The following is a 288,358-nucleotide window of genomic DNA, read 5'->3' on the forward strand; positions in this document are numbered from 1 at the left end:
AACGTGTCCCTCTGTACTTTCTCGAGCCCCGAGAGGCTCCAACGGGTCTCAGTTCCCCGAGCCCCGAGAGGCTCCACCATTGGCCCCCAGTGATGCCGAGTCCCCCAAGAGGGGCTCCGCCTACGCCCTACCGTCTCTCGAGCCCAGAGGGGCCCCACCTCTGTCCCATGTTCTTTCGAGCCTACGAGGCTCCGCCCAGCATCTTTGTTCTTGAGCCTTAGAGGCTCCTTCATGGTGCCAATTATTCCCCCGAGCCTGCGAGGCTCCCACGATGCCCTTCAGCTGCCCAGCACTTCGTGGGCAGCTGCCACGTGTAGGGTTGCCCCTGGCTACCTGCAGCCTGCCCTGAACATCGTGACATTGCCTGTTGGAAGTATTGATTAATGTTTATATGATCCCTGAGAGTATTCTGTGTTGCACCTCTAAAAGTGCTCCTGTTACGTGATGTGCTTTGTCATTCCTTCCCTCCTGAATATCCGATGTCCCCTGTATGTTGTTCCTGGTTAGAGTGAGTTCTACTGCTAGTTCCATGAAGCTCCTGGTTATTATGTGTTCTAGTACTAGTTCTAGGAAGCTCCCAGTTGTTATGTGTTCTCATGCCAGGTCCATACTGTGCATATTCCTGGCAGTGGTCCCATGGCCCTGCCCTGTATATAGTCCCTTGTAAACCCTGCCCATGCCCCTGGCACCTTGTAAACTGCGTATTTATGTCTAAGTGTGTTCTTCAATACAAAAGCTATTCTCATATATATCTTATGTGGAGTTCCTTTTGTGGGGGGCCCGGGAGGTTGTTGCTGGGGGTGCGTGCGCAAATGCTTTACACATGACCTCCGAGATAGGCCTGACTGCTCGTGCCAAGCTACCAAGGGGGTGAGCAGGGGTGTCTTGGCGGGTGACTTCCCTACCCTAACTAGAAATGGTGATTTCTGCCTGGCCTTGGCGCTAGTCTTGGCCATCCAGGGATCCCATTTCTAACATTGTTGGCTAGCGGTGGGATTTGGACTTGTGTTTGCACATTACCACAGCGATAACTGGCCTCACTACAAAACTCTGCATTTTAGATGGTCGCAAAGAAAAAGGACTGTTGTTTAAGTTTGCTAAAAATATTTGTTTCTGTGGAAAATGTGGTTCTGGTGCACTGTGAGTTAGGTGTCCCTAGCTCGGGAGGGTAGATCATCCCCCTAAGTGCAATGTGTGTCTGGATTCACCAGAAGGGTGGGATCCAGTGGTGGCAGCGAAATTGTGTCAACCAGGGATCCCATTTCTAACATGGAGCAAGTGTCTTTTTCATTTAAAAACAATCCATTCCTTTCTTTAGTGACGCCTTTGCATGTCTGCAGAACGAAGAACCCCTCCACTAGCATCAACAACAGTCTACATTTTGCTGCCAATTGAACGTGTTATGGAAGCTTTGGCAAGGAACGCAAATGAGGCTTTGTTCTCAGGGGGAGCTCAGTCAGTGAGATTTGGGAGGTTGGAATGTGGGAGGGGCAAAGGTAGAAAGCTTGTGTTATGTCTTCGATAAGGAAGCCAAGTATTATGTGTATAAAAAAATGCTACAACAGATAGACAAAGAAAGAAACGCCAAGTAACTGTATGACTTTTTAATCGTCCAGTTATAAGAAATGGTGCAGACTAAGACCATGTTTATTCGCGGACCGCGGGTATGTACCAGCGGGCCTTATATAAAAAAAACATGCATAATGCTTCGATAAAATAATATAGGGTCATATAATGCATATGTAAACACTTATAAGATCCCAAAGGCGAGACCGATTGCATTGCAAATGCTTGTTTGTTCTATGTATTTTTGTTCAAGGGAATAACTGTTTTTCGTTTCTGATTTAATATAAATGGCATAACGTTTAGAGATAATTCCTTTTAAATGCAGCCGGTTGCACAATATCATGTAGCATACTAAAGGGTGCCTGCAGGTTTCCTCTGGACTTACATCAGGCAGCCTTCCTTCTAGGGTTATTGGACTCCATATAAACTATATAAGCTCCCAGGCAGGCCAGGCTATGGATGGAAGAATTGTAGCGGAAGCTTAGGTTCCGTTTGGAACTATTCGCCAAACATGTGATCTGTAGAAAAAGGAATGATCCATCGCCCCCAGACCATAGACAATGGATAGCTCTGGTAAAGGAGACCTGTATAAGTGACTCGAAATATCATAGTCTCAACAAGAAAACAAGTGGCTCCCAACGATCAAATTGTTTTGTTCCCGGTCCATCAACGCATAAGCAGTGTAAGCTTCCCTCTCACAGAACAGGAACATCAGGGCACTAGCAGTGCAGGCTTCCCACACATGCCGAACAGGTACATCAGGGCATCAGCGGTTCAAGCTTCCTCACATGCAGAACAATATCAGCACATGCAACAGCTGTTCAAGCTTCCCTCACTCACAGAACAGGTACATCATGGCATCAGCAGTGCAAGCTTTCCTCACATGCACAACAGTATCATCACATCCAACAGCTGTCCAAACTTCCCTTTCACAGAGAAGGTATATCAGGGCATCAGCAGTGCAAGCTTCCCTCACTCACAGAACAGGTACATCAGCACTTCCAGCTTCCCTCACACAGAACAAGGACATCGGGTCATAAATAAAAATGTAAATGTAGTGCTTATATAGCGCACGAATCACCCCCGAAGGGGTCTCAAGGCGCTGTACACATACCGCTGTGGAACCCTTCCTGGCCTTTACCTGTGAAGTGCCCACTCCTGGGCACCCCCAAGGTGAAGTCAGGCATCCTAGCGCTGTTGGGGCCGTTGTGGAGATTAGGCAAACTATTGCCCAGAGTTGCAGAGTGGGACCCATGATTAGAATAGGCACTGAGGCGAGAATTATCAGGTCCGGGGAAATTGAGCTCAAGACCCGCCGAGGCGGGATTTGAACCCTGGTCCGGGCCAGACCTTTGCATCAGGGTCTTCTGCTCTAACCATTGAGCCACACTTCTCCACACATCAGCGATGCAGGCTTCCCTTATTCACAGAATAGGTACATCAGTGCATCAGCAGTGCAAGCTTCTCTCTCACAGAACAGGGAAAACAGGGCATCAGAAGGACAAGATGGCCTCTCACAGAACAAGTACATCAGGGCACCAGCATTGCAACCTTGCCTCACACATAGAGGAGGTATATCAGGGCATCAGCAGTGCAAGCTTCCCTCACTCGTAGAACAGTTACCTCAGGGCCTCACAAGTAGGGTTACCTCACTCTCAGAATAGGTACATCAGCACTTCCAGCTTTCCTCACACAGAACAAGGACATTGAGGCATCAGCAATGCAAGTTTCCCTTAATCACAGAATAGGTACATCAGGGCATCAACATTGCAGGCTTCCCTCAATCACGGATAGGTACATCAGGATTGCAGCAGTGCAAGATTCGCTCATACGCAGAACAGGTACATCGGGGTATCAACAGTGCAAGCTTTCCTCACTCACAGAACAGGTACATAAGGACATCACCAGTCTAAGCTTGCCACTTACAGCGCAGGTACATCAGGGCATAAGCAGTGCAGGCTGCCCTTACTCACAGAAAAGGTACATCAGGGGATCAGAGTCTAACCATGTCTCTCACAGGACAGGTAAATCAGGGCATCAGCAGAAAGGGGGTTGGGAGCACACTGCCTCACAGTCCCAGCACAGTTCGCCCCTTTGCATCCTGGTAAATGCAGTACACAGTTCAAACTTACTTCAGAATTAGCTGGAGTTTTTCACCAAAGTTGGTGCAGACATTGCTGTATATCTCTAGACACATGTTTCTAGGTGAAGCCCGTCTTCAGCAGAGAGCAGCAGTATTAGAGAGCAAAGAAAAATCATCTGGAGTTGCTAGAAATGCTGCCAAGTTTCTCTCAGGTCACAGTACCGCACACAGGTGCATCTCCAAAGCTCGTCAGCTTGCTGGCTCAAGGGAGCCTTTTTAAACAGAAAGGGGGTTGGGAGCACACTGCCTCACAGTCCCAGCACAGTTCGCCTCTTTGCATCCTGGTAAATGCAGTACACAGTTCAAACTTACTTCAAAATTAGCTGGAGTTTTTCACCAAAGTTGGTGCAGACATTGCTGTATATCTCTAGACACGTGTTTCTGGGTTGAGCCCGTCTTCAGTAGAGAGCAGCAGTATTAGAGAGCAAAAATAAAAGCAGTGCAAGCTTCCCTCACTCACAGATCAAGTACTTCAGAACATCAGCAGTGCACGCTTACCTCACAGGACAGGTTCATCAGGGCATGCACAGTGCAAGTTTCCCTCACTCACAGATCAAGAACTTCGGATCATCGGCAGTGCAAGCTTACCTCACAGGACAGGTTCATCAGGGCACCCACAGTGCAATCTTCCTGCATTCACAGAACAGGTACATCGGGCCATCAGCAGTGCAAGCTTCCTTTGCACACAGAACAGGTACATCAGCAGTGCAAGGTTCCCTCACTCAAGGAACAGGTACACCAGGCCATCAGCAGAGCAAGCTTCCTTCACTCACAGTATAGATATATCAGGAAATCCGCAGTATAAGCTTGCCCCTTATGGAACAGGTCATCAATCATGGCATCAACAGAGCAAGCTTTCATGACTCACAGAGGAGGTACATTAGGGCATCAGCAGTGCAGGCTTCCTTCACTTACAGAATTGGTACATCAGGGGATCGGTGTCTAAGTCTGCCTGTCAAAGAGCAGGTAATTCGGGGCATCAGCAGTGAAGGCTTCCCTGAGTCATAGAATAGGTAAATGCAGTCATCAGCAGTGCAAGCTTCCCTCACACACAGAACAGGTACATCACAGCATCATCAGTACAAGCTTCCCTCACTTAAGGATCATGCACATCAGGGCGCCAGCAGAGAATGCTTCCCTCTCACAGAACAGGTACATCATGGTACCAGCAGTAAACGCTTCTCTCTTTCAGAACAGGTACAGCAGTGCATCAGCAGTGCATCAGCAGTGCAAGCTTACCTTACTCACAAAATAGGTACATCAGGCCATCAGCAGTTTAAGCTTGCCTCTCATGGAACATGTACATGAGGGCATGAACAGTGCAAGCTTCCCTTATTAGTAGAATAGGTACCTCAGGGCATCAGCACTGCAAGCTTTCCTCACTCACAGAACAGGTACATCAGCTCATCAGCAGTATAAGCCAGACCCTCTCAGAGCAGGCATATTAGGCATCAGCAGTGATGGCTTCCCTCACTCACAGAGTAGGTACATCTGGTGATCAGCGTCTAAGCTTGTCTCTCACAGAAGAGATAAATCATGTCATCATCAGTGCAAGCTTCCCTCACTTAAAGAACAGTTACAGAGGGACATCAGCAGTGCAAGCTTCCCCCTCACAAAATGTTGCAACATGGTAGCAGCAGTACAAGTTTTCCTGTCTCAATACAGTTACAGCAGGACATCAGCAGTGCAGGCTTCCCTCACTTACAAAATATGTATATTAGGGCATCAGCAGTGCAAGCTTCAATCACTCACAGAACAGGTACATCAGGGCATCAAGAATGCAAGCTTCCCTCACTCACAGAGCGGGCACATGAGGGCATCAACAGTTCAAGCTTCTCTTGAACACAGAACAGGTACATCATTGCATCAGCAGAGTAAGCTTCCCTCTCACAGAACAGGTACATCAGGGCATCAAGAATACAAGCTTTCCTCACTCACAGAGCAGGTACATCGGGGCATCAGCAGCAGTGCAAGCTTCCCTCGCACACAGAACAGGTACATCATTGCATCAGCAGAGTAAGCTTCCCTCTCACAGAACAGGTACATCAGGGCATCAAGAATGCAAGCTTTCCTCACTCACAGAGCAGGTACATCGGGGCATCAGCAGTGCAAGCTTCCCTCACACACAGAACAGGTACATCATTGCATCAGCAGTGCAAGCTTCCCGCGCACACAGAACAGGTACATCATTGCATCAGCAGAGTAAGCTTCCCTCTCTCAGAACAGGTACATCAGGGCATCTGTAGTGTAGTGTCGTTTGCCTGACCCTGTCTGCATACAGGGCAGGCGGAACAGGATAGGGAGGGACCGGGGAAACAGGAGGTAGTTGGGATCGGGGAACGAAGAATAAAGAGGCAGTTACACCAAGCTCCGGGTCCGCGTCTAATTGGGGGGCCAAATATCTAACACTGGCGACGAGGGTGGGATGCCCTGACCCACCACTCGCCCCCCTCATGGTGATTACAGCGTGTGCCTGCCCATGCGTGGAACCGGCCAGAAAGCGCAAAAAGCGTGAAAATAGACGCGATCGTGCTACAACGGCCAGCCACAGCAGGTCCAGCAGCCACGAGCAGCAGCGCACACAAGGGTGAGTCGGAGAAGTGACTACCTTGGCTAAAAATGGTTGTAAGAAGTGAAAGCAGCCTGTGAGCAGAAGGAAACCTGTGTCTCTACCGGTGGCCATTTTGAAGTCAAGCGCTGGCCATAGGGTTGCATTGGCCCCTGCTGCGGCGGCCATCTTGAGGTAAGGCGAGTAAAGAAAACCTCATAAGAAACCCTGAAATTTACAGAAATAAGGCGATACGAGGCCAAGTAAACCTGAATAGGCACTCGAGATGCCTGGTGAACCAGATACTTCGTGCCCAGAACCTACACAGTCGACCCAGCACGTCCCGCAACCGCACCCGATGATGATGGGAGTGTCATACCTACGCCCGCCGGAGCCCCTAGAACTAACGTCTGGAAACAGCCTGGGGCCAAAGTGGAAGAGCTGGGCAAAGGACTTCGAGGACTTTATGACAGGGTCTGAGGTGCAAGACTCCAAGCAGAAGCTCAGAGCGTTGCGAAACCTGATAGGAAAGGAAGTTGCGCAGATTATCAAAGAATTACCCGCCATGGAATATAACAGCATGAAGCCTCAGCCAAAACTGGAACCAGGCGCTGTTCGAGTCTACACGTGGATGGCCAGGAAACCCCTGCCCTGCCTAGGACAATTCCGCACGACTCTAACATACAAAAACCAACAGATCAAAGCCCACATCCATGTAATTGAAGGTCCCGATGCAGCAGACTGCCTCCTCAGTTTTCCGACGGCGGAACGCCTCAAACTTGTCGAACTATTATACACTGTGGATGATTCCCCGGACATTGTCAACAAATCCCCCAACTTATTCAAGGGTCTCTGGAAACTCAACCAATTTAAAGTCAAACTGCACATTAATGAACATTTCCACCTGTTCGTATACGGCAAGCACTTTCCGCTCATCACGGACCACCAAGCGCTCATCACCATTTTTGGCAACCCGCGAGCAAAGATGCCTCAACGGATAGAGAGATGGGGTCTCCAACTACAAGACTACATCTACACTATCATCCATAAGCCTGGGAAGGCCGAAAACCCAGCAGACTACATGTCAAGGCATCCGCAATCTCACTCGCGTGAACGAGGCTCGGTGGCGGAGGAGTACATTTATTTCATCATCGACAGTGTACGCCCTCCAGCTGTGCCCCTAGAAGCCATTCAAACAGCCTCAGCCGAAGATCCTACCATCCAGGCCATCATGGGTCAAATACGTGCTAACTCCTGGAGACACCTTGACACCAGCCGCCACGATGCGCCCGCGGACGCCCAGGAACTGGTGGCATTCAAGGATGTTCATTCTATATAAACAAGGGAACCCAAAAATTGGCTGAGGACCACTTGTATCAATTATATTTCAAAAAGACAAAGGTCCTTAGTAGACATTTAGGAATGTATAAAAGATATAGACCGTATTAGGTTACTATATGGTTCCAATGTCCAGCCGGACATGGATTTTCATTTTTATGATATTCTAGAGATAAAGTAAAGGAAACAAGAACAACAACATATCAAGTAGGGCACAGTCCTGTACCGTACATTGAGGAGAAGGTGTGCAGAAGTGGAAGGACAAGTCAAACAATTTAGGACAAACAATAATTGAAGAAATACAGGCAAAGAATGAGCAAATTGGCCACTTGCATTTCAGTATACACAAGGGTTTCAACAAGTATAGCCAAAATAGTAATCACAAGGGTTAGGCACAATGGTCAAATGTGACACTATTATAGAAAGTCGACGTTTCGATCCCTTGCTCAGAATTTTACGGGATCATCATCAGGACTAGAACATGACTTTTGCCTGGTATGTACAGTTAAGGCTTGTTAAGGGAAAAACAGGGAGACGGAAGTGACCAATAGGAACACTTACACCATTTTAGAAATTTAAAAGGGGTCAACGCGTGTATATTGCCGGCACACAGTATTCACATTCAGACGATCAATTGAAAAGAATTAACAATTGTGGCGGAAAGGTAATGGCAGTGGAAAGTTGTGACAAGGTATAACAATGCTTATTGTGAAAGGGTGTCATAAAAACATTTTGAATAAGTTTATCTGGGCAAGTGCCAGAGAGCGGTCTAACCATGTAATATGCAAAATATCCGCGAGCGGTATAAACGTGGCATACTCTGGTATCCTTAATTCAAAATAGAAAACATTTCTAATAACAGACATAGGTTAAATTAGACATACTGAAGGAACCATATAGTAACCTAATACGGTCTATATCTTATTCTTTATACATTCCTAAATGTCTACTAAGGACATTTCTCTTTTTGAAATATTCAAGCATGTTCAGGCAGAACTCTCCGTCAGCACGGACGGTCTACTGTTAAGAGGAGGGAGGATAGTCATTCCCCAAAGGCTTCGTCAAGGGATTATCAATCTCGCTCACGAAGGGCACCGAGGAGTCATGACCACCAAGAAAGCACTTTGGGAACGTGTATGGTTCCCGTCCCTCGACCACATGGTGGAAGCCACACTCAAAGAATGTGCCTCATGTCAGCTGGTTAGTCGGGAGGAACCACCGGCTCCTTTGCAGATGTCTGAACTACCCGACGGGGTGTGGCAGCAGGTGGCTATCGACTTCTTCGGGCCACTGAAATAAGGCAAATGCATCCTTGTCATCATGGACGAATACTCCCGCTTCCCTATAGCTCAGCAAGTGTCCTCCACGAAAGCATCAGCTGTTATTCCCGACATTGATGAGGCGTTCTCAGCCTAGGGAATACCTGTAGGAGTAAAGACAGACAACGGACCACCGTTCAACAATCACGAGTTCGCTGAATTTGAGAAGCACCTCAATTTCAACCATCGGAAAATCACTCCCCTATGGCCCCAAGCCAACGGCATGGTTGAGCAATTTATGGGAAACCTTAAAAAGACAGTTCAGCAAGCGGAACTTGCTCACCGTAACATTCAGCAGGCACTAAACGAAGTGCTGCCAGCATACAGGACCACGCCACACAGCACCACAAATCAATGCCCCGCCACCCTGATGCTAGGGTGAATTCCCCGCACGAGATTGCCGACATCAAACACCGTCATGCAACCCCGACTCGTGACCACCGATCATGACACCCTGGTAAAACTAGACCGTGCAAAGAAAGCCAAAATGAAAGATTACGCTGATCGACGCCGGCACGCGCGACAGAGAGACATTCATGTAGGAGACTGGGTGCTGGTAAGACAAGATCGCAAGACCAAAGCAGACAGCCGATACCTCGCCCACCCGATGCGAGTCTCTAGCCAAAAGGGGACTTTGATCACCGCCGAATCAGAAGGAAAAAGGATAACCCGGAACATCTCTCATTTCAAGAGATACCACTCGTCGGCCCACGTTCGTTCTCAAGACAGCAGGTCCAGCACGGATTCGTCGAACCATCGAGAAGACAGCGATGGAGCACGTCCCATGCTAGTGAGGCTAGAGGACGCACGAGACAGGCCTACTCCAGATCAAACACGAAGCTCTCGCCCAAAGAGAGTAGTCAAGCGACCCACTCGACTCATTGAAAAACTCTAAGAGACGTAAGCATTATTGTATAAAGGGGGAGGTGTAGTGTCGTTTGCCTGACCCTGTCTGCATACAGGGCAGGCGGAACAGGATAGGGAGGGACAGGGGCAACAGGAGGTAGTTGGGATCGGGGAACGAAGAATAAAGAGGCAGTTACACCCAGCTCCGGGTCCGCGTCTAATTGGGGGGCCAAATATCTAACATGTAGTACAAGCTTCCCTCTCTCAGAACAATTGCATCATGATAGCAGTAGTATAAGCTTTCCGCTCTCAATGCAGGTACATCAGAGCATAAGCCGTGCAAGCTTACCTTACTCATGGAATAGATACATCAGGGTAACAACACTGCAAACTTTCCTCGTACGCAGAACAGGTACATCAGGGCAGGTACATCAGGGCATCAAGAGTGCAAGCTTCCCCCACACACAGAACGCCTGTGTCACAAGATAGTGACGAGTATGTCCTCATGGTGTCAGACCCCGACAGACTAAAGAAATATCCAAGGCTGAACATTCATATAGGAAGCCATCCGGCAAAATTTGTCCTAGACACAGGAGCATCTCTAAATTACATCTGCGCCATGGAATATAACAGCATGAAGCCTCAGCCAAAACTGGAACCAGGCGCTGTTCGAGTCTACACGTGGATGTCCAGGAAACCCCTGCCCTGCCTAGGACAATTCCGCACGACTCTAACATACAAAAACCAACAGATCAAAGCCCACATCCATGTAATTGAAGGTCCCGATGCAGCAGACTGCCTCCTCAGTTTTCCGACGGCGGAACGCCTCAAACTTGTCGAACTATTATACACTGTGGATGATTCCCCGGACATTGTCAACAAATCCCCCAACTTATTCAAGGGTCTCTGGAAACTCAACCAATTTAAAGTCAAACTGCACATTAATGAGCGGGTGCCCCCAGTAGCACAACACCATTGGAAGGTACCATTTCATCTACAACAGGCAGTAGACGAGGAGCTCCAAGACTTACTACGGACGGACATCATTGAAAGATCTACAGGTCCCACCCCATGGGTGTCTCCAGTGGTAGTCGTACCTAAGAAAGGTCAAAATAACAAAGTGTGCCTCTGTGTGGACATGCGCGCCCCGAACACCGCCATCGAGAGGGAGAGACATCCTGGACCTCATATCAGTGATATGATCGCCCGCCTTAATGGAGCCACCGTGTTCTCAAAGCTGGACCTCAATAAGGGATACCACCAATTGGAACTCCAAGAACAAACCCGGTATATCCCCACCTTCACCAATTATCAAGGTCTGTTCCGATATAAATGCCTCAACTTCGGAATCTCCTCCGCAGCAGAGATCTTTCAAGAGGCCATTCGGAGAGTCATCCAGGGCATCCCAAATGCCTTTAACTACAGCGACGATATCCTAGTGTTTGGAGAGAACCGGGTGGAACACCACAAGGCCCTAGACCGCGTGTGCCATGTCCTACTTAATGCCAACCTCACACTCAATCCGGACAAGTGTAAATTCCACAAGTCCACGCTCAAATTCTATAGGCACATTTTCTCCAAAGATGGCATGAAACCATATCCTGAAAAAGTGTCTGCCCTCGCAGACACCCCACAACCACAAGACGTCAGTGACCTCCGCTCCTTTCTGGGAATGGCAAGTTACTCTGCCCGCTACATTAATGACTATGCTACCATCAATTTCTGTGGTCATCCGCTTGCGAACATGCTTCCAACACAATCAAGGACGTTGTGAGCACCGCCATCAACTTTGCCTATTTTGACACCAAACGGAAAACCGAGATCACAGTGGACGCCAGCCCCGTGGGGCTAGGCGCCATCCTGGCTCAGTATGACAGCGACACAGATCAATGTCACGTGGTTGCCTACGCCAGCCGTAGTCTTACGAACACAGAGAAGGTGTACTCTCAGCTAGAGAAAGAAAGCCTTGCGGTTGTCTGGGCTTGTGAACATTTCCACCTGTTCGTATACGGCAAGCACTTTCCGCTCATCACGGACCACCAAGCGCTCATCACCATTTTTGGCAACCCGCGAGCAAAGATGCCTCAACGGATAGAGAGATGGGGTCTCCAACTACAAGACTACATCTACACTATCATCCATAAGCCTGGGAAGGCCGAAAACCCAGCAGACTACATGTCAAGGCATCCGCAATCTCACTCGCGTGAACGAGGCTCGGTGGCGGAGGAGTACATTTATTTCATCATCGACAGTGTACGCCCTCCAGCTGTGCCCCTAGAAGCCATTCAAACAGCCTCAGCCGAAGATCCTACCATCCAGGCCATCATGGGTCAAATACGTGCTAACTCCTGGAGACACCTTGACACCAGCCGCCACGATGCGCCCGCGGACGCCCAGGAACTGGTGGCATTCAAGGATGTTCATTCTATATGAACAAGGGAACCCAAAAATTGGCTGAGGACCACTTGTATCAATTATATTTCAAAAAGACAAAGGTCCTTAGTAGACATTTAGGAATGTATAAAGAATAAGATATAGACCGTATTAGGTTACTATATGGTTCCAATGTCCAGCCGGACATGGATTTTTATTTTTATGATATTCTAGAGATAAAGTAAAGGAAACAAGAACAACAACATATCAAGTAGGGCACAGTCCTGTACCGTACATTGAGGAGAAGGTGTGCAGAAGTGGAAGGACAAGTTAAACAATTTAGGACAAACAATAATTGAAGAAATACAGGCAAAGAATGAGCAAATTGGCCACTTGCATTTCAGTATACACAAGGGTTTCAACAAGTATAGCCAAAATAGTAATCACAAGGGTTAGGCACAATGGTCAAATGTGACACTATTATAGAAAGTCGACGTTTCGATCCCTTGCTCAGAATTTTACGGGATCATCATCAGGACTAGAACATAACTTTTGCCTGGTATGTACAGTTAAGGCTTGTTAAGGGAAAAACAGGGAGACGGAAGTGACCAATAGGAACACTTACACCATTTTAGAAATTTAAAAGGGGTCAACGCGTGTATATTGCCGGCACACAGTATTCACATTCAGACGATCAATTGAAAAGAATTAACAATTGTGGCGGAAAGGTAATGGCAGTGGAAAGTTGTGACAAGGTATAACAATGCTTATTGTGAAAGGGTGTCATAAAAACATTTTGAATAACAGTTTATCTGGGCAAGTGCCAGAGAGCGGTCTAACCATGTAATATGCAAAATATCCGCGAGCGGTATAAACGTGGCATACTCTGGTATCCTTAATTCAAAATAGAAAACATTTCTAATAACAGACATAGGTTAAATTAGACATACTGAAGGAACCATATAGTAACCTAATACGGTCTATATCTTATTCTTTATACATTCCTAAATGTCTACTAAGGACATTTCTCTTTTTGAAATATTCAAGCATGTTCAGGCAGAACTCGCCGTCAGCACGGACGGTCTACTGTTAAGAGGAGGGAGGATAGTCATTCCCCAAAGGCTTCGTCAAGGGATTATCAATCTCGCTCACGAAGGGCACCAAGGAGTCATGACCACCAAGAAAGCACTTTGGGAACGTGTATGGTTCCCGTCCCTCGACCACATGGTGGAAGCCACACTCAAAGAATGTGCCTCATGTCAGCTGGTTAGTGGGGAGGAACCACCGGCTCCTTTGCAGATGTCTGAACTACCCGACGGGGTGTGGCAGCAGGTGGCTATCCACTTCTTCGGGCCACTGAAATAAGGCAAATGCATCCCTGTCATCATGGACGAATACTCCCGCTTCCCTATAGCTCAGCAAGTGTCCTCCACGAAAGCATCAGCTGTTATTCCCGACATTGATGAGGCGTTCGCAGCCTGGGGAATACCTGTAGGAGTAAAGACAGACAACGGACCACCGTTCAACAATCACGAGTTCGCTGAATTTGAGAAGCACCTCAATTTCAACCATCGGAAAATCACTCCCCTATGGCCCCAAGCCAACGGCATGGTTAAGCAATTTATGGGAAACCTTAAAAAGACAGTTCAGCAAGCGGAACTTGCTCACCGTAACATTCAGCAGGCACTAAACGAAGTGCTGCCAGCATACAGGACCACGCCACACAGCACCACAAATCAATGCCCCGCCACCCTGATGCTAGGGTGAATTCCCCGCACGAGATTGCCGACATCAAACACCGTCATGCAACCCCGACTCGTGACCACCGATCATGACACCCTGGTAAAACTAGACCGTGCAAAGAAAGCCAAAATGAAAGATTACGCTGATCGACGCCGGCACGCGCGACAGAGAGACATTCATGTAGGAGACTGGGTGCTGGTAAGACAAGATCGCAAGACCAAAGCAGACAGCCGATACCTCGCCCACCCGATGCGAGTCTCTAGCCAAAAGGGGACTTTGATCACCGCCGAATCAGAAGGAAAAAGGATAACCCGGAACATCTCTCATTTCAAGAGATACCACTCGTCGGCCCACGTTCGTTCTCAAGACAGCAGGTCCAGCACGGATTCGTCGAACCATCGAGAAGACAGCGATGGAGCACGTCCCATGCCAGTGAGGCTAGAGGACACACGAGACAGGCCTACTCCAGATCAAACACGAAGCTCTCGCCCAAAGAGAGTAGTCAAGCGACCCACTCGACTCATTGAAAAACTCTAAGAGACAGTAAGCATTATTGTATAAAGGGGGAGGTGTAGTGTCGTTTGCCTGACCCTGTCTGCATACAGGGCAGGCGGAACAGGATAGGGAGGGACCGGGGCAACAGGAGGTAGTTGGGATCGGGGAACGAAGAATAAAGAGGCAGTTACACCCAGCTCCGGGTCCGCGTCTAATTGGGGGGCCAAATATCTAACATGTAGTACAAGCTTCCCTCTCTCAGAACAATTGCATCATGATAGCAGTAGTATAAGCTTTCCGCTCTCAATGCAGGTACATCAGAGCATAAGCAGGGCAAGCTTACCTTACTCATGGAATAGATACATCAGGGTAACAACACTGCAAACTTTCCTCGTACGCAGAACAGGTACATCAGGGCAGGTACATCAGGGCATCAAGAGTGCAAGCTTCCCCCACACACAGAACAGGTGCACCAGAGCATCAGCAGTGCAAGCTTCCCTCACTCACTGAACAGGTACATGTAATGGTGTAGGCAATTGGGACCAGGCCCTGGGCTATTAGCTTGCGCAGGGGTGGAAGCGCACAGCGCACACCATTCAGTCTCACTATCAGAGCCCAGTCGGAAGTGACGTGTCCGAGCACACGCCTTCCATTTATTGATTCCCCGCAGGCCACGCCTGGCCTGCGGATGAGGGGATGCATGCGTGCAACAACTAGAGTGCTAACAGCACTACATCCCTATCCAACTTTATAAACTTTGATTTTGTTCTCGAAAAAATGTTCCAGAAATGGGTGCTCAGTCTATCATAGTCTCAATATAAAACGCTGTACTTGCGTGTCCCTTGTTGACGACTTCAGGGACTCAGCTGACAGGCATAGTCCTTTAGCTTCTGACTCGGGAGTGGATTGGGCCGTAAATTGTATCGCAAGGATTGACTCCGACCAGATTCCTGGTGGTGTGGGGTGCTCTTGGTGGGGGTTTGCGTCATTGGGGATCCACTCTCTGGCTCCGGCATTACTTCTGGTGTCCCTGCTGGCGAGTTATTTCCATCCTCTTGTGTCAGGGCCCTGGGCGATGCCCCAGTGTTGTCCAGCGCTTCCGAGTTGTGGGTCAGCCCAGGGGGTACCACTTTGAACCACGAGGTGTTCCTCGACACTTCTTCCCCTTCCTTGCGCGCGGTCACCATCGTTCCTTTTGTGGCTGTCACAGTCCACGGTCCCGGTTCGTAGGGCGTCTGGAACTTCCCTCCAGGACGTCTGTTCCGTATGACCACTTGGTCTCCCCGGCACAGCCGTCGTGTTGTCGCTCTACGACGCTGACTTGCTCGATGATTGTTCTGTCGCCTTCGCTCCTGGGTCTCATCTATGTCATTCGGGGTCAGTCCCATCCCCGGGGCGGTGGGGAGTAGATCCCTGCGTTGTCCTTGGAACATGAGGGCCCACGGGCTTCTCTGGGTGGTGCAGTGAGGGGTCCCTCTGTATTCCCGTAGGAAGTCATGTAATCTCTGTTCAGGATCTGCCTGCTCTACCATCGCTATCCGAAATGTCTTATTTAGAGTTCGCATAAATCTTTCGGCCTCCCCATTTGCCTGCGGCCATTGGGGTGTTATGCGCCGGTGTGTGATGCCTCTGGCCTTCAGGAAAGTTGCGAACTCCGCTCCCTGGAACGGTGGTCCGTTATCGCTTTTGAGTTCTTCCGGGTAGCCAAACATGGAGAACAGTTTTTCTAACGTGGGCCCCACGTGTGTGAAGGCTGTGGAGTCGATTCTTTCAACGAATGGGTATTTCGAGTATGAGTTAATAGCCACCAGTGTGTGTCCTTCCCCCGGGAAGCTCCCGAAGTCTACACTTATTTTGGTCCACGGGGTGGTGCATGCCTCCTCCGTGATGATTGGGGCTGGCCTCTCTGGATCACCCGTCAGTTGACAGGATAGGCAGTTTTTCACATATTCTTCAACCATAGTTTCCAGCTCGGGAAACCACACCTTCTCCCGCATGCGAGCCTTCATTTTCGTAGTGCCTTGGTGGCCGCCGTGGGCGAGTTGCGTAGCTCGATGCCTAAGGCGTTGTGGTACCACTAGTCGTGTTCCCCTTAGTAGCACGCCATCGTCAGTGGCACTGAGTTCATGACGGACGTGCCAGAATTTTGTGAGGGCCTCCTTGTCCGCTGCTGTCCAGGTGTTGGGGGGGTGTAGGTAATTGGCCCAGGTTCCTTCCTGGATGGCTTGCAGCGATCTCATGTATGGGTTGTCATCAGCGGCTGCTTCTTTGATCTCACTGATGGTCAGGCACAGGGGGCAGGATGTGAGTGCCACCCATCGGGCGTACTCTTCGCAGTCATCATCGGTGGAGGCCGGCTCCTGAGGTAGTGGATGGCGCGATAGGTAGTCCGCCGGGTTCTTGGCTCCTGGCCGATACACCACCTCCATTCCATACGACTGCAGCTGGATCACCCATCTTTCAATGCGTGGTGGTGGATGCGGGGCTGTGCCCTTGAAGAGGTGTACTAGGGGTTGGTGATCTGTGACCATAACGAAGGGGTGGCCTTGTAGGTAAAGGTGAAAATGGCTGCAGGCCCATTTGATTGCCAGGGCTTCCCGCTCAATTTGGGCATACCTGGTCTCGGTGGGGGTCAAGGCCTTGCTAGCGAACGCTAGTGCTGTCCATTGTCCGGGTTCATGTTCCTGGGTCAGGACTGCCCCCAGGCCTACCGGGCTGGCGTCGACAATGACCTCGGTGCGTTTCCCCGGATCAAAGTAGGACAGTGTGGCGTTTTCCAGGAGGGCATCCTTGATACTCTGGAATGCTTCATTTTCCTTAGTGCCCCACTGCCAAACGGCGTCCGTTTTGGTGAGGGCTCGTAGGGGTTCACTTTTCGTGGCTAGACCCGGTATGAATCGGCCACAGTATGTGGCCATCCCGAGGAAGCTTCTCACCTCCGTTGGTGACTTGGGTGCTGGAGCGTCTTTGATGGACTTGGACTTCCTCGGGTCGACTTGAATTCCTTCCTGGTTAAATATGTAGCCAAAGAATTCGATCGACGACTGAAAGAATTGACATTTGTCTTTGTGGAGTGTTGCTCCATGTGCACTTAGTCTCTTCAGGACGTTCCGTAGATGTTTGTAATGGTCAGATGCGGTGGACGAATGTATTAGGATATCATCGCTAACGTTGATGACGCCTGGCAGTCCAGATAGGAGTTCCCTAATGGTGTTTTGGAACACCTCAGCTGCTGATGATATCCCGAAGTTGAGGCGTTTGTAGCGCCTGAGGCCGAGGTGAGTGCTGAATGTCGTGATGAATCGGCTCTCCTCCGCCAGGGGTAGTTGATGGTATCCAGCATTAAGATCAATTTTGGAGAACCATTTTGAGCCGTTTACGTCGGCCACTATGTCGTCCATCGTGGGCGTCAGGTGCCTCTCTCTCCGGATGGCTGTGTTTGGTAACCGCATATCAATGCACAAACGGATTTCGCCCGGCTGTTTAGGCTTTTCGACGATGACCATGGGTGAAACCCATGGAGTAGGCCCCGTCACCTTTTCAATAACCCCAAGATTCTCTAGTTTCTCGAGTTCTTTCTCCACCAGGGGTCGCAGGTGGAAAGGTATCCGGCGGTGTCGCAGGGCTGTGGGGGAGATCGATTTGTCGATGTGGAGTTTGATGGGGTCGCCCTTGATGCACCCTAGTCCCTTGAATAGTTCAGGGAAGCGCTCCAGCAACTCGTCCACTTGGTGGGCTCGGATCCGGTTGGCAAAGGCTATTAATTTCAGATCTTCCGCCGTGTGGCTACTCAGTAGGGTGTCAGCCTCCCGGTTGATGATGTGGATTGTTGCCGTTATTTCCTCCTCATCTGCTCGGATGGGTACCACGATCTTCCCCTTGAGAGGTAGGGGTGTATCCGCGCCATAGGCAAAGATTCTCGTTTTAGATGGTAGGACCTCAGGGCGGGGATGCAGTTTGTTGAATTGCTGTAGTCCCATCACATTGACAGTGGCCCCCGTGTCAATGATCGCCTTCACTTCGCTTTGTCCCATTTGTACCACGCAGGTTGGCTGTGGTCTTCTCCGCTGCTTGAGTTCCCGGGCGAAGGAGACGACGTACGCCTCTTCGTCTTCCGAGTCCGAATCATCATCATAGACCGTGGGCAGGTGCTTCTCTGACTTCTCCGGGCCCGGATCGGCTAGTGACAATTGGCGGACGGCTTTGGTGGGTGTCCAAGACTTCTTAGGGTTTCTCATCTGGTTCTTCCTGCGGCAGACTGATGCGAAGTGATTTGGGATTCCACAGTTCCCACAGGTCTGTCCCTGAGCTGGGCAGTCCTTGGCCGCGTGTGGTTCATGGCCACAGTATCCACAGCGGGCCTGAGGTGACTTCTTTCGATATCCTTTCTGTGCCTGGCCACGTGTCCGAGGCCGCACGGCGTCCGCGCGTTCTATCTTGATGTTTTCCGCCTTAATCGGGGTTTTATGCAGGGCCTGTTCCATGGCTGTTGCTCTGACATCCGAGAGCTCGTGGGACCTGGCCAAGATGAGGATGTCTTCCAACAGGATTCCAGGCTGACGGAGAATCTGACCTCTCAATGTCTTGTCCCGGCATCCCTGGATCAACTGTCTCCTTATGGCTCTGGGCTGATCCTCATCGGTGGAGCTGGCCAGCTCCCTGACGCGCGTGTGGAATTGATCCATCGTCTCTCCGTCTCGTTGACGTGCCTGTCCCAACTTGAATACCTCGAAGTCCACGTTCAGTTGGGGATCAAAATGTCCGTTGAGAGCGGTAACCGCGGCAGCATAGCTGTCCGCCGCACCCGTGTTAGGGAGGTGTTTGAAAAGTCTGAAAATCTCGTCCCCTGCGTAGTGGAGTAGCAGGGATCTTTTTATTGCGTCATCCGTCTCACGAGTGACTACAAAGTAGTTCTCTAGTCTTTCTAGCCAAATCTTCCAGCGGGGTGAGGCCGTGGACGGGTCGATCGCTTCGCTGAATGGCGGCAGGACCCCGCCCACGGCGTGTTGGAAGGGGATATTGACGACAGGCGCTGCTCCAGCTCCATCCCCCATGGCAGAGACTCCCAACTAGGGTGGCGATAGCTTCAGGTCTAGTCCGTCCCCTCAGGAATTCGCAGCAGCACGTGTACCTGTGTAGGGATCCGCACCGGCCGCTCTCCTCGTGTCGCGGCACCCTCCTGCGCCACGTGCGCCGTGCCTGGCGAGCCTCCGGATGGTCAGGACTGCTGCAGACGAGCTCCCAGGTTTCCAGGATGTTGGCAGTTGTCCCTCCAGGCGTCAGCACACTCTCCAGGGACACGGCAGACCAAAAACGCGGTGCACGCGAGATGCGTGAGGGTTTGTAGGGTCTTTTCCCGCTTCCCACGCGAAATGCGTGAGGTTTGGCAGGGCACCGGTGCCGCGGACCACGCGAGATGCGTGAGGTTTGGCACAGCGTCGCACAACTCCAGACCGGAGCACCGCGGGAACCAGCGGATGGCTCGCACCCTCACCGGAGGGCAGCCAGAGGGGATTGAGGTCGCATCCCAGCAGGCAGGTGCAGTGGTGGCAGGGAAAGGTGCACCAGCAGCAGCAGGCCCACAGGCAGGAGCCAGGGTATTTGCGGTCGGCGCCGCGGAAGAGGAGCGGACTGCTCCGTTGGGTGCTGGTGCACGGGCGAGGGTTGGGCCCCCTCCGCTCGTCGCCAGTGTAATGGTGTAGGCAATTGGGACCAGGCCCTGGGCTATTAGCTTGCGCAGGGGTGGAAGCGCACAGCGCACACCATTCAGTCTCACTATCAGAGCCCAGTCGGAAGTGACGTGTCCGAGCACACGCCTTCCATTTATTGATTCCCCGCAGGCCACGCCTGGCCTGCGGATGAGGGGATGCATGCGTGCAACAACTAGAGTGCTAACAGCACTACAGTACATAGGGCCATCAGCAGTGCAAGCTTCCCTCACTCACTGAACAGGTACATCAGCCATCAGCAGTGCAAGCTTCCCTCACTCACTGAACAGGTACATCAGGCATCAGCAGTGCAAGCTTCCCTGGCTCTCAGAACAGATACAGCGCAGGCAATAGTATTGTAAGCGTCCTTTTCATACAGATCAGACACTGACATATATTCTTCAGTTACACACAAAACTACTAGTTTACTGGCCTGACCAGCAAGGCTATGGTATGGCCAGTAAAAACATTGAGAAACGATCAAAAGTTGTTATTTTTCAGCCTTTGAAACAAACATTAAAATACATATACAAGAAGAAAGCACTTTAGAAAGTATTTTAGAATCGTTTATGAGAATCCTGAAAGATTTTAAGAAGCGAACTTGCGGAATAGGCAAAAATAACACAGAGGATTTTACAGAAACTCATACACGCTCCAGTTTCTGCACTTACAGATTCTGGAAATATAACCACATGACGCGTAAATTGTGTCAACGCCAGAGGTAAATCACAAGCAGCAGAATAGTCAGTTCTCTGCTCTGTGCCTGTAACATGAACCCGGAAGTCCCGGCGCAGCCAGAGAGGGACAGACGCACAGACACACCCACTGCACACAGGGAGGGACAGACGCACAGACACACCCACTGCACACAGAGAGGGACAGACGCACAGACACACCCACTGCACACAGAGAGGGACAGACACACCCACTGCACACAGGGAGGGACAGACGCACAGACACACCCACTGCACACAGAGAGGGACAGACACACCCACTGCACAAAGAGAGGGGCAGACATACAGACACACCCACTGCACACAGGGAGGGACAGACGCACAGACACACCCACTGCACAGAGAGGTACAGACGTACAGACACACCCACTGCACACAGAGAGGGACAGACGCACAGACACACCCACTGCACACAGGGAGGGACAGACGCACAGACACACCCACTACACACAGGGAGGGACAGACGCACAGACACACCCACTACACACAGGGAGGGACAGACGCACCCACTCCATAAAGAGAGAAAAGAAACTTACCTTCACTTCCTGCGTTTCTGAATCATGGCGGCAGCAGCTCAGCTCGGGAACCTCCAGGAAGAGGCCACTTGTTCCATATGTTTGGAGTATTTTACTGATCCGGTGACTATTGATTGTGGACACAACTTCTGCCGCTCCTGCATCACTCAGAGCTGGGAGGGAAGAGATGGAAACTTCCACTGTCCACAGTGCAGGGATATATCTGGGAAAAACCTCCGACACAACAGGCAACTGGGGAACATGGTGGAAATGTTAAAACGGCTTCGTTTGTCCCCCGTAAAGGCGAATATGTGTGAGAACCATAAAGAGAAACTGAGGCTGTTTTGTGCAGAGGATCAGAGGATGATATGCTGGGTCTGCCGGGAGTCCAAGGAGCATAAAACTCACTCAGCAAGTCCAATAGAGGAGGCTGCAGAGGATCACAAGGTATGTGCGAGGGCATTCATGGATTCCAAAGTCCCGCTTTGAGCTCCGTTGAGGAACCTGCAGAGGAGCACAAGGGGTGTGGGTGTTCTGGAACGACAAGTGAAGATCACAGGGTTTGTCTGTGGAAATTCAGGGATCACAAATCCCTCTGTGAGCCCCATCAGGGGGGAAGCCTGAGAGCGGGAGCTCTGTGTGCAAGTGTTCAGAGGTGACAAGTCATGCAGTGTACCCCATATAGGAAGCTGCCGAAGAGCACAAGGTGTGTGTGTTGGTGTTCAGGATTTACAAGTGAATACATTACTGGAGTCTCTCAAAAGATGCAATGTCTCGGTGTTCAGGGAGCAAAGGCACCCTGCGGGTCCCACATAAATTGTATTATATTGTATTGAATTGCAATTGCATTTGTATAGCGCTTACTACCTCTGAGGAGGCGTCAAAGCGCTTTTTTAGCCGTAGCACGCTACTCCGGATCCCATAAAGGATTAGTGTTGAATTAGTATAGTGAAATATGAAAAGTAGTTTGAGTGGTGGGTAGGCTAGTCAGTTATTTGGACTCAGAAGGATAGCGGAGGGATAGAAGAGGGGAACATGTTTGCATTTATATAGCGTTTGCTACCCCTGATGGGGTGTTGAAGCGCTTTTTTGACGAGTAGCACGATTTTGAAACCATATTAAGAAATTGGGGAAAATACATAAAAATACATTTAGTTTGTATGCTCCCCCCCCAAAAAAGGAATATAAAAAGGAAACACTCATCAGACGTGCAGAACGTGAGGAGAAAACATGGAATTGCATGAACACAGAGAAGAGAGATGAAGTATAGAAGAATGAAGCATCTTTAACTTAGTCGAAAAGGGGCTGATTTGTTGTGTACGAAAAAATAGGAGCAAATCACAATAAGAGTGAGGAAAAAATTGAAAAAGTGATATGAGGAGATGGCCAAGGCGAAGCCAGAAGCCAGAGTGAAGGAAGGAAGGAAGGAGCATTTTTTAAGTGATTAAAAGCAAGCTGCCAGGGGACACACAGGTTCAATTGACCTCAGTTGAGGGGGTTTGAGTCTGTTCCCTCATGTGTCCTGGGGCTGACCTATTAGGACTTGGGAGAGCGAACATTGGTGCACCCCTTTGGCACTTGCCTCGCAGGGCAGCAGGGCAGGCAGCCAAGGGTTACCAGGGAGGTGGAGGAGGGAGAGAGACTCCAAGGCTCACCAGGGAGGTGGAGGAGGGAGAGAGACTCCAAGGCTCACCAGGGAGGTGGAGGAGGGAGAGAGACTCCAAGGCTCACCAGGGAGGTGGAGGAGGGAGAGAGACTCCAAGGCTCACCAGGGAGGTGGAGGAGGGAGAGAGACTCCAAGGCTCACCAGGGAGGTGGAGGAGGGAGAGAGACTCCAAGGCTTACCAGGGAGGTGGAGGAGGGAGAGAGACTCCAAGGCTCACCAGGGAGGTGGAGGAGGGAGAGAGACTCCAAGGCTTACCAGGGAGGTGGAGGAGGGAGAGAGGCTCACCAGGGAGGTGGAGGAGGGAGAGAGACTCCAAGGCTTACCAGGGAGGTGGAGGAGGGAGAGAGGCTTACCAGGGAGGTGGAGGAGGGAGAGAGACTCCACCAGGGTGGGGAAGGAGGGAGAGAGACTCCACCAGGGAGGTGGAGGAGGGAGAGAGACTCCAAGGCTTACCAGGGAGGTGGAGGAGGGAGACTCCAAGGCTACCAGGGAGGTGGAGTAGGGAAACTCCAAGGCTTACCAGGGAGGTGGAGGAGGGAGACTCCAAGGCTACCAGGGAGGTGGAGGAGGGAGACTCCAAGGCTTACCAGGGAGGTGGAGGAGGGAGAGAGGCTTACCAGGGAGGTGGAGGAGGGAGACTCCAAGGCTTACCAGGGAGGAGGAGGAGGGAGACAGGCTTACCAGGGAGGTGGAGGAGGGAGAGAGACTCCAAGGCTTACCAGGGAGGTGGAGGAGGGAGAGAGACTCCAAGGCTTACCAGGGAGGTGGAGGAGGGAGACTCCAAGGCTACCAGGGAGGTGGAGGAGGGAGACTCCAAGGCTTACCAGGGCGGTGGAGGAGGGAGAGAGGCTTACCAGGGAGGTGGAGGAGGGAGAGAGACTCCAAGGCTCACCAGGGAGGTGGAGGAGGGAGAGAGACTCCAAGGCTTACCAGGGAGGTGGAGGAGGGAGAGAGACTCCAAGGCTTACCAGGGAGGAGGGAGAGAGACTCCAAGGCTTACCAGGGAGGTGGAGGAGGGAGAGAGACTCCAAGGCTCACCAGGGAGGTGGAGGAGGGAGAGAGGCTTACCAGGGAGGAGGGAGAGAGACTCCAAGGCTTACCAGGGAGGTGGAGGAGGGAGAGAGACTCCAAGGCTCACCAGGGAGGTGGAGGAGGGAGAGAGACTCCAAGGCTTACCAGGGAGGTGGAGGAGGGAGAGAGACTCCAAGGCTTACCAGGGAGGAGGAGGAGAGAGAGAGACTCCAAGGCTTACCAGGGAGGTGGAGGAGGGAGAGAGACTCCAAGGCTTACCAGGGAGGTGGAGGAGGGAGGGAGACTCCAAGGCTTACCAGGGAGGGGGAGAGAGACTCCAAGGCTTACCAGGGAGGGGGAGGGAGACTCCAAGGCTTACCAGGGAGGAGGAGAGAGACTCCAAGGCTTACCAGGGAGGGGGAGGAGGGAGAGAGACTCCAAGGCTCACCAGGGAGGAGGAGGAGGGAGAGAGACTCCAAGGCTCACCAGGGAGGAGGAGGAGGGAGAGGGGCTTACCAGGGAGGAGGAGGAGGGAGAGAGACTCCTACCAGAGTCTAACCAAACCCGGCTCAATAAATCAACTGCTCAGACAGTGCTTTGTGTCAGGGAACACACTTTAATCTATATCAACATCATGTGCTACACAAACGCAGGGTTAATAATACAAAAATACTGTAAATCGTTCTGGGAAAATAAGAAAGCCAGTATCGGTGATCGAGTGATCCAGCCCTGGTCCAAGGCTCTGCAGGAAGAGGCCGGTCCGCTCAGTTTCCTTTCGCCAAACTGTGCCCTTCTTTAGCACGAGAAGATGAAAGGCAGGTCAACAGTCACCCACGTCACTTCCGGGTCACTAGGCCCACGCTGGCACGTTTACGTCCTGGGGGCTTTGTGAGTGAGTCGCCTCAAGACCCAGATGGGGGCTGCAGCGGACATAAAGCAGGCACGGGCTCGCCACGACCACTTGCAGTCCCACTCTCCCCTTCAAACAAAGCCGACCCTGAACCCTTTCAACAGAGCTCCATGCATTTCAAGGGGTGCCCCCCACTGGACCTGGAGAGAACCCTTCAGAGCTCATAGGAAGCCCTGGAGCAGTGACTCGGGAGCTCAGTCCACATTAGATGCTGGTTTATGTATTCCCTCAGCACACCTGACCTGGAGAGAACCCCTCAGAGCTCATAGGAAGCCCTGGAGCAGTGACTCAGGAGCTCAGTCCACATTAGATGCTGGTTTATGTATTCCCTCAGCACACCTGACTTGGAGACAGAGGCGCAACTAGAGCCAAATTTCCGGGTGGGGGCTAATTAAAAATTTCGGGGGGGGGGGGGGGGGGCTGAACCTTTAATCAGTAGGCAGAGTGAGCTGCAGGGCCTCCAACAAGGGGTGAATCAACTGCAAGGCCTAATTAACATTCAAATGGTCATTTAAAGACCTGTGAAACGTTCGGGTGCGGCTCTGTGTGTGCCCGGGATCTCTCATCCTGGGCTGCCACACGACGGGGGGGGGGGCTGAAGCCCGGTGAGTCCAATGGGTGTTGCGCGCCTGCTTGGAGACAAGCCCTTCAGAGCTCAGTAGGAAGCCCTGGAACAGTGACTCAGGATCTCAGTCCACATTAGATGCTGTTGTATCTATTCCCTCAGCTCAGTGCTGTGCCTGCCTCGAGGGTGTTCTGACACCTGGTGTGTCAATCTACAGACACTCAAGCCACACTCTCCTTCCAAGTCTCAGCAGGAAGGCTGGATGGAGACAGGAGTATTTTATTCAGAGAATCCCACAATGGAGAAGAAGGGGGAGAAAAGTCTTTCAGCTGTGCATTTCTCAGTCTTTGGTGAGGAACACCCCAGGTGAAGAGAAGGGCAGGTCATGGCCTAAGACTTACCCTTCCCTTCTCAAGAGGCGGCTGTCTCCTACTAACTACATCACCCATGACCTGCTAGAGGAGATACCCGAAGAAATACAAAGGCCGCAGCTGCACTTCTAAGGATAGAGGGTCCCAAGTCATCCCACACAGGGACTCCCATAAGATTCATGCACATCTGCAATAAACACTGTACATCTGGCAGGCTAACCCCGACCTCGATCATACTTACAGTGGAGATTCAAGATGGCGCCCCCGTCCCTACAGCCAGCTGTGGCGCGCACACTAGGTCCATTCTACTATGACCACATAGTGTCCAAATCCGCTGGATACAACAAAGAACCCAGAAGACTGGTCAGACATGTCACACTGGCAAGACCAGAAGGCCAAGACATCACTGGGGCAAACAGGTAAAAAGGCTTTTTCTATCCCCACAAATCCAAACACAGTCAAGAGCTGACGGTCGCCACTATGAAGAACATGCATGTTGCCCCTACCCCTGGCCACAGAAACGAGCCAAACCACGAACTCTGAGCAGACACTTTATGATGGCCAGGGCATTTTCAAACAGACAAGCAGACAACAGATTTCAAAGAAGCAAAAACAGTCTAGGAGTTTAAGTAAAACAGTAGGAAAGGGTAAAAGGGCAACACTCATGAGAGGTTGGGAAACATAGACCAGAGAGGACACAAGCTGGAGGGATGAGTGAAACTGAAGAAGACGAGCAAGAAGTCACCAGATGCATAACGACTCGCTTTCCTAGAGCGCCTTCCACAGAGCTGGGTTTCAGAAGGTTATTGATGATTAAGGAATACTTTTCCCATTCAAACCCTTCGACAGCAGCTCAAAGAATTTCTCCGCAAAGTGAAATGGTTGTCCAAGAGCACAAGGTATGTGCGTGGGTGTTCATGATTCACAAGTGAATACACTACTGGAGTCTCCCAAAAGATGCAATATCTGGGTGTTCAGGGATCAAAGACACCCTGCGGGTCCCACATAAATGGTTGTCCAATCGCACAAGGTATGGGAGTTGGATTTCAGAGCAATACACGGCATTTAAATCCGCTTTTAGGGATCACAGGTTAGTCGCACCTCCTAGAAGAGGGCAAGGGACCTCTGTGATCACTCAGGGATCACAGTTCACTCTGTGGGTTTCTGCGGGTCCCTGAAGGGACCTCTGTGGTCACTCAGGGATCACAGTTCACTCTGGGTCTCCATGGGTCTCTGGAGAAGGGACCACTGTGATCACTCAGGGATCACTGTTCGCTCTGTGGGTCTCCGTGGGTCCATGAAGGGACCTCTGTGATCATTCAGGGATCACAGTTCACTCTGTGGGTTTCTGCGGGTCCCTGAAGGGACCTCTGTGGTCACTCAGGGATCACAGTTCACTCTGGGTCTCCATGGGTCTCTGGAGAAGGGACCACTGTGATCACTCAGGGATCACTGTTCGCTCTGTGGGTCTCCGCGGGTCCCTGAAGGGACCTCTGTGATCATTCAGGGATCACCGTTCACTCTGTGGGTCTCCGCGGGTCCCTGGTGAAGGCTGCCCATGCGCATTAGGTAAGTTTGTTAGTTGTAAGTGAGTTTCAAAGTGTGACCCATGTAAGAAACTGCAGAGGATCGCACTGGGTGTCTGTCAGAGCCCCGAGGTTTTCACCTCGCACCACATAAGCAGCTGCAGATAATCAGAAGTCCTATGTATGTGGGTGTTTTGGGGTACCAAGATATACTGAAAGGGTTTAATGGTTAAAGCATTGTGTAGCGCCTGGGCTCTCACATTTGTCAGTGTTAGAAGACTTGGGGGATATTTACAAGGGCATTGCACCACAGGAACATCACTTTTAATGATGTTCCTGTGGCTCAATGCCCTGCTCCATATTTACAAGGTGGCCTTAAGCCACTTAACGTGGCTTAACATCACCTTGTAACTATGCCTCTTACCGCAGCAGTCCGCAGCAAAGGGAGGGGCTATGGGTGTTGCTGTGGGTGTTCCACCACAAAACCCATTGCTTTTTGACACTGCCCATTATTCATAAGGGTGGTGTAATCATGGGGCAGCACCAAAAATAAGACCAGGGAAAACCTGGTCTTAAACAGGTGCAACAAGGAGAAATGATTAATTTCTCCTCGTTTTTGCTGTTTCCATGTTTGCTGCATTCTGCAGCACAGACAGAAACAGGAATTCACCATTAGTGATTGTTCATTAGCAGAAAGGGGTTCCTTCCTGCACATAAACAATCATTTACAAATTAAGTTCTCCAACTTTTTTATGTGCTGCATTCTTAAGCACACATAGAAATTACAACTCGCCATTAGTGATTGTTTATGTGCAAATGAACAATCATTCCCTGCAACGCAGGGACCCTTGTGGCGCCTGGCAGCTACATTTAGTGCCATCACTAGGGAAAATGCAGGAGTGCGCCGCATACTTGCAAATATTGCGCATCCCTGCGTTTCGAAACTGTTGAGGCGTGGCGTTAGCAATTTTGGCTTAACACCGCTCTCTGTATGTTGCTTGTAAATATGCCCCTTGATGTGGCATGGTAGGGTTATCTTAGGAGCTCATGTAGTTATGGTGCACAGCAGAAGGGGTGCAGTAATGCAGGGTGTGGCACATGGTTATGGAACATGGCAGAAGAGGTGCAGTAATGCAGGATGTGGTACAAACAGTCTCATGTTCATGGTGCAGACAAGAGCTGCAGTAATCACGCTGTCACGTGGTTAGGGTAGACAGAAGATGTGCAGTAATGCAGGGTGTGGCACACACGGTCTCAGGTCATGGTAGACCGCAGAAGAGGTGGAGAGGCAGAGGTGCAGTAATGCAGGGTGTCACATGAGCTCACAATGGCATTGGCGCACATGACTCTGGCAGTGCAGGTCACCTTGTAAGACTCACCAGTTTCACACGATCATCAGACACAGAGAAGTGCAGCGAATGCTGGGCCAGGTGTGCTAGACTTACAGCTTCAAGGCACCCTTGATCTGGGACCCCTCGCAGGATGAATGCATGAATGCATGTCATGCTGGGCAGTGATTACAGGGCCGGATCTTGGCCGATTAGGAGTCTCCGACCTCCTTCCTTTAAGTTGCTGAACACTGACCCAGGGCTCGGGGTGATCCGGACGAGTCCTCTCCTCGCAGGCCGTCCACCTCCAGGGTCCTTCAGCAGCAGCAGTGTTTCTTCCTCGGTCCTGGGGTCTAGCGCCTCCGGGTCCTTCAGCAGCAGTGTTTCTTCCTCAGTCCTGGGGTCTAGCGCCTCCGGGTCCTTCAGCAGCAGCAGTGTTTCTTACTCAGTCCCGGGTTCTAGCGCCTCCGGGTCCTTCAGCAGCAGCAGTGTTTCTTCCTCGGTCCCGGGGTCTAGCGCCTCCGGGTCCTGCAGCAGCAGTGTTTCTTCCTCGGTCCTGGGGTCTAGCGCCTCCGGGTCCTTCAGCAGCAGTGTTTCTTCCTCAGTCCTGGGGTCTAGCGCCTCCGGGTCCTTCAGCAGCAGCAGTGTTTCTTACTCAGTCCTGGGGTCTAGCGCCTCCGGGTCCTTCAGCAGCAGCAGTGTTTCTTACTCAGTCCCGGGTTCTAGCGCCTCCGGGTCCTTCAGCAGCAGCAGTGTTTCTTCCTCGGTCCTGGGGTCTAGCGCCTCCGGGTCCTTCAGCAGCAGTGTTTCTTCCTCAGTCCTGGGGTCTAGCGCCTCCAGGGTCCTTCAGCAGCAGCAGTGTTTCTTCCTCGGTCCTGGGGTCTAGCGCCTCCGGGTCCTTCAGCAGCAGTGTTTCTTCCTCAGTCCTGGGGTCTAGCGCCTCCGGGTCCTTCAGCAGCAGCAGTGTTTCTTACTCAGTCCCGGGTTCTAGCGCCTCCGGGTCCTTCAGCAGCAGCAGTGTTTCTTCCTCGGTCCCGGGGTCTAGCGCCTCCGGGTCCTGCAGCAGCAGTGTTTCTTCCTCGGTCCTGGGGTCTAGCGCCTCCGGGTCCTTCAGCAGCAGTGTTTCTTCCTCAGTCCTGGGGTCTAGCGCCTCCGGGTCCTTCAGCAGCAGCAGTGTTTCTTACTCAGTCCTGGGGTCTAGCGCCTCCGGGTCCTTCAGCAGCAGCAGTTTTTCTTACTCAGTCCCGGGTTCTAGCGCCTCCGGGTCCTTCAGCAGCAGCAGTGTTTCTTCCTCGGTCCCGGGGTCTAGCGCCTCCGGGTCCTGCAGCAGCAGTGTTTCTTCCTCGGTCCTGGGGTCTAGCGCCTCCGGGTCCTTCAGCAGCAGTGTTTCTTACTCGGTGCTGGGGTCTAGCGCCTCCGGGTCCTTCAGCAGCAGTGTTTCTTCCTCGGTGCTGGGGTCTAGCGCCTCCGGGTCCTTCAGCAGCAGTGTTTCTTCCTCGGTCCTGGGGTCTAGCGCCTCCGGGGTCCTTCAGCAGCAGTGTTTCTTCCTCAGTCCTGGGGTCTAGTGCCTCCGGGTCCTTCAGCAGCAGTGTTTCTTCCTCGGTCCTGGGGTCTAGAGCTCCGGGTCCTTCAGCAGCAGTGTTTCTTCCTCAGTCCTGTGGTCTAGCGCCTCCGGGTCCTTCAGCAGCAGTGTTTCTTACTCAGTCCTGTGGTCTGGTGCCTCCGGGTCCTTCAGCAGCAGTGTTTCTTCCTCGGTCCTGGGGTCTAGCGCCCCCGGGTCCTTCAGCAACAGTGTTTCTTCCTCAGTCCTGGGGTCTAGCGCCTCTGGGTCCTTCAGGAGCAGTGTTTCTTCCTCAGTCCTGGGGTCTAGCGCCTCCGGGGTCCTTCAGCAGCAGTGTTTCTTCCTCGGTGCTGGGGTCTAGCGCCTCCGGGTCCTTCAGCAGCAGTGTTTCTTCCTCAGTCCTGGGGTCTAGCGCCTCCGGGGTCCTTCAGCAGCAGCAGTGTTTCTTCCTCAGTCCTGGGGTCTAGCGCCTCTGGGTCCTTCAGGAGCAGTGTTTCTTCCTCAGTCCTGGGGTCTAGCGCCTCTGGGTCCTTCAGGAGCAGTGTTTCTTCCTCAGTCCTGGGGTCTAGCGCCTCTGGGTCCTTCAGGAGCAGTGTTTCTTCCTCAGTCCTGGGGTCTAGCGCCTCTGGGTCCTTCAGGAGCAGTGTTTCTTCCTCAGTCCTGGGGTCTAGCGCCTCCGGGTCCTTCAGCAGCAGTGTTTCTTCCTCGGTGCTGGGGTCTAGCGCCTCCGGGTCCTTCAGCAGCAGTGTTTCTTCCTCGGTGCTGGGGTCTAGCGCCTCCGGGTCCTTCAGCAGCAGTGTTTCTTCCTCAGTCCTGGGGTCTAGCGCCTCTGGGTCCTTCAGCAGCAGTGTTTCTTCCTCGGTGCTGGGGTCTAGCGCCTCCGGGTCCTTCAGCAGCAGTGTTTCTTCCTCGGTCCTGGGGTCTAGCGCCTCCGGGGTCCTTCAGCAGCAGTGTTTCTTCCTCAGTCCTGGGGTCTAGCGCCTCCGGGTCCTTCAGCAGCAGTGTTTCTTCCTCGGTCCAGGGGTCTAGCGCCTCCGGGTCCTTCAGCAGCAGTGTTTCTTCCTCAGTCCTGTGGTCTGGTGCCTCCGGGTCCTTCAGCAGCAGTGTTTCTTCCTCGGTGCTGGGGTCTAGCGTCTCCGGGTCCTTCAGCAGCAGTGTTTCTTCCTCGGTCCTGGGGTCTAGCGCCTCCGGGGTCCTTCATCAGCAGCAGTGTTTCTTCCTCAGTCCTGGGGTCTAGCGCCTCTGGGTCCTTCAGCAGCAGTGTTTCTTCCTCAGTCCTGTGGTCTGGTGCCTCCGGGTCCTTCAGCAGCAGTGTTTCTTCCTCGGTGCTGGGGTCTAGCGCCTCCGGGTCCTTCAGCAGCAGTGTTTCTTCCTCAGTCCTGGGGTCTAGGGCCTCCGGGGTCCTTCAGCAGCAGTGTTTCTTCCTCGGTCCTGGGGTCTAGCGCCTCCGGGTCCTTCAGCAGCAGGGTCTCTTCCTTGGTGCTGGGGTCTAGCGCCTCCGGGTGCTTCAGCAGCAGTGTCTCTTCCTCGGTGCTGGGGTCTAGCGCCTCCGGTTCCTTCAGCAGCAGTGTTTCTTCCTCGGTGCTGGGGTCTAGCGCCTCCGGGTCCTTCAGCAGCAGTGTTTCTTCCTCGGTGCTGGGGTCTAGGGCCTCCGGGGTCCTTCAGCAGCAGTGTTTCTTCCTCGGTCCTGGGGTCTAGCGCCTCCGGGTCCTTCAGCAGCAGTGTTTCTTCCTCGGTGCTGGGGTCTAGCGCCTCCGGGTCCTTCAGCAGCAGTGTCTCTTCCTCGGTGCTGGGGTCTAGCGCCTCCGGTTCCTTCAGCAGCAGTGTTTCTTCCTCGGTGCTGGGGTCTAGCGCCTGCGGGTCCTTCAGCAGCAGTGTTTCTTCCTCGGTGCTGGGGTCTAGCGCCTCCGGGTCCTTCAGCAGCAGTGTTTCTTCCTCGGTCCCGGGGTCTAGCGCCTCCGGGGTCCTTCAGCAGCAGTGTTTCTTCCTCGGTGCTGGGGTCTAGCGCCTCTGGGTCCTTCAGCAGCAGTGTTTCTTCCTCGGTCCCAGGGTCTTGCACCTCCGGGATCCTTCAGCAGCAGTGTTTCTTCCTCGGTCCCGGAGTCTAGCGCCTCCTGTAGAAGGAAGGGCCCCAGGATCCCGGTCTCTGGCTTCGGCTTCCTCTTCAGTGCTGTGCAGAGCTCCTTGATGTCAGCAGCAGCACCGCATGTGCTGCTGTTTTCAGGTTATATCCGGTCCTAGGATAATTGGATCCAATCCAACTGTCCAATCAGATTCATGGTTCACCCCAAACCTTTGCAGGCGGCCTGTGAAGTTGTGGGTGAACCACAAACTATCTCTCCTCCATTCAGGACAGATATTCAAGACAGACAGTGGCACAAGGCTGTGAATCCTTCTAATGGAGGGCAGGAGTTTGAGGATCTGGGAGGGGTCGGGGTGAGACAAAGAGGAGGGGGACTGTAGGCACTGACTACAACCAAGACTTTGATACACCCTACAACAGAAAGCCTTTTACACACACGACAAGGCCCCGATCACAGCACACGTGAGCCTCACCTCACATGCCCACAAGCACTGCATCATATAGACCTAGCCTGAAGGTACCTGAGGAGCCTGATGGCACCGTGAGGCCCTGTTAATGGCAATGCAGCACTGTACACATCTGTGCCAAACATGCATCCTGCACATACATGCAGATGGAGGCCAGATATGACCTACTACACAGAGTCAGAAGGTAGTGTCAGTAGGAGCTCTCCTCTCTGAGTTTGAGGCGACATCTACCCCACTACTATACTCGCCCGCCACAAGCCTTTAGTAGTGTCGTGGGCTGGTCATTTGAGGGGGATCCAATCAGGTTAAAAGCAGGACCTCCCAGGGTGGAGCTCAACCTCGTACTCTGCTCGAGAGCAACACACTAGATGTAAAGCACTGGTTTGGGGACTCGTGGGACGGGTCTCCTGCACAAGAAGATATCCTGTGCCAGGAAAGTAAAACGGAAATAGTTTGTCACATGGACACTGCGGCAAAACCTTTGTCCCTACTGTTCACGGTCTCAGTGTGACTGCTGACATCCTGCCATACACCAGGCTTGGATTTGGTGCCTGCTTTCCTGGCTGCCTGTTCCTTGTTGCAGACTCTGCATCAGAATGTTGCCTGCTATCTCGATCCTGCATGTTCTCAGCTGCGGTCCTGTATGAGGTTGGTGCCTGCTCCCACTTGCAGACCCTGTAAAGGGCTGGTGTCTGCTCTCTTTTTCTGACAGGTTGCTTATCACAGACCCCTTTATGAGTGTGTTGCCTGTTTTCTGTTGCAGACCCTGTAAGGCTGGTGTCTGATTCCTGCTTCAGACCCTGTAAGAGGCTGGTGTCTGCGTCAGACCTTGTAAAGGGCTGGAACCTGCTCTGTTGCAGACTCTCTCTGCAGGCACCTGCCTGACAACTGTCATAGACCATGAAATTATGTGACATCTATGCTCTCTCTCTCTCTGGCTGCCTATTTCTTGTACTCTGCATGGTGCCTGATGTCTGTTCTCAGTCACAGACCCTGTATGAGGCTGGCACTTGCCGTCTTCCTGTGACTGTCTGTTCTCTTTCACAGACCCAGTATGAGGCTGGCACCCACTGTCTTTCTGTGACTGTCTGTTCTGTCACACACCCTTTATGAGGCCGGCAACTGCCGTCTTCCTGTGACTGTCTGTTCTCTCACAGACCCTGTATGTGGCTGGCACCTGCCGTCTTCCTGTGACTGTATGTTCTCTCCCAGACCCTGTATGTGGCTGGCAACTGCCGTCTTCCTGTGACTGTCTGTTCTCTCACAGACCCTGTATGAGGCCGGCAACTGCCGTCTTCCTGTGACTGTCTGTTCTCTCACAGACCCTGTATGTGGCTGGCACCTGCCGTCTTCCTGTGACTGTATGTTCTCAGTCGCAGACCCTGTATGATGAGGCTGGCACCCCCGTCTTGCTGTAACTCTGTTCTCCGTCGAAGATCCTGTAGGAGACTGATACATGCTCTCAATATGTCTATTCTCCGTCACATTCCCTGTATGAGGCCGGTACCTGCTCCCCTCTGTGACTATTCTCTGTTACAGACCATGTACATGTTTGATGCACGCTCTCTCATTTTGCTTGTCTGTTTTCTGTTGCAGACCCTACCTGGGATTGCTGACTGTACTCTTCCTGTGTCTGTTCCCTGTCACAGACCCTGCCTGCGGTTGGTACCTGCACTCTTCCTGTGTCTGTTCTCTGTCACAGACCCTGCCTGGGATTGGTACCTGCACTCTTCCTGTGTCTGTTCTCTGTCACAGACCCTGCCTGCGGTTGGTACCTGCACTCTTCCTGTGTCTGTTCTCTGTCACAGACCCTGCCTGGGATTGGTACCTGCACTCTTCTTGTGTCTGTCTCTTCTCTGTCACATCCCCTTCCTGGGGTTGGTACCTGCACTCTTCTTGTGTCTGTCTCTTCTCTGTCACATCCCCTGCCTGGGTTTGGTGCCTGCAGTCTTCCTGTGCCTCTTCTCTTTCACAGACTTTTTAGAACTCGGGGTCTCTTGTTGTCAATGGTATACACCTTTGTCCAAATAGGGACCCTTGCGTCTAAGTCAGGGAAAGGGGATTACATTACTGGACAACACCTGTTCACACCTTGGTAGCTTGGCACGAGGAGACCGGCTTATCTCAGAGGCAGTGTGTTAAGCATTTGTGAACACATGAACACATATCGCAATACAGTGAAAACACTAAAGATGGACACCACACGGGTTGTATAAAAATAAGTATTCTTTATATAGACTTATCACAAGACCACAAACCACAAAAATACTATAATCACAATTAATACTTCATGATGGTAGAAGCAATTCAAAAATAGGTTCTTCAATTAAAGCAGTCTTTAGCAACGGATAACTCCAACATGAGTTATCAAGATGTCAAGGTCAAAGCGTTCCCACAGTATGGCGCCGACCGCGAGATGCGCAGCGTCGGGCCCAGAGTCAAAACAGACCCCCACAGAACAGTACCTTGGAAAGAAAAACAAAGACCGCTCATGGCGTCGGGGAGATGCAATGTTGTTGGTGCGTTACAGCATCGGTTCCTTGTTTCGAGGGAGATGATGCGTCTGTGTTCTGGATGCTTGCTCAGGCAGGGGAGGCTTTGGTTCCTGACCAGAGAGGAGGTGACGTTATGATGGCGCCGACACCACGTTTCCTTACGATGTCACAATGTTGATGAGTTCTTGGCCACCTTCGTGGAGGATCGGCTTCGTGATGATGTCAGTTTTGGAGTCGATACGGCACAGCAGCAAGCTTTGGGCTACATGTACCAGTCGGAGCAGCGCTCACGACTTCTATGCAGATTGTTGCGATGTTTGCTGGCATTCGTTTTGCAGAATCCTTCTGTAGCGACTGAAACAGCACTTCCAGAAGCAAGCAAACAGAAGGGATGAAGCCTTTTGTATCCCGGAGACTTCGGACAGGAGGCAAGCTCAGTTCAAGCCCATGGAGAAATATTCTGCTAGATGATGTATGTGTTTTGGTATTTATTGAGCGCATATATCACACGTAGGTCTCATAGCGCTAGCTAATACTCTGGACAGACTGACCGCCAAGAAAGCCGGACAGGAAGGACCGGGCTAGAATAGCCAGGTTTTGAGGAGTCTACAAAGAATTTTGTGGTCAGTTTCCAGGCAGAGGCAGTTTGTTCCAGGTTTCGGGCGCTATCCGGGTAAAGGATCTGCAACCATTCCTAATGGTACGAACCTTAGGCACTGTTAGGTGGTACTTGCTAGTGGACCTAAGGGTTCTTACCTGTTGGTGTATTGTAAGCTTTTTGGCTGGGTAATGTTGTCCTTTGTTATTAAGTCTTATGCACCAGACAGCAGAGTTTAAAATGAATCCTCTTTTTGATTGGAAGCTAGTGGAGGGTCCTTAGACAAGGCACAGAGGGGGAATGCGGGGCACATTTAGGAGCAGTCTGGCCACTGTGTTCTGCTTGACCTGGAGTTTGGCCAGTAGCTCTACATTAGTAGAGGCAAGGAGTGAGTTATCATAGTTCGGGCGACTAATAGTCCCTGTACTAAGGGCATGCAGGAGGAAAGAGGGATCCACTTAAATATTTTGCTGAGACTGTGCATGAGTCAGTAGCAGATGCGGAACAGATTGTTGATGTGGTCTAACATGGAGAGTTTAGAGTCTAGAATTAAACCAAGATTGCGCACAGCTGTCTTGGGTGGAGGGCAGGGTCCCAGGCTGGAGGGCCACCAGTCGTTGTTCCATAGTTTTGATGCGTCCCCGAACAGAGCAAAATCTCTGTTTGGTTGGCATTGAGGAGGAGGTGGTTATTCGTCATCCAATCGTTTATTGCTGACATGCAGTGTTTGAAACGCTTTTTGGTCTCTGGGACGTCCGGTCCCAAGGTGATTAATAGCTGTGTGTCATACGTGTAAGACACTGTCTGTAAACCAAAAGCTTTAATAAGTTTGGCTAGTGGTGGCACGTACAGGTTAAAAAGCATAGGGCTCAAGATAGAACCTTGTGGGACACCTTTGTTGATTGGCTGGCTTTTCAAGGAGAAGTCTCCTATTTGAACCTTGGAGTAACGGTCCGTCAGATAGCTCTTCAGCCAGTTCAGTGCTGTGCTCTCGACACCAGATACACGTAGGCAATCAAGAAGGACGTCGTGCGAAATGGTGTCGAAGGCTGCTAACAGGTCAAGAAGGACCAGTATGGCTGATTGTCTGGCATCCAAGAAAAGTCTGATGTTATCGACAATTTCAAGGCATACTAAACTCGAATCTCTACCTCGTCTCCTGGGTCAGTTAGGATTATAAGATGTAATAATCAAACCGCCCATTGAGGCCTATGGGGACAGGTAGCCTTTCAATAGTGAAAAACGAAATAGGTTGTAATTCACTATCAGGACATGCCACACATGCCAGGGCACGTCCTACCTTTTACATACAATGCACCCTGCCTGTAGGCCTGCTATAGGGGTGACTGATATATAGAAAAGGGAAGGTTCAAGGACTGGTGAGCGGTTGCACTCGCTGAGTTAAAACAGCAGTCCCAGACTGCGCACAGTCTCTACAATGGCAGGCCCGAGTTACACCTTGCGGGCTTCTTTGGTGGGTGGCACAATCGGTGCTGCAAGTCAACCAGCAGCATTTGATTTACAAGCCCTAGGCACACACAGTGCACAATACTAGGGTCTGACATTAATCAAATAAGTCAATCATGGAGTCACTAATCAAAACAGAAGTTTAACTCCGGGAGCACTTGCACGGTGGCACTGTCACAGGCAGTGCCTGGGGTTGGTGCCTGCACTCTTCCTGTGTCTGTCTGTTCTCTGTCACAGATCCTGCCTGGGGTTGGTGCCTGCACTCTTCCTTTGTCTGTCCGTTCTCTGTCACAGACGCTGCCTGGGGTTGGTACCTGCTCTCTTCCGGTGTCCGTTCTCTGTCGCAGCCCCTGCCTGAGGTTGGTGCTGACACTCTTCCTGTGTCTGTTCTCTGTCACAGACCCTGCCTGGGGTTGGTGCCTGCAATCTTCTTGTATCAGTCTGTTCTCTGTCACGGACAGTGCCTGGGGTTGTTGTCTGCACTCTTCCTGTGTCTGTCTGTTCACTGTCAAAGACCCTGCCTGGGGTTGGTGCCTGCACTCTTCCTGTCTCTGTTGGTTCTCTGTCGTAGACCCTGCCTGGGGTTGGTACCTGCTCACTGCTGTGTCTGTCTGTTCTCTGTCGCAGACCCTGCCTGGGGTTGGTGCCTTCACTCCTCCTGTGTCTCTTCTCTGTCACAGACCCTGCCTGGGGTTGGTACCTCCTCTCTTCCTGTGTTTGTCTGTTCTCTGTCACAGACCTTGCCTGGGGTTGGTGCCTGCACTCTTACCGGGTCTGTTCTCAGTTACAGACCCTACCTGGGGTTGGTGCCTGCACTCTTCCTCTGTCTGCCTTTTCTGTCACAGACCCTACCTGGGGTTGGTGCCTGCACTCTTCCTCTGTCTGCCTTTTCTGTCACAGACCGTGCCTGGGGTTGGTACCTGCTCTCTTCCTGTGTGCGTCTGTTTCTGCCACAGACCCTGCCTGTGGTTGGTGCCTGCACTCTTCTTGTGTCTGTCTGTTCTGTCACAGACCCTGCCTGGGGTTCGTGCCTGCACTCTTCTTGTGTCTGTTCTCTGTGTCTGTTCTCGGTGTCTGTTCTCTGTCACAGATCCTGCCTGGGTTGGTGCCTGCACTCTTCTTGTGTCTGTTCTCTGTCACAGACCCTGCCTCGGGTTGGTACGTGCTCTCTTCCTGTGTCTGTTCTCTGTCACAGACTCTGCCTGTGGTTGGTGCCTGTGCTCTTCCTGTGTCCCTGTTCTCGGTCACAGGCCCTGCCTGCGGTTGGTACTGCTCTCTTCCTGTGTCTGTTCTCTGTCACAGACCCTGCATGTGGCTGGCACCTGTACAGAACAAGGTCCTGATATGGTTATTCAGTCAGTGAGATGTAGATGTAACATATTCAAGCAAGGGGCCATAACCGTGCCTGGCTTCTTCTCTGTGATACTTAGGGCTGGTTATCACAATTCTGATATGTGGGACTGGTACTTACAATCTGGATATGTTTGTCTTGTACTTACCTTATTAATGTATGACTGGTATGTACAGTCTGGGCAGGTGTCACAGGTACTTGTGATCTGGAGGCTATCCTGGTCGCCCCGCAGGCACACTGGAGACAATATGGGTAGGGTTTGGTCTCTTTTATTAAGACTCACTTCTTCGTTTATCCCAAAAGTTTGCGGGTACTTAGGTTTTTTCACAGACTTGAACAATGTTGGTGTAAAACAAAACGAATACGTCCACATTCAGAGGAAGCGATTTTCTTCTTGTTGGGGTACCATCCCAGCCTTGTTTTCTCTCTTCAGGCTGAAATACCGGAAAAGGAACCTAAAAAAACCAAAAGAAAGAAGGACACAGTTTGATCACTTTGGTCTGGTGCCAGTTTTGGGGAAAAAGTGCTCCTGTCACCTGTGCTTCCTAACGTGTCGAGCCTAGGTGCCGGGGGGATTTCAGTGTTTCGGGATAGAGTGACCCATAACCCCGCCCACAAGCCCTTAAGACAAATAAGTCATGCTCGGGGCACTTGCCTGGAACCACAAACCTCCTGGGCCGCGGGGTTGGGAGTCCCAGCCTCCTCTTCTCCGGTTGGAAAGCTGGACTCTATCTCGTTGCTCCCGGAGGGGTCTCTCCTCGGCTGCTTCTCATCCTGCTCACGGTCGAATCTTCGGTCCTCTCTTCCTTGGCTCCTTCTTTCTCCTCCGCGTACCTCCTCTGGTCGATTCCTGGCATCTCCTTGACCTTGGTTGCTCGGCCCCCCTGCTCTCTAGTTTGTGGTCCGTCCATTCCCTGCTGGGCTACTGGACTGTTCACCCTGCTTATGGTCTGGAACATGGCAGCTGCCATGTTGGAAATGGCGGGAAGTAGTGACAATTTTTTAGGTCTCGGAGAGGCGTGGGCGCCGCCACGCCTCTCGGAGAGATCTTGTAAACAAGTAAGGGACTCTAAGCCCCGCTCCTCCTTTTCATTGGATAGCGTCAGCGTTTAGGGTAAACGCTGGCTATCTATTGAAAAGGAGGCTTTTTAGTTGCCACCCTGTCCGCTTTTGAGACAGCCCCTCCGGACAGGAGATGTACACGCGCACTGCACATCTCCTGTCCCCGGAGGCTGGCAGCACGCGCATTGCGCTCTTTCGGTTTCCCTCCCCATTTCGGCTCCACGGACTCAGAGGCCTTTCCACGCTCACCTCATAGCTGACGTTTCAGCGCCCTTCCTGCTGCTCAGCAGGCCTCGGGACCCTTGGTGTTCTGGGAGGTGTCCCTATCGCCCCCGCACAGCCTCCCCCAGCTGAAGCCCAGCGCTCCAACTGACTACTCTATTGACATTACCTCATCGATCGATTCAATGTTACGGCGCAGATTATCCACCATCTTGGTTGTGTCTGCGCTGCTGTCAGTGAAACAGAAGACAGGCTACGGCACAGCTTTCTAAACTTTTCATGTTGGTGACGCATCATTTTGTGACACAGGAAGGCAGTGTAGCGAGCGAGCCCGAACCACCCAAGGAAAGTTCGGGGGGGGGGGGCTTTTGGGGGAGGGTTTCTCCCCCCGGAAGAACATTTTAAGAAATACAAGTGGGCAAATGGTCTCCCTCTGTCTGTCTTTCTCCCTCTGACTGTCTCCCTCTGACTGTCGGCCTCCCTCTCTGGCTCCCTCCCTCTCTGGCTCCCTCCCAGACCGGTCTCCCTCCCTCCCTCTTGTCTGTCTCCCTCCCTCTTGTCTGTCTCTCCCTCCCTCTTGTCTGTCTCTCCCTCCCTCTTGTCTGTCTCTCCCTCCCTCTTGTCTGTCTCTCACTCCCTCTTGTCTGTCTCTCACTCCCTCTTGTCTGTCTCTCACTCCCTCTTGTCTGTCTCTCCCTCCCTCTTGTCTGTCTCTCCCTCCCTCTTGTCTGTCTCTCCCTCCCTCTTGTCTGTCTCTCCCTGTCTTTCACCTTCTGTCTCTCTCCCTCTGTCTCTCCCCCGTCTTCCTCCTTCTCTCTCCCTCTGTCTGTCACCCTCTGTCACCTCACCCCAGCTTCCTGGGCACTCACACAGCCGCACCCGAGCACTTCACAGGTCTTTAAAAGACCATAGAGCAGAGTGTCTAGGGATGCCTCCTAATTAGCAGCAATTGTGTGCTAAGTTCCTGCGACACACCCACCATTTGCAGGTGACACAGTACTGTGTCAGGGAACACAGTTAGGAAAGCTCTGGGCTACGGACTGTGATCCAAGCAACATAGTAGAACAGAGACGTAAACACGGCGAAAACGAAGACTTACACATAGGTTCTATACAGAAGCGCCGAATTGTTGCCGCTGCAGAAAAACCTCTAATGTGAATGAAGAATGAATATGGATGTTTAACGGTGGCCATCAAGGAATGGGCGGTGGGGTTGTGTGTAGGAGTAGTCACTACCTAGCAATAGCTAATGACTGATGCGTGCGAGTTCATGGCCCACTGACACGCCGTCTTGCTATGAGTATGGACCGGCTCGGCAGAGATATGCTGAAAACTTCACTTGTAGTTATTACGCACACTTCCGCCCATTCCAAGATGGCCGCCCCGGTACGCTCTGTTTATCAGCACGGAGCACATGCAAAACTTTAAGGGGTGCTTTCCAGATGAGTCGAGGAGATGCTCTGAATTTTTGGGTTAGTGGTTTAAAGTGCAGTCATTGTGCATATCCGGTTCCTGGGGTGTTCCTGGGATCAGATGGGCTTTCAGGACAGAGGAAAACACAGTAGCAGAAAGAAATCACGAGTGCTTCCAGAGGGAGTTCAGCTTTGTGATACCCTCAATAGCAATCAATGCTAGTTTTTAGGTCTAAGCCTGCTAGCAGCGCATGCGCTGTAGCAGGCAAAGAGATATTGTCAGGAGGGGTTTTCAATATGGCATGAAGCCACGCCCCTTTTTTCCATTGGCAGGCCTCTCGAAACGGAGGCCTGCCATTGGAAAAAGCTCCTGTTTTGCAGATTTCTCTGCTCTGGATACCGCCTCTCGAGGACTCCATGACTTGCCTTACGGTATCACGACAATATTTCTTGAAATATCGCCTTGGCAACCATGAGGCAGGTCAGGGAGTCCTGGAGGGGTGGGATTCAGTATCCTGTTTCAGCCCCGTTTTTTTTTTCTCTTGCGTTTGTGCCGTCATTTCGTTGTTCTTCTAATGCGTCTGCGCGTGTTTCTATGTTTGTGTGTTTCTATTTGTCTCTACCAGTGTCTCCTGTGTGCTTCTGTGTGTCTCTTTTCCTGTGTCTGAGTGTGTGTGAGTGTGTGTGAATTACTATGTCTGTGCTTCCCCGGTTTCCATCTGTCACAGCAAACTTCGGGAACTTGGTACAGGAGCAGTCCTAGCGGACGGAGTCCTGGGCTGGAACGGCGGGACTGCAGCTGAAGAGGGCTCAAAGAGAGGCTGAAGCGCGGGGACGCTGCACCTCTGAGAGGTGGTGAAGCATCAAAGAGCACGACCAGGGACCCTGGAGCCCGACGGAGGCGGCCGGACCGGAGCAGGATGAGGGGCCTCTGGATCTGCGCACTCCTGCTGCTCGCGTCCCTCCTGTCTGACCCGGCACGCGGATCGCCCCAGAAGGTGAGGACAGCGCCGCGGCGAGGGAGTGATGTTAAGGGGCGCTCCCGGGTCAGGGGAACCACACTTCGGGCACTGCTAGCCACCCGGCAGCCCAGGGTGTAATGGGGGAGCGCCCGGGGTTTATAATTTTTTCGTGTTTCATGGTATCGGGGAGTGGAGCGCAGTCCCTTTGCAGATACAGGTGCATGCTGCTTTGCTGTTGAGGTACAGACATATAGTTGAATCATTAAGCAGCCCCACCAGCCTACGAAATACACGGTGCGCACCTGGCATGGAGAAATATATATATTGTGTATATCGCACTATTTTACGCATCACGTGTTATTTTTATGTTGGTTTTTGAACATCACAAAGAGGTGTCTGTGGGGAAGAAGTGCTCTTGCGTCATTGATTTTTATATGAAATATTCACAAGCGGTCGGTAGTTGAGGGCTCGCGCATATCAGGCTGGGTCCACGTTTGCCAGACTGTGTCAGCACGCCGGCTTATTTGCCTTTGTTATGTTCAAATGGCCGTGTCAGCATATAAATTGGGTCTTGGTGGCACATTCACCACGGGGAGATATAACGCTTTGGATTGGTAGTTGCCCTGCTTTAGTTCAGTGGGCCAGCTGGGCATGGGGCACATAGTCTCGGGTGTCTCATTGGCTCTGAAGACACTTTGGCTCAGTTGGCGCGGCACAAGGGTGACTAATGTTCACTAATGTATAGTGTATCTGCACCAGTGCGCAGCGTGTCACGTGGGCTAGTGTAAGGAAGCTAATGCTGCTAGAACTGTAAAATATGCCAAACAATTAGGGTTCAGTGGACTCCTCGGGCCCAGTGCAACTCCTGTACAAAGGGAAGCTGCGCTGCTGGCTGACACAGTGCGCGTGAATCATATTCCGCCCGTCAAATCATTCCTTAGCCCTACAAAGTAGTGGGGTGGTCATCCAACGTGATGTCATGTGTGTCGAATTTTTGATAAAGTTTGATAAGTGTTGAATTATTGTATTGCTAGTTATGTATTATCATGTTTATTTGAATGTTTTATGGTAATAAACATGGCCTTTTTTCACCCACGACACTGGTTGTCGAATCACTGATTTGTGGGTCTGGATGGAAGCGGGGCTGGAAGCAAACTGGGGTTCCAGGTCCTATAAACTGATAACCTAGTTGCTGACCTGTAACATAGCCGATGAGTACATTCAGGTAACGCATGGCCTGGTAACATAGTTACCTTTATTGAGGTAACTTGGGCGCATAGCCAATAAACCTTTTTGTGCAACCTGTACCTGGCAATATAGCTAGCCACCTTCTTCATGTATTGTGTAGCCTGGTAACACAACTAGCTTCCTAGTTCATGTGACCTGTAGCCTGCTAAGTTAGCAGACCAAGTATATCATATAACCTCCAACCTGGTAACGTAGCTGGCCACCTTCATCATTTAAAATCATTTCTTGGAATGCGGCAGGGATTCACAGTAGTCCGGAGAAATTTGAGCTCCTATTTTCATTAGGAGCGAATGTGATCTGTTTACAGGAAACTTGGTGTACTAGTATGCTGGATGTTTCTAAGGATTTCTATGTCCTGGAAGTGCCTGCTGCCCCTTCTAAGAAAGGCCATGCTAGGGGGGGAATCGCTTGTTTATTATCTAACAAATTGCAATGGAGATTCTCCCATTATATTGATCCTAGTAAACTTTTCCAGGCGATAACCATTGAAAACCTGTTTAACAATGGCATCAAATCTCCTATCGTAATTTAAAATGTATATATCCCTCCAGAAGAGCGTTTTAATGTGATATTGAAGCAGTTATTTAGTTATATTGATCAAATCAAAAACGCTTCTTCGCCCCCGGAAATTATGCTTGTGGGAGATTTGAATTGTAAAATTTCCAACGCTAGCTTAAAACTCTTTAGGAATAAATCTAAAGAAGAGGCGCATTTTGTTCCTCAATCTCTCTTCCCTGACAAGTTAATGACAAACAAAAGAGGGAAGATTTTGTTAAAAGAATTAGCGGCCGTAGATGGTCTTATATTAAATGGGAGATTTCCTTCCGACGTGCCCGCTAAATTTACTCACAAATCTCCTTTTGGGTCTTCCATTTTGGACTATGCAATCGCCGACTATGGTTTGTTTCCTTTTATTCAGGATCTTAAGATCATATCTACCTCTATGAGTGACCACAGCATAATGTGTATAACTATTTCTTTAAATCCCATGTCCACTGTACCCTGGTCTCTTAATGGCAGTGATGTTGCCTTCCATATTTCTTCGGGAAGGTGTGTTTGGAATCCCTCTGCCATTAATGGGATACAGGAGTTTTTATCTGATACTCTATTGGTGTTAAATGAGTGGCGCGGGAATGAAATAGAATACTTTGAAAAATTTATGCGAAATATTATATCTTATGCTAAAAAAAAAACCCGACCTAGTAAAAGAGTAGTGGTCCCTAATTCACTGCGTATCCTGAACAAGGAAATAAATAAACTAGTCCGTCTACAATATGTAGATAGAGTCATGGAACGCGAAAATGAAATTTCCAGGCTAAAAAGAAAGAGATGCAGACTCAAGTTAAAAATAAAAAAGGCAAGTGAGGATGATGCTTGGATTAATTTGAGGGAAGTTGTTATTCAGGGTAGGCCTAGAGAATTTTGGGCAATAATCGGTAAAGGATGTGGCTCCAGACTAAGTCCCTCCCCCATTCCTATAGCAGAAGAGGTATGGATTTCTCATATTCGGGATCTGTATGCTGGTAACGGGATCTCAGGTGATGACATCGTTTTAGATGCCACTTGCGAAGGACTCATTCACTACCCCTCAGAAGTAGAAATTGAGATGGCAATAAAAAAGATGCGTGTCTCTGGGGCAATGGGTCCCGACGAACTCCCCATGACGGTCCTGAAACAGGACCCTGCAAGGTGGAGTAAAATTCTGTATCCCCTATATAGAGCTTGCTTTTTGTCTAAAATGGTACCCGCCTCTTGGAGGGGTAGTATCCTGGTCCCTATCTTTAAGAAGGGAACTAGGGATAGCCCTAGCAATTATCGGTTGATTGCTCTCCTCGACTCTATCGGAAAGGTTTTTGCGAAATGTCTTTTGCAATCCCTTTCCGCATGGGTAGAGGAGCATAATATCCTGCCTCTTGAGCAGACGGGCTTCCGTAGGGATCACGGTACGTTGGATAATCTTACCTCTCTGCATGTAGTGACAGATAAATATGTTCAGGTGAGAGGAGGGGTTGTGTACGCCGCCTTTATTGATTTCTCCACAGCGTTCGACAAAGTCGATCGTAGAACGCTGTGGAGAAAATTGGCTGCGCTTGGTCTCCCATCCTATCTGTTGGAGCTGGTGCGGGCTCTGCATACAGAGACCTGGTGTAGGGTTCTGATGGGGGGCGAGAGGGGAATCTCTTCTGTAATTCCATCTATGAATGGCCTTAAGCAAGGCTGTTTACTGGCTCCCCTCTTGTTCTCCTTGTACACGGCAGACTTACCTGCCGTTGTGTCCGCCAGCGAAGGCATCGCTCCGGTGGTGGGGGGGACCTCTATATCTTGTTTGATGTATGCTGATGATGTCCTTATCTTTGATCTGACCCCTAAAGGACTTCTAAATCGGTTACATGCTCTTCATGCTTTTGCTGTAGCCCATTGCATGAGGATCAATATTTCCAAAAGTAAGGTGATGTGCTTAGCTGGTAAAAAGAAGTGCCGCTCCGTAGACTATGGTTGGCACATCGGGGGCCAAAAATTGGAGGTTGTGAAGTCCTATACCTTTCTGGGAAAAATCATTATGGCTAATTTAAGTGAGAGGCTCCATATTGAGCATTGCACACGCAAAGCTCTAGCCCATGGTAAAGGTTTAAAGTCTCTATATTTGACAACGGGGAAGCGACACTTCCGGAGTTTATTAGAAGTGTATAGATCAAAAATCCCCCCAACAATACTGTATGGTATTGAACTTATAGAAGTGAAAAACTGGGAATTTTGCCATAAGATCGAGGGGAAACTTCTTAGAGCTCTCTCCTCTCTTAACACTGCATGTTCTCTGGCCGCTTGCAGGCTTGATTTTGGTATTAGGAGTACTTGGGTACAGGGATTATGTGCCCTTGTAAGATGGGTGGCCTGCCTTGCAAGAGCAAAAGAAGGGACAATAAGAGCTCTTCTCCGTAGTGAACTATTGGGGAATTTCAATGAGTTCTCCCAACTTGTACGTAATTTTAGAAAAGCTGTAGCCCTCCTAAAATTAGATGAAAACGTTTTGTTTTCGTACTCTCCTCCACAGTTAAAACTTGTTCTAAAAGTAGCCTCGTGGGACTTAAGTTTCCAGTCTGACAAAAAGTTAATCTGTGGTAAGAGGAAGGTAGATTTTCTTCTTGATTCATATGTGATGAAGCAACCTCAAACCTATGTCACATGGAACCTACCGCATGGTATTCGTAGATTTTGGTTTCTTTTACGTTATGATTTGATACCTTTAAATCTACTGTTATCCAAATGGTATGGTTCCCCTGCTTTGTGCAATTTATGTAAATTAAATATACAGGACTGTACGCATGTCTTATTGATTTGCCCTGTGCTTCGCAAATTGCGCGCAAGATGGTTAAAAGCTATTTGTCTCCGCCTTGGCATTGTCCCCTTAAATGGCTTTTTTCATGCACTTTACTGCCCTCCTAATGAAATGTTCTGCTTCCATATTTTTAACTTTTTTAAAGGTTTTTTAGCTATTTATTAATGTCCTTGGTGATGTTTTGACTTTCCGATCTTTTGTTGTAGTGTGTTGCATGTAAGTTTAGTATCTAATTCCTGTTGTTGCAAGTGGTATATCCTCTCTGTTTCTATGCAAATGTATTTGTCTTGATTTAGTTTTTATTTTTGTATATTGTATGTGGCCCTCTTTTGAGAGCCAAAACATAAATAAATAAATGAAATTAAATTAATTCCTCAGACAACCTGTTGAGTAGTGGCATAGCTGATGACTTTATATAGGCAACCTGCAGTCGGATAATATAGCTGATGACCAGGTAACTTGTAGTCTCATGATGTAGCTGGAGACCTGCTGAAGGTAGCCTTTTTCCCTGTAAAGTAGCTGATTATGTTCAAGTAACCTTTGACCTTGGAGCATAGTTGAGTGCCTTCTTCCGTCACCTTTAGCTTGTAAAAAAAGCTCCTGTTCAGCCTTTGAATACTTTGAGGAGTATAGAGCATCTGTTTTTTTTATTTATCTAGACATAATTCGGTAGATGTGCTGTAGAAGTATGCAGCAATGGAAGACCAGATTATGTGGTAGAGTTGACTAAATTATGCAGCAGAGAAAGCAAATTGAATGGCAAGATACAGCCCATTCTTCGGTAATATTATTCTGCCATATTTTGCCATTTTAATACACATGGTCTAAGATTTTGCAACGTTAGTAACAACGTTACACCTAAATACAGCATTCGGTGGCAGGAATATGACCAGTTAACGTTTTCAAATGGTATCCCAGTGTGCAGTACCACATGAGGCATTGAAAAAACAAATGTTGATCCACTTGAGCTACAAACAAAATAGGTTTCTTGTTCAAGTATGCAAATTATGCAGCAGATTGAGGATTATGTGGTAAACACTTAGCTATGATGATAAAGCTGTGACCATAGCAACTCCTAATCCCAGTGGCCCTAGCTATCAGAAACATACATGTTATTGATCCCGTCCACAATTGATTCAATTCCTACAAATAGTCTTGATACTTGGCCACAGTGGGATTGGAGCCCAGCTGAGAATGGGTTTGTAGGTCAAATGGTCTGAGCTGCTGAGCAGCTCGACAGCCCCACTGCTGAAGTTCCAGCTCTTTGAAAGTGTGATCTTGAGGGAGCTTTAGAGACTTCTGGAGCTCCTGCAGAAAGACAACAGACCTCAGGATAAAGCTCTTATGGATAGTTTTTATTCGGGGTAGAGCAGGCGGTCCAGGAGTGTTTCGGAACGGAGGTTTGCATTTTAAGATACTGCTTTAACACACTTTGCCTCCGATTTCTTTATTCATGTAACCTTTGTAGCTCCCAAAGAGCCATGAGTGAGGTGACATTCCACTGTTGGACACTCTGTTCTATGTCGACCTCTGGCAACCTGCTTCACTTATACCAGCTGACACCGGAGCGCGTTGTCTCCTTCTAGAAGGAGACAACGCACTCCGGTGGAAAGCACACGATTGATTATTACAATCGTATTGGCGATGACTATAGCAAGAAAAACTCGCCCCTGGAGTATTGTTCTATGCTCTGGTCCCTCGGCAGCTGGTATAAGTGAAGTGGGGTGCCAGAGGTCGACATAGAACAGAGTGTCCAACAGTGGTGTGGCAACAAGGTGTGTAGCCCTGACAAATCTGGCGAAAAGAAACATTGAGGTAGAGAAACATGTTGGCGATAGATAATGGCGATGGTAGCTACCAGCCTTTTTATTAATTCAACAGCCCAAGAGGTGTGCCTGTTGATTTTAATCACATCTGTCTGTCACAAGCAGATTTATTAGTTCTGCTACCACGTTCTTTTTCACTTCTTGGTTTTTGTTTGGACACACTTTTCATTTTCTTTAGAACTGAATGACGACCAGACAGTGATGAGAAAGGGGCCCAGTCTGGTGAGTACTTGCCAGTTACCCCGAGGGTGGTGTTCCCGTGAGGTGTCATTTTGTTCTTTACACATTTTTTGCAGAAATCTGTCTGCTTTCAATCTTATGTGGTGGATGCTGTGTATGGATTAAGGTCTCAGACACCGTGTTTTATTGTTCTAGGCGTCTGTCAAGAGTATTTGGCCAATATGTTTTCTTTTTAACTTTCTAAAGAATACCGGACGTATTGCAGTAAATACCCCTGAAGAAAAGATAGTGGATAGGGGAGTGTAACAGAGATCATGAACATGCAACTGGTCTGTTGCAAGATAGACTGACATTACTTACGCCCAAAAGGACAGGGTTTATTGATTGCTGATGAACATTATACAGCAAAACAATAACCATAGGCAGCGTTTACGCCCCTCCCCCTTTAGGACACACTTTCATTGACAAAATCACACTACTGTGGGGAGAGCTCCCGGTTGGCCTAATAATACTGGGCGTCAACTGGATTGAAGCCATGTCAACCTTGGACCGCCGACGTGAGTCAGGACTTAGGCACCAATCGGGAGAATCCAAACTCCACCAGCTACCACCACACCTGGGTGAAATGCCCGCCACGTTCCTTTCAGCAGTACATTACTCCCTATCCAGATTTGACTACTTCTTCTTACCATGCATCCACATACATAGGGCCTCACATGTCTATCCTGCCCAGAGGCCTTTCTGACCACCCCCTGATCTACTTAGACTCCACATTGGGCAAACAAACCCCCCTTCGGATGATGCTTGTCACCCTGGCACCTCGGCGACCCGGGTTACCAAGACGTTCTCCGACAGGCAATTAAAGACTATCTATTGTCCAATTTGGGCACTGCCCCCTCCAGTGTTATACTGTGGAAAGCCCTTAAACCCACTGTTCCCGGGGTGGACATCAACTTTAGTGCAGGGAAAAACGCAAGCGCCTTGCACAAATAGTAGACCTAGAAAATCCAAAGCTGTAGAGACCGCGGACCCAATACCGCAATGCAGCCTCCTCCAAGTACAACAACAAATCCATCAGCATCTCACTAATGAGATGTATGAGATCTGGTTAGCGACCCAACATAGGATTTATCAATGGGTTGACAAATCAAACAAAATGCTTAATAGTTTGTGTCAGGCGGCGATGTCCCCCGCCTCGGTGTCGGAACTGCGAAACGCAGACAGTCCTTTGTACTACCCCGACACAGTCGTCCAAGGATGCCTCCTTATACGAGCAGAAGGAACTCATATCGCTCGTGACAATAGGCGAATTTCCAACAGACAGATCACCCAAAAATCTCCCAGACCACCTGCGCGACCAGCTAGATGCCCCCATTACCACAGAGGAACTCGGTGCGGATTTATCCAACATGCACGCCGGTCGCGCGCCTGGCCCCAATGGCTTCCTTAGTGACTTCCTAGTGACACATGGCGCTGCTCGGCCACATCTTTTGGATGCACTCCATGAGGCTCTGGAGCAGCACATCTTACTTCCTGATTGGTGCCATGCCGAGATAGTGGTGTTCCTTAAACCAGGCCAACCCCTAGAAGAACCATCTTCTTACCACCCCATCCTTCTCCTAAATTTGAACCCAAACTGATGGGTAAGGTCCTTGCTGACCGCCTCCACACGTGTATCCACACACTGATCCACCGGTGCAGCTTCATGCTGCATCGGTCTACCCAGCACAATATTAGGCAGGTTCACAATGCCATTGTGAAGGTCCCGGAGCTGGGCTGCCCTGCGGCCATTCTTTTGGCTGATATAGATAAGGCGTTTGAATCCCTGAGTTGGACATATTTTTTTTCAGCTCCTCTGATCTCTCAACTTTGGCCTACGCTTTTTGTCTTGCATACAATTATTACACACAGAGCTCTCAGCCTCTGTGCGGGTAGCAGGCTTCCGGTCCGCACCCTTCCCAATACGTCGGGGTTGTAGGCAGGGTTGCCCCCTGCATTCATTGCTATTTGTGCTCGCCACAGAGCCCTTAGCTACATGGGTGCAGCAGGACCCATTAATTTGTGGGTATGAATGGTCACAAGACCGGTCCGACAGTATTGCGCTATATGCAGACAAGGTATTATTATTATTATTATTTTTAACCGATCCCAGATTTTCCCGATACTTTGGGTGTTTGGGGAGACCTCCAGCCTTGGAGACAATCCAGCGAAGTCAGTTGTTATTTCCAGTATGCGGTCACCATGGGCGCGTCTCCTGGGCTTCGCAGTTCTCTCACGCAACCAAGGGCTTCAAATATCCGGGGGTCTTCATCTCGCCTTGTCCCACGATATCTTTGGCACATAATATCAATCCACGCACGTGGTTCGCCCAGGTTAATGCACTCCTTAACAATTTCCTATGGGAAGGGGGCATTGTCCGTGTTGCGCTACGAACCTGCACCCCAGTCGACGTACTGTGGCGGGATTGCGGTGGCCTATATATAAATGCCTACTATGTGGTATCTCATCTGTTGAATATCAACGAGTGGTGGTACAGCTCCTACACCGATCCAGTGTTTGCTGTGGAGTGACATGCAATAAAGGGTACCCCCCCCCCCCCCTTGAGCCTCCTCCACAGTCGTAAAAACCTTGGCCACTCAACCCCCACCTGCAGAACTGTCATCCAGCTCTGGCGTTATATCGTGAATAAAATGGGCTGGGACGGGGACACTGGCAGGGTACCTCCCTGCGACCTGTTGCCGGACTTCCAGGCTTCCGAGCCTGGGACCTCATTGGAATCTCTACCCTGAGTGACATTATGCTGGGACCCACTCTCGAATCGTTTCAGCAACTGCAGATAGAATTCCACTTGCACTGGACACAGTTTTACAAATATCTGCAGCTGAGACACGCCCTGACTCTCCTAATCTGTTCGCTGGAGGTCTACCAGAATTTCACACCCTTGAGGGACATTTACTAATGGGGAATCTTGGCACACATAAGATCCGGCAAATCTACCAGGCACTGACTACCCATATCCAAACCACAGTACAAAAAACCCGAGATGCCTGGGAAGCCGACATCCCCGACCTTACAGACGATGCCTGGACTGAGGCTCTAGCTAGTCACGAGTTGCCACTATAACCACATGTTACAGCATAATCCATGTTCAATACCTCCACTGAGCATACTACACCCGCTCCCCCTTCTGGAGGATGGGCGCTATCCAGTCCCCCATATGTCTCAGATGCGGAGAATCGGAGGGGACCTTCTTACACACGGTCTGGAGCTGTGGGGCAATGTAACCATTTTGGCATGCCTGGGTCGGGTCCTGTACTGGTAAATAAAGAAAGGCAACAGGTGATAGGGCGCACAGCTAGTAATTTTGGCTATTTTCAATTGACATGTAACTCCTCTTGCTACTAGGCAGAATAGGGAGGTTACCTATCTCCCTTACTAATACACTGATCCCAGGTATTAAATAATTCAAAAGGTTTTCTGCCGAGCAAAAATTATATTAAATAACAACACTCTCAATGTTCTTAGTCACAATATTCTTATATTGTCCATTGAATACATTCACTAGTTAGACACCAGAATCCAGTGTAGATTAGTCCATATTTATTTCTCTTGATTCAGTTCATCAGTTTCAATATTTTCTGTAGTCAGATCAGCCTTATAAGCAGGTCAGCCGACACGTGTTTCGTTGTTTAAAACAACTTCATCAGGGCTGCAAACCAGAATGAATATATAAAGTAAAATAAAAACCTTGTATACTTAACTATTTACAACCAACTGTAATAGTTAGAAAATATTAATATTAATTAATCTAACACCACCTGAGTGAAAGACAGGCATAGAGTTCCCAATACATTCGTGTCTCGAATTTATAAATTGGTGATTCCCAGTGTCATAAAGTAGTACACATCAAAATCATTCGGATCTATAGCCTTCTGTACACAATCTGTACACTTATACATACATTTTCACAAGAATTTTACAAAAATTATTTACTCATCTATCTTAATCTATGGAGTGGTATGGAGCCCCCCGCTTCGTCCTGTTGATCACCGCCACTTCAACCCCAGAAGTAATTGTTTTACTCTTCATATCTGCTCAAAGTCCATTTCCCTACAGTTTCAAATGAAGTTTTTTACCTTTCTCTAAGTTTTAGTTCTCAATTCAATAATATGTTTCTTCCGTTTCTTTCAAGTTAAATTTTCGATTTTATTATGCAGGTTCTGTAAAAAGAGGAACATGACTATATATATGTGTCCTCAGTTTACTCAAAATAAATGTTAATCATAACTTGGGAAAGGTCTTACCATTCAAATGTCCAGAGTTCGCCTATTACTCCTATAAGCGCGGTACCGATAACTTTGTTTGAGCTATAAGGGGGTAAATTAAAATCATAATTCACCCCTATATCTATTTTAATGCTCAGCGGTTTTTTGCAACTATTTTAGCAGTAATCCTTACCTATAACGAAATCTGTGATTCTAGTATTATTATCCACTTCTTAATCTTCTTAATCGTCTGTCAGTATCTAGTATTATTATCCACTTCTTAATCGTCTGTCAGTATCTATGAAAGAATATTTTTAACATTAGTGTCTTAAAATTCGATTTGTATGTCAAAGTATCTCGATTAGGAGAACGATCGGTGAAATCATTTGCACTCACCTAGTAAGAGTGTCTATCTCCTCTTACTTCTTCCCATCTGCTCGCGTACCGGCGTTTGTTCCGAGCGCCATCTTGTTTAAGTAAATATTTTGCAAGTATGTACCGCGTATTGAAGTATTGCGCGGCCATCTTGTGTAAGTAGTAGCGTGATTACGAGCGCTACATGTATATCTAAAATCAGACAATTTAGGCCGCATAATACCTTTCCTTGTAACTTTATAATGCAAATTGCAGCCAAGTTAATGTGCTCATATATATAGGTTGAACATTATATACTTTATAATGAGTGTTATTGTACTGTAAATTTTGGCAGCCATCTTGTGTATGGCTTAACGTGATTTAGCGCTTTACTTTACTTGAAATCCGTATTACAATTTTTATATGCGATTGCAATGATAACTAGTTACATTTTAATACGGTTTACGGAGATTTTGAACTCAAAAAAGTTTTTTTATTTATGAATGGTCTGACCCTCTCTGATCTAAAATAAATTATTCTTTTAAGTTGGCCATAACCCCAATATAGCTATATAGTGATGTTGTGCTATCTACATGACAGTAAAGAACTATATAGTGATGTTGTGCTATCTACGTGACAGTAAAGATCACAGCCTGCTTAAATGTATTTAGCATTCCACCATATTGAAGTGGTCAGTTTATCAGTGTATTTCAATAGTGAAAAGTGGAAATAAAATCTAATGGGGTTAGCATAGCGGCGACCCCCAGTGTCAAAGCTGTTGGCATCGCACACCATTCCATTACAATCTCTTTTTCAAGACATTAAACATAACAGCCTATGGGGGATTAAAGGCATAAGCAGAAGTGTAATCACATCTCGTAAAATTACATCTGATTATATCATGGTTACAGTTATGATAAATAGATACTCTATACAATCATTTTATCATATTCTTAATGGTCTCCTAAGTAATACTGGAGCTCAGAATCAATGTTAAGACCATCTTCAACTGCTCTAAGGACCATAATCCATCTTGCCTCTCTACGTCTTAAGTGCAGTAGTCTATTCCCTCCTCGTCTATCTAATGTCACTTGCTCAATTCCATGGTATGAAAATGTATGCCTTACAGAGTCATTATTATTTTGGATCAAGTGTGAGGAAATTGGATACCTGGTATCACCATTCTTCAATGCCCGATAATGTTCAATCATACGGTCTTTCAATTTCCTCACACGCTCGGAACAAACGCCGGTACGCGAGCAGATGGGAAGAAGTAAGAGGAGATAGACACTCTTACTAGGTGAGTGCAAATGATTTCACCGATCGTTCTTCTAATCGAGATACTTTGACATACAAATCGAATTTTAAGACACTAATGTTGTTAAAAATATTCTTTCATAGATACTGACAGACGATTAAGAAGTGGATAATAATACTAGATACTGACAGACGATTAAGAAGATTAAGAAGTGGATAATAATACTAGAATCACAGATTTCGTTATAGGTAAGGATTACTGCTAAAATAGTTGCAAAAAACCGCTGAGCATTAAAATAGATATAGGGGTGAATTATGATTTTAATTTACCCCCTTATAGCTCAAACAAAGTTATCGGTACCGCGCTTATAGGAGTAATAGGCGAACTCTGGACATTTGAATGGTAAGACCTTTCCCAAGTTATGATTAACATTTATTTTGAGTAAACTGAGGACACATATATATAGTCATGTTCCTCTTTTTACAGAACCTGCATAATAAAATCGAAAATTTAACTTGAAAGAAACGGAAGAAACATATTATTGAATTGAGAACTAAAACTTAGAGAAAGGTAAAAAACTTCATTTGAAACTGTAGGGAAATGGACTTTGAGCAGATATGAAGAGTAAAACAATTACTTCTGGGGTTGAAGTGGCGGTGATCAACAGGACGAAGCGGGGGGCTCCATACCACTCCATAGATTAAGATAGATGAGTAAATAATTTTTGTAAAATTCTTGTGAAAATGTATGTATAAGTGTACAGATTGTGTACAGAAGGCTATAGATCCGAATGATTTTGATGTGTACTACTTTATGACACTGGGAATCACCAATTTATAAATTCGAGACACGAATGTATTGGGAACTCTATGCCTGTCTTTCACTCAGGTGGTGTTAGATTAATTAATATTAATATTTTCTAATTATTACAGTTGGTTGTAAATAGTTAAGTATACAAGGTTTTTATTTTACTTTATATATTCATTCTGGTTTGCAGCCCTGATGAAGTTGTTTTAAACAACGAAACACGTGTCGGCTGACCTGCTTATAAGGCTGATCTGACTACAGAAAATATTGAAACTGATGAACTGAATCAAGAGAAATAAATATGGACTAATCTACACTGGATTCTGGTGTCTAACTAGTGAATGTATTCAATGGACAATATAAGAATATTGTGACTAAGAACATTGAGAGTGTTGTTATTTAATATAATTTTTGCTCGGCAGAAAACCTTTTGGGTCCTGTACTGGCGTCTTCCATTCGATCCCAAGCTTTACTTGATTCACAGCACCAAAGGGATAGGGGGAATCGCTATAAACATCTGCTATTTTTGGGCCTCACACTTGCCAAGCGGGGCATTGCCCAAACATGGAAGGGTACCTCCCCTCCATCAATGGGTGGGTGGAGAAAGGCCGCGGACAAATGCATGGAGGCTGAAATCGGAGTGTATCAGGCATGTGGTTGTCCACGAAAATATGGTCTTACTGGGCAACATACGGCAGCAAAGACTTGCCTCCCATCAGACCCTCCCTAAACGAGGCAATCAAATCAAACTGGACCAATATTTAGGTAAGATGAGTCGCTCTGTCATCTAAACATGTACACCTGAACATTTTACTGATAGTGAAACATATAGTAAAGTAACCTGTGCCAAGTTTAGTTATTGGGCCTGTATGTTCACAGGCAATGTTGTTTGAATATAATTGGTACCATCTCATATAAACTGTATCCAAAATGTATGCTTCGAGCACCACCCGCTATGTACCGTTAAGTCAATAAAATGTATTAATAATAACAAAAAAAAGACTGCACTCCATATATCTACACTTAGTTCTTGCACTTTCATCTCTGCAGGTAAAACTTCAAGAGTGGCTGAGTCTTCTGAAGAAAGAGGACAAATATTTTCAGGAGTCTAAAATCAAGGAAGAAGAACAGTATCAAACCATGAGGGTGAGTGGCTGCAGTGAGTGCTGTCTGTGTATGTCCCTGCCCATGTCTTTTTGCGATCTCTTAGAGTTCAAGAACACAGAGGCTGATGAGTCACCCTGCAAACTGTGTCATGGTCACCAGCAAATGAATATACTGAAAGGAGTCACTGCGCTTGGATATTGGGAATGCATTCGGCCAAGGGTTCATCCTAAAAAAATCATAAAATCAAGAATTACTCTTCTGATACTAAGGTAGTACTTACACACTCACACTGTGTGTGTTAGAGTATGTGCACAGGTGTGGCATTATCTGACTGTGAGTACGTGCCTGTGTGTGTGTGTGTGTGTGTGTGTGTGTGCATGTTCACACTTAGACATGTGTCTAAGTATTTGTTCAAGTATGGATGGCCCTGGAGTTACCTGATGGAGTGCATGCATGTCTGAGGATCTCTATATCTGTTTTATGGGCTTGGATTAGTGCTTGTGTGTGTTTGAATATGCATATATAGGGTTTGAGATACAGAGTATGCAAATACATGTGTGTGTCTATGTGCATGTGTGGTTGAGAGTTGTGTATGCTTTAGTCTGTGGGTTTGTACTTACATATGTGGATGCTTCTATGAGTTTGCGTATCACAAGGTGTGATACATGCATACGTCTGGAGTTACACAACCATGAGATTTTATATGCATCTTTGTGTGAGTATATATATATATATATATGTATGGATGTGTAATTCTGTGCCTGCATGGACTGAAGATATCCATCTGTGAGTCTTTACAAGGTTTGTGTGTGAGTGTGCACATTAATGTGTGCATTTGTATGAGTGTGTACCTCTGGGAGTGTATATGCATGGATCTGGAGTTATACATCTGTGTGACTTTATATGCATCTGTGTGGGAGTATATATATGCATGGATGTGTGCCTCTGTGCTGTGAGTCTGTGCATGCATGGACTGAGGATATCCACCTGTGAGTTTGTACAAGGTTTGTGTGCGAGTCTGGAAATGTATGTGTGGTTCTGTGTGGGTGTGTACCTCTGTGGGTTGTGTATGCGGGGATCAGTAATGATCTATACATCCATCAGACTGAGCAAGCCTGGTGTAAGCCCCTTCCTAAACAAAGGTTTTATCAGTGTAATCATGCTATGGTATTGTGTGTATATATATATCCACAAACCACAGAACATCCAAGAGAGTTCATCGAAGTAAAAAACAATGATCGGCCAAAAGCGGTACAAAAGAGGGTGGTGATGGACCACGATCAGGGGCAGGAGGGACGAACGTCAGAGAGTGGCTGATGGACATGTTGGTTGAGGTTGTTTGCCTCTGGTGTCCTGAGGTCTGTCCTACAGTGGCTATGAAACATTCCACTGATATCCCTTTCTGCCCTTGACTCCCAGGATAGCAAGGTCGAGGAGTCAAAGGCTTCTGACAGCGGCAGAAGGCGCGCCAGGCACTCAGAACCCAACAGTCAATCAACAGACACAATAATATTATGTCTAGCCTAATACTTATCTTTAGTAAGAATTTTTTTTTTAAGGTCACAACAAAAAATACCACCCAGTTCAATAAAGCTACAATTACACGTTTGCACTGTACGATCCCCAGAATAGCGCAGCGGACCTCTGGTAGCCTCTACTCTCTATAAGAGTTCTAGATACTTTAGTCCCCTGTATGAGCATAGGTATTAATCAAGCACAGACTCTGGGGTACCCCACGGACTATGAATGAATGAATGAATGAATGAATGAATACTTTATTGTTTGGTTACTCAAAACCATTACATTAAAACCAAGATACAAAATTAGAAGATACAAAATTACAAAAGTTAAAATCAGGGGGGTGTCAGCAAGCAAGTCTGTGTGAAGTTCCCTGGGCACTGATGAATGCGGTGAAAAAGATCATAAGACAGTCCGACGTGCATCTGCAAAGTCTCTATTCATGTGAGCCCTGAATGGCCATCAACTTGGACCGTGTCTGTTGAATATACTTTCCAAAGGAGGCCATCTGTTTTACCGTATATAATTGATGAATCACCTCCTTTACGGTACGTGACCCTGCTTCTCTTAGGATGGGCCTAAGATAAAGGCTACGAGCCGTGCGCAGTGCCGGGCAGCAGAATAGAAGGTGGGCCAATGACTCTCGTTTATACCTGCAGAGCCTGCATTCCCAGGCCCCTAATCCGGCCTTTTTGGAAGCATATAGTTCTTTTAGGGGCAAGGGGTGTAGTCTGTAGGCTAAAATCTTGTGGAGAGCTGCGCGGCCAACGGCCTGCGTGAGATGGTGTTTGGGGTTGTGGACAATTTGCGGCAAGCTTAGGAACTCATGAAAATCTCTTTTTCCAGTGACTCCAGGTCCAATTCCCGCGAGCGCACACGTACTTGTTTTTTAATTGCGCTTTTAATGGCGGTGTAATTGACGTGTTCGGGGTTCCAGGACTCAATGGCTAGATTGAGACGGCCCTTTGCCGCATTGAGGGTGGCCGACCAAGGATTCCCAGGTTCCATGAAGATGTATTTCAAGACTGTCTTAAGACTGTTCTCGGGTGCCGCTGTTGTAAGGAAGTAGTATTTACTTAGGGCGGCCATCTCTTCCAGATTTTGCTGGTTGAGCGTGAACTCCAAGCGGACAAGGGTGTTTCTGGTGCACCTTGGTAGGTGGAACAGTCTCTTATAAGCTTGACAGTGGATTTTTTCTAAGTCTTTGTTGAGTTTACCCAGGAATGCTTGTTGAGCGTAATTGAGGGCCGGCATTAACTTAGCCTTGAGTACTCTTTGGATGGCCGTTGTGGATGGACTATACAGGGAGGCTTGTAATTTGCATAGGGCATAGGTGATGGTTTTGCCTTTGCCTTGGATTTTCTTTAGGTGGGCGCTTGAAAGCCCCGACTCTTGAAAGCAAATGCCCAAGTAGGTGTATCGTTGTGTTGTTTCCAGGGAGAGATGGCCATGCCTCCATTTTACAGATTTTTTCTTTGGATAATGACCGAAGATGATTACTTTTGACTTGGAGGCATTTGCTACCAGCCTATTATTGTTGTTATATACTGCGAGCGCCGTCAGCGCCTTTTGTAGCCCAATTTTAGTATGGTCCAGGAGTACCAGGTCGTCTGCATATTGCATGAATTGGATTTTGGTTCCTCCGATCTTTGGAGTTGCTAGGGCTGCCCCAGTCAAGGCTCTCGCCATGTCCGCGGTATAGAAGTTAAACAACAGAGGGGCCAAAACACACCCTTGTTTTAGTCCTCGGTCTGTGTCAATCTTTGCGGATGCAGAGTCCCTCGAGAGTTTGATTCTCACCCATATTTTTTGGTACAAGGACTGGATCGCTCTTATCAGGGATGGGTTGATGTTCCATTGAGCTAGTTTTCTCCACAAAATAGTGCGATCTACCCCGTCAAACGCTGCTGAATAGTCAATAAAACAAGCGAATAGGGGGAGACTTTTGCGCAACCGCGCTTGATGAGCCAGATAGGAAAGTGCAGTAATGTTGTCTACTCTGGTGGAACCAGGTCTAAATCCAGTTTGGCAGAATGGGAGTAGGCTTTCCTCTCGTCCAATCTGTAAGATCCCTCAGAATGGCGCTAGCGTAGGCTTTTCCCTCGATGTCCAGGAGGGCGATCATACGGTAGTTTGATGGATCTGTTTTGGGGCCCTTTTATGTGGATTGGATGTAAGAGTGAGCTTCTCCGTGAATCTGGCACGTCTCCCGAAAGCCAGCATTCGGCGTACAGGTAGGTCAAGGTTTCGGACCAAAATTCAACGTTCGCTTTAAATAGGTGACCCGGGAGCCCATTAGGGCCCGGAGCGCCGTTTTGTCTGTTTTTTAGGATTTTAGCCACTAGCGGTTTTCCCGGCGGAGCCTTCTCTGTGGTAAAGGAGTCTAGCTCGTCGCCTACTATCGGTGCATCATTTTGCTGATTGTCCGGTCCATCTTCGGTATAAAGTGCTTTTACATGGGCAACCCAGATGGATGCCTCGAGGGAATTTTCTCTGTGGTTTATACCTCGTCCGAGGTTGCTTAGGTAACTCCAAAACTCTTGTGATTTCCCGGGGCTCAACAGGTCAAACATTTTCAGCCATTGTGCTTCACAGTGATCTCGTTTAGCTGCCCACACCTTCTTAGAGTGGCTTTTTGTGGCTTCTTGTAATTGTTTTTTATTTAAACTTGTGCCGAGTTTACGGAATGCATTTCGTTTCTTGTTCAGTTGTTTAGCACTTATTTTAATTGTTTCGTTATACCCATATGCAGTTGGAGGGTGCCATTGAGTTGTTCTATCTGAGTCCCTGCGTAGTGTCGCCGCCAGGGTCCCGGTGATACCGTTCCATGTTGCAATTGCGCCCTTCTTCTGTTAGCTCGGTGGCCAACCTATCCATGAATTTACCCAGTTGTTGAATGTGGTGGTTGCAGTATGCCCCCATTTGATTCTTCTGGGAAGCTTTGATTCTTCTGGGCAGCCCCACGGACTACTATGTATCAGTTCAGTGACTTTTGCCTCAAGGAGTTCACCCAGGCAAAAACTATATTTTTCAGACTGCACATTCCTCTGCCCTGCTATACGTACTTGGTGGTGGTGTGCTCGGAGTACCCGTTCCTATAGCACAAGCTATAATTGTACGGAGCTGTAGGGCATCCACATTGGAGCCAATAACTGATAGAGTTAATCAGTTTGTCAGGTCTCCATCGTGCCACTTGTCATTGACAGTGTGGGCTTCAAGGACAGTTGCACAAAGATGCTCGATGATAACAGTTGCAACCGCATGGTCGAGTCTTCAGCAAATGGTCATCATTGGCAGTTGCGACTAAAGCTCGAAAGCTTTTGAACTGATTGAGTTAGATTTTATGGCATAACCTTGAAGCTTACATTATGCAAATCTCCTTTATTGCCAACTCACAGCAGCACAATTGAAGAATATAGAACTTCAAAAACATTTTAATAGGCTATAAAGTCCCGCCACATGCAGTGTTCTCCCTTTCGGTGTTGCTTCTGCTCATACGATAAGTACAGCCTTTATAATACTAATACTTAGGGCTGATATCGATGTTGGCGGTCCAAACTGCCTCATTAGGATGCGATTGAACACTGTTATGTCGCGTGCCTATATAACACTATATGGGAGCATGCATTCTGGCTGTAAATCGTCTGTAATGCATGCTCCGATAGTGAAATTGAAAGTGCGGTTCATCTCTGCACCCTGCACCCCGTGCAGGGATCAACAGTGGTGCACCATAGTTGCCCCCTCTACTCCAACCAGAGACCGTGCATCAAAGGAGGCCTTGCTGGGGGCTCCCAAACATGCTTTCGCAATGGTTTCCATGTCGGACAGACCGGCCCTTGAAAGTACAGGCCGGCTGCCATCGGGCGGATGGGCTCGAGAGCCTGTCGGAAGCCAGCCGTAATGACCGGCCGGTTTACTTTCCGACCGCCCATTTCTTATCTCATCTTGATTAGGTGGTCGGAAAGTAAACCAACTGGCACATTATGATGCGGCGGTGAGAAGTTGGCCTGGTATATGATGTCCACTAGTCTAGTGGGCACCTTGCACCAGTCCAAACAACCCTTATTGATGGTAGGTTGTAAAGTCAACCTTAAAGAAAGCTATCCTAGTGGTAGCTGTGGAGAGCACCCTTCAGGCGAGTTAAGCTAGTTGTTTTACCAATAATAATCTCTTGAATGATCAAATGAAAGCATACCACACAAGGAATATATCAAATATATATGTATTTATTCTAAATACAACCCCTCTGGACTCTTTGAGGTCAGAGGTAAAAGTACAATACAAGGAACTTAATTAGCATACGATAAGTTGCACAGTATATTTTATGCCCTAGGGGCCCCACAAACCATATACTAAAATAGTGATCTAAGAATGTCGTGAGAGTTATAAAGCAGGCCTAGGGCCTGTAGAACCGCTATAACCACCTAAGGTTAGAATGCAGGAGGCCTACTGGGGACGAGTGCAGTGTCTAAACCCAGCCGCGGATCACCATTGACTTTCTATGGAGAACGAACAAGTTACAATTTGAAAGATTAAGGGCACTTCTAGGTGAACTACGATGGAACCCTTTTAGACTAGGACAATTCGAGAGTCAAGACCCATGGGAGCACCGGAGTACTCGTGTTACCTCGTCCAGGGAAGCCGGGTGCATAGGTGTCTTTAGGTGTCTGGTTTCGTCGTCTATGGAGAGCTGCGAAGAAATGCTGCAGGCGACCAGAGGAAAAGTGTCTGGATGGATCCAAGGGTGGATCGGAGATGTGAAGAACCTGAAAGCAGAGGAGACAGAGTCTGGGTCACTAGCCAGTGACCAGGATGGCGAGGAGAAGATCCCAGACGATGTCTGGTGATTTCAGGTGAAAGAGGTGAAGCTTGACTCTTCAGCCACGAGGACCAGGAGGCGGCTGACAACCAGGAGCTGGATTTGAGCTGTCCCATGAAGGATCTAGTTGACTGCAGTGTCGGAATCCGGAGTGGACCCAACAAGCCTTGACAACAGCAACCCACGCAAGATGACAAGATTGGCTTCGGTGCAGACCAACAAGGTCTGAGGGACTCCTCTTGCAGAGGATTGGGAGCATGTCTGGAGCAACCAGGAAAGCTCACTAAATCAAAGATGGCCCTTCGTGGGGGCTCGCTAGCCAACGGACTAGGAACCGCAAAGGGGCCTCGAGCGGAAATGCATAAAGCGGGCCCACTGGACACTCGTGGAGTGTAGGCCTCTGAGCTTCAATGCAAAAGGTGCACGGGGGAGGGGCTTCAAATACCCCAATCCACAACTTCAGGATACCTCGGGAAGTAGGTGCAGTTGCAAAGATGCAGGATGTCCAGGAGTTCCGGTCCTACGTCTCTCATGTCTGCCACAGGTCTCAGCTTTGCTGGGAGTGCAGGTCAGCATCCGAGATGTCTGGAAGTCTGTGTCCTGTGTCGCAGATTCTTCGGGATCCGGCGGGAGCCACGAAAATGCAGACTGTCAAAGATGCAGTTAGTGCCTGTTTGAACAGGGTGGTCACTCCTTGGGAGATTTCTTCTGTCTTCCAGTCGAAATGGAATGTCAAAGGTCCAAGATATATGTTGCAGAGTTTCGTCCAGGGTAATCTAGGGACTGGGTTTCTATACTTACAGTAAGTTTAGGGTTGGACTAACTCTAAGGTCCCTCCTATGGGTGGACCTTGGGAGGGGGTGGTTAGACCCCTTCCCCTCTGTCCAGTTTCGCGCCAGAGCTGGGGCTGAGCGCCCCAGCAACCTGTTTGAACTGGGAAATGCATGGAGCACCTTGTGTGCCCCAGGCACTGTCCGAAAAGCATTCACTGAATGCAACCCACCCTGCCCCAATCAACTAAAGCCTGTCTGGGGAGGTGCCAGCACCTCCCTAGACAGGAAACCTATTGTCCAGGCCTCCCCTGCCATAGTTTTGTCCAGCAGCAGGAGGGCAGACTCGTGTCTGTGGCAGCAGTGCACGAATTAGCTACATCCAACAGAGCCACGGCCACGATCCCTCCCTCCCAACATCTTTGCAACTCGCTCAATGCCTTCTTCCTTGAGAAGGTTGCCAAAATTAAAAATAACATCCCCCCCCCCCCTCAACAACTTTCATTAATCCCTCCCCCCCTCCCACCGCCACCAAACTAACCACTATTCCCCCTCTGACCATGGACTCTCTTCCCCCGTTGCTCCAACGGGTAAAATCTGGCTCTCCTCTGGACTTCGGCCCTGCCCACATTCTTAGAGAGATCTACCTACATTGCCCTGTCCCCCCCCCCCTCACCCTCCTCAACGACTCGCTCAGCTATGGCATTGTCCCCAACTTTCACAAAGCAGCGGTCGCTATTCCCATCCTAAAAAACCTGATGTCGACCCTTCATCCCCCTCCAACTACCGTCCCATCTCCCTACTACCCTACTTGGGAAAGGTTTTGGAAACTCACGTCACCACTACCCTGAGTGCTCACGTGGAAACGAATCACTGTCTCTCCCCCCGTCAGGCAGGTTTTCGACCGCTACACTCCACGGAGAAGGTCGCGAAGTCCATCCATTACCGAAATCACTAAGGCATTGACACCAATCTCTCGCAGGCCCTTATCCTTCTGGACCTCTCCGCCGCCTTTGACACGGTGGACCACTCCACCCTCCTCACCCGTGTCAGGGCGGCGGGCATAGAGGGCTCAGCCTTTTCATTGGTTGAGTTCTTCCTACGTGATAGGACTCAAGCGGTCCACCTTGCTGATTTCACTGCCGCTCCCCGCAAGGTGGAGTGCGGCGTCCCCCAGGGTTCGTCACTCTCCCCAATCTGTTTAATCTATATATCTACCCCCTCATTTTTATGTTGCAGCAGCTGGAGGTCACGGTGTTCAACTATGCCGACGACCTCCAGCTAATCTTCAATCTCTCCCACTCCCCCTCATCCGCTCAGAACGTCCAAACTGTTATGCTATTCATTCAGGACTGGATGAACTGCAACCACCTCAAGCTTAATCCAGACAAGACTGAGCTAGTCTTGACCGGAGGTGGCTGCAGTCCATGGTCCCCGTCCTTCTGGCCCCCCTCACTAGGTACCCCCCCACTCCCAGTCCCTAAAGTCAAGACCCTTGGGATCCTGCTAAATGCACAACTTTCTGTACATTCCCAAGTCAGCTCGGTAGTTTCCTCCTGCTTCTTCTCCCTCAGGATAATCAGGAAAATATCCAGTTTTTTCTCCCTTCCGGCGCTAAAGGTCATCATAATGGCTATGGTGCTCTCGCGCCTTGATTATGGAAACATAATCTACAATGGCGCACCGGCCTACGCCTTACATCGCCTGCAGCTGGTGCAGAACCAGGCTGCCCGCCTGATCTATGGATTGCCCAAATGCCATCGTGCCACCCCATTGTTGAAGGCCCTGCACTGGCTGCCTGTGAGAGAACGTTCCTTATTCAAATTGGGCTGCCTCACTTACCAGGCCAGGATGGGCACCGCTCCCGAGTTTATCAACTCACGCATCAGCCCCTACCTACCGGGCAGAGAACTTCGTTCAACCCACATGGCACTCCTGACCGTACCCCGCTTCAAGAAGAAGAAAGCTGGCGGGGCAAAATTTGCGGCCCTAGCGCCAACGTTCTGGAACTCCCTCCCCTTGGGACTCCGTACCTCTTCCACTTACTTAGAGTTCCGGAAAAATCTTAAAACTCTTCTCTTCTCCCGCGCCTTCTCTACTTAAAACGCTTTGCTGCTACCTGTTGGTCGTAACCCCCAATAGCGCAATGAAACCGCTTGGTATAAGTGCGCTCAACAAATGTTTTTAAATTCAAATTCAGTATCCATTTTGTGATGCTGGGGCTCTGTTTAACTTTAACCGGGTTTACCAGTAACTACATGTCGTCTCCCTCTAGAAGGGTGGAATGCTACCCCGCGCCGTTCTGGCGGCGGGGGTAGTATTCCAAAGTGTTTACACCTTACACAACATGTTTTGATAAAGCCAAACCAAAGTTAGCATTAACTGCGAGGATTATAATGCACTTAAGAGTATATGGTATGGCTATATCCTAGAAGAGCCATAAGGAGATGGTTCCGAAAGCTGCAGAGGGGCTCAGCTCCTGCTAGGGCACCCTCTCACACAAAACCAAGCACTCTGCCTTCAGGTTTGTCAAGGCCTGCCATAGGAGTGACTTATAGGTTGCTATGTGTCTTTACATAAGGTAGATATAGGTATACTATATCTAAGTAAGGGGTGCTTACACCACCTTACCCAGGTTGTAAGTACAGACCTGTGGTGTCAGTTTGGAAGGCTAACCAGGGGTGGCACAAGACATGCTGCAGCCCCTGGTAGGCCTCTGGGGTCCCTATGCCCTGGGTACCTAAGGGACCATATACAGGGGCTCACAAGGGTGACCCAGTAGCCCATCTGGTATGTACCTAAAGTACATGGAATCCATTTTATAGAGCAAGCAGATAGACTGGGGCCCTGAATAGCAGGATCCCAGTCCAACTAAGTCGAAAACCATTAAAACACCAGGCAAAAAGTGGGGGTAACCATATAGTCAGATTCCACCTTCCTACACGGCAATAAAGGCACTGGCCTAGGGTCGGAGCCTGTACAGGCCGCATCATAATCAGCGCCTTACTGTGGTTTTTTTCACCTTGAGATATCCCACCCTCCTCTATAGAAAATAAGAATAATATCTCCCTCCTACCCTTGTACCAACACCCTCAACCAGTTTATTGTGTAACTTCCCATGTCTCCCAATGTCTTTTCCTAACCCTAGAAAGGAGTGTGGTTGTATTTTTATATTTAACTTCCCCTCTCTTAGAGCATCGGGTCGGATGTCCTACTTCCTCTGTACCCGACACAACTTTTCAGCGTTTCTCTCGGCTCCTCAAGGCCGAGAAATACTCCCTTGCTGTGGACCGTTCTTTTTTTTCTAAATCCGACCCCACGCCACTTGTTGCTGCGGAGCTTCTTGAAAGAAAAAAAATATAGACCATCTCGCTAAGGTCACCTCCCACTGAGGCCGTTGAGCTACGCAAGCGGGGCTCACCCATCGGCAGCAGTCCAGTAGAGTCTTCTCACAGGCGTGGCAACGGAAGAAAGTCTGTCTACGTAACAAAGAGGCCAGCAGCCCTCCTTTCCCCTCAGCGACTGCTGGCCCATGTAAGTAAAGGCAACGGTGCGATATGCAATTATCGTACAGTTTTATAAATAACACCAAAAAAAGAGATAATCCGAGGCACAACAATAAAGAAAGGACGACCCAATTAGAAGAAAGACCCTTAAGCGATAGTCAGCCACACTCTGTATGTGCCGGGCCATTTTAGGAGATTGGGACACCTTAGTAAAGACACTACAGTGGCCATTTGAACTGATTGGGCAAACTGCTTGAATTCTGGCAGTTGCAGTTAAACGAACTGTCAGAGCAGCTGTTTCCTTACACTGAGCCCAGTAATCTTCAATAATATTTACCTTCTGCCATGTCCCTTGAACCTTCAGAGAATACTATGGAAGATAGACTGGAAAAACTTCTAAATAAGGCACTGGATAAGGTAATGGGACACTGGATGACCTAATTAATAAAAAAGTAGAGGTTCTCTCCAAGAAGGGTTGGCCAGTTACTGTCCCCGGACACCCTGATGGGAGAGATGGGGTGATTAAGGCCCAGAGGAAGAGCCTTCATGGGAAATCCTGCCTAAGGGAGTTAAAAAGCCAAACGCTCAAAACAAATTACTTCACGTATTAGCGGTGACGAGGATGGTGCCTCTAGCACTGCAGATGGGCAAGAAAAAGGCCCAGAGGTTCCTATTCCCATAGATTGTGATGAAACATTGTAGGATGCAATTAACCTATCATGTTCCTCCGACTTTGATTCAGGTATTGAGGAGATAGAGGTGAGGAATATGGGTACAACTAAGGAGGCATCAAGGGCATCTGGGTCAAAAATGGGCATTGTTGACCCATTCGGAGAGAATATGTTTGACCCGCTGCTCATCAAACACCCCTTGTCTCCAGAGTTGGCTCCATCGCGGCATTTTGCGGAGTACCTCTCCTTTTGCCCTAGGAAGGAAATACCAAAAGAGGTCAGGTCCCGTCTTAGATCCGAATGCCCACACCCCTCCCTCCCGGATAAAGTTGGGTCTACCTCCGAGTTAGACGCAAAGGTGGTGGCTCTTAGCTCCTAGGGCCTTTTCCTTTCTTGGAGCTATCGATAAAAGCCCCAAGTCCTGCCAAGACTCTCTATTTAATATTACTGGCCCACTCACAAAGACGTTTGAGATGGCTGAAGTGGCATATCTTGAAGACACCCTCATTGACCCCAAAGAATTGTGCCAATGGGCACAAATAGCCATTTGCCTCCTGGGGAATGCAAATACTGCACTTTCAAATGAGAGATGAAAAAGCATATTGCTAAAAATAGATCCTAAATTGGTCAAATTGGCCACTAGAGAAGGAGTAGCTGCCTCCCAGGGTCTACGTTTCTGGGGACAATTTTATCAGGGACATGGCTAAGTACATGGGAGCATTTAGCTCAATTCAGAAGTTCTAGAAAGACATCAAAGTCTTCCAGGATAAGGTTTTTAGCTAGGCCGTGGCCAAAGCTCTTCAAGACCCTACCTGGGATTACTGGTCAAGATTTGCGCACCCACACTTTGCTCCACATTTGTTATTTATGCCCACAGAAACAAATACCTCACAGGAGAGCCTTCAGAAGTGAGCGGAGACAAAGAGGCTTTTCAGTAGTGTTGGAAAGGCGACCCCAGGGGAGACAGAAGGTGTCCGCCCCGAGACCCACCTCTCTGTATGGAATAGGCCGAGCGCCGTAGGGAGGCCTCCTTGGCGAGGTTCCTCTCCTACAATCGTAACAGCTGAGTAATCACACTACTTACAGATGGACACCACACAGGAGGAATATTCACAAGAATCTTTATATAAGAAATTAAGGTAAGTCCTTTGTAGGTCAGCAGGCGAGGATCGAAGGATCCGTAAAGTCTTGGTTTCAGGGATAGGGGGTAGCGGGACAGTCTTGGCACCAACTGGTGCGGGGTGAGTTCAAGGGGTCAGGCCGCGACAGCGTCAGCAGGGCCTTGAAGATGGTTCAGCTCGGTCAGGCCGCGTCAGCAGGGCCTCGAAGGTGGTTCAGTTCGGTCAGGCCGCGACAGCAGGGCCTCGAAGGTGGTTCAGTTCGGTCAGGCCGCGACAGCGTCAGCAGGGCCTCGAAGGTGGTTCAGTTCGGTCAGGCCGCGACAGCGTCAGCAGGGCCTCGAAGGTGGTTCAGCTTGGTCAGGCCGCGACAGCGTCAGCAGGGCCTCGAAGGTGGTTCAGTTCGGTCAGGCCGCGACAGCGTCAGCAGAGCCTCGAAGGTGGTTCAGCTTGGTCAGGCCGCAACAGCGTCAGCAGGGCCTCGAAGGTGGTTCAGTTCGGTCAGGCCGCGACAGCGTCAGCAGGGCCTCGAAGGTGGTTCAGCTTGGTCAGGCCGCGACAGCGTCAGCAGGGCCTCGAAGGTGGTTCAGTTCGGTCAGGCCGCGACAGCGTCAGCAGGGCCTCGAAGGTGGTTCAGCTTGGTCAGGCCGCGACAGCGTCAGCAGGGCCTCGAAGGTTCCAGGTGCAAGAGTTCGGATCAGGATCAGCCGCGACAAGGTCAGCAGGGCTTCGACTCCAAGATACAACTGGAGTCCTAATCCAGGGCTGGCCCAGATATAGGACTGGAGTCCTTTGATGTCCGGACCCTCGCGCCTGGGGTTCAGAGAGGCCGGGATGAAGGTGTCCAGACACCCAGCAGGGGGTGGAGCCAGTGCCCAGGGAGGCTGAAGGGTGATCGATACCAGGCGTCCGGGGACGGCTGGAGACCCCTCGAAACTCCCCTCTTCCTGGCTCCGCCAAGTGGCCACTCTACCACCTGGGAGGATCTTGGTGCCTCGATGTCGGGGCTTCGCTGAGGCCGGGGCCAGGGATGGCTGCGGCCCCGTGCTCGGGACGTGATAGGCCCAAGATGGAGTTGGGCCGGAAATGGTGGTCTGGCCTGGTCTCCAGACCGGCTGTGTTGGCGAGCAGGGTCCGCCGGGGTCCCAGGGGGGAGAGCCGTGGGATGCCAGGGGAGCTGCTCTCGTCGAGGGTTCGTGTTCAGGGGGGTCGACAGCGGGTCGACGGAGGGCCGATGTCGTCCCAGGCCCGGCATGCGGGAGGGTTAGGACCACGCCACGAGGCCGAGTCCAACAAGTAGGTAAGAAGTATGAAAGACCTTTCAGACACCCCAAAAAGTAGGAGGCAGACTAGCCCAATTTTGTGGAAACTGTAACTTGATGAATCAGGACCCTTTGGTCCTAGACACAGTGGAGGGACACAAGATCGAATTTTCAGATTCCCCATTACAAAGGAAAATTCCCCCAGAATTGATATTCTCACAATAAGATTCTATCTTAGTAATACAAAATTGACCAATGGGCAATACAAGAGGTAACTGAATCAGGTTTTATCAGCAATATCTTTCTAGTGTAGAAGAAGGACAAAGGAATGAGACCAGTGATAAATCTAAAAGAGTTGTACGAATGGGTTGTCTACCACCACTTCAAAATGGAAGGGGTGCACCTCCTTAGAGATGTGCCAAGGAAAGGGGATTGACTAACACGGTTAGATCCAAAGGATGCTTACCTGCCCATCCCAATTTGGACTCCACACCAAAAGTTTCTCCAATTCACCTGAATGGGCAGACTATGGCAATGGTGCAGTCTCCTTTTCGGACTTTCCTCATCCCCTTGGTGTTTGACCAAGGTTTGCGGGACGTGAGACGGGTGAGACTAATAGTTTACATAGATGATATCCTGATAATGGCTCAGTCCAGATAAGTGGTCTCACCCCACACAGAACTTACCATGAGCCTAATAGAACACCTGGGTTTTGTCATAAACGGGAAAAATCTAGCATGGTACCAAACCAGTAAATGCAGTTCTTGGGTTTTGTCATGAACATAACAAGGGCAGAATTGAAATTGCCACTGGAAAAGTTAAAGAAACTTCATAACGAATTGAGGAATCTCTTGGGGAGAAAGAAATTCCCGTTGTGGGCTCTAGCAAGGATCCTAGGCCTTCTGTCGTCAAGAAGCAGAGCAATCTACTGTGCGCTCCAAAGACTCAAAGCCAAAGCATAAAGAACATGTCAATCGTATTCTCAAATGCTGTCTCTGGACCTGGATTCAAAGAAGGAGCTACTTTGGTGGCTGAGGAATGAAGAAGCATGGAATGGAGGAGCCATTTTTGGCAAAAACCAGGAGATAGTGATAGAATCAGATGATAGTTTAGAGGGATGGGTTGCAAGATGTGGCGACTCATCAGCAGGAGGACGCTGGACAGATCAGGAGAAGGAGTTGCTCATCAACTGCTTGGAATTATTGACCGGTTCATTTACCATTCTATGCTTCACCAAAGACTTAATGAAGTGTTCTGTAACATTGTGCATGGACAACGTATCTGCGGTCAGATACGTCAACACAATGGGGGGCCCTCAGATTTAGTCAAGGTCTTCTGGAGTTACTTTCTGAGCAAGGGCATGTTGGTAGCAGCGGAGCATATCCCAGGATAGAGCAATGGTGTTACAGATTTGTTCTCCCGGAATTTCAGAGATTCTATCAATAGGAGGTTAAACATGGATTTTTTCGTCAGTTGCCAGTCTATATGGGGACCCTTCGGGTGGACCTCTTTGTGGACAGATGGAACACTCAACTGTCAAAATCTTTCAGCTGGATGCCGGACCCTCAGGCCTCTGGGTGGATGCCTTCCTTCAGAATTAGCAGGGCCTAGCACCTTATGCTTTCGCTCCTTTTGTCATGCTACCAAGACCTACTACTACTACTACTACCTAAGCTACTGTTGCATGTTTGCAGGAACATGAAGGTCACAGTAGTGATAACACCACTTTGGAGGTCACAGGCACGGTTCTCAATTCTACTACAAATGAGCATAGGCTTACCAATCTTAATTCCAACTTTCAGGGAAGTAATTACAGGCCCAGACAGAAGGAGAGTCGCATCCTCTTGAAGAGCATGGACATCTGACGCTGATGGCCTGGCGGATTTCAGGAGACAACGGCAGATCCAGGCCTTTGGCAGACGCTTGTAGACTCATATCTGAGTCATGAGTGCCTGGCACAAGGAAAGCGTATAGACTGACTTGGGAGAAATGGGTTTGTTCCTTTGAAGGAACTACAATCCTGTGTTAACTGATTTAGTAAATGTTGTTAATTATTTATCTGGTTTATTCACATTAGGACTCTCTTTCTTATAGAACAGTTAAAGTTTGCAGATCGGCTTTTGCAGCATGTCACTGCCTCATAGACAGAGTCTCTGTGGGCCAAAACATACTGACTAAAAAATTAATGCGAAGTATGTGGGTACTAAACCCACCTTCTGCAAAATATACTGCATTATGGGACATTAGAGATGTCCTACAGGTCTTAATAAGTTGGGGAGAGAAGTCTGGATTATCCCCAAAACATATCTCTTATAAAGTCACTGTCTTGCTATGCCTGGTATCTTTTAGATGGACTTCGGACATAAAAGCCTTAGACATCACCATCAGGGCCTACCAACCAGAATGGGTTCGTTTTATTTAAAAGGCGAACAGAGACCATGTCAACTAATGTTTTCTACCCCTTATTTACAGAGAATGAAAGAATGTTTGTAGTGAAATGTTTGATTGAATATGAGAGGACTGTGAGTATGAGAGGAAATACAGAACAAATGCTAATATCCTATAAATTGCCTCATAGAGCAGTTTACTTCCCTACCATAGCACAATGGGTGACAGAAGTAATGAAAGAAGCAGGTGTGGACATTATTATATTTGGTGTACACTCCCTTAGGGCTGCCTCAGCCTCTAAACCTCTCTTCCCGGTAGATATCCTCGGGGCTGCGGCTTGGTCCAATGATAATATGTTTAAAAGTTGCTATTTTCGACCTGTTACAATCTTTATTGACAATGTATTAAATGCACTTTAAAACTGAATAATGTTAACCTCTGTGTCATGCCATAACATTTAGATTTTTCACAGCCTGGTGGGCAGCGTTTTGGGTTTTATTAAAGACACGGAGGCTTGGATTATCCCTCCACATTGGAACCCTCCCTGATGGAGAAAAGTTATTGATTTTGTCTTGGGTTTTTCTTTTCAGGAGTAAGAAGTTTTCACTGATTAAGTTTTTCGTTAGTTTCTTAGATCCATAACTTACAATCTTGTTCGCAAAACCAAAAGAGGAAGAACACTGCGTGCGGGGGAACTTTATTGTCTATTAGAAAGTTATTGAAGTTCTATATTCTTCGATTGTTGATACTGTGAGCGGGCAATAAAGGAGCTTTGCATAATCGAGGCCCCTGTGTCTTTAATAAAATCCAGACTTTCTGCCCACCAGGCTGTGAAAAATCAAAATTCTCTTTCAAATGTAATTTATTGGATGTCGCTCAGACAAAGCCTTTGTGCAAGGTGATGACAATCAGAATAGGCAACCCCTCCACCCTCCTCCTGGACCCCTACTCTCTGGACGGCCTATAGGAAGCTTTATAAAATCTAACCAGCTTTTCTTTGCTTCTGACAGAACAAGCTAAGAACTGAGAAGAAGAAACTTGAATCTGAAATTGAAAAACTGCGGCAACTCCTGAAAGAAAATGAGCAAACGCTGCACAGGAGACTGAAGGAGATGGAGAAGAAAATCACCATGGTGGAAAATGCAAATATCACCAAACTTTCCTATCAAATCACTTCTCTCAATGCAGTGATAACGGAGATAGGAAAAAAGTGTGAGGCGCCAGCATGGGAACTCCTGAAGGTGAGATACTGTTTGGGAAATACAACAGAAGAAGGAAGTGAACTATTCCTATTTTGTGTGCATTATTAAATGTATGAGTGGAACACACATGATCTCCTGGCAGGGTCAATGCACAGTGACCCCACGCACTCTGACAGCTGCACAAAATATACAGTCATGGATTATTTACACTTTCCTACTTGATGCTGAGAGCCCGATTCAATATACAAGCAGTGGAATGTGCAGTGACCTCTTACAGTGTCACATACAAGTTAATGAGACACACCAAGCCATTCCAGTGACAGTAATTAACGGGGAACCAAAGGAGCAAAACGTGAAAAAAGACGGATAAATGTAAAACATAATGTGAGAAAACATCTAAGAAATTTGGAAAGAAACCAAATTCCTCCTTTTCTAAGAAGTTTAAAAACATTTCTGTTTTAAATTGATTACTTTTCTCCTGATGCAAGTGGCCACCTACTTTCGAGTGCACTGATCACTTGTTAGGGTGAACAGCTATGTAACTACAGTACAGAGGATAGGTGGTCCTAGTGGGACAATTTGGAAGAACACAAATATTTATGTAGCAGCATCCATTAAATTACTCATACTATAAAATTCTGCTCATTAGTATTTATTCATATTGAACATCAATCTGAATGTTCAAAATCCAGCAAAACATCTGGAACATACATATGCACAAGTGCCCCGAATGTGTAAAATGGAGAAAGGAAGGACTTGTGTGCAAAGTGGGGTTAAATGAGAGTGGAAAGCGAGTGACAATATACACATCGACAATGATATTAGTATGAATTCTAAGTTGTCCTGCGCATGAGGGGGCACTCCACGGCAGGCAATTCATCTGAATTATTACTACCAGGGGAACCCCTCAAGTTTCATGCTGAGTTTATTTTCCGCTTAACGCGTTTCAGAGCCCCAAGCACCTTTGTCAAAGGCTGCCTGCAGCTTCCCAAGAAAACATCCAAGGGATGCTCTCTGTCACCCTCGTAGGGATGCTCTCTTTTGCCCTTGGAGGCATGCTCTCTGTCACCCTCGTAGGTATGCTCTATGTCGCCCTCGGAGGGATGCTCTCTTTTGCCCTCGGAGGGATGCTCTCTTTTGCCCTCGGAGGGATGCTCTCTTTTGCCCTTGGAGGGATGCTCTCTTTTGCCCTTGGAGGGATGCTCTCTTTTGCCCTTGGAGGGATGCTCTCTTTTGCCCTTGGAGGGATGCTCTCTTTTGCCCTTGGAGGGATGCTCTCTTTTGCCCTTGGAGGGATGCTCTCTGTCACCCTCGTAGGGATGCTCTCTGTCACCCTCGTAGGGATGCTCTCTGTCACCCTCGTAGGGATGCTCTCTGTCACCCTCGTAGGGATGCTCTCTGTCACCCTCGTAGGGATGCTCTCTGTCACCCTCGTAGGGATGCTCTGTCACCCTCGTAGGGATGCTCTCTGTCACCCTCGTAGGGATGCTCTCTGTCACCCTCGTAGGGATGCTCTCTGTCACCCTCGTAGGGATGCTCTCTGTCACCCTCGTAGGGATGCTCTCTGTCACCCTCGTAGGGATGCTCTCTGTCATCCTCAGAGGGATGCTTTCTGTCACCCTCTTAGGGATGCTCTCTGTCGTCCTCGGAGGGATGTCCTGGACCCTCATCTAGTGCCCTTTACATGGAGCTACTTCTCATGAAGCTTCTTGGCTGTAAACTAATCCACATATTTGATCAGAACATCACTGTTAAAGTGACAGCGGATAACCACAATAAGGAGGTTTACACCTCTAACCCCACCCTAAGCCATATTGGAGAGGAATTTGGTTAACATTTAGGGTGCCAAGAAAATATAGTTTTAAATTACATTTCTAATGCTGCTGGGAAGCAATTTGCAGATTCATTTTGCAAACTCTGTAATATAATCAAGGGTTACCCGTAATATAAAATTGTCACTATTCTTCAAACTAAATTTATCTGGGGCAACATGCCATCACCTACTCCAAATGCCTGGTTACATAGCTGGTTAGAAAAAAAGAGTACAACCCAGTTAAGCCACCGGGACCTGGGTGACTAACAGTACAGAGGATAGGTGGTCCCAGTGGGACAATTCGGAAGAACACACATTTATGTAGCAGCATCCATTAAATTACTCATACTATAAAATTCTGTTCAATATTATTTATTCATGTTGAACATCAATCTGAATGTTCAAAATCCAGCAAAACATCTGGAACATACATATACAAAAGTGCCCCGAATATGTAGAAGGGAGAAAGGAAGGACTTGTGTGCAAAATTATTCTGGACTTACTTCTCATAAGATAATGTCAAAGTTCAACTATGTTCTTTTCAAAAGAAAACTTCCAACGAGGGGGCCGAGTTTGAATCCAAAGGTTCCCAATTACCATGAAGAGTAACAAACAAGCAGGGGACCAAAGATACAACACCACTCCTCAAAATGTAAGGTTTTAAAATATTTAAAGGAAAAGCGTGTCTGTACTTTCAGAGGTCCCCGAAGTTTTTATGTGTCCAGCATCAAACCATAACATGAGCAAAGGGGGGGAGAACCTTCCCTGTAGTACTCGTGTATAGCACAATTCTGTAGTTGCAACATTATCCAGTATTTATACAGAAGCATTGGCACATAAGGTAGGTATCGCTACATAGCTGCACCATTCATCAGGACAGTCACTCGAAAGGATAGACCTATCGTGGTAAGAACAATAAGAAAGGAGAGAGAACTACAACACAGCTCCGTGCAGTGCTAGTGATCATCGGCGTATTCATTAATTTCAAATCTAGGCATACGGCAATCGCATTCATTCAGTCTTCAGGGAACATACCCTAACATACCACAGAGGCATGTAGTGGTCAGATTCTGCAGCAGTTGGCCACCCTTCCTACCCGACCGTGGCACCGCCCACATCGTCCCGGCTCCCATCATTCGAGGCAGCCGCGATGGCCAGCAAGTATTCTCGTAGCGGACACCATATGTCTCTAGCCCTACTGCTCACCGGTTGTGTGTCTGCTTAAACTGTATGCTGATCCTGACAATAAATCAGATCATTCAAACAGTCCTTAAAGTTCGGGGCTCGTCCTCTCTCCCATCTGCATGCCACTCTGCATTTTGCCAACAATAATGCTACATCCACTAACTTCCTTATCGATTTAGGCGTCTGCATAGTGTAACCTAACGGCATAGTGAGTGGATCTTTATCAATCGTCTCGTTAACCATCTCCTGGAGCGCCAAATGTACCTTTGTCCAGTAGTCAAAGACAACTGGGCATTCCCACGCTACATGCAGGAAGCCTGCCGCATCCGATATGCAACATTCACATCTAGCATTGTCCGATAATCGGAACCTCATCTTTTTCTCCGGCGTATAATACATCCTCTGCAGGAACGTATAGTGAATAATTTTTAGTCTGGAGCTGGGCAAAATATTAGCCGTGAGGCCACAGCAGTATTTCCACTGTGCCGCCGTTATTTCCCTGCCAAGATCTGTACTCCAGTATTGAAGTGCTCTGCTCTCGCCGCTGTCACACTGCCCGCGAATACTACGGTAAAGGTGCGAAACCAGATGTCGTCCATCCGCAGATACAAGCATAGCTTGTAGAGGTAGTACTACGTCAGGTTCATCTGGGAATCGTGGCAGGACACTCCGCAGTCCCTGCCGTAGCCTAATGTAGTAAGAAAGTTCTAATGGTGTAGGCGAATGTTCCTGAAACAACTGATCACGTGTTTTAAACTTGCCACCCAAGAACAAATGTCCCCAAGTATACAATTGCAGTTTATGACCTAGTGTGTGGAATCCCCCTTCTTGCAACAGGGATAGCCCCGGATGATACACGAGAGGCATGCTCGGTGCGTATAGGAACTCGACCGGCAGTATATTAAGAATTCGGTTCCATGCATCAATCGTACATGTCACCGTAGTGGCCGGCGTCTCTATAACACTGACAGGGCCATAAATAATACCTTTAAGAGGAAGAGGTCGGGCTATCCAATCCTCCACAGCCAATTGTGGCATGAACGATGTGGGAGCAAACCAGTGATACGCATATTGAGCCTGAGCACTCAAATAATATATTAGAAAATCAGTGACATTAAATCCCCCATCAACATAAGGTTGGGTAATGACCGACCACGCTACTCTCGGCTGTTTGTCTCCCCAAAATAATCGCAATAGTTCCGACCGCAACGTTTTAAAGAAGGCACCCGGATAATATGGGATGTTCTGAAACCGGTATAAACAAGCATTAGAAATGCAATCGGGCTCGGATTTATTTGAGTTTGAGCTAATGGCATTGTAAATGGCAATGTCTTTTCGCCATGTGTTATGGAGTGTGTGCATGTGGTGTGTAGTGGAATTAGGCGTTAGATTGGAATTGTAGCAATGGTGGCATGCTGTGCTTTACATGAATGTTTAAAAGTAAAGTGTACCATACTGAGGTTGCTACAATAGTTAATTGTGGATGCGTTAACAATTGATGCGTGCACTGATGGCTGGTGGTGTGTGTGACTATGCCACACTGGTGCCACTGCACCTGCTGCACAATGGTAGCTACGCCACACTGGTGGTACTACACCTGCTGCGCAATCATAGCTAAGTCGCGTAAAGGTAACAAGGACCCCCTGAACAAATTGATATTGTAAGTCCTAGGTCAGGGATTAACAGAGCGAAAAGTAACAACCAAGGCACTTGAGTGACAAATTGATAATATTGATAAAGGATTACACAAAAGAGGAAGGAATGTAAGTAGGTCTGAAGACAAATTTTATTACTAATTCAATTAAAAAGGAAATCACATACAATAATACAAATCATATATATCAAAAAGACTTTAAAAAGGGGGAAGAATTTTTTTTCATAATAAAATCAATGGAATCAGAAAAAGAAACATTCAAAACATATTTATGAAATCTCAAACAAATTAATTCTCAAACATAAAATGGGAGAACTTTATAAAACTGTGGCATTAACTAATGAATTCATTAGTTAATGCCACAGTTTTATAAAGTGCCTTGGTTGTTACTTTTCGCTCTCCAATCATAGCTAAGTAACACTGATAACACCTCACCTGCTCCACGAATGGTAACTACGGCACACACTGGTGCCACTGCACCTGCTGCACAATCATAGCTAAGCAACACTACCACTGCACCAGCTCCACCAATGGTAGCTACCACTCACCGGTACCACTGCACATGCTGCACCAATGATAGCTACGCCACACTGGTGCCACTGCACCTGCTGCACAATAATAGCTAAGCAACACTACCACTGCAACTGCTCCACCTATGGTGCTATGCCACACTGGTGCCACTGCACCTACTGCACAATGGTAGCTACGCCACACTGGTGGTACTACACCTGCTGCGCAATCATAGCTAAGTAACACTGATAACACCTCACCTGCTCCACGAATGGTAACTACGCCACACAATGGTGCCACTGCACCTGCTGCACAATCATAGCTAAGCAACACTACCACTGCACAAGCTCCACTTACTGTTTCTTCACTCCCGCTGCCTACTCACAAGTTGTAATTTGCTATCGTGTAAAGGAACTGCCACTGTAGATGAAAAGTCAAGTAACATTTATTTAATCTCTCCCCCGTACAGAACGAGTGGATTTCCTGCTGCATTTTTAATTATTTTTTATGCACGACTGCTGATATGGCCGGATGCTGATTTGCCTCTTTGTAAAATCATATTTTGTAACAGCTTCCAGAGAGGACTGACAGTTTGCACGTTTTAGCCTTCTGCCAGAAATGTATACATAAACACGGTTACTTCTATACGAGTTGTCAAAACACTAAACCCTTCATTTATTTGCAAAAGGTGAAAATTGATAACGAATCAAATTGTGTTCTGCCATACCGTAGCCCATACCGTATACACTTACACATGAAACGATGCACACGAACGCGCGCCCTCCAAAAGCACTGCAGAATGGTGAACGCGCCCAGAGCATCTGGATTCCATTACAGCGGCTCCCTGACGGCTCCTAATTAAAATTTATGGACGGCCCTGCGCGTAACCGCACACGATATGTAGGAAGTGGAACACGAGTAAAATATATGGCCTATTGCGTTACGACTACTATCAACACGGCACAGCGAGGACCAATTACCACTCAGATTGGAACTAAAAGTACTGAAAAATCTCGCGCACTAAGGAATTTTTCTTGCACGATTCAAAACCCCTTAACAAAAGGAGCTCGGAGCTCCGCCCCCTGCTGACGCTGGGGTGGCGTAGGCCGAGCCCTAAAAACGAGGCAGAACCACCATCTTGATCAGCGAGGCTCTACCGGCGATGGACAGCGGTAACGATATCCACCGTGAAACATCATCCTTAAGTTTAGTGATGGCCGTGCCATAATTCAGTCGTATCGTATCATCTTTTACAAGCGAAACCTGGATACCTAGGTAGCGAAGGTCCGAATCACACCATGCCAGCGGGTAATCCAAAGAAAAATGGGAAACGGCAGGAGTCAGGGGGAAAATTGAGATTTTCTCCAATTAATTTGTATGCCTGACAATCGACCAAACACCAGGAATTCTCGGAGCAGCGAGTTCAGATTGGTCTGCGGATCCACCACATATAACGTCAGGTCATCAGCATAAAGCGATATATCTATCTGTCTTTGAAAACATTTAAAGGTGCTCTGCTTGTGTAGCTGTCTGATGCGACAAGCCAGGGGTTCTATCGCTATAGCGAAAAGCAACGGTGACAGCGGACACCCTTGCCTGGTGCCCCTGGAGATCGATATTGAAGCCGAAAGCTCACCATTAATCAGCACCTTCGCCGCTGGATCAGTATATAGGAGCCTTATCCAGGCAATAAATATTTTCGGGAATCCCATTCTGGCTAAAATTGCGAAGAGGTAACTCCATTCAACCGAATCAAACACTTTCGTAGCATCAAGAAATATAGCCGCCACGGGTAGTTCTGGTGCGATCGTTTGAATCAGTGAAAAAAGGGTACGCAAATTGTGATTAGTGGACCTGCCGGGGACGAACCCCGCCTGTTCCGGAAGTACTATCATGGTCATAAGCAGCGAGAGTCTAGTCGCCAGAACTTTCGCCAATATCTTAGCGTCACAATTTCTAAGGGAGTGCGGTCTGTACGAATCGCACTCCGTGGGTTCTTTCCCCGGCTTTAAAAGAGACGTGATTACTACCTCCCTCATTGATCTGGGAAAAATACCCACCTCCAATGACTCTTCAAAGACCTCCTTCAATACCGGGGCCATTATATCAATATAGCATTTATAAAATTCAGCTGGTAGTCCATCCAACCCCGTCGCCTTACCATTATTGAGGGACATAATAGCGCCCCGAATTTCATCAATTTCGAGTGGAGCGCCCAGAAACTGCCTATGTGCGTCCCACTGAGCCAGCACAACGCCACATCGTCTAAAAATTCCTCAAACCTTACTTCCCCAGATCATTGTGTAGTATATAACCTTCCATAATGTGCTGTAAACATATCCAGTATTCCCTTCGGGCACGACCCACCCTCCTGTGTATGTAATTCCAGTATATGTGTGTTACCCCTTGGATGTCTGGTGATTTCTGTTAGAACCCGACCGGACCCGGCCTTTCCCCTTCACAATATCGCCTTGCTTGCCAATATTTGCCCCTGAACTTGGCTTCTCTGGCTGCCTCTTCCTCATATTGCGTGAGCTTGTCCTTAAAGTCCTTGTGTATAGGCCCCATCGGTTCCCCAGTCATTCTGGTCTCCAGCTCCTTCAATATACGCTCCAATTTCGCAATAGTGCTCTTAATATCTCGCAACACCCCAAAGCTCTCTGATATGCAGTACCCCCTGATCGTCACTTTAAACGCCTCCCAGATAGTGTCTACACTCTCAACAGAACCCTTGTTCCGAGGAAAAAATTCTGCAATCTCCTCTCCCAGCTCTGTTTTGAACACGGCATCCAGAAGCATCGTAGGCTGCATGCGACACGCGGGCCTCGCCTTACCATAACCAGGGACAGCAATCTGAACCAGCACCGGACAGTGGTCCGAATATGTTCTTGGCAAATGAGCAACCTTGCCCAAGTTAATTGCCAGTCCACGAGACAGGAGGCAATAGTCTAGTCTAGACCAGGTGTTGGCATGCGTCTTAAAATGTGTCCCTTCGCGTAGCCCGGCATGCACAAACCGCCAGCTATCTATCAAGGCACCTTCCCTAATTATACCTTGTAATGCATCCCTAGCATGTCTATTATATTGATGACAGCCATCAGATCTATCCAATCCTGGAACCATGGCAACATTAAAATCCCCACCCCAGACAATGTGCATCGAACCCGTGTTCAGTATCTTACCCCACAAATTCGTAAAGAATTCAGGTGTATCAACATTAGGCGCATAGCAATTCACTATTGTGACCGTGTCAGTGCCAAGCCTGCCCCATAGTAAAACAAATCTCCCCTCTAGGTCAACTAGCTCCCCCAGCTTCACAAATTGCACTGATTTTTTAATTGACACTACCGTACCTCTGGCATACGCAGAGTACGACGAAAAGCTTCTCACATCCGCCCACTTGCATGCAAACGTGTGGTTAGAGCGGGGGCGCAGATGCGTTTCCTGTAATAATGCAATTTGCACATGGTGCCGTTCCAGATATGCAATCACATTCCAACCTTTCCTGGCATCATTTAATCCCCGACAAAACTGTTATCTTTGGATCACGTTCAATACCCGCCATCACACTGCCATTCTACACAATCTGCTTGCAAAATATTCCCGAGTAGTTCTCTTTCCATACGAACCTGCGCTTCTGTGCCCACAAATCTATGTCCCATAAACAGCAATCGTAGGAAAACTCCCCCCCCCCCCCCCCCCCTCCCGCCGACCCTCAACTGGCTGACTTACTCCAACCGTGTCAGGTAGCCCCTCCTCGGCAGTCCCACCTCCACCACGATTCAACTTCACGTTTCCAAACCATCCTGCCCCCCCCTCCCACCCACTGTGGCAACCCCAACTTGCCAGAATCCCCATCCCTCTCACCAACTATGCGAACTGTTACTTCTTTTCCATCCTCCAGCATCCGCAGTCTGTTAAGACATGGCATTTCGAAAGTTGGCATTTCATCAAATCCCACACTTTTTTGCTCAAGGCCCTGAGTCCCATCCCTACCCCAACTAGACACCCCCAACCATACCTCGTCCCCACCCTCCTCCCCCGTCAACAAAAAACATAGCAACCCCTCCTGTCCTACAAGTAAACTACAATGCCCGCGTCTCAGACTTCTATACTTGTGCAGTTGCAATGTAATGACATCAGTACTCGGTTTGGTAGCGTATGACGCAATGTAGTACTCCGCAGACCTGACCCCCCCCTTCCTCCCACTGAAGCATCCCCAACTTGCCAGAATTCCCTCCCCCCCCCCCCCAGTCATTTAGTAAAAACCCCAACATCCATACTGTAACAAACATGATCAATGGGGTATACCCTTCCGGGTCCATCTGAGGCATGCACATATCCACCCCCCACACCACACCCATCATCCTGTATGGCCGCAAGCGGGCACAGTTTAAAGTAGGGGGGGTGGTGCCTGGAATACGTTACCACCAACAGTCCAATACCCGTCCATGGTACTCTCGAACAGCAGCGTCATCCTTCCACGATAGAGGCCGCCCTGAGGGTTCTCTCGTGCCCTCCATTAGGACAGGACAGTATTGCAGTACTTAACAACGCAACGTTACTCATCTTCCTCCATTAAATGTTCATCTTCCTGTCCCTCCCCGCTGTTTTGTCGACGTCCAGATCTCGCCTGTCTCAGACCTTTCAAGAAATCCTCCACTTGCTGCGGATTCGTGAAGAAGTGTTGTTTAGCCTGGTGGGTCACTCTCTGCACTCTTGTACCCGGCGAAGCTTAGTCTATTTGTAACGTACGGAGTTTTTTCTTAACATCCAGAAATGTATGTCTCTGTTCCTGTACTATGGGCGTAAAGTCTGGATAGATGGAAAAACTGACTCCATCACATGACAAGTTTTGATTGGTGCGTGCAGCTCTCAATGCGGTATCACGATCACGGTAATTGAGAAGCCGTGCAATGATGGGCCTTGGTGGAGCCCCCGGTTTAGGCCGCGGTCCAATTGAGCGGTGCGCTCTTTCAACGATGAACTGTTTAGAGAACGCTTCAGTTCCAATTGCAGCAAGGAGTATCTTTTCCACGTAATCTTCCATGCGCCCAGTGTTGGTGGATTCTGGTACGCCTATCTCGCGAATGTTGTTGCGCCGGCTGCGGGCCTCCAACTCCTCATTCTTCGCGGCAATGACTCTGAGGACATTATCCATTCTCGAGAGTTGGGTGGTATGCGAGGCCGTGGTGTCATCATTTTCAGAGATACGCCTTTCAGCCTCGGTGATTCGCCTCTCGTGCACATCTATTTTCTGTGCAATGGCGTCCATTCTAGACGATATTCGATCGACTATTGTGGCAAACCCCTGCCTCATTTCCTGCATAAGCTGTTGTATGTCGGAAGTGGATGAACCAGACCTCGCTCCAGTGTCCGCCAGACTTTGCTCAACCATTTCGTCCGGTGTTGTTCGCAACCCTTTTTTGGAAGTCATGGCGTCAAAGGGCAGTTTAGGCTGTCGATTGTCCTGCTTACCCATTGTGGGTCTCCTGTAGGGCCTTGTAGCAGTTGGCGAGGGGCGTTTCCCACGTTCTTCTCCGGTTTGGCAGGAAGCTCTACTCATGAGCACAGATCAGGCCTTTGGGATGTCTCTACTTGTATTGGACAAGGGTCCACCAGGCGATGTAAGCAGGCGCAGTCCTTCGGTAGGGAGCAGGATCACCACACACTAACGCCAGCGACTTATATTTACCGTCCTGTGTCACCTGGCATTTAGAATGTTCCCAGCAATAACGCGCGTAGATGGAGGTAACACTTATTTCATATAGCTCCCGACTGACCGAATTAATCAAGCCTGGTAGGTGTGCCTCGTTGTAAGCGCCTCGCAGCGCAGTCCAAGCTAGCAACAGCGCAATTCAGGGGTCCATGGAGCAATATATGTATCTTAGCAGCAGATTAATACTAATGTCTTAAACAGTGTCTCACCCTTTGGTCTAAGCTTGTCCTCACTGGCCACTGATGTGCAGTTCAAAATTGCATCGCGGGTAATGAACAGTTTTCTATCCTCCGTTATGCACCACCTCTGTTTCCCGCCAGTGTAGTGTCTCCGCCACGATGCCCTCCGTTCAATTAGTGCCTCAGTTCATGTACATATATACGCCTCCCGCCTCACACGACCGCATCTTCAGTTATGTGGTAGAGCCATCTCTCCCGCGGGTCACAGTCGCCCCCAACAGCCCAGTACAGCGTGGGGCGATGCGACGCAGCTCACCCGATATGTTAACCGGCACTCCACTCCTCTGCCCAGTCCCGACGGCGATGACCCAGTCTCAATCAAATCCCGGGCTGCAAGCAGGAAATTAACGGTACAGAATCACCGAAACGGGTCGTGCAGTGATGATCCACGCTCCTCCTCGGCCAGCCCGCCCAGACAGGCACGATCAGCTCACGCCAGCACCATTAGAGGGGGTGGGTCGTTCACTCTTACGTCTGTGATCCCCAGCATCCGCCACCAGTCCTCACCGGTGTCGACAGCTCTCCACCAGGCTCTTCGCCTGTCCGCCCCGCCGCAATCTATGCGCCTCACCACAATGCTCCGGCCAGTCCAAGTAGTCCGCCGCCGCACTTCTGCCCGATTTACAGGAGCTTGCCGGTTGTTCCCGCTGGTGCTGGCAGTGCACAGCGCGACACCGGAGCCCTCCTAAACCTCGGCAACACAGCAGCGAGGGAACGCGGGGGTTATTCCAGCGTCTTATCTTTTGAGGCCTGCACGCCTCGTGGTCCGCCGCGGTATAACGTAGCCACCGGTCCCCGGCAGCGCGATCAGTCAGGCTCCAGCTCAGCTCCCTGTCTCTCACTTCCACGCCTCTATCTTCGGATCGCTAGGTCAGATCGCTCCCAAACCTTCACCGAGTCTGCAGATTAGTATCGTCGACACCTGTGTATTATTTTTATAGGGTTTGGTGTTGGTGGAAAAGGATAATTACAGGATCATCTGTCCAGGCAGCAGGAGCCTCACTACAGTGAGGCCAATCTGCGTGTGCGCCCTCTAGCGCCTCCTTTTTTTTTTTCCCCTCCTTTATGCGATTTTTATGGTTATGTCGGACAAGGTCCCTTGTCTTGGTTCTGATTGGCATGGCTCTAGACCGCCCTTTCTTAATGTGCTGAGGACTGGGACTTATCCTAGGACCTTTAGATTTGTTGAAGTCGGTCATAGAAACCACGTGCCGACCATTTGAATCTGAAAGATTGCATTATATGTATCATTGGATATTCCTACGAACCCTACCTCATGTTTTTGTCCCATAGATCCCAAAACCTTGTTTTGTTGCTGTTCCCTCTTTGTTTATCCAATAGCCTGACTTCCTTACTGAGGCAATCCACTCTATTGCCCTGGGAGGAGGAGTAGTAAGAATCCAATTCACACATCTCCCGCCTAGCTAATATTATTAGGGTAAACAATAAACACTTTTGACTTTTACTTAATACAGTAGTAGAACGATTACTATCGAAAATATCAAATATACCAATTAGTGGGCTTACCTCAATATTTGTTTTTAGAACTTTATCAATGGCCTTACCCACTTCTTCCCAAAAGATTCCCAGGTGTGGACACTGGTGGAACGTGTGGATATCATTCGCCTTGGGATCCCGGCATTTTGGACATTTTCTTACCACCTGGTTGTTCAGTTTGGAGAGTCTTTCCGGCGTCCAGTAGGACCTATGTAAAGTGAAGAGATGATTTCTCATAAGTGGTGCAGAGACTATAGTTTGCCATAAAAGAGTGCAGGATACTTGACAAAGATGATGCAAGTCTTGAGTAGGGAAGGTCTTTCTCCATACTTCATCCGGGACAGTGAATTCATTGTCGGGGGACTGTATCAAGTGCCAATACCATTTCGATATTTCTTTTTTCCGTACGTCGCTTAATAGTTCGTATTCCAGATTCGCTGTGATTTTTAAACTTATTTTCAGATTTTTTGACCAATTCTGTAGTTGATCGTATTTAAACCTGGAGATCTTGCCCTGTGTTACTTCCAATAATGAGTCCCAACTTATTAACCACATCGCTGCTTGCAAGTTTCTCCTCCTGTGCTGGACAGCAATAAAAACGGGTGTGGTCATGACGAGCTCAGCTCGTCATGAGCACAGGAGCACTGTACTGCATGACGAGCTGAGCTCGTCATGAGCATGGAAGGGGTTAATGATCCAGAGTCAATCAAATGCCCCCATCCTGTTATTCCTGCTTCCCTAAGTGGGGTTGCTAATGTATCTTTTAGGCACTCTGGGGTTCCTGGAGACCTCCAAATGGTTGCTAGCTGGCTATAGTACGGAATCTTCCAAATTCTTCTAATATCGTACCATAACTTATATGCAGTGTTAAGTACCTTTAGTTTGATCTTTTTAAAGTATTTTGGATGTCCAAACTTGTAGAAACAATGATCGTCCTGTGTTACGGCTTTCCAGTAAGAAGAATAGTCTGCATGAGGTCAATCTTGGAATTAGTATTTCCCTTAAGACTACAAATAATTCCACTGGGATAGCATCTGGGCCTGCAGCTTTCCCTTTTTTAGATTTTTGTAGATCCTCTAAAACTTCTTTGCAGGTAATTACTGCATTTAACACTTCGTTAAACCCTTCTCCCAGAATTGGTAACTTTGATTACCTCAGGTACAAATCTACCACATTGACTGAGGGAATCTGATCCTTCTTATACAATGTCTGAAAAAAATCTTCGAATGCCTCTTCTGTTTCTGTCCTGCTCTCTACCTTTACAACTACCAAGTCGCTATGTATTGCATTTATTATGTTCCTGCTGTTGTCAATTTTGGTTGTCCATGCAATGAGTTTCCCACTATTCTCTCCATATTCATAATTTGACAATCAACTAGCCACCCATCTTTTCATTATCCTTCCTTCCAAATAGACAGACAATTCAATTTTCTTTTTAAGAATTTCCTCTTTTACTTTTTCTTGTTCTGTTGCAGAGGTTGCTGCTTCATAATTCCTATGTTGGTCTAGAATATCTGATTCTAATTGAATTATAATATGTCTAGATTCCTTATTTATTTCTGCAGCTAGTCCAATCAGAGCTCCGCTGACTACGGCTTTGTATGCATCCCACACACCTTGCAATGAAACTTCACAGTTAGCCTTAATTTGAAAGTCTTCCTCTGTTATAAGTTTTAACTTTTCTATAACTTCCTCATGTAATAAGCGTGTGCGATCTAAGGTCCACCTAACCTCACCCTGTGTATAGCTTTGGATGATTTCAATTTGGACTAGGGAGTGATCGGATAGATGGGCTAGTACATGATTTACTTTAATAACATGTTTGCTTAATGATATATCTATCAAGAAATAATTCTTGATGAATGCCCATACTTATGGTTTATATATGTAAATCTGCTATTCTGATACCCTTTACTCTTCCATATATCACTAGTCCCAAGTCTTCTTTAAACCTATTAATCCATTCCCTCATTTTGGGGAGATTTAAGGCTCTCCCTGGCGGGTGTCTGTCTTTTCTTGGGACTAATAACAGATTAAAGTCTCCCCCTATCATTGTTGGGACCGATATATTACTTAGCTGAACATACAGGGATTGCAGAGGGGTTGGGTCATCTGAATTTGGACCATTGTATCCGACTACAAAAAAAGGTTTGCCCTCTATGTTGATCCTAGCTGCAGCCCATCTCCATTTGAATCGGCAAACTCTTCTACAATGTTTATCTTTGAGGGTTTTAACAATTGTTGCTACACCTTCAATACAGCAGGACTGATTAGTACAGATGGATTTTTCCACACATTTTTCATGTTTTATAATTTCAAGCCACTCCGATTTAACAAGTAGGGTTTCCTGTAAAATTATACGGTCACATGTATAGAGCTTCAAGTATTCAAAGATCTTTTGTCGCCTTCTCCACACCTTCAGGCCATTTACGTTCCATGTTATAATTGTAATTGTACCCTCTAATGCTACCATTTATATTTTCTGCTCACTTCCTTTGTCGCTCTCTCCCCAGGCTCTGATTGTTTTAGGTAAAAGGTTCCGTTTTCAGGACCTTGTATTCCCTGTCTCTTGCATATCGGACAATTTTTGTTTTGCTTTTCCCTAATGCTCCCCACTCGATAAACCAAAAATAGAATAACCTAAACTAACCCCTGTCGGCCCTCTCCTGGAGAACCCTCCCTTCTGTCTTTGGGCAAATATTATAGCCCTATTTATGCTCCGACTTCATGAGGTCATCCGTTTGACATAACTGGCCCTTATTTTTTTACTTTAATTTGCTCAAGTAATGTCTCAACTTCTTTTGGTTCTTTAATATTGTAAGTTTTGTTATCCCACATAATTCTCAGTAATGATGGGAATTTCATCTGAACAGTAGCACCTGTATTTGCCGAGGATTTTTCCTTTGTGCACTTCGTCTAAAAGGATCTCTGTGTGCTCTTTTGATATCTTCATCCAGTGCTTTGCTTTCGTCTCTAGTTCCGGAAAACAATCCTTCAACAAGGATACCAAGAAACTTTTAATATTCTGTCCCTCTGAGCCCTCCGGGATATTTAAAATTCGTAAAATGACCCTTCGAGAATTCAAAGAAATGTATTTGGTTATAATACAAGTAAAAATAACCATAAAAGTACAATTAATAGATCACAATCATATTTCATATTTAAAACTGTCAAAAAATGCATGTAATCAAGAACTTATATGTTAAAATTCATATTACATTTGATTTCTGAAATTTTAAAATGTTCTTTAAAAATGCAACAACGGAAGCAACAATAAAAATATTATCCAATTTCTGAATTGCCAGGAATGCTGGGCGGCATTGTCTTAGTTCCATTCTCTTTAACACTGGAACAATCCATCTTTTTCTGGGTATCATATAAAATGTGCAAAAGAACAAAACATGTGTTGACGACTGAGCTGACAGATCTTCACATGGGCATTTACAAAGTGATCTTAACCAATCATTCACCTCAGGAAAACTTAAAGATCTATGCAGGATGTTAAGTCTGAGGCGAGCTAACAAAAACCTGTCAAAATCCTTAATAGGTAACAAAATATAAGGCTGAATATTCACTCAAATGATTTCTAAGAACTTTCTAGAAACTTGACACATTGACAAAGGATCACTAAAATATTCCTTGTGGCCTATTTGGGATAAAAACATCTTCACATAATGTAGCCATCTTATCTTATTAGCCCCGTCAATACTCATTACGTCCTTTAAAATACAGCAAATAAATGCAGTCTCTTTGGTGGTCCAAACCCTGTGCCACAGAAGAACAGGTTGAACTTTAATCACATATTCAAGGTACGGCAAACCCAGTTCAGTGTGACAGATTGGTGTGGAAGTGCTGTCCGGGACTGCCAAAAGGTACCTAAGAAAAGTGTTTTCTGCCACCTGTAGTGTGGTAACGTTAGCATACCCCCAAATGCCAGCACCATAAGTAGCAATCGCTACACATGTCTCCTTCTAAACGCACAGCATTTCCCCTGGTGACCGCCTACCCATTTTCCTGCTAAAATTTATCAGTGCCATCAGCGACTTACAGAATAGGAGCCTTCTAGCTTTAATTGCATTGCACCAGGAGCCAGTCTGAGCAAAGAGGATCCCCAAATAGGGGAATGTTGGCATATTATCTAATGCCTTTGAATTAATATAAATTGATATTTTCTTTTTATTAGCCCCAAGCCCACAATTCATGGAGAAGGTTTTGGAACAATTAATTGTGAGGCCCAGAAAAGTCATACATTTCGAAAAGGATGTTACAGCCCTTTGCAGGGCAATGGGCGTTTGGGCCATCAAAACTGCATCATCTGCGTAAAGGAGTGCAGGGGTGGGTTGTGTCGTTGCCGTAGGCAGGTCCCTGCACTCCGTAAGCAGAGTGACTTCTAGGTCGTTAATGTATAGAGTAAACAGGCATGGGGCAAGGACATAGCCCTGCCGCACCCCTCTTGAAATATGAAACACCCTAGTACAATCCCCATCCTTACCAAAACGGACCTAAGCCCTTGCCCCTGAAAATAGTTGCCTAAGAAAGGAAACTATATGTTCATCCACCCCCAGCCTTTCCAGAATTGCCCACAGCTTTACCTGAGTGACACAATCAAATGCTGATGTTAAATCAACAAAAGTTTAAAACAGCTTCCCTTCTTTGGCTTTCGTGTATTTATCTAAAAGAATACCAAGATTTAGACCTTGATCAATAGTTCCGAGGCCCTTTCGAAATCCATATTGGTAATCTATCTTTTAACACACGCACGATTATCTTAACTGTGAAATCTAATAATGATATTGGGCGAGAACAGGCTGAGCCTCCTCTATTACCCTTCTTATATATCGGTACGATGATAGATTAATACAATGTCGTTAGCAACCCCATAGAGCAGAATGCTTTAAAGAGTTGCGTAAGCAGGGTTCCCCAAACTTCCACAATATCAAGTCAACCGGGACACCATCCGGGCCCGGTGCCTTGCCGCCCAAACTGGCTTTAATTAATGGCCAAATTTACCTCTTTCAAAGTAAAGTCCATATCCAGTTTCTGAAAAGTGGGTTTGGGCTCCAAGTCAGGTTCTAGTCCTTCCGGTACCTGATCAGTTGAAGGTTGATCACTATAGAGTTTAGCATAGTGTGATACCCACTCATCTTCCGAAACAGCAATCTCTATGGTTGCTTTGGAGTTGTCTTTAAAAAATGGGGCATTAACCGCCTTCCGGAAAGCGGCAGTATCATGATTCATAGATGCCTCGTACAAAGCATTTCATGCTTCCTTTTTTAATTAGTCCTTCCTTTTTGCAAGGGCCTTCTTATAGCTCCTTCTGGCTTCCCTTATCAGGTCCTGATCCTTGACTCTGGCTTTTAAAGCATTTTTGAGCCTAGAATAGGCCTTAGTACAGGAAGAGTCCAACCACCACCCTGTTTTAGCACCACGCCTTTTAGCGTCTACCCAAAGACATTTTTTAATTTGGGCTGAAATGACTTTAAAGTTCTCTATAATTAGAGTCCGGGGAATTTTGATCCAAACAGGCATGAGAACTAGCATTACACTTTGTCAATAGATTTAAAAAGAAAGTCCTCAGGAATTACTTTCGTTCACTTCAAGGAATATCCATTTTGTCGGCTCAAAGCAATATTATTTAAGAGCTGCCTAGAACTATTTATCCTATTGGGCTCTTGATTAAGTACCACGATATCAACACTCAACGAGAAGTGGTCGCTTAAAGCGATGTCATCTGTACAAAAATTCCTAACACATGCAGAGTGTCTACAGGATATCCGAATATAATCGATAGTTGAAAAAGCAACTCTACCATTAAAAATGGACTGAAAGGAACCTCCGGATGACAGGCTATTGGCGAACCCCATATCGCAAGAAAACATGATGTCATTCAGGAGATCCCATACATTGTATGTGAAAAGTGGGGAAGACTAGTGTCTTTACCAAGTGTAATCCCACACATCCCCATTTCCCCCTTGTGGCATAAAAAGTAGTTAAAATCCCCTCCCCAGACCACGAAGACATCTTTAGAAATCTGGCCAAGTAGATTTTTTACATTTCTGCATAGGCTTCCCAGCATTTCCTCCACCAGCTCGGAGGGGGCATTATTATAAAAATTCACAATGATCACGTATAGTGCCTTGTCCACATGTATGTGGTAAATAAATAATTAAATACCGGTACTATTTTTGAATACATTAATAATAACAGATAGCTCAATAAATAAGAGGCAGGATCCGAGGAATCTGAGTCGAACGGGCTTTATTCAGGCAAAAGGGAAGGGAAAGGATCGGGACAGCCTGAAATAAAATAGAGGGGCAGCTGCACACTTTCATCAACAGTACAATGTATATATATAGTAAAACATCATAATTACATTACATACAGTAGGCGTAACTAGTGACAAGCGTAAGATAAGAAGACATGGGCGTGAAAAGAAGGCGTGCACAGGGCGTGCACGTAGACATGTGATGAGAACGTCACAGAAATGTCATAAAGTGGGCGGAAACATGGAGGGGGCTACCTGAGCAGCTGGGACCTTTAACCTAGTGGTGCGCGCAAACGGGCCATGACGTGTTACCGGGGAGAACTGGGGGCTATGACTTCTGCACTAGAAGAGGAGACTAAAGTCTACGGGGTCAGGACGACATGTACCTATAGCATATCTGGTATCTGGTGTTTGGGGTACATGTTGATCGAATCTAAAAGTTATCAGGGCAAAGGCTACTTGACACTAAGGCTGGTGCATGCATATATTATACATGTATTGCGTGTGCTATGAATCTTCATGAATATTAACACAGTAATTCTCTTGCATGGAGACAGAAAGACTAGACTATAGCTGGAGATGTTTATGCGGTTCAGTAGCTTAGGAATGTGAAGACGGAGAGCTGAACTGATAACTAGAGGCATAACATATTCTTGGCAGACAGGCAGGCAGAGCCAGGCCGGGCACCGCGCTGCGCGGCAGGAAGTAAGTGAAGGGTCAGGGATGCAGGTGGGGGCTGCATCACTCCTCGGAGTGGGTTCAGGAGACTGGAGCTTGAATCTGGTGTTCAGGCCCTTTGAGGCCTAGAAACGGGGACAATGCAATGAATTAACGTGTACACTGTAAAACGTGGCAACATAGGCCTAATACTCGTTGCTTTCACGAGAACTGGATACTGGCATACTAGAGTTGGACACAACTATAATTGCGTCTTTAATCGATCATAGGGGGATATATGCATATCGATCATGCACATATAACATAGGATGGGGAACACGTAGGCACATATAACAAGGCAAAATTAAATTTTTCTCATTCCCTCCTTGTGCCCTACGTTTCCATCAGGAAACATCAATATTCATGATACCATCTATCTGTTCATATAGCATCATTTGCTCGTCTCGAATTGTCTTGGAACGGGACTTAGGACTAGGAATACAAGAGGTAGCACACAAGCCGCAAATCGCAGGGCCACATTGTAAACAGAGACAGCAACTGAATATGATCATTACTGTAATACCCAGGAATGACAATACTTTCCATCCCCAGGCAGATATTATACTCCAGAGCCAACCGGACCATGTCCAGGTGCCTGGATTCTGGTGTAACTGATGGGCAATTTTATGAAGTCTGGTTATAGCTGAATAAACAGACGGTGCGTTATTAGGAATGAAAATGCAGCAACTAGATCCGATGACTCTACAAGCTCCTCCCCTATCGGCCAGTATGACGTCAAGGACGAGACGATTTTGGAGCACGACAAATCTCATAGCAGATTGCTCTTCTGTTAAGTTACCTAGAGCGGAAGTAGTCTCATTCACTACTGCTTCAAGGGTTCTGGTTAGCCTACGTATTAACTTACTATTCTGGACAGGACCTATGAAGAAAAAGAAACCTTTATTGAAGTCTTGATATTGTTCTAAGGCAGTTTCAGTTTGATCGACAATTGGGGACTCGATCTCCCTTCTATGTCTAACGTGTACTAGATGTGTGTTTCTGTGATAATCGGACGGGGCTAGGAAAACTGGTGGCAGTAGGAAGGCAATGTAACATGTTCCATCCCAATCGAGGGGCAGACGAACATATGCGGTCTGGCCACAAACAAAATAGGAATGACGTGAGGCTTTGAAAATAGATTTCCCACTGTCACTATACTCGACCACAGTAGTACAATCACTGTCCTACATGTGCGGAACCATTCTTTCTGACACATAATTCGCCTTTAACTGGTAGTACTGAAATAGCAGGCAAATCTGGAGTAGTCTCGGACTGAACATTCAAGACCATGAAATTCGAGGAATAATTACCTAGATCATATACTTCATTTTCTAGATCTAACCCTGTTCTATGGGAAAGTCCTTCCTTGTCTGGGAAACATGTTCTATTCAGAAGGGACATATCATTTGAGGATGACGTTAACGTGGACCATGCTCCACACGAACCATTGTGTGAAAACGGGTAGGGAAAGAGTGGCAGAACTCCCTTCGGTGTCTGGAAAGGGGGGAGTCGACCACACACCCAACAATTAGTGGCATTGCTGGTCTGGTGTGAATAGTGCAACATTCGGATAAAAGTATTATTACGCATAGCAAGACGATAGGATAACTCGTGAGGAGGCAGGTCACTTTCTGCTTGGCTGCTGCTCGTAAATGCTTGTTAAACCAGAGGTTCGGAATACTGTCTAGCATGGCTTTTTCTCCTAAGTGTGCTGGACTATGTGCGGTGTTAATAATGACTTGAACCATAGAGTCGGGGAGAAACCATGTGGCTTTTCCCTTCGTCAACCATCCTTGATCTGTCTGGACCCCTCCTTGTTCGGACCATTTCTTAATTTCATCGGGAGTAGCATGTAACTGTATATCTATTACGTCTTGTGTAGGGTCCTTAACTGTCATACAAGTAGTCTGATCTGGAATGTCTGTCTGTGTCTGGTTAACTGAAATGTCAGGAGTCTGAGCTGTAAGCTTGGCTGTTCGATCTGCCAGATCGTTACCCTGGGAAATGGTGTCAGTGACTTTCGTATGTGCCTTGCACTTCATAATGGCGATAGCTGTCGGTAAATGTATTGCATCTAACAGAGCTTGAATGAGGGGGCCATGCTGAATCTTGGTTCCATGAGAGGTCATGAAGCCTCTTTCTTGCCAGAGTACTCCAAAGTCGTGTACGACTCCGAATGCATAACGTGAATCTGTGTATATGTTTACTTTCAGGTTCTTAGCTCGTATGCAGGCTTGGGTCAGAGCGACGAGCTCTGCTGCTTGAGCGGACAGGGTGTCAATACGATGTGTTTCTATTACTTCAGTTTCAGTAGTCACTGCATACGCGGCTACTAGTTCTCCTGTACTTGTTCTCATACATGAACCATCCACATAAAGTGTCAGGTCAGGATCAGGTAATGCAATGTCTGTCAAGTCTTGTCTTGGCTTTGTCATGGTGTTAACAACTTCCACACAGTCATGTGTGGCAGGATTAGAGGTAACTGACGGTAATAGTGTAGCGGGATTTAAAATGTTGCAGCGTCTGATTTCTATGTGTGGCTGAAACAGTGTCAGTTCATAACCTGTTAAACGTGCAATTGTCAAGTGCTGAGTCTGTGTTCGGTTTAAAAGAACTTCCACGGAGTGTGGAACTTGTACTGTCAGGGAGTGTCCTAACACTATGGAATCACTTTGTCTGATAGCTAGAGCTGTGGCTGCAACTGACTTGAGGCACGCAGGCAGAGCCTGGGCCACTGGATCTAATGTGCTTGAAAAATAAGCACAGGGCTTGTATTGTCCTGCTTGATCTTGTGTGAGAACAGATAATGCAGTACCATCACGTTCAGTGACAAAAAGTGTAAAAGACTTACTGTAGTTTGGTGTTGCTAGAACAGGTGCTCGGCATAAAACTTTCTTTAACTCATTGAAAACAAGTGTATGTTCTTGGGTCCAAGGGAGGACAGTCGATACGGCTGCCTCCTGTGTCATTAACTGTATCAGTGGTTTGGCTAGAAATGCATACTGAGGAATCCATTGTCTGCAGTAAGAAGTGAGGCCGATGAAAGCTCGTACCTCCTTTTGTGTCTTGGGCTGTGGAAGATGTGCTATTAACTGGATACGGTCAGGTGTCAACTGCCTACCCCTCTTGGACAGTAAGTGTCCTAAGTAGACCACTTGCTGGACACAGAATTGCAATTTGGAAGGGGACACCTTGTGCCCCATCTCGGCCAGGAAATACAAGACTGTAAGTGACGCACGTTCGCAGTCACGTTCAGAACGGGCTGTGATCAGTAGATCATCAACATACTGGAGCAGGGCAGTGTCAGTTGGCATGTGAATATTGTCTAGTTGTCTTTTAAGTGCTTGACTGTAAATACTAGGGCTCTCTGTGAAACCTTGAGGAGCTCGTGTGAATTTATAGCTTCTTCCATTTAAACAGAATCCGAAAAGGAACTGGCTGTCTGGATGAATGGGGACACTAAAGAATGCGTTCTTGAGATCAATAACAGTAAAGAACATAGCTTCGGAATCAATGGCAGTCAATAGGGAAGAAATGTCTGGAACCACTGGGTACTGGGGTATGATACATTTATTAAGTTCTCGAAGGTCGATCACTAATCGATAAACTGGAGGTGCATTGGGATCAGTACGTTTCAGAATCGGAATGATAGGAGAATTACATACATTGGAGTCAGTTTCTACAACTACTCCTTGAGCAATAAGCTCGTCAATAATTTTGGATAAGGCTGCTACAGCCTCAGGTGGCAATTTGTACTGTCGGATTCGTGGTAATACAACACCTTCTTTCAGAGTGACACGATAGGGTGTAATGTGCATACAACCTACATCAGTTGGACCTTGCGCCCATAAGTGCTGTGGTACATTCAATAATCTTGGATCAAAATCACGTAATACATAATGACCTTTAAAATCCCTCAGAAACAGTCGCACCCCTTCTGGGGAGCAGCATATGACTGCTCCTAATTCTTTCAGGGTCCTAATGCCTAGTAAATTTTCTGGACATGATTTCGTGAGTAACAAGTCTGTAGTTCGGGACAATGGACCAACTTCTAGAGTAACTGGTTTCGATATTTCATTAACAATAGGCTTTCCTGAAAATCCAAGGGAAACATTTCTAGAGCCTGAGAGTGGAGCCCCTGGAACCTCGTCATGACTGATGGTAGTCCTACTTGCCACTGTATCAATCAGAAACTTTCTGTCTTTCCCTAATACTTGACTGTGTACATAGGGACCCTCTTGATCTACAGGAATCTCGATGAGAGGCAAACCAACCTCCCTCTCTAGGCTGTTTCATGAATACGGCTGATAATCTGGATACTCTGACTGTGCATACTGGTACATCTGTTGTGTAACGTGCTGTGTGGCAGCTATAGGCTGCGGTACTGTAACTGTCTGTTGTGCATTCTGCGGTGGCGGGGAAGTCTGTGAAACCTGTTCTTGTCTAGGCGGACGTGGTCTCTCTTTTGTTTTACCAGTGGCTATGTTGTGTTTCAGAACTGCACATTCGTTTATATAATGACCTGGCTGTTTACAGTAATTACATGTCCCTTTAACGGGAGCTGTAGGATGACTGACTTGACTCGTACCCCTCTTCTGACTGTCTTGCGGAACAGACTGTGCAACTAGAACTTTTATTTTCGTGTCTTTCATGCGTCTCCTTTCGTGTTCCTGCTCCTCCCTAATTCTGTTCTGGTGGTACTGTAGCATCTGGAGCATCTGTGACGGAGTATTAGCTTGCCAGGTACTTTCGACTTTCAGTACTCGATTTTTAACTTGTGGACTTGAATTCTCAACTAACTTGGTAACAAAAAGATGGGGATACGACTCACTACTTGTTTTCAGACCACTATTAATAATGAAACATTTCTCAAATCTAGAATAAAAATCACTAGTGTCTTCGTCTTGTTTCTGTTTACAGGCTGAGATGGCATCCCAATCTTCCTTTTTTGTGGCTAGTAATCTTGGCAAAACTTGTATCAGTAACTCGGGCAATGCTTTAGCTTTATCCCCAAGACCAGTACCTGGGACTCGTGTGTTATCTTCAGTCTCTAATGCGGTCCAATCTATCTTTTTCTCTCCCACCTCCCATTCTTTTTCTTTGAGTTTTTCATATATGCCCGCAGGCAACAGGACCTTTAACATTTTAAGGATATCAGGATACGTGTATTCTCCCATACGGAGCATGTCCTTTAATTCACGGTGGAACCCTGCTGGATCTTTGTCGTGACAGGGAATTAACTTTTTCATTTCCAAGAGTTCTATTTTCGTGATAGGGGTGTAGACAAATACTCGTTCTAGACCACCCCCCTCTCTCTTAACCGGATGTACTTCTCGTAACGGATTCTGTCTGTCGATATAGAATGATTTTCTTTCTGGGGGTGGAACGGGAACAAAATGTGGATTCAGAAACGTTCTGTATTTGTGGCGCTGTTCTAATATGACACTAATTAAATCGGTACCTAGACCTTTCCATCTGTTGAGGAGTAACTCGTTTAATACATCATGTAGAGGACCTGGATCAGAATGCTGATCCTCATACAGTGTAATGAGGTGTTGGATCATATACGTACCCACCAGACGCTGCTCGGCTGGGGGCAGTTTCAGAAACATTTGGGCCACTATTTCATCTGGAAATGTGGTAGAATCACTAGTCCATCGGACTGCTGATCGGTCTAGTCCTTGTTCATGCATTGTACTAAGCTCGCTATAACCTATTCGTGATTTCAGAATTTGATCGGTGGCCTGGAATACTTGTTCAAGAGAACACTGTTCTGGTACTGGAGGAGGAAAAACTTTCTTGTAATCTAGGCGTGAATGTTGGTCGGAAAGTCTAGTTCTACCTACATACGCTATTCTGGAGGGATTCTCACTGTCTACCTCTTCACTGGAAGAGTCATTCTCTTTCTCGGTTGCTCTTTTTGCTTCCTCTTTCTGGTGTATACTTATAATTTCCTTACGAATTTTCTTGTACATGCTTTCTACACTACCTTGTGTCCTGTGTTTTCCCTCGGCTATATTGTCACTCCACTTAGTCAGAGCTTTCATCTCGTCTTTGTCTTTATCAGGATAATCTTGCTCTCTTATTAAACAGTTAATCAAGAACTGTAAAATCATATGTTGAGTCTCGACTTTTCTGTGTGCCATAGCTTCGTGAATACTTCCTGGATTCTCTCCTATACGGAAAAACGATATATTCTGTCTAGATGTTCCTTCATGTCGGGCAGGGTGACCAAAAAGTTGGCAAATCGTCTTAAACGTACTGAATATAATAGCATGTGATCTTCGCCTGGGACTGGATCATATATACAGTCGGTAAGAAGTCTCTTGAGGTCTGCGTATGTAGCTAGTTTTGGCGTACGCTGTAACGCTGCGTCTCGCGGCGTCAGTCGTCTAACTTGAGGCGGGTGATAGGAGCACTTCCCCCCCCCCCCCCCCCCCCACTGCTCCTGAACTAGAATCGTCGGTTAATACTGGACGTGCTGGTAAAGTGACTGGCAAAGCGGGTACATTTACTGTGGGCTGGTCCGGGGGTACTGGCACATTAACTTGGCCCCCGGGACCAGTGGCTGGAGGAACAGGAATTACATTATTAACAGGAGGCTGAGCGTGAGCGGGCGGAATAGGATTTGCATATGCTGGGACTGTGTCGTCCAAATAGGACGAAAGAAAAATTTCAGCTGCGGTCGGTTTATGACGTAGCTTAATCGGGACCAATGGTGGCGGTAAATTACAGGGTGCTTCCGGGGTTGCCCTCGGCAAGAAGAGGATACATACCTTTTAATAAGGGCATTTCTCTGTCTGTCTGACTGTTCTGCTCTAACTCGTTCACCTTCTTCGATTAATTCTCTTTCTTGAGCTTTTTCTGCGGATTCCCTACTTAATTCTGTTTTTCTGAATTCTTTTTCGGTTCTTTTATGAGATTCTTTGCGCCATAACTCGATGGCATCTTTCTGGGATTGTCTGGCTTTCTTTTTCCATAATGCTTCTTCTACTCGCATGATGCACTCGGCATCCCATGTACCTGATACAGGCCATCTATATTTCTCTTCAAGATCCTTGGTGTAATCCACCCATAAGTCTAGATATAATATGGCATCTAAGCCATGCTTGTGATACATAAAATGTCCAGGACTGTCCCTAGGGGGGACAGGAACTGCTTCTTCGAGTAACCCTTTTCTGGTTTTTATCTGACGTAATTTCGAGAACAGAGGCATTTCGGAATTACACTTGGAACACCATACACAATAATCACAGTAATAATATGGCAAACAAATCACTCATGCCACGACATAGAAATACATTAAAAACAGTTCGAACAGAAATACTACCTGGTACACTGAAAACATAACACATGAATTTCTCGAGAACGGACTTACTAGAATTACTGGATGCACTGCTAAAACAGTACAGAACATACCGGTCTCATAAAGAGACACGTCATACCGTATCCACCTAGATGAATACTTCGGACTGGATCTGTGTACCCAAACCCATCGGACCAGGAACAAACTAATGTTCCTGTCTAGATACTTCCCCCGCAATGGTACTCACCGGGAAGCAGAAACTGGAAGGCCTCGGACTGGACTGGACTGCTACGACGTCGGACTACGAACTTCAGACTTCAGGAACAGGTGGGCCTCCGGATACCTCGGACCTTGCTCTCTCGGCTTGGGCTCTGGTCGGGACGAACCGCATTCCACACCGCCTCGTCTGGATGCCGGACCGCAGTCTCCGTCTCCTCCGTGGGCCTGAGGGAGACTTGAAGCAGAAATATCTGCACGTGCACGGTAGAGTTCCGTCACGGCTGCAGAGGGTCAGGGGGCCTGCGTTACATCGCCAGCGCGTGGGGAAGGGGCAGGTCCCTATTCGGGCGCCATTTATGTGGTAAATAAATAATTAAATACCAGTACTATTTTTGAATACATTAATAATAACAGATAGCTCAATAAATAAGAGGCAGGATCCGAGGAATCTGAGTCGAACGGGCTTTATTCAGGCAAAAGGGAAGGGAAAGGATGGGGACAGCCTGAAATAAAATAGAGAGGCAGCTGCACACTTTCATCAACAGTACAATGTATATATATAGTAAAACATCATAATTACATTACATACAGTAGGCGTAACTAGTGACAAGCGTAAGATAAGAAGACATGGGCGTGAAAAGAAGGCGTGCACAGGGCGTGCACGTAGACATGTGATGAGAACGTCACAGAAATGTCATAAAGTGGGCGGAAACATGGAGGGGGCTACCTGAGCAGCTGGGACCTTTAACCTAGTGGTGCGTGCAAACGGGCCATGACGTGTTACCGGGGAGAACTGGGGGCTATGACTTCTGCACTAGAAGAGGAGACTAAAGTCTACGGGGTCAGGACGACATGTACCTATAGCATATCTGGTGTTTGGGGTACATGTTAATAGAATCTAAAAGTTATCAGGGCAAAGGCTACTTGACACTAAGGCTGGTGCATGCATATATTATACATGTATTGCGTGTGCTATGAATCTTCATGAATATTAACACAGTAATTCTCTTGCATGGAGACAGAAAGACTAGACTATAGCTGGAGATGTTTATGCAGTTCAGTAGCTTAGGAATGTGAAGACGGAGAGCTGAACTGATAACTAGAGGCATAACATATTCTTGGCAGGCAGGCAGGCAGAGCCAGGCCGGGCACCGCGCTGCGCGGCAGGAAGCAAGTGAAGGGTCAGGGATGCAGGTGGGGGCTGCATCACTCCTCGGAGTGGGTTCAGGAGACTGGAGCTTGAATCTGGTGTTCAGGCCCTTTGAGGCCTAGAAACGGGAACAATGCAATGAATTAACGTGTACACTGTAAAACGTGGCAACATAGGCCTAATACTCGTTGCTTTCACGAGAACTGGATACTGGCATACTAGAGTTGGACACAACTATAATTGCGTCTTTAATCGATCATAGGGGGATATATGCATATCGATCATGCACATATAACATAGGATGGGGAACACGTAGGCACATATAACAAGGCAAAATTCAATTTTCCTCATGTATCCTAACAATGTGATAATAGCTGTTGTTATTCACCATCTCTACTTTCCCAGTTTTTAAATCATTGTAAATATAGGTGCATAGCCCACCTTTTGCTCTACCATACATCGAGCTAATGGATGTGGTAGGAAATGTTTTAAAACCACACCGGTGGATAGGGTCTTCAGCCCAAGTTTCTTGTAAACATAGTATCTCGAATTTCTTTACATAATGCACCCACACTTTATTGGTCACCTTAGTTTTTAATCCAGCCACATTCCAAAACATAATCTGGCATTTAGTGTCCTTAGCGTTACTGTCTGCACTACCACTATGGCCCATACAGTTAGTGGGAATAATTTTGTCATAAGAAGTGGAATTGTGAACGTAAATCATCCTGCTTCTCTACACAGATGGCGGCCATGTTGGTTGATTTCTCTTGTATGGGATGCACTATACTGATACTGTTTAGGCTGTCTGTTAATTCACCCATCTGCCGTGCATCAACAAGTGGGTAATAATGGCAGCATCAGAGGGATGCCCCGATCTCGGTCAGTCCACTTCTTCCAACCCATTCAGTCAAAACGATTATGGGTGGAAATGTTAAACTGGTTTCTATGGGACGGCATACAATCTGGCAAATTTAACCTTGTGGGATTCCAACTTGGAGGCTGATAAAAATATTACCGGGGAAACGCACTAATCTGTGTTACCTGTGCAATCATTCCCAATTCTATTTAGAATCAGTTTCAAAAGGTTTGGTTTTTTGAATGTCAATACAACACAGTCCCCTGCAAGATTTTGTTTTCCTCGCCCCAACCAACTCCCCCTCCTTACCATCTTGCATTCGTCAAACAATTTGCCAGTTAGTCCTGTTCTACAACCCAACCATTGTAGGGACTTATTCCTTCGGTTCACCCATGTTTCATCCCCTGCATTGGTCAGTGCAGGAACATTAACTGAAACCACTACATACGGTGTTTGCTGCTGGACGTAGATCTAAGCGCGTAACATGTTGTGTCCCGGGTGTCTGGTGCACAGTACTAAGACTTTCTAACGGGGGAGGTTGTGGCTGTCTTTACCAGAGCTTGGTCGGCCTGTGAATTGGTGGCTAGCGTGTTTTGCGCTGCTCGAGGTGGTACTGCTAAGGGAGCTTTAATACTGGCAACGGCAGAGGCCATATATCTTGTATGTGAACTAGAAGCTATCTGATCATTTTTATTAGTAATATGGTCAACTGAACTATCTCTACCCGTTGCTGTAAGCTGGACAATATCTAAACATTTGGATATTAATGCCTCAATTGCACCAATTCTAGCTGTGAGGCTTCCAAGGCTGTCTCTTATCAGACTGTCTAGGGCCTCCAGTTTTGCTTTAAGTTTTTCTACTTCCATCTGCGTTCGCATATTTAAGCGAATGAATGCTTTTTCCCAGTTTTCAGATTTATTTACTGGTGCAGACTAAATTCTTTTTTGGGCCCTTTTACGGATTTTAGAGGATGGCCTCTCGGCTACAATGGAATCTATTACTTCTCCTTCCGTGGGACTTGGGTCAATGCTACAACAGTTACTTGAGTTCCTAGCATGCTTGTTTGGTGGCTGGTGCAGTGCATCGAGTTCCTGCTCACTTTCAGAGATCTGGTCAGAGATGTTTTCCACACAGCCATTTGTGCCTTTTTTTACCTCTCTGATCTCCAACTATCTCAGATCCAACTTTCAATAAAGTGCTCTCATCTCCTCCAGGCTTTAAGGCCTCTTCAACTATGTTGATCTGCCTTTCTATGGCACCAACCGTGCCAGTAAGATAGTTTAGAAAGGACTGGCGAGGATGCTCTTCTACGTTAACTAGCTTTTTCTTCTGGGCAGACATTGTTTTTCGCTTCCCCATATTTAAGTAAATAATACACAAAATATAAAACACAAAATGAACAGCCCAGATAAAAACAATTCACCAATAGGTGTGTCGATCTGTACTGACTCCCTTGGTCAAAAAAATATCAGAAGGACAGGAGTCCAATGTCCAAATGTCCAAAGTCCTATTAAGGAATGCCCAGAAACTATGGTAGTCCTTTCATTAAAAGTAGGTGCACCTTTTGGCAATTAAACATAATTCAAAGTCAGAATCACAGTACCTTTATAACAGGAAGTTCAGGGCCGTGGCCCAGCCCGGCATCTGTCGGTCACTGACGGGCTCAGACAGTCCCGCCCTTGGCCCGAGCTTCGCCCGGGCACGGCCCAGGCACGCCTGCACGCGTTATGTGCTGTGGGAGCCCTGGCCCACTTATGACCACCTCCTGGTGCTCACCAGCATGTGGCGCAGCGTAACTGTCACATGGGATGCTGGGGATGTAGTCCCTTGATGGTGAGAGGGCAATGGCGGCACTCGAGCGGTGCGGCGGCTCATTCTGTGTCCCAGGCAGGTTCTGCGGCGATTCAAGGCAAGTGCTGGCAGGTACTAGCAAGAAAAACATGGGCTCCCGCCTCCCGGGAGCCCTGGCCTCCTTATGAGCATCTGCAAAAAATGGGAGACCTCCTCAATTGGAGATACTTTAAGACTAGGGAGAAGAGGGGAAAGAGACAGCACACAGCTAAATATCCTCCCTCATAGTCTATCCATGCTTTACATCAAGACGTGGTTCTTCTCAATTAGTGATATACAAACACTCACAACAGTGACTTTAGGCAGAAAAAGTTTCCTTTGTATTTATTATTTTGCATAACTTCATCATTTCATTTCTTTCTTTTTTTATTCTTCTTTTATATATATATTTTCTTTTTTGTTATTTCAATATCAAGAATTCTTTTTAACAAATGCAAAAAGTGAGTACAATCATTACAATCAATATTATTTAAACTAATCTGTACAAAAACAAAACGTCCCTGGACTGTATTCAAATAAATGCACACATGTCATACCCATTCATACACATACACACACTCACATACACTTTGCATCTGTACATGGTAGATGTTTACAGATGACCAGCAGAACTTTTTGTTCAACACAGATGTAAACATTTTGAGCACAAGGCTCAACAAAGCGTTGACGCGCGTTTCGGTGGTGTAAAGGGAATTAGACCAAGTTCATCAGGACCTTGTCAGATATCAACATACAATATACAGCTCCCAGGGGACCCAAAATGCACATAAGAAAACAAGAATAAAACACTGTTGTGGATAATAATCTCAAAAAATACATTTTCAATAATTTATTTGGCCATCTATGAGCACATAGTAAGACTGAAGGTCAAGGGTCATTCTTACAACAATGCATCTATACAAGAGGAACAATTTTATGCTCCAACCATACACATCATCTCACCCTCCCTTAGTGTAAAGAGTTTTGACATGTGATGAAATACCAGAAAGCCAACCACCAATCCAAAAGTACACCTTCACCTTCACCATCACCATTTGTTAAAAACATGCTTGAAGAGACGGGGAAAAAAAGGAAGAATTTTGAGAGTTAATCAAAATAAGTCCTGGCATAAGTGAGTACTATATACAACCCTGTCCGTGTCAGTTTTCACGTGTTTACTTACAGACAAAGACTCGTTGGAACTATTATTCCTGAAGTCTGATTGATCATTTATTGAATTATCCTTTAAACTCTGCAAGAACCGTTTCTATATTAAAAATAAACAGTAGTATCTATCATTAGAAAGGGGTCTCTCGTTGTCAAAAAAATATAATCTCTCTAACCCGAAAATGTCTTGCCCAGGTCAATTTCTAATGGCCAAAACATAGATTATCCTGGTTAATTCCATTGTCCCATTCACACAGCAAGGACCAAACCTGGCCTGGGAGAAGAAAAAGCGGAATATGAACAGACAACATCCCCAAATGAGCATCTCCTGGTGCTCACCAGTGTGAGGCGCGGCGTAACTGCAGCGTGAGATGCTGGGGGATGTAGTCCCCTGATTGTGAGAGGGCAATGGCGGCACTCGGTGGCACTCGGGAGGTGCGGTGGCCCCTTCTGTGTCCCAGGCAGGTTCTGAGGCGATTCAAGGCAAGTGCTGGCAGGTACAGGCAAGAAAAACACGAGCTCCCTTCGAGAGTTATTCTCTCAGATTTCAACCTTGTCCCTAAGTTCTTTCTCACTGGTTATCAGTTTGCTGATATCAGCCTGGCATCTTTTTACTTCTTCCTTTGTTCTGTCCACAACTATCTCCATATCGGCAACCCTATCAAAAAGAGCATGTTCGAGGCATGTGGGCTGCTGAATTCATATCTGTGCATAGATCGCCGCCTAGTGTTGGGTCCGGATGATTGTATGAGAAAAGAGAGTACTCCCAAATATTTTGAGGCCCAGAGGGGGGAGACAAACCATGCAACAAGGAGACAGAACCTCTTGGAGGGCCTATATTTCTTTCAACATTGAATATATCCTAAATGTTTAGTCAAAAGATGCCAAAAAAAGATCTTTGAAATGTTATTCAAACATGGAAAAAATTTTATTAGACTATTTTGTCATTTTTTTTATAATAATTTTTTTTTTTTTTTTTTTTTTTTTTTTTTTAAAGACTTGTTTTGGATATGCTTTGGTCAAGTACATCATAACCAACAGAACCACTCCATCTAGGTTCCTATACGTACCCTCTCAAATACACCTTAGAGCTACCACTTATGTTAGTCAATGTCTTGTATAATTTTGTTTAGCTGTATTTGTTAGGTATGTTCATTATTATATTTTGAAATTGTGTGACAAATGTGTGTTTCTGTGTCTCTGATCAATAGGATCAATTGCTACTAGAGGGCATTTTTGGTATGATAGGACTATCACCAAATGTATGTAAAATGTTGATTTGTGAAATGATAATGCAATGTATTTTTTATATATGAGTCTTTAAAAAAAAAAAAAAAAAAAAAAAAAAAAATTTATTATAAAAAAAATGACAAAATAGTCTAATAAAATTTTTTCCATGTTTGAATAACATTTCAAAGATCTTTTTTTGGCATCTTTTGACTAAACATTTAGGATATATTCAATGTTGAAAGAAATATAGGCCCTCCAAGAGGTTCTGTCTCCTTGTTGCAGGGTCCGGATGATTGCACATTGTTGTCCTGGAAGAGTCTTCGCAGTATTACGAGATAGGTGGCTCCTCCTTTGGACTACAGTGCGCATGGGCATCCTCTCCATGCTCAGATTGTTTTTTTCCGCCATTGGGTTCGGATGCAATTCCAAGCACTCCAAGTTCGGAAAACTTTTCAAAAGGCCAAAAGGCCTTAGGTCTTGTCGGTATTGTTTGCGATCGGTACCGATAACTTTCTTTAACTTTAATTGTACTCCGGTCGTCGAATCGGGCCGCTAGGCCTTCTCGACGCCACGTGGACCGACGGTCGATGGAACAAAGTCCATTCAAGTACTGCCCGCAGTGCAACTCGAAGTTCCCGCACACCGATAAACATCCAGTGTGCAACAAATGCTTGTCTCCAGATCACAATGAAGACAGCTGCCTAGCTTGTGCCAAGTTCCGATCAAAAAAGACTATTCGGGGGGAGGAGCGAAGCTCGCGAGCGTAATGGTCGCCTTTTAGCTCGGCTCCCGCAGCCCTCCGGCCTGATCATATATCCTGTCCGGAGACGACACATTATCGGAGAATTGGAGACGGAACACCTCGCTTGTACTCACCGTTTGGCCCGGAGGTTTCGACGTGCAGCGGTTCCGAAGTTGTGCCCTCCGCAAGACCGGGGCCTCCGTGGAACCTAGACCGGGACCTAGCCTGTGGGATCCGACGACAGTCGGCCCCGGTCGAGAGAGTGAACCAATGATGAGAGCCGTTGTGCGAACATCCCGGCGATCCTGATCCGGGCCTGCCCTGGTGGCCGCGAGGCTGATGTGGGTGAGATGCACCGGGGACTGATTCTGTGAAGGGGTTCCCCCCCGCCGCTGCTGTGTCCGGCGGCCCTGGACCTCTGCGCCCGGACTCTGCTTGTTGGGGGCGCCGGTGCTGCTGTAGGCGGAGACCCGCATTGGGCGGACGTCCTTTCTGCACCAAGGCTGCCATTGCTGGGGACCCCCCGGAGCTCTGTAAAGTCCTACATTTTTGAACTGTTGTTTGAGAGTCGCGGAGGGTGGCGACTGGGCTGACTTCGCGAAATGGCGGCCGACCCTCTGAAACTTGTATCGCCTCGTGGCGGCGGGCTTGGGTTGCCTGATTGCGCGGGGGTCCGGTCTGGTGAGCGTGAGCTTAGTCAGAGATATCCTGGAAGCTCTGAGATCCCTGCGCGCATCCCTGGCCCCCGATGTCCCTGTGAGCCCGCCACGATCTGCCGCCATTTTGAGCAGCCGTTTCTTCTTGCCCCCCTCTTGTTTCAGAGACTCCATTGCCTCGCCCCCCTCGACTGCTGCAAGTGTTGCTGCCGCTGATCGACGATCATTTTGTGTGCCGGTGACTTTGGAGCTCCCTGCTTTTCGAGGTTCTGACCCCGGGGACTTGGACACTGTGCCGCGGCCCTGTTCGGCTCGGATGCCTAGAAATATTGGTGGACTGCCGCCTGCATCTGCACCGATGGCTTCGCATTTGTCTATTGCAGAGAACCCCTCGCTTTCCCAAACGGCGAAACTGAACTCCTGTTCTTCATCACCCGTGCTGCGATTGCTGATGCATTTAAACTCTCTACTCGGACTTTTGCTCACTTGCGGACCGATTGACCCCCCCTTGTCTACATGGTAGTCATAATTTTTTTCGATTGTGTGCTGGTCTTGTATTGAGTAGCTCATTTTACATTGTCATGTGGTGGGTGGGATTTGTGGTTCGGAAGGGATGGGGGTGATATGCACGACTCCTGGTGGATTGTTGGTGTACGACTTCGTGGCGCAGTTGTTTGTACCCATAGCGCGGTGGGAGGTCCCCTCCTCTGTAAGTTTTATGGCGCTTGAAGGGGTGTCGTCCTGGTCTGTTTTTTGCTGCGATTGTCTGGTTGGGCGGAGGGCTGCGGCCGACCATATTGATTTCTGTTCTCATGCTCCTCCCCGTTTTCTTTATTTATGTTTGTTTCTTTTTGTCTCGTTCTTCTCTTTCTTGCTATATTTCGGGTTCTGGTTTAGGGCGACAGGCACGCTGTCTGAAGGGTAGGCCATAGCCTTCTACAGGGGTGCAGGGTGGGATGGGTGGGTTGGGTTCTATTTGTTGTTTGTTTTATGGTTCTATGGCCCTTTAATATCTCTTTATAGTAATGCCGTGTCTGTCCTTGCCTCCCGTGGTATGTTCGGGGTGGGGTGTGTGGCGTCGTTGATCCTCCTCTTATGGGTCGGTTGCTTTTCATCTCGATTGCTGTACCCTCCGTGTTGCTGATACTCCTGTTTTCTCCTGTACTCTCGCCACGGGACGCCTGTTTCGGCGTGGTCTTCTTTCTTTCGTTTTTGTATTTCATTTCCTTATCATTTTTCCGCCTTGTCCTCCTCCCCTCCCCCTCTTCCCCCCTCTCCCCCCTTTTCCTCGCCCCCCCCCCTTTTTTTCCTAGAGGTCACTGACGGGTTAGTTTTGATGTAATGTTTATCCGATCCCTCTGTCCTGGCTTGGCTGTGGTTTGGGTGGTGGGCATGTAAAGATGATAATGATCACGTGTCGATTATGTCTAAATTATCCCTATCTCCCTGTGTGTATTGTGTTGCCTCTCCTGTATTACGGCCCCATACCCCCTTATTGTCGCTGAGGATGGTTCTGGGACTTCGGACGTCTCTATATTGAAAGTGAGCCTATCGTACTCCTTATCCCCATATTATAAAATTAACCTTTTTTGCTCCTGTTTCTTGGCCGTCTGGTTCCTATGTGTTTTCTCCCTTTTTACGATTGTATTGCCTCTGCTTCTTGCTGATTGAATCTGTAATGTTTGCCTTGGAACCTCTGACCGCTTTACATATTGAGGCCGGCCGATTTGGTTGTAGGCCTAGACTTGTATATCCTTTTGACGCTAATAAAGGTTTAAAAAAAAAAAAAAGACTATTCGGAATCGAAGGGCGCAAAGGCAAGAAATGCAGAGGTCGGCATCGGAGCCCGATAATATCTTCGACGACGAAGAACTGCTTGACACCCAAGACTCTGATCAAGAGGAAGAACAATTCTACGAACACAACTCTGACTATTACATCGACGGCGAAGAAATCGTCGGTCGAAGAATACGACCAAGATATCGTAGCTGTCAAAGACGACTCCGATGGCGACGAAGGGCGAGCCGTGAGTACACCGCCCCATATAGACACTACACCATTATCAGAGACTCAGGTCGAGGCATCACCAGCAGGCCTTAGCCAAGACCAATATACTGGTTCTACAGCCCCGCCATACCGCCCGGCAAAGAACATACAAAAAGAGCCATCTGAGACACGTTTTCCAAGGCCAAGCCCATCGAAACCGAAACTTATCGACACGACAGTCTTCGGACCGAACGTCGTCGAACCAAAGGTGTTCAAGCCAAAGGGCGCCGACCCGAGGGCTACCGCTCCATCAACACCTTCGAAGCCAAGGGCCGTCGAATCGACCTCGAAGCCAAGGGCCGTCGAATCGAACTCGAAGCCAAGGGCCGTCGAATCGAACTCGAAGCCAAGGGCCGTCGAATCGACCTCGAAGCCAAAGCACGTCGACTCGAGCAAATCGGGTTCGACAGTCGAAAAAGAAAAAAAGGGCGTTGACGAACACAAAGCGGTCATCGAACCGAAACCAAAACTACACCACACCAAATTGGTCGATCCAAAGACTACTGATCCAAAAAGAGGCGTCAAGCCAAAACAAACTCCAGACGCAACTCTAAAACCTAAACAGGTTACCAAACACACAAGTGCTCGGTCCAAAAACAGTGGTAAAGCCATTAAAAGACGTCGGCCTGACACCTGTCGGCAAACCTCAAAAACCAATACAGGCACCGAAAGCGGTCGAACCGAAGAAGGGTATCGAACCGAAAAAGGTCAAAACCAAAACTACGGAGCCAAAACAAAAAACTGTGGAAGAGGAGATCATCCATCCAGACCCATCCACAGAGAATCAGTCAAAACTATACATTGACCCAAATACTGGGAAGGTGACTGTTTATACAAGGAAGAAAAGACCAGTGCCAAGTGAAGCCTCGTCAAAAATTCCCCTGAAAAAGAAAAGAGACTGTGCTACCTCTCCTATTCTTTTCCAACCTATCTCTCCAGCTATGCCTGCTACTCCATACACGCCATACTCTCCTGCACGCTCTGACTACAACCTAGATGAGGATCAGGATGCAGAGGGGGTTTTTTGAGATAGACAAAACCCATATGCAGACCCCAATACACAACCATGGTCGGATGGAGGGGAGCCAGACAATGAAGGGGCTCTACCCATTACAGACCCTACTGTATACCCAGCTAATCCATCACCCACGGAAGACACAGTGGCTTTTAACTCATTAATAGACAGAGCTGCAGCCTACCATAATGTAGACATGAATTCTTATGCTATAGAAGAGGACTTTCCATTTGACACACTGGCTACATCAGAAAGAAGTGTCAAAACACTCCCCATGTTAAAGGGTGTCCTAAAGCACGTAAGAGACATTTTCCAAGACACCGCTAGGGCACGTGTCATCAACCCTAGAATAGAAAAAAGTATAGGGCCGCACCAGTAGACCCTACATACATCAAGGGACACTTGCCTTTAGATTCATTGGTGGTATCTAATTCACAAACAACTGGCGAAGCTCCTCCTCCAGACAAGGAGTCAAAGATCTTAGAGGCATCCGGCAAAAGAGTAGCAGCTCAAGCAGCAAACTCATGGAGAATAGCCAATACACAGGCCTTGCTAGCCAGGTAGGACAGGGCACACTATGACACTCTAGAAAGACTTCTCCAACATTTACCCGAGCCTTACAAAGAGCAGGCAGATGAACTTATACAGAAGGGAAAGCTCATCACCAATGCCTCCATTAAGTGTGCTCTAGACGCGGCAGATACAGCTGCCAGATCCATTAACACAAGCGTACTGCTTAGAAGGCACGCATGGCTGCGCATTTCTGGAATCAAAAACTAAGTACAGGCCACAATTCTTAACCAGCCTATAAATCCAGACTTTTTATTTGGTCCCGCAGTTGACTCAATTCTGGACAAAATGAAAAAGGACAACGAAACCGCTAATTCCATGGGAGCCCTTCAGTCACAGCAACACAGAGGCTCCTTTCGTCGATCCAGTTATAGAGGGATGGCGCGAGGTAATACATCGCAGCAATCCTCCGCTTATAAAACTAACACGCAATCCACATACAATAAGAACACTAACAGAGGTGGATACAGAGGAAATAACACAAAGGGCAGAGGTCGTGGAGGCAATGCCAATAGATCCTCCACTAACACCAAACAGTGACTTCTTACCACTACCCCCAGACCATATAACACCGGTCGGGGGAAGAATACAACAATTCCTGCCAGTCTGGTTAAACATCACTATAGACAAGTGCGTAAGGCAAATTATCCAAAATGGCTATTGCCTAGAACTCACGTCCACACCACCCAACATACCACCCGTGCACCGTCCAATGTCGCAGGAACACATAACATTACTGCAGCAAGAGGTCATCAGTATGCTACAAAAGGGGGCCATAGAACCAGTCCCACTACAACATCAAGGAACAGGAGTATATTCACTATACTTCCTCATTCCAAAGAAGGACGGTTCACTAAGACCAATATTAGATCTCAGGCCCCTCAACATGTACATTCTGTCAGAGCATTTTTATATGCTCACTCTACAACAAGTCTTACCGCTTCTTCAACAGGGAGACTTCCTAGCAACTCTAGACCTCTAGGATGCATATTTTCATATACCAATACACCCTGCTCACAGAAAGTATCTAAGGTTTACAATTCAAGGTCAACACTACCAGTTCAAAGTCCTACCATTCGGTGTAACAGCGCCACGGGTATTCACCAAATGCCTGGCAACAGTGGCGCACATCTCAGAAGACAACACATTCATGTCTACCCCTATCTGGACGATTGGCTAGTACACGCGCCATCAGCCCAGCAATGTGCCAGCCACATGTCAAAAACCATTCATCTCCTGCACAGCCTGGGATTTTCGCTAAACTACCCAAAATCCCACCTGCAACCCTCACACGTACAACAGTACCTGGGAGCAACAATAAATACACTAGCAGCAAAGGCATACCCCAACGCAGCACGAATTAACGGAAAGCAAACCTTAATCCAAAGGTTCAGACTCCAACACTCATTGCCAGCCAGAGTGTTTATGCAACTCATAGGCACGATGGCCTCATGCATATTCATAGTCCCCCATGCCAGGTTGCACATGCGTCCGCTTCAAAAGTGTCTAGCAAGACAGTGGAACCAGGCTCAAGGGCAATTAAAAGACCTAGTGTTGGTGACCAGTCGAGCATACAACTCTCTGCATTGGTGGAATCCACAAAACCCTTGCAAAGGACGACTGTTCCAAGAGCCTGTCCCACAAATAGTGATGACAGCGGACGCATCCCAGCAAGGCTGGGGAGCTCACGTCCTGCATTACACAGTTTAGGGACTATGGACTATGCAGCAGAAAAAAATGCACATCAACCTTCTGGAGTTGATGGCAATCTTCCTAGCACTCAAGACATTCAAAAACCACTTATGCAACAAGACCATGTTGATCCGGACGGACAACATGACGGCGATGTATTATATCCAGAAGCAAGGAGGGACACACTCCCCACAGCTGTCGCATCTAGCTCAAAGCATGTGGAAATGGGCCATTCAAAGGAACATGTTTCTCATGGCAGAACACCTCACAGGCAAAGACAATCAGATGACCGACCTGCTCAGCAGGCACAGTCAACAGATGCACGAATGGGAGATTCACCCCAATGTGCTCCAACCATTCTTCCGGAAATGGGGGCAACCGGAAATAGATCTGTTTGCCACAAGCGAAAACGCAAAATGCCAAAACTTTGCCGCCAGGTTCCCACATCCGCAGTCGCAGGGCAATGCGATATGGATGAACTGGTCAGGCAAATTTGCGTACGCTTTTCCCCCAGCTCCACTAATACTGCTAGTGGCACGCAAAATGCGCCAACATTCACTAACGCTTATCCTAGTTGCTCCCACATGGGCGAAACAACCGTGGTACACAACGTTCCTAGAACTGTCAGTGGTGCCTCATCAGAGACTGCGATTAACACCCAGTCTTCTGAACCGTGGCGAAATCCAACATCCAGACCCGCAACAGCTGAACCTAGCGATCTGGCTCCTGAGATCCTAAAGTTTGGATACCTCAACTTGCCTACAGACTGCATGAATCTTATCAAGGATGCAAGAAGACCCACTACCAGGGCATGCTATGCAGCAAAGTGGAAGCGATTCGTCATTTACTGCAAAAACAACGACATAAACCCATTAGACGCTTCCACACAAAACATTATTTGCTATCTTTTACACCTACAACGTTGCAACTTAGCATACTCATCCATCCAGATACATCTAGCTGCGTTAGCAGCATATCTCCAAAACAGGCAACATCTTTCACTATTCAGAGTGCCAGCAATTAAGGCATTCATGGAGGGACTTAAACGAGTAATTCACCCAAGACACCCGCCTTCACCAGTCTGGAATCTAAACATCGTTTTAACCAGACTTATGGGACCACCTTTTGAACCACTACACTCATGCGAACTACAATTTCTTACTTGGAAGGTGGCTTTCCTTATTGCCATTACTTCACTTAGAAGAGTTAGTGAGCTGCAAGCCCTAACTGTTCAGGAGCCATTCATTCAAGTACATGCAAATAGGGTAGTTCTCAGAACCAACCCAAAATTCATTCCAAAAGTGGTATCCCAGTTCCATATAAATCAAACAATAGACCTGCCGGTTTTCTTGAAAAAACCCACAGACGGTTGCTGAAAGGGCCTTGCATACTATATACGTCAAAGCGCCTAGAGACCGGACGGTGATTTGGCGCTATATAAGCTGTAGTTAACAATAACAAGAGTTCTACTATATTACATAGAACTAAAGCATTCCGGAAAACAAAATAGTTGTTTGTTGCTTTCTCACCACAACACAAAGGCAACCCTATTTCTAAATCAGGGATAGCCAGATGGATTGTTAAGTGCATTCAGATATGTTACTTAAAGGCAAAACGCACCTTAACAGTTCCCCCTAGGGCGCATTCCACACGCAAACTAGGGGCATCCATGGCTTTCCTGTGAAATATTCCTTTACACGAAATTTGTAGAGCAGCCACATGGACAACAATACATACATTTACAAAACACTACTGTGTAGATGTACATTCCAAACAGCAAGCTGCTGAAGGACAGGCTGTTCTCAAACTCTTTTTCAGACCGCTGCAGCTGGCACAGGCAGCCACCGCTAGGGGAGGTACTGCTATACATTCTATGCACAGATATGAATTCAGCAGCCCACATGCCTCGAACGGAATATGCTACTTACAAATGGGGGTGGGGTCGCACACTACTCACACACCGGCGGTGTTGCCCCTAAGGACTCTCAATGTAGTAAAGTGTTCGCGATGCATCATCTTTCGATCTTCTGCTATCTTCGCCATCCCTGGACACGTGTTTCAGGGTATCACCCCTCGTCAGCAGGGATAGGCCGTGTACTGGGGTTGCCGATGGCTGCCAATATCTGCCAGGTATAGTACCACTCAGGCGCGTAGGTGCGGGATCACAGGCTCGTCAGCCCACTGCTCACGGGAGCTTTAAAGTTACAAATGGGGGTGGGGTCGCACACTACTGACACACCGGCGGTGTCGCCCCTAAGGACTCTGGTCAATGAAGTAAAGTGTTCGCGAGGCATCATCTTTCGATCTTCTGCTATTTTCGCTATCTTCGCCATCCCTGGACACGTGTTTCGGGGTATCACCCCTCGTCAGCAGGGATAGGCCGTGTACTAAGCGCCTGAGTGGTACTATACCTGGCAGATATTGGCAGCCAGCGGCAACCCCAGTACACGGCGTGTGTGTAGTGTGCGACCCCACACCTATTTGGAATATGCTACTTACCAGTATGCATCGGTTCTTGGCATGTAGGGCTGCTGACATTCATATCGCCCACCCACCTCCCCGGTGCCTGTCGCAGCTGTAGCATTCACTCTTTGCATGGACATCTCTTACTGTACTATACTCCATCTCTGCCACAATGGCGAAAAACAATCTGAGCATGGAGAGGATGCCCATGCGCACTGTAGTCCAAAGGAGGAGCCACCTATCTTGTGATACTTCGAAGACACTTCCAGGACAACAATGTGCAATCATCCGGACCCAACACTAGGCGGCGATCTATGCACAGATATGAATGTCAGCAGCCCTACATGCCAAGAACAGATGCATACTGGTAAGTAGCATATTCCTACCTTTGGACTCCCAACGCTTCACAAGACGCTTGTATTTTTTCTTGATTTCTTCCCGACTTAGCAAAGCCCAGTTTAATTTCTTTCAACAGCAAGGAAGATGTCAGCCTGCCTATCTTCCCCCTGTGAGAGCGATTCCCAATCTCCATCTTGATAATTTGAAGCCATGTCGTGTATTGAGTTTTTATCTGTCTGCGGGCAATCCCCTACATCTACCAAACAGTCATCTTCCGCCCCCTTTGTCATCAGTATTTGAAAGCGGTTTGGGGACTCTGCTATTCCAATTTTTGAAGGAGAATTTGTTTCTTGCATCTTATAGATAGCAGCGATTGATTTTCCATTTGCTTAATGAGGTCCCCTTCTTCGCCTGTTTGTCTTGCACTTTAAAGAAGGTACGGAGGGATGGCGTTATCTTTGGATTAGCTCCCTTCTTGGAACGTTCACTTTTGTCCGCCTTAATAGCTCCGGTAGATACCACCCTCTTTGTTTTGTGAGCTTTTTAGGTCTCGCCTGAGCCAGTGCATGCGCCGCTCTGCGAGACATTTAGTAAGTGGATTTTGAAAGTGCTACCACAGGCTTTTGCTGGCCTCAAGCTTGCGGTTACGCGCGCGTGCAGCCGCCATCTGTCTTTCCTTTGTCACGGGTAATTAAGTGCATCGCGATCGTCATCACTTTCGCTGCCCTGTGGCCGCGTCACTTTCACGGCTGTGCGGCTAATGCATTTTTTTAAAATATCTCAAATTTAAATCTGCGCAGCGCCCATTTTACAGGTATCTCGCTTTTGTGCGGCCAATGCTTGTTTACCATGGCGCGTGCTTGACTCTCAGCCACGCACATACCCGGTGACGCGCTTTGTGTCAGCATGCCTGTTTCACTCGCAGTCACGCATATACCGGGTGCTGTGCTTTTTCTCAGCATTGCGAGGCTTGCTCATCTCCATTTTTTAATAATGCTCAAATATAAATCTGCGCGGCGCCCATTTTACAGGTACCGTGCTTTAATTTTATTTGCAGCGCTTCAAAGCTGCATCTGCTCGCCCTCTGCCACCAAAAACAGGCTGCCTATTTGACACTCCAAAAGCCTCTTCTAGATCACCTGTACAGCAGCAGGTGATTAGCTGCTGAGCCGGGCTCCGACCTGCACGCCTTGCCTCCTCCCCTGCAGCATCTTATCAGCAACCCACAACACCAGAACGAGTTGTCGGTGGCAGGAACTCTGGAATCCATACTGTAAGTGTTAGATTGACCCCATGCTGTTTGTTTCTTTTTTTATTTCATTTTTTTTATTAGCATTCGCTGAAGGATTATTTTAGTCTGCAGCTCAGGCTGTAGCGCCATATCCTCTGCCGCTGCACTAGTTTTATTTTTTAAAGGTATAGGCTTCATGTGTTAGGAGCAAGGGATGGCACACAAAACCATTACCTTTTTAAAACTAAACAGGAGCGTATTTTGTTTACTTTTTTATTTACTCAGCACCAGCACCTATGGTAGTTTTGACGCAAACTGGTGAGAACTAGGAGTCGGCTGAGAGGATCTCCGAGTACAGGACGAACAGGTAGCACCTTTATGACCACAAAACACACCGGCCTCGGCATTTCTCTGCACGGAAAGTTGTCCATGAGAGTGAGGCACAGAGCGATGGCCTTCAGTGCAGTTTCAAGCCTGGGCTAGTCTTGAGTCATAAATCCATCGATGTATGGGAGTCACTTCTTTTGTAAACAAGCATTGGCATTGCCAATAGGTCTCGCTTTTGGGACCTTATAAGTATTTAGTTATGCAGCGCAAAATCCTTGGTGCAACAACATCAACTGTTGCATGGCTAAACACTTATAAGATACAAGGTACTAAATACAGGGTTTTATATACGCTGGAATTTACACCAAGCTGAGGTGCAATACGAGACTATGTAGATGAGAATCTTACAAATGTATATAGCAATTCAGGAATAGACTCTCTGTCCGACACTATAACAGGGTTGGAACTCCATCAGGCCATCGCTGCACTACCTGTAGGTAAAGCGGCAGGGGAAGACACTATTCCCCTCGAGATATATAAAGCTTGTCTGGAAGAATTGGAGCCTCTGATGCTGGGGGTTATACAATCTGTTGGGATAAACGGAAAAGCTCCTAACTCCTGGAATAGGGCAAAAATTGTCTTTTTTCTTAAAAAGGGCAAACCGAAAGAGGAGAGGGGGTCATATAGGCCCATCTCTCTGATTAACGTGGACGCAAAAATATTTGCGAAAATATTGGCATTAAGCCTGGCACCTATCATGTCCAGGATTGTCAACCAGCAGCAGCACGGGTTCATTACAGGGAGGGACACAACAATACATATTAATACGGCCATAACCTCTTTCGATGTGGCAGGGATGGAGTCAACCCCACTCGGCATGATATTATTAGATGCCGAGAAGGCGTTTGACCGAGTGGGGTGGGACTATCTCTGGCATGTTATGATCAAAATAGGGTTCGGGGGACAATTCTTAAAGGGTGTACAAGCTCTGTATGACAACCCTATGGCTTGTATCAGCTATGGGGGTCTGACTTCTTCAGATTTTTCAATCTATCGGGGGACCCGTCAAGGTTGCCCCTTGTCCCCTTTATTATTTGCCCTTTCACTAGAACCATTTTTGTTTCCTCTCCAGTCCCAATCTCGGATAGTACCTTTCAGATCTGGCTCAGAAATACTAAAAATTACGGCATATGCCGACGATATCGCCATATACTCTCAAGATATTATTGAAGCACTTCAAGGGATTTCCTTTGAGGCTTGTAAATTTGGGAAAGTATCCGGTTATAAGCTCAATCTACAAAAGACACAAATTATAACCAATTATATACCAGCGGTGGCGGTCCCTGAGATATGTAAAGTCGCCATATACTTAGGCGTTAAAATCACGGCCAAAATACAGTAAATGAATAATATTAACTACAATGAATTAATTAAATCTACTATTCTATCATTAAAAAAATGGCATAGACTTCCCCTGAATTTAATTGGCAGAATTAATTTAATAAAGATGAAGATACTGCCTAAATTCGTATATCTTTTTCGCTCTATCCCACTAGCATTAAACAACTCATTCTTTTACAAATTAGACGGAATATTTAGTAGCTTTATATGGGGGTACAAAAAAGCGAGAAGATCATTGAAGCTCTTAAAAAATGACACTAATGAGGGCGGCTTAAACTTCCCGATTTTAAGCTATATTTTTGGTCTTCATTTGTAAAACGCCTTCGGTCCTTATTAAATAGAGAAGATGCCCTATTCTTTCATGTTTTCATGCTGAAAAGTGATTCAAGAATGTTTCTGCTCCGAACTACCGATCCCAATTACTACAAAAGGGTAAAATTCAAGACTGCTCGGGACATAATTAGGATCTGGGGATGTATATTAACATTCTGTAAGACTTCTTTCTACCATCCGAAGCTGCAATTATGGGATAATCCTGGCCTTCTGGGAATTTTTAATGATGGTACGGCTTCTAGATGGTCTAGGCTGGGAATCAATGTTTTGGGAGATCTATATGGCACACAGGGATTTTTAGACTTTAATACACTCAAACTTCTATATGATTTACCTGAAGCTATGAGATTCAAACACTTGCAGATACATGATTATTTGATTAACAAAAAACAAATTCTCAACATTTCTGATTGTGAGATTTGGAACTGTCTATATTCAACTAAAAATAAATCCGTCATATGTGACACCTATAGATACTTGAGTTTATTTAAAGTAAATGACTGCTCAAAATTAGCAGAGAAGTGGAGCAGACAGCTTGGCTCAAACATAACGTCTAAACAGATTACACACTCTTTATCGAATATTAATAACTTAGTTTGGTCATCCAGTCTAAGGCTGCAACAATTCAGAACTACATGTATGATATATTATGCACCTGAAAGAATCTCTAAATGGTCTCCCAATAACACTTACAGTGACCGCACGAAATGCCCCAAGTGTTCCGTAGAGGCAGCAGATTTGGAACACATGCTGTTTTCATGTCCCAATCTCAGAGAATTCTGGGGGGAAATATATAAGGTTATGAAAATTAAAAAAGATTGAGCTGCCTGCTATCCCTGCTGCAACAGCTCTACTTGACATACACCCTGTCTCTTTGCCCTGCTCTGCTCTAGCTACAATTTTTATGTCATGAGCCAAATTAACTTTAGCCAGAGCCTGGACTTGCCCTGATACACCTACTGTATGGGATTGGTGGGCCTTAGTAACAGAGATCCATTCTATGGAACTAGCCTTGGCTAATCTCAGAGGAGCACGCTCACTGACTAAACATGAAAAGAACTGGGGCAACTTCATCTAATATGATTAATATCTGATTATTAAAAATGTATATACTGTAATATTAGGGCAGGAAAAGTAGTACCTTCTCTCTTTTTCTTTTCTGTAACAAATGGAATCTTCTTAAACAAACAACGACGTGAGAGTATACAAATCTTTTCTATGTAGTAATGACTATACCTTATTTATGCTGTTTTCCTTGTATGTATCAAATCATGTCTTCCTGATCGGTTTTGAAAAAAAAAAAAAGGAAGACACCCATTTACCCTGACATGCGCACTTACACGTCTTTAGACCCAGACACTCTTCCAGTGCTGTCCATAATGATGCCCCACCCCCGCCCACTCATAAATTGAATGTCTGCTGCTTGCAATGTGCAGCCAGCCCACGGCTGTAATATAAGCACATTTCAATTCAGCGAAGACATCACTGACTTCATTAGCCCACACGTCCTCCCCTCCGAGGACTACATTCTACTGGGAGACCTCAACTTCCACCTGGAAAAGAACAACGACAGCAACACCACCACCCTTCTGGACAACCTCGCCAATCTCGGACTCAAACAACTTGTAGACACCCCCACCCACTATGCCAGACACACGCTCGACCCAATCTTCTCCTCCAGCAAACACATCTCCTTCAATCACACCACAAAACTCCATTGGACGGAACACAGCTGCGTTCACTTCACCTACAAAAAGACCACGACCCACAACCACCCACAACCAATTACCCGCAGAAACTGGAACAAAATTACCACCGACCAGCTCTTCATCACTTCACCAAAACCCTCCTGCCAAATCGTCCGACCCTAACCAAGCAGCCATCAACCTCACACAATGGATCACCCACAGCGCTGACGGTTTAGCACCCTTGAAAAACCATCAAATCAAGCAAAGTAGCAAAAAAGCCCCCTGGTTCAATGATGGCCTTAAGATTTCCAAGAAGATCTGTCGCACCCTCGAGAAAGCCTGGCAAAAAAAACCAACCACTGACAACCTGGCCACCTTCAAGAACGCCACCCGCAAACACCGCCAACTCATCCGATCCACCAAGAAATCTGCATTCAAGGATCGACTCGAAAACAATGCCCACAACAGCAAGGAACTATTAAACATCGTCAAAGAGTTTACCAACCCCACCGCCGGCACCAACTACATCACTCCCTCTCAAGACAGCTTTGGAGATCAGTCCACCACACCCACCTCCGAACCAAAACCCCCCTCCAACAACCTCTGCGCCTGGAACCCAATCACCACTGAACACACCATCCGCTTGATGAACTCCATCCACTCAGGATTGCCAACCGACCCATGTCCCCACCACATTTTCAACAAAGCAGGCTCCATTATCGCACCCCATCTCAGAGATGTCATCAACTGCTCCCTCAACTCCGCTACCTTCCTGGAAAGCTGGAAACATGCCGAACTCAGCGCCCTCCTGAAGAAACCCACAGCAGACCCCACTTAACTCAAGAACTACCGCCCCATTTCGCTCCTCCCATTCCCTGCCAAAGTCATTGAGAAAACCGTCAACAATCAACTCGCCGCCTTCCTCGAATCCAACTGCTCCCTCGACCCATCACAGTCCGGCTTCCGAGCCAAACACAGCACCGAGACCGCCCTCATCGCAGCAACAGACGACATTCAAACTCTACTGGACAACTGAGAAACAGCGGCCCTCGTCCTACTTGACCTCTCCGCAGCCTTCAACACAGTCTGTCATAGCACCCTTATACAACGCCTCAGCAACGTCGGAATACAAGGAAAAGCATTGAACTGGATCATCTCGTTCCTCGCCGGAAGAACCCAGAGAGTCCGCCTCCCCCCTTTCAAATCGGAAGCCACTGAAGTCATCTGCGGCGTACCACAAGGATCATCACTCAGTCCCACCCTCTTCAACGTATACATGAGTACCCTCGCATCCATCGTGCGCCAACACAACCTCAACCTCAACATCATCTCCTGCGCACAAGACACCCAGCTGATCCTCTCCTTCACCAACGACCCCGCCACCGCCAGAGCCAACCTACACGATGGGATGAAAGAAGTGGCCGAGTGGATGAAGAACAGCCGCTTAAAACTGAACTCGGACAAAACGGAAGTCCTCATCTTAGGATCATCCCCCTCCGCTTGGGATGACTCATGGTGGCCACCGGCCCTGGGAAACGCACCCAAACCAACGGACCACGCACGTAACCTGGGCTTCATCCTGGACTCCTCCCTCTCGATGACCAGACAAGTCCACGCCGTCTCATCATCATGCTTCAACATCCTACGTATGCTCAAACAAATCTTCCGTTTGATCCCCACCGAAACAAGAAAGACGGTCACCCATGCACTGGTCACAAGCCGACTGGACTACGGAAACACCCTTTACGCCGGAACCACAGCCAAACTACAGAAAAAACTCCAACGCATCCAGAACGCCTCAGCCAGACTCATCCTAAACATCCCCTGCCAAGCTCACATAACCGGTCACCTGAAAGACCTCCACTGGCTCCCCGTCAACAAAAGAATAACGTTCCGTCCCCTCACCCACGCACACAAAGCCCTTTATGACCTAGGACCCGAATACCTAAACACGCGCCTGACCTTTTACACCCCCACCCGCCAACTACGATCGTCTAATCAAGCCCTCGCCGTGATTCCACGCATCCAATGATCCACCATGGGGGGAAGATCCTTCTCCTACTTAGCGGCCAAGACCTGGAATTCTCTCCGCACCCACCTCCGCCTTACACAGAACCACCTCTCCTTCAGAAAACAACTAAAAACTTGGATATTCGATAGATAGCGTACCCCCCTCCATCAAGCGCCTTGAGACCCTCTGGGTGAGTAGTGCGCTATACAAATTCTGACTTGACTAAGCACCGCGGCCGGTAATATAAACTTTCTAAATGCATCTTAGGGTCCAGGGGGGCAACACCCCCATAGAGAAACTGCAGAGGGTGGATTTAAATCTAGTACATCAGGGCTAGAATTTTGTGATTGTTGCCCCCGTATGTCATGGTTTCCTCCCATATGACAAGAAGCATCTCCAATGAGCTAGTGCCAGTATTTTGCCACAGTTACCCCCACGCCAAAAATTGCCTCCAGTGTGCCAGTAGCAGTAGTTTTCACAGATGCCTGTCCATGCCAACAATTGCCTCCAGTATTCCAGCAGTAGACGTTTTCTATGAGTCCCTCTATAAGCTACGAATTACCTTCAGTATGCTAGGGCCAATGGCAGACTAGCAAGCATTACATCATATCACTCACATTTACTCAACCACACTCATTCATTCTCACTCAGTCTACCTCACTCTCACTCATTCTTACTGTGACACCATCATACTTACTCATACTCTCTTTCTCTAACTCTGTCATTCTCACACACTCAATCACTCATTCTCTCTCCTTCATTCACACTGACTCTAGGTCTTACTCACTCATACTTTATCACTCATGCACTTACTCCTATTGTCACTCATTCTGACTCACTCATGCTCAGGCATCATCTTTCGATCTTCTGCTATTTTCGCTATCTTCGCCATCCCTGGACACGTGTTTCGGGGTATCACCCCTCGTCAGCAGGGATAGGCCGTGTACTAAGCGCCTGAGTGGTACTATACCTGGCAGATATTGGCAGCCAGCGGCAACCCCAGTACACGGCGTGTGTGTAGTGTGCGACCCCACACCTATTTGGAATATGCTACTTACCAGTATGCATCGGTTCTTGGCATGTAGGGCTGCTGACATTCATATCGCCCACCCACCTCCCCGGTGCCTGTCGCAGCTGTAGCATTCACTCTTTGCATGGACATCTCTTACTGTACTATACTCCATCTCTGCCACAATGGCGAAAAACAATCTGAGCATGGAGAGGATGCCCATGCGCACTGTAGTCCAAAGGAGGAGCCACCTATCTTGTGATACTTCGAAGACACTTCCAGGACAACAATGTGCAATCATCCGGACCCAACACTAGGCGGCGATCTATGCACAGATATGAATGTCAGCAGCCCTACATGCCAAGAACAGATGCATACTGGTAAGTAGCATATTCCTACCTTTGGACTCCCAACGCTTCACAAGACGCTTGTATTTTTTCTTGATTTCTTCCCGACTTAGCAAAGCCCAGTTTAATTTCTTTCAACAGCAAGGAAGATGTCAGCCTGCCTATCTCCCCCTGTGAGAGCGATTCCCAATCTCCATCTTGATAATTTGAAGCCATGTCGTGTATTGAGTTTTTATCTGTCTGCGGGCAATCCTCTACATCTACCAAACAGTCATCTTCCGCCCCCTTTGTCATCAGTATTTGAAAGCGGTTTGGGGACTCTGCTATTCCAATTTTTGAAGGAGAATTTGTTTCTTGCATCTTATAGATAGCAGCGATTGATTTTCCATTTGCTTAATGAGGTCCCCTTCTTCGCCTGTTTGTCTTGCACTTTAAAGAAGGTACGGAGGGATGGCGTTATCTTTGGATTAGCTCCCTTCTTGGAACGTTCACTTTTGTCCGCCTTAATAGCTCCGGTAGATACCACCCTCTTTGTTTTGTGAGCTTTTTAGGTCTCGCCTGAGCCAGTGCATGCGCCGCTCTGCGAGACATTTAGTAAGTGGATTTTGAAAGTGCTACCACAGGCTTTTGCTGGCCTCAAGCTTGCAGTTACGCGCGCGTGTACGCGTGCAGCCGCCATCTGTCTTTCCTTTGTCACGGGTAATTAAGTGCATCGCGATCGTCATCACTTTCGCTGCCCTGTGGCCGCGTCACTTTCACGGCTGTGCGGCTAATGCATTTTTTTAAAATATCTCAAATTTAAATCTGCGCAGCGCCCATTTTACAGGTATCTCGCTTTTGTGCGGCCAATGCTTGTTTACCATGGCGCGTGCTTGACTCTCAGCCACGCACATACCCGGTGCCGCGCTTTGTGTCAGCATGCCTGTTTCACTCGCAGTCACGCATATACCGGGTGCTGTGCTTTTTCTCAGCATTGCGAGGCTTGCTCATCTCCATTTTTTAATAATGCTCAAATATAAATCTGCGCGGCGCCCATTTTACAGGTACCGTGCTTTAATTTTATTTGCAGCGCTTCAAAGCTGCATCTGCTCGCCCTCTGCCACCAAAAACAGGCTGCCTATTTGACACTCCAAAAGCCTCTTCTAGATCACCTGTACAGCAGCAGGTGATTAGCTGCTGAGCCGGGCTCCGACCTGCACGCCTTGCCTCCTCCCCTGCAGCATCTTATCAGCAACCCACAACACCAGAACGAGTTGTCGGTGGCAGGAACTCTGGAATCCATACTGTAAGTGTTAGATTGACCCCATGCTGTTTGTTTCTTTTTTTATTTCATTTTTTTTATTAGCATTCGCTGAAGGATTATTTTAGTCTGCAGCTCAGGCTGTAGCGCCATATCCTCTGCCGCTGCACTAGTTTTATTTTTTAAAGGTATAGGCTTCATGTGTTAGGAGCAAGGGATGGCACACAAAACCATTACCTTTTTAAAACTAAACAGGAGCGTATTTTGTTTACTTTTTTATTTACTCAGCACCAGCACCTATGGTAGTTTTGACGCAAACTGGTGAGAACTAGGAGTCGGCTGAGAGGATCTCCGAGTACAGGACGAACAGGTAGCACCTTTATGACCACAAAACACACCGGCCTCGGCATTTCTCTGCACGGAAAGTTGTCCATGAGAGTGAGGCACAGAGCGATGGCCTTCAGTGCAGTTTCAAGCCTGGGCTAGTCTTGAGTCATAAATCCATCGATGTATGGGAGTCACTTCTTTTGTAAACAAGCATTGGCATTGCCAATAGGTCTCGCTTTTGGGACCTTATAAGTATTTAGTTATGCAGCGCAAAATCCTTGGTGCAACAACATCAACTGTTGCATGGCTAAACACTTATAAGATACAAGGTACTAAATACAGGGTTTTATATACGCCGGAATTTACACCAAGCTGAGGTGCAATACGAGACTATGTAGATGAGAATCTTACAAATGTATATAGCAATTCAGGAATAGACTCTCTGTCCGACACTATAACAGGGTTGGAACTCCATCAGGCCATCGCTGCACTACCTGTAGGTAAAGCGGCAGGGGAAGACACTATTCCCCTCGAGATATATAAAGCTTGTCTGGAAGAATTGGAGCCTCTGATGCTGGGGGTTATACAATCTGTTGGGATAAACGGAAAAGCTCCTAACTCCTGGAATAGGGCAAAAATTGTCTTTTTTCTTAAAAAGGGCAAACCGAAAGAGGAGAGGGGGTCATATAGGCCCATCTCTCTGATTAACGTGGACGCAAAAATATTTGCGAAAATATTGGCATTAAGGCTGGCACCTATCATGTCCAGGATTGTCAACCAGCAGCAGCACGGGTTCATTACAGGGAGGGACACAACAATACATATTAATACGGCCATAACCTCTTTCGATGTGGCAGGGATGGAGTCAACCCCACTCGGCATGATATTATTAGATGCCGAGAAGGCGTTTGACCGAGTGGGGTGGGACTATCTCTGGCATGTTATGATCAAAATAGGGTTCGGGGGACAATTCTTAAAGGGTGTACAAGCTCTGTATGACAACCCTATGGCTTGTATCAGCTATGGGGGTCTGACTTCTTCAGATTTTTCAATCTATCGGGGGACCCGTCAAGGTTGCCCCTTGTCCCCTTTATTATTTGCCCTTTCACTAGAACCATTTTTGTTTCCTCTCCAGTCCCAATCTCGGATAGTACCTTTCAGATCTGGCTCAGAAATACTAAAAATTACGGCATATGCCGACGATATCGCCATATACTCTCAAGATATTATTGAAGCACTTCAAGGGATTTCCTTTGAGGCTTGTAAATTTGGGAAAGTATCCGGTTATAAGCTCAATCTACAAAAGACACAAATTATAACCAATTATATACCAGCGGTGGCGGTCCCTGAGATATGTAAAGTCGCCATATACTTAGGCGTTAAAATCACGGCCAAAATACAGTAAATGAATAATATTAACTACAATGAATTAATTAAATCTACTATTCTATCATTAAAAAAATGGCATAGACTTCCCCTGAATTTAATTGGCAGAATTAATTTAATAAAGATGAAGATACTGCCTAAATTCGTATATCTTTTTCGCTCTATCCCACTAGCATTAAACAACTCATTCTTTTACAAATTAGACGGAATATTTAGTAGCTTTATATGGGGGTACAAAAAAGCGAGAAGATCATTGAAGCTCTTAAAAAATGACACTAATGAGGGCGGCTTAAACTTCCCGATTTTAAGCTATATTTTTGGTCTTCATTTGTAAAACGCCTTCGGTCCTTATTAAATAGAGAAGATGCCCTATTCTTTCATGTTTTCATGCTGAAAAGTGATTCAAGAATGTTTCTGCTCCGAACTACCGATCCCAATTACTACAAAAGGGTAAAATTCAAGACTGCTCGGGACATAATTAGGATCTGGGGATGTATATTAACATTCTGTAAGACTTCTTTCTACCATCCGAAGCTGCAATTATGGGATAATCCTGGCCTTCTGCGAATTTTTAATGATGGTACGGCTTCTAGATGGTCTAGGCTGGGAATCAATGTTTTGGGAGATCTATATGGCACACAGGGATTTTTAGACTTTAATACACTCAAACTTCTATATGATTTACCTGAAGCTATGAGATTCAAACACTTGCAGATACATGATTATTTGATTAACAAAAAACAAATTCTCAACATTTCTGATTGTGAGATTTGGAACTGTCTATATTCAACTAAAAATAAATCCGTCATATGTGACACCTATAGATACTTGAGTTTATTTAAAGTAAATGACTGCTCAAAATTAGCAGAGAAGTGGAGCAGACAGCTTGGCTCAAACATAACGTCTAAACAGATTACACACTCTTTATCGAATATTAATAACTTAGTTTGGTCATCCAGTCTAAGGCTGCAACAATTCAGAACTACATGTATGATATATTATGCACCTGAAAGAATCTCTAAATGGTCTCCCAATAACACTTACAGTGACCGCACGAAATGCCCCAAGTGTTCCGTAGAGGCAGCAGATTTGGAACACATGCTGTTTTCATGTCCCAATCTCAGAGAATTCTGGGGGGAAATATATAAGGTTATGAAAATTAAAAAAGATTGAGCTGCCTGCTATCCCTGCTGCAACAGCTCTACTTGACATACACCCTGTCTCTTTGCCCTGCTCTGCTCTAGCTACAATTTTTATGTCATGAGCCAAATTAACTTTAGCCAGAGCCTGGACTTGCCCTGATACACCTACTGTATGGGATTGGTGGGCCTTAGTAACAGAGATCCATTCTATGGAACTAGCCTTGGCTAATCTCAGAGGAGCACGCTCACTGACTAAACATGAAAAGAACTGGGGCAACTTCATCTAATATGATTAATATCTGATTATTAAAAATGTATATACTGTAATATTAGGGCAGGAAAAGTAGTACCTTCTCTCTTTTTCTTTTCTGTAACAAATGGAATCTTCTTAAACAAACAACGACGTGAGAGTATACAAATCTTTTCTATGTAGTAATGACTATACCTTATTTATGCTGTTTTCCTTGTATGTATCAAATCATGTCTTCCTGATCGGTTTTGAAAAAAAAAAAAAGGAAGACACCCATTTACCCTGACATGCGCACTTACACGTCTTTAGACCCAGACACTCTTCCAGTGCTGTCCATAATGATGCCCCACCCCCGCCCACTCATAAATTGAATGTCTGCTGCTTGCAATGTGCAGCCAGCCCACGGCTGTAATATAAGCACATTTCAATTCAGCGAAGACATCACTGACTCCATTAGCCCACACGTCCTCCCCTCCGAGGACTACATTCTACTGGGAGACCTCAACTTCCACCTGGAAAAGAACAACGACAGCAACACCACCACCCTTCTGGACAACCTCGCCAATCTCGGACTCAAACAACTTGTAGACACCCCCACCCACTATGCCAGACACACGCTCGACCCAATCTTCTCCTCCAGCAAACACATCTCCTTCAATCACACCACAAAACTCCATTGGACGGAACACAGCTGCGTTCACTTCACCTACAAAAAGACCACGACCCACAACCACCCACAACCAATTACCCGCAGAAACTGGAACAAAATTACCACCGACCAGCTCTTCATCACTTCACCAAAACCCTCCTGCCAAATCGTCCGACCCTAACCAAGCAGCCATCAACCTCACACAATGGATCACCCACAGCGCTGACGGTTTAGCACCCTTGAAAAACCATCAAATCAAGCAAAGTAGCAAAAAAGCCCCCTGGTTCAATGATGGCCTTAAGATTTCCAAGAAGATCTGTCGCACCCTCGAGAAAGCCTGGCAAAAAAAACCAACCACTGACAACCTGGCCACCTTCAAGAACGCCACCCGCAAACACCGCCAACTCATCCGATCCACCAAGAAATCTGCATTCAAGGATCGACTCGAAAACAATGCCCACAACAGCAAGGAACTATTAAACATCGTCAAAGAGTTTACCAACCCCACCGCCGGCACCAACTACATCACTCCCTCTCAAGACAGCTTTGGAGATCAGTCCACCACACCCACCTCCGAACCAAAACCCCCTTCCAACAACCTCTGCGCCTGGAACCCAATCACCACTGAACACACCATCCGCTTGATGAACTCCATCCACTCAGGATTGCCAACCGACCCATGTCCCCACCACATTTTCAACAAAGCAGGCTCCATTATCGCACCCCATCTCAGAGATGTCATCTACTGCTCCCTCAACTCCGCTACCTTCCTGGAAAGCTGGAAACATGCCGAACTCAGCGCCCTCCTGAAGAAACCCACAGCAGACCCCACTTAACTCAAGAACTACCGCCCCATTTCGCTCCTCCCATTCCCTGCCAAAGTCATTGAGAAAACCGTCAACAATCAACTCGCCGCCTTCCTCGAATCCAACTGCTCCCTCGACCCATCACAGTCCGGCTTCCGAGCCAAACACAGCACCGAGACCGCCCTCATCGCAGCAACAGACGACATTCAAACTCTACTGGACAACTGAGAAACAGCGGCCCTCGTCCTACTTGACCTCTCCGCAGCCTTCAACACAGTCTGTCATAGCACCCTTATACAACGCCTCAGCAACGTCGGAATACAAGGAAAAGCATTGAACTGGATCATCTCGTTCCTCGCCGGAAGAACCCAGAGAGTCCGCCTCCCCCCTTTCAAATCGGAAGCCACTGAAGTCATCTGCGGCGTACCACAAGGATCATCACTCAGTCCCACCCTCTTCAACGTATACATGAGTACCCTCGCATCCATCGTGCGCCAACACAACCTCAACCTCAACATCATCTCCTGCGCACAAGACACCCAGCTGATCCTCTCCTTCACCAACGACCCCGCCACCGCCAGAGCCAACCTACACGATGGGATGAAAGAAGTGGCCGAGTGGATGAAGAACAGCCGCTTAAAACTGAACTCGGACAAAACGGAAGTCCTCATCTTAGGATCATCCCCCTCCACTTGGGATGACTCATGGTGGCCACCGGCCCTGGGAAACGCACCCAAACCAACGGACCACGCACGTAACCTGGGCTTCATCCTGGACTCCTCCCTCTCGATGACCAGACAAGTCCACGCCGTCTCATCATCATGCTTCAACATCCTACGTATGCTCAAACAAATCTTCCGTTGGATCCCCACCGAAACAAGAAAGACGGTCACCCATGCACTGGTCACAAGCCGACTAGACTACGGAAACACCCTTTACGCCGGAACCACAGCCAAACTACAGAAAAAACTCCAACGCATCCAGAACGCCTCAGCCAGACTCATCCTAAACATCCCCTGCCAAGCTCACATAACCGGTCACCTGAAAGACCTCCACTGGCTCCCCGTCAACAAAAGAATAACGTTCCGTCCCCTCACCCACGCACACAAAGCCCTTTATGACCTAGGACCCGAATACCTAAACACGCGCCTGACCTTTTACACCCCCACCCGCCAACTACGATCGTCTAATCAAGCCCTCGCCGTGATTCCACGCATCCAATGATCCACCATGGGGGGAAGATCCTTCTCCTACTTAGCGGCCAAGACCTGGAATTCTCTCCGCACCCACCTCCGCCTTACACAGAACCACCTCTCCTTCAGAAAACAACTAAAAACTTGGATATTCGATAGATAGCGTACCCCCCTCCATCAAGCGCCTTGAGACGCTCTGGGTGAGTAGTGCGCTATACAAATTCTGACTTGACTAAGCACCGCGGCCGGTAATATAAACTTTCTAAATGCATCTTAGGGTCCAGGGGGGCAACACCCCCATAGAGAAACTGCAGAGGGTGGATTTAAATCTAGTACATCAGGGCTAGAATTTTGTGATTGTTGCCCCCGTATGTCATGGTTTCCTCCCATATGACAAGAAGCATCTCCAATGAGCTAGTGCCAGTATTTTGCCACAGTTACCCCCACGCCAAAAATTGCCTCCAGTGTGCCAGTAGCAGTAGTTTTCACAGATGCCTGTCCATGCCAACAATTGCCTCCAGTATTCCAGCAGTAGACGTTTTCTATGAGTCCCTCTATAAGCTACGAATTACCTTCAGTATGCTAGGGCCAATGGCAGACTAGCAAGCATTACATCATATCACTCACATTTACTCAACCACACTCATTCATTCTCACTCAGTCTACCTCACTCTCACTCATTCTTACTGTGACACCATCATACTTACTCATACTCTCTTTCTCTAACTCTGTCATTCTCACACACTCAATCACTCATTCTCTCTCCTTCATTCACACTGACTCTAGGTCTTACTCACTCATACTTTATCACTCATGCACTTACTCCTATTGTCACTCATTCTGACTCACTCATGCTCACTGCCACTCATTCTCACTTATTCTCACTCACTCCCTTTTAGTGGCTCTCACACACTACCGGTCACTGACACCCACTTTTACTTACACACACTCATGCTCACACTTACCAGCAGACTCACAAACACACAACCACACTCTGATCCCCAAGCACGTACCCTACATACATTTAAAAGCATTTTTTTTATTTAAGACATCTGCCACAGAAGTTGTCATTCTAGATCCTTGTGCCCCATTTTTTATTACACTAACAGTTTATAATAATCTATTATTCACTATTAGAGTAATATAAAACTGGCTGAAAACAAAGGTGGAACACGGCTCTCATAAGGGCGAGCTTCCTCTGTGTACTTGGTACTCATTTTGCTACCTCTGAAGCCAGAGGTCGCACAAGCAGTGTCAGGGGTCACAAGGGGCAAGCCTGGAGTCACAGCTGTGACCCCTGGCAATCCCTAAATAATGCCCATGCATGTGACCCTGTTGAGAACATCATACAATGTGCCAAGTGACCTCATTCGGAATATCAGAATGTGCTGTGTTTTGTGACTCCATTCAGAATGACACTGCTCTGTCATTACCATTCCGAGTATCAGTTACTGTTGTATCCTGTGATCTCATTCAGAATATCACATTTTGTGCTTAGTCATGCGATACCCGAGAATGTGCTATGTCATGTGACCCCAGTCACTGTTTTCTAACCATAGATAGTGAAGTGTTTCACTCCTAAAAATACTGCCATAACTTTGATATCTCCTGTGGAAACTGATTTCACTGTGTTTATTTATCTGTTTTGCAGGATATCAGAAGCACCCTAAGCAGGTAAGACTGATTTATTATCCTCCTGTCAGTGTGTAAGGAGCAGGTCTCAATGCTACTGTGTGTAAATACCACTCTGAGCTCACACAAGTGTTAGGAAACTTTCAGATCCTCATAAATTCACTTTAAATTCTCAAAAAAAATCTTAAGTCCTCATAAACCTCCCCTGCAACATCAGGAAACTCTCTTAAATTTTCATAACTCCCTGCAAGTTTTCAGCAAACTCTTTTAATAATTGCCACAGAAATGAGCTGCTGTCCTCATAAAACATATTTGTATCTTTAAAGCTACGAAAAGTACCCTTTACATACAGAAAAAGCAAGCCCATTCTGGAAAAGTCCCCCAGATTTTGCTCAATTCAGAGTTGGGCAAAAACTAAGTCATAATGTCCTAACTATACAGACATAAATGGTGGCTATGCTCACAACAATTGCCGATCCAATTGTCAGCACTATTTTTAGGGATGTTAGAACATACACATATAATATACAGGAAAATAACCTGATAGAAATATATCCATATATACCAAATAAATGTGTAGATTGTTAATGGAGTTAATTAGAGAGTAAATATAACAATAAATCTAATTCATACACATAAAGAGAAAATAGTAGAAGGGAAAAAAAAATTTCAGGGTGGTTTAAAATTCTCAGATGTGGTGGAAGAGGGACGAGTCTGGACAGCAGATTGATCCAAGTAAATAGTTAACGGGAGCCAATAAAGTTCCACATTACGAGGGGGCCTGGAGGAGGAAGCAAAAGAAACATCTAATCTGTGAAAATGGCAAAGGGAGTTCCACCAATGTTGCAAAGAGACCTTTGTGAGATCTTTCCAGTTAGAGGAGATATGTTGAAAGGAAAGAGCAAGCATAAGATCAAAAAGACCAGCAGAATGAGGGGGTAAGGTGAGAGTATCTGAAAGACTACCCAGAAAAAGAAGAGAAGGAGAATGAGGAATAGAGTGAGAAAATGTGAGAGATGCAAGACCAAACTTGGTTCCAAAGGGTAAATACTGGGGGACAGAGAAAGAACATATGCAAAAGGTCAGCATCAGGAGAATTACATGTCCAACAAGTAGAAGTAGAGGAGAAGCGAGAAAGAAGAAGAGGAGAAAGATAAAGCCTATGATATAGAAAGAAGAGAGATTGGATAAGAGAAGCAGAGCGAGATACTTTCAAGGACTTAAGCCAGAGTTTGTCCCAAAGAGAAACCGACCAAACACATCCAAGGTCAGACTCCCAGGAAGATTCAATCTTGGATTTGGGTCGCTCCGGATTAGGGGCGGAGAAAAACTTATAAATAACGGAAGCTTTAGGAAAAATAGAAAGTAATGTTAGAAGGGATGAGGGAGTGAAAGGAGTGACAGATGAAGGTAGCAAGTAATAACGATCAAGGATAGATTCCATCAAGAGGGTATATTTGTGTAAGAAAGATCTCGGACAAGAGAAATGAGTTCGAAATTGAGGAAAGGAACAAGGAATGAGTCCATCAAAAAGCTGATGAACCCAAATAATACCCTTTTGATGCCATGAGGACCAAAATATTGGTCTATTGTTAATGAGAACAAGGGAGTTATACCAAATGGGTTGTTGCAAAAAGGATTCACGCGATATAACAGAAGGAGAACAGAGAGGCCGGAGAAGGGAGGAAGAATATTGAAAAAGTGGAAGGGAGGTGAATGGAGATTTGGAAGAAAAGTGAAGAAGTTCATCAAAAGAGAAAGGGGAGATGAGAGACCGTTCAATAGAAAGCCATAGGGGAGCGAAAGGAGACGAATCTTTCGAGAGCCATCGAGAGACTTGACGCAAGGAAAAGGATTTATGATACAAACGCAAATCCGGGAAATTAACTCCACCTATCGCTTTAGCTTTACGAAGAGAGACAAGAGAAATTCTAGCTCTTTTTTATTGTTCCACAAAAATTTAGAAAGAGAGGAGTCAAGGCGTTTAAAGTAAATAGCAGGGATATGGACAGGTAGCATAGAGAGAATATAAATAAGAATAGGGGCAATCATCATTTTTATAGAATCTAATCTACCCCACCACGATAGGAAGAGAGGATTCCAGGAAGAGAAGGATTTATTAACGCGATCCAATACCGAATTCTTGTTCAGTTTAACAGAAGAGGAAATGGAACTGGAGAACCAGACTCCCAGATATTTAATTTTGGTATGATTCCAGGCAAAACCAGTAGACGAGAATTGATGAAGTAAACAATACTTAGTGAGTGGAAGAATTTCTAATATACAGCTATGTCATATTTCCTTCTCATATTCTCCTTTCCTGAGTTTTTCTTCTGCTCTTTTTCTTTTTTCTTTTCTGTTCTTCTTTTCTCTCTTGTTCCTTCTTTCTTTTTCTCTCTTTCTTTCCTCTCCCTACCCTCTCTTTAAAACGTATAAAATGCTTAGATATTGATTCTTGACATTAGGAATGTTATAACCTTCTTGCTTTTGTATATTCTGCATACAATTCCTTTTGTCCTTGTTTATTCAAGTATATTAATAAAGCTTTCAAACACAAAAAAAAAAGAACATACACATATAACTTCATGTGGGGTAGAGGTGCTACCATGGTACTACAGACACAGGTGGCAGGGTGTCTGTAGTACCATGGTAGCACCTAGGGGTGGCAGGGTGTCTGTAGTACCATGGTAGCACCTCTACCATGGTACACCTGCTTAGGACAATGTCCTTGGCAAAAAATATACAAAATAATAAGTACTAGAGAACACATAGAAATTCCATTTAATAAAGAAGTTAGTCCTAATATGAAGTCCATCAAATTTTTGTTCTTTTTTGTGAAGTTATTTTATTCTATTTGTAGTTTTCACAATGTTCGGTTTATATATAAGCAGGAATGGCCAATATCTGGTCTATATGAGCAAAAGCAGCTGACACGTGTTTCGTCCATTGGGCTTTGTCAAGGCTGCAGAAATACAAAATACAAACATTGGAATGGAACATCATCTCTCATGAAATCGTTTACATAAAATTCTTACGAGTCAACCTCATATAGCAGTGAAGACGCGTTGGAAAATAGTGACATGAAATTAAACATGCTGGTCACACTGCACTGAGGATATTGTGTAAAAATGCATGATAGCATCAGCTCACCCAAAGCCATAAAAAGTGGTACCCATGATGGGTGATGTTGACCGAAAGATGAGAACAAAAGGAAGGGGGCCATAGAGAATGCCTGTATATTTTATAATACAAGCGAAAAACTTGATTTTGCATGCATTGTGCTTTCTTAGATACGAAGAAATATGTGTATTTAGTGTTCCATTTTGCATGCAAGGATAGAATAAACATTAGTAGTGAGATTTAATAAAAATATAGTATACCTGAGCGCCCTGTAGTAAGGACACCTGTAGTAAGGACAATGTCCAAAAGTAGTCCAAGAGATACAGAGAAGGTCTTATCAGAATCTATTTAAAATATATATACAATTGTGTGTATATGTGACCATGCTGAGGAAAATATAGTAGTGTGCGGAAAAGTAAACATTAGTTCACCACAAGGAGAGCGAATTCTCCTCAGATCTAGAAAGGGAAGTGCAAAGAACAACATATAAAAATAGACCAGTTCAGAATGGAAACTGGTCACCCAGGGTAAACAAGGGAAGTGATTCCATGTGTAGTGCAATACAATGAAAAGGGCAAATATATGAATATTTGTCTTGCGAATTTCCTAGTGGAGTGGGAAATAAGCAAGAAGCATTTTATTACTGACTGGTGGTGATCGGTCAGTATAATACCAAAAGAGGCCATCTAGGGAAGCCTATCAAACCCACACATTTCTGAAACCTAGAGACCCGGGAGAGTCCAGGGAGGTATGGCTTTCCTGGATCTCCCAACGTTTCCCTAGCCAGAATACTCTGCAATCTTCAAATGTTGCTAAAAAAATAAAAATGTTCTCAAATTTCTGTGAGAAGTTGTAGGATCACCGGAGTGACTCAAATTTCCTAACACTCAGCGCTCCCCCAGGTCTCCCGATAAAAATGATACCTCACTCATGTGGGTGGGTCAAGTACCCACGACAGGCAAGGGACCAAAAAATATTGTGGAGACTTCAAAGTTACCCATCATAAAACGACCTGGTTTTGCAGGGAGGGTGCATCTGGGTTTTTGCCACCGGGCTCACGGCCATCAAGGGGAACCTACCAAACCCACACATATCTGCAAACTAGACACCTTGGCGAGTCCAGTGAGGTATGGCTTGCGTGGATCCCTCAACGTTTTCTTACCCAGAATCCCCTGCAACCTTCAAATTAAACAAAAAAAATCACTTTCTCTATAATTTCTTGCATGGGATCACCACGCCAGCACGAATGTCCTACCACCCAATGTTCTCCTTGTTCTCCCGAAAAAAATGATACCTCACTTATGTGGGTGGGCCAAAGGCCTGTGACTGGGAAGAGCTAAAAACATAGGGCTTAAAGGAGTAGCACCCCAAATTTTAAGCGCTACATTAAAAACACAAATATGTTTTTTTTGCTGATTCTGCATTAGGGAGCCACACAAGTGAAGTATCATTTTACTCGGAGACCAAGGGTGGTAGGCCATTTGTGCCGGCACAGTAATCCACACAAATGTGTGGAAAAGTGATTTTTATAGCTAAATATGATGTTTGCAGGGCATTCTGGGTAAGAAAACGCTGGGGGATCCATGCAAGCCATACCTCACTGGACTCCCCAGGGTGTATAGTTTTAAAAAATGTGTGGGTTTTGTAGGTTTTCCTAAACCGTCGCGAGCCTTGTGGCCAAAAAAAAGGAGACCCCTCCTGCATCACCAGGTGGTTTTATTATAGGTCATTTTGAAGTCTCCACAGTACGATTTAGGCCATTTCCTGTTGCAGCCACTATGCCTACCCACACAAGTGAGGTACTATTTGTATCGGGAGACCTGGGCGAAGGCTAGGTGGTAGGAAATTTGTGTCAGGCTGGTGATCCCACAACATTCCCACAGAGAAATTAAGTAAAATGTGAGTTTCTATAGCTATATTTGTGATTTGCAGGGGACTCGGGCTAGGGAATCCCTTAGCCCGATCCATGCATGCCATACCTCCCTGGACTCCCCAGGGCTTCTACTTTTCAGAAATGTGTGGGTTTGGCAGGCTTCCCTAGATGGCCTCTGAGTCCGGGGCCAAAAACCCAAGTGCCCTCCCTTTGCAAAACCAGGTATTTTTGTGACAGGTGATTTTGATGTCGCCACAATATGTTTTGGGCCCTTGCCTGTCCCGGGTACTTGACTCACCCACACGAGTGAGGTTTAATTTCTATCAGTAGACTTTGGGGAATGTGGGGGTGGGTGGAATTTTGTGGATCCACACAAATTCCAGAACTTTCCATCACAGAAGTTTGAGAAAAATCTGTGTTTTTTTTTTTTTTACAAAGTTTGAGGTTTGCAAGGAATTCTGGGTAAGAGAACCTGGTAAAAGCCACACAAGTCACCCTATCCTGGATTCCCCTGGGTGTCTAGTTTTAAAAAATGCATAGGTTTGCTAGGTTTCCCTAGGTACCGGCAGAGCTAGGGTTAAAAATCTACAACTAGGCACTTCAAGGGTCCGTTTTCACTGTAAAAATATGGTGTGTTCACATTGCGTTTCGGGACGTTTCCTGTCACTGGCACTAGGCCTACCCACACAAGTGAGGTGCAATTTTTACCAGGAGACTTCGAGAAACATAGAATAGTAGAAGTGTTTTTGCCAATTGACTTCCTATGCATTTATCCCTTCCAAATGTAGGACAGTGTGTAAAAAAGTATCATTTTCAAAAAAGTCCTCTAATTCAGATGCTGGTATAGGTACCCACATATATGGAGTTGTGCACATAACCACTGCTTCTAAACTCCATATGTTGTTCCCATTTCAGAAATACATAGTTTTCCTCAATACCTATTTTTCATTCTTTATATTTTACCAAGTGGTTTGCTGTATACCTGGAACACAATAAAAAAAACCATAGCAAGGCGCAGCTCATTATTGGCTCTGGGCATATCGGATTCTTGGTGAACCTACAAGTCCTATATATCTCCACAACCAGAAGGGTCTTGTGGATGTAACAGTATATTGCTTTAAAAAATCTGTCATACTTAAATGAAGTTACAGGTGACAACGTTGGCACAAATGGCTGAATTTTCAACTCCTTTTCAATGTTTCCTATTTTTAACTGTTAGTTTCTATAAGAAACCCTTGAAGATTCTACACAAATGACCCCTTACTGAACTACGAGTTCTGTCTACTTTAAAGAAATGTATAGCTTTTCAGGATCCCTTATTGCTTTCATACCCATTCTTACCAATAACTGAAAGGAGGTTGAAAGCACAAAAAATAGCAAAAATGGGCTTTGTCCCAGTAAAATGCCAAAACTTTGTAAATAAATTTGGTTTTCGGACAAAAGTCTGTCAGTCCCTGAAAGCTGGGAAGATGGTAATATCAATACTACAAACCATTTGTTGATACTATTTGCAGGGAAAAAACAGACTCTTTCATCTGCAGCATGTTGTTCCCATTCTTCCCCAAAATTAAAAATGTAGTTGTATTTTGGCTAATTTCTGGGTCCCATCCAGGGGAATCCACAAACCCTGGGTACCTTTAGAATCCTCAGGATGTTGTAAGAAAAGTACCCAAATTTGATGTGGATACTTTATATGGACAAAAAGTTACAGGGTCCTTAACTGGAACTCCCTCAAATACCCAAATAAGTACTCGGCACTGGGGTGGGGGGTGGGGGGTGTTGGGCATGCCCAGCAGTTAAGGGGTTAAAAGTGACAAAACGTGTCAACAAACTTATGTTCTTCATGTCTTGGGTTGATGACATCCACAGCCATTCTAATATCATCTAGCGCTGCAAGGAGAACAGTTCTAGTGTTTCTGTTTGAGTGAAATCTGTCAACTAAGGCGTGTGAAATTCTAGAAAAATGCAGCATTGCTTTGCCGCATCGGACTCACTAATATTGGCAGCTGCCAGTAAACAAGACACAGAACAATAGTTAAAAGTATTAAGAAGAACGAGCCCAGGTTTTACCCAAAAGGAGACAGGCTCCTATTTTTTTATTCCAGCTTTGCTTCAGACTTACTGTCGCACTTCCATAAGCACAACAGACATCTGCTGCTGCGCTGAAGATTGTTGGACTCGTCAGTGAACAAAAGAGAGGGTGGGATTGAACTAGGGCGAGGATACAGATTTGGGGCTTGTTTTATTAGAAACAGGGATTCATCAATTGAGAAATTGTTATCTGAGAGCAGTAGGACATAGACATGTCTCTGGATTATTTAATTGAGGTTTTACATGGAAAGAGACTGGGGAGGGGGAGGGGGTTAATGGCCAGTCCAGAGAAGGACAGATTCCTGTGAACTCTGCCTGATGTTTGCAGACATCCTGCGATCTCATGAGTCCTGTCTCTGCTGTACCCCACTTGTGGTCTTGTGCCCTTGTCTCTGTTGTACCCTCCTCTAGTCTTGAGGCCTGGCTATGCTGTCCCCTCCTTGGGTGTTGTAAGGCTTGGCTGATGTCTCACTTGTCTCGCTCCATCGTATTCCTCCTGGTGTCTCTTGAGACCAGGCTCTGCTGTCCTTTCCTGTGATCTCAGGTACTGTCTTGGTTATACTCCCCTGTAGTCTGACCAGGCTTGTCTCCGGTGCACCCGACTCTGGCCTCACAAGGTATGGCCCTGTTTTATCCTCGTGTGGTCTCATGCCCTGGGCTCTGTTGTACCCTCCTCCAGCCTTGAGGCCTGGCTGCGCTCTTCCCCCCCCCCCCCGGGTATTTTAACGCCTGGTTGTGGATTTACTGGTCTCGCTCCATCGTATTCCTCATGGTGTCTCAAGAGGCCTGGCTCTGCTGTCTATTCGTGTGATCTCAAGTCCTGTCTTGGTTATTCTCTACAGGCTTGTCTGAGGTGCACTTTTCTCTGGTCTTACAGGGTATGGCCCTGTTTTACCCTCCTGTGGTCTCACAAGGCCTAGCTCTATTTTCCCCTCATGTCCTCTCACAAGGACTGAATCTGTTTCTATGCCTTGTAAAATTCCTATCAGCCCTGACTCTGTTGTACCCTCCTGTGCTCTCATCAGGCCTGGCTCTGCTGACCCCCTCCTGTGGCCTCACAAAGCCCGGCTCTCTTGTACCTCCTCCAGTCGTCTCACTAGGTCTCGCTCAGTTATGCCCCCTCCTGTGGCCTCACAAGGCCTGGCTCTCTTGTACCTCCTCCAGTCGTCTCCCTAGGTCTCGCTCAGTTATGCTTCCTGTGGTCTCTCAAGGTCTCTCTCTGTTATACCACCTCCTGTGGTTTTACCAAGTCTTGTGCTTTTACACCTCCTCATGTGGTCTCACTAGGTTTCACTCTATTGTATCTGTATGATATTGGGATATTATTTAATGGGATGAGAACACCACTCAAGCAACAACCACAATCCTTATGAGGGTGAACCATAAAAATCCCAAAGCAATTTAGAAACATAGTTTATTTTAATAAATAAAATGATACCAAAAGAACATGAATCCAATCAATAGAACCAACGTTATTCATTTTTAAAGATGTTAGTAGAAATAGAGCCAAGAAATACAAAGCCCAATTTCAAGTATCTGGTCACGGGGAAGTGGAATATAGTTACAAGGTCAGGACAATAGCAATGGAGTGTAGATTTGACTCAAGGACTATGGTAGTCCCACTAGGAAGTTACTTTCTCAAGTCCTTGCAACGAGCGCTGTTCTGGGTGGCAGAGGCCTCCCATTGGCAGTCATCATGAACGGTTGTTGTCGTAGTGAATATCCAGTCCCTCTGAAGCTTTGCATTGCTGGTTCATTTGTGGCGGAAAGAAATGGCTTTACAGCCAAGAGGAGCCCAAAACATCTGTTTCTTCACCTTTTCTGCAGGAGGCGCTTCTACTGATGCCAGACAACGGTCCAGGACCTGAGGTTACCTGTTGTGAATCAGACAGAGGTCAACAAAAGGCTCAGGCAGGTCCAGGCCAGTCAAGTTGGTACTGGTCACACAGGGCATCAGCTGACCAACCCTTGTGATGAAGGCAAGCAGGTCCAGTCCTTTTGTTTCAGACAGCAATGCAGTCCTCCCAGCAGCAAGGCAGTCCTTCTGAAACTTCCAAACTAATAGGAGTGTTCTGATGGTATGCTTTGAAGATCCCAGTTTAATACTAGTGTCAGCTTTGGGTGGGGAAATTCCGCAATGGGTCTAGAAATTTGTGAGAGTTAAAGCTATTTGCGGTGTAAATGAGAATATCATTTACCCATTCGCTTTGCTTTACAGTGCTGTGGCCTTTGGGACCTTTTACACCGCAAATAGCTTTAACTCCCGCAAATTTCTAGACCTATTGCATTGCAAATGCTTGTTAATGCTTACAAGGATAGGGTGCATTGTATTGAAAACGTAGGACATGTGTTTCCGTTGTACATATTCTAGCAGTGAAAATCTAATTTTACACATCGTAGGCCTATCTTTCCCACAGGCTAACACTTAGTTACCTTATTAAACTTAATAAGTGATAACTTCAGTTTGGGGACAGATAGGGAAATATGTTTACACTCAAATACATTTTAATTGAAAATTACAATTTTGAAAACGCCACTTTTAGAAAGTTATTTCTGCACTTTATAGAAAGTTGGCATTTTTCTGCTCAAATCACTTGTGCCTGTATGCCAGTGTCCTCATTTACATGACTGTGATTGGCTCACGTATTGTGGGTTGTGTATTCCTTCCAGACACTGAGCAAAGCATGTGAGGGAAAGGACCTTCCCTTATAAGTGTTTAGCAATGCAGTATATTATCCTGGGTGCTGTGCCTCCAGGGACTAAATACCTATACAATTACTAAACACTGGGTCCTGCAGTCTGATTCAGGAATATACGTGTGCCCCCGGATTCATTTATGGATGCATCCCAAGGCCTGAGGACCTGTGATGTCTAACTGAAATGTGATTCCTATGGCTGCCTCCCTGGCTGCAGAGGCTATAAAACAATAAAATATACATTTGTCTTTACCTGTCCTGTCTGGCAAACGCCATGAAAGGATGCCATCTTCTGATTTCTGGTAGCTATAAAAACCTGTCTCTGTATCTTTTCGAAGAATAAACAAAACTAGTGGCCCACAAGGCGCGTAATAGAGGCTTTTATCTCTGTCAGGTTATGTTTATTTGAAAAGTTTTATAATGTGCGAATATGACCCAAACGGGTAGCGGTGCGCTGTACAAAGTGGCGTAAGTATGAGTACAACAACAAAATGGATCAGAAGAGATAACTTAACAATCAAAAGGTCAAGATGGGAAAAACAAGGTCAAAGGGGGGCATGGGGAGTCAGCTAGATTAGTGGGACCAGAATGGTTGCAGCAGAGAAGAAATCTAAAGCCAATTTAAACAGCACGTTAAAAGAGAGTATCCAGACCGGAGAAAGAAGTAGATTGAGATAATATCCATGTTAATACTGTTGGAGGTCATTCAGGAGTAGCTCTTTGACATGTTTTTTGAAAGAGGCAGTAGATGAGTTGGTTCTGATCTCTGGGGGAAGAGCGTTACATACTCTTAGAGCAAGACCAGAGAAAGCACAATTGTAAGTTCTTTTCTTATTGAATTTGGGAGGATTCAATAATGGGGTGTTAGAGCTTCTGAAGTTTCATCTCGAGCCAGATATCTCAATTTTTTTGCCAGGTAAAAGGGGTGTTGTGATGAATAGCTTTGTGCATCAGGCAAGCTATCTTGAGTCTGATCCTCGCTTCAATGGTCAGCCAGTTTAGTTGAATTAGGTCTGGCGTAATGTGGTCAAGTTTTCTAGAGCTAGTGATGAGTCTGGCCGAAGCGTTCAGTGTGGCGCTAAGCGGAGCCAAACTACTTTTAGATAGCCCAGCAAGGGTCACCAAACCATATTCCAAGTGTGAGATAACTAGGGATTGTACAGCTGGCTGAATGTCCTCAGGAGGAAGAAAAGGCTTGGTTTTCCTAAGGATGTTGAGCTGAAGATTGGCTCCCCTAAAAGTAGCCCTGATGTGATTTTAGCATTTTTAGGTATTTGTCCAAGGCTATACCTAAAGATTTAGCGGAGTCAACAACATGCGGTGTGCAGTTAAGAGTAGAAAGTTGTTTTAGCCAATCATGGGTAGGTGCAGATTGTTTGGGGGGGGCAATCAGAAGAAATTCAGTTTTGAGAGTATTTAACAATAGATGGTTATGAGTTAACCATTGTTGAGTTTTTAGGAGTGCATCATTTAGAGTTTTTTTTTGTCATCTGGAGAGGCGATCTTCAAATATAGTTCAGTGTCATCCGCATACATATGGTACTGGATGTTAGACAGTTATATCGGAGAGAGGTTCCATAAAAAGGTTGAAAAGAGTGGGCGAAAGTGTGGAGCCTTGAGGTACTCCATTGGTGACCAGGGTATTGGTTGCAAGGGATTGGTTAACTTTGATTCTTTGGGTGCGATTCTCTACGAAAGAGGCAAACCAGTTTAACATTGGCCCGGAAATCCCATCCTATATTGAAGAAGAGCAATTAGGTTTTCATGTTTAATAGTGTCAAATGCTGAGGACAGGTCAAGAATTATAAAAAGACAAGGGACATTTTGATCAAGAGATCTCAAGGTGTCATCAACGATGTGAGTTGGTGCTGTTTCAGTACTGTTCCCTGCTCTGAAACCCAAATGGTAGAGGTCAAAGAGTTGAAATTTCCAATATGGTTGCAGAGCTGTGTGTGGACGCATTTCCCAAGCAGTTTAGCTAGATTCATGATACTGGTGATCGGACGGAAGTAGTTAGGATCAGCTAAGTCAGCATTGGGCTTCTTTGGCATGGGAGTGGCTTGACCCGACTTGAGGCAATCTGGAATCCTCCTATGTAAGAGGGATTCTTGGATGATCCGGGACCATAGTGGGAGGATGGCTCAATTGAGATCTTTAAAAAACTTGGCTGGTAGTGGATGGCTGAAGGGTTTAGAAGGTTTTAAGGACACCATAGATTGGAGCAGCTCCGTGTCACTGGAAGAAGAAAAGTATTCCAAGATGCATTGTTTTTGGGAGCGCAAATTATGTGGAAGGAAGGTGCGCTCACTGCAGGGGGTTCCGTAGGTTCCTCTAATGATGTGAAGGAGTTCACAGGGAGCAAATGTGGCGTGGTAGGTTGCAGCTCAAGTTCAATTTTCCTTGTCTTTTCAGAGAAGTGTGCTGAGAAGTCCTCTCCACTAGGAAATGAGATCACATGTGTCGAGCTATGGTCGGTAGAGTGGTTAGCTTGCTGTTTGATTTCAAAGAGTTTCTTGGGTCTGTTTTTAGCGCTGTCAAGCTGAGCCCTGAAGTGATCGGTTTTAGCATTGCGAATGTTTGCTGTATGCGCTTCTCATCTTCCTTAACTGATTGAGGCTGGAAGTGGAGAGAGAGTTTCTCCAAAGTCTCTCTGAAAGCCTACGTTTGCAACATTAATCATTTAGGGAGCTATTAAACCTGGGTTTGGATTGTTTGATCGGAAACCTTTTGAGTTGCTTAGGCGCAATATAGTCGAAAATACTAGTCATATGGTTAATGTGGTGATCAGTTAGGTCGTCCAGATTGGTCATGTTAGGGGGTGGCTTAAGACTATTCTTGCTGATGGATGTTAGATCACTAATGTTGATGTGTCTCTGGTTACGAGACAGTTGTTTGATTTTACGTGGTTGGCCCTGTCTGCGCATGACCTTTTTCCTGGATGCAGAAAGATATTTGGTGATGATCCAACCAGTCACAGGGTAAAATGTCCTCAAGTTGAATAATGTTGTCTTTAGCTATGATAAGGTCGATATGATGAGGTATAAATAAAGGGCTGTTCCTAAAGGAAAGGAAGGGGGGGTCACTAAGGTGCTAGGGGTAGTGCTCGGATGAGAGCTAACCCTGGGTATCCAATATGTTGGATATACTGGCCTCACACACCCTTGCGAGTGTCATGCTTCATCATAGGCAATGCTCCTCGTTGGGCAGGCAGTGCACTGCCCAACGGGCACACCTCAAAGAGGGGCTCTTTATCGGAGTTGTAAAGTTAGATCTTTGACTCAGTTTACCTTTGTGAATCGGGCCCAAAGTGTCCAGCAAATCCCAATACATGTATAAGTCAATGCTGATGTTTGAGTCAACTCTAATTTTAAAAAGGTTCAAGATCAGTAATTTAGAAACCATGAAGGTTTATTAAAATATTAAAGTGCAATACAGAAGGTAAAACAATAGATAGTTTCAATTGCATAATAAATGAGTCATTAGGAAAAAACAGCATGAACAAAATACAAAAAACTGCTCTAAGTCCAGAATATGCAGCAAATCAATAGAGTATCAAACAACATCCCTAGCGGCTCTGGAAAGAGTCTAAAATATCTCTCTGGAACACCCGTTAACATGCATCCTTTTGTAACAAAATTAACCATAACAGCAACTTAAATCGCGCAGTTAGCATAGGGTGTGCCAATGTACTGCATGTTGTCCAATCAGAATACAAATGTAATAAGTCATTCAATGCCACCATCCTAGCACTATCTCTCTAAGACGATAATAATTAGCACTCCTTGACCTGAAGTCATCGGACATTTTAGCACAAATCTGGCCACATAAACAATATCAGCCTTAGAAATGGATAGGACTACAGCGAGTGAGCAGGAAGAGGCAGTGAAAAGAAACAATTCAAATAAAATGCAGCGTATCCACACAAAGCATCAGGGTACATTTTGCTTTGAGCAGTGTCAGTGAGAAATAAAAACATGGCTACTTCCCAATCCAAAATGGAGTCAGAGCCTAATTGAGGCCTAATTCGCATAAGTCAAGAAAACACAGTTCTGTTCTTCACAGCATTATCATTTCAAATTAATAATGCTCATTTTACAAAGGGAACATTATTTAAACTGAAAATAACACCAACAGGGTAATACATCTGCCAAGTGACACCTCAACAATTTTAAGTGTAAACAAGCTGCCTAAAGTGTGTCCTATCATGTTTCTCACACAACCTTTACACATGAGCATGCAGACCAGCAGTGCCAGGTTTGCTGTGATGTGAGTATACCTGGAGTCAGTGCCACACCAAACTCTGCCTACAAAAGGCATAGAAACAATAATACTCCTCTCCAAACCATAATATGGCTCCTTCTGTAATCCATACAGAGAGAAACAAGGGCCACACTAATGGTCGATTACATAACATGTCAATCTTCAAGACTTCTATACTGCACTGCCTTTCTCTTCCTGCTTAAATTCTAAGCGCCTCATTTATGAGGTGTTGCCGTAGATAGCGCAGCAGGCCTTCCTGCTGCGCTTTTCTACAGCAAAAGAAAAGGGCAGGAATACGCTGTATCTATAAGATACGGCGCATTCCTTTCCTTTTCCCCTGTGCCTGCGCACAATGGGCTGCAGTGCGCCAACGCAGGCACCTTTGCACAATGGTGTAAGGGTGCCTGCGTTGCAGGGATGATTATTTTTGTACAGGAAGGGAAACTTTTGTGTACAAAAATAATCACATGAGGCTTTTCTTAGCAAGGGGAAATAAAAATATTTCTCCCCATTGCACCACCCTTGCGCCTCCCCTGGGGAGGTGCAAGCTTTTGGCACTGCCTCAGATTTACGATTTCTCGTAAATCTGGGGCAGTGTCAAAAGGCCATGGATGTGGCTGGAAACGCCCCCAGAAACACCCATTGCACGCCCCTTTAACGCAGAACACTGCGTTAAAGGGACTGATATTTATCAGGCAGCATTAAGCCAAAAAAAGTGGCTTAGTGCTGCCTGATAAATATCACGCAGGCCTCTGCGCCACGGAACGTCAGAAAAAGTGACTTCCAGAAGCGCAAGGAGTCTCATAAATGAAGCCCCAAATGTCTTCAAGACAAGCATACAGCACCCAGTTATGATTTTGATCACACCGCACTTTGCATTCGTCCACTTTTTATTTATTTTTTCCTGTATTGTTTAAGTAGTAAGTTTAGGTACGTACTGTGGAATAAAGTCGCCATGTAATATTCAATGCGCAACTTAAGGTGTATCACTCAAACCAGACTACTTCTTAGCTGTCACTCTACAACGTCTTTTGTATATTTTTAATTACTTCAATACCATACACACATTCTTCCTGCCTGCTCTCATCATAAATTTACAGGTTCTCAGATCACAATTTTGAAAACAAATTAAAAGTGATAATTTATTTGTTTTGTGGATATTTACAGTGGTGAAGCAAAGGTGCTTTGGATCTTAATGAAAGCAATCAAATTTGCAGCCCTTTCCCCCGGCTTTTAGTGAAAAAATATATAACACAACTAATATCGAAGCAGGGGGCTCCTTATGCCCCTGGGCTTGGTGCCACTGCCCGTGCTGGACCTTCTTCAGCTCCGCCCCTGGTTATATTCATATCTCTTTGGTATGTTAATGCACTGCGTGCAGTTTACTTGCAGAATGAATCTGATACATTCTTGCATCGTTATGCATGTTGCTTACAGCAGCGGTACGCTGCCTTTCTACTGTAACAATGGTCTTCTTCCATAAACATTATTTTACAGAGAAGTTACCAGAATGGTTACTTTAGGAAACAGGGCAAGAGCGGCCGACTTTGAAGCTGTGGAACCGGGATTGAGTCTGGCTTGAGGCTCAACCATCCTGTGATTCTGGGCAAATCACATAATATCCCGTGCCTAAAAAAAAATACAAAAAAATGAATGTGTCCCTCTTTAATGCAACTGGTGCTCATGTAAAGTTCTCTGAAACCTTCTGGTCGAGTTTCGCTATATAAAACTGCCCAAAACAAAAACCGCACAGCACTGAAGCATTGTTCGTTTGTGGGCTGGGTGAGTCATTTCCTCATTAACCTCTCGCAGTCTACAGCCAATTACTGAAGCGAGAAAAGTAGAATTTAGTTAATAGGAGTGGTTTCACGTCTACCTCAAAGTACGATACAGCCAAACCGCATGCACATCAATGAACCATTTCTGAGCACAATCTCTGGATGCAGGTGTCTCCTACGAGGCTGCAGCTCTTGTAACATGACGGGAGGGGTCAGGGTAAGGACGGGAGCACCAGGCTCAAGGAGGAGCGGGAGGGGCTGCAATGCCTCATGCCTTCTTACAAACAAGACTTCAACAAACACAATTCCTCTTCAAAAGAAAGTCCTAACCAAACGATTATCCTACCAAAAAAGTCCAACTGACCGTGGACATCAAAAAGTGCCATAATGTCATAAAAATACAAACACCGGAGCTGGAGGCACGGCACAGGAAACAGCACTAACAAAACTGTGGCATTAAAAGAAGGTGGAAGGGAATCTGTATTTAAATGTAAGCAGCTATGCCGCCAAAGCTGAACACAGGCAAACAGTAGCAGAGTAGGAACCAAGAAAACAATAGTCCACCAAAAGAACAGATAAAGAACCATAGCAGAATGAGACAGTACTTCGTCCCTGCTCCGTAGGAGGAACAGAAGGGAAAAGGCGGGACAAAGAGGCAGGGCTGACCATTAGCAAGCAAGTACTTTTAAAGGACACTGAAACAAACACAGTGGGGTGGCTTTAAGGCCACAAGAGAAGTATACTAAAGTATACAAGAGGTCATACGCTTAAATTCAACCTAAAAAGGAAGGTTTAGGCCTTGTGCAAGGTTTTTTTTTTCCAGGTCGAAATGTCAGTTTGCCAACTGTGGCATTAAGTGAAGGTGGAAAGAAGGAATGCTATATTTATATGTAAGCAGCTATAGCACCAATGTTAAACACAGGCAAACAGTAACCAAGTAGGAAACCCCAAAAAAAGATTCCCCCAAAGAACGGATAAGGAACCATAGAGGAATGAGACACTACTTAGTCCCAGCTCCATGGGAGGAATGGAAGAGAAAGAGGGACAGAGAGGCAGGGCTGATCACTAGCAAGCAAGGAATTTTAAAGGACATTGAAACCAACAAATCAAAAGCACGGCCTTCAAGAGAAGAATACAAAAGTATACAAGAAGTTGTACGCTTGAGCTCGATTTTAAAAGCAAAGGTTTAGGCCTGGTGAAGGGTTCATTTTTCCAGGTCGAAATGTCAGTTTCAAACACAGTGGCAGACCTGAGAGATGTTTAAATGGTAAATTAAATGTCCCAATCAGGTTTAAACCAATGTTACCATGTTTTTGAGGGAGAATCAGTGGGAGCTGGGGGTCTCTGATTGCAGAATCCATGCAGATAAAAGTTAAATGAATTACATCCTATTTCTTACCCATTAAAGTTAATCTGATGGATGCATTTTAGGTGTAGCATAACCCTGGAATTGAATAAATAGTTTTAGATGCAATTCCTGGTGCGCGTGGGGATTAAAGGGCACAGTGGTGGGTCATATTTAACACATCTCATTCTACAAAACTATACACTCCTAGAAGAATTCCAGACAGTAATCTTATCAATCATTGTTTAGAAAATGTGTTTCTTAATTTTTTTTATGGCAACATAGGTCATATACAATACCGACAAAACAGTAATTTGACACATAGGAGCAGGAATCCTTCGAGGGGTTAGTGTCACATCAGTCCCTGCCCAGAGAGAAAAAAGAGAGGTATAAACAATACAACTTCAGCATCATCATGTGCCCTCGTCGGGTACAGGTAACATTACAGTAATACTATTAATAATAGCCATTGCAGAAGGTGGGGAGAGAAAACTGGAGACAAAGGTGCAATCACGGAAAGGAGGAGGAGAATCGCACCAAACCATTCAAATGTAAAACATACAGTCTTTGCAGAGGTCGCTGCTCCTTGGCTAAGGACTTACCGCACCCCTCTCCTGGTCCCTCCAATCATGTGCAATCGCTGGGTGAGGGTGTGTCGATGGCCTCCGTGAACTTTTCAGGGGCGATTGGGCAGCAATCAACATGGGCAGGCCGGTTAATCCCCTCTCCGACTATATGTTCTTGGAGTAACTCTCCTTTCAATGTCATGATTGTACAGTTTCGTAATCATCTTGCCCCGGATCTCAAGGTCCCGTTCTGCGTTATTGTCTGTGCGGACTCTCTGGAGTCTGCCCTCCTGAGCCACCGACAACGCCAGGAGATCAGATACCCATTTAGTCCATGTTCAAGGGTGTCAGGCTCGCCCGGTGTATTGCTATACACCCATGGACTTGTACAACCCCCAACTGGACAAATTTGTGCTGCATTTTTCCCCCTTTTTGTGGAGTGGCAACAACGGGCCCAATTCACAGAACTAACTTAAGAGAAAATCCTAAACTTACTACTTTTGGTATTCACAGGAGGCATTTAGTAGAAGTAAAGTTAGGATTTTGTCTTAAGTCTGTCTTAAGTCTGTCTTAAGTCTGTCTTAAGACAAAATCCTAACTTTACTACTATTAAATGCCGTCTGTGAATACCAAAAGTAGTAAGTTTATGATTTTGTCTTAAGTTAGTTCTGTGAAATGGCCCCAACACCAGTAAACAATGACGAATCATTAGGTATGCATTCACATGCATTATTCTGCGGACTTCACACAGCACCGTGTCCCAGTAGGGGTGGAACAATGGACATTTCTAAGTAACCTAACTGAAATCAGCCGGGATTACAGCACCTTCTGGTCTCTCCGGGTAGAACCTGTGTAGGCACTGTGGTGTCAGGTTAGCTTGATATATGTAATAGAATTGTGTCAATTTAAACCTGGCCTTACTCGTCACCTCCCGTACTTATGCCAGGGTCTTCTTCCTTTCGGTGTTGTTAGAAATGGGATTTCTGGTTGGCTAGGGCAAGCGCCTAAGCGAGGCAGAAACCACCCTTCTAGTCAGGGCAGAGGAGTTACACATCAAAGATGACCCCTGCTCACCCCCTTGGTAGCTTGGCACGAGCAGTCCCTGAGGCAATTTGTAAAGCGTTTGGGCAACACACACACACAGCAGCGACACACGAGGCACACCACAAAAGAAACTCGACACAAGGTTATATCAAAAATATCCTTTGTATTACTCATAAAACACATTAGAATATAATCACATATATACACTGTGCCACCTGGCACTTGGTATGACTTTTCAGGGATTATATACTCTACAGGTCCAATCGGGCCACTGTCATAACATCATAATTCAGTCAGCGAAGGCAACCAGTAACTACTGTTAAGGGCGCACTTAGCACCAAGCATGAGGCATGAACATATACCATTTCATAGAAGAGCATATTACACATATACAACCTTCGCGCACTATAGTAATCACTAGTCACCATTCACATTTCACCAGCACATCTCAGGCATAAACGTAACTGCTCATAGGGTGCACACATTACCACAACAGCATAAGCACATTAGGTATAGACCGCATTACCGCACACCCAGGTGCCCCTTTCTGGCAATTGCACGTTATGAGCCCCCACAGCACATCATAATGTCAGGGCACGCATATATGGTCATTAGAGTGAGGCAGTTGCAATGAAATAACCTCAGTAGAGCACCTCCGGACACAACTCAGCCTTGTACCCGCTATGTAATGATTTTCAACACACACAGCATGGAACACCAAGGCCTCCGACCTCACAGCAATGGGAGCTCAATACAAAAAAGCTCAGCCCCACTCCCCATTCCTTGGCGGCTGTCAGGCGTCTTCTGCCTAACTTCCTAGTGACACCCCGTGGCCTGAGATACGGAGTGAAGTCTGTCGGGCTCGGAATCTTCGATCCTCCTCCTGGCGTAATACTGCGTGGTAGACTCCCGGCGTTACTCATCATGCTGCCGCACTCTGGTGGCCCAACAGCTAATGTGAGCCCATGAGGCTCGGCTTCCTCTTGCTGTCGGGCCCCGCCCACAACCTGCCAACAGCCGCCTGGCTTCCGGCAGTGGCGCAAATATGTCTGGCACCAAGAAAAAGAAAATGTGAAGCGCTCCACGGCAGCGGGGGCCCACTCCTCTCCACAACCACAGTGGGAGATGATGCGCCACTCTTGCCACAGCGCAATTGCTCTCTCTGCCTCCACAACGGCATACTTCAGCAGGAGCCCGTGTGATGGGCTCGAACTCAGAGTGCAGAAATCTCGGAGCGCTCGCCGCGCTGCTCCTAACTCACCAAAGGCAAACCACTCAGTCCTGGGGGACTCCTGAGTCTACCCACCACCAGGCACAGTCAGGCCAGCACATAGGGGTCTAAAACACAGGGGCAGTCCTCTCCCCAGCCAAAAGTCACAAGGGGCAGAGCTGGGCAGGCCAGCTCACAGGGCCCTCCAGCAGAGGGGCAAAGGGTTTCTCCTGGCGCCCGGCAGTCCTCCGGTAAGCACCAGTTCAGTGTGTACAACCAAACATGGTGTCACAGCCCCAATATTTACACCACATAAATAATGACACATTTATACCACATTAATGGAGTCTCGTATATGCACCTCTCCCATTCTGACGTCAACTGTATGACTAAAAACGGGGTGCCCACAGAAAGCACTCAACCACTCATGATTAATTCAGGGAGGGAGGCGTCCATTACAACGTAGGCATCATATAAAGTCTTTGGGGCATATTACCAAGGGGCAGCGATGAAATTATCCCCACTTTGGCGTCTGTTTTCGGCCAAAGAGTGGCGATAATTTTATCGCAATATTAGCAAGGACACGCTAGCGCGTGTTTCCGTGATTTGACACCCGCTTTGCATCGCATCGTTAATGAGATGCAAAGTAAGCGGGCCTCAATAGGCTGCATGGGGAAATATCGCGAAGGCAGCTTTACAACAATGCCCCGGCCGGTGTAGCGATAATCCAAATCGCACTAACCGGGCATTAACGCTGGATTTTAATGTCTGCTAAAATCCAGTGTTGGGCATACTTTGCATGGGAGGTGGAATGTGAGGTTACGACCACAGGGTCGTATCAGCAAGGTAATTGCTGTTTTTCCAGCGATGTTGGGAGATTTCCCTGCTATCGCTGGAATTTTCATTGCCAATGCGCTAAGCTTTGTAAATACAGCGCTAGCTTGGCGATGAATTCCAGCAATAGAGAAACTCGCGCCAGGCGCGGCCAGCAAAAATTATCGCTGCCGCTTGTTAATATGCTCCTTTGTTGTTTCCCCTGTCACAGGGCTCAGTGCGCAGTCCAGACCAGTTCTAGGGGTACGTACGTACAAAACATCTCTTTTGTTAGTATAGGCCCTAGCCCCAGACACACCACGGGGGGCAGAGCCAGCATCGTGGAAGGCAGGCACAGTCCTATTCAGGTCCATGTGTTACTCCTCCCACTACTCCAAATGCAGATCAGGTCTATTCAGCCTAGCTCTGACTCGCCCAGGCCCTCTTGAGCCACTGCACCTCCCCAGTCCCTATCACTCCAGACATACATTACACAACAGGCAGGCACCAAGACACACAGAAATGCCCTTTCCTAAAAGTGGCATTTCTAGCATAGTGATAACAAATCTGCAAACACCACTACGCAGCATAACAAACTTGATCACACCACCCCTCTCATAGCATTAATTACCTCTGAAACACATATCAGGGAATCTCCAATGAGAGGGCAGCTTCACAGTAGAGAGAAACCAAAATGGCTGTTTTTCCCTACCGGAACATGCCACACAGTTAAGGCACATGTCCTACCTTTTACCTAGATTGCACCCTGCACATAGGGCTAGCTAGGGCCTACCTTAGGGGCCACTGATATGTAGTAAAAGGGGAGTCAGGGCGTGGCAACCACTTAATGTGCCACGATACATTGTCAGTAAACTGCGCACGCAGGCCCTGCAATGACAGAGACCCGAGACAGGTTTGAAAGGCTACTTTGGTGGGTGGTGCAATCAACGCTGCAAGCCCACCAGTAGCATTTAATTTATGGGCCCGGGTATATGAGATACCACTTTACAAGGGACTGTTAGGTAAATTAAATACGCCAAACCTGTGTAGACCAATCTTACCAAGTTTACCATAGAGAGCACATGCACTTTAGCACTGAACAGCAGTGATAAAGTGCCCAGAGTCATAAAACTACCATTACCATGTCAGAAAAAATACTAGGAGGAAGGCAAAAAGTTCTGGGAGGACCTGCAAAAAGGGGCAAGTCCAACAGGTGTCCATGGGTTGGGATTCTAACGCTTCGTGGGAGGTGGCGTGCTTAAGATCTATATAATTCTGTCAGATTTCAGTGCTACATTCGGTTGAGATGTAATACCTTTTGTTGACCCAGGGTCCAGTATCACTTGAAGCACCCGAAATTCTCCTGGTTCTTCCTGGGAATGACCTCCAAATGTCTTGGGCCGTGTGCAAGATCCTGGGGTATTGTAAAAACTGTCCCTCGCTGTCCCAAAAACTGTCCCTCTCCTATCCATTTCCTCCTGCAACTTGAAGATTCCGTTTAGGAAGAGGCCTCCCGCCCTCCAGGGTTAGTTTTAGGGTTCAGGGTGTGTTTGGGTTTTAGGGTTGCACTCACTGGAGTGGGAATAGTAATTTTTAACCCTCCGCTATCCCAAACATTCCCCTACTGTTGCACTCACTGGAGTGGGAACAGTAATTTTACCCCTCCAATATCCAGCCCTTTCCATACTGTTGCACTCGCTAGAGTGGGAATAGTAATTTTTACCCCTCCCCTATCCAGCACTTTCCCTACTGTTGCAATAAAAAATATTATGCATTGTAATAGTATGCGTAGCATTGTAGTGGAGTGCGTTGTAATGGTAGTTTTAAGGTATTTCTATGAACATGCAACATAATGGTACGCTTTGTAAAATCATGCAGTGTAATGGTAGTTGTGTTGTAAAAACTATGATGTAAAAGTATGCGTTGTAATGGTATGCGTTGTAACGTCATATATTCCTCAGAGAGGTCAGCTACTTCAACGGAGCCTGATAGGAGTATCTTTTCCCAGTTGGGGCTTCTTCGCACCACATTGCGATGGGCCGGCCAGATTGTATTATTTAAGGTCCAGAAGGCCAAGGCCTCCCTGGCTGGGGTTCAATTTAAGGATTTCAAGGCAAACTCTACTTCTCTTGCTTGCCTATACAAGGGTCACCAATAGGCTATCGATACACTGAAACAGCGAGGGTGATAATTCCCAGAATGAATTCTGAAGGGTACATAGGCAGCGTAGCAGTTATACTATATTACTCAACGCCACCCTGCCCGTAACTGGCAGTGAGAGAGTAGTCCAAAATTGTACTGAGGCAGTGAGTCCGGTCCTTATTCTGCCAATATTCAAATCCTATTGCTGTTCTTGTTCTTGAGTCACTTGCATTCCCACATAATGAAAGCTCATTGTCTCCCACTTCAGTCCCACCTGCTGGAGTTTGTCAGCTAACACCGCCAAGGGGAATAACACTGTCTTTCGTTTATTGACACAGATCCCTGAAACGTCTTCAATCTGCATCAGCAGCCAATGGAGGCAAGGCACCATTTACTCCGGGTTCATCGCATAGATCAACGCGTTGTCTGCGAATAGGGAAACAATATGTACCGTATCCACCACACGCAGGCCCCTTTCACACATTTCAGCCCTTAGGTAGATTGTGAGTGGCTCTGCAGCAAGTGATAATAGGAGAGGGGATAGCGGGCATCCGTCAGGTACCCCTCTCAATGCAGAACGACTCGGAAAATACATTACTCAAACGCACCCTTTCAGTTGGATTAACATGAGTCTCACCCAGGCCAGAAATCCCCGCTTAAGCCCATACGACGAAGCTCCTCCCACAAGTCTGCCCAGGATAAGGTGTCAAAGGCTTTTTCAAAGTCTTGTGCACCATCACTGCAGACTTGTGAGTGACTCCTCCACCTGCGGTTCCTTTTCTAATTTCCTTCTTCCACTATATAATTAGCCGAGGCACTCGCCACGGACTACCACCTTAACCGGTCCCCAGTCCGTACTTCGTGTGTGAGAAGAGTTCCAATTTGTGGCGAAAAAGCCACTCGATGCTTCCGCTGTATCTATATCTATATTAAATTCCCGATCTTCCAAAACCTCAGAGCGTAATCGCCACAGTGGGATACTGAGTCGGTGGTCTGATCGCCCCATTCCAACAGTAGTGGGGCATGATCGCACAAGAAGAGTACTTCGTGACTTGCCCTCTGGACATTCAGTTTCCCCTCAATGGTTATAAAAATTATGATCCAGACAGCTATGCACCTCGTGAGTGGGGTTATAATAGGAGAACTCCACAACCTGAGGGTGGAGATCCTTCTCAATGTCTAGCAGCTGTAGTCTAGACATTGTGTCACGTTATCTAGCCATGATTCGAGGTTTTGTACCCATCCGTGGTGGATGTCGGTCAAGACTACCATCTAGAACTCAATTAAAATCGCCCGCCCAACATAGGGTACTAATTCCATTTCTAGGGTCTTGAAGAAGTCACTCTTGTGACTACTTTAATCAAGCAGATATCCTGGCCATTCAATAGGTTGTGTATGAGTATGTAGCACACTGTCACGTCTGAAACCTGGCCACTCAGCTGAAACAAGAGCCCCGAGCCACCCATAAGGATACCTCTCTGGCACAGGATGAATAAGTGGACGAGTAAAGCTGTCCCCTCCATTTTTTGTGGAGTTTCTGGCTTCTTTCTGCAACAGATGTGTCTCTCACAGGAGAGCTATATGAACTCCAATCCTCCTAAGATAGACGTGTGTTCTATTCTGTTTCACAGAGGGGTTCAGACCCCTCACGTTCCATGTGAGCAAATTTATCATTTCACCCATCTCGTAATATCCCACCCCCTCATTTTCCCCTCTGCACACACCCCTCCCCACACCATTCCCAACCCCGCCACCATCAGACACACAACTGACGCTGCAACAACGATAATAACCCCAAACCATATGCGACTCCCATTGTCCCACCCCGGATCAACACCTTTCAACTTAGCTAGTGTCCTCCCACACATAATGCTACCCTCACCCACCCAATAAGAGTCTCAATTGAACTACGGTGTGTGTATGATCCCTGTTTCAGAGAACAGTCAGATCTCACCCCATGGGGCGGCTTAATCAGCAGTTCTGCACCCTAATACCCTGAGGTTCTCACACTGGTTGTCAGGTAATCAGCCACACCACAGAAAAGTAGAAACAAGAGAAGGTATGGGAGAAAAACAAGAAGTAAAGTATAATAGAGAAAGAGAAAAAGGGAAGGTTGGCCACCTGATGAGTGAAAGACCCGGGCTGTCTGTCAGTGCCGCCACCTCATCTTATCCCACCTCACTTAAGTCCGTACAACAATGACTGAGTGTCCCAGGGGAAGCCTCAACAAACAGAATTATCAGTCCTGTCGTACTACTGGGTGGCATTTCCCCTCCAGTTGACTCATACCTGTAACGCCAGGGGCAAGTGCAACATTATTCTAAAGCACCTTCCTTCGGTGTGGTCCATCAATATGTGTCCATATTCAACCATCCACTCGCTCAGGTGTTCGTGAGGCCCCAAAAGATCTGATTCTGTGCTTGAAGTAGCAGAGGTACCTGCCTCTACTAAGGCCCTGGCTGCTTCTCACTCCTGTCATTGTTTTGCTAGGTCCAGAGTACCATCGGATTGGAGATCTGGAATGGCGTCTACGTCGGCTTTGTCTCCTTGGAGTAGCCGAGGGGCCATCTCCGTGCCACAGTGGATCCCAAGCCCGTCCCGTGGATGTCGAAGGCTGACATTCAGCACTATGGACCTACAGCCAATGTTCTCTGGCATTATGAATAATGCAGCACCTTCAGGTTGGCAGGGTAAGGCAATATATACTTGAAGCCCATCATTCTTAGCTTTTGTTCAACACTACTAAAGGACTGCCATTGCGATTGAACAGCTCTTGTAAAGTCTGGGAATATTTGTACACTGCTATTTTCAAATATCGGGCCTGCAAGGCTCCGAACCCCTCATAGGAGTTCATCCCGGTCTCTGTAGTTTAGAAATTATACTATTATACTTCTGGGTGGAGCTCCTGGTTCCGGCGGTGGGAACAATGACTTGTGGGCCCTTTCCACCACGAACAATAGTGTCTCGTTTGTGAGTTTGTGAGTGCCATCTTGATCCGGTCTTCCATGAAGGTCTCTGCTTTTAAAGTTGTTATCGAAATCTAGTATGTTATGATGATTTGATCTAATTTCCCCAAACAGGTTCTATAATCATGCTTTGGCATTTTATATAATGAAATATTTTTGTACCGTGCTTTTATGACTAAATAGTCAAATAAAGCATGTTTGGATTGGATTGACATTTCACCTAGGACCCCTTCGATCAACCAGGGTGCACCGTTGTCGCGGCTCATCACTGCCACGGCGTGTAGGAGTGCCTGCAATGTCCAGATCAGCGGCTGCAGTATCTCTTGCACAGGAGGAGGGGGTAAATCAATGCAGCCGCCATGTTGGGGGTCTCTCCGTGGCAAAGCAGTCACCAAGAGTGGAGGCACACCGGGGTTCCATCCCAGGCTGCAGGTGCTGTCGGCAGGGCAGCCCCACCTCTATCAGGGTATCGGCCGTCCCGCTCTACAGCCCACACCCCGTTCACCTCCTTGCGGAAGCCCCCCAGGTCCGCCCCACAGCTTCGGCAGCCGCCTGGGCTCCGGCTGAGAGGTAGTGACTCGTAGGCCTCTCCTCGGGTTGTGCATCAGCGCTTTGGAGACCGCTCCGGGGTGGCACTATTTCCATGCCCCCTGGTGCCGCCCTATCCGGAGATCAGTTTCAAGATTCTCAGAGTTGAGGGAGTGCCAGGAGGATGGAGTATGCCTGTGTCTGGGCTGCAGCTCTCTTTGAGTGCTGCCGCCCGGCCATCTAGTTGGCCACGCCCCCCCCAATCTTATCTATTATTAATAAAATGAATGGCCTTGCTGATCCTATGGATCCCCCATAGGATAAATGAACAGCTAGATCCTATAAATAACAGATCCAAAGGTGAAAAGAAGAATCCTAAGAAGGAATAGTGCCTCGAGGTTACAGCGTATAGTGACATGACTTCTCTCTGCAGAGGAAGTGCGGTGCACTAATTCCATGAAAAGTTCTAGGACAGGGAAGACGGGTTTATTATGGTGGCAGGGATTCTGTGTTTATTGGTCCAAGGTTCTAGAGCAACTATGAAGGGGTTTAAAGTTGTAGGTATTGTATGTTAATCCCTTCAAGGTTCTAGAGCAGTGATGATGGTTATTAAAGTGTTAGTGGTTGTGTGCTAACCCCACCAAGGTTCTAGAGCAGTGATGACTGTGATTACAGTGTTAGTTGTTGTTTGCTAATCCCTTCAAGGTTCTAGAGCACTGATGATGGTGAGTACAGTGGCAGGGATTGTGCGCCTGTCTCCCTCTGTAGAGAGGGTGTGTGGGCAGCGATCTCCCAAAGTTCTGTAGCTTTCGATCATTCATCTTTGCTGCTCATAAAATAGATATTTTCCACTTTGATGATGAGCAGTGAAACAACCCGAGAAGGATGAAAGGATGAGTTTGCCTTGCTGGATTCACAGTTGTGTCTTACGGGTCAGACATCACTTTCCTCACGGGGCCTTATTGTAACTCAGGGATATATTTATAGGGGGGTTTGTGTTCTAAAGTTCTAGAGCAGCACTAATGGAGTTTGCATTTAACAGAGGTTGTGTGTTGTGTACTAATCCTTCCAAGGTTGTAGAGGAATAGTTTACATTTTTTATCTTCATCACCATCCAGCTAAGGAAGCTGTGAGCCAAGCCACCTCCACTCGGAGTGTCTAACATATGTGTTAGCTGAATATTACTTATTGTACTGCCCTTTTGTAGGAAGGAGAAATGCCCATTTCTCAGCAAGATAGAGGTGTAATCATAGGACGTTATGATTTACTTTGCCATATCACAAATGGTCTCCATCTTTCCTCTGCTGAGGCCGGCTTGCGGTCCAAGTCCAGTCTACTGACATTTCTTACAGATCTGAGCCTTTCTGATACCTCTGGTGGGTCGGGAGTCATCCATTTCTTACTGATGCCCTTTCTTGCTAGCAATATCAGAAAAAATATTAATGAGGCAGATCTGAGTTTAACTCATCCCTGTACAGGCACAAGTCCATCCCAAATAGGATCAGGCAGAGGCTTACCTTTATTTCGCAGCCCGTAATTTCCCAAAACACCTGACTTGCATGTCCCTAGAAGAAGGCCAGTAACGGGCAGTCCACAAACATGCGTATATCATCCGCCTCTGTGTCACTGCACTCCTTATATTTTGATAGTTCCAATGTGACCTTAGCCAACCTTGTTGGTGACCAATAGGGTCTATGGAGAGTAAACAAATGATTCTTTTTAAGTGGCACTGGTTTGATCAGAGTGTGTAACAGAATTAAAGATACTCGCTATAATTGCTCTTTAGCCATCATCAGAATATCCTTGTCCCAGTGCAGGTACGGAACTCTCATTTTGTCATCTGTTTCAAAAATAAATACCCAATACCACTGTGAAACCTCTTTTTTAGGTTGTTGGTTAGCACTCGCCCACTTGAGAAAGTCCTCCTGCTCCAAACCGCTCACCTCTGACTACGTTTGTGATGGCCACCAAGAACAAAGCTGCTGGCATTTCAATTTTGAAAGCCCCCCTTGAAAAACTCAGAGAGCTCTTGTAATGTCACCCCAGGTGGAAAACTTATTTCCCCTCTCCAGCATGGAAACCTTATCTTTAAGTCACTTGGGGGTTCCAGGAGAGCCCCAAATTGGTGCAAGGTCTGCATGTTAATCTATCCTGAAAAATTTCCTTAAGGATTCCCACACCCTCAGGGCTGTTAAGAGTACCTTTAGCCTACCTTGTTTAAAAACTTTGGGTCCCCCAAACTTAAACAAAAAACGTTTTCAGGCCTAAATGCTTCAACATAGCTCTATACAATTGACCCATGTAAGAATGAACCATCTCTCCAGCCAAGAGCCGGGAATTCTAGAACTGGAAATCATAACAATAGGCGGGAAATTCCGAAAGAGCCAGGCCCCCTTGCTTCAGTCTCCCCCAGAGCTTCTTTCATAAGATCCTGGCTCCCCTGGATGCCCGTATGAAGCTGCCGACCCTCCCTTGCTTCAGTCTCCTCCTTCTTCCATGAGATCCTGGCTCCCCTGGATGGCCATATAAAGCTTCTGACCCTCCCTTGCTTCAGTCTCCTCCTTCTTTCCTGAAATCCTGGCTCCCCTGGATGGCCATATAAAGCTGCCGACCCTCCTTGCTTCAGTCTCCTCCTTCTTTCATGAGATCCTGGCTCCCCTGGATACCTGTATAAAGCTGCTGACCCTTTACTTGCATTTCTGCAAAAGCTTGTTGGGGAAAGGAAGTGGTTTAGTATTAAACAAGAAGATTACCACCTGCAAACAAACCATTTCCCTCCTGAGGCGGAAAGCCGGGAGGTCTCTCCTCTTTTCTTTTGCCACCGGTTTTTAACTCTGTGTTTGTGACTTTGTATTTTTAAACATTGTGTGCAATTACGTGAGCGCGCCTGATTCACGAGCGTGCTGCTCAGACTGAGACTTCCTAGCGCTGCTAAGCGCTTCGCCTGCACCCTTCTCCTTACCAGGGATTTCAGACCGCCCTCTGCCGAGTATTGACGCCGAGGGCTGGGATCTGTTTGGGGCCGCCATCTTGGGGGTAGGACTCTCCGCCCTCGTGCTCTAGTAGCGCTACATAAAGCTCCTCTTTCCCTCCGCGCAGCGGACGCGTACTGCGGACGTGCCTGATCTGCGCCCGAGTCGCGCCAGAGTCCTGCCCGTCTGCGCCCGTCAGCGTCCCTTGGTCGTCTCCCCACCTCTCCCAGCATTAATATGTTGTCGTATACATCCAAGGAGCTCCACTCTTTGCGCTCTGTGGAAGCCTCTTGCCTCTCAGTCTTCCCGGGGCGCTACAGGGGTAAATATAAATGTCCAGGCTGTAAGTGGCATCCTACTAGGGTTCTCCCTACTACCCCCCTCGCGAAGGATTGCAGCATTATTCACCCTTGCTTACTCCTTAATACCAGGTCGCTGCCCAGACATACTCAGGAGATTTATGATGTCCTCTCTACTAACAACCCTACCTGCCTTATGCTCACTGAGACTTGGCTATATGAATCATCGCAACCGGATATTGTGGCTGCTATTCCACCTGAATACATCATATATAGACAAGATAGAGCTAAGGGAAGAGGGGGAGGTGTTGCCCTTGTTGTAAAGAAATCTTCTACGTGTGCTGTTGTGCCCACGCAGATTATCACGGGTTCCGAATCTCTCGCTTTTACCCTCTCCCTATCACCTCAGCAAGCTGTGAAGGGCCTTCAAGTATATCGGCCTCCGGGCCCTGTGGGGTCCTTTTTTGAGGACCTCCAGCAGGTCCTAGCTACACTAGTTCTTAGATCAGAACATTGTCTCTTGGCGGGAGATTTTAACCTCCATATGGAAGATCGGCAGGCTAAGGACGTTGTGAAGCTATTAGATATTACATCTGCCCTGGGGCTGCTCCCCTATCTTTCCGGCCCGACCCATGACAAAGGCCACACATTAGACCAGGTCTTTTCCACCTCACCAATTACGGTCACTGCACTCGAGCCTGTATTGTGGTCTGATCATCATCTCGCTCATTTCCAAATATCTGGCACTGAGAAACCATCTATCAGAGCCCCAGGCAACTGGGAAGGAACTACAGGGCGTATCATCAGGTCTCCCCTGACATGTTATCTCAGGCCCTGGTGAATCATCCTCTCTCCGTCACGGGGGATCTGGAGCTCGATCTGGAGACCCTGCAGTCCTGGCTCTAAGCTAGAGTGAATGAACTAGCACCTGCACAGCTCCCTAGATCAGACACCAAACGATCTTCGGCCCCGTGGTTCACGGCAGAGGTCGCCCAATCCCGCAGACAGTGTAAAGCCGCTGAACGTGCATGGAGGGCCTTATATGACGGGGAGGCTAAAGAGACCTATAAGGCCATGATGAAATCTTATCATGCTTTAATCTTACAGGCTAAGAAGTGTTACTTTGCTAGGAAAATTGAGGAAGCAGCCAACTCCTGCAAGGAAATCTTTCAGATCGTACGCGAATTCACTACTTCCCGCTCGATCTCGGACCAGGAGGCTCCAGATGAGAGCTGGGCGAATACCATTGCTAATTTTTTCACAACTAAAATTAGACAGATTCAGGAGTCCTTCTCTCCGAGATTGGCAGGGGACCATTTGACTCTGTCTAATGAGATAGCACACCAGCCTATCTCTGGCCCGGCCCTTCTGGACTTTCCGCCCCTCACAATGGCTTCATCTCTAGCTCTGATGAGGAACCTGAAATCTGGCTCACCTTGTGATCCTTGCCCGGCAAAATTTTTAGCCAGAATGGATGATGTTGTCAATCCATTAGCCAATCCTATTCTGAATCTTTCTTTGAGTCAGGGATTCCTGCCACCTTCCTGGAAACAGGCTATGGTGATTCCCCTTCTTAAAAAGCCCAATCTTGCCCCAGAGGTTCCATCCAACTATCGGCCTATTTCGCTCCTTCCAGCACTGACTAAAATCCTGGAGAAGCACGTTCATAGCGTGCTTTCCAACTTCCTGGAATCTAATGAGCTTCTTCATGCGTCTCAATCGGGCTTTCGATCCAACCTAAGCACTGAGACGGCGCTTCTGGAAGTGTCAGAGATTATAAAGGTGGTGCTGGATGACGGAGGCAGGGTGATGTTAGTCATGTTAGATTTGTCGGCGGCTTTCGACACCGTCCCCCATGAGGATCTCCTCATAAGACTTCATGACATCGGTCTTGGGGGGACGGTGCTGAACTGGTTTTGTTCCTTCTTAGCCAACCGCCTGCAAACGGTCTGGGTCCCTCCTGGATCTGCCGAAATGCCGCCATTGGGAGTCTGAGTTCCTCAGGGCTCAGTGCTGAGCCCAACTCTATTTAACATCCTCATGACCCCTCTGGCGACTTTGGTGGAGTCCTTCGGGGCCCAGATCGTCTCATATGCTGACGACACCCAGCTTCTTTTCACCTGCCGTAAGAGCGAAGAATTCGATGGGGAAAGTATCCGTGAGTGCCTTGGGGCTGTTTTTAACTGGTTCCATCTGAACAGCCTCAAGTGTAACTCTGATAAATCTGAGATACTTTTCTTTGGATGTCCTCTGGAACCGAACTGGCATGATTGGTGGCCTGTTGATATGTTCCCTCCGGCTCAGGCGTCCATCTGGGCTAAGAACCTGGGAATTAAAATTGACAATGGGCTAACGCTTAATTCCCAGGTGGCTACCCTTACTGGAACCTGTTTCGGCATCCTCCGGATGCTTCGAAAGTTTTTTCCTCTTTTGTCCCAGGAACACCGGAGAATAATTGTACAGGCCCTCATCGGATCCAGATTGGATTACGCCAACATTCTGTACTTGGGCCTCCCAGAATACCTTCTACAGCGCCTGCAGGTGACCCAGAACGCGGCAGCACGAGCAATTTTTGGATTGCATCGTCGCGCCAGTGCCTCAAACCTGCTGCAATCCCTCCATTGGCTTCCCATACGGAAGAGGATAAAGTTCAAGGCTCTGACATTAGCTCACAAGGCACTGCATGCCACGGGTGCTAAATACCTACAGAAAAGGTTGGCTTTTTACCGGCCGACGCGATCTTTAAGATCGGAGTCTTTGGCCCTGGCCGCGATCCCGCGTATAAAGAGGGCACGCCTGGGAGGGCGATCTTTTAGGTACCTGGCCCCTCAGTTGTGGAACTCCCTTCCCTTGTCATTGCGGTCCACGTCCAATCTGTTGGCCTTTAGAAAGGATCTTAAGACCTGGTTATTCTTGAACTAGATTTCTTTTGTCTCCTTCCTCTGTGCTTCCTGTCAGTTATGTTTTTTTAGCTTCCTTTTCTGGGTCTGGAGCATAAAAGCGCCGGGACACTCCTTTGGAGTAGTCGTTGCGCTATACAAGACCCATATATATAACATAACATAACACAAGATCACCTTAGGAAGAGCCAGCAGCTTAATGAAGTTCACCCTCCCACAGATACCGATGGGTAGATTTTGCCACCATCTTGTAAGGAGAGCATCTATATCACGGTGTTGCTTGAACATGAAATACCTTTGAAGACCAAGAGACAAGAGCCGTTTGGCAAAACAGGAACAGTTCTTTTAATTAAACATAGCGGCCGGGAATACAGTACAGGCAAAGGGTCTGAGGAATGTCTCAAATAACAATCGATCTGTAGCATTCCTGTATACAGTTCATTATAGGCAATACAATGCTTCTGGCAATACTTCTATGGTGAGGAATGTAAGTTGCTGCCTCTAGAGTCATAAATTCATTTTAATGGATTATCCAGGTGGGCCTCGACCTTGCATGGACACAATGCTGCCAGTGGTTAGTGTCCAGATTTCTGGCACGGGAGCATGTGATCACTGTGTGTGCTGTGATCTGATTTGCTCTATGTTCCTTACTCATGTGGCATCTGACTTTATGCTGTTTTTGGAGTGCGCGTACCCCCTCCAGCCAATGCGTGCTTTATTGGGGCCAATTTCCCTTAACCATTGTAGTGTCTCTTCACTAATCTGTGGGGTTGATCTCGAGTTTCCCGTCCATGCATTTGTCTGCCAGCTACGTGCCACCCCACCTGTGTCCTGTCAATCAGTATCCTTGGGCCTAGGTCTCTGTTGGAAACGGCCTCATGGCGTGGCCCTACCCCTCCCGCATGGCGGGCCCAGGACGACATCGGCCCTCTGCCGAGCCTCGGGCGACCCCGGTTGCCCGACCCTGCACGCCCCAACACCAACCCTGCCGGTCCGGGCACCAACCCGGACCCTCACTACCGGCCTGACTCCATCTTGGGCCCATCACATCACAAACCACGTCCTGAGCACGAGGCCTCGCCCGACTCCATCTTGGGCCCATCACGTCACGAACACGTGGCCTCGGCCCTGGCCCAGGCCCCCAGCAAAGCCCCGACGTCGAGGCACCAAGATCCACCCAGGTGGTCGAGTGACCACTCGGCAAGATCCGAGAGGAGGGAAGTTTCGATGGGCCTCCAGCCGTCCCCGGACACCTGGTATCGATCGCCCTCCGGCCTCCCTGGGCGCTGGCTCCACCCTCCTGCTGGGTGTCTGGACACCATCATCCCGGCCCCTCTGACCCCCAGGCGCGGGGGTCCGGACATCAAAGGACTCCAGTCCTATATCTGGGCCAGCCCCGGAGTAGGACGGCATTTGTATCCTGGACTGGAAGCCCTGCTGACGCTGTCGCGGCCGACACCAGAAGACCTCCTTTGCCTGTAACTAGGAGCTACCCTGAGAGCCTGCTGGCGCTGCCGCGGCCCACCTTCTCTGAACCATCTTGAGAGCCTGCTGGCGCTGCCGCGGCCCACCTTCTCTGAACCATCTTGAGAGCCTGCTGGCGCTGCCGCGGCCCACCTTCTCTGAACCATCTTGAGAGCCTGCTGGCGCTGCCGCGGCCCACCCTCGCTGAACTATCTTGACAGCCTGCTGGTGCTGCCGCGGCCCAACTTTTTCAGCAGAGCTTTCGAGGGGTGGATCAAAGGCAGCCAGGTCACCACCTACCAGCAGTTGGTCGACCTCATTATATGGGAACATCTTTCCAACAACTGCTTCATCGAACTCCGGCAACATCTCCTCGACAGCAAATTGACAGAGCCACGAAAACTCGCTGTCGAGGCTGATAGATGTGTGAGCACGCGAGTCCCCCGAAGCCCGATGGGAGACTACGGCCGTGGTTCCCCCGGAAACCACCGACCACGAGGCGGAGGAGGAGGCCAGAGCAGGGGCCGAGATCCCCCCACGGGGTACTCCCCTACCTCCACTTCGCCATCCCAGGGCCGAAGGGGGGCCCCTCCAGCGAGACCAGGGCCCCGCCCAAATGTTACGTGCCACAGATGCCAACGACCGGGTCATTATGCGAATGACCCCCTTTGCCCGATGAACCAGCGAGCCGGCACCACCGGTCCTCCAAACCGCCAGATCGCGGCCGCCGCCCTGGGTACAGAAGGAGGTGAGGAAGAAGACAACGACCCCGAGCAGGCCGAGTGGGAGCCCGCAGCTATGATCTTGGCATGCCTGGGTAATCGAGAAATGGTCCCCCGAGACCCAATCCCAGGCAACACCCAGAAATACAGCCAGTGGGTCACCATCAATGGTCGCCGGGCCGAAGCCCTCCGTGACACTGGAGCCAGTGTGACGGCGGTCCGCTGCCACTTGGTGACCCCGGAACAGATTCTACCTAATATCCTGTGCCCGGTACGGTCGGCGGACAATTCCGAGAGCTTGTGCCAGATGGCCCGTATCCCCTTCGAATGGGGAGGGGTGTCGGGTATGCTGAAGGAGACCGTCCGGGACGATGCCCCCGTGGACTGCCTCCTCGGGAACGATCTGGAAAGTTCCGCCTGGGCCCACGTCGAGCGGAGAGACCATCTGGGGATGCTAGGCCTTCCCGAGTGGGCCTGTGCGACCACTCGCTCCATGACCGACCAGGCCACCGCCCCGATCGAAGATGCTCTGCCGGAAGAACCGGAGTGGCCCGCACCTCCACCGCCCGCCGTCCCCGAGGACGCCGACCCTGAACACGGCCCCCAGGGGCCCAGCCATAAGGACCTTACCGAGCTCAGCCACCTTCCCGAGCTAGCTCAATGGCGCCAAGAAGGTGGCCCCACCCGCGAACAAGCCGCTGGAGACCCCTCAGGGTCCCACTGGGTCTATTGGGACCACGACCTTCTCTACAGCGAGCAGAAGATTGCCGAACTAGGGGCCAGCCGGGTGCTGGTCGTTCCCCTCCGATTCAGAGACTTCCTCTTGAACTTGGCACATGATGTGCCCCTCGCCGGGCACCTGGGGCAGGACAAAACTTACAGCCGCCTAGTGACCCATTTCTACTGGCCGAAGATGCGCAACGATGTGCACAACCACTGCCGAACCTGTCCGACCTGTCAAGCCAGCGGGAAGAGCGGGGGGAAAGTCAAAGCTCCACTCCAGCCTTTTCCCGTGGTCACCACCCCCTTCGAGCGAGTGGGGATCGACATAGTGGGGCCCTTGGACCCTCGCACCTCCCAGGGGCACCGCTTCGTCCTCGTTCTGGTGGACCATGCCACCCGCTATCTTGAAGCCATCCCCCTCCGAACCATCACGGCCCCAGTAGTAGGCCGCGCCCTAATGGGGATCTTCTCCAGGGTCGGCTTCCCCCGAGAAGTCGTGAGTGATCGGGGCACGAACTTTATATCGAAATATATGCGGTCCCTGTGGCAACAGTGCGGGGTCACGTATAAGTTCACCACCCCGTATCACCCCCAAGGAAATGGACTTGTGGAGCGGTTTAACCGAACACTGAAAGGAATGATCAAGGGCCTAGAGGAGCCGCTACGACGCAAATGGGATGTCCTGCTGCCCTGCCTCCTGTTTGCATATCGCAAGGTACCCCAGAAGTCCCTGGGGTTCAGCCCCTTTGAACTATTGTATGGGCACCCGGTCCGAGGCCCCCTCAGCCTGGTCAAAGAAGGCTGGGAGTCGACTGTCCGAGGTGCTCCCCCAGATGTCTACCAGTACCTCCTGACACTCCGCAACCAGACTCGAAAGTTCCGGGAACTTGCCGAGGCCAACCTGGAGGCCAGTCAGGAGGAGATGAAACGCTGGTATGACCAGAACGCCTCGTCCATCAAGTTCGAGCCGGGCCAACAGGTCTGGGTCATGTCCCCGGTCGAACCTTGTGCTCTCCAGGACAAATGGACAGGGCCCTTCAAGGTGGTGGAGCGCAAGAGCCCCGTCACTTACTTGGTGGACATGGAGTCCCCCCGAAACCCCCTCCGGGTTCTGCACGCTAACCGGCTCAAGCCGCACTTTGCCCGCACTGAACGAAGTCTGCTGCTAGCGACCGATGACGGAGCTGAAGACGACTCCGAACCTCTACCGGATCTCCTAAGCACCACTGAGAAGGACGGCTCTGTCGAAGGGGTCACGCTCTCCTCTACCCTGACCCCCGAACAGTACCAGGACTGCCGGAAGCTGCTGGGGCAATTTGCAGATCTGTTTTCCCTCACTCCTGGGGTCACCCGGTGGTGTGTCCACGATGTAGACACCGGGGACAGCCCGCCTGTAAGACACCGAGCTTTCCGGGTGCCCGACAGAGTTCGGGCCTGCATTCAATCCGAGGTGGCCAAGATGCTTGCTCTGGGGGTAGTCGAACCCTCCAACAGTCCCTGGGCCAGTCCCGTTGTTCTGGTCCCTAAAGCCGCCGCATCCGGGACGCCCCGGAGCTCCGGTTCTGTGTCGACTACCGGGGGCTGAATGCCGTCACCAGGACCGACGCCCATCCCATCCCCCGGGCGGATGAACTGATCGACCGCCTGGGGGCCGCAAGGTATCTCAGCACCTTCGACCTAACGGCCGGATATTGGCAGATCGGCCTCACCCCTGGAGCCCGAGAACGATCGGCCTTCTCAACCCCTGATGGCCACTACCATTTCAAAGTGATGCCCTTCGGCATGAAGAACGCCACGGCCACCTTCCAGAGACTCGTGAACAGGGTGCTGGCCGGGCTAGAGGAGTTCAGTGCCGCCTATCTAGACGACATTGCAGTGTACAGCCTCCACTGGGAGGAGCACCTGACCCACCTCTGGGAGGTCCTGACGGCCCTCCGACGGGCCGGACTGACAATAAAAACCAGCAAGTGCCAGATAGGCCAAGGGTCCGTGACCTATCTGGGACACCAAGTAGGGAGCGGCCAGGTGGCTCCCCTCCAGCCAAAGATTGACGCCATCCGGGCCTGGGAGCCCCCGGTCACCCAAACAGCAGTCCGAGCCTTCCTGGGGCTCACAGGATATTACCGGCGCTTCATAAAAGACTATGGAAGCATTGTGGGGCCCCTCACAGAACTGACCTCCAAAAGGTTACCCCAAAAGGTGCGCTGGACCCCCGAGTGCCAGGTCGCCTTCGACACCCTGAAGACCGGCATGTGCACCGCTCCTGTGCTCCAAGCCCCCGACTACAGCCGAGAGTTTGTGGTCCAAACCGACGCCTCTGAGCACGGCATTGGGGCGGCCCACCTTCTCTGAACCATCTTGAGAGCCTGCTGGCGCTGCCGCGGCCCACCTTCTCTGAACCATCTTGAGAGCCTGCTGGCGCTGCCGCGGCCCACCCTCGCTGAACTATCTTGACAGCCTGCTGGTGCTGCCGCGGCCCATCTTCGCCGAAATCACCTCGAGGCCTGCTGGCGCTGCCGCGGCCTCCCCTCCGCAGAGACCACCTGTCGAGTCCTGCTGGCGCTGCCGCGGCTCGACCTCTCGGAACCCCCTGGCTCGAGGATTGAGAGCTGTGCGCAGGGTATCCCTTCCCGCACCCGTACTAAGACTGTCCCGCTACCCTATCCCTTCTTTCTGAGACTTTATAAATCCCTAGATCTACCTGTACATATTGCCAAGAACAAGCAACCTTTATTCCTGATAAAGCCTAAGAACTTATCCTCTTGTGTGGTGTCCGTTTGTAGTGTTGTGGTTACTCTGCTGTACGATCCTAGGAGAGGGCCCTCACCCAGGAGGCCTCTCGGTAACGCTCGGCTACTTCTCGACGGAGAGGTGAACCTAGGGGTGGCCAGTCAGACATCTGCCTCCCCCGGGATCGCCTTTCTAACAGTCTCAGTGCTTGCCAGTCTAAGTATTTGCGAGTCGGAGTTGATGTGGCGTTCACCATGGGTGAATTTGTGAATAAGGACGAGTTCTTGTTCACATAAATGAATGTATCATTTGTCATATCAGCATCGATTTTTTTCCTAATTAACAATGGGATACCTTAGTTAAGTTTACTTCTGGAATTTCCGCCAAACTCTTGAGTTGCGATGATCCCTAGGTTACTAATCTGGTTTCCTACCTTCTCTTTAGCCCATGTCATAATCTTATTCCTCTTGTTGAATAGATATCCTGACAGACTCACAAAATCACTGGCATGCATCTCAAGCTGTGGAACCGAGAGCTCTGGGTTTGATTTAGACAGTACTATGTCATCAGCATACAGTGCTATTCTGGTTGGTAACCCTTCAGCTTTGAAGGAAAGAATGGTCTAATCCTGCCGAATCATCTGGGAAATTGAATTGGTGACAAAGTACACCGCTGCCTAGTTCCCCTGGATAACTGAAACAAAGCTGTAAGTTCGCCACCCAAAATCTTAGCTGCCGGCACCTTGTGTAGCATTTGCACAACTCTAGTAACATTGCTGTTGAAACCATACTTCTGCAATACCTCTCAATGATAGAACAAATTAACGCTATGAAATGCTTTAGCAGCATCAATTGTTACATTCTCAACAAGAGATTAGAGGCCCCTGCCGTGTCATTCGCACCGATATGTCAATGGGTTAATTCATACCGCATCCTTCCAGGCACAACCCACTTTTGATCGAAATGGATCATCTATGGAAGGATATCTGATAACCTCTTGGCCAAGATTTCTGTGATCATTTTGTAAACACTGTTTAATTAAGGTATTGGTCTATAGGAATCTGCTAATCTAGCATCTTTACCCAGTTTAAGCATCATAACTACAGTTGCCACATATTAGGAAGGTGAAATTGAACAGCCTTCCAGAGGTATCTTATTAAAATAAGATACCCAGAAAGAGACCAAAGAGTTTAACAATTTTTATAGAATTCAGATGGGATCCCATCTGGGCCTGCTGCTGTCCCTTTACCGAGCCTCCTAACCTGATCCATTATCTCTCCCTCTGTGATCCCGTCTGAGCCTGCTGCTTTCCTTTTACAGAGCCTCATAACCTGCTCCCTTACCTCTCCCTCTGTGATCATGTCTGGGCCTGCTGTAGTCCCTTTACTGAGCCTCCTAACCTGTTTCCTTATCTCTCCCTCTGTGATCCCGTCTGAGCCTGCTGCTTTCCTTTTACAGAGCCTCATAACCTGCTCCCTTACCTCTCCCTCTGTGATCATGTCTGGGCCTGCTGTAGTCCCTTTATTGAGCCTCCTAACCTGTTCCCTTATCTATCCATCTGTGATCCTTCCCCCTACGGCCTAAAATCTGCTGTTCCGTAAGAAGTGGGTGTTTTTGTTTTGCAACCAGTTTTTCATTACTAAGCGGTCTGGGTTCAAATCTTCCTTATATAATCCACTAAGGCTCTTCAATGTCTTTGCTGTAGAGAATGGTGACAAGGTTTACACTGGCAGGGATTGGATGCGAGAATGTTGTGTTGTGGGCACGGGCAGGAATACACATGGACCTTAGGTAAGAAGGTATTTATTATCTACCTGTGGTCGCCAGTACATAGTTATAGTTAGGACCTAGTTTTTATATGAAAAGCGTTTTTTCTTTTCCTAATAACTTTGGCGCCGGTTGACAAATCTTTGCGAAATTTTAAAAACTAGTGGGACGCTCTGGTCAGCTCCTGTCTTGAAAGGTTCGGGGTGAATAGCCAAGCGGGGACCAAGAAAAAAGGGGGTCCCAAAACGTGTTTTCTCCATGGTATTTTCCATAGGAAACTTTGGACACGGCTACAGCTCGAACTGCTGAACGGAATTACACCAAATTTTGCAAAAAGGTAGCCCTTGGTTCAGAAAGAGTCTTTTTTTGTTAAATGGTGTACATCTGTTCAGTAGTTCCTGCGAAATTAAAAAAAATAGAGGTTGGAAAATCAGTTTCCCATAGGAAACTTTAGACATGGCTACAGTTCGACCTGCTGAACAGAACTACACCAAATTAGGCAAAAAGGTAGTGCTTGGCTCAGAAAGCGTCCTTTTTAGGTATCTGCCTAGTGAAGGCTGCGCCTGCGCAGTTTCGCTGGGGAGAACTGATGTTTTGCAGAGTGGGGCTTGAACCCGCCCCTCTTCTCCATTGGCTGGCTTCCTAAACGGAGGCCAGCCATTAGAGGAGAGGGCATCACTCCGTTTAAGCCCCGTCTTTTTGCGATTGAGGGGTGTGTTTTTTCGTTTCTTTCTGTTTTCTTTCTCTCCTCTTTCCATTGGCTGGAATTTTACATTCCAGCCAATGGGAATGAGGAAAATTGAATTTTGCCCTGTCATGTGTCCCTACGTGTTCCCCATCATATGTTATATGTGCATGATCGATATGCATATTCTCCCCCTTGACCGAATAAAGACGCAATTATAGTTGTGTCCAACGTCAGTATGCCAGTTATCCAGTCCCCCTGAAAGCAACAAGTATTAGGCCTATGTTGCCAACGTCTTTACATTGTACACGTTAAATCATCGAGTTGTCCCCGTTTCTAGGCCTCACAGGGCCCGGACACCAGATTCAAGCCTCGAGTCTCCTGAAACCACTCCGAGGAGCGATGTAGCCCCTCCCGCATCCCTGACCCTTCACTTACTTCCTGCCAAGCAGCGCGGTGCCCGGCCTGGCCTGCCTGCCTGTCTGCCAAGAATATGTTATGCCTCTAGTTATCAGTTCAGCTCCCCGGCTTCACATTCCTAGCTAACGAACTGCATAAACATCTTCATCTATAGTCTAGTCTTTCTGTCTCCATGCAAGAGAATTACTGAATTAATATCCATAGAAGATCCATAGCACACGCAATACATTATGAAATATATGCATGCACTAGCCTTAGTGACAAGTAGCCTTTACCCTGATGACTTTTAGATTCTATCAACATGTACTCCAAACACAAGATATCAGATATGCTATAGGTACATGTCGTCCTGACATCCCAGACTTTAGTCTCCTCTTCTAGTGCTAGAAGTCAGAGCCCCAGCTCTCCCCAGTTACACGTCATGACTCGTTTGCGCTCACCAGTAGGTTAAAGGTTCCAGCTGCTCAGGTAGCCCCCTCCATGTATCCACCCATTTATGACACTTCTGTGACGTTCACATCACATGTCTTCGTGCACGCCCTGTGCACGCCTTCTTTTCACGCCCATATGTTCTTATCTTTCGTTTGTCACTTGTTACGCCTACTGTATTCAATGCAATTGTACTGTTTTACTATATATACTGTATGATGTTAATGAGATGCTGCAGCTGCCATTCCCCCTTTCCTTGTGTCTGTCCCTTCCTGAACCTTTGCAGGTGATGGAACCCGATGGTCCATTGGCTCGAGCCATCTAATTAAAGCCAATATGACTCAGATACCCCGGATTCTGCCTCTTATTTATTGAGCTATCCTTTTTAGTTAATGCATAGAAAAATAGTACCGGTAATTATTTATTTATTTACCACATAAATGGCGCCCGAATAGGTACGAGCCCCTTCCCCACGCGCCGGCGATGTAACGCAGGCCCCCTGACCCTTCTATAGCCGTGACGGACCCCTACTGTGCACGTGCAGATATTTCTGCTTCAAGTCTCCCTCAGGCCCACGGAGGAGACGGAGACTGCGGTCCGGCATCCACACGAGGCGGTGAGGAAGGCGGATCGTCCCGACCAGAGCCCAAGCCGAGAGAGCAAGGTCCGAGGTATCCGGAGGCCCACCTGTTTCCGAAGCCCGAAGCCCGAGGCGCATGCGTAGTGCGTAGCAGTAACCAGACGTCGTAGCTGTCCAGTCCAGTCCGAGGCCTTCAGTTTTGCTTCCCGGTGAGTACCGTTGCTGGGACGTATCTAGACGGGTTCATTAATTTGTGCCCGGTCCGACGGGTTTGGGTACACAGATCCGGTCCGACGTGTTCACTTAGGTGGATACGGTATGACGTGTCTCTTTAGGAGACCGGTATGTTCTGTACTGTTTTAGCAGTGCATCCAGTAATTCTAGTAAGTCTGTTCTCGAGAAATTCAAGTATTATGTTTTCAATGTATTAGGTAGTATCTGTTCGAACTGTTATTAATGTATTTTTGATGTCGTGGTATGAATGATTGTTTTGCTGTTCATTACTGTGTTCATTGTGTATTGTGTTCAAGTTCAAGTACGGTTCAAATATGCCGCTGTTTTCTAAGTTACGTCAGATAAAAACCAGAAAAGGGTTACTCGAAGAATCAGTTCCTGTCCCTCCTAGGGACAGTCCTGGACATTTCATGTACCATAAGCATGGCTTAGATGCCATACTGTATCTAGATTTATGGGTGGACTACACCAAGCATCTCGAAGAGAAATATAGATGGCCTGTTTCAGGAACATGGGATGCCGAGTGCATCATGAGAGTAGAAGAAGCATTATGGAAAAAGAAAGCCAGACAATCCCAGAAAGATGCCATAGAATTATGGCGTAAAGAATCACATAAAAGAACTGAAAAAGAATTCAGAAAAGCAGAATTAAGTAGAGAATCCTCAGAAAAAGCCCAAGAAAGGGAATTACTAGAAGAAGGTGAACGAGTTAGAGCAGAACAGTCAGACAGACAAAGAAATGCCCTTATTAAAGGTATGTATCCCCTTCTCGCCGAGGGTTTGCCGAAGGCGACCCCGGAAGCACTCTGTAATCTACCGCCACCATTGGTCCCGACTAAGCTGCGTCATAAACCGACTGCAGCTGAAATCTTTCTTTCTTCCTATTTAGACAACACTGTCCCAGAATATGCTAATACGAATCCTACTCCGCCTGTTCAACTTCCACCTCCTGTTAATAATGTAATTACTGTACCTCCAGCCGTGGGTCCCGGGAATCCGGTCCATATGCCAGTACCCCAGGACCAACCCACATTACGTACACCTACTTTACCAGTCACGTTACCAGCGGCCGCACATTCAGTATTAATTGACGATTCTAGTTCAGGAGGAGCAGGGGGAGGTATTCCTATCACCCCACCTCAAACAAAGCGCCTGACGCTGAGAGACGCAGCTTTACAGCGTACGCCAAAAGTGGCTACGTACGAAGCCCTCAAAAGGTACCTTACTGATTGTAGATATGATCCAGTGCCAGGTGAAGATCACATGATATTATATTCCGTACGTTTACGGCGAGTTGCAAACTTTCTGATTACCATATCAGATATGAAAGAACATTTAGACAGAATATATCATTTTATCCAAACAGGGGAGAAACCAGAAAGTATTCACGAAGCCATGGCACATAGGAAAGTCGAGACTCAAGGCATGATTTTGCAATTTCTAATAAATTGTTTAATAAGAGAACAGGATCGTCCTGATAAAGACAAAGAAGAGATGAAAGTCCTGACAAGATGGAGTGACAATATAGCAGACGGAAAACACAAGACACAGAATAGTATAGAAAGCATGTACAGAAAGATTCGTAAAGAAATTATAGGCATACACGAGAGGGAGAAAGCAAGGATAATAGCAGAGAAAGAGAATGACTCTTCAGACGAAGATATAGACAACGAGAATCCCACCAGAATAGCGTATGTAGGTAGGACGAGACCTTCTGATAGACACACACGCCTAGATTACAAGAAAGCTTTTCCTCCTCCCGTACCAGAACAGTGTTCTCTTGAACAATTATTCCAGGCTACCGATAAAGTTCTGAAACTACGAATAGGTTACAGTGAGCTTAGTACCATGCATGAACAAGAACTAGCCCGATCAGCAGTTCGATGGACTAGTGATTCTACCACGTATTCAGACGAAGTAGTGGCTCAAATGTTTCTGAAACTGCCCCCAGCCGAACAGCGACTGGTGGGTATGTACATGATCCAGCACCTCATTACACTGTATGAGGATCAGCATTCTGATCCAGGTCCTTTATATAATGTACTGAACGAGTTACTCCTAAACAGATGGAAAGGTCTAGGTACCGATCTGATTAGCGTCATTTTAGAACAGCGCCACAAATACAGAACGTTCCTAACTCCGCATTTTGTTCCTGTTTCACCCCCATTCTACATAGACAGACAGAATCCGTTGCGAGAAGTGCATCCTGTTAAGGGAACGGGGGGTGAGCTCGAACGAGTATTTGTTTACACCCCTATAACGAAAATAGAACTACTAGAAATGAAAAAGTTAGTGCCCTGTCACGATAAAGATCCAGCAGGGTTCCACCGTGAGTTAAAAGACATGCTCCGTATGGGAGAATACACGTATCCCGATATCATCAAAATGTTAAAGGTCCTGTTGCCTGCGGGCATATATGAAAAACTTAAAGAAAAAGAATGGGAGGTGGGAGAGAAAAATATTGATTGGACCGCGTTAGAGAACGAAGATAATACACGAGTCCCAGGTACTGGTCTTGGGGATAAAGCCAAAGAATTGCCCGAACTGTTAATACAAGTCTTGCCAAGATTACTAGCCACGAAAAAGGAAGATTGGGATGCCATCTCAGCCTGTAAACAGAAACAAGACGAAGACACTAGTGATTTTTATTCCAGATTTGAGAAATGTTTCATTATTAATAGCGGTCTGAAAACAAGTAGTGAGTCGTATCCCCATCTTTTTGTTACCAAACTAGTTGAGAATTCTTTACCGCAAGTTAAAAATCGAGTATTAAAAGTCGAGAGTACATGGCAAGCTAATACTCCGTCCCAAATGCTCCAGATGTTACAGTATCACCAGAACAGAATCAGGGAAGAGCAAGAACACGAAAGGAGACGTATGAAAGATACGAAAATGAAAGTTCTAGTTGCACAGTCTGTTCCAGTAGATAGTCAGAAGAGGGGTACGAATCAGACTACTCATTCTGCAGCTCCCGTTAAAGGGACATGCAATTACTGTAAACAGCCAGGTCATTATATAAACGAATGTGCAGTTCTGAAACACAACATAGCTACAGGTAAGACGAAAGAGAGACCGCATCCTCCTAGACAGGAACATGTTCCGCAGAATTCGCAACCGCCACAGAACGCACAACAGACAGTTACAGTACCGCAGCCTATAGCTGCCACACAACACGTTACACAGCAGATGTACCAGTACGCACAGTCTGATTATCCAGAATATCAGCAGTATTCATGAAACAGCCTAGAGAGGGAGGTTGGCTTGCCTCTCATCGAGGTTCCTGTAGATCAAGAGGGTCCCTATGTACACAGTCATGTATTAGGGAAAGACAGAAAGTTTCTGATTGATACAGGGGCAAGTAGGACTACCATCAGTCATGACGAGGTTCCAGGGGCTCCACTCTCAGGCTCAAGAAATGTTTCCCTGGGATTTTCAGGAAAGCCTATTGTTAATGAAGTATCGAAACCAGTTTCCCTAGAAGTTGGTCCATTGTCCCGAACTACAGACTTGTTACTTACGAAATCATGTCCAGAAAATGTACTTGGTATTAAAACATTGAAAGAATTAGGAGCAGTCATATGCTGTTCTCCGGAAGGAGTGAGATTGTTTTTACGTGATTTTAAAGGTCATTATGTGTTACGTGATTTTGATCCAAGATTACTGAATGTACCACAGCATTTATGGGCGCAAGGTCCAACTGATGTAGGTTGTATGCACATTACACCATATCGTGTCACTCTGAAACAAGGTGTTGTATTACCACGAATCCGACAATACAAATTGCCACCTGAGGCTGTAGCAGCCTTATCGAAAATCATTGACGAGCTCATTGCTCAAGGAGTAGTTGTAGAAACGGACTCCAATGTATGTAATTCTCCTATCATTCCGATTCTTAAACTTACTGACCCAAATGCACCTCCAGTTTATCGATTAGTGATTGACCTCCGAGAACTTAATAAATGTATCATACCCCAGTACCCAGTGGTTCCAGATATTTCATCCCTATTGACTGCCATTGATTCTGAAGCTACGTTCTTTACTGTTATTGATCTCAAGAACGCATTCTTTAGTGTCCCCATTCATCCAGACACCCAGTTCCTTTTCGGATTCTGTTTAAATGGAAGAAGCTATAAATGTACACGTGCTCCTCAAGGTTTCACAGAAAGTCCTAGTATTTACAGTCAAGCACTTAAGAGACAACTAGACAGTATTCACATGCCAACTGACACTGCCCTGCTCCAGTATGTCGATGATCTATTGATCACAGCCCGTACAGAATGTGACTGCGAACGTGCGTCACTGACCGTCTTGTATTTTCTGGCAGAGATGGGACACAAGGTGTCCCCTTCGAAACTGCAATTCTGTGTCCAGCAAGTGGTATACCTTGGACACTTGCTGTCCAAGAGGGGTAGACAGTTGACACCTGACCGTATCCAGTTAATAGCACATCTTCCACAGCCCAAGACACAGAAGGAGGTACGAGCTTTTATCGGCCTCACTTCTTACTGCAGACAATGGATTCCTCAGTACGCATATCTAGCCAAGCCACTGATACAGTTAACGACACAGGAGGCAGCCACATCGACTGTCCTCCCTTGGACCCAGGAACATACACTTGTTTTCAATGAGTTAAAGAAAGCTTTATGTAATGCACCTGTTTTAGCGACACCAAACTACAGTAAGCCTTTTACACTTTTTGTTACTGAACGTGATGGTACAGCATTATCTGTTCTCACGCAAGATCAAGCAGGACAACACAAGCCTTGTGCTTATTTTTCTAGCACATTAGATCCAGTAGCCCAGGCTCTGCCTGCGTGCCTCAAGTCAGTTGCAGCCACAGCTCTAGCTATCAGACAAAGGGATTCCATAGTGTTAGGACATTCCCTGACAGTACAAGTTCCACACTCCGTGGAAGTTCTTTTAAACCGAACACAGACTCAGCACTTGACAATTGCACGTTTAACAGGATATGAACTGACTCTGTTTCAGCCACACATAGAAATCAGACGCTGCAACATTTTAAATCCTGCTACACTGTTACCCTCGATTACATCAAATCCTGCCACACATGACTGTGTGGAAGTTATTAACACCATGACAAAGCCAAGACAAGACCTGACAGATATTGCATTACCTGACCCAGACCTGACACTTTACGTGGATGGTTCATGTATGAGAACAAGTACAGGAGAACTAGTAGCCGCGTATGCAGTGACTACTGAAACTGAAGTTATAGAAACACATCGTATTGACACCCTGTCTGCTCAAGCAGCAGAGCTCATTGCTCTGACCCAAGCCTGCATACGAGCCAAGAACCTGAAAGTAAACATATATACAGATTCACGTTATGCATTCGGAGTCGTACACGACTTTGGAGTACTATGGCAAGAAAGAGGTTTCATGACCTCTCATGGAGCCAAGATTCAGCATGGCCCCCTCATTCTAGCCCTGTTAAAAGCAATACATTTACCAACAGCCATTGCCATTATGAAGTGCAAAGCACATACGAAAGCCACTGACACTATTTCCCAAGGTAACGATCTAGCAGATCGAACAGCCAAACTTACAGCTCAGACTCCAGACATTCCAGTTAACAGGACAAAGACAGATGTTCCAGATCAGACGACTTGTATGACAGTTAAGGACCCTACACAAGACGTACTAGACATCCAGACACATGCTACCCCAGACGAAATCAAGAAATGGTCTGAACAAGGAGGGGTCCAGACAGATCAGGGATGGTTGACGAAGGGAAAAGCCACATGGTTTCTCCCCGACTCTATGGTTCAAGTCATTATTAATACAGCACATAGTCCAGCACATTTAGGAGAAAAAGCCATGTTAGACAGTATCCAGAACCTTTGGTTTAACAAGCATTTACGAGCAGCAGCAAAGCAGAAAGTGCGTACCTGCATGATCTGTTGTCAATTCAATCCAGGTAAAGGTGTTCCGGTGGAACAAGGTGGATTCCATCCTCCTGACCACCCTTTTGAAGTCCTCCAGATGGATTATATCCAGATGGATCGATGTCGAGGTTTCAAGTATGTCCTCGTAGTTGTATGCGCTTTGTCCAGATGGACAGAAGCATATCCAGTCCCAGATTACACTGCCGCGACCACTGCCAGGCAGTTGGTTCGTGAGTATTTCCCACGCTATGGTTTGCCCAGGGTCGTGTATTCAGACAACGGACAGCCATTCTCATCCGAACTCATGAAACAAGTATCTCTTCTGTTAGGGTACCAGTGGAAGTTCCACTGCGTACGACACCCCGAGGCAGCTGGCCTCGTCGAGAGACATAATCAAACTCTGAAAATCCGTATTGCAAAGGTCTGTGCCGAGAAAGGTGTAGATTGGATGGTAGCACTGCCAGTCGCCCTTTTTTACATGAGAATGGTCGCTCACTCCCGTTCTGGTCTGTCACCGTTTGAGGTTGTATTTGGCCGTCCTCCAAACATGTGGGGTACACCTATGCCACGTAAAATTACCGATGTTGACAGTAATATGCTGACAGATTACCTAGCTTCCTTGATGTCTGCACTACTCTCTTGTCGTTCACAGGTCGCGGCTGCCTTTCCAGACAACACCCAGGTGAAACTGCACGAGGTCATTCCAGGCGACCTCGTCCTCGTTAGGAATTTTGATCGTTCAAGTCCGCTGGAGCCCCGCTGGAAGGAGCCGAGACTTGTTCTGATGACCACAAGAACCGCTGTGAAACTGGAGGGCCGGAAGGGCTGGCTACACTCCAGCCACATCAAGCGTTTTCATGGACTCCGTCCAAAGACTTTTTTCAAGGACTGCCCCGATACTGACTCTAAACTTCCCCTGTTAGAGAAAACTCCGCAGCAGGAGTATAAAATCAAACTAAGGTCTAGCAAGTCAGACAGTTTAATTGTTTAAGTCCCTCTCGGGTGAAGCGGTTAGACAGGTTCCTGACATGTATGAGATAGACCCCCATAGTGAGAGAGTTAGACGAAACTCCAAGAAAATACGTTATTGTAAGAATCTGCGCAGCACATGCGTTATTACGTTATTGTTTATGTTATTTCTGAGTCTTACGATCACATGCATAAGTTATGTTTTACATGTATTTTTTCCTCCTCTTGATTCGCATGTACATCTTTCCTCTAATGATACAGTAGAGCACACTTTTAGTGAACTACCCCCTCACGAGTTATCCTACCGACTTGCAATGCGCAACAATACTTTTATACGTATGTTACACTATTCACACCAGACCAGCAATGCCACTAATTGTTGGGTGTGTGGTCGACTCCCCCCTTTTCAGACACCGAAGGGAGTTCTGCCACTTTTTCCCTATCCGTTTTCACACAATGGTTCGTGTGGAGCATGGTTTACGTTAACATCATCCTTAGACGATAAGTCCCTTTTGAATAGAACATGTTTCCCAGACAAGGAAGGTCTTTCCCATAGGACAGGGTTAGATCTAGAAAATGAAGTATACGATCTAGGTAATTTCTCCTCCAATTTCATGGTTTTGAATGTTCAGTCCGAGACTACTCCAGACTTGCCTGCTATAACAGTTCTACCAGTGAAAGGCGAGTTATGTGTCAGAAAGAATGGTTCGGTACATCTAGGACACAGTGATTGTACTACTGTGGTCGAGTATAGTGACAGTGGGAAATCTACTTTCAAAGCCTCATGTCATTCATATTTTGTATGTGGTCAGACCGCATATGTACGTCTGCCCCTAGATTGGGATGGAACATGTTACATTGCCTTCCTACTACCACCAGTTTTCCTAGCCCCATCCGATTATCATAGAAATACACATCTAGTACACGTCAGACATAGAAGGGAGATCGAGTCCCCAATTGTCGATCAAACTGAAACTGCCTTAGAACAGTATACAGATTTCAATAAAGGTTTCTTTTTCTTCATAGGACCTATCCAGAATAGTAAGCTAATACGTAGGCTAACCAGAACCCTTGAAGCAGTAGTGAATGAGACTACTTCCGCTCTAGGTAACTTAACCGAAGAGCAATCTGCTATGAGATTTGTCGTTCTTCAGAACCGCCTTGTTCTTGACGTCATACTGGCCGATAGGGGCGGAGCTTGTAGAGTCATCGGATCTAGTTGTTGCATTTTCATTCCTAATAACGCACCGTCTGTATATTCAGCTATAACTAGACTTCATAAAATAGCCCATCAGCTACACCAGAATCCAGGCACCTGGACATGGTCCGGTTGGCTCTGGAGTATAATATCTGCCTGGGGATGGAAAGTACTGTCATTTCTAGGAATAGTAGTAATGATCATATTCAGTTGTTGTCTCTGTTTACAATGTGGCCCTGCGATTTGCGGCTTGTGCGCTACCTCTTGTATTCCAAGTCCAAAGTCCCATTCCCAGAAGATAAGAGACGAGCAAATGATGCTGTATGAACAGATAGATGGTATCATGAATATTGATGTTTCCTGAAGGAAACGTAGGGAACAAGGAGGGAATGAGGAAAATTGAATTTTGCCCTGTCATGTGTCCCTACGTGTTCCCCATCATATGTTATATGTGCATGATCGATATGCATATTCTCCCCCTTGACCGAATAAAGACGCAATTATAGTTGTGTCCAACGTCAGTATGCCAGTTATCCAGTCCCCCTGAAAGCAACAAGTATTAGGCCTATGTTGCCAACGTCTTTACATTGTACACGTTAAATCGAGTTGTCCCCGTTTCTAGGCCTCACAGGGCCCGGACACCAGATTCAAGCCTCGAGTCTCCTGAAACCACTCCGAGGAGCGATGTAGCCCCTCCCGCATCCCTGACCCTTCACTTACTTCCTGCCAAGCAGCGCGGTGCCCGGCCTGGCCTGCCTGCCTGTCTGCCAAGAATATGTTATGCCTCTAGTTATCAGTTCAGCTCCCCGGCTTCACATTCCTAGCTAACGAACTGCATAAACATCTTCATCTATAGTCTAGTCTTTCTGTCTCCATGCAAGAGAATTACTGAATTAATATCCATAGAAGATCCATAGCACACGCAATACATTATGAAATATATGCATGCACTAGCCTTAGTGACAAGTAGCCTTTACCCTGATGACTTTTAGATTCTATCAACATGTACTCCAAACACAAGATATCAGATATGCTATAGGTACATGTCGTCCTGACATCCCAGACTTTAGTCTCCTCTTCTAGTGCTAGAAGTCAGAGCCCCAGCTCTCCCCAGTTACACGTCATGACTCGTTTGCGCGCACCAGTAGGTTAAAGGTTCCAGCTGCCCAGGTAGCCCCCTCCATGTATCCACCCATTTATGACACTTCTGTGACGTTCACATCACATGTCTTCGTGCACGCCCTGTGCACGCCTTCTTTTCACGCCCATATGTTCTTATCTTTCGTTTGTCACTTGTTACGCCTACTGTATTCAATGCAATTGTACTGTTTTACTATATATACTGTATGATGTTAATGAGATGCTGCAGCTGCCATTCCCCCTTTCCTTGTGTCTGTCCCTTCCTGAACCTTTGCAGGTGATGGAACCCGATGGTCCATTGGCTCGAGCCATCTAATTAAAGCCAATATGACTCAGATACCCCGGATTCTGCCTCTTATTTATTGAGCTATCCTTTTTAGTTAATGCATAGAAAAATAGTACCGGTAATTATTTATTTATTTACCACAGAGGAGAGAAAGAAAAACACGCCCCCGAATCCCAAAATGACCGTGCGTTTCTCCGAGGCATTTCTGCTTCGCCTCGGAGAAACATGGTGGTGTTTCCACCACCTCGGCTGGCAGCCTGGTTAAAAGGACTGTAAGAAGCACGTTTCTCGTGACTGCAGGCACTCAACCTTCTGTGCTGCTGTACAGGGTTTCCAATGCACATAGGTATACTTGTCAATCATGCTCACTTTACAGCCCTGCACGGCTGCACCACATACAGTCTGCTTTTCTGGGACTGTGAGATAAAGCATTGAGAAAGGAGCGAAGGAGGGGGAAGGAAGTGGGTGCGCACTGCCGGAAGTAGCAGAGGTGACGGGCACAGCCTATATATAAATCTTGCATAAGGAAATGCCCGCCGCCTTCAGTTTTCCATTACGCATAATGTGTACATTTTAACCCCCGCAGGAGCCTATCCTGGCTTTCTGGTGGCTTGCTTCGTTTGACCAGACCTGGCCAGGATGCCATAGAAAAGCAAACTTGTGATTAACTCGAAGAAATTGCTCAATCTGACAGCATTACCCTACAGGGCCGGACTGGGAACCAAAACCAGCCCCCACCCGTGCGGCGCACCGGGGGATTGCCCGGTGCCCGCTACGGCCAGTCCAGGCCTGTTACCCTATGCCCCGAAGAAGCGGAGGTGAAAGGAGAAGCGAAAATAGAAATGCAGTTAAGGTCGTAAGCAGGAGTTCGAGTTTGCGGGTATTGTGGGAGGAGGTAGGGGGAAGGGGCGGCTGGAGTGAAGTCACACCTCCCACAGGATCATTTGTGGGTAAAAGATAATGTGCGCTGTAGAAAACATAAGCTATGGATTTTTTCATGTGAACTGCTCCTCTGAGGCAGTGGCACCACCTAACCCAAAATAATGGCCCCCCCTTCAGAATGTGAAGACGGCCCCCCAGTCTCCAGGATATTTTTGGTGTTGGACTGAATGGGCCTCTCTGAAGGGCTGGCGGGCCCCATGAGGTTTGGGGGTTATCTACGCCGCAGGGGCTGCAGTGGCCTGTGGTACTCCCCTGCTGTGTGGGGAAAGTAATGCTGGGGCATATTTACTCAAATATCACGCAACGCAGGCAGCAAGCAGAGGAGCTGCGTTGCCTGAATGGGAGGAAGCTGAACTGTGCCATATCTCCTAAGATGTCCCACTTGTCAGATCCCCCCCTCGCTGGTGCACCAGAGGCAGGAGGAGCAGCGCAGCCAGCAGCTGCCATATCTCCTAAGATGTCCCACTCTTCAGATCTCCCCCCTCACTGGTGCACCAGAGGCAGGAGGAGCAGCGCAGCCAGGAGCTGCCATATCTCCTAAGATGTCCCACTCTTCAGATCTCCCGCCTCGCTGGTGCACCAACGGCAGGAGGAGCAGCGCAGCCAGCAGCTGCCATATCTCCTAAGATGTCCCACTTGTCAGATCTCCCCCCTCGCCGGTGCACCAGAGGCAGGAGGAGCAGCGCAGCCAGCAGCTGCCATATCTCCTAAGATGTCCCACTTGTCAGATCTCCCCCCTCGCCGGTGCACCAGAGGCAGGAGGAGCAGCGCAGCCAGGAGCTGCCATATCTTCTAAGATGTCACACTCTTCAGATCCCCCCCCCCTCGCTGGTGCCCCAGAGGCAGGAGGAGCAGCGCAGCCAGGAGCTGCCATATCTCCTAAGATGTCCCACTCTTCAGATCTCCCCCCTCGCTGGTGCTCCAGAGGCAGGAGGAGCAGCGCAGCCAGGAGCTGCCATATCTCCTAAGATGTCCCACTCTTCAGATCTCCTCCCTCGCTGGTGCACCAGAGGCAGGAGGAGCAGCGCAGCCAGGAGCTGGCAGAGGAGATTGTGGCTGCTCGATGGACGGGCACTGAGTAGCAGAGCGCAGGGGGCGGGAGCCTGGGGCAGAGGAGGGAGTGACTGTCGCCCGGGCTTCAGGAGGAGGCAGCCTCGATGGCGAGAGCTGCCGCAAGAGCAGCAGGGCTCCGGGGAGAAGAGAACAGACCCCTCACCCCGACCCTCCTGCATGACCCTCCCCAGCTACCACTCAGTATGTGGGCACCCTTGTTAATGAGTCGACCTCCTCGTCCTCACCCCTATGTGTATGCCCTTTAACCTCCCACTCTTTCCTGCATACCCTTCCCGCAGAGTCCTCTGTCCCATCTCTTATGTCGCCACTACCCATGATGGGTACACCCGCCCCTCTTGCCTGTAGCTCTGCCACCCTCGCCACTGCCTGCATGCCCCTTCCGATGGGCCTGTCCTCCCCATCTCGCTTGCCTGCATTCCCTCTTCTCGTGGATGTCTGACCATGTTACGCTGTTCGAATACTCTCTCCGCCCATGTCTCATCCATGTGCCCTTCTCTCACAGCTGATTACTGCGTGGCATCGATACCCGCCTCCCAAGGGTCTCTGGGCTTTCTCTTTCGATCACCCTTTAGTACCCACCAACACCCCTCTGAGTGGGCACCGAGGTCTGTGTTGGTGGGTCGCTGCTATGTCTCGCCCTGTTATTCTTTCCACTGCCTGCACGCCTCAGTAGGGTATGACCCCTCTCAACACTGTCTGCGCCCTCTCTCCCCGTGGGTGTCTGAGCCCGCACCACTCTGTGCATGCCCTCTCCTGTGGGTGTCTGACCCCTCACCACTCTGTGTATGCCCTCTCCCCGTAGGTGTCTGACCCAGCACCACTCTGTGCATGCGCTCTCTCTGTGGGTGTCTGACCCCTCACCACTCTGTGCATGCCCTCTCCCAGTAGGTGTCTGACCCCTCACCACTCTGTGCATGCACTCTCCCTGTGGGTGTCTGACCCCTCACCACTCTGTGCATGCACTCTCCCTGTGGGTGTCTGACCCCTCACCACTCTGTGCATGCCCACTCTCTCTCTCGCACTCTCTCTCACACTGTCGCACTCTCTCTCACACTCACACTCTCACTCTCACGCACTCTCACTCTCACACACTCTCTCACACACTCTCTCACACACTCTCTCTCATATACACACACACACTCTCTCACACACACTCTCTCTCTCACACTCTCTCACACTCTCTCTCACACTCTCTCACACACTCTCTCTCATATACACACACACACTCTCTCTCACACTCTCTCACTCTCTCTCTCCCACACACTCTCTCACACACTCTCTCTCACACTCTCTCACTCTCTCTCTCCCACACACTCACTCTCTCTCTCCCACACACTCTCTCTCTCCCACACACTCTCTCTCACTCTCACTCTCTCTCACACTCTCACTCTCTCTCTCACACTCTCTCACACTCTCTCTCACACTTTCTCACACACTCTCTCACACACACTCTCTCTCACACTCTCTCTCACACACTCTCTCACACACTCTCTCTCACACTCTCTCTCACACTCTCTCACACACGCTCTCACACACTCTCTCACACACACTCTCTCTCACACTCTCTCTCACACTCTCTCTCACACACTCTCTCCCACACTCTCACTCTCTCACACTCTCTCACTCTCTCACACTCTCTCACTCTCACTCTCTCACTCTCACTCTCTCTCTCACACTCTCTCTCTCACACTCTCTCTCTCACACTCTCTCTCTCACACTCTCTCTCTCACACTCTCTCTCACACTCTCTCTCACACACACACTCTCTCACACACTCTCTCTCACACTCTCTATCATACATACATACATCCTTCTGTAACCGCACACTCGCATACATACAACCATGCATGCACACATACAACAACACACATGCAACCACACACACACAACCACACACATCTATCTATCTATCGCCCTCACTCTATCTCCCTCACTCTATCTATCTATCGCCCTCACTCTATCTATCTATCGCCCTCACTCTATCTATCTATCGCCCTCACTCTATCTATCGCCCTCACTCTATCTATCTATCGCCCTCACTCTATCTATCTATCGCCCTCACTCTATCTATCTATCGCCCTCACTCTATCTATCGCACAACAACCGCATCACTCAGGGGCACCACAGCATCACTTGTCGCCACCACATCACTCAGCGCCACCACAGTATCAATCTGTGCAAACATTCAACAACAACTGGTTCAAATATGTTCTCTCAATGTTTCAAGCTTTATTACATATCTCACGAAAAAGTTGATATTTCACTTCTGTTCTTCTATTTTAATCACGATAAAATACACTGAACATAATCTTCACAAAAGTTATTTACAAAAGTTTAAGCTATTGCCATTATAAATTACAATAACTTTTATTTAAGTATTAATTATTTTAAAAAAATATTGTTATTTGTAAAATCAATACTTCTAAGTCATGTAAATACAAAACATATTGCATTAAAAATGCTATAGGTGTCACATAGTCAAAAAATAAAAGTATTAGGATTGTAAAGGACAAAGCTATTAATTTCTTAATTTTCAAAAGTAACACAAATAACAAATGTGTCATGTACAGGACAAACAACTCAAACTTTCCTAATGCAAGACCTAGTGCATTGCAAATGCTTGTTCCTCTTGAAGTCGCTGTGGTCTCTTCCACCCATCAATTCGATCCTTTATTAGCTTAAATATTCCTACTGTTCATTTTATTGCTCTCATCTGATCGGCTTCTGTCCATTTCTCGTTCCTTTCTCTCTCTCAGAACCATTTTTATCCCTCTACCAGATCCTTTCTACAACTTGTCGTCCATTTTATCACGTTAGGCCCGTCTCTTCCTTTCTTAAACTCCCTTCCTGATGCTTCTTTTACATTTAGCGCTTTGGCTGGAGACGAGAGCTGCCCTCTCTCTCTCACTCTCGCTCTCCCTCCCTCCGAGCAGGGAGAGAGAAAAGAAAGATGGGGGCTGCGGGATACGAAGTGCTGCATGGCAGCCACAGAAAGAGCCCCCGCTCCCCGAAAACAGCACCACATACCCCCCTGTCCCTCCCGAAATTCACCCATCTGCAACACCAAAAGCGACCCAAAGGACATTCTCACCAAAAACCCCGGTCATAGTGTGGAAAAATACAACTCCGCCACAGTGATTCCATCAAGCTCAGAGAGGGGGAAAAACATGTTTTGAAGATTTTCTTGCTCAACTAGCTTTCTTCGCAAACTTGCTGCGAAGTAAACCATACCCGGGGGAAGAATACCGAGAGTGGGGTGATAATTGCCAACGCAGATAGGACACACCAAGAGCTGCGTGGTCTGTGGCTCTGTGTATGTGTGTGTGGTTCTGTGTGTGTGTGTGTGTGTGTGTGTGTGTGTGCAAATGCAATAGGTCTCGCATTTGCGAGAGATTAAGCTATTGGCATTGTAAATGACAATATTATTTATTTCTCTGTTTTCAAAACCAACACATCAATAAAAAGTTTGTCATTTACAATGCAATAGCTCTAACTTTTGCAAAGGCGAGACTGTTGCATTGTAAATGCTTGTTTTTAAATGGTGTAAATCCATTCACTAGCTGCTGAGAAAATAAAAAAGTAAAAGTTTTGATATATACAGGCATGGTGATTCCGCAGACCCTCCCTGTTACATTCTCATCATAGTGTAATTAACCCCTGTATCTTTAAATGCTCCTTGTTATGTTTAGAATATTACAGTTCCATTAGAACTGCTGTCACTACAAGCCATCAGGCAGTTTGTTCTTCTGCTCTGCGCTGGCTAGCTGTCATTATCTGTTGCTGTGCTGCTTGCCATTAAAGCATATATCTACAATCAACTTGTCTGCGGTATTTATAACAAAATTTGGCGACGAGGTGAAGCAACAATCAAGCAGCACAGGTGTGGAACCAATTTTTGACAAATTCATCGTTTTTACTTCGGAACTGAGTTGGAGGTACGCTGAAGCCATCTCGAGATCGAGAAAAATTTAAAGACTATGTTACTGGAAATCCCGAAATTCTGGTTCTAACCAACAGTGAGTGAAGCAATTTAATATTATGTTAAGATTACCGGACTTTGTTTATGTTCGACTGTGGCCAGTTCTCAGGGCTCGCGGAAGGCTCGTGGATACTCCATTGAACATTCTATGAAGAATCGAGGACAGCCGCTGGTCTTCTACGCAGGACTCTGCAACGTGATACTCCTGGACTGCGAACACAAAAGAAGTACAACACGCATTTCATCATCACGTTCTACACGTGAATGCGCGTTGCGTCATCACGCACCGGCGGCCATTTTGCGGATTGTGTTGCCATAGTTGCCATAGTTACACATCGGATCGCAAGGCCAAGTACCTCTTTTGTCGTTTTGATGAAATTTAGCGCATTAAGTGCTTCAGTTGCATTTAATTTAAGAATCGCTTCAAAGGTCCAGTGGAAGTAAGTCGCTGCAGTTTAACTCTTTGTTAAAAAAAAAATGTTTTTTTTTTTTAAATTCATCTCACAAAGATTTTTTTTTTTAAATTCTAATTTATACACAGTTACCTACTATTCCATTTCTTCATTGACTAGACCATGAATTGGTCATTGACTAGGTGAATAACTCTAGAATTCAGACTCAGTGGAATTCAGACGCAATTACTGTTTGGGGCAAGGAAAATTACTTGGTTATTTATACTGTCATTTGAACATAATTTGAGACAATTTCAAACAACATGCAGTTTGATCCTCCAGAGAAGTTTCTACAAAATAAAGGCGATCCTCCCATACCGTGGACACGATGGAAAGAAGAATTTTTCAATTACATGAAGGCCATCGATGGTGATCGCATGGGGTCTGAAAGAAAAAAAAGTATTCTATTGCATTGCCTAGGTTCAGAAGGACAAATGGTATTCAGGGCATTACCACCCATTGCGCCAACAGAGGGTGAGAGTGATACTTCAAATGTATATAAAGAAGCATTACTCAGAATAGAGAAAAGGTTTAAACCTGTGTCAAATATTGCCTTAAATAGATATAAGTTCTATACGCGTGCACAACATGAGTTGGAGTCTTTTGATGATTTCATCACAGCACTTAGGTCATTATCTATACACTTTAATTTCGGCACGATCTGTGATGAAATGCTAAGAGACCAAATTATTGTTCATGTCAGGAATAAGAAGACCCAGGAACGGTTATGGGAGTTGGGGGATCCAAAACTATCTGAAGCAATATCCATAGCCAAGTCATTAGAACAGTCTGAGAAATGGATGTTGACAGTAAAAAAACATTCAGAACATAAATCAGAGCCTATTGATGAGGTTTGTTTAGTTAAAAAAACAGATGTTCAAAGTGCTGTAAATTCACATTTCTCACAAAATGTAGCAAAGCCTAATAGTTCGGGACAGTTTAAAAGATTTGACAAAAATTTAACTTGCTACAGATGTGGAGGTAAAGGACATGTTGCTTCATATGCTGGATGTCCTGCCATCAATAAGGAGTGTATTAAATGTGGCAGACTGGGGCATTTTTCAACTGTATGTAGAGATGTCAAGAAATTTGGACAGAATACTAGGAACAAGATAGCTTATGCATCTGAAGAGGGTGTGAAGACATGTAATTGCTCTTGCACTTCCAGTTCGTCTTGTTCTGATGGAAAAAAAAGGTTTTGTGGTGTATCTTTCTGAAGATTTAAATTGTATTAATGCATGTTTGGAGGAATTTCCAGTCAAAAAACCAATCTGTGAAATGTTTGTGTTAGGGGTGAGGATTGATCTGATGGCAGATTCAGGTTCCCCATGGACGATAGTTACTAAGGATTATTTTGAGGAACGTTTAGGTTCACTCCTCAATCTAAGCAACATTGTACCACCGGATATCTCACCTTTGAGTTTTAACAGTACCAGGATTGATGTTTTAGTTTTTTTTTTGGTTGATCTTATTTTTAGGTCTAGGTGTGTTAAAGTAAAGTTATATGTGGCAATAAAAGGCGTTAATGTTGTAGGTTGGAAAGACCAGTGGAAGTTTGGAATAATACTTAATCCACGTTCTAAGGATCCCATTTCTCTGGATAGCACATTTGAGGGCTGTTATGTTTCCTCAATAATTTCCCAAAATAAGGCTGACATGATTCAATCAGAATTTGAGGATGTTTTTTCAGACAAGTTGGGTATGTTACAAAAAACTTCGCACCAGATAAAGCTAAAAAAAAGAGGTTTTGCCAGTCAGACAGAAGTTAAGAGGTGTGCCTATAAATGTCAGAGAAGAACTAAAAAAAAATTTGGATGATTTAGTTTCAGAAGGGATCATTGAACCTATAGAGTCAGCAGAATGGGTTAGTCCTATTGTTTTGGTGAGGAAACCCGACAAAAGTTTGAGGATGTGTGTCGACCTAAGAGCTTTAAACACTGCAATCATTGTGGATTGTCATCCTCTTCCCAACATAAATGAGGTTGTATCTATGTTGGAGGGAGCAAAGGTTTTTTCTACTCTTGACTTGAGATCAGCATATCATCAGATCCCTTTGACAGAAGATTCTAAATGTCTCACCGCATTTATTACTCCTCAGGGTCTATATCAGTATACTAGGATGCCGTTTGGGTTGGCATCCGCAGCCTCTGTATTTCAAAGGGTTATGTTTAATATTTTCAGGGATCTTGATAAATTTGTCAGATGTTTTCAAGATGATATCCTCCTTTTTTCTTCCAATGCTGAAGAACATGTGTCACACCTGCGCTGCGTGTGTGAGAAACTTAGAAAAAATGGGCTCACACTTAAGGCGAAAAAGTGTAAACTTTTCCAGGATTCTGTTGAATATCTAGGTCACATGTTATCAGGTGATGGTGTTGTACCAAAAAGATCCAATGTTGAGGGTATTACCAACGCTCCTTCTCCATCCAACAAGGAACAGTTACTCTCCTTCGCAGGCATGTGTGAGTATTATAGTAAATTTGTAAATAACTTTGCAGCAAAAATGGAACCGCTTAGGAAGCTTCTTAGACAAGGCAATGTTTTTGAATGGGGAATTGAACAGCAAACTGCTTTCGAGAATATTAAGTTGGAAATTTTACATGCTCCAACGCTCAAACCTTTTTGTTTAAACAAAACTTGTATCATCACTGTGGATGCAAGCATGTATGGTATCGGTTCAGTGTTATCTCAAAAATCGGGGAAAGAGGAATGGAATGTGTGCTTTGCTTCACGCACTTTGAATGATAGTGAACGCAGATATGCTGTCATAGAAAAAGAGTTATTAGCATGTGTGTGGGCAATAGAGCATTTCAGGAACTATGTGTGGGGCTGTAAATTTATTTTGAAAACAGATCACAAACCCCTTGTGAATATTCTTTCTCCAGGTGGGGGGTGGAATTCAACTGCACGTATTGCCAGATTGACGTCTAGGTTACAAGAGTATTGTTTTACACCAGAATATGTACCTGGAAAGAAAAATGTTATTGCTGATTTTATGTCACGTCTTCCCTGCCAAATGTCTTCTAATGATAATTTGGATGATACTGATGTGGTCACATCTTTACAAGATGTTTTGACAGGTACGTTTGGGGATATTTCTGAGGAGTCTTGGTCTCTTGCAGATGAACAGGATCTTTCATTACAGACAATCAGAAAATATATTTTAGATGGGTGGCCTGACAAGAAAAATGTTACGGAAGATTTTATGCCCATGTTTAAAGTCCATGATGAATTAGAATTAGAGAACACTTGTGTTTTTAAGTCTGGTAAATGTGTTCCTCCTTTTTCCATGCAAACTGTTATTTTAGATTTGGCACACAATGCATCCAGGTATGTCTGCAATGAAGCGTTTAATTAGAAATTATTTCTGGTGGCCAGGTTTGGATCGCATGGTTGATAGGAAGGTCAGGGAATGTTCTATTTGTATGGGTAGTGAGAAAATGTTAAAAGTTAATGTGCCTCCGTTGAAAACCACATCTTGGCCAATTGATCCCTGGAAAAAAATAGCGTTTGACATTTCTGGACCATTTATGTGTTTGCCTGCTAATTCTCGTTATGCCTTGGTTCTCATTGATTATCACTCCAAGTGGCCTGAGGTCAAATTTGTGTCTACGGCTTCAACATCAAATGTCATTGAATTTTTTAAGGAAGTGTTTTCTAGAGAAGGCTGTCCCTCAACCCTGGTTTCTGATAATGGAGTGCAATTAACTTCTTTAGAAATGGGAAATTTTCTCAAACGGCAAGATATTTTTCATCATACTGTATCGGTTTATGAACCTCACGAAAATGGATTAGTTGAGCGTTTCAATAGGGTTTTAAAGGGTTACATCTCTGATGTTGTTAAGTCTGGTGAAGATTGGAAGAATGTTTTAAGAGAAAAGCTATGGTTATATCGTATAACTCCACATTCAACTACTGAGCTTAGTCCATTTCGTCTTCTTAAGGGACGAGATCCTGCCTCTAGTATTTGTCCTTGGTGGATTAAAGAGAAGTGTCCTAGTAAATTTTCTTCTGAAGTAGTCATTGATGATGTTGCTCACAAGATTGAGAATAAACAGGCTAAATCTAAAGAGTGGTATGACAATAAGTGGAACACCAAAACTTCCAATTTGGCAGTGGGTGATTGGATCAGGATTAGGAGGCCAGGTTTTCTTACCAAGTGTTCAGATAAGTTTGGTAAACCCATGAGAATAGTTAAGCTTTTTCCTAACAGTGTTATCACTCAAGATGGTAAACTATGGAACATTAGACGGGTTGCTAAATGTCCGGAGTTCAATGAGCATTCTATTCCTGTTTCTCAACACAAATGTATTGATTCCATTGCTTCTAGGGTTAAGTCTTCTTCTCGCCCCATATCTGTACCTGGTAGATTTTCTGATTTTGTTTCCTAAGTTCTTTCCCTTTGTTCTTTCTTTTGTTTTCTTTTCCTTTCTTTCTTTCTCTTTTTCTTTCCTTTCTTTTCTTTCTTTTCCTATTGGGGAAGATGTGTTACATTCTCATCATAGTGTAACTAACCCCTGTATCTTTAAATGCTCCTTGTTATGTTTAGAATATTACAGTTCCATTAGAACTGCTGTCACTACAAGCCATCAGGCAGTTTGTTCTTCTGCTCTGCGCTGGCTAGCTGTCCTTATCTGTTGCTGTGCTGCTTGCCATTAAAGCATATATCTACAATCAACTTGTCTGCGGTATTTATAACACTCCCGTTCACAAGCTTTATTCTAATTGGCTGTCAACACTCCAAACTAGGAAGTGTTGGCATTCATCTTGTGACTCGATAGAACCGAGTCACAAGAAAACAGGGAAGCAAAGGTGAGAAAGAGGAAAAGGGGGTAGGTTAGAATCACCCTGACTCCCTAAGCCTGCTCAGGGGGTCCCACAAGGACCCCCACGGCCAAAAAAAAGCATTTTTCTTTTTATTTCGGCGACATTCGCGCTGGGGTCTGTAAATCCCACCAAAATTGTTTTTTAAAATGAAGAGTGGGCTCCCGCGCTTCATTTAATTGAGCCCCTGCTCTTATTTTTTAACCCCTTCCATGCTGCCGTCGGCCGTTGGCTGAAGGCAGCCCTACCTCGCTGGTGCTGCCATCGGCCAATGGCCGACACGGCCCCGCCCGTTTTGCAGAAGTGCCGCACTTCCGTAAAATCGCAGCCGCATGGAAGGTGTTAATATCATCATTATTACTGTAGTTGTTGTTATTGTTGTCGTCAGTTGTGGTGTTATCGTCGGTTGTGGTGCTGATAGTTGTCATCGGTTGTGGTGTTGTTGTTATTGCATTCTACCAGCTCAGATCCTCACACACAAGGCCACCTACACATTTCCATCCAGGTGAATACCAGAGTGGCGTGTAACCCTTTCTCGAAAATCATCGGAGCGTTGTCCAGCTTATGAAGCGCTATACAGATGTAAACACAGCAACAATACACAGATCATGTTATAGCTACTGTTACTATCTGCAGCACAGAACTGTCTCTTGGCGCTGTGTTTCACACTGGCGCGTGCACTTCACGTCGGTTTCACTTGAGGGTGAGCTCTCGTGACTTCCTGCCTCTGTACGGGACACATGTGCCCGGGGTGCCTTAACCTGTGTAACAAGATTTAGGGTCCCTTTCTTCTTGTACTCAGGGAGTCCGTGTCCGGACAGTCAAACTAATTATTTTAATCCCTATGCACCTCCCTCATGACCCCTCCAAACTCAGCCAACTCTAGTGCCTCGGTCTGCTCTCCATGAGCTCTGAAAGCCACACGGTGCAGTCCAACCTCTCCTGCCTGATCTTACTATTCCTGACTTCTCCCAGACAGTTTGCAGCGCTTCTGCCTGCTCCCTGTAAACTCCCTGCACTCAGGATCACTCCCTTCCATGCCTGCTTGCTTCCAGCTTGCCCGCAGCACCCCTGCCTGCCCCCTGTGAACAGCCTGCACTAAAACAGTCTCCTCATACCATACCTGCCTGATTCCAGCATCCCCGCAGCACCCTATCCTGCTACCTGTGAACAGCCTACATAAGAAAAACTCCTCCTTGCTTGCCTGCTTCCAGCTAACCTGCATGACCCTGCCTGCTCTCTGTGAACAGCCGGCACGAGAAAAGTCTCCTCCATACCTGCGTGCGTCCAGCCTCCCCGCACTGTCGGTGCCTGCTCCCTGTGAACACCATGTACTCAGGGTCACTTCCTTCCAGACCTGCCTGTTTCTAGCATCCTTGCCTGCTCCCTGTGAGCACCCTGCACTCCGGATCACTCTCCTTCAGACTTGCCTGTTCCCAGCATCTCCGCAGCACACCTACCTGCTTCCTGTGGACACCCCGCCCTCTGAATCACTCCCATCTAGTACATACATGCCTGGTTCAAGCATGCCCGCAGCACCCCTGCCTGCTCCCTGTGAAAATCCGATTTTCAGGGTTACTTCACGCTGCTCTGCCTGCTGCCTGCTGCAACCCTCACCGGTACCTGACCCCAGACAGCCCCTACCCATGAGCCTGCTCTCTGCAGCGTGAAGCCCTCATTCCCCACAGCTACTCCCACCCGCTGTGCCTGCTCCGCACCTCCTCCCACCCCCTCCCGCTCTGCGTGTGCCGGCGTGCAGCCTCCCTCCCTGCGCCCTCCGCAGGGGCCGGAAACCCTGCCTGTGCCGCCAGCCTCCCTCCCTGCGCCCTCCACAGTGGCCTGAAACCCTGCCTGTGCCGCCTGCCTTCCTCTCTGTGCTCTCCACAGGGACATGAAACCCCGCCTGTGCCGCCAGCCTCCCTCCCTGCGCCCTCCACAGGGGGCGGAAACCCTGCCTGTGCCCCCAGCCTCCTCGGAGCCAGGCCTGGGTGGGACTGGACCCCGAGGCCTGAACCCCGCCTGCGAGAGGCAGACAGAGCGGGGAAGCAATGCATGATGGACACCCTCTAGGAGCCGAATGCCCCCAAGGGCTCGCCCAGCACAGACATGCTCTTCGCCCTGCTGGCCCAAAGCGAAGCCCTGCGGAAAGGTACCAGAAACATACCGTCAGTGAAAGGTGTCCGGGGGTGTTAGGGGCGGCGGTGCGCGGGAGCGGGGTGTATGTCAACATATAGCTAAGGTGCGTGTTTCATCAGATTCTGCAATATGTGTAAAAATTTTCACCTTTACGGCACCCACACATTTATAGAAATAATAATTTTGGATTGGAAAAAAACTGAGCATTTTTAATGCAGATTCATGTATTGCCTTTGTATCTGGTGAGCACCGAAACTAGAATTATCTGGCAAATGTGTACTGTGTGTTTTATAAAACTTCATTTCACATCTGTTACACATGCCTGTAACACCATGGCCTTTTTAACATTTTTATTTTTTTATATTGTTGCTGAATCTATAACGTTCTTAATAAAAATTATCCGAAATATAAACATGTAGTAAACAAATAAGTTAAAAGTCTAGGTAACACAATTACTAAATTCATGTACAAATAGAGGCAAATTTATACATTAATAATTGCAAATAACTGAGTAGGGAATATGGTTAAGGGAGCAAAGTGAAGTGCTCTGAAGTGGTCTGGAAATGTTTAGCGCTTTTTAAAACATCTAAAAAAAAATATGTCCACAATATGTGTAACAAAATTATTAACCTCACACCTAAATCCAGACAGGCCCCCACTTTGGCTCGGTATTTTATAGTATTTGTTGTAGGAGTCAGGTACACTAAACTCTGGCACGTTATAGTTAGTTCAAAAACCTTCGAAATTCACTGAAAAAACCATAGGTTTCAGGCACGTTCTAGTTAGAGATTAGCATTTAAAAAACCTTTGAAATTCACTAAACAAAACATAGGTTTCAGGCACGTTATAGTTAGGACATTTCATTTGTACAAAACCATATAAATTCCGGCGTTATAGTTAGTTCAGCTAACTATCCCTCGCACCCCCACAATGCACTGCTGATGACATCACATATTACATCATTCATGACATCACTGATGACATCATCCAGTGACTGTGTGCTTCTGTGAAGTTTAAATATGCTTTATATAAATAAATTCCAAGGTGTATTGAGAAATAATGGGTGTATGAGTGTCTGTATGGATGATTTTGTGGGTGTGCGAGTGACTGTATGAGTGAGTGATTAAACATGTGTTACTGAATGCATGTGTTAGTGACTAAACTGTGTGAATCTTTGTATCAGTGTGGAACTTGGTGTGCAAGTGTGTGCATGTGTTGAGGAGTAGCTACATGAATGTTTATATCAGTTATTGTTTGGTTACCTGAGTATTTGTATGGGTGCCTCAGTGTATGTGTGGGTGGGAAGTGTGTGACTGCAGAGATGTGTGAGTGGTTAATACACTGGGTGTATGGGTTCAAGACTGTATAAGGAAACAGCTGTATGGGTGGGTGAGTGAGTGTATGGGTGTGTTGTGAGTGAAAGGATGTCTTAGTGGTAAATGTGCGAGTAACTACATAGGTAAAAGACAGTATATTTCAGTAATGGTGTATTTAAATGCATGCTAATATAATAAAGAGAGAGCCCAAACCTTTGAGGCGGGTAATCTCGGGAACCACAGCACCAATCACAACACCCAATACAGCGTTGGAAAGGGCAGTTGCAGCAGAAGGACATAGGCTATGCAGACGCCCACCATATATATTTAAAAGGTAAAACAACCGTGCCAGCAAAGTAGTCCCTTGTGGCGCGTGTCTGCATTGTTCTGTGGGCGTGTGCTGGGGGCGTGACAAACGCTGGGGGCGTGTGGTACGTTCCGCCCTTCATGCCATGTCTCATATCGTGTGCTGTGGGCGTGTGCTGGGGGCGTGGGCCTGTGCGGGGCGCGGGATTACGGAAAAAAAGCGAGCGTTGTGCCCAATATTTCATTGTTTTTTCTTCCCAGGTTCTGTACATTCCAGCTCCGGGTGTCCACCCTGCTCCCTTTAAATACCCCTGCACCCCATAATCATAACCCACCCTTACTCCTTAAAATACCTCAACACCCTTCAACACTAACCCATCCTAACCCTATTAATATATCCTGTACCCCAAAACCCACACCTATCCCTAAACCCTAAAAATACCCCTGTACCGCAAAACCCAAACCTACCCCTGAACCCTAAAATACCCCTGTACCCCAAAACCCAAACCTACCCCTGAACCCTATAATACCCTGTATCCCTAAACCCAAACCTACCCCTGAACCATAAAAATACCCCTGTACCCCAGAACCCAAACCTAGCCCTGAACCATAAAAATAGCCCTGTGCCCCAAAACCCAGACCTACCCCGGAACCCTAAAAATACCCCTATACCCCAAAACCCAAACCTAGCCCTGAACCCTAAAAATACCCCTGTACCCCAAAACCCATACCTATCCCTAAACCCTAAAACTACCCCTGTACCCCATAACCCAAAACTATATCTGAACCCTTAAAATACCCAAACACCCCAAAACATATACCTCAGTACCCCAAAACATATACCCCTATACCCATACTTACCTTATCCAAACATTAAAAAAAACATGCTTTTACCATTCATGCATTTACAACGAATTTCGTTGTAAATGTATGCGTGGTAAAAGCATATAAATTGTAATGCCATGCGTTCTAATGGCATTGCGGAGTCAAGGTACTTTCGTAACGAAAGTATGCGGAGTGATGGTATGCGGAAAGAAAGTTGCGGAATAATGGGTGTACATTGGTGGCACGGCGGCCCACATCTCCAGCAACATACTCATATTTTTTCACCACCGATTTTAAAAATGCACAGGTCTCTCTCATTGATGGCCAGCACCGACATATACTTTTAGACACACCTCCCGCCACAAGTTCTAGAATTGCTCAACATCCTGTGATTCCAGGCAAATCGCTTTGTCTCCTCGTGCCTACCGCAAATGAACGTGTTCTTCTGTAATATAAATTGTGCTCATGCCATGTTGTTGAGTTTGCGCTATATAATATTGCAAGGAAAAATAAAGTAAGGGAACTCGAGTTCACACACTACTGAACGCGCACTCTTAAGTGCATCAGCAGTGCACTGTGAATCGTAGCGTTTCACAGGCCTGTCACAGGTAAGAAATGCTATCAAAACGAAATCCTACAAAACAATACACTACTGGCCGGCAGCAATTCATACCCGGACAACGTCGGGACGGGCTGCTAGTAAGTATATGTGAGAGTAAGTGATTGTGACAGTGGGTTTATGGATGAATGTGTACTTGTATGAGTGATTGTAGAAGAGAGTAAGTATGGATTAGTTTCTGTAGGAATAAGTGAGTTGGTGTGTATTTAATTTAAGGTGAGTAAATGGGAGTGTGATTGATTCTTTGCATGACTGACTAGATGTGTGAGTAATTCTGGATGAGTGGTGGTGTGTGAGCGTCTGTGTAGCTGTACGAGTGCGTATCATAGTGTTGTATTAATGAGTGACTGCATGTATGAGTGACTATGGGTGAATGACTGGATGTGTGTGTAGACCTGTAAATCAGTCAGTGTGTATGTAGTAACTGGTATTGGTGTGTGTAGGGTTTCGAAAATGATAGTGTATATTTTAGCGTGGGTGTATGAAAGGTTACATTAGGGTGTGAGGAGATGTATCAGATTTTCACGTGGATGATGTAATCAGTGATATCATTTGATATGTCATCAGTGATGTCATCAGTGATGTCACTGACCATGTCATGAATGATGTAATATGTGGTGTCATCCGAAGTGCATTGCGGGGGTGCGAGGTATAGTTAGTTGAACTAACTATTACACCGGAATTCTATTGTTTTGTATGAATGAAATGTCCAACTAACTATAACGTGCCTGAAACCGATGGTTTTTCTGGGAATTTTTAAGTATATACATGAGACTCCACCAGGAGCAGATGCAACCTGTTAGTCATCCCCCCTTTCACTGATCCAACGGACGCTCCTAGAAGACCCACGCTGAGGCACTCCGTGACCTCACAAGAAGCGCACTGGTCTCACTGAGCTATGTGGCTTAGAACACCCACTTCCTATCAGAAGATATTGAAGGTACTTTTGGGTATCGTAAGAGCTTTGACAGTAGCGTATGAACAGTAACTCACACTGAGCTCTGGTCCGCAGGTGCTGCTCTTAATACTGAATCTTATTTCAAATACAGGTCTTATGTGATGTTCATCCTCTGTTCCTGTAGCTGTCATTGCTCTTTAATACAAAGATCATGTATGTGTTACTACAGGTGTAATAATGTGAAGATTCAGAGCCCAGAGGTGGTGAAGAGTTTTAAAGGTAAATATCATTGCGATGATTAGCTCTGAATATTACTGTTCATGAAAATGATATGGTATGTTGTGGTGTGGTGTGGTGTGGTATGGTATTGTATCGTGTGATATGGTATGGGATGGTGGGCTATGGTATGGTTTGGTGTGGTATGGTATGGTGCGGCATACTATGGTATGGTGGGATATGGTATGGTGTGGTGGGCAATGGTATGATGTGGTGTGCTTTGGTATGGTATGTTATGGTGCGGTGTGCTATGGTATGGTGTGGTATAGTGTTGTGTGGGGTGGTATGGTATGGTGTGGTGTGCTACGAAATGGTATGTATGGTATGTTATGGTGGGATGGGTTTGGATTGGTTTGGATGGGATGGTGTGGACTGGTATGGAATGGAATGTTATGATGGTATGGTGGGTGTACCATAGGGTGAGATCATTGTATAATATGGTATAGTGGTATGGGATGTTTTGGTATGGTGGTAATGGATAGAATGGGATGGTGATATGGTATGGTATGGTATTGTATGGTATTTAATGGTAATGTGCACTCACGCCAGGGTACAGTTACTTGATTTGTCCCTAAACTTTGTATTTTCAAGATTTTCTAGATTTCCACTAATCTCCATTCTGTATATGTGCTGCAGCATTTCCTTTGTTTAAATCAATCTTCCCCTTGGACATTCATGCTAAGTTTATCGGAAATTCAGATGCGGTAATTTCACACCTCACATTAATTAGTTTATTTATGGGTTTTATATAGCGCCTATATCACCCCCAAAGGGGTATCTCTGCGCTTTGAATCGTGCAGCTGGATTGGCTGACGAGCATTATCAGAACAGAGCAGTCTTAAGAAGCTTTCTAAATCGGAGATAGTCAGGACATTGTCGCAGGTAAATGGGGAGTTGATTCCGATAAAGGGGAGCGAGGTAGCAAAAGGTTTCACCACCTAACCTTGATTTGCTGATCCATGGGACCAAGAGAAGCGATTTGGTTCTTGACCGGAGGGTTCTAGAAGGGACATAATGATTACGTTTCTTGGCGATGTAGAGGGGGCCATTGTTATACAAGGCCTTGTGGACGGTGCAGCAGATTTAGAATTTAACCCGCTTGCGCACTGGAAGCCAATGAAGCTGTTGAAGGAGAGGAAGGGAGGCTGTTTTCTGGGGGGCATTTGAGACCAGGCGCGCTGCGGTGTTCTGAACCACCTGCAATCTGCTAACCGAGGACTCATTCGCTGAGACCAGGCGAGCGTTGAAATAGTCTAAGCGGCTTATTACCATTGTCTGTAGTAGGGTTTTACGAGTACAATCTGGGAGGAAAGGAAAAACTCGCCATAACAAACCCAGCACGTAGAAGCAGGAACCGGCAGTGTAAGCGGAATGCTCCTTTATGGTCAAGGCCCGGTCTAGGCGAATAACCAGGTTTTTAACAAGGACCTTAGGGGCAGAGGGGTGCCAAGGGCTACCGGCCACCAGTCTGGTGTCCACCGCATAGATGCCTCTCCGCCAAGCATAATCTCCATCTTCCCTAAACAAAGGGGGTCGATTTATTAAATAAGAAGAGGAGCTGAGTGTTGTCAACAATGCAGATGAAATAGGCGTAAAGCCACAGGCCCGGAGGTTGGCCAAGGGAGCAACATAGATGTTGAATAAGGTGGGGCTTAAACATGAGGCCTGGTGAACTCCGTTGGTCAGTTCAATTGTCTTTGACCGAAAAGGGCCTGAATTGATAGTCTGAGAACTGGAGGACAGGAAGCTCGTCATCCACTGAAGAGCAGGTCCTCTGAGTCCAATCTCCTCCAATCTCCTGAGCAGGATCTGGTGGGAGACCGTGTCGAACGATGATACTGCTAGGCTTGACAACTGCGAATAACTCAGTTACTGCAGTATTCTGGGACAATCGAATGGAAAATTACCTCAGAATTTTGTATTTACCACACAACACATTCTATTTTCCAGAGTTTTAGCACCAACAGGGACCTAGCACATGCATCTACACGGACCCAACGCATGCATCTACAGTGAACTAGGGCATGCACCTGCACTTACTTAATGCATGCACTCACACTAACCTAGCACATGCATCTACTCTGGCCTAGTGCATAAACCTACACTGACCTAGTGCATACATCTACACTAACCTAGTGCATGCGCCTGCACTTACCTAGCGCATGCATCTACACTGACCTAGCGCATGCATCTACACTGACCTAGCGCATGCATCTACACTGACCTAGCACATATCTCTACACTAACCTAGCGGATGCATCGACAATGACCTAACATATGCACCTACACTAACCTAGCACATGGACCTACACTGACCAAACACATGGACCTACACTGGCCTAGTTCATGAACCTACTCTGACCTCGCTTGTGACCCTACCCTGACCTAGCACAAGCATCTACACTGGCCTAGCGCATGCACCTACACTGGCCTAGCGCATGCACCTACACTGGCCTAGCGCATGCACCTACACTGGCCTAGCGCATGCACCTACACTGGCCTAGCGCATGCACCTACACTGGCCTAGCGCATGCACCTACACTGGCCTAGCGCATGCACCTACACTGGCCTAGCGCATGCACCTACACTGGCCTAGCGCATGCACCTACACTGGCCTAGCGCATGCACCTACACTGGCCTAGCGCATGCACCTACACTGGCCTAGCGCATGTACCTACACTGGCCTAGCGCATGCACCTACACTGGCCTAGCGCATGCACCTACACTGGCCTAGCGCATGCAACTACACTGACCTATTGCTTGCATCTACACTGACCTAGTGCATGCACCTACACAGACATAACATGCATCTACAGTGGCCTAGCGCATGCATCTACATTGACCTAGCATGTAGGCACTTACACTGACCTCGCGCATGCACCTACACTGACCTATTGCACACACACAGTTTATAAGATTTTCCCTCAGTCTACACTCACACGATGCACTCCCAGTTAGGCCTGTCACATCAGGTACATATGTACTCATGCCATGCACGCACACACACAACACAAGACAACAATAGAGTACTGCTGGACTGATTTCTGCAGATAATTCCTGAACACTATTTGTCATTTGCCTGCTACAATTTCTGTAGTTTCAGCCACAGTGGAATGTGTCTCCTGTAATATATGGTTGAGTGGAACTGCATGTGGTAATCCTGCATGTGTTTATGCTCCACATGGCAATACTGCATGTGGTAATCCTGCATGTGGTAATCCTGCATGTGGTAATCCTGCTTGTGGTAATCCTGCTTGTGGTAATCCTGCTTGTGGTAATCCTGCTTGTGGTAATCCTGCTTGTGGTAATCCTGCTTGTGGTAATCCTGCTTGTGGTAATCCTGCTTGTGGTAATCCTGCTTGTGGTTATGCTGCAAATGGCTATACTGCACGTGGTTATGCTGCATGTGGGAATACTGTGCCACTTTGAATACCAGTTGGGAAGAAACTTCAATTGTTTTTTCAAATTAGTGTTGACACAAAACTGGAAATAGAAATCTTTGGACTGTGGCTTCTGACAGGGTGTTGGACTTCAGTGAGATATTCTGGCTCAGCCCCTGTAGTGCTTCTGACAGGGCGGTAGAGTTCAGTGAGTTATTCCGGCTCCGCCCCTGTAGTGTTTCTACAGGACGGTGGAGTTCAGTGAGATATTCTGGCTCAGCCCCTGTAGTGTTTCTACAGGACGGTGGAGTTCAGTGAGATATTCTGGCTCAGCCCCTGTAGTGTTTCTACAGATCGGTGGAGTTCAGTGAGATATTCTAGCTCAGCCCCTGTAGTGTTTCTGCAGGAGGGTGGTGTTCAGTGAGATAGTCTGGCTCAGCCCCTGTAGTGTTTCTAAAAGCCGGTGGAGTTCAGTGAGATATTCTGGCTCAGAACCTGTAGTGTTTCTAAAGGACGGCGGAGTTCAGTGAGATATTCAGGCTCAGCCCCTGTAGTGTTTCTACAGGCCGGTGGAGTTCAGTGAGATATTCTGACTCAGCCCCTGTAATGGTTCTACAGGGCGCTGGTGTTCAGTGAGATATTCTGGCTCAGCCCCTGTAATGGTTTTACAGGGCGGTGGAGTTCAGGGAGATAATCTCTCTCAGCCCCTGTAGTGTTTCCACAGGGCGGTGGAGTTCAGTGAGATATTCTGGCTCAGCCCCTGTAGGGTTTCTGACCGGGCGGTGGAGTTCAGTGAGATATTCTGGCTCAGCCCCTGTAGTGTTTCTACAGGGCAGTGGAGTTCAGTGACATATTATGGCTCAGGCCCTGTAGTGTTTCTACAGGGCGGTGGAGTTCAGTGAGATATTCTGGCTCAGCCCCTGTAGTGATTCTACAGGGCAGTGGAGTTCAGTGACATATTATGGCTCAGGCCCTGTAGTGTTTCTACAGGGCGGTGGAGTTCAGTGAGATATTCTGGCTCAACCCTTATAGTTTTTCTACAGGGTGGTGGAGTTCAGGGAGATATTATGGCTCAGGCCCTGTAGTGTTTTCACAGGGTGGTGGAGTTCAGTGAGATATTCTGGCTCAGCCCCTGTAGTGTTTCTACAGGGCGGTGGAGTTCAGTGAGATATTCTGGCTCAGCCCCTGTAGTGTTTCTACAGGGCGGTGGAGTTCAGTGAGATATTCTGGCTCAGCCCCTGTAGTGTTTCTACAGGGCGGTGGAGTTCAGTGAGATATTCTGACTCTGCCCCTGCGGTGTTTCTACAGGGCGGTGGAGTTCAGTGAGATATTCTGGATCAGCCCCTGTAGTGTTTCTGACAGGACGGTGTAGTCCAGTGAGATATTCTGGCTCAGCCCCTGTAGTGTTTCTGACAGGGCGGTGGAGTTCAGTGAGATATTCTGGCTCAGCCCCTGTAGTGTTTCTGACAGGATGATGGAGTTCAGTGAGATATTCTGGCTCAACCCCTGTAGTGTTTCTACAGGGTGGTGGAGTTCAGTGAGATATTCTGGTCAGCCCCTGTAGTGTTTCTGACAGGACGATGGAGTTCAGTGAGATATTCTCACTCAGTCCCTGTAGTGTTTCTGCAGGGTGGTGGAGGTCAGTGAGATATTCTGGCTCAGCCCCTGTAGTGTTTCTACAGGGCGGTGGAGTTCAGTGAGATATTCTGGCTCAGCCCCTGTAGTGTTTCTGACATGGTGGTGGAGTTCAGTGAGATATTGTGGCTCAGCCCCTGTAGTGTTTCTGACAGGGCGGTGGAGTTCAGTGAGATATTCTGTGCATTAGTGTAGTGAGCAGTCTAGTGCTGTGCTCTTTAGTGTAGTGAGCAGTTTGATGCTGTGCGCTTAGTGTAGTGAGCAGTCTAGTGCTGCGTGCTTTAGTGTAGTGAGCAGTCTAATGCCGCATGCTTTAGTGTAGTCAGCAGTCTAGTGCCGCTCCCTTTAGTGTAGTGAGCAGTCTAGTGCCGCACGCTTTAATGTAGTGATCAGTCTAGTGCCGCACGCTTTAGTGTAGTGAGCAGTCTAGTGCTGCGTGCTTTAGTGTAGTGAGCAGTCTAGTGCCTCGCTCTCTAGCGTCGCATGCTCCTTCCAGATGTTCTGTAAATTAATCATATGTAAAACAGAAGCAGCAATTACAGCCTTTCTTTGTGTCATTAAATCTCTAATTGTGAATCTCTTCTCTGCAGTGATGGTGACTCTGGATCCTGACACGGCTCATCGTTGGCTCCGCCTGTCTGAGGGGCGGAGACGAATGAGATGGACGGACACAGCACAGCCCCTGCCGGACACCCCCAAGAGATTCACCTACTACCCCTGTGTGCAGGGGAGTGAGGGGTTCACCTCCGGCAGACATTACTGGGAGGTGCAGCCGCTGCAGGAGGGGGGAGCGTGGAATGTGGGGGTCGCAGCAGAGTCTGTGGACAGGAAGGGAGGGATCACATGGTCACCTGAGGGGGGAGTCTGGGCTGTGCAGGGGTGGGGGGGTAAGTACGTGGCTTTCACCTCCCCTGTGATCCCTCTGTTCCCTCGTGAGAAGCCCCTGAAGCTGGGGGTGTATCTGGACTACGAGGGGGGGCGGCTGTCCCTGTACAATGCCGACTCCATGGAGCTTCTCTACTCCTTCCTGCAGGCTCCCTTCACAGAGAGGCTCTTCCCGATCTTCCATCTCTGGGTAGGAGCGGAACTGAGGCTGGTGTGAGAGCTGCAGGGCGCTTCAGACCCTCATCCTTCCCTCCCACCCCCCTACAGAGGAGGAGCAGAGCGGAGGCTGGAGTGAGCCCCCCTCAACTGCCACCCACGGTTTAAACTCCAACATTCCAAGAACCTTCTTCACAATGACCCTCACCTGTTTCCATGACAACCAGAAGCATCACCTGAAACTATGTATCTCTTTTCCTTGTACACTTTACAAACAAGGGCAGACAATGTTTCCCGTGTGAATCATGCACCAAGAACACATGTAACATGATAAAGTCTCAGCAGAATTAAACAAGCACTGGCATATCAAATAGGTCTCGCCTTTGGGTCCTTATAAGTCTTTAGCCAGAGCAATGTTTCTAAGGTATGTTGTAGAGCAGTGTGGCTGCTGTGCTTCGTACTGCAAACCTGGTGTCTAGTGCAGTGACGTGGGGCAGTGGCATGGTGTGGTGTGTTGCTATAAGGTATGTGTTGGTGAGATGCATGTGGGTGGCATATGCATCTTTACAACAAAAATCGCTAAAGTTACCTTTACATTTTTATTCTCGCCTGAAAACCTCTGAACACACAAGGACATGTTCTTTGCAACAGACATACATCTTAATCCTCTGCACTACTAATTTAGAATGAGTGGAAACAGCCACTAGAACACACTCTGATCTCTCTCCCTCAGATACATTATTTGCCAAGGTTAACTTTACATCTTTATTGTTGCCTGAAAACCTCTGAACACACAAGGACATGTTCTTTGCAGCAGGCACCTTAATCCTCTGCGCTACTTTAACATGAGTGGAAACAGCCACTAGAGAACACTCTGATCTCTCTCTATCAAGAACTCTCTTCTAGCTCCTTTAAAACCTACATAAGATCTGCGCGTTCAGACAACATACACTGTATATGCCTTGTGTCCAGACTGATTCCAGACACCCCCACTGCGGATGTTAGCCTGTGTACCAGCTGTCTCACAGTGCCACTAGAAACTCTTTTTACCAAGGAAAGAATCGTTTTTGGCAACTATCGAACATGACAACCCTGATCCCTCAGGATGCACTAGAATTGTAAAAGGAATGTAGACTTCTACCATTTTGCCAAAACCATGAATACAGGCAAGTATATAAAATACATGTTGGACCCGGCCTCGTGGCGTGGTCCCCCTTCTCCTGCCTGGCGGGCCCCGGACAGCATCGACCCCTGTCCCCCGGCCTAAGGCTATCCCCTTCAACCTTCACAAGAGCCACCACCCCTGGCGACCCCCGGCTCTCCCCCTTAGGAGCCCGGCGACCCCTACTCGCCCCACTCTGCGGATCCGACCCCAATCCCGGGCCACCATTTCAGGCCCCGACTCCATCTTGGACCCTCCATGTCTGGACCGCGTGGCCCCGGCCCAACCTCGGCCACAGCCCCCGCGAAGCCCCGACAACGAGGCACCAAGATCCAACCAGGTAAAGCGGCCACTTGACGGATCCAGGAGGAGGGGAGTTTCGATGGGCCCCCAGCCGTCCCCGGGCGCCTGGTTTTGATCGCCCTCCGGCCTCCCTGGGTGCTGGCTCCACCCTCCTGCTGGGTGTCTGGACGCTCTCATTCCGGCCCCTCTGACCCCCAGGCGCGAGGGTCCGGACATCAAAGGACTCCAGACCTATATCTGGGGCAGCTCTGGAATGGGTCGTCAGTTGTATCCTGGAGTCGAGAGCCCTGCTGACGCTGTCGCGGCTGACCCTGAGAAGAACTCGCTACTTTGAACCCTGGACCTCTGGAGCCTGCTGGCGCTGCCGCGGCCCAACCTCGCTGAAACCATCTTCAGAGCCTGCTGGCGCTGCCGCGGCCCAACCTCGCTGAAACCATCTTCGGGTCCTGCTGGCGCTGCCGTGGCCCAACCTCGCTGAAACCATCTTCGGAGCCTGCTGGCGCTGCCGCGGCCCGACCTCGCGGAACCCCCCAGCTCGAGGATTGAGAGCTGAGCGTAGGGTAACCCTGTGCCAGACTGGTACCAAGACTGTCCCGCTACCCTTCCCCCCCTTACCGAGACTCTAAGGATCCCTCGATCCGTTTGTACATATTGCCGAAAGAACCAATCGTTATTGCTGATAAAGATTCTAAGAAGTTACCCTCTTGTGTGGTGTCCCGTTGTAGTGGTGTGATTGCTCTGCTGTTACGATTCTAGGAGAGGAGCCTCGCCAAGGAGGCCTCTCGACGGCGCTCGGCCAAATTCCATAAGGGGAAGCGGGTCTCGGGGGGGGGGGGAGGAGGGTAGTCAGTCAGACATCTCCTGTCTCCCCGGGGATCGCCTTTCTAACATTGGTGGCAGGCAGTGTGATCCGAGCCGACGCAAATCGTACAGAGAGTGACTCACCCACTACTGACAGAAACACACTGCAACCATGACGATCAAAGAAACCAGACCGACCGCAGAGTTCCAGAAGGAACGGTTGGAAGAATATAACCACAAAGAATTGAAACAATTCTGCAAGGTCCTGGGCATCGCTACCACTGGACTAAGCACCAAGGAGGAGTTCAAGCAGGCCCTACAAACATGGGTGGAGGCAGGAGCAACGCCACCCCAGAGCGAAGACAACACCGTTCCAAACATGCACCCGGAGACCGACGCAACCCTAGCGGGGGAAAGACCTACAAACATAGACACTGGCCTCTCCCACGAAGACGCCCGAGAGCGAGAAAGGAGCCGGCTCCACGAATTGGAGCTCGCCCGACTCCATCTGGACGGAGAACTACAGCTGGCCGAGAAAAAGATAGCCCTTGAGCAACTACGGCTGCAAGGAGACCTAGAGGAGAAACGAAGGCAGAGAGACTTGGAGGAGAAGAAGCTCAAGTTCAAGCACGAGCGTGGCTTAAAAGAACTTGAGATCCAGGCCAAGACGGGGGAGGCCAGCGCCTCCGGGAATCGGAGCCCACCTCCTCCTGCGGACACGAAGGTCCACATCCCCAAAGATGTCGTCAAGGAATATTATAAAAACGACGACATCCAGCAGTGGTTTAAGGCCTACGAGGTAGCCATGGCCGCTCATCGAATACCCCAGAAAGACTGGGGTGCCGGCTTGTGGGGGAAGTTCGTCAACGAAGGGAGAGACGCCCTGCTAGAGCTCCCAGACGCAGAGATGACCTCTTATGAACACATGAAAGCCGCCCTCCTTACTCGCTATGGACTCACCCCCGAGATGTACCGGCAGCGAATCCGAGACTGTAAAAAAACTCCCCGGTACTACATGGGTGGAGTACGTGAACTTCTATAGTAGAGCCCTAGAGGGATGGATCAAAGGCAGCCGGGTCACCACCTACGAGCAACTGTTCAACCTCATTGTATGGGAGCACCTCTCCAACAACTGTTTTATCGAACTCCGGCAGCATCTCCTCGACAGCAAACTGACCGAGCCACGTAAACTCGCCGTCGAGGCCGATCGATGGGTGAGCACCCGGGTCCCCCGGAGCCTGATGGGAGACTACAGCCGAGGTTCCCCGGGGAACCACCGCCCGCAAGGCGGTGGGTGGGGCCCGAACAGGAACCGCGACTCCCCCACGGGGCCGCCCCCGACCTCCACTTCACCATCCCTGGCCAGAAGAGGGGCCCCCCCCCCAGCACGGCCGGGGCCCCGTCCGAACGTTACCTGCCACAGATGCCAGCGGCACGGTCATTATTCCAATGACCCCCTCTGCCCGATGAACCAACGACCCGGCACCACCGGTCCTCCAAGCCGCCAGATCGCCGCCGCCGCCCTGGGAGAAGAAAAGGGCGAAGAAGAGGACTATGACCCCGACCAGGCAGAGTGGGAGCCCGCGTTATGTCCCTGGTATGTCTGGGCGAAAGACATAATTCCCCGGGCCCCGATCCCGGGCAACACTCAGAAGTACCGCCAGTGGGTCACCATTAATGGGCGCCAGACCGAGGCCCTTCGCGACACCGGAGCCAGCGTGACGGCGGTCCGATGCCACTTGGTGACCCCTGACCAGATCCTGCCCAATGTGCTGTGCCCCGTACGGTCGGCGGACAATTCCGAAAGCCTGTGCCAGATGGCCCGTACCCCCTTCGAGTGGGGAGGGGTGTTGGGCATGCTGAAAGTGACCGTCCGGGACGATGCCCCCGTGGACTGCCTCCTCGGGAACGACCTAGAAAGTTCCCCCTGGGCCGGCGTCGAACGGAGAGAGCATCTGGGGATGCTAGGCCTTCCCGAGTGGGCCTGCGCGACCACCCGATCCATGACCGCCCGGGCCACCACCCCGACAGAAGCCGCCCAGACTGAAGACCCAGAGTGGCCCGCACCTCCGCCGCCCACCATATCCGAAGACAACGACCCAGAACCCGACCCACTGGGGCCCAACAGTGAAGAAATTGCTGAGCTTGGCAACCTCCCGGAACTAGCCCAATGGCGCCAAGAAGGTGGCCCCACACGAGAACAGTTCCGGCAAGAACAGAAAACCTGTCCCTCCCACGAGGGAATCCGACAGCAAGCCGCCACTCAAGCCGCCGGAGACCCCTCTGGGTCCCACTGGGTCTATTGGGACCACAATCTCCTCTACAGTGAACAAAAGATTGCCGAACTGGGGGCCGGCCGGGTGCTGGTGGTCCCCCTCCCGATACATGAAATCCCTGTGGCACCAGTGCGGGGTCACGTATACGTTTACGACCCCCTACCACCCCCAAGGGAATGGGTTGGTGGAAGGTTTCAATAGAACTCTCAAAGGGAGGATCATGGGCCTGGAGGAGCCCTTGCGTCGCCAATGGGACGTGCTGCTGCCCTGCCTCCTCTTCGCCTAACGGAAGGTCCCTCAGAATTTCCTGGGATTCAGCCCCTTCGAACTATTGTACGGACACCCCGTCCGGGGTCCCCTCAGCCTAGTCAAATAAGGCTGGGAGGTCCCAGTCCAAGATGCTCCCCCCGACGTCTACCGGTACCTCCTGACCCTCCGAAATCAGACTCGGAAGTTCCGGGAACTTGCAGAAGCCAACCTCGAGGCCAGCCAAGAGGAGATGAGAAAAGCTGGTATGACCAAAACGCCTCTTCCATTGAGTTGGAGCCGGGCCAACAGGTCTGGGTCATGTCCCCGGTCGAACCCTGTGCCCTCCAGGACAAGTGGACGGGGCCCTTCATGGTGGTGGAGCGCAAGAGCCCTGTCACTTACCTGGTGGACATGGAGTCCCCCAGGAACCCCCTCAGGGTCCTCCACTCCAACCGGCTCAAACCGCACTTTGTCCGAACGGAGCTTAGCCTGCTGATGGCTACTGATGGTGGGGCCAAAGACGACTCCGAGCCCCTACCGGACCTCCTGAGCACCTCCGAAAAAGACTCCTCAGTCGAGGGGGTCACCCTCTCCTCCGCCCTGACCCCAGAACAGCGCCAGGATTGCCGGAAATTGTTGGGTCAATTCGCAGACTTGTTTTCCCTCACCCCCGGAGTCACCCAGTGGTGCGTCCACGATGTCGACACCGGGGACAGCCCACCTGCGCGACACCGGGCCTACAGAGTTCCCGACTGAGTTCGGACCTGCATCTAAGCGGAGGTCTCCAAGATGCTGGCCCTGGGGGTAGTCGAACCCTCCGACAGTCCGTGGGCCAGTTCAGTCGTCCTTGTCCCAAAAGCCGCTGCCCCTGGCGCCACTCCCGAACTGCGATTTTGTGTCGACTACCGGGGATTGAACGCTGTCACCCGGACCGATGCACACCCCATTCCCGGGCCGATGAACTGATCGACCGCCTGGGGGCGGCCCGCTACCTGAGCACCTTCGACCTAACCTCCGGCTACTGGCAGATCGGACTCTCTCCGGACGCCCAAGAGCGCTCCGCTTTCTCGACCCCCGATGGCCACTACCACTTCAGGGTAATGCCCTTCGGGATGAAGAACGCCCCCGCAACCTTCCAGAGGCTGGTGAATAAGGTGCTGGCAGGGCTAGAAGGGTTCAGCACTGCATACCTGGACGATATTGCGGTATACAGCCTCCACTGGGCCGAGCACCTCAAGCACCTCTGGGAGGTCCTGACGGCCCTCCGACGGGCCGGACTGACAATCAAAGCAAGCAAATGCCAGATAGGCCAAGGTTCCGTGACCTATCTGGGACACCAAGTGGGGAGCGGCCATGTGGCTCCCCTTCAACCCAAGATCGACGCCATCATGGCCTGGGAGCCCCCGGTCACCCAGACAGTAGTCAGAGCCTTCCTGGGGCTCACTGGGTATTACCGGCGCTTCGTGAAGGACTATGGGAGCATTGTTGGCCCCCTCACCGAACTCACTTCCAAGAAGCAGCCCCAGAAGGTGCACTGGACCCCCGAGTGTCAGGCCGCCTTTGAGACTCTGAAAACAGCGATGTGTACCGCCCCCGTGCTCCAAGCCCCCGACTACAGCCGGGAATTCGTGGTCCAGACAGATGCCTCGGCGGTCCTTTCCCAACTCAACACCGAAGGAGTTGATCAACCTGTGGCCTTCATCAGCCGACGTCTGCTGGTCCGAGAGCAACGCTGGAGCACCATTGAACGAGAGGCCTTCGCCGTAGTGTGGGCCCTCAAGAAACTCCGACCCTATCTCTTCGGCACCCACTTCCGGGTGCAGACTGACCACCGACCCTTGCGGTGGTTGATGCAAATGCGAGGGGAAAACCCAAAGTTGCTGCGATGGTCCATCTCCCTCCAAGGGATGGACTTCACTGTGGAACATCGCCCCGGCAACGACCACGCCAACGCCGACGGCCTGTCCCGCTTCTTCCGCCTCGACGAGGAGAACCCCCAAGAAGATGGGTGACTCTCCCCGCCTTCAGCTGGGGGGGACGTGTGTTGGACCCGGCCTCGTGGCGTGGTCCCCCTTCTCCCGCCTAGCGGGCCCCGGACAGCATCAACCCCTGTCCCCTGGCCTAAGCTATCCCCTCCAGCCTTCACGAGAGCCGCCACCCCTGGCGACCCCCGGCTCTCCCCCTTAGGAGCCCAGCGACCCCTACTCGCCCCACTCTGCGGATCCGACCCCAATCCCGGGCCACCATTTCAGGCCCGACTCCATCTTGGACCCTCCACGTCCGGACCGCGTGGCCCCGGCCCGACCTCCGGCCTCAGCCCCCGCGAAGCCCCGACAACGAGGCACCACGATCCAACCAGGTGGTAAAGCGGCCACTTGACGGATCCAGGAGGAGGGGAGTTTCGATGGGCCCCAGCCGTCCCCGGGCGCCTGGTTTCGATCGCCCTCCGGCCTCCCTGGGCGCTGGCTCCACCCCCCTGCTGGGTGTCTGGACGCTCTCATCCCGGCCCCTCTGACCCCCAGGCGCGAGGGTCCGGACATCAAAGGACTCCAGACCTATATCTGGGGCAGCTCTGGAATTGGTCGGCAGTTGTATCCTGGAGTCGAGAGCCCTGCTGATGCTGTCGCGGCTGACCCTGAGAAGAACTCGCTACTTTGAACCCTGCACCTCTGGAGCCTGCTGGCGCTGCCGCGGCCCAAACCTCGCTGAAACCATCTTCGGAGCCTGCTGGCGCTGCCGCGGCCCAAACCTCGCTGAAACCACCTTTGGAGTCCTGCTGGCGCTGCCGCGGCCCAACCTCGCTGAAACTATCTTTGGAGCCTGCTGGCGCTGCCGTGGCCCAACCTCGCTGAAACCATCTTCAGGTCCTGCTGGCGCTGCCGCGGCCCAACCTCGCTGAAACCAGTGCCAGACTGGTACCAAGACTGTCCCGCTACCCTTTTCCCCCAGTTACCGAGACTCTAAGGATCCCTTGATCCGTATGTACATATTGCCGAAAGAACCAATCGTTATTGCTGATAAAGATTCTAAGAAGTTACCCTCTGTGTGTGGTGTCCCTTTGTAGTGGTGTGATTGCTCTGCTGTTACGATTCTAGGAGATGAGCCTCGCCAAGGAGGCCTCTCGACGGCGCTCGGCCAAGTTCCATAAGGGGAAGTGAGTATCGGGGGGGGGGGAGGGTCAGTCAGACATCTCCTGTCTCCCCGGGGATCGCCTTTCTAACAATACATGACAGTAAAATGTGTACTGGTGCGATGCAACCCTAACTAGATGTACCCAAGTGTACCTAGCATGTCAGTAGGTGTAAAGCCAAGAATACTTCTATAGGATAAAGTTAACCCCATTACCTGAAGTCTGAGACTGTGGGACCTCGTCTTAGTCTCGAGCTGGACAACAAGGGATGTTCAGACCAATGCGAGCTGGAGTATCTGCATACAGGAACCGCAGCGTATCGCGTCAGTGTGTCGGCAGGGAAGTCCTGATCTCTATCTCAGCAAGATGTGATGTATTTATACCCAGAGGTCTCCCCAGGGGTTCTACCTTGCTGTGCCATTCTCCGACTTGGGACGACGTCGGGGATGAACCTTGTACATAGTTATTATGCAGGAGATGTAGGTCCAGCTGAGTTTCCAAGAATCCTCATGAATCCTCATGCATAATGTTTGAGGCTATTGTTCAGGGAAAACTCCAGGTACTGTGAGCAGTACTGTAACTAGGTAAAGGGTCAATCCTAAAGCCCTTTATGTATGTAGTGAAAGGTAGGGAAAAATAAAGGTGAGGGGTTATGATGTTACCCGGGCCTATATAAGGGTACCTATACAGAATATAACACCCACTCCTCATCCGACTGGATAACATTATTACATTTTAACATACTACTAGGTTGCCTAGACCGTGGTATGCAAAACAACTAGTTTTAAAATATAGTTGTTGGACTTGGCCCTTTTTGCAGGGTCATCCATGAACTTGAACTCTGACCTGTTTTAGTTGCTTTTATGACTCTGGGCACTTAACCACTGTTGATCAGTGCTAAAGTGCATATGCTCTTTTTGTTAAATTGATGTTTTGATTAGTGACTCCATGACTGACTTATTTGATTTACTGTCAGACCCTCGTATTGTGCACCGGGTGTGCCCTGTGCTTGTAAATCAAATGCTGCTGGTGGGCTTGCAGCAACCAAAGCAGCCCGGAAAGTCTAACTCTGGCCTGCCACTGCAGAGCCCGTACGCAGTCTGGGACTGTTGTGTCGACTAGGCGAGTGCACCCACTCGCCAGTCCTTAAACCTTCCCTTCTCTGCATAGCAGTCACCCCTACGGTAGGCCTACGGGCAGGGTACGTTGTATGTAAAAGGTAGGACATGCCCTGATGTTCGTGGCATGACCTGAGAGTAAATTACAACCTATTTCGTTTTTCAATATTGCAAGGCTACCTGTTCCCATAGGCCAGAACTGGCGGTTTTGATTATAACATCTTATAATTCTAACTGACCCGGGGGACGAGGTAGAGATTCGAGTTTAGTATGCCTGACTCAGAATCATAAAATGCATCTTTTAGTGAAGTTGGTTTTAACATTCTAGACCCTCTGCCTTCAGAGGATAAAGTATTTCTGAGTGTAAATATGGGGACCCAGTCCCCAAGAAGTTAGATCACTTCTGGGAAAACAAGACAAACCTTTCCCGAGGAGAAGAACCAAAGGAAGCTGCAGGATTTTGGACTGCCCCTCTGCCAGCATGCTGTTGTTGGGTTGGCCTGCAGTGGTGTCTTTATTGCCGAGGAAAGGAGAAGAAACTTTTACAGAACTTTCATCATCTTGTAGAATATTTCTCCAAGGGCTTGAACTGAGCTTGCCTCCTGTCTGAAATCTCAGGGATACAAAAGACTTCACCCCATCTGTTTGCTTGCTTCTGGAACTTCCTGTTTCAGTTGCTACAGAAGGAATCTGCAACACGAACGCCAGCGAACGTCTCTGCAATCGTAATCGAAGTCATGAGGGCTGCTCCGACTTGTATCCGTAGACCGACGCCTGCTGTTGTTCTGTATCGACCCCAGAGCCGACATCATCGCGCAGCCGATCCTCGGCAAAGGTGGCCAAGAACTCCTCAACACCGTGACCTCGTAAGGAACCGTGGTTTTGGCGCCATCGTAACGTCACCTCCTCTCTGGTCGGGAACTGATGCCTTCCCTGCCTGTGCAAGCATCCAGGACACCGACTCATCATCTCCCCCCGAAGCAAGGAACCGACGCTGCAAACCGCCAACGACACGCATCTCCCAGACGCCGTGAGCTGTCTTTGATTTGCTTTCCAAGGTACTGTTCTGTGGGGTCTGTTTTGATCTTGGGCCCAACGCTGCGCACCTCGTGGTCACCGCCGTACTGTGGGAAGTCTTTGACCTAGACGTTGTGATAACTCCAGTTGGGGTTATCTAATGCTAAAGACTGATTAAGTGAATGACCTATTTTTGAATTACTTCTACTATCTGGAAGTATTACTTGTGATTACAGTATTGTGGATTTTTGTTTTGTAGTCTTGTGATTAGTCTATATAAAGAATACTTATTTTTAATAACCCGGTGTGGTGTCCATCTGTAGTGTTTTCCCTGTATTACTGTATGTGTTCACAAATGCTTAACACACTGCCTCTGAGATAAGCCTGTCTGATCGCGCCAAGCTACCAAGGGGATGAGCAGGGATTATTAAGGAGTGTAATCTCCTTTCCCTGACTTAGAAGCAAGGGTCCCTATTATGTCAAAGGTGTATACCATTGCCAACTAGAGACCCCCATCTCTAACATTGGTGTTCAGCGGTGAGGATTCGGACTTGCATTTGTGACTCATATACAGTGATGTTTTCTGGTGTCCTCCTGGAAGTATTTTTGATACTAGGACTCTGGTTAGTTGTTGCAAAATGGAACGCGACTTGTGACACATGCCAGGAAAGAGGGCTGCCTGTGAAGAAGGTCCAGGGAGGATCTAGAGGCATCCCTATTTCAGTATGAGTTACCCCGCTGGAAGGCAACACTACCAGTTGAGTCTCAGGAGGAGGAGTTCTCTAAAAGTGAGGAGGAAACAGAAAAAGATGCCTGGTTTCTGGCTTGTGACCAGAGGCTGAGAGAGTGATGAGGAGCTGAGAAAGCTTGATCAGGGCAGAAGAGCCTTAGCCCACGAAGCAGAAATTTGTAAAGCTCAAGAATGAGCTTTGCTGAGTTTGAGGTGGAATCCAGCTCAGATAGTGTCAGCAAAATAGAATTTTCTAGTGCTGAGGGAAAATTACACACACCCAGAGATTTGGCACCTGATTTGAAGAGGGGTTAACATACACCAGGGGGTTCAAGGACATGAGGTAGCTCCAGTGGTGCGCAGTGTCCCTGAGGAGAATGGGGAAACGGACGCAGGGGTTCATGGTCCTAGTGGTGGGAGGGACTCTCTGCTGATGCTAGATGAGGTGCAGGAAGAAGAGTTCTCCCTGGGTTAAAGTCCTGGTATGTGAGTGTGAAGAACGCCCAGAAAAGTGTGGGTTGAGTGACGGAGACAGTCAGATACTGTCTTGCCAATCTCAAGAGAGTGATGTGGAGTACGTGTGCGAGGCACTAGATTTGGTGGTGAATCATAGTTTGGTTAACCCTTGTAGGGGGCTTTGTGATCCAATTGTGGGAGAGCATATTGTAAGTCCCTATTTCCAGAGCTATGTCAACACCTGTTGGAGTGTGAGTTCTCTGATCCTAGGAAGCTTGCATGGGAGGCAGACCTTTTGGTGCATGCAAGAGGGTCTGGAGAGGCATGGGGGAGTGACCCTATGAGGAATGGTGCAGGTGTCTTCCAACCCAGAGTGGTGGAAGTGGTTCAGAGTAGCCCAGTTAGGTCCCCTTATAGGGAGGAGGTTATAGGGCCTCCCATTCTATCTCGCTGGAGAAGGAGTGAGACTGGGCTGTATTCCAAGCCCCAACCTCAGTCTCCAGTACTGGATGGTTCCTTAAGGGAACACCAGGTAGGCAGCCTAATCTGTCCTGATGGACCGACTGTTGAGGGGGATCTCTCCGTGTTAGGTGAGCTGGGAGTGTCTGTAAGCAGCCCTCCATCAGGTCTGGCGTCTAGCAGTGCCACTTCTAAGTAGAGGGTGCAGGAGTCCAGATTGAGGGACGAGAGGGGGAAAGAGCCCCCAGTGGAAGAACCAGTGGGTCAGGGCTGAGTCACCAAAGAGTGACCATCCTGACACCACTTCTGTCCTGGGGATCTTCGTGTAATGTCAGATGGACGGGAGTCGGAAGATTATGCCAGGCAGACTGTCACATGACACATGAGTTATGTGTCACCCTGGGGAGGGTCTATGTACTCCCCAGGAAGTCCTGGTTCGCCAGGCATTTGCTCAGCCTCAGGGTTCCGTCCCTGGGTTGGGAAGCCAGGTTCAGGTGTTGCCTGACCTGGAGGGAAGGACAACTGTAATCAGTGTCCATACTGGTTTGTCTTCTAGGAGCACCGCTCCTGGCGGGAAGGTGCAGGGCCCCAGGAAGGGGGGCAGGGAGAGGGCAGCCTCACCCCTGACCTCTGTCCAGTCTAAGGGTACAGACCCTAGGCTGGGATCCCATTTGCAGGATAAAACCCCAGAACTGGTGGGTGAATTGTGCAGGACACCTACCACAGGTGCCCTGACAATTCTGGAAGGGGGTACTGCTCCAGGTGGGAGGATACAGAGCCCCGAGGAGGAGGAGCGGGTGTTGGAAAGCCCACCACAGTCTCCGGTCCAGTCGCCGGGTACAGGCCCGGGACTGGTGGGTCAGTGTCAGGATGTCATACTTGACCTGACAGGAGGGAGAGTGGACAAAGGGTGCCAAGCACCTGGGGCTTCTGCCCCCCGCTCTCTGACGCCACTGAGGTTTGGGAGCCCTGAGAGACATATGGTCTGGGTCTCATCTCTGACCACTGTCAGTGGCCACCGTGGCTTGCTGTCTGTTGGTTGGGACACACCTGTGAGCAAGCTATGGTTGGGTGCTGCACCGATGGTGTCCACAATTAGGAGAAGGGTTCCCCATGGGTTAGTTGGTGGGCCCTGAGAGTATGGACAGAGGGATCCAAATGAGTTCAGATTGGCGTAGAACTGGAATATGCCCCTGCTGTTGCAGGCATGGGTCCATGTTCTATCGCCCAAAGCAGAGAAGCCCATCAAGGCCATCAAGGCCCATCAAGATGAAATTGACGGTAACTCACTATTGGAACAGGCTACACAGATGTAGGCATTATGGTTGTCCTAATTAATACAGTCATTTATATACAGGGAGCATTCGCGCCGTGGCACTGATTAGCAGTGGTACAGCGCCCAGAGCATCTAAATCCAGCCAACAGAAAAGATAGGAAGAGTAGAGGGTAAGGGAGACCCACGCCAATGATGCCAGGTCTAACCGTTCCTAACCAGAGAGGAGGTGACATTACGTTGGCACAGAAAACACGGTAGCTTGTTATACCATAGCTATTGGGTGCTGACTGAGTTCGCACAAGTGGCACACCAGTGAAGGGTGCCCACTCACTTTGGGGTTACTTTGTTTTCGTGCATATTGAGTCCCCACCCTCTTCCCGTCCTGATGAAGACCCGTCCCTGAGGAAATCAGCCACCCTGTTTGTTTTTGGGTCGAACCGTCGACAACTTTCCCCCGAGCCTGTACCTGTATTGCTCTTCCAACGTCCCTTTCCCTTGTGCCAATTAGAATACGGAGGATCAATCAATCACGTGCCAGCAAGAAAGAGTTAAATTTTTTGCGATTAAAACATCAAGGGCAGGCTCACTCATATTTTACACTAAGGATTGAACCTTAGTCTCTGTTTAAAAAACCTTACTGTATATCAACCTATATCCTCTAATATACCTTCTTGGTCGCTCTACTAACAAAAAGCACTTACTATCACTCTTTTCTGTGCACGTCACTTGGCAGTGAACTCCTTGTGTAAATGACTGTATTTTTTACGTTGCGGAAGCATATTATGTCATTTTTCTAAGTATATATTAAATAAGAGAGTCTCTCGGACCTTGGTGAGACACAGTTTTTTGTTTCAAGTGTGGTTTTCTTGCATCAACGAATACCTCGGGCTAATATGTTTGTTGTGTTTTGACTTGTATCAACCGTAACGGATTTAATCGGATGGTGATCAGAAGTAAAATTAATATTTGATATAATGTTACATTTTATATGTTGAATCAATGTCTAGGACCATTTTTGTCTAAAATTTACTGTAGGCTGTTGCGAGTATGTATATTGGCCGTCTGGTTTTGAGGCAGCAGTGCCAGCTGGGTCAGACTTGGCTGGAGAGAGAGATCGGTATTCAGAGCATGGGGAGGGGTGACTCTTTGATCCAAGCAGGGCCGTGCTTGGCAAGGTGAAAGATGGCTCCATCTCCCACTGGGTGTCTGATAGCAGACTCCCTTATTCTGATTTCTGAAAGGGCAGGATGCCGCCTTTTAAACCAAGTGCTCTCCGACCCAACCAAACTGGTTCTGACTGGAGACAGTGATTTGCAACCTTAGAGAACAAAGTCTTGTTAGGTATAAAATGCTGAGCTGGAACTTTGCCCAGGTGTGTTCCTTCAGGTTGTCAAGATGAAACTCTGTCCGAGTGGACAGAGGAAAGGACTTTAAAACTTTCACAAAACTTACCGAAGAAACTACCAGAGGGCCCAAATTGAGAGCGCCTCCTTCAGAAGTTTCAGGGACATTAGACTTCACCCCGTCAGCCGTCGGAATTCCTGTGCGAGGAATTCTACTTGCAGGCGAGACCTCTGTCGAGTAAATCGGAGCTTCTGGTTCTACTGTGAGGACCGCGGACTGAGCATCATTGAAACTTTTGCTAACCCCGTGTGGGCCGCTGCAGCTAAGAGAGAGCTGCCGCCGCTGAGAGCCTGCCTAAATCGGCCCCTTCAAATCTTTTGCAGGATCCGTGTGGGCCGCTGCAGCTGAGAGAGAGCTGCCGCCGCTGAGAGCCTGCTGGAATCTGCACCTTCGAGCCTTCCGCTGAACCTGGGTGGACCGCTGCAGCTAAGAGAGAGCTGTAGCTGCTCAGCATCCACCGTGGTGCCAGCCTGGTCGAGACCGTGATCTGCTGTGTGGCCCGCCGCAGCTGAAGGAGAGCTGCTGCCGCGGAGTGCCTGCACCCTTTTTCAACTTTGCAACATCGTGGTTTGTCCTGTGGGCCGCTGCAGCTAAGAGAGCTGTGACCGCTGAACGCCCACACCTTTGGTAACTTTGCATCATCGTGATCTACCCAGTAGGACGCCGCAGCTATGAGAGAACTTTGGCCGCTGAGTGCTCACACTTTTGGTAACTTTTCATCCTCGTGATCATAATGTGGGGCGCAGCAGCTAAGAGAGAGCTGCTGCCACTGAGTGCCCGCACCCTTCCTCAACTTTGCGACATCGTCATTTGTCCGGTGGGTCACCGCTGCTAAGAGAGCTGTGGCCACTGAGGGTCCACAACGTTGGTAACTTTGCATCATCGTGATCTGTCCCGTGGGCCGTCGCAGCTAAGAGAGAGCTGTGGCCACTGAGCGGCCACACCTTTGGTAACTTTGCCACATCGTGATTTGTCCTGTGGGCCGCCGCAGCTAAGAGATAGCTCTGGCCACTGAGCGCTCACACCTTTGGTAACTTTGCATCCTCGTGATCGTCCGGTGGGCCGTCGCAGCTAAGAGAGAGCTGCTGCCGCTGTGTGCCTGCACCTGGTCCCCCCTTGTTGAGAAATGTTGCTATTGCCTCATGGGCAGCCGCCGTTAAGAGAGAACTGCTGCCGCGGTGAGCCCACAACAGAACTACCCGACGAGAATCGGTGCCACCACCAGCCCGGGGCGCCACAGCCACGTGCTGCTGCCGCTGAGTGTGCGCCTGTCCCAGAGTGCCCGAATCACTGTGGGTGAACGCTGCGGACCTCTGCTGCAGAGACTTGTGGTCGCTGGGAGTCCGCCTGTCACCGTCTCCGCTTCTACGAGAAGCTGCATGCTGTGTTCCCATTTCAATGACAGGTACCTGGTGCGCCCCGGGTCGCGTAGGCCCCAGCCCTGAACTTAGTCAATGTCACGACATGGTGAATACGTTATTGTCTTTTGAGTCCCTACGGGTTAACGTGAATTGCAGTTGTTGAAACGTTTTGAGAGTTTTGAGTTAAACTGTTAAGATATATTTTTCTATACCTATCTGAGTGGTACGCTTTTGTGGTGTCATTACTGCCTTGTTGTACATGATCATAGCCGCTTCACACACTGCCTCTGAGATAGGCCTAACCGCTCGTGCTAAGTTACCACAGGGTTGAGCAGGGGTTGTCGAAGGGGGTAGCCCACTTACCCTGACTTAGGAAGAAGGGTCCCTATGTGGACAGTGGCGCTATACAATGCCAAATAGAGACCCCCATTTCTAACAGGAACCAACGCCTCCCCTGCCTTTGCAAGCATCCAGGACACTGATGCATCATCTCCCCCGAAGCAAAGAACCAACGCTGCAACGTGCAAACGACACCGCATCTCCATGACGCCGTGAGCTGTCTTTGTTTTCGATTTCCAAGGTACTGTTCTGTCGGAATCTGTTTTGACTCTGGGCCCGACGCTGCGCACCTCGCGGTGGGCCCCGTACTTTGAGAACTCTTTGACCTCGGCGTTGTAATAACTCCCGCTGGGGTTATCTGTTGCTAAAGGCTGAGTAAGTGAATGGCCTATTTTTTAATTACTTCTACCATCGTGAAGTATTACTTGTGATTACAGTACTGTTGGGTTTTGTTATTTGTGGTCTAGTGATAAATCTATATAAAGAACACTTATTTTTATACCAACCGACGTGGTGTGCATCTGTAGTGTTTTCACTGTATTACTGTGTGTTCACAAATGCTTAACACACTGCCTCTGAGATAAGCCTGTCTGCTCATGCCAAGCTACCAAGGGGGTGAGCAGGGGTTATCCAGGAGTGTAATCCCCTTTCCCTGACTTTGAAAGGGTCCCTCATTTGATCAAAGGTGTATACCATTGCCAATTAGAGACCCCCAGGTCTAACATATTCCTACTACATATTCGAAGAATAAAAACCAAAGTAGGCAAGCTTTAGCGGCAGTTGCTCCACAATTTAGGAGATACAGAATTATTAAAGCATTTCCGCAATGAGAGACGTCGATTAAAAAGGAAGATCTGGAGATATAAAAAAAGCCAAAGAGGAAACATTATGGGATCAATCGATGCAAGCTACAAAAACAAATGATTCATAAAGATTTTGGAAAGTCATTAACAATATCGAGAAAGGTACTGGACCAGCAAATAATGCAAATATTAGCGATTTCGAGTGGGTTCAGCATATAAAATCACATTTTAAAGAAGGTTCCTTGGATATAATGAGCTCGGATCAGCCTCATAAAGATACCATGGCACCCTGTTTATATACTCCAGGGGAGTTAGAAAAAGTAAACAAAAAGTCAAGCGCAGATTATGCCCCTGGCCCAAATGGACTACCACAGGCTCGTTTTAAGCATTCTTTATCTAGGTGGGCAGCCTTTTTGTCGTCACTGTATAACAACATTCTGGCAAACAAGTTTACCCCCGAAAGCTGGAAGGGCTCAATAATCCATTCCATTTATAAATGTGGACAAGCATCTTCTCCCACCATCTACCGTCTATGTGCACTTTTGGATGTTGACCTTAAATTCTTCTCTACTCGATCTGGAATCTTGGGCACATAAAAATGGAAGACTTCCACCAAATCAACCTGGTTTTTTATGGGGTCACAGTACTATAATCGACATCACGGTGGTGGGCCTGATATTGAATAGAGCAAAGGCAACTGGTACATTGCTTTATATGTACTTCATTGATTTCAAGGCAGCCTTTGACTGTGTTCCACGTAGAAGTCTATGGGCAAAACTCCATTGATGGGGAATTGCATCTAACGTCCTGCAAGCATTTAGATTACTGTACTCTGATACGTGGATTAAAATCAAGATTGGAAATGGTACCCATGCATCAGAGAAAGTTCAAACATTGATGGGCTTAAAGCGAGGCTGTGTGTTAGCACCCCTTTTAGTTGCAGATCTCTCGACGGAGTTGGATGAGCTGACAGCGCATGCCCCGAGCCTGGGTGGACAACAATTGTCAAATATTCTTCATGCAGATGATGGATTACTACTTAGCAATACACAAACAGGACTTCAACGCCTTCTTAACTGTCTACACAGGGTAGAATGGCCTGACACTAAATACAAAAAAAAACCAAATTGATCGCTTTTAACCGAAGCACAAAAAAGAACAAGCATTTGCAATGCAATAGGTCTCGCAATAGGAAAGTTTGAGCTATTGGTCTTGTAAATGACACATTTTTTATTTATGTGTTGGTTTTGAAAATAGCGAAATTAATAGCTTTGTCATTTACAATGCCAATACTTTTATCTTTTGCAAATGTGACACCTATAGCATTTGTAATGCAACATGTTTTGTATTTACGTGACCTAGATGTATTGATATTACAAATAACAATGGCTTTTCATTTTTTTAAATAATTAATACTTAAATAAAAGTTATTGTAATTTATAATGGCAATAGCTTAAACTTTTGTAAATAACTTTTGTGAAAATTATGTTCAGTGTATTTTATAGTGACGAAAATCCAAGAACAGAAGTGAAATATTAACATCTTTTTGTGACATTTGTAATAAAGCTTGAAACATTGAGAGAACATATTTGAACCAGTTGTTGTTGAATGGTTGCACAGATTGATGCTGTGGTGGCGCTGAGTGATACAGTGGCGTTCAGTGATGCTGTGGTGGCGCATAGTGATGTTGTGGTGCCCCTGAGTGATGCGGTGGTGATGCTGTGGTGATGCGATAGATAGAGTGAGGGCGATAGATAGAGTGAGGGCGATAGATAGAGTGAGGGCGATAGATAGAGTGAGGGCGATAGATAGAGTGAGGGCGATAGATAGAGTGAGGGCGATAGATAGAGTGAGGGCGATAGATAGAGTGAGGGCGATAGATAGAGTGAGGGCGATAGAGTGAGGGAAGTGAGGAGAGAGGGGAGAGAGGGGAGTGAGGAGAGAGGGGAGTGAGGGGAGAGTGAGGGAAGTGAGGAGAGGGGAGAGTGAGGAGAGTGAGGAGAGGGGAGAGTGAGGAGAGTGAGGAGAGGGGAGAGTGAGGAGTGAGGAGAGTGGGGAGAGTGAGGAGAGTGAGGAGAGTGAGGAGAGTGAGGGGAGAGTGAGGGGAGAGAGGGGAGAGAGGGGAGAGTGGGGAGAGGAGAGTGAGGAGAGGGGAGAGTGAGGAGAGGGGAGAGTGAGGAGAGGGGAGAGTGAGGAGAGGGGAGAGTGAGGAGAGGGGAGAGTGAGGAGAGGGGAGAGTAAGGAGAGGGGAGAGTAAGGAGAGGGGAGAGTAAGGAGAGGGGAGAGTGGGGAGAGTGGAGAGAGGGGAGAGTGAGGAGAGAGGGGAGAGAGGGAGGGGGGAGTGAAAAGAGGGGGGAGTGAAAAGAGGGGGAGGGGAGAGAGGAGAGAGGGGATACTAAGGAGAGAGGGAGGAGAGGAGAGGAGGGTGGGAGAGGGGAGGGTAGAGGAGAGGGGAGAGTGAGGAGAGAGGGGGGAGGTAGAGAGGAGAAGAATGAGGAGAGAGAGGAGAGTGGTGAAAGGGGAGAGTGGTGAAGGGGGAGAGTGATGAGAGGATAGAGTGGTGAGAGAGGAGAGAGTGGGGGAATGAGGATAGTGAGGAGAGGGGAGAGGTAGAGAAGAGAGGGGAGAGAGGAGGAGAGAGGAGGGAGAGGAGAGTGAGGAGAGGAGGAGGGTGAGGAGGGAGGTGAGGGAGGGGAGAGTGGAGGGAGGGGCGAGTGGGGAGAGTGGTGAGAGGGGAGAGTGGTGAGAGGGGAGAGTGGTGAGAGGGGAGAGTGGGGAGAGTGGAGGGAGGGGCGAGTGGGGAGAGTGGAGGGAGGGGCGAGTGGTGAGAGGGGCGAGTGGTGAGAGGGGCGAGTGGGGAGAGGGGGGAGTGGGGAGAGTGGGGAGAGGGGAGAGTGGTGAGAGGGGGGAGGGAGTGGAGAGTGAGGAGAGGGGAGAGTGGTGAGAGGAGAGAGTGGTGTGAAAGGAGAGAGCGAGGAGAGAGGATAGTGAGGAAACAGGAGATTGAGGTGAGGGGGGAGTGGTGAGAGACGGAAGAGTGGAGAGAGGAGAGGGGAGAAGAGAGAGGAGAGAGGAGAGTGGGGAGACTGAGGAGAGGGGAGAGTGAGGATAGAGTGAGTGGAGAGAGGGAGGGGAGAGGGGAGAGAGGGGTGGGATTTCTGAAGTGACTGATAGCCGAGAAGGCCGGTCAGCAGAGAAGAAGAGTGTGTGGTCTTGGAAGAGGGAGGGAAGCGGAGAGAGAGAGGGAGGGAAGAAGAGGTGCTGGGGTAAGAGGGCCCAGGCGGTCTTGTGAAACCCGAGCTGCAGTACCAGTGGGGGAGGGACAGCAACACTGAAATGTTGTTGTTTTTCAACAAAACATTTGGGAGCAAACCTGGCGGGCTCGAGCAGGGGCATGGAGAGGGCATTTTAGAAGGAGTGATGCCTGGGTGAATTAATCAAATTGGTTACGCAGCAGGAGGTGGTGCGGGACGGACGTTGAGTCAACAAAAAAAAAAATAGTTGGAATGAAGTGACTGATAGCCGAAAAGGCCGGTCAGCAGGGAAGAAGAGCGTGTGGTCTTGGAAGGGGGAGGGAGGGAGGCATTCCAATGAAGTGTGGTGCGAGGCGGGGGAGGGGTAGCAGGGGACCAAGTACACAAAAAAAGCCTGCCAGGCTTGGTGGAACGGTCATCATAAATATGGTTACTGCAAATTTTGCTGCACTTGTCCTCTTCACACATGACAGTTTTCCACAACATCTAAGGGAATTGTCTAAACAGCAGCTTGGGCAGTAGACCAGCAAGAAACTGGAAATTATGATGATGATGGCTTGGAGTGCGATAGCGATAGTCTAGGGAGGAATCTGGAAATTTAGAAGCAGCATCACTAGGGTAGAACATTTGCAGTACCGGTGTTCACAGTGCGGTGCCCCAGACAAGTGTCCTGCAAGCTAGACCGCTGTGCAAGACTTCAGGTACAGGTGGACAATTTGATCTTGCTGCTTTAACTAGTCTCAGATTAATGGGCATGGAAGCATTAGGATAAAATCCTCCTGAATATAAACACTAGGAGTGATTTCTGTTCCACATGGAAGCACATGAAAATTAGCCGTCGGCCGTATTTTCCCCTCCGATATCTTTTTATCATACCAAAGTAAGCACTTCCAGAAACTCAAAATGTCAAATGCTTCATCTTTTAAAACTATAATGAACGTATCTTAGCTAAGCACAGCCCCGGCATTATTGTAGTATTCGTACGAGAGTCCAGGCGCATGCAACTGCGCTCGTGCCCATTCACCCGTACGTTTCATGCAGGTTTGCACACTTGGTTGGGGATCAGTACCTGACACATGCAGGAGGGAGGGGGGTTCCTATGCCCAAGAATGATTTATAACACCTACCAATTTAACATTTTCCTACAGATTAGGGCTGGAGTCTGAACTTTTGGGATACCTCGGGTAGTAGTGACATTAATACACCTGGTTTAGCGGTGCTCTCACTCATGATGTATTGTCTGTAGGTGACGTGTTGACTTCCTGTTGAGTGTTGGCGTTTATAAGTAGATGGAGCTGCCAGCTTGCTGGTGAGTGCTGGCCTGTGTTTTTGAGCTGTGGGACCTTCTGATGAGGGCGAGGGGACTTCACCTCTAGATGACATGCTGCTTCTGAGGGCGGAAGGCGTCGTGTGTGAGTGGTGGGCTGTTGCATGTTAGCTGTGGTCGGCCCTGGACGATGTTAGGTTTTTTGAGCCTCTGACGTTTTCGGAAAAAAAAAAAAATGAAAGAGCAAGCCATATTCGTTTTGGTCTGCGATGTGAAAGTTAGCACTGCAAATGTAAAGATAACTTATGTTTGTGTAGGAGGAATCCAAAGCTGTGCCTCAAACGGAAATATAAAAGTGCCAGTATTTCGTATCCTAGAGTACGTTTTCTACTTAAAAGTGCTGTCACTCAAATTAAGTGTAATGCCCTTCTGCTAAGAAGAGCTGGTTAGGACGCACCTTAGTGTATCTGACAATTCAAAGCATTGCTCTGAAATTGTTTATCGTGGGGCTACAAACGTCCTAAATACTGAGAAATGTTGGTTGCAACTACGAGCCTTGAGCGTGTGTCTGAAAGGTGAATAATTAGGGGAGGAGAAATGCCTGAGACAAAGCGGCCAGGAAAGGATCCCTTTGATGTTGCCGTGAAAGCAATTAGGGGGAGGAGAATTGAGGCCAGCGCGCACTGAGCACGCTGGGGAAGCCTGTGGGAGGGAGGCTGATTGCTTTGATGTGGGGAAATGCGCGTGCTTGTCTTCACGTGAACTGTTGAAAATCCGGCCCTTGGTTTGAGAACCTATTTTGCACACTAAAATTCGATCCTATCCATTCCTGCGGAATGGGACAGGCTCGACCTAAAAACTGCGAATGGTACCTTGGCAACAATATTATAAATGAGACATTTGCCTATGTATATACAGGGATAAAAATAGATGCAAGAGGAACATTTGTACCCCAAAGAAAGACAATTAAGGGGAAAGCCCAAACAATTAACTATGCCTTTTCAGCACTAGCAAGATCCATCCGAGGCCACAATTTGAAACCTTTGGGAGCGGTACTGAAGGCTAAACTTAAACCTTCCATTGCATATGGATCTGAGATAATGCTAGGCAATGAGACTTCCCTTCTTGACAAATTAGTGATAAGATTGTACAAACACAGCGTTCGGCTTCCCAGATCTGCCTCGCCGACCAGGGGCGTAACACAGGCTCCCGCAGCCCCAGCGATGCAGGGGGGGCCCTGTGCTCCAGGAGCCCCTCTGCAGCCATCAGCCAGCAACCCCTTTGCACTCCACACATCTGATCCATCTCGAATGCTGGAAGTTACGTTACGCGCTTGACTGGGGGCACCAGTACTTACCGGCCGTGAGGGAAGCGGCGTGAGCTCTCCTCAGCCCCGGACACTGCCGTGAGGGAAAAGGGCTTCGATTTTTTCAGCATCGCCGCTGTGAGGGGAACGGCCATAAAGGACAACATTTCCCAGCATCCCCGGGCAGCGCCGAGAGGTGACGCCAGCGCCTGCCCGGGATGCCCCTCATTAGCTCTCCCGCCCCACGCAACGCAGGACGCGCTTGACTGGGGGCACCAGTACTTATCGGCCATGAGGGAAACGGCGTGAGCTCTCCTCGGCCCCGCACACCGCCGTGAGGGAAACGGCACGCGATTTTTTTCAGCATCGCCGCGGTCAGGGGAACGGCCATCAAGGACAACATTTCCCAGCATCCCCGGGCAGCGCCGAGAGGTGACGCCAGCGTCTGCCCGGGATTCCCCTCATTAGCGCTCCCTCCCTACGCAACCCGAGACGCGCGCGGGCTGCGCCCGGGTGAAGTCCGGGACCATCTGTGGTCATCAGGGGCCAGAAGAGGCTGGGCTGGGCCACCCCCCTAAAAACACTGCCAAAAAACTGTGAGTAACCATAGATGCACCCATCGTTAATGACAATCCTAAAGAAATACAGATTGGAAGCTTTTCTCCTGGATTACGCTAAATGGCAGTTACTCACTATTGAGTGAACTATCTTATATGGATTTTAAAAGCTTAAAGAACCTATACTTATTCTTTATAGCTATTATTATCTCATTGTTTATCTGGATCCATACCTGATTAGGTAACTGTGTGGACTCAATCAGATGGTGTAAATGATATTGTGGTCAGCATTTGGGTTTCTTTTTCCAGTTGTATGATTAGATCTTTTTTAAATAGGATTATCTAATTCATTGTGGTGTGCATCAAGCCACCACGAAAAGATACTGGTACTACAGGGATGATTGGGACCCTAGACCCCTATTTCACTAGGGCCGAGTCAGCCGTCAATAAGGAAATTATTCTGGCTGAACGTAGACTCTCCATGGATCCTCTATTTCATAGACTAACAGCTTCCCCAGCTCCACTGATTAACACGACACTAACAACCCCCCCCCTTCTGGTCAACCAGTGGTGGCCCAGTCAGAGTGTGAAATTTCCGCATTAAATGATAGTCTAATTCCTGGGTCAACAGAACTGGCTCCTAGCCTGGTAAAATCCAGACTACGGGCGAGAGGTCAAAAAGAAAAGCCAGTCCTGAACTGCCCGAAAAAACCCATTACTCCCAAAAAGGTTAGGGCACCTAAACAGAATCATGTAGTTATGGGCAGCAAGGCAGTAATTGTTGTAGAAATACATGACAATGGGGAAAAAGTTGATAGTAGTACAACCCACAATGCCCAGTGCGATGGAGCAACACTGAGTTGTAATCTTGTTGGGGAAGACTTTTGGGGGAAATTAGAAGGAATGATGCAAGCGCTGTTGGAACCGATTATGCTGAAACTAAGTGGGGTAGAATCCAGGCTTACGCTTCTGGAATCTTCTATGGGGAACGGTATAAAAACATCAGTCACAGATCCTACAAACATAGTAAACCCACCTTCTTCTAGTGGGAAGAACAAGACACCTAGTAACAGCACCAACCTGACTGACCCAGTAATAAATACATTAAGCCCCCCAGTTTTAGATGGTACCACTAAAACCACTCTACATCAGCCAAGTATAAGGAGGAAAACGCCTATATCTGACTCTCAGCCATGATTGGGCGAAGGTACCAGTGCGACTCCACGCTCCATAGTTATTGATTTACCCCCGGAAGGGACCCCATACGTGGTCATACTGGGGCATGCTCCTGCTCTCCCTTTAGGAGAGACAGAGAGCTACGAGCAACTATGGAACAAAACAACATTTTGGCTTAATCAAAATACTCTAGGGGGGTTGAGTGCTTCTAACAATATAATAATGATACGTAGGGTCAGTTGGATTGGTAGTTCAAATAAAACAGGGAGTGGGGACTGTATTATTGTTAATTTTGATAACCCTTCCACTGCAGGCCAATTACTATCTAATGGTCAGTGTCATCAGCAAATGACTGGTACGACAACTGAACTATTTCCCCTGTTTTTTTTTTTTACAGGCCCGCTTATGGGAAGGGCCTGGCATGACCCAATCAGGGAGGTAACTGGCGTATCAGAGATCAATCAAGGACGCGACTCCTCACCAGCTACCCGCCTCCTAGGTTGCAATATAATAATCTAAGTAACCCAGGTATTAACCGGTATGGACACCCAGGCCAAAACAGATTTGAACTTCTGTTGGGCCTGGAGGCCTGTGATTGACTTAGGGCCCCAGAAGATCAGGGAGGCGGGAGGCTGAATGACCAGGGAGCCAAAGAAGCCAGTCCATGTAAGAGGAGTTCTAATAATGTTATTTCCTGGAATATTGCATGTCTAGCTGCTAAAATGCAGTATTGTAGCTGGATTACTTTTATTAGGCAGTACCTGATAATCTGTTTACAGGAAACATGGTCTGTTGAATGTAACCATTTTCTGGAAGGGTACAAGGCATACTTTGTTCCAGCCACTGCCTCCAATAGGAGAAGACCTAAGGGGGGGCTGGTAATCTATATTTCTGTAGTGCTGGCCTGCTAAGTGCGTAGAGTATCATCCACTAACCCAGGCACTCATGGTTTAACTTTAAAAGGAGAACATTGTTTAGCTGGCCTGGTAAATTTTTATAATTCAGTTAATTCATGCTCAGATTTTAGCCATTTATCTGCTTTGAATGTTTTTCCCAGCATGTCAATGAGTCATAGTTTGCACAACCTCATGGTTATGGGTGACTTCAATGTACACCCTTGTGGTGACCCCCTATTTAAATGTATCTCAGAACTAAACTGTTCACGATCCCATGGTTTGCATTTTGAACACTCGATTGAGGGGGATCTTCTTAATGATATGTTGACTGACCATGATATGACACCCACCATGGCACTGATGGACCCCTCCATCAGACTCAAGATACCAACCTTTAAGGGCCATAGGAAGGGAACATTCATTGACTATGTGTTAATTTCACTATCTATGCAGACTTTTGTTGATTCTTTTTTAATTGACGAGAGTGAATTTAGCGGCGATCACAATCCTCTTACTTTGCGACTGCTGGGGCCATGGATAGTAAAGGAAGGGCCTAACCCTAGACAGGGCAGGTTATGCACAACTGATGGAAGGCACAGACTGAAATGGTCTAAAATTACCCCAGATTTGCTGTATAAAGATATTAAAGTAATTTGTGCAGATGAAATTACCGCCTGCACCCAAGGAGGTAAACAGCATACGAAGGTGCTTGGGGCATTTCAGTCACTCTCAGACAAGGTCAAGAAGTTACTGTCTGCACCAGCACAAATCAAGCTAATGTGAGCCCTAAGTGGTTTGACCACGACTGCTCCAAAGCAGCCAGCAATCTAAGGGCGGCTCTAGCAGCTAAACCAAGAGTACAGGCTAATGTACAATTGTATAGGAAGGATTACAAGTTAATACTAGCCAAACGTAAGGAGATCCTAAGGGTAGAGGCATGGAATGAGCTATTGGACCCTGAAACTCTTAAGAATAGCTCTAAGTTTGGGGGCATAATGAAAAAGCCCTTTCTTGTCCAGGAGACCGGTGATGGTCTTGAATGCCACGTACCTAAGGAGGACTGGGAAGCACATTTTGAGCATGTGTACAACTGTTCCTTGGAAGACACTGCCAGCCCGGCACCTGTTAATAATGGAAATACAATTACAATTGACAGGGGTGAAATCCTTGAGGGTATCTTGGGATTAACAGCCGGGAAAGCACCCGGACCAGACGGGATTCCCCCGGATTTATTTAAGTCTGAGCCCTCTTTCTGGGCTCCTATTTTGGAGTCTGTTTTTAATGCTGCAGTACAAAGTGGATGCCCCCAATCTTGGGGGGTCTCCACAATTGTCCCTGTCTTTAAAAAAGGGGATAAATGTAGCCCGCATTGCTATAGACCCATTTCACTTATAGATGCCATGGTGAAAATAATAGGAAGGATACTACTGCAGAGACTTTCATCTTGGGTGGAGGATAACATCATGTCCATCTCCCAGTATGGATTCATGGACTTGTCCTCAGCTTTTGACTGCGTGAACAGGCGGAAGCTGTGGCAGTCCATGAGGGCGAAGGGGGTGGACAGTGGTATTGTTGACTTTCTAGTAGACCTTCATAGCAATACTAGAGCTAATGTTAGATTTTCCCAAGATCTGAGCGTGACAAATAATTTTAACATCAGAAGAGGAGTCCGACAAGGATGTATTTTGGCTCCTTTTCTTTAATTTTTACATTAATGACCTGGATAGCGTTTTACAGGAGGTGGTGGCTGACTGTCCTAGAGTCGGTCGTCAGGGTATTCCAGTCCTATTATATGCAGACGATGCAGTCCTCATATCGAGGAATGAAAGGGGCCTCCAAGCTCTTCTAAATGCTTTTAAGTCCTTCATGACAGATAGGGATTTAACAATTAATAATTCTAAATCATTTGTCATGCAAGTAGGTCAACAACCCAGAAGTCATTTTGTATTTAAAGTAGATGATGCAGTAATGCCCACATCTAACACGTTCTCCTATCTTGGGGTCCTTTCTGATAGTAAATTAAACTGGGGCCGGCATCTTCTTAAAAAGAAAGGGGAGCTGGTCAGGGTGAATGCATCTATTTTTAATTTTGCATCCAAACTGGGGAAAAAACCTACTGGTGCCATGCTGCAATTATATAATGCCAAATCAGTGGCCACGGCTGTATATGGCAGTGAAATATGGGGATATGTCGCGGGAGAGCAGCTCCAGATTGTGAACTCTTTCATGAAACGTCTATTGTGTATCCCTTCGGGCACGTCCAATCTAGCAGTCCATGAAGAATTAGGGACACAATATGTAAGCAATATTTTCTCCCTACGTCCACTGACCTGTTGGTTAAAACTTTGGCTGAATCCTGATATTCCATTAATGCACTTAATTGTGAAAGACTGTTTGTCTCAGGATAATGCATTGGCTATTCCATGGATGAAATATTTGATGTCTAGTTTTCTCAGATTGGGGCCTTCTGAGTTGTTTGAGAACCCTTGTAGCATTGTTAAGAGTGCCCTGGAGGCAACGAAACTGGCTTACCTCATGGATAGGAAGATCCAGAGGGAAGCCATTGAGATCCAGAAGCCGAGTGTCAGAAAATATGTTATGCTAAAAACATCTGCATCTATCGAGCCTTATCTAATGGGCCCTCTGACCTCTCATGAAAAATTCTTACTGACTAGATTCAGGCTGAATCTCTTTCATCTTTTGCTTGTTAGGCCAAGAACTGCTATTTTTAGTAAAGTTGCAGCTCCCTGTGGCTGCGACGGAAAGTCTCCTCAGGATATGCTGCATTTTATGTTTTTATGTAGCTTTTATGAATACCCCGTAAACGCGATCTGGTGACACTTTTAAGAAATCTTAATTTTTCCCAGATCAGACCAGCTATGATGTATTTACAACTTTTGCACAGTGACAGTATTCTCCATGTACTTGAATTCCTAAAATCAACTGTTAAGTACAGAAAATGCATGGATTTGTAATAGTTTTTACTCAATGAAATTTTCTTATGTAATTGTAGGCACAACCTGGAAAAATTATGCACTTTTCGTTTTCTATAATACTGATTTTATATTTTGCACCTTCTGTATCATGTTATGGCATGTATTTTTAAGAACAATGAATTTGCTGTATTATTGCATGTGTACTTTTATGGTTTTCGAAAAAAAACGAAATGAAGTTTTATTGATTGATTGAACTTACGTTACGCTCGGCGGCTGCCTCATAAATTAAATGTTGGGCAGCTGGTCATTTTCAATGCGCATGCCACTTTGCGCATTTAAAAGTGCGCATGTGAAGCTGCAGGCCATCATGCATTGTAGAACTGTAGCACTGGCTCATTTCAACTTAAACAATTGGCATAACGCGCCTGAAAAGGAAATTCCGGAATTGAATATGCTGCCCTGCAGACGTGAAGTCACGTACCCCAGCTTCTCCGCAAGAGGAACCATGTTCCACAATTGTAAGTAAACTTATGCAATTATCGCGTGATGCATGGACTGGGCCCTGGGGCCATATTGATGATTGCGCTGGTAGCGTAGATGAAGGATCCCGTGTTTCTTGCACTTCCATTGAGTGGTAGAAGTGGGCGGGATCGGCAAGTCACTGCGTGCCCCTACCTCTCTAATTTCATAGAGTCCGTTCCCCTACTTTATTATTTGAAACATGCCTCCAGAAGGCAGAAATCGCCAAAGCCAATAGTTAAGCCTTGGCTTTTGGGGACAGGCAGAACGGGCAGAGAAGGAAAAGGACTCTCTCTTTTCCTTCATGCCCTGAGAAGACAAGAACAGTGTCCAATTCTCCTGCCGCTGGCAGCTGCCCGCCACTCTCTTTGTTCCCCCTCTACCCTCTCTTTCTTCTCGCTCATCCTTGTTGGACTTGGCCCTTTTTGCAGAGCATCCCTGAACTTTTTGCCTTTCTCCTATATTATTTCTGACCTGTTGTTGGCTGTTTGACTCTGGGCACTTTACCACTGCTGATCAGTGTTAAAGTGCATATGCTCTCCATGTTAAATTGATGTGTGAATTAGTGATTCCATGATTGGAAGATTTGGTTTACTTGTCAGACCCTAGTACCGTGCACTAGGAGAGCCCAGGCTTGTAAATGCAAATGCTGCTGGTGGGCTTGCAGCACTGGTTGTGCCACCCACAGAAGCAGCCTTGTAAAATGTGTCTCCGGTCTGCCATTGCAGAACCTATGTGCAGTCTAGTACTGCAATGCTGACTGAACAAGTGCACCCACTTGCCAGTCCCTAAACCTTTTCTTCATGTCAGACACCGCTATGATAGGCCCAAGGGCAGGGTGCATTGTAAGTATAAGGTAGGACATGCCCTGGTGTGTGTGGCTTGTCCTAATAGTGAATGAAAGCCATTTTCGTTTTTCATTATTGCAAGGCTACCTGTTCTCCATAGTCCAGAATGGGCAGTTAGATTATTACATTTTATAATCTTAACTGACTCGGGGAACATGGTTGAAATTCGAGTTTAGTATGCTTGAACTCAGAATGATAAAATACATCTTTTAGTGAGGTTGGTTTTAACATGCTGTGTTTGAAAATACCACTTTTAGAAAGTAGGTATTTTCTTGCCTAACTATCCAAGCCTGCCTCTACTGGGCTGTGTATTCCCTGTCTGGAGTTTGAGTGACAGGGGCTTGGGAATTTCCAGGAGACAGGGTGAGGCAGCCAGGGCTGAATAGAAAGATCTTCATGCAGATGGGTGGGAGGAGTTGCACCTGGGACCTGAATAGGACTATGCCTTCCCTCCACAATGCTGGCTCCACCTCCTGTGGTATGTCTGATGTCTCTGTCCTGCTCTCTGAAAGGAAAGAAGGAGTCATGTAAAAAGAGTGCTCCAGGACTGGCCAGAACTGGTTTGGACTAGGCAAAGGCCCCTCTGCCCACAGAGGACAAATGATTTTGGGCTATAAGTAGTGGGACCCTGATCCCAAGAATTTGGATCACTTTTGGAAAGACAAGAAGAAACCTCTGCTGAGGAAGGACCCAGCGAAGGCCCGACATCGAGGCACCAAGATCCGACCAGGTGGTAAAGCGGCCACTTGACGGATCAAGGAGGAGGGGAGTTTCGATGGCCCTCCAGCCGTCCCTGGACGCCTGGTTTCGATTGCCCTCCGGCCTCCCTGGGCGCTGGCTCCACCCCCCTGCTGAGTGTCTGGACACTCTCATCCCGGCCCCTCTGACTCCCAGGCGCGAGGGTCCGGACATCAAAGGACTCCAGACCTATATCTGGGGCAGCTCTGGAATGGGTCGGCAGTTGTATCCTGGAGTCGAGAGCCCTGCTGATTGAATCGCGGCTGACCCTGAGAAGAACTCGCTACTTTGAACCCTGGAACCTCGGGCCCTGCTGACCTGGTCGCGGCCCCCCCTAATTGCTGAGAAGAAGATCCTCACAGAACATCGGAGCCCTGCTGACTCTGTCGCGGCCCGACCTCGCTGAACAATCCTCGGATCCCTGCTGACGACGTCGCGGCTCGACCTTGCGGAACCCCCCAGCTCGAGGATTGAGAGCTGTGCGTAGGGTATCCCTGTGCCAGGCCGGTACTAAGACTGTCCCGCTACCCCCTTCCCACAGTTACCGAGACATTAAGGATCCCTCGATCCGTTTGTACATATTGCTGAGAGAACCTACCTTTATTGCTGATAAAGACTCTAAGAATCTACCCTCTTGTGTGTTGTCCCTTTGTAGTGGTGTGATTGCTCGGCTGTTACGACTCTAGGAGAGGAGCCTCGCCAAGGAGGCCTCTCGACGGCGCTCGGCCAACTCCAGAAGGAGAGGTGGGTCTCGGGGAGGTCAGTCAGACATCTTCTGCCTCCCCTGGGATCGCCTTTCTAACATTGGTGGCAGGCGGTGCGATCTGAGCCGACGCAAATCGTACAGAGAGTAACTCACCCACTACTGACAGAAACACACCACAACCATGAGTACCAAAGAAACCACACCGACCGCGGAGTTCCAGAAGGAACGGTTAGAAGAATATACCCACAAAGAATTGAAACAATTCTGCAAGGACCTGGGCATCGCTACCACTGGACTAAGCGCCAAGGACGATTTTCAGCAGGCCCTACAAACATGGGTGGAAGCAGGAGCGACGCCACCCCAGATCGAAGATGACACGGTCCCAGACATGCACCTGGAAACCCTCGCAACCCCAGCGGAGGAAAGAAATGCCAACGTAGACACGGGCCTCTCCCACGAAGACGCCCGAGAGCGAGAAAGGAGCCGGCTCCACGAACTGGAGCTCGCCCGACTCCGTCTGGACGGAGAACTACAGCTGGCCGAGAAAAAGATAGCCCTTGAGCAACTACGGCTGCAAGGAGACCTGGAGGAGAAACGAAGGCAGAGGGACTTAGAGGAGAAGAAGCTCACGTTCGAGCACGAGCGTGGCTTAAAAGAACTTGAGATCAAGGCCAAACATGGTGAGGCCAGCGCCTCCGGGAACCGAAGCCCACCTCCTCCTGCGGACACGAAGGTCCACATCCCCAAAGATGTCGTCAAAGAATACTATAAAAACGACGACATCCAACAATGGTTTAAGGCCTACGAGGTAGCCATGGCCTCTCATCGAATACCCCAAAAAGACTGGGGTGCCGGCTTGTGGGGGAAGTTAGTCAGCGAAGGGAGAGACACCCTGCTAGAGCTCCCAGACGCCGAGATAACCTCTTACGAACATATGAAAGACGCCCTACTTACTCGCTATGGACACCCCGAGATGTACCGGCAGCGATCCGGAGACTGTAAGAAAATCCCCGGCACTACATGGGTGGAGTACGTGAACTTCTATAGCAAAGCCCTAGAGGGGTGGATCAAAGGCAGCCAGGTCACCACCTACGAGCAGCTGTTCAACCTCATTGTATGGGAGCACCTCTCCAACAACTGTTTTGTCGAACTCCGGCAGCATCTCCTCGACAGCAAGCTGACCGAGCCACGTAAACTCGCCGTCGATGCCGATCGATGGATGAGCACACGGGTCCCCCGGAACTCGATGGGAGACTAGCGCTGAAACCCCCAGGGGCCCCCCCGCCAGCGAGGCAGCGGAGGAGGCCAGAACAGGAACCGAGACTCCCCCGCGGTGCTGCCCCGGAGTCCACCCCGGGGGCCGCCCCCGACCCACACTTCGCCATCCCTGGCCAGAAGAGGGGCCCCCCAAGCACGGCCGGGGCCCCGCTCGAACGCTACAAATGCCAGCTGCCCGGTCACTATGCCAGTGACCCCCACTGCCCGATGAACCAACGACGCGGCACCACCGGTCCTCTAAACCGCCAGATCGCTGCCGCCACCCTGGGAGAAGAAAGGGGCGAAGAAGAGAACTATGACGAAGACCAGACCGAGTGGGAGCCCGCCGCCATGTCCCTGGTATGTCTAGGCGGAAGAGACATGATCCCCCGGGCCCCGATCCCGGGCAACACTCAGAAGTACCGCCAGTGGGTCACCATTAATGGGCGCCGGGCCGAAGCCCTCCGCGACACCGGAGCCAGCGTGACGGCCATCCGTTGCCACTTGGTGACCCCCGACCAGATCCTGCCCAATGTGCTGTGCCCAGTACGGTCGGCGGACAATTCAGAGAGCCTGTGCCAGATGGCCCAAATCCCCTTCGAGTGGGGGGGGGGGGTGTCTGGCATGCTGAAAGTGACCGTCCGGGATGATGCCCCCGTGGACTGACTCCTCGGGAACGACCTAGAAAGTTCCCCCTGGGCCCACGTCGAGCGGAGAGAGCATCTGGGGATGCTAGGCCTTTCCGAGTGGGTCTGTGCGACCACCCGATCCATGGCCGCCCGGGCCACCGCCCCGACTGAATCCACCCCGACCAAAGAACCGGAGTGGCCCGCGCCTCCGCCGCCCTCCGTCCCCGAAGACGCCGACCCTGAGCCCGGCCCACTGGGGCCCACCCGTGAAGAAATTGCCGAGCTCGGCGACCTTCCGGAACTAGCCCAATGGCGCCAAGAAGGTGGCCCCACACGAGAGCAGTTCCGTCAAGAACAGAAAGCAAGTGGCCGGAGACCCATCGGGGTCCCACTGGGTCTATTGGGACAGCGATCTCCTCTACAGCGAACAGAAGATTGCCGAACTGGGGGCCAGCCGGGTGCTGGTGGTCCCCCTCCGATTCAGAGACTTCCTCCTGAACCTGGCACACGATGTGCCCCTCGCCGGGCACCTGGGGCAGGACAAAACCTACAGCCGCCTGGTGACCCATTTCTACTGGCCAAAAATTGAGAAATGATGTGAACAATCACTGCCGGACTTGCCCAACCTGCCAAGCCAGCGGGAAGAGCGGAGGGAAGCACAAGGCTTCCTTCAACCCTTCCCAGTCGTCAACACCCCATTCGAGCGGGTGGGGATCGACATTGTGGGGCCTCTGGAGCCCCGAACCTCTCAAGGTCACCGTTTTTTTCTCGTCCTGGTGGACCATGCCACCCGATATCCCAAAGCCATCCCTCTCCGGACCGTGACGGGGCCCGTGGTGGGCCGGGCGCTGATGTGGATCTTCTCCCGGGTGGGCTTCCCCCGAGAGGTCGTCAGTGACCGGGGTACGAGCTTAATTTCCCGATACATGAAGTCCCTGTGGCAACAGTGCGGGGTCACGTACAAGTTTACGGCCCCCTACCACCCCCAAGGGAATGGACTGGTGGAAAGTTTCAATCGAACCCTCAAGGGGATGATCATGAGGCTGGAAGAGCCCTTGCGACGCCAATGGGACGTGTTGCTGCCCTGCCTCCTCTTCGCCTATCGGGAGGTCCCTCAGAAGTCCCTGGGGTTCAGCCCCTTCGAACTGTTGTACAGACACCCCGTCCGGGGTCCCCTCAGCCTGGTCAAAGAAGGCTGGGAGATTGCAGTCCGAGATGCTCCCCCCGACGTCTACCGGTACCTCCTGACCCTCCGAAACCAGACTAAGCATGGGCGGATCTAGCGGATCTCGTGTACGCGAATTTGCGTATTTACGGATTCGCAATCCGCAAAATCCGCGAACTCTCGCGGATTTTTTTTTTTTTTGTGTTCGCGAGGATTTGTGGACCAGTTCGCAATTGCGAACTTACTTGTCGGCTCGCAACGGCCGCGACTATGTTGTTTCTACGTCTGGTTTATCATCACAGGTTCACAGCACCCTCTGTTTCACCACTGCCACCCTCTGGTACACCCATGCCACCCTCTGGTACATCCTCACTGCCACCCATTAGGTTTGTTTATCACTGTAGATTATGGGGGTGAAAAAAAGCAAGGACACCTGCCCTGCTTCAACTGCCATGAATTAATTTGGGGTTGATTAATGTGTCAGTGATTTTGAAACTTCCAGTCTGGCTGGCACCTGCTTCCTTCCTTATCTGTAATTTGCTTTCTGTTGCAGTGAAAGCAAGCACACCTGCCCTTCTTCAACTGCCATTAATTAATTTGGGGTTGATTAATGTGTCAGTAATTTTGAAACTTCCAGTCTGGCTGGCACCTGCTTCCTTCCTTATCTGTAATTTGCTTTCTGTTGCAGTGCAATTTTTTTTCACATGACCTTTATGTTCTACTTGTAGCTATTCTATGAGCCTGCTGTTTGGGTCATAGCAGGGTCATAGAATAGTTGCAAATAGGCAACTGAACTCTGGAGGGGCCCCTCAGGAAGCACTAGAGTGAATGGTTACTAATGTTTGAACTTTTGCACCTGCTGATAGCTTTCAGTTTTGCAAAAATCGTTTTTCTGCAATTTTGCGCGATTTGCGGGGCGCGAATCCGTGCGAGATCGATTTCGGAAGCCGCGAATTCGTGCGAATACACTATTTTTTTTTTTGCGGCGTGTATGTTCGCGTGATTTTGTGCGTGTTCGCAAGGCGCTTGTAGCGATACGTTTGCGAAGTTACCCTAGCGGTCGTACACGGGCGCGGCCATCTTGTTTGCGTGACGTAATTCCGTTTCCACCCGCTATGTGTAATCTCGCAAAGTGTGCGGCTCGCTAGTACAATTTCGCGCGTGATCGCGAGGAAAATCTCACGCGAACTTACCCACGCGGTCGTGAACGGGCGCGCCCATCTTGTTTCTCATTCATTGCTATGGTTCTGGGCATGCTTTTTGTATCCTCTCTGAATCTCTGCCATCCTTTGCTTGTTTGAAGTTTTTTTGAGCTATTTTACTTATTATCTATCCCTCTATTTTTCTAGCTCTATATTTTGTGTTTTCTGCTACTTTTTGTTAATTTTAAACTACTTTTTTAAACTCTTTTCTTTTCTTCTTCCCTATTCTATTTCTTCTTTATTATTTAACTTCATTTCTGCCCAGACCATGGTAAAGGGAGCCGGGAAGCATCCTGAGAAGGGGAAGGGTCCCGCACCCCGTGCCCGGCTCCCGTGCGGGCGTTTGAGGGGGGAGACAGTGACAGCCCGGGAGATTTTTAGTGCGGAGGAGGTGGCCGCACTAATATTCCACGTCCAGCGCCGCCTCCCCAAGACCATCCTGGGAGGCGGCCAGATCGCAACCGGCTACTGCATCCGGGAGCGCCGGAAGCGGTGGGAGAAGGTGTGCCGGGCCATGTTTAAACTCTCTGGGGTCCGGCACACTTATAACCAGGCCACCCACCGCTGGACGGATGTCATGGACCGGGAACGCGACTTGCTGGACGCGCTCGGCGTAGAGGTCCCCGGGCTTGGTGAGTAGTAGTAGCTATTGCTAGCTATTTCATCACTACTCTGTTTTATCCGGCTCTGTTATTTGCAAATCTTTGTTCTTTACCAAGAGCAATAATGCTGCCGATTTACATTGTAGGTAAATTATATTTCAAAATCTTCTATGCATTTCAGGTGCACTGCTCTCCTTCTCAGTAGCCTTGCTACTATGCTTATTTCTTTTGTATTTTGTGTTCATTTCATTGGCCTGATAAATTATGTATGAGTGTAGTGTAAAGAACTGCGTAATGCTAGACACTAAGGGTCATATTTTCAATTACCGGCGCATCCCTGCAAAGTAGTCACACGGTGGTGGCGGGAAGAGGTAAGCTATATATTCCTTACTTATTGAGATTGAAGACTGCATAGTGTGCTTTCTGCACGGGTGTATTATAAATCAACTAGGTAGTAGCCTCCTCTAAATGTACTTCGACTTAGCTGTGAAGTTTTTGGTGAGAAGAATCCCAATAAGATCTTAGATGAACTGGATGGATGGGATGAACGAAAAGCGAAAGAAGGGTGTAAGTAAGTGTGGAAGGACGAGAAATTTTATGATGGCTGGCAAAGAAGAATGATATGTGTTTGCTTGGTCCCCGAGGTGGCTGGGAAGGATAGAATATGGTATGGTGCATGGCTGGGTCAATGATGAAGCAAGGATGGGTGGAAGGAGAACAGCCTGGGTGGGTGAAACAGAAACTGTATGTGTGCATATACTTTGAACGGATGGATGCCTGGAGCATGGTATTATCTGACTCTTGGATAGCATATGTGTATCTAGAGAGAGTAGATGGTCATTGGATGAACTAAGTGTTACCTTGAAGAGCATGTAACAACGCACCCGCACGTCCGTTCCAGTGTAGGGAAGGCAAGGAAAAGAAGTTGTACATTTTTCCAAAAACTACCATGAATAGTAGCAGTAGTTTGTATTGCAACTGCAAGCACAGCATATATCCGGTTATTACAGTGGACACTCCGTACCTCTCTTAATAACTTTAGTTTAGTAGTAGTACGTCATTCATGTGTGGGTGTATCACTGTTCACTCAATAATAAGCAAAGCACCTAAAGTCATCCCATATGTCATCAAATACATCCCATGTGAAGTGATAGATAATCAAATTATTTAGCTTCATTTTCCTTTTCTAGTACTCATTTGCACTGTAGGGTGAAAGCTAAATTAATTAAGCAGTAGCCCTTGTAATGCCCTAGTATTCTCAGTGCCACCCGTAATAGAAAAGTAAGAGCTTCACCACCTGCATGTACTGGACCGGTACAGTAACGCAAGTCTGTCTAACTCATCATGGTGTGCGTCTGTTTTTCTCGGGTGCAAGTTCACTGCGCTGGCATTATGCCGACTTGCATAAGATAACGTACCAATTTTCCTAAACAAGAGATAAGAAGAAGAATAAGACTGGTGTACTGTCATAGTCGACTGTAATGGAAGTCCATAGTGGTCGTAGAATTTGTTCCTTAAACTCCCACTAATGTTAGAGCAAGGATGAAGAAGTGGGAGGTTAGATAGATACTGTCCTCAATAGTTATGTACTGTGCTTTCAATTTGCTACTTGTACTGTGACACAACTTTCTGCTCAATCACTTTGTGTTATTAATGTTAAGGAGCATTGGTTACAGACTATGTCTTTCTTTCTTCATATAGTTGCTCCTTCCAAATCAAATCGACCATCACGGAGGGAGCAGGCTCGAATGGCCCGGCAACGGAGGCTGGATGCCACTGTCGCGGAATATCGGCGGCTGGTGGCCCTGGAGGAGGAAGACACGCAGTCAACCGGTGGAACCACAACATCCTCCACTGGGACAGCTGCATCCTCCTCCGTGCCCCCATGGGCTGCCAGCCAGCGCAGTGCTCCAGCGGTACGGAGCCGGGCTACCAAAGCCAACCGCCACCGCCAAGCAGCAAAGACACCAGCTGCCCCCCACAGGAGTTTCAAGGCACGCCAGCGCCGCTTAGGACTCAGAGTGTCCTACCTGGAGCAGGAGGTCCTTAGCTACAAGAACTTGGTGGAGGGCCTCCGCTTCGACCATGCCACCCTCCGCAAGGAGTATGATGCCCTGGCCGCTAAATTCAACAGCACCCTCCCGTAGTGTAGTGTCCCTTGCCCTTTTTTTAGAGTCTTTTGGGGGGTGGGATTTGGGAGTTGGGTTCTTTTTGGGACTTTTGAAAGACAATCGTTGGGGTTAGGGAGGGTCTTGAGGGAGATTATTTTGTTAGGGCTACATAAATATACTTTTTTAAACTTTATCTGACCATACCTGTTTTTTACTGCTTTTGAGTCTGGTGGGTGGGGGTTTAACAGTAAGTTTGTTTTCCTGAAGAGTCCTAGGACTTTAGTAGTACTACCGTCAATCTCTCGTCTAGTCCTAATACTCCATTATACTACCTCCCACCAAACGCTTATCTTACCTGGAATTTGTGTTTGAAAGTAGGGCTAGGCCCAGGGCTGGCTCCACGGGAAATGGGGATTAAGGTTGGCAATCCTGGGCGGATGAAATGTCCTCATTGCGGTGGTACTAGTGGTGTGACACAGTGGCAGTTGCATGCCTATGGAAAAAAAGAAAATGAAACCTGGTTTGTCCTTACTGTAGCATTACAACGGTTACGGTACGATAGAGAATATAGCAGGTGACAGTACACTAGAACAGTGCCACAATGTAGCCTAACAAATGGTAAAGTATTGCAAGTATAACTAGTACTTGCGTTGAATTTATTTGACATTGGCTCCTACTACTACAAGAAATAGTACTGAAGCTGAGTAAGTCTAGAATATATCCTCGGATTACTTCACCAGCCTGTTGCTATGACCTTATCCTCCCCAGCAAGTGTGTGGAATTATTGATGTCATTTAGTCACACATCAAGCAAAACCACACAGCCCGGGGGAAGAGGGTTAGGGTTTGGAAAATGGATGGGAATGGGGGTTTCTTTTTGGGTAGGTTTTGTTGAGAGAAGAAAAAAAAAGCACAGCATGGACAAACAATAATTGAAGATAAAGAAATATTTGGGTACAAAGCTAACCACAAATCTTTTAAGTGACATAAAGGAAGTGCATGCCCTACTGCATGCATTGTTACTGAAAAGTAAGTAGTACTAGAATGCGACAGTACAGGGCTGCAGCGTTTTCACTAGACTATCTCTGCACTCAGAGAAACACTTCTTACATTAGGTTTAAAAATTAGCCGAAGTAAAACCTATAGAATGACTGTAGGGATCAATTTAGAAGCAGAGAGAGATCCAAGAAATGCAGTCACACTCATAGAAGAAAACAATGGATACTGTATCTGTATGTTGTTGTTGGAGTTGTCCTGTTGAATTTGGTAAGTAAGTTGCATGCAGCAAACAATTCCTCTTATTAGCGGCACTCCTCCATTCCAGCTGACGCTTCGTCCATCAATGTTGGTGACCACTGACAGAAGACACCCTGTCCACTGCCTGCCTGGCGGATGTTGAATTGCGGCTCGTTAATGTGAAGCCTGACTCCATCTTTTTTCCCCATTGCACAGACTGAAACCCGGCCTGTAATTATTGAACGGAAAACAGTAAGTGCTATTACAATACCACTGATGAATAAATATAAGGTATGTACGCTGTGTTGTCCAATTAGTCACACTTTGATTTTCGTAATAGACAGTACAATATTTTGGAAAGTGCGTAGTCTGTCTGAGTCACCTTTTGAAGGATAAATAAGTATGGCCAAATTAATTTAGCGGATCTTTCCCCTCAAGCTAGGTGTACTGTAAACTGTGTTTTAGAACAAAATTAGACCTTCCCAGCAATGCCCCAAGACCCGCCAACCCACCCGCAAAAAAGCACGACAACACCCCCAAACAGCCAAAAAGCAAAATCTCATACTTACAATATCTCTCGGCCATCGGTCCAAACGCGCTGTGCAGCTAGGTCATCATCATCATAACTCCTGTTTTCCACCACGGATTTCCTGAAAAGCAAATGCAATCAAGATTAGACTGTCGCAGCAGTGCTCCGACAGAGACCCCGAAAGCCACCCACAAACACCAGGAAGCCCCCCAAACAGGCCCCCGAAAACGCTACATTGAGCAAGATGTCAGAAATAGCAAAAAAAATTCTGCATGGATTTTGTCCAAACCAATTCTATCCGGTATTAGACCTTCCCAGGAATGCCCCAAGACCCGCCAACCCACCCGCAAAAAAGCACGACAACACCCCCAAACAGCCAAAAAGCAAAATCTCATACTTACAATATCTCTCGGCCTTCGGTCCAAACGCGCTGTGCAGCTAGGTCATCATCATCATAACTCCTGTTTTCCACCACGGATTTCCTGAAAAGCAAATGCAATCAAGATTAGACTGTCGCAGCAGTGCTCCCAGACCCCAAAACTCACCCACAAACACCCGGAACCCCGGCAAAGAGCACCTCAAAGGCAAGCAAGTCAGCAAAAACGGCAAGAAATTTCCGCCTCATATTTGGTCCAAACCACTTTTATCCGTTATTAGAGCTTCACAGCAATGGCCCCAGAGCCCTCAACTGACCCGCAAAGAAGTAGAACACCCCCACAAGTGCTGCTGAGTCTTTCTTCATTGGGCGTAATCCAGCCCTCTGTTTTGAGGGAAATAGGAGGAGTCTGGAGGAGGAGGATAGAGGAGCATGTTCTTCTGAACTTGTGAACCTGAGGAATGTAGACTGCGGCACCTTCAAATCAATAAGCAAACAAATGAAGACAGTTCTGCTGATGGGCTTGTTTTTGTGATTAGGTGATTAAAGTTTGAATTAAATTAACTGTGCAAAACAAAGAAAGACAGACACACAGGAATAAAAGTGAATAAGGACGAAAAAGAAAGTTATTGATTCATTGTCTCATTTTCAGGGCTCAGTGTCAGGGAATAAGAGTTTGTCATCATACTCTGCGAATTCAGGCAAGATGCGGTCAGTGTCACCGAACAGAGAACAAATTCCCTCATCTACATTGCTGTCCTCCTCGTCTTCATGCGGCGTGGTTTCTCGTACTTTGTAATCTGGTGGTATGAGGTGCTGATTCATCTTGATCATTGTCAACCTCTCCACATTTTTGGGCGAGAGGCGGCTCCGTTTGGGAGTTACAATGCCACCGGCAGCACTGAAAACACGTTCTGAAGACACACTTGCGAGTGGGCAAGACAAGTAGTTTATAGCCAGGTTGGAGAGCTGTGGCCACAATTGTTTTTTCTCATGCCAATACTCCAATGGCTCATCATTAAGAAAGACCTCTGTTGAGTCATTCAGATAGTCCTGCACCATCGACTCAAGCTCCTCAACGATTCCTCCACCTTGCTTACTTTTTGTTGTGCCTGTCACCTTTTTTCGAGAACCATACCCAAGCAAAGTTAGCCAATCCTCTTCAGCAGCCAATGTTACTCTTGTGTGTGGTGCAGATGATCCGGTTGATGGTGTCTTTAACGGCTGAGAGGTCACTTGTGCCACAGCCACAGGTGCAGAAGTCGATTCTTTTGACTGGGGATGGCCTGCTGATGCTGATGTACTGCCTTCTCCTTCAATATCCTGCCGTTCTTTTTCAAACCTCTTGGCTGACCTGGCTAGCCAAAGTTTGTACTTTGTAACATCTTCATCAGCAAAAGGAAAGAATGCTTGGCCTGCCAGCGCCTTTTTGTAGCGTGGATCCAGAATAGTAGCACAAATGTAATGCTGTTCTGAGTTGATCATTTTAAGACGTTCATCACCACGTAGGCGCTCTAATAATTTCTCCGCCAAAACAAAAGGGTCTTTGTTTTTTTCATCTTTTTCAAACTCAGAAGACACCGCCTTCAGTTGGTGCTCCAGCATGCACAACAATGGGATAGCTTTTCCCAAATTACAGTCCTCCTTGCTGACTGCACGCGTGAAGACCTCAAAAGGACGAAGCATTTCTGTCAGGCTTTTAACTATGTCCCATTGCGCCGCATCCATCCTCAGGTCCTTCTGAGCTGTACCCTGTTTTAAGAAATAGTGATCGAGTACTGTATACTGCTCATACAGACGCTCAAGCATGTAGAAGGTTGAGTTCCAACGTGTTGCCACCTCCTGGATGAGTGCTTTCACTGGCATTCGACGTTGATGTAGCAGGATCCTCAGATGCTTCTGGGCCTTAAAAGAATGGCTGAAATGGTTGCACATTTTTCGGCAGGTGGCCATTACCGCGCACGCTAGACTGTCTTCATCACTCAAGAATTTTTTAACTACCAGGTTGATACAGTGCGCCAAACACGGCACTCTGAAATAGTGACCCAGCGCCATGGCCTTAACTACATTGGCGCCATTATCCGTGGAAACATAACCAATCTGGCGTTTTTTTGGGGACAGCCAGTGAAAGACCTTTTTGTTAAACTCGTCCAAAATGTTTTGTGCTGTGTGACGTTTCTCCAAGCCAAACATGGCTAGTGTTGCATGTTTCCGAGCAGCTTTAAAAACTTGGTCCGGGTCAACACCTGCGTTTAGCTTTGCTTTAACCCCTGAAAAAGAGACCCAGTGTGCAGTGATGCACATGTAATCAGCGCCTGCGCCACTGGTCCACATGTCTGTTGTCAGATGTATAGTGTGAACAGCACTCTTCTGCAAAGCTGCCCCAATCACCTCCAGCACATCTTCATGTAGTGCTGGAACCGCAACTCTGGCAAAATAGAACCGGCTAGGAACCTTCCATTTAGGGCAGAGCGCTGCCACTAATTCTAGAAAACCTACCGCTTCTACAAAAGAAAAAGGGAGAAGGTCCAGAGCTAGCATTTTAGCCAGCTTCGTGTTATACAGACGCGTCAGTGGGTGGTTGCGTTCATATGGCGCGTCTGAACAAAACATGGTTCTAATGTTGCCCTGGACCAAGCATTTACGGGATGATAATGACTTCGTTGACCCAATTATGCTCGCTGGTGAACTTTTTCGCATTGGTGTCTCACTCGCTCCCACACTCTTAGTGTGCCTCACATGGGGTGTGCTGCTGACAGGGGTACTGGGTGTAAGTGAAGTGTTTGACACGTCTTCTTCCTCCTCGTCATCATCAGATGAAACATCAACGTTTTCTTGACTTCCAATTCGGGCTTCCTTGATCTTCTTTAGGTGCGCAAACCATTGGACAGCGTGCTGTCTCCTAAGATGACCTCTCTGGCCTCCGGTACCATAGTTGGTACCAAACTTACCACAACTAACTGCAAGCTTACAAATGCTACAAATGGCGAACTTTTCCCTTTTTGGGCAAACAGTAAAGAAGTCCCAAACTGGGGACTTGAATTGTCTGTGGAGGCCGGAGGAGGCGGCGATACTGGTGGTGGTGGTCATGCTGCTAATTCCAGATGAAGTGGAGGATGTGGATTGCCCAACTTTTGTACGTTGTGCACTTTCACCGCCACTAATTAGGGTCGAGGTGGATGGAGGTCCTTTCTTGCGAGAAAGAAATATGGAAGCGGTACGAGTTGGTGTACTACTTAACTCCAATGATTGTTGTGTTTCCACTGCCTCCTCGTCGACAACATCATCATCACGCTCAGCAGCTTTTCGGGCTAGGGTCAAAATGTCTGTTTGCTGCATGCCCGCTGGGGCTGCAGTGACCTTTATGATGACTGGGTCGTCGTTGTCAGTCTTCATCAGCAGCAGTATCTGCCACTTCTTGTTGAGCCTCATCATCACACTCCATAACTCTGAGACTTTGGACGAGCTTCCTTTTACGCTTAACTACCTTTGTCAGATCATGGTGTGCCTCACTCTCAGACGGCAGTGGTGCTGGTTCCCAATTTTGATCCGTATCATCAGAAGGAGGTGTGCTTGAAGAAGATGTAGACACCACCCTTGATCTCTTCCTTGCTAGGGGTGTGGAAGACAATGAATGATCATCAGGAGGAGTGGCTTCCTCAAATGATACCTCGCCTTGATTGTTGATTTCCTGATGTGCCCCTACTTCGGGAGGAACAACTATTGTGGGCACTTGTGACCTTCCATGCACCTCTGCTTGCGCATCTCCTTGAGCTGCCTCTCCTTCCACATGTACTTGGGCTTGTACTACTTGCACATGTGGTTTTTGTTGCGGCTGTGGTTGTTCAACACTCGTCAGATGAGTTACAACAACCTGTGTTGATTGAGGGACATTGCTGCTACTTTCTTGCGATGAGCCAACATCACTGGTCGATGGTGATTGAACAACTAGACTAAGTGCCTCTGCAGCAGTGAAGGGCTTGGACTTAAGTTGGCGTGGTGGTGGTGGTGGCACTGAGCCCAATGGAGCGGGGGTGCTGCTCCCAGCTTGGTCCCCAGCAGATCCTGCTGCTGCTGCAGGCATACTTTTTTTTTTTACTCCCAAAAAAATGGCCAGCCGGCACACCAGTCTCCTTGGTAACTTGCTTCTTCTGCTCCTTACTGGCAACTTTCTTGCTAGAGGAGCTACGGGTAACTTTTTTTGGGGCCATCTTCTTCAGAGCAGGTCAGAACAGCAGGCAGCAGTTGCACGACTTGCAGAGTTGTCTGTGTCCAGACGTGACGTCACGTAACGGTATGCTGCACACACACAACGCTGCAGTACTTCTTCCTGGCACTGGTGGTTCTTTTGAGTCTTGTGCACCTAAAAGCAATGGAAGACAGAGGAACATCAGTTCAGTTATACACCCCAAAAAATCGAAAAACACAGAAAAATCAGCACAATCTCAGCCCATCCATGGCCTCAATGATGTTTAAATTCAAGAAGACACCCCACAGAAAGACTAGGCCCATGCAACACTCCACCCCTGGGCAAAGGGCCCCACCAGCAGCCCCAAAAAAACGACAAAAACCACAAAATTCAGCACAATCCCAGCCCATCCATGGCCTCAATGGTGTTTAAATTCAAGAAGACACTCCACAGAAAGACTAGGCCCATGCACCACTCACTACCCCTGGGCATAATGGATGAAAAGTAGGCAAAATAAGTGCAGGCCTCAGACACTGCCTCTCTTCAAAATGGCCCCTTGCACCCCAAGCACATGTTGCCTGTACAAGCACTCAAGATGGCCACCACCACCACCCACATGGCCAGTCCACATCAACAGTACACCCCAAAAAAAACGAAAAACACCCACAAATCACCACAATCCAATGACATCCAAAATGTTTACATTAAAGAGAGTGAGAACCCACAGGCACACCCAGTCCATGCACCACTACCCCTGGGCAAAAGGCCACACCAGCAGCCCCAAAAAATCGACAAAAGCCACAAAATTCAGCACAATCCCAGCCCATCCATGGCTTCAATGATGTTTAAATTCAAGAAGACACCCCACAGAAAGACTAGGCCCATGCACCACTCACTACCCCTGGGCAAACTGCCCCACCAGCAGCCCCCAAAAAAACGACAAAAACACAAAAATCAGCAAAATCCCAGCCCATCCATGGCCTCAATGGTGTTTAAATTCAAGAAGACACCCCACAGAAAGACTAGGCCCATGCACCACTCACTACCCCTGAGCATAATGGATGAAAAGTAGGCAAAATAAGTGCAGGCCTCAGACACTGTCTCTCTTCAAAATGGCCCCTTGCACCCCAAGCACATGTTGCATGTACCAGCACTCAAGATGGCCACCATCACCAACCACATGGCCAGTCCACATCAACAGTACACCCCCAAAAAAAGAAAAACACACAAAAATCACCACAATCCAATGCCATCCAGGATGTTTACATTAATAAGACCCCACAGGCAGACTCAGTCCATGCACCACTCACTACCCCTGGGCAAAAGGCGCCAACAGCAGCCCCAAAAAATCGACAAAAAACACAAAATTAAGCACAATCCCAGCCCATCCATGGCCTCAATGATGTTTAAATTCAACAAAACAGTTGTATCATGCACCCATAACCAACCCTGGTCCTACTGGATACTGTGGCTACCCACAATATATTTTATTTAATGTTCTGAAAAAGTTCCAAAATTGTAGTTGCAGCAACTGTAATGCCCCAAACAAACTTACTTGTGAAAGTTGATTTCTAATCCAAAGAAAGTCAAAAAGGCCTCAAATCCAAATATCCAGCAGCACCCACAAAAAGTAATCCTTCCAGCTCCAGATCCAAATGAAAGTGACCAGGAGATGGACAAAGCACTGGGAGGAGCCTTCTGGAAAGGAACAGGAAGTTGGAGACTGTGGGGCACTTCCTTCCTCCCCCCCCCCCCCAAAAATGGACTCCTTGCAAAAAAAAGTGCCTGCAAATGTCAACCTGAGGAGTGATTCTGATAAAAATCATCATTTTCTGAAGGTTTATGCTGTTTGCTGGTGGATTTCTTGTGCAGAATTGCAATGTCGCTATTTCGCGAGTGCGAGATTGTTCCTGGCCGCCGCACCTACGTGTTCGCAATTGTGAACTCTCGCGCGATGTGCAAGGTAAGGTGGCAAGCCGCGATTACGTATTCGCGGGCGCCAACTCCCGCGGGATCTCGCAACAAGATCCAAAATGGCACAGCACTCGCAAAATATCGAGAAAAACAACTCGGCAAACGCTGAATGACGGAAAGTGAATGCCGTGCGCCACGCCGCGCGCCGCAGTATTGGATCACCAAGCAAAAAACGACGGATTTTTGGCAAATTCGCTAGAGTTCGCGGATTGCGAATTTACCGAAAATCCGCAAATTCCGCAAGCGGAACGGATTTTACGCCCATGCTTAAACCAGACTTGGAAGTTCCGGTAACTTTCCGATTCCAACCTCGAGGCCAGCCAAGAGAAGATGAAACGCTGGTATGACCAGAACGCCTCTTCCATCGAGTTCGAGCCGGGCCAACAGGTCTGGGTCATGTCCCCGGTCGAACCCTGTGCCCTCCAGGACAAGTGGACTGGGCCCTTCAAAGTGGTGGAGCGCAAGAGCCTTGTCACCTACCTGGTGGACATGAAGTCCCCCAGGAACCCCCTCCGGGTCCTCCACACCAACAGGCTCAAGCCTCACTTTGTCCGAACGGAACTTAGCCTGCTGATGGCTACTGATGGCGGGGCCGAAGACGACTCCGAGCCTCTACCGGACCTCCTGAGCACCTCCGAGAAAGACTGCTCCGTAGAGGGCGTCACCCTCTCCTCCGCCCTGACCCCAGAACAGCGCCAGGACTGCCAAAAGCTGTTGGGTCAATTCACAGATTTGTTTTCTCTCACCCCCGGAGTCACACAGTGGTGCGTCCACGATGTCGACACCGGGGACAGCCCGCCTGTGAGACACCGGGCCTACCGAGTTCCCGACCGAGTTCGGACCTGCATTCAATCGGAGGTCTCCAAGATGCTGGCCCTGGGGGTGGTCGAACCCTCTGACAGTCCATGGGCCAGTCCCGTCGTCCTGGTCCCAAAAGCCGCCACCCCTGACGCCACTCCCGAACTGCGTTTTTGTGTAGACTACCGGGGGCTGAACGCAGTCACCCGGACCGATGCCCACCCCATTCCCCGGGCCGATGAACTGATCGACCGCCTGGGGCGGCCCGCTACCGGAGCACATTCGACCTAACCTCCGGCTACTGACAGATCGGATTCACCCCGGGCGCCCAAGAGCGCTCCGCTTTCTCAACCCCTGATGCCACTACCACTTCAGGGTGATGCCCTTCGGGATGAAAAACGCCCCCGCAACCTTCCAGAGGCTGGTGAATAAGGTACTGGCAGGGCTAGAAGAGTTCAGCGCCGCATATCTGGACGATATTGCTGTGTACAGCCTCCACTGGGCCGAGCACCTCAAGCACCTCTGGGAGGTCCTGACGGCCCTCAGACGGGCCGGACTGACCATAAAAGCAAGCAAGTGCCAGATCGGCCAAGGGTCCGTGACTTATCTGGGACACCAAGTGGGGAGCGGCCATGTGGCTCCCCTTCAACCCAAGATCGACGCCATCATGACCTGGGAGCCCCCGGTCACCCAGACAGCAGTCAGAGCCTTCCTAGGGCTCACTGGGTAATACCAGCGCTTCATGAAGAATTATGGGAGCATTGTGGGCCCCCTCACTGAACTCACTTCCAAGAAGCAGCCACAGAAGGTGCACTGGACACCCGAGTGTCAAGCCGCCTTTGAGACTCTGAAGACAGCGATGTGTACCGCCCCTGTGCTCCAATCCCCCAACTACAGCCGGGAATTCGTAGTCCAAACCGATGCCTCGGAGCACGGTGTCGGGCGGTCCTTTCCCAAATCAACCCCGAAGGAGTTGATCAACCTGTGGCCTTCATCAGCCGACGTCTGCTGGCCCGAGAGCAATGCTGGAGCACCATTGAACGAGAGGCCTTCGGCACCCACTTCCGGGTGCAAACTGACCACCGGCCTTTGCGGTGGTTGATGCAGATGCGAGGAGAGAACCCAAAGTTGCTGCGATGGTCCATCTCCCTACAAGGGATGGACTTCACTGTGGAACATCGCCCCGGCAATGACCACGCCAACGCCGACGGCCTGTCCCGCTTCTTCCGCCTCGGCGAGGAGAACCCCCAAGAAGATGGGTGACTCTCCCTGCCTTCAGCTGGGGGGATGTGTGTTGGACCCGGCCTCGTGGCGTGGTCCCACTCCTCCTGCACGGCGGGCCCTGGATGGCATCGACCCCTGTCCTCCCCCCTGAAGCTACGCTCTCCAACCTTCAACGAGAGTCGCCACTCCTGGCGACCCCCGGCTCTCCCCCTCAGGAACACGGCGACCCCTACTCGCCCCACTCTGTTGGTCCGGCCCCTACCCATCTCAGGCCCCGACTCCATCTTGGGCCCTCCACGTCCGGACCACGTGGCCTCGGCCCGACCTCGGCCGCGGCCCCAGCGAAGCCCCGACATCGAGGCACCAAGATCCGCCCAGGTGGTAAAGCGGCCACTTGACGGATCAAGGAGGAGGGGAGTTTCGATGGCCCTCCAGCTGTCCCCGGACGCCTGGTTTCGATCGCCCTCCGGCCTCCCTGGGCGCTGGCTAACCCCCCTGCTGAGTGTCTGGACACTCTCATCCCGGCCCCTCTGACCCCCAGGCGCGAGGGTCCGGACATCAAAGGACTCCAGACCTATATCTGGGGCAGCTCTGGAATGGGTCGGCAGTTGTATCCTGGAGTCGAGAGCCCTGCTGATTGAATCGCGGCTGACCCTGAGAAGAACTCGCTACTTTGAACCCTGGAACCTCGGGCCCTGCTGACCTGGTCGCGGCCCCCCTACTTGCTGAGAAGAAGATCCTCACGGAACATCGGAGCCCTGCTGACTCTGTCGCGGCCCAACCTCGCTGAACCATCCTCGGAGCCCTGCTGACGCTGTCGCGGCCCGACCACGCTGAACCATCTTCGGAGCCCTGCTGACAACGTCGAAGGCTCGACCTTGCGGAACCCCCCAGCTCGAGGATTGAGAGCTGTGCGTAGTGTATCCCTGTGCCAGGCCGGTACTAAGACTGTCCCGCTACGCCCTTCCCACAGTTACCGAGACATTAAGGATCCCTCGATCCGTTTGTACATATTGCTGAGAGAACCTACCTTTATTACTGATATAGACTCTAAGAATCTACCCTCTTGTGTGGTGTCCCTTTGTAATGGTGTGATTGCTCGGCTGTTACGACTCTAGGAGAGGAGCCTCGCCAAGGAAGCCTCTCGACGGCGCTCGGCCAACTCCAGAAGGAGAGGTGGGTCTCGGGGAGGTCAGTCAGACATCTTCTGCCTCCCCTGGGATCGCCTAAACAGTGGTCATTGAAATAATCATTGTAATGCGGCTCAATTAACAAACATACATGGAAAGCGATCTTACCTTCAATGTGGAACTGATTCGTTCTTATGCTGCAAATAATCATTTGGAAACGTGCTCAAGATTCTTCTCTCCAGCTAAGTTTTATTGTGTTTGTAATACAGGCCTGCAGTACACATTGTATTGTTCTTGTTCAAATCATAAAAAAGCTTTGCAGGAGGCTGAAGATTCTTCTCTGCAGCGACTTTAATCTTGGTTTTAATAATGAAACCGATTTGTGATTTCACCAGGAACTGCGACTGAACAAGTTTTGATTACGACTGCATACAAATAATTTCAGTGAGAGACTTGACACTGCATGGTGTCCAGTAATGCCTTGTAGTCTGGGGTGTAGCTTGAGAGGGCAACTCTTATGGAGTTATTTAAATGTTCGTCAGTCAGACGTGTGCGAAACTTAGATTTTATGAAGTTCATATCGGAAAATGCAGATTCACAAAGATAGGTAGAGCCAAACAGGGAAAAAAAGCTTCAATGCAGCTGTGTGGATGTTATTAAACTTTTCTGAATTCACAAGACTCCAGAAATTAATGTCAGATTGCCTTGATTTCAATTCAATGTCATTTTGAAGTGAGACCATTTCCATGGTGTCAGAGTCATGGTTCAGAAGAACACTAATTTTCTCTGAAAGGTCACGAACATCCACTTCCATGAAGGGGTTTTAAGTGAAGATCACACAGGGCTCCAGTTGCTCAAAATCACTAAACCGGTCACTGAACTTTTGATTAAGCCTCACGAGGAGGTTACTGTATTTTTGTATGTCAAGGATCTCAGCCTCAATGTTGTTTTCTGACAGGATTTGGAGCACAGAGGGAAAGTGCTGCAACTTTATTTTCTGTACATGCTGTATGAAAAGGTTAAGTTTTGTTTTGAATGTTTTCACAGAACTAATCATGTTGGCTATTGTCTTGTTTTTGCCTTGCAACTCGGAGTTCAATAAATTTAATTTCTCTGTGGCATCTGTCAAAAAAGCTAAATCGAGCAACCATTCAGTGTTTGACAGCTGTGTGGTATCTTCATTTCTAGACTATATGAAAGCTTTGACTTCTGGCAACAGGGAAAGGAATCTTCGCAGTATTCTTCCTCTACTAAGACATCGGATCTGAGTGTGCAGTAAAAGGTCACCATACTCAGCTGAAAGTTCTTCAAGGAACAATTTGAAGGTTCGGTGCTGCTTGGCCTTTGCACAAATTGAATTAATAATTTTAACAAAAGGAGTTATCACATGATCAAACCCCATTACCTTGACACATATTGCCTGTTGATGTATAATGCAATGGTAGTTTAATAACGGAGGGAAATCTGGATCTGCTTTACAATTGGCAATGAAGCCAGAATGACGCCCTATCATTGCGGGTGCACCATCCGTTGTTATCGCCACTAACTTTTTCAATGGGATATTTTGTTTCACAAAATCATTTTTCACCTCATTGTGGATGTCAGATCCTCTGGTTGTGGTTTTCAGAGGCAACAGAGTTAAAAATTCTTCTTTATAAGTGAAATGTTCAAAAAACATTCTAACAAAGATAGCCGACTGTGCAATATCGCTTGCATCAACAGATTCATCACATTGCAGAGAAAAATATTTACATGTCTTTAAATCCCACTCCAATTGCTCTATCATGTTGACCGATAATGCAGATACCCTTCTTACCATAGTGTGTGACCCCAACTGCACATCTGAAATGTCAAATTTTAACAAGAGGGGGGAGAGAGAGAGTCAGTGGATTCAGTCTCCCGAGTCATACGAATAAACAAAGTGGAATCCACTCAAGGTGATAGTGATCTCTAGAGTGATGGGGAACACACAATGTTGTTTAAATGCCCCTCACACACCAACAGGCCCCTTGGTGTCATGCTTCATCATTGGGGCCTTCGCACCCCTCTACGGAATGCGGCGTGCTACGACTCGCGAATACGCAGGAGCACTTGACGTGAACTAAGTGTGGGGGTGTGTGTTTATTACAAAAGAGTGAGTGAGGTGAGGTGAAAAAAGGTGAGTAGTTAAAAAATACCTGGCACGTGGGAGTAAAAAACTTTATTAAATCCCCGGCTGGTATTATTAAAATAAAAGTGCAGGGCGTGGTTTTAGGAGATACGTGTTAGGGTATCAAACCACTGTATTAAAAGTCAACATGTTTCGGAGGTCAAAGCCCCCTTCTTCAGGACAAGGGTTATTGCACTAACCCCCCTTACTCACATGTAAAATGTAAAAGTGAAAACAATAAATTACCACAATGTGTAATGTTCCTCACAATGTTAAATGTAAGTGAGTGTCGTTGCGCCCAATTGGCGTCAGAACCTGTGGAGACAAAATCATAAATAAACATACATATCTAACTGTCACAGGTATGAAGAAGAAGAATCATGCTTCTCCGAAAAAACATCAGGTGAGACCCAGAAAAATAATTGGGACCTGGAAAGGAAAAAGAAAAAGACAAGGGACACTACAGACATATATACACGCAACACCAACAATACTCTGTGCTCAGGTGTCAAAAGAGCACAACAGAAAGGAATCCAAATCTTACTTAGAGTTCCCAAATACTGGACTTCATGAGCCTTTAGCGTATAGGGGAATCCTTCCTTTCTTAATCAGAAAACCTAAAAATCAATGTCAGGGGTTCAGTAGGAGAACTACGTATTCAGAACGACATAGGTACAGTGAAAAACGGCTTCTTTCTGTGGTCTATAACTCACGGTTACTGCAACAGCTAATCGCCTGCCTTCCCACAACGCGGCTCGAATGAAGTGAGCTGCAAAGGGATCGAGGCCCTTATATATGTTGTGCCTGTCGGTAATTAGCAAAGGTTAATTGAATAATGCAACCCGGTGAATGCCCAAATACGGAGAGAAACTCTCCGGGCGTCCGGTGTTGCGCTCGCGTCCTCCGCTACTCTGGCGCGCATGCGCACTACCGCTACTGAAAGACGCATGCGCGGCAGACACGGCTGGTGCGCATGCGCCAGCGGAGACACTATGCTTGGACAAGAAGCATTTGGTAATGCGTTATAACCCCATGCAGCTAAATGGCGCTATGGATTAAATGCGAGGTGTTGAGGCAACTTGCTGGCAAAACAAGTCGAGCCAAAGAGAATCTCGTATCTTACAGAGATCTACAGTAAAATGGACTGCTGTTACATATGGAGTTTCACACACGTTGGTTCAATGAGGAGAAAATTGGTTGTGAAAAAGGGAAACCCCTGGAATCCAACCCTAGGGGTGACCCCATAATTACAACTCGGTGATACCTGTCCGCACTCACACAACAATCCATATGAACCCCAACATAAACACTTGTTGTATGTAACAGTATGTGAACATCAACCACATTTATGATGGGTAGTCAGATCTAGTGTTTATCTGAGAAGGTTCCATGGAATAGAATCGTTCAGCCCAGTGGTATCCGTTCCCAAACGAAACACCCACCGTTGTTCTTTCTCCAAGAGACCTGCCTCTGAGGGTAATTGTTCAATTATTGTCCACTGTAGCTCATTCACACAGTGTTGTTGTTCAATAAAATGAGTTGACATCTTAGTCGTTAACCTCTTACACCTGATGTTGCTTTTATGTTCATTTAATCTGACCCTGACAGGTCTGGTGGTCATACCCACATATTCCTTTCCACATGGGCAGGTGATCAGATAGACTACATTCTTACTGTTGCAGTTCGTGAATGCACGTTGTTCCCATGTTGTTCCATTGGTGAAAATTAGATTCTTACTCTTTTTTGTGAGGTGGCAGTTATTACAGTTGCCACATGGGTAGTGCCCATGTACGCCTTGTTACCTCGTCTGATTTTCGATAGGAGGGGGTGGTCTGGTGTGAACTAGTATATCTCTTAAGTTTCTGCCCCTTCTGTGGGCAAAAAGAGGTTTCTCCAAAGTTAAGCCACCACTCGTTAGAGTACGCCAATGTTTGTGAACCAGTTTAGTCACTTGGTTGCTAACCGGACTGTATGTGGTGACGCAAACAGTCCTATTTGCGGCATTCTCCTGACGTGGATTGTCCTCCAGAAGGGCATCCCGATTGTTATTTCGTGCTCTGGTGAAGGCTTTTTTGATCACAGTCTCCGGATATTTTCTCTGTCTTAGTTTGGCACTGAGATCCATGGCCTGAGTTTTGTATCTGGCCACATCGGTACAGTTCCGACGGAGGCGTAGGAACTGTCCATACGGAAGGTTCTCTCTCAGATGACGAGGATGAAAGCTGTCAAATCTGAGGAGACAGTTCCTAGCCGTAGGTTTAAAATGTGTTTCCGTTTTTAACATGCCAGCTTCGTAATAGATATTCAAATCCAGGAAAACCATGTTAGTATTAGATGCCTGGTGAGTGAATTTCAAAAAGGCATTTTGATTGTTAAGCCAGTCGATGAATTCAGTTATCATGGTTGCATCTCCATCCCAGATGACCAGGATATCGTCAATGTACCTTCGCCAGGTGCGAATCCTCGCCCTGTGAGGATTGTCTTGGTGCAGGATTTTCGTAGATTCCAAATGGTGGACATACAGTCCGGCCAGACTCGGGGCAAATGTGCTGCCCATGCTGGTCCCATGCTTCTGCCAGAAAAGAGTGCCCTCATATTCAAAAAAGTTTTTCTTGAGTGCCAGTGAAATGCACTCCATCACTACATTCCGGGGGGTGTGGTATTCCCAATTCGTAGAATGCAGTACCTCTTCAATGATTTGGATGGTTTCGTCGTGGGGGAGACTCGTATAGAGGCTCTCCACATCCAGGCTTAGCAACATCTGTGAGGTAGGATCAAAGGTTTGATTATTCAACAGTTGTAGTACTGCTTTGGTGTCACGTAGGTATGTGTCAGTAGCCTGTACAAGTGGCCTCAAGAATGCATCCGCAAACTTGGATAAAGGTTCCAGGATGGATGAGATTCCGGAAACTATGGGGCGACCAGGGGGGTTCTCCAGGTTCTTGTGCACCTTAGGAATGGTGTAAAAGTAAGGAATGCGCGGGTTCCTCTGTGTCAGGAATTCAGACTCCTTCTTTGTAATCCAGTCGTGTGTAAGTGCCTCTTCCACCATACCACCTATCTGGACCCTCAAAGATTCAGTGGGATCTTCCGTCAGTATCTGAAAGAGTTTGAGGCGGGCTTAAAACAAAGCAAATTTAACAAATTGAAAAAAGACAAAGACCGCTTCACCCCTGAGAGAGCCTACCCGTATACTCGAGCAGATTATGTCATGAAAGATAACCTGAGCGATACAGATAGTGTTAATTCCGTGGGCAGTAACTCTAGTAGCAAATCGGGAGGTTTTCAACAAAAAAAGCAGAGAGGCGGCTTTCGTCAACGAAGAGCCCAATTCCCGCGTCAAAGAGGCTGGCGTGGTTTCCAAGGCCCTCAATTTAATCCTTATCAACCTCCTTTTCAATTCCCGCAATACCAGTTTCCCCCACCTCAAATGGGACAAATGTACCCTCAGTGGGTCCCAGACCAAACTAATGTACCCCAAAATCAACAGCCTTTTTTATCCTGGGGCCAGGGATCCCGCAGAGGGCGGAACAAGAAGGGCAACAATGTGAATTGGCAGCCCACAGAGGAGTCAGACCCACGTATCGTAACAAGGAGTATGGCGGCGAATCAGGCGTCAACCAGCCACAGGGGGACTTAGTTATAAACATAACCCCGTGGCCACTTACTGATCTGCAAAAGGAGGTGTTGAATAAAGGCCTGGGTTACGTCCCTACCAATAGACCAGACATTTTCCTACTCCACAAGGAAATGCAGGAGTTTATAAGAACTATAAAGCTACGGGCATTCTTCAATGATAAGGATCCACCAACAGAGAGTTCTGATACTGGTCTGAGACCCAAGTCTACATTTACTCCACTTGACAACCAACTTCCTGTTGAAGTATTGGCTTTCGAAAAAGCCATGATGCAGGAATTGAAAGGTCTAGAAATCAGACAAAAGGTCTTTCAGAATATGAGCAGAACAGAGAATGAGGCCATAAAAGAATTAAGGACGAATAAGAACTTGGTTATAAAACCAGCAGATAAGGGTGGTGCAGTGGTTGTTCAAACAACCATAGCCTATGACAAGGAATGCAGGCGGCTCCTTTCTGATAACAGGAACTATCAGATACTGACGGAAGATCCCACTGAATCTTTGAGGGTCCAGATAGGTGGTATGGTGGAAGAGGCACTTACACACGACTGGATTACAAAGAAGGAGTCTGAATTCCTGACACAGAGGAACCCGCGCATTCCTTACTTTTACACCATTCCTAAGGTGCACAAGAACCTGGAGAACCCCCCTGGTCGCCCCATAGTTTCCGGAATCTCATCCATCCTGGAACCTTTATCCAAGTTTGCGGATGCATTCTTGAGGCCACTTGTACAGGCTACTGACACATACCTACGTGACACCAAAGCAGTACTACAACTGTTGAATAATCAAACCTTTGATCCTACCTCACAGATGTTGCTAAGCCTGGATGTGGAGAGCCTCTATACGAGTCTCCCCCACGACGAAACCATCCAAATCATTGAAGAGGTACTGCATTCTACGAATTGGGAATACCACACCCCCCGGAATGTAGTGATGGAGTGCATTTCACTGGCACTCAAGAAAAACTTTTTTGAATATGAGGGCACTCTTTTCTGGCAGAAGCATGGGACCAGCATGGGCAGCACATTTGCCCCGAGTCTGGCCGGACTGTATGTCCACCATTTGGAATCTACGAAAATCCTGCACCAAGACAATCCTCACAGGGCGAGGATTCGCACCTGGCGAAGGTACATTGACGATATCCTGGTCATCTGGGATGGAGATGCAACCATGATAACTGAATTCATCGACTGGCTTAACAATCAAAATGCCTTTTTGAAATTCACTCACCAGGCATCTAATACTAACATGGTTTTCCTGGATTTGAATATCTATTACGAAGCTGGCATGTTAAAAACGGAAACACATTTTAAACCTACGGCTAGGAACTGTCTCCTCAGATTTGACAGCTTTCATCCTCGTCATCTGAGAGAGAACCTTCCGTATGGACAGTTCCTACGCCTCCGTCGGAACTGTACCGATGTGGCCAGATACAAAACTCAGGCCATGGATCTCAGTGCCAAACTAAGACAGAGAAAATATCCGGAGACTGTGATCAAAAAAGCCTTCACCAGAGCACGAAATAACAATCGGGATGCCCTTCTGGAGGACAATCCACGTCAGGAGAATGCCGCAAATAGGACTGTTTGCGTCACCACATACAGTCCGGTTAGCAACCAAGTGACTAAACTGGTTCACAAACATTGGCGTACTCTAACGAGTGGTGGCTTAACTTTGGAGAAACCTCTTTTTGCCCACAGAAGGGGCAGAAACTTAAGAGATATACTAGTTCACACCAGACCACCCCCTCCTATCGAAAATCAGACGAGGTTACAAGGCGTACATGGGCACTACCCATGTGGCAACTGTAATAACTGCCACCTCACAAAAAAGAGTAAGAATCTAATTTTCACCAATGGAACAACATGGGAACAACGTGCATTCACGAACTGCAACAGTAAGAATGTAGTCTATCTGATCACCTGCCCATGTGGAAAGGAATATGTGGGTATGACCACCAGACCTGTCAGGGTCAGATTAAATGAACATAAAAGCAACATCAGGTGTAAGAGGTTAACGACTAAGATGTCAACTCATTTTATTGAACAACAACACTGTGTGAATGAGCTACAGTGGACAATAATTGAACAATTACCCTCAGAGGCAGGTCTCTTGGAGAAAGAACAACGGTGGGTGTTTCGTTTGGGAACGGATACCACTGGGCTGAACGATTCTATTCCATGGAACCTTCTCAGATAAACACTAGATCTGACTACCCATCATAAATGTGGTTGATGTTCACATACTGTTACATACAACAAGTGTTTATGTTGGGGTTCATATGGATTGTTGTGTGAGTGCGGACAGGTATCACCGAGTTGTAATTATGGGGTCACCCCTAGGGTTGGATTCCAGGGGTTTCCCTTTTTCACAACCAATTTTCTCCTCATTGAACCAACGTGTGTGAAACTCCATATGTAACAGCAGTCCATTTTACTGTAGATCTCTGTAAGATACGAGATTCTCTTTGGCTCGACTTGTTTTGCCAGCAAGTTGCCTCAACACCTCGCATTTAATCCATAGCGCCATTTAGCTGCATGGGGTTATAACGCATTACCAAATGCTTCTTGTCCAAGCATAGTGTCTCCGCTGGCGCATGCGCACCAGCCGTGTCTGCCGCGCATGCGTCTTTCAGTAGCGGTAGTGCGCATGCGCGCCAGAGTAGCGGAGGACGCGAGCGCAACACCGGACGCCCGGAGAGTTTCTCTCCGTATTTGGGCATTCACCGGGTTGCATTATTCAATTAACCTTTGCTAATTACCGACAGGCACAACATATATAAGGGCCTCGATCCCTTTGCAGCTCACTTCATTCGAGCCGCGTTGTGGGAAGGCAGGCGATTAGCTGTTGCAGTAACCGTGAGTTATAGACCACAGAAAGAAGCCGTTTTTCACTGTACCTATGTCGTTCTGAATACGTAGTTCTCCTACTGAACCCCTGACATTGATTTTTAGGTTTTCTGATTAAGAAAGGAAGGATTCCCCTATACGCTAAAGGCTCATGAAGTCCAGTATTTGGGAACTCTAAGTAAGATTTGGATTCCTTTCTGTTGTGCTCTTTTGACACCTGAGCACAGAGTATTGTTGGTGTTGCGTGTATATATGTCTGTAGTGTCCCTTGTCTTTTTCTTTTTCCTTTCCAGGTCCCAATTATTTTTCTGGGTCTCACCTGATGTTTTTTCGGAGAAGCATGATTCTTCTTCTTCATACCTGTGACAGTTAGATATGTATGTTTATTTATGATTTTGTCTCCACAGGTTCTGACGCCAATTGGGCGCAACGACACTCACTTACATTTAACATTGTGAGGAACATTACACATTGTGGTAATTTATTGTTTTCACTTTTACATTTTACATGTGAGTAAGGGGGGTTAGTGCAATAACCCTTGTCCTGAAGAAGGGGGCTTTGACCTCCGAAACATGTTGACTTTTAATACAGTGGTTTGATACCCTAACACGTATCTCCTAAAACCACGCCCTGCACTTTTATTTTAATAATACCAGCCGGGGATTTAATAAAGTTTTTTACTCCCACGTGCCAGGTATTTTTTAACTACTCACCTTTTTTCACCTCACCTCACTCACTCTTTTGTAATAAACACCCCCCCCCACACTTAGTTCACGTCAAGTGCTCCTGCGTATTCGCGAGTCGTAGCACGCCGCATTCCGTAGAGGGGTGCGAAGGCCCCAATGATGAAGCATGACACCAAGGGGCCTGTTGGTGTGTGAGGGGCATTTAAACAACATTGTGTGTTCCCCATCACTCTAGAGATCACTATCACCTTGAGTGGATTCCACTTTGTTTATCCATCTGAAATGTCAGACATAATTTCAGGGCTATATTTAAAGTCTTTGAATAAGGAGTGGGCCGTTAGAAGCATTGCTTCCTTCACAATTGCTCCATCTGAAAATTTTGCTTGGTGCTTGATCAAGTGATGAGTAACTACGAAGGATGCTTTAGTTGCCACAGTGGCTTTCTTCGTTGGCTTTGTAAAAAAAGATTGCTGTGTCTGCAATGCAGATTTCAGTTCATTTACTTTTTGTGACCTCAGGCTGCTTCCCCTAGGGAACTTCCTTTCAAAATGCATGTGCTTTGTTGAAAAATGCCTCTCAACATTGCCCTTTTTCCCCACTGCAACTTTTGCTCCACAGATTAAACACACACAGTTGTCTTTGATTTGTGTAAATAAAAAAATGTTCTTCCACTCTTGATGGAAGTTGTAAGTCTTCGGCTGAGGGACCTGGCTCTTCACCCATCGTTGGTTGTTGAGGCTGTAGCAAGAGTAAAAAGTTGAGGAAGTCCACATCCAATCCACAAAAGGCAGGAATACCACATGGACACTTTTAACAATGCTGTAATCAGGGGCGGCTGGTGACATTTGAAAGTGGTGGGGCATTTAGTGATCGTGGTATTGCACTGAGGCGAGTGAGCGACCCCTAACAACCTACGAGGAGTTCGGGGGGGTTCTCCCCCGAGAAAACTTTGAAAAAAAGAGTGGATAAATGGAGCATTTTCAAGCAAATTTGAGGAAGCAGGAAGGTTGATAAAGCACTTGCGAAAGTGTTATGACAGGATCTGTAACAACATCCTTATATCCATCAACTTCACCCCAACACAAGTACAAACACACACTCAAACACTATCAAGTACACACATAAAGCAAGACTCACAAACATTTGTTTAGGCTTAAAGACCTGTACTCAAAAAAGTACACAGAGACTTCAGCTGCAATCAGACGTTGAAATACTCAATTTACTCACATAGTGACAAACACAAAACCCGAAGCCAGACATACGGGGCCCGGTGCCACCTCACAAGCATCCGCCTGGTCCCACCTTCCCCTTTCTGGGAGCTTCCATGAGACTCACTGGGCTGGATGAGGAAATAGTGAGAGCTTGTCCCAGCAAGTCGAGTATCTTTTTGTGTTAAAAAATTACCACCTTCCTTTTTCTGCATCCCACTCATTTCTGTGTTTCGGTGTCTTTGTGTCTCACACCCTTCACCATCTCCGCCACCCTCTGCACTTCCCCCTCACCTTTGGGTCTCCCCATCACTCTTTCTACCTCCTGTTTCCTCCCATATAGCTCTGCCTGAATTGCACCCTTTTTCATGTTCATCCTTTCACTCTCTCCTTGCTGTCACTCTTTTCACTCCCCTTTGCCCTCCCCCTCCTCTCTGTGAACCTCTCTCTCTGTCACTCTCCTCGCCATTCTTTCCACTCTCATTTGGCCCTAATGAACCTTATCACACGCTCTTTATCTCCATCCGTGTGACTCTCCTTGCTGCACCTCTTTCCACTTCCCTTTGTCCCTCCCTGCAAATCTCTCTCATCTGCATCTCTGTCACCCCCTCTCGTTGCCACTCGTTCCCCTCCCCTCTGTCGCTTTCTCCTCTCTGTGAACTTCTCTCTCATCTCCATCCCTGTCACTCTCCTCTCATTGTCACTCTTTGCACTCCCCTTTGCTCCCGCCCTTTCCATTTCTTACTTCTTCCCACTCTTCCTTTCCCTCTCTCTCTCTCCTCTTACGCTTTTATTTGAACTCTCTGTCCATATTACACCAACAGCGGTTCCTCCTTTCCCCCACTCTGCCTATAACATCTCGCTCCCTATTATGTTTCCATTTAGTTTCTTCATCTACTTTTCTCAGTCGCCAACTTTTTCACTGACATTTTTTCTTCTTTGCCTCTGCTGCCCTATTCCTTTCCTACATCTCCTTCTTGCTTTTCATCTCTCAGCCCACTTCGTTTTAGCTCTTCCTCATCCCAGCTGCATCTCGGTCAACTCCGATTTGTCAAAGGGCACCTTTATCAAATCTTCGCCTTATAGCCCGCAGGACAGCTCATGCTGGGACTCCCAAGCCCACATTTCTGGCCATCACCCACCGCGGCATCCAATAATGGATTGCCTGCCCCAGGCGCGGTGTCCGCTGTAGAGAAAGTAATTCCTGAGGCTGAAGTAGGACTCCCCGCTACTGCATCTATACGGAGGTAGTTGCAGAGATACAGGTAGGAGCTGAGGTAGGAGTATGTGAAGGAATACAGGTAGGAGCTGAGGTAGGAGTAAGTGAAGGGATACAGGTAGGAACTGAGGTAGGAGTAAGTGAAGGGATACAGGTAGGAACTGAGGTAGGAGTAAGTGAAGGAATACAGGTAGGAGCTGAGGTAGGAGTAAGTGAAGGGATACAGGTAGGAACTGAGGTAGGAGTAAGTGAAGGGATACAGGTAGGAACTGAGGTAGGAGTAAGTGAAGGGATACAGGTAGGAACTGAGGTAGGAGTAAGTGCAGGGATGCAGGTAGGAACTGAGGTAGGAGTAAGTGAAGGGATACAGGTAGGAACTGAGGTAGGAGTAAGTGAAGGGATACAGGTAGGAACTGAGGTAGGAGTAAGTGAAGGGATACAGGTAGGAACTGAGGTAGGAGTAAGTGAAGGGATACAGGTAGGAGCTGAGGTAGGAGTAAGTGAAGGGATACAGGTAGGAACTGAGGTAGGAGTAAGTGAAGGGATACAGGTAGGAACTGAGGTAGGAGTAAGTGAAGGGATACAGGTAGGAACTGAGGTAGGAGTAAGTGCAGGGATGCAGGTAGGAACTGAGGTAGGAGTAAGTGAAGGGATACAGGTAGGAACTGAGGTAGGAGTAAGTGAAGGGATACAGGTAGGAACTGAGGTAGGAGTAAGTGAATGGATACAGGTAGGAACTGAGGTAGGAGTAAGTGCAGGGATGCAGGTAGGAGCTGAAGTAGAAGTCAGTGAAGGGATACAGGTAGGAACTGAGGTAGGAGTAAGTGAAGGGATACAGGTAGGTAGGAGTAAGTGAAGGGATACAGGTAGGAACTGAGGTAGGAGTAAGTGAAGGGATACAGGTAGGAACTGAGGTAGGAGTAAGTGAATGGATACAGGTAGGAACTGAGGTAGGAGTAAGTGCAGGGATACAGGTAGGAGCCGAAGTAGAAGTCAGTGAAGGGATACAGGTAGGAGCTGAGGTAGGAGTAAGTGAAGGGATACAGGTAGGAACTGAGGTAGGAGTAAGTGAAGGGATACAGGTAGGAACTGAGGTAGGAGTAAGTGAAGGGATACAGGTAGGAGCTGAAGTAGAAGTGAGTGCAGGTATACAGGTCGGTGCTGATGTAGCAGTAAACACATTGATACAGGTAGGAGCTGAGGTGCAGGTGCTGAACTCAATGTCTCACTCAGACAATTAATTCATTCGGTTTATAGCTTGCGTGTGTAAGTAACATACCTACATACACATGCTACTTTGAACACGGCAAACATACAACTAACCACAAACTACCCAATGCTCAGAAGCTTTACCAAGGTTTTACCACTCACTATTTGGATATAAACTGTGCAATCGAGTGCACGCATTACAAAGGAGGAGAACTTTTTTATGGCACCAACTTGCAAAGTACTTAATAAATGCGCAGTACAATAAAGTAACAATACGCCTCGCAAACAAAAATACATTTCACCCAAGCCTTCCTCATTAGGGGTACGTAATATGAAAAACATGCAAATGAAGCCCAAAAGCACACTAGATGCACACAAAAATGTGTGCAATTATTTAGACCAGAAACTCCCTGTCAATTATGGTGACTTTTAAATCTACTGAATATCGTCAACAGCGCCATACTTTACAGGCGGCTCTGTGAACAATGTGACTATAAGGTTTATTTGAGATCAGTGGGATATGATGAACTCTCTTTATCCACTGTGTGCCCGACAAGTAATAAACTGCAGACTTTTAGACTAGCTCCGTCGCTGGGAGGAGGGCGAGGGAACAGCAGCCCGGGAAGGGAAGAGTAGCGGAGGCAAGGAGGAGGCCAAAACAGCAGCCCGGGCTGGGGCAGAGGGAGGGGGCCCTGGCTACTGGGAAGGGAGGGAGCGGGGCAGGAGAGCAGCCCGAGCGGGGGTCAGCGGGAGGGGCCCTGGCTGCTGGAGCCCAGAGGGGCACCAGATGTGAGGCGCGAAAAACAGCACAATCAGGGGGAAGAGAGGCACGAAAAAAACGAGCTTACCTGCAGTGGCTGCTTCTGGCGGTGGAAGTCACGTCTCCTACTGCTCAGCGCTGGCACCTGTCGCACGATGGCAGACAGTGCGATGCCAGCGCGTTTTCAGTAGACAGTGACGTCAGACTCTCACGAGAGAAGTCGGAAGCTCCAGGAGAGGAGCGTCATCGCGTCATCCTCTTCGCCCGCCCCATCCACACATTATGCCCAATCCGAGGGAAGGGCTAGATGAGCTACTCCCGGGGTCTCCGCGAGCTATCGGTAGCTCACGATCTACTGGTTGGAGACCCCGGCCCTACACGATCGGCATTGGACACCTCTAAAATTACAAAGAGCAGGACTTCTACCTCACTCTAAATGTTGGAAGTGTACTGGAGTTAATTGTGGTCTTCCCCATATACTTTGTGACTACCTTTCCATGCAGAATTATTGGGCATATGTTGGGAAGAAATTAAAGGATTTGATCCCTTCTCTCCACACTCCTCTTACCCCTACTATTATTTTATTACATGATTTTAGAAGTCTTATTACTATTACACGCCTGCAACATCGTCTTTTAGAACTGCACTCTCCACAGCTAAAAACTGTATCCTGCGACATTGGAAATCATCTAGTCCCCTACGCAGGAAGAATGGATGCTAGCAATGATTCAAACTGCTTCTCATGAATGTATTATTTATAGATTACAGGATCAAGAGGAAATAGTTCAGCAAGTTTGGACTCCCTTTCTTCACAATCCTTGAATTCCTTTCTTTCCACTCTTATCATACGATATAACCTTATATTCTAATACTATAATTTATATATATATTCATTTACATATATTTATACTTTATTATTTATCTAATTTTTGTGTATTCATTTAGGTTCTCTCTATTACCTTTTCCTACTCTACAAAACTGATATTACTTATTTTCTAATATATACTAAAATTACTTTCTTCCCTTGCTCTATAATTTTATATAACTTATCTAGTACTTGTTGTTTATTAATATATATGATTTATTGTTACTTTGTATGAACAAAAGTTATTTTAGAACATATTCTTGTTTCTATGTATTGTTAATTTCTTATAATCAATAAATAAATATGAAATAAAACAATGATAATGTTTTTACTTATGTTTTGCAGTGGAGTAAAGTAACTGTTAATCAAACAAGAGTTTTTTTGTACAGCAGAAATGCTGACCTCATATGTAAATGTGCTCTCAAATGTGATAATGAAGAAAAAGGTGAATCTGTAAAATAAAATATTTGACTAGAATCGCACAATTTGAGACGAGTTTAAGTATATTACAGTTAGGTTGAGTAGATTATTCAAGTTACTAGACCTGCAGGTCTAGTAACATTTTTATGATATCTGAAGCCTGCAGTTGCATGTAAAGGTGTGCGGTGTTGCAGACAAAACCAATAAGCTATTTAAGTGTCCTATTACATCTGAATCATGGCCAGATGGACCACGGATGAAACTAGGCATGGACTTCATTGAACCCATGGATTCACTACCCTTAACATGTAACAAAAGAGAAATTTAAGGCTTGTCAAGGGGGTCAAAATTCCAAGTCAACATAGCAGTGTGACACTGCATTCAGGCTGATATAGGCTCTGGGTATATGGTATACCACTCCACATGGAACTTACAAGTAAATTAAATATGTCAATTGGGTATAAACCAATTTGACAATATTTTAGGGAGAGAACACAAGCACTTTAACGCTGGTTAGCAGTTGTAAAGTGCACAGAGTCCGCTCTTGACATCACTGCAACACAGGTCACCACTCCTAGCTGCTACAAACATGTGGCCTCCCTGCAATATCGCCACAGTAGGCATCAGCCTCAAGGTGATCCTCTGACTACCCTTCTGTTCCTCTCTGTGTGCACACATCCAGACCACCCATGATGTCTTCCATCCTCGCTATCAGTCCATTCAGGATCTCTTGGGTGTCCTCTTCTCAGGCACCTAAATGGAAGGTGTGGCTGGACAGGATAGAAATGTATTTCGCAGGCACCAGTGTTTTGGAAGAGAGACCTCCAAATTATCACACACCCTTGTTGGGTCCGGTCGGTCCCACACTCCATAGTGTGTGCTTTAAATGAATATTTTGCACCCCTGGCAAACCCTAATTATGAAGATTTCATACTCTGTCAAATGAGACGGAAACTTGATGGATCAGTGGATGAGTTCTATGTCTGGCTAAAAGACCTGGCCTCTGTGTGCATGTTAACTGATGAAGCTGGGGACACCAGAGCTCAATCCATACAGGGTTGTGCATCTATGAAACGAAGGTGCAGAGAATGAGAAAAAGTCAGTGCCTGAGATTTTGACATTCTGACGCCTCCTCAAACTCTCCAGCTCCAGAGCCTCCCATATGAAGGTGGCCCGTAGCAAACTTTCAAATTGGAGCCTGTGAACATTACCAGATAAGACACCCAAACAGGCACACAAACCAACCCAGAGCCCCTCATGTGGGCATTGGGGAGGACGTTTACTCCAGGCAGGTGCTTGTCCAGCCCTGGGAAATAAATGTGCATCCTGCAGCAAATTAAGTCAAATAGAGACAGTGTGTTGACAGTGTTGATAACCCCACCCATCCAAGGAAACCAAGTGCCAAGGCAATCACATTAACATCAGCAGACGTCCAACCTGAGGATGAAGGATAGGTATCAGTCCATGTGGTACACGCAATCGACCACAAACACCACCAGAAGTATGCAAATCCCCACTATAATATCCTGGTAGGGAATCAACCGGTCCAAGCACTTATCAACATAATCGATCAAAGTTATATCAAAACTACCACTCAGCCAACACGAAAATCAACGAGGATAAAACTGCATGCCTACAGACATCCAAATACACTACCTTTAACAGGAGGCTTCAACATAGAACTCACTCATGAGAAACAAGCAGTCAGAGCAAAGGTGCTCAGTACCAAAGAGTGCAGGAATGCTCCTAAGCTGCCAGACAGCCAAAAGGCTTCAGCTGATTCAGTTTGTCTACACTGCTGAGCTGGACAGTCTTCTGCAGGAATACAACAGCCTGTTTCATGGTATTGGCTATTTGAAAGGAAAGACTGTGCATCTGCAAACCGAGTGGCGATTCATCTCTAGGCAAAAGCGGAAAAGGATCTATAAAGGCTGGAAGAGGCTGTCATAGATATGGGCCCACTACCTGGGTTTCCATAACTGTTGTCACAAAGAAGCCCAACAGCTAGGAGAGGTGAGGTTGTGTGTGGACATGCCCCTCCTGAATCAGGCAATCAAGAGAGAACATCAAACCGCACCTATGTGGATAGATTAACAAGTGAGATCAATGGAGCTAGCTTGTTTTCCAAAATAGATCTTAAATCAAGGTATACTCTGCTGATGCTCGGCCCCACTTTTTGATATATCAAGAACTTCTCCACACACCTGGGTACGAAACGATACAAAAGATTATGCTTTGGAATCTCCAGTGTAGAGGATGTTTTTAGAACAACATACTAGAATTTCTATGCAGTGACCAGAGACATTAAAGTCACTGATGACATCTTGGTGCTGGCACACACTTTGACAATTATTGTTGCCTTCGAAAAGTCCTACAGTGCCTACAAGCGGCCTCAGGCCAATCACTGGCAAGTGTGTCTTTTAACAGAGTTTTTCGGCGGAAATGGTGACTCCGAATCCAAACAAGGTCATAAACAAGAAATCTGTACTCACACCAACTTTCATGACAGGAGTAAGAAGTTTCCTAGGCATGGTATCATATTGTGGTGAGTTCATAAAGAACTTGACAGCCTTTTCCGATCTAGCCCAGGAGCTTACAAAGACAGATGTCAAGCAATCGTCATTGAGAGCAGATAGTGTTTCAACTTACCACAGATGCCCTATCGGCTGAAACCACAAAGTTCTATTTCTGCCCTGCAAAAGACTGTGAGCTACAGTCGATGCTAGTTCCACCTTGCCTAAGGGCTCTACTTTCCTAAAAACAAGAATGTGGAGTGTGGGCTCCGGTGACCTGTGCCAGCAGAGCTTTGACAGACATGAAACAATGCTACTCTCAGATGGAACAGGAGGCCATCGCCAACCACTGGGGATGCAGACAGTCTCCGTCCGCACTGACTATAAGCCTCTTGCTCCATTGTTTCAGGGGTTGGCTTCCAAGCCTCTCCCAGTGGATCCACCAGTTACAGGAGGATACTTTCTCAGTAATCTATCCACCAGGATCCAACAACCCTGCAGATTAGCAGTTGAGACACCCAGGCTACAACCAGCGAAGAAGAGGCATGTGCTTTAGACACGGAAGGGAAGGTCATGATGGTGTGGAATGATCATGTCTCCTCCAATGTCCCTGGAAGACATTGTGACTGCCATGAACACCAACAATTAACTCTAGCTGGCCATCCAAATAAGCAAATAAACAAAACGTGATAACCTCACAACCACACTTGTCACATATTAACATCATTATATAATGTCAGGAATCGCATGATCTCATCATCAGAAGGCGGTCTCTTTCAAGACAATCAAATTGTGATTCTCAAGCATTGGCGATGCAAGAGTACAACTGGTCCATGTGGGCAATCAAAGGCTTGTGAGAAAAAAAAGACCTCATAAAAGGATGGTTCCTGCATTTGGATGTCCTCGTGTAGAACGCAGTGATAGAATGCTCACTCTAGTGAGCATCGAGCAGGCCAGAGCCCTCGCAGGCCATTATCACTGAAGACAATCTGAATGCTACTTGGGTCTGAGTGAGTGCTACTTTGGGATTTTACCTGACAGGCGTCACACACTGATGAGCCTAAACAAATATTCAAAATATCCAAAGTTCCAATAGAGAGGGCCACGTCAGCAGAGAAAAGAATACCAAAGGTTGAAAAATAATTGGCAGTCCTCATCCTCTCTAGTGAACTGAGAACAGACAATGGACCTTATTTTCAGGGACAACAAATGGCTGATTACCTGAACCAGTTTCACATGAAAAATATAAATGAGACACCTCAATGCCAATCGGATTATGTGGACCCTCGCAAACGTAACGCAAATTGCTCTTGCAGAACATTGATCGAGCCATCTACTCATTCTTGCGGGTTTACTTGCTGATGCCTCGCACCATGACGGAACAAGTTCCAAACCAACTGCACATGAGGAGATAGGTGGTGGACATCACCCTCCACCATCCAAAGTGGACATCAGCTCCAGCAGATAATGATGCGGTCATGGCTAGGAGAATCAAGGACAAAAACGAAGCCCGTTGATGACATTGCGTCAGTCACTCTTATCTGTGTGCGAACGATTTGATGCAAGTCATGGACTGTCGGCCGAGGAGCAAGTTCTGACTCCCCGATGAAAAAAATGTGGCATTGCAATTACACTTGAGCTCAGGAATGTTAAAAAGATTTCTAAAGCGCATTGCTGTCCCTAGAAAGAAGCTTACTGGGGCTAGTCACAGGTAAGACAACTGCAACTGCAGAAGAGGCTAAGGAGGAGAACAACCAGGTCTTTAGTTGCTTCTGAAAATGTAAGTGGTTTAGAATCTTTCTTAGTTACGACTGCAAAGAGTACCATGTGGTTGGGGCAAGGACACGAAAAGAACGTCTGTCCATTCTAGCCAGATTCAAGTCTGCCGAGCGCAAGACTCTCACAGGGGAATAAAACTGCATCAGAGCAGTAAGACTTGGAATCTCACTTCTCTACTAAAATCTCAAGGAGACACACGCACTCTATATTTAAAATCTTGTTCACATATAAATGTTGGTCAGCATTAAACAGTTTTTTCCTCCAACGCTGCTTGATCTTCCTAACACCTTTTTTGGGCCACAACAGACAAATAGCCAGGTTGCACATCCCTTGTGAAACTGACTGGAATCTCAGTTCTTGGATCAGTGTTGAAACCATGTGCAATTAGTTTGTGTTGTCCACCGCCATCTTGGATTTTTCCATTAAGTGATCCAGAGGGCGTCTACCTGTTAAGGCTTGGAGGAAATTACATTGTTAGCTTCACAACAGAATAGATCGTTGAGATGTACGATGTTGGACCCGGCCTCGTGGCGTGGTCCCGCTCCTCCTCACATGGCGGGCCCGGGACAGCCATGACCCCTGTCCTCCCCGACGAAGCTACCCTTCTTGAGAGCCGCCCCTCCGGGCGACCCCCGGCTCTCTCCCTCCGGAACACGGCGACCCCTGTTCGCCCCCCTCTACTGATCCAGACCCTACTCGGGCCACCATCACAGGTCCCGACTCCATCTTGGACCCTCCACGTCCTGACCACGTGGCCTCGGCCCGTCCCCGGCCGCAACCCCAGCGAAGCCCCGACATCGAGGCACCAAGATCCGACCAGGTGGTAAAGCGGCGACTTGACGGATCAAGGAGGGGAGTTTCGATGGCCCTCCAACGGTCCCCGGACGCCTGGTTTCGATCTCCCTCCGGCTCCCCTGGGTGCTGGCTCCACCCCCCTGCTGGGTGTCTGGACACTCTCATCCCGGCCCCCAGGCGCGAGGGTCCGGACATCAAAAGACTCCAGGCCTATATCTGGGGCAGCTCTGGAATGGGTCGGCAGTTGTACCCTGGAGTCGAAAGCCCTGCTGACGCTGTCGCGGCTGACCCCGAGAAGAACTCGCTGCTTTGATCGCTGAAACCATCTTGGAGTCCTGCTGGCGCTGCCGCGGCCCAACCTCGCTGAAACCATCTTGGAGTCCTGCTGGCGCTGCCGCGGCCCAACCTCGCTGAAACCATCTTGGAGTCCTGCTGGAACCATCTTGGAGTCCTGCTGGCGCTGCCGCAGCCCAACCTCGCTGAAACCACCTCTGAAGCCTGCTGGCGCTGCCGCGGCCCGACCTTGCTGGTCCTAAGACTGTCCCGCTACCCCTTACCCTCAAGCTATCAAGACTTTACGGACCCCTCGGTCCGCTTGTACATATTGCCAAGAGAACCAATCGTTATTGCTGATAAAGATTCTAAGAAGTTATCCTCTTGTGTGGTATCCCTTTGTAGTGGTGTGATTGCTCTGCTGGTTACGATTCTAGGAGAGGAGCCTCACTCAGGAGGCCTCTCGACGGCGCTCGGCCAACTCCACACGGAGAGGTGGGTCTCGGGGTGGTCAGTCAGACATCTTCTGCCTCCCCAGGGACTGCCTTTCTAACATTGGTGGCAGGCGGTGCGATCCGAGCCGACGCAAATCGTACAGAGAGTGACTCACCCACTACTGACAGAAACACACCGCGACCATGACGACCAAAGAAACCGGACCGACCACGGAGTTCCAAAAGGAACGATTAGAGGACTATAATCAAAGAATTGAAGCAATTATGCAAAGACCTGGGCATCGCTACCACTGGGCTAAGCACCAAGGAAGACCTCAAGCTGGCCCTACAAGCATGGGTAGAGGCAGGAGCGACACCACCCCAGGGCGAAGGAAACACAGTCCCAGATGTGCACCGAGAACCCCTCGCAACCGCAGCGGAGGAAAGAAATACTAACGGAGACACGGGCCTCTCCCACGAAGACGCCCAAGAGCGAGAGAGGCGCCGACTCCACGAATTGGAGCTCGCCCGACTCCGTCTGGACGGAGAACTAAAACTAGCCGAGAAAAAAATAGCCCTGGAGCAACTACGACTGCAAGGAGACCTCGAAGAGAAGCGAAGGCAAAGAGACTTGGAGGAAAAGAAGATCACGTTCGAGCACGAGCGGGGCTTGAAGGAGCTTGAGATCAAGGCCAAAAATGGGGAAGCCAGCGCCTCCGAGAACCGGGGCCCGCCTCCCCCTACAGACAATAAGGTCCACATTCCCAAGGATGTCGTCAAAGAATATTACAAAAACGACGCCATCCAACAATGGTTTAAGGCGTACGAGGTAGCCATGACCTCCCATCGAGTACCCGCCAAAGACTGGGGCGCCAGCTTGTGGGGGAAGTTCGTCAACGAAGGGAGGGACGCCCTGCTAGAACTCCCCAACACCGAAATGACCTCTTATGAACACATGAAAGCCGCCCTCCTTACCCGCTATGGGCTCACCCCCGAGATGTACCGGCAGCGATTCCGAGACTGTAAAAAACTCCCCGGTACCACGTGGGTGGAGTACGTGAACTTCTATAGTAGAGCCCTGAAAGGGTGGATCAAGGGCAGCCGGGTCACCACATACGAGCAGCTGTCCAACCTCATTGTATGGGAGCACCTCTCCAATAACTGATTTATCGAGCTCCGACAACATCTCCTCGACAGCAAACTGACCGAGCCCCGGAAACTCGCCGTCGAGGCCGATCAATGGGTGAGCACCCGGGTCCCCCGGAGCCCGATGGGAGACTACGGTTGAGGTCCCCCGGGAAACCACCGGCCGCGGGGCGGCGGAGGAGGTGAGAACAGACCCAGGGACTTCCCCGCGGGGCTGCCCCCGACCCCCACTTCACCGTCCCTGGCCGGAAGGGGGGGGCCCCCTGCACGACCGGGGCCCCGCTCGAACATTACCTGCCACAGACGCCAGCGGCCCGGACACTATGCGAATGACCCTCTCTGCCCCATGAACCAACGACCCGGCTCCACCGGTCCTCCAAACCGCCAGATCGCTGCCGCCGCCCTGGGAGAAGAGAGGGGCGAAGAAGAGAACTATGACCACGAGCAGCCCGAGTGGGAGCCCGCCGCTATGTCCCTAGTGTGCCTAGGAGAAAGGGACATGATTCCTCGGGCCCCGATCCCGGGCAACACTCAAAAGTATCGCCAATGGATCACCATTAATGGACACCGGGCAGAAGTCCTCCGCGACACCGGAGCCAGCGTGACGGCCGTCCGTTGCCACTTGGTGACTCCCGACCAAATCCTACCCAATATGTTGTGCCCAGTGCGGTCGGAAGACAACTCCGAGAGCCTGTGCCAAATGGCCCGTGTTCCCTTCGAGTGGGGAGGGGTGTCGGGCATGCTGAAAGTGACTGTCCGAGATGATGCCCCGTGGACTGCCTCCTCGGGAACGACCTAGAAAGTTCCCCCTGGGCTCACGCCGAGCGGAGAGAGCATCTGGGGATGCTAGGCCTCCCCGAGTGGGTCTGTGCGACCACCCGCTCCATGTCCGCCCGGGCCCTTCGCCCCGACAGAGGACGCCCCGACTGAGGAACCCGAGTGGCCCGCATCTCTGCCGCCCGCAGTAGCAGAGGACGCCGAGCCAGACCCCGAGCCCCTGGGGCCCCCCGGGGGAGAAATCGCTGAACTCGGCAACATCCCGGAACTGGCCCAATGGCGCCAAGAAGGTGGCCCCACCCGAGAACAGTTCCGGCAGGAGCAGAAAACCTGTCCCTCCCTCGAGGGAATCCGACAACAAGCCGCCACTCAATCCGCCGGAGATCCATCGGGGTCCCACTGGGTCTATTGGGACCACGATCTCCTCTACAGCGAACAAAAGATTGCCGAACTAGGGGCCGGCCGGGTGCTGGTGGTCCCCCTCCGATTCCGAGACTTCCTCCTGAACCTGGCACACGATGTACCTCTCGCTGGGCACTTGGGGCAGGACAAGACGTACAGCCGCCTGGTGACCCATTTCTACTGGCCCAAGATGAAGAACGATGTGAGCAATCATTGCCGGACTTGCCCCACCTGCCAAGCCAGCGGGAAGAGTGGAGGGAAGCACAAGGCCCCCCTCCAACCCTTCCCAGTCGTCAATACCCCCTTCGAGCGGGTCGGAATAGACATTGTAGGGCCCCTGGAGCCTCGCACCCCGCAAGGACACCGGTTTATCCTCGTCCTGGTGGACCATGCCACCCGCTATCCCGAAGCCTTCCCCCTCCTGACGGTGATGGCCCCCGTGGTGGGTCGGGCGCTGATGGGGATCTTCTCCAGAGTGGGCTTCCCTAGAGAGGTCGTAAGTGACCGGAGCACGAACTTTATTTCTCGCTACATGAAGTCCCTGTGGCAACAATGTGGGGTCACCTATAAGTTCACGACCCCCTACCACCCCCAAGGGAATGGATTGGTCGAAAGCTTCAATAGAACTCTTAAGGGGATGATTATGGGCCTGGAAGAGCCCCTGCGACGCCAGTGGGACGTGCTGCTGCCCTGCCTCCTATTCGCCTACCGGGAAGTCCCTCAGAAGTCCCTGGGGTTCAGCCCCTTCGTACTATTGTATGGACACCCCGCCCGGGGGCCCCTCAGCCTGGTCAAAGAGGGCTGGGAGGTTGCCGCCCGAGATGCTCCTCCCGACGTCTACAGGTACCTTCTGACCCTCCGAAATCAGACTCGAAAGTTCCGAGCCTTGGCCGAAGCCAACCTCGAGGCCAGCCAGGAGGAGATGAAACGCTGGTATGACCAAAACGCCTCTTCCATTGAGTTCGAGCCGGGCCAACAGGTCTGGGTCATGTCCCCAGTAGAACCATGTGCCCTCCAGGACAAGTGGACGGGGCCCTTCAAGGTGGTGGAGCGCAAGAGCCCTGTTACTTACCTAGTGGACATGGAATCCCACAGGAACCCCCTCTGGGTTCTCCACTCCAACCAGCTCAAGCCTCACTTTGTCCGCACGGAGCTTAGCCTACTGATGGCTATGGATGGCGGGGCCGAAGAAGACTCAGAGCCCCTACCAGACCTCCTGAGCACCTCCGAGAAAGACGGCTCCGTCGAGGGAGTCACCCTCTCCTCCGCCCTGACCCCAGAACAGCGCCAGGACTGCCGCAGCTTGTTGGGACAGTTCGCAGACTTATTTTCCCTCACCCCCGGAGTCACCCAGTGGTGCGTGCACGATGTCGACACCGGGGACAGCCCACCTGTGCGACATCGGGCCTTCAGAGTTCCAGACCGAGTTTGGGCCTGCATCCAGTCTGAGATATCCAAGATGCTGGCCCTGGGGGTAGTCGAACCCTCTGACAGTCCGTGGGCCAGTCCTGTCGTCCTGGTCCCCAAGGCCGCCACCCCTGGCGCCCCCCCTGAACTAAGGTTTTGTGTCGACTACCGGGGATTGAACGCAGTCACCCGGACAGATGCCCATCCCATTCCCCGGGCCGATGAATTGATCGACCGCCTGGGGGCGGCCCACTACCTGAGCACCTTCGACCTCACCGCCGGCTACTGGCAGATCGGGCTCACCCGGGCGCCCAGGAGCGCTCCGCCTTCTCAACGCCCGATGGCCACTACCACTTCAGGGTGATGCCTTTCGGGATGACGAACGCCCCCGCAACGTTCCAGAGGCTGGTGAATAAGGTGCTGGCGGGGCTAGAATAGTTCAGCGCTGCCTACCTCGACGATATTGCGATGTACAGCCTCCACTGGGCCGAGCACCTCAAGCACCTCTGGGAGGTCCTGACGGCCCTCCGACGGGCCGGACTGACAATAAAAGCCAGCAAGTGCCAGATAGGTCACGGACCCTTGGCCTATCTGGGACACCAAGTGGGGAGCGGCCAGGTGGCTCCCCTCCAACCCAAGATTGACGCCATCATGGCCTGGGAGCCCCCGGCCACCCAGACAGCAGTCAGAGCCTTCCTGGGGCTCACTTGGTATTACCGGCGCTTTGTGAAAAACTATGGGAGCATTGTGGGGAACCTCACAGAACTCGCCTCTAAAAGACAGCCCCAGAAGGTGCACTGGACACCCGAGTGTCAGGCCGCCTTTGAGACACTAAAAACAGCGATGCGCACCGCCCCCATACTCCAAGCCCCCGACTACAGCCGGGAATTCATAGTACAGACAGATGCCTCGGAGCACGGTGTCGGGGCGGTCCTGCCCCAACTTAACGCAGAAGGAGTTGACCAACCTGTGGCCTTCCTCAGTCGACATCTGCTGGCCCGAGAACAACGCTGGAGCACCATCGAGTGAGAGGCCTTCGCCGTGGTATGGGCCCTCAAGAAACTCCGGCCCTATCTCTTCGGCACCCACTTCCGGGTGCAAACTGACCACCGGCCCTTGCGGTGGTTAATGCAGATGCGAGGAGAAAACCCCAAGTTGCTGCGATGGTCCATCTCCCTCCAAGGGATGGACTTCACTGTGGAGCATCGCCCCGGCAACGACCACGCCAACGCCGACGGCCTGTCCCGCTTCTTCCGCCTCGACGAGGAGAACCCCCAAGAAGATGGGTGACTCTCTCCGCCTTCAGCTGGGGGGGGACGCGTGTTGGACCCGGCCTCGTGGCGTGGTCCCGCTCCTCCTCACATGGCGGGCCCGGGACAGCCATGACCCTGTCCTCCCCGACGAAGCTACCCTTCACGAGAGCCGCCCCTCCGGGCGACCCCCGGCTCTCTCCCTCCGGAACACGGCGACCCCTGTTCGCCCCCCTCTACTGATCCAGACCCTACTCGGGCCACCATCACAGGTCCCGACTCCATCTTGGACCCTCCACGTCCTGACCACGTGGCCTCGGCCCGTCCCTGGCCGCAACCCCAGCGAAGCCCCGACATCGAGGCACCAAGATCCGACCAGGTGGTAAAGCGGCCACTTGACGGATCAAGGAGGAGGGGAGTTTCGATGGCCCTCCAACGGTCCCCGGACGCCTGGTTTCGATCTCCCTCTGGCTCCCCTGATCGCTGGCTCCACCCCCCTGCTGGGTGTCTGGACACTCTCATCCCGGCCCCCCTGGCCCCCAGGCGCGAGGGTCCGGACATCAAAGGACTCCAGGCCTATATCTGGGGCAGCTCTGGAATGGGTCAGCAGTTGTATCCTGGAGTCGAAAGCCCTGCTGACGCTGTCGCGGCTGACCCCGAGAAGAACTCGCTGCTTTGATCGCTGAAACCATCTTGGAGTCCTGCTGGCGCTGCCGCGGCCCAACCTCGCTGAAACCATCTTGGAGTCCTGCTGGCGCTGCCGCGGCCCAACCTCGCTGAAACCATCTTGGAGTCCTGCTGGCGCTGCCGCGGCCCAACCTCGCTGAAACCATCTCGGAGTCCTGCTGGCGCTGCCGCGGCCCAACCTCGCTGAAACCACCTCTGAAGCCTGCTGGCGCTGCCGCGGCCCGACCTTGCTGGTCCTAAGACTGTCCCGCTACCCCTTACCCTCAAGCTATCAAGACTTTACGGACCCCTCGGTCCGCTTGTACATATTGCCAAGAGAACCAATCGTTATTGCTGATAAAGATTCTAAGAAGTTATCCTCTTGTGTGGTATCCCTTTGTAGTGGTGTGATTGCTCTGCTGGTTACGATTCTAGGAGAGGAGCCTCACTCAGGAGGCCTCTCGACGGCGCTCGGCCGAATCCACACGGAGAGGTGGGTCTCGGGGTGGTCAGTCAGACATCTTCTGCCTCCCCAGGGACTGCCTTTCTAACATACGATGTCTCTTTAAGCTCTGTTAATAAGGAGTTAGCAAGACTAGCCTATAAACAAGCAGCACATATGTGTATGTCACCTCATGGTGAAGGTTTGGAAGGAAAATGCTACTTATCCAGTATACATCTGTTCTTGGCATGTAGAGCTGTAGATGCACATGCCTTGCATAGCCTGCCATCTAGTGTTGGGTCCGGATGTTTGCACTTTGTTTTTATTTGAAGAAGTCTTTCCAGTCACAAGGCCAGTGACTCCTCCTTTCGGTGTTAGTGCGCAGGGGCATCAATTCCATTGTTAGATTGTTTTCCCGCAGAGGATAATAATGGAGTTAGTAAGAGTAGTAGAATAGAGATGTCCATGTGTATGTATCTAATTAAGATATCACTGCAACAGGTATAGGTACCCGGGGAGCTGGTGGGCAAATGTGAATCTACAGCTCTACATGCCAAGAACAGATGCATACTGGGTAAGTAGCATTTTCTGTTCGAGGCATGCGAGCTGTAGATCACATGCTTTGCATAGACTAGAAAGCAGTAATCTCTCAAAGCGGTGGCTAACCTGTAGCTGTTGCAGAGGTTTGAAAGAGAGTACGTAGAACTGCTTGGCCCACACTAGCTTGCTGTTTTGCTAACACATCTACACAATAGTGCTTTGTGAATTTGTGAGGTGTAGACCATGTTGCAGCTTTGCAGATGTCATTTATAGGAACGTTTCCTAAGAATGCCATAGAAGCCCCTATTTTACGAGTGGAGTGCATTCTAGGGGGAAATGTTAATGTTCTTTTTGCTTTTGCATAGCATATTTGAATGCATTTGACTATCCACCTTGCAATATCTGATTTCTAGATTCCTTGACGGAGAGTCACTGGAACGTGTAAAAGAATTTGACTACTTGGGAATTAGAATTTCGCAATATTTAAAGTGGCAGCCTCACATTGATAAAATGGTCTTAAATTATAAAAGGGTGGTTGGAGCTTTAGGGCGAGAACATCGCACTTCCATCACTAAGCCCATTGCTCCTGCCTTGGACATTTACGCTGCAAAAGCTGTGGGCTGCGCCCTTTATGGCGCAGAGTTGTGGGGTTTCGATTGTATTGACGTCCTGATCACCTCTGAGAATAAATTTCTTAGGGAGCTGGTATCCCTTCCAAGGGGAACTCCCGTCAAACCATTACTGAGTGATCTGGGTCGCCGCTCTATTCAGGACATAGCCAGGTTACGCCATCTTCTATACTGGGCTAGGCTATGGCGGACCCCAGAGCTCTCAAAGTACATAGATGGCTTGAAAGAGGTTATGAATCCTTATGGTGCTCATAAAATCAGCTGGATTCGCAATATAAAGAAGCTTTTGTACGAATCAGGCTTGCCAACTGATTGGGAGCTTGGGGTCCCTCTATCCAAGGCCGAAATTAAGCGAGTTTACTGGAATTGGGTTGACGACCGAGATCAAAGGGACCCAAACCAAGGCAGGTTAATTGAAACGTTTAAACAGCATAAATCAAAGCCTCGCTTCGAGCCTTACTTGGACTTTATTAAGAAACCAAGAGACAGATCCCTTTTTATTCAGTTTAGGCTGGGAAATCTCCCCCTCCATGATTATACCTGTAAGTGGAAGCCCCCGTATCAAACTCCACCTGACTGCCCAATTTGTGAAGATGTCACCGAAAATATCTCCCATGTCTTCTTTGTATGCCCAGCCTATGTAAAACCCAGACAGAAATGGCTTAAACCCGTGTGTTTATTGCTTGGAACCATGGGTTCACTCCACAGCACTTAGAATACTCAAGGCTGACACTAGTACAAGCTTAGTGTGTGGGGTTGCCAAATTTCTGAGCTGGGCTTGGCTGATTAGATCAAAGGCTACTAGAGGACTCTAATTTTAGCTGGGTTTTTTTAACATTTCACAATGCTGCTAATGTTTAATATGCCTTTTAAAATATTTATTGTAACGCGAATGGTTTTATTGTAACCTACTTTTTAAAATGTAATGTTTATGAATTGTGTTTTTTATCTTTTGTATGTGCTTTTATGATATCTTGTATATCGAAATAAAGCTTTGATGATGATTTCTAGATGGGATTGCCTTTTTGAGGTGGGGCAAAAGCTACAAAAAGTTGTTTTGTCTTACGGAAAGGTATTGTCCTTTCTATGTAATAGAGTAATGCTCTTTTAACGTCTAAGGTGTGTAGAGCACGTTCTGCCACAGATTCTGATTGAGGGAAGAACATAGGCAGCTCAACAGATTGGTTGATAAGGAAGGCAGAAATGACTCTGGATAAGAATTTAGGATTAGTCCGAAGAACCACTTTGTTTTGGCACATTTGTAAAAAAGGTTCCTGTATGGTCAGTGCCTGGAGCTCACCTCCTCTCCTCAGTGATGTAATAGCTATGAGGAAAGCAACTTTCCAAGTGCGGAATTGCAGC

General features: G+C 47.9%; 1 protein-coding gene across 2 annotated transcripts; it reads left to right on the forward strand.

The window, feature by feature from the left end:
* Positions 1 to 21,317: 21,317 nt before the first annotated feature.
* Positions 21,318 to 209,804, forward strand: LOC144752986 (E3 ubiquitin-protein ligase TRIM39-like). 2 transcript variants are annotated; one of them, XM_078640795.1, is made up of 6 exons: positions 21,318 to 21,775; positions 56,710 to 56,805; positions 73,829 to 74,059; positions 133,895 to 133,917; positions 203,329 to 203,378; positions 208,981 to 209,804. In XM_078640795.1, the coding sequence occupies exons 1-6, from the start codon at positions 21,374 to 21,376 to the stop codon at positions 209,490 to 209,492; spliced, it is 1,314 nt and encodes a 437-aa protein (XP_078496921.1). In that variant the 5' UTR covers positions 21,318 to 21,373; the 3' UTR covers positions 209,493 to 209,804. The 2 variants fall into 2 exon arrangements, with proteins under 2 accessions (XP_078496921.1, XP_078496923.1); XM_078640797.1 differs by having other exon boundaries at positions 21,440 to 21,775; positions 203,251 to 203,378; positions 208,981 to 209,636.
* Positions 209,805 to 288,358: the final 78,554 nt, after the last annotated feature.

The sequence above is a fragment of the Lissotriton helveticus genome, chromosome 5_1 (genome assembly GCF_964261635.1).
Source record: "Lissotriton helveticus chromosome 5_1, aLisHel1.1, whole genome shotgun sequence".
NCBI lineage: Eukaryota > Metazoa > Chordata > Amphibia > Caudata > Salamandridae > Lissotriton > Lissotriton helveticus.

What these genes read in the sequence shown, in the direction of transcription:
- LOC144752986 (XM_078640795.1), top strand. Translation starts at nt 21,374, where the DNA reads ATGGCGGCAGCAGCTCAGCTCGGGAACCTCCAGGAAGAGGCCACTTGT. An exon ending in AACAGTATCAAACCATGAGG is followed by an intron (nt 56,806 to 73,828) that starts GTGAGTGGCTGC and finishes TGCTTCTGACAG; the next exon opens with AACAAGCTAAGAACTGAGAA. An exon ending in ATCAGAAGCACCCTAAGCAG is followed by an intron (nt 133,918 to 203,328) that starts GTAAGACTGATT and finishes GTGTTACTACAG; the next exon opens with GTGTAATAATGTGAAGATTC.